Below are 288,358 nucleotides of genomic sequence, written 5' to 3' on the forward strand. Positions count from 1 at the left end.
TGGCCGAGATAAGGACTACCATAGCTACTGCACGGAACGCGTCAAGCTTGAGGTCTGCTGTCTATGGACTGGTGAAGAACAAGAAGGGAGCGCCATGAACCCATATGAACCCTAAGTGGATCTACAGAGGAAAGAGGGAAAGACTTACAGCAGCTGTTGAAGCAGCGGAGGTGCGCCGCGTCTCTCTGGTGCGATCAAGTTGATGCAGCGGCCGACGGTGAGGCAGAGGCAAAGCTCGACGACGGCGGCGCTCGGGTGCAGAGGCATCGCGAGGAGGAAGAAGAGAGGAAAAGGCAATGGAAAGAAAAGGAAAGGGATCCTCCGCCCTATTTATAAGGACAAAGAGATAAGCGACAGGCGCGGGAATCGAGGGGCCCAAAAAATGGATGTATAACGAGGTTGTCGCTTCGATTGTTGGATGCTCATTAATAAAAGGGGTATCTTCGGCTTTAAATGAACACGTGATGTCACGGTGGGTTACTACAAATCTGGAGGATGGCGTCACGACGGTTTACAAGATCCATGCGAAGGTGCAAGGGGAGGAATTTTTCTAAGTGTTGAAGATTGACATGAACAAGTTCAAATCAATCTGGGGCCTAATGTTGGGGATATTACTACTGGACATAAACCGACCAAGAGAGGTCGTGTTATCCCCATGATGATTACCTTATTTGAAGCCCATGAAGACATGAATGATGGTGCTTCATGAAGGCCCAAGGCCCAAAGGTGGGTTAAGGCCTGTAGACATAAACCGATATTGATGTATACTTGTATGATAAGATAGGAGTAGAGACCGAACTGGACACGTTTATGATCCGACCTCGGGACTCTGTAACCGGCGGGCGTCGACCTATGTATATAAAGGGGCGACCCGACGGCAGTTTAGGGACAATACACAACAACTCGAGAGCCAGGCAAAGTGGATTCACTCCCTGGTCATCGAAACCGTAGCAATTCCATCACAACTGGAGTAGTCTTTTACCTTCATCGTAAGGGGACGAACCAGTATAAACTCTCGCGTCCTTTGTCTGCTTTAAACCCCTTTAAGCTAACCCGTAGCGATGGCTCCACGACTAAGTCCTTTCACGAGGACATCTGCCGTGACAAAACCACGACAGCCTCTTTGCTCTATAAATACCCCAATATTCTAGAAACCTTATGGGAGTCGACGAAAAACAATTCTAGCCACCGCAAGTTCCAGAACCACTAGATCCAATCTAGACACCATCACAGAGGGGTTCATCATGTCCATTGGTCCCTCTCCGATGATGCGTGAGTAGTTCATTGTAGACCTACGGGTCCGTAGTTAGTAGTTAGATGGATTCCTCTCTCTCTCTCTCTTTTGATTCTCAATACAATGGTCTCTTGGAGATCCATATGATGTAACTCTTTTTGCGGTGTGTTTGTTGGGATCCGATGAACTTTGAGTTTATGATCAGATATATCTTTTTATCCATGAAAGTTATTTGAGTCTTATTTGATCTCTTATATGCATGATTACTTATAGCCTCATATTTCTTCTTTGATATTTGGGTTTTGTTTGGCCAACTTGATCTATTTATCTTGGAATGGGAAGAGGTGCTTTGTGATGGGTTCGATCTTACGGTGCTTGATCCCAATGAAAGAAGGGGAACCGACACATATGTATCATTGGTATTAAGGATAACAAGATGGGGTCTATTTATACATAAATAGATCTTGTCTACATCATGTCATCGTTCTTATTGCATTGCTCCATTTATCCATGAACTTAATACACTAGATGCATGCTGGATAGCGGTCGATGTGTGGAGTAATAGTAGTAGATGCAGGTAGGAGTCAGTCTACTAATCTTGGACATGATCCCTATATAATGATCATTGCCTGGATATCGTCATGATTAATTTGAAGTTTTATCAATTGCCCAATAGTAATTCGTTGACCCGCCGTTTGCTATTTTTCTCGAGAGAAGCCACTAGTGAAATCTACAGCCCCCGGGTCTCTTCTTTATTATATTTGCCTTCACGATCTATTTTTATTTCCTTTTATTTTCAGATCTATTAAACCAAAAATACAAAAATACCTTGCTACAATTTATTTTTATTTATTTTATCCCGCTTTCCCGCTTGATCTATTTATCCAATCTACTACAATTTTACCTTTCTTTTTACCCATGAGGGATTGACAACCCCTCTCTTATGTCGGGTTGCTATTTGTTCTTTGTGTGCATCAGTTGTTTATGTGGTGTTGCGTGGTTCTCCTACTGGTTCGATAACCTTGGTCTCATCACCGAGGAAAATACCTATCATTGTTGTGCTACAACATCCCTTCCTCTTTGGGGAAATACCAACGTAGTTCAAGCAAACATCAGCTTCCTCAAATTGCCCTAGGTCTTCATGAGCAAGCAAGCTAGATGCACACCCACTTAGTTTCCTTTTTATCTTTCATACACTTAATTATAGCTCTAGTGCATCTGTTGCATGGCAATCCCTACTCACTCACATTGATATCCCACCTCTTTGGGGAAATACAGACGTAGTTCAAGCAAACATCAAAAGGAATTTATGGCGCCGTTGTCGGGGAGATATCATCAACATATACCAGGTTCCTAATCACAAATCTCATCTCCTTGAAATTTACATTATTTGCCATTTGCCTCTTGTTTTCCTCTCCCCCACTTCACAAAAATTTGCCGTTTTATTTGCCCTCTTTTTCGTTCGCCGTTTTCTCGTCAGATCTACCCTTTGTTTGCAATCATGAGTGAGATTGGTATGGCAGAAACAGATGATGGCCTAACTCCTAAAATTGGATGATCTAGCAATCTGGATGCTAAAACTTTTGTTTTGGGGAAAGGGAATGTTATAGGAAAATAACCTATCCAAGAATTTTTCAATTGCGTTGGAAATTTAAGTCTTGATGATGTTCCTATACTTCAAAGGACTAAATCTTATGCGGAAGCTATTTCAGCACTAGTTCTGAAACTTGAAAATAAATTTATCTGCACTCACCCTACCTTGCAAAGATTGTTTTTTGAGTTGCCCGTTATAAAGAATTCCAAAGCTAATAAGTTGGCCACCCTTGTCCTTATGAATGAATTTGATTTCATAGTATGGGAAGCAAGGGAAACCTTTGATTTCTATGGTATGAATCATGAAAAACTGGTGATAGATGAAATTCTTTATAATAGTGTTTGTGCGTTAAGACATTTGCTTGGGGATAATCAAATATTTGATGAAAATCTTAAAAAAGAAGTCCCTATTTTAGATATAATCCAACAAGTTTTCAATGATGTTAATCAACATTATTCTTGGATTGTTGCCGAAAATCAAAGGGGCTATGATGATAAGCAACTTGATAGTGCTAAGGTTTCCATGGATAATATATTTTATGTTGTGTCTGCAAAACCTCTTGACAAAAACACCTCTAAGAAAATCGAAGAGAAAGATGACAATACTTAGATCCTTTGCATTATGCCTAGCTAGGGGCGTAAAACGATAACGCTTCTTGGGAGGCAACCCAATGAATAAAATTTATTTTTGTCTTTTGCTTTCTGTTCTAGAGTGTTTGAAAAATTATTCTACTGTTATGATTGTGTTTTTTTTTAGTTAGTGCTTGTGCCAATCAAATCCTTTAGGATCATGTTGTGTGATAGTTGATTTGATCTTGCTGAAAAACAAAAAAAATTGCGCTCACGAAAATAATTTTCATTTTTAACAGAAGCATGATAAAATACCAATTATTTTTGTAGAAGATTTATATACAAATTTCTCAGGTTGTACTAATTTTTCAGAATTTTTGGAGTTTCACAAGTATTTGAAATATCCAGATTACCACAGTCTGTTCTGTTTTTGACAGATTCTGTTTTCTCTGCGTTGTGTGCTTGTTTTGATGATTCTATGGTTTTCTTTGAGGAGTTTTTGCCATAGAAAAGTTGGAATACTGTAGATATAATGCAAAAATAAAATATGAATGGGATTGCAATAGTACTTATAGTATTGATTTTCTTTCTTATACTAACAGATCTCACGAAGGTTTTTTTTGAGTTTTGTGTGATTGAAGTTTTCAAGTTTTGGGTGATATTACGATGGATGAAGGAATAAGGAGTAAGAAGAGACTAAGCTTGGGGATTCCCATGGCATCCCAAGCTATTATCCAAAGAGAAGCAAGCAACTAATCTTGGGGATGCCCGAGTGGCATCCCCTCTTTCTTCTAACAACCATCGGTATTTTACTCGAAGTTATATTTTTAGTCGTCACATACTATGATTTTGCTTGGAGCATCTTGTATGATATGAGTCTTTGCTTGTTTTTCTTTTTATTTTAGGTCATAAATCATTTCTGGACAAACCTATTTGAGAGAGCCAAAATTATGCCATGACTTGTTAGAATTGCTCTCTATGCTTCACTTAAATATTTATGAGCTATGGAATTGCTCTAGTGCTTCACTTATATCTTTTTGAGAATGGTGTGCTTTAGTATTTTTGAAGAAATTCTCTATTGCTTCACTTAGATTTATTTGAGAGTTAGTAAAAGTTTTAAGAAATTCTCTCTTGCTTCACTTAAATTAATTTGAGAGAAAGAATTATGATGCTCATGATCTTCACTTATATTTGTTTGAGCTTATTAAAAGAAACATATGAAACTAGTCCCAAAGTGATAGATATCCAAAGATGATATAATAAAAACTTTCATGAAGATCATTGGACAAAATAAACTTGATTCCTTGTAATAGTTTTGACATATTTCGATATGATATGTGAGTCATGTTGATGAGTAATTATGCTTTAGTAAGAATATTGGTGTTAAGGTTTGTGATTCCCTATGCAAGCACGAAAGTCGATAGTTATGCAATGAAATTACATCCTACTTGTGGTGCATGCTTCGGTGTTAGTTATGCTTAATGCTCTCTTATGAGATTTTTCGTTTCTTGGTTGGTCGCTTCTCAGTCTTTTGCTAGCCTTCATTTTGCACTAAGTATGATCAGTACTTGTGCATACAAAATCCTTTAAACCAGTTTTGCCACATGAGTCCACTATACCTACCTATATGCGGTATTCTTTTGCCGTTCTAAGCAAATTTGTATGTGTCGTCTCTAATTTTCAAAATAAATTTCTCTTTTGTGTGCTTGTACCGCTCATGAAACGGTAGGGGGTGGCCAATATATTTCCATGCTAGATATGTTATTCTCAAGATGAGTGTTTATTCACTTGTCATTGCATGAGAGTAAGGCAAAGGTATTAGGGATGCCCACTCCCAAAATGAAAAATGATTTTACTTTATGTTGTCAAACAATAAATTCATTGGAAAGTGTTGGTATGTGTCGGTGTCAAAACCGGCGGATCTCGGGTAGGGGGCCCCGAACTATGTGTCTAGGCGGATGGTAATAGGAGGCAGGGAACACGATGTTTACCTAGTTTCGGGCCCTCTTGATGGAGGTAATACCCTACGTCCTACTTGATTGTTCTTGATAATATGAGTAGTACAAGAGTTGATCTACCACGAGATCAGAGAGGCTAAACCCTAGAAGCTAGCCTATGGTATGATTGTTGTTGTTCGTCCTACGGACTAAACCCTTCGGTTTATATAGACACCGGAGGGGCCTAGGATTACACAGAGTCGGTTACAAGGAAGGAGATCTACATATCCGTATTGCCAAGCTTGCCTTCGACGCCAAGGAGAGTCCAATCCGGACATGGGACGAAGTCTTCAATCCTGTATCTTGATAGTCCAACAGTCCGGCCAAAGGATATAATCCGGCTGTCCGGATACCCCCTAATCCAGGACTCCCTCAGTAGCCCCTGAACCAGGCTTCAATGACGATGAGTCCGGCGCGCAGATTGTCTTCGACATTGCAAGGCGGGTTCCTCCTCCGAATACTTCATAGAAGATTTTGAACACTAGGATCGTGTCCAGCTCTGCAAAACAAGTTCCACATACAACCGTAGAGGGAATAGTATTTTCACAAATCTAATCTGCCGACACATTCCGTAGCGTGATATCACACCACAGCCAGGTCACCATTCAAATCGTTTTTCACAACCAACCTCAGCGTGTTTCGCGAGGCGGTTTCCTTGGCACGTCTTGTCGAAGCAGAGATCGTGTCCCCTTATTATGGGATTCCCATCAATACGGACGTGGGTAACCCAACCGCGCCATCAATTACGACGCTTGGGGGATAAGCAAGTTTTACTAGGCTGGTGGGGGCGCATAGTTTCGTCCGCCCTTATAAAGGGATAAGGGTTCACCTTTTTCTACCCATGCCTTCTTCCTCCTTGATCATCCACTCTCGCGCACTCGAGCTCCAGCGCCCAAGTCCACATCCTTCTCCTCAACCCTCTCCAAACATGTCCGGAGCGGGAGGCAAGTGGGTGGTCTCCTCCATCACGGAGGGAGACATCAAAAAGCTACACGGGGTCGGATACTTAGCCGCGGATATCACGCACCGGCTGCTAGCCGCGCGGCAGATCGTCCCTACCCCGAAACATTACGAAAGGGTGGTTTTCCTCACCCACTTCGTCCGCGGACTGGGGTTTCCCCTCCATCCATTCGTCCGCGGCCTTATATTCTATTATGGGCTGGACTTCCATGATTTGGCCCTGAATTTCGTCCTCAAAATCTCGGCGTTCATCGTCGTGTGCGAGGCTTTCCTCCGCATCCGACCGCACTTCGGCCTGTGGCTGAAGACCTTCAATGTCAAACCGAAGGTAGTAGGCGGCCAACAAGCGGAATGCGGCGGAGCCATGGTGGGCAGAATGCCCAACGTTACATGGCTCGAGGGCTCCTACGTGGAGACCATAAAGGGGTGACAATCGGGGTGGTTCTACATCACCGAGCCGCGCGACACCAATTGGGTGGCGGCCCCCAAGTTTCGATCCGGAATCCCCACTCGGCTTACTTCCTGGAAGGAGAAGGGCCTGTCCTGGGGCTCATCGGTGGAGCTGTACGGACTCCAGAAGTGTATCCGGAATATGATAAGCAAGAAACTCAAGCTTGTCAACATAGTCCAGGTCATGCTCTTCCGCCGGATCCTCCCGTGCCAACAATGGGCTTTCAACTTATGGGAGTTCAACCCGGCCCTGCACCAGACTCTACGCGAGTTCTTCGACACGACACATAAGGATGTCTGGAAGGTGTTGTTCAAGGGCGCCGAGGTCCCCCCTCCCCTTACCGAGGACCGCGGGCTAAGCGCGACGTGCCCTGCGAATCCGGTAAGTTCTGTACACCTCGTAGGGTATTTATTTTCCATAGTTTAACCATGTGCGGGGTCTGAGCTTCCATGCCTTTGACAGGACTGGGTGGAGACATCAGAGCAGATTGACTGTCCGACCCATCTGCCCGAAGACCCTGCAGATGCTCTCCTGACGGAGATGTGGACTCCGGCTCCTTATGAGGTGCCGGAGAAGAAGATCAAGAAGAAGGCCACGGGAACCCGAAAGAGTTCCCGGCGCCAGGTGGTATCAGACTCATCGTCCGATAACTCCGAGACGCACTCCTCCCGTGAAAACGAGGAGGAGGAATATGACGGTTCTCCCCCTCCAGCCGGGGGAGACAAGAAAAGGAAGGCCGCCCCAACCGGGGAGGCCGAAGGGTCCAAGAGGGGAAGGACTCTCCTTCCGGACTGTTTCACCACCGCCACCGACAGCGAAGACGAGCGGTTACTCAGGGACAAGCCCCTGGCAAAGTCATAAGTATTCAGATACCAGAGTAACTCATGGCATACTTTTATTGCACTGCTTTCCCTAACGCCGATTATGATCATGCAGTCCGCCCTGAGCCCGTATCGACGTATCCTCGTCGGGCGGTTCCTTGGACTCATCAGATATGAATAGTGATGCACTTCCAACCGCCTCCTCTCCTCGCCCTATGGACAATGTCGAGGTATTGTCTCAAGGGGCACCGAGCCGGGGGGAGATAGTCCTGGAGGAGCCTCAAGGCGACCTTCCGGACTCCAGGCACAAAGGGAGCAAGACTCCCAAGGGCTCCAAGTTCGGCCCTCAGCCGAACACCGCGCCGGAACCTCCAGTGGTTCCGGACTTCGGCAGGTGGCCCCCTTCCAAGAGGGGCAAGCCACCCATGCCGGTGACCTCTATCCATCCAGAGGCACCGGACAACCTGCTGGGAGCGCTTCGCGGTGCTTCCATCGATGAAGAGCACCGCACTTATTATGAGTGCGGTGATCAAGAAGGTTCAGTCCACCAAGAGCGGACTGACTGAAGCCTGTGCCAGCCTTTTAACAGGCTTTGAGGTAAGTGTTTAAAATATAGGAAAATATTACCGCATAGACAGTAGCCCCTGACGCTCTGTTTGGTGTTCACAAAGAAAAGTCGAATAGAGGATCAAATAATATCTACAGGAGTCTAATACAAGTATGTCTATATGCGTATGTAGGCTTCGCTGCTGACCTCTGCCGCACTGACTGCGGAGGTGGCCGCACTGAAGCAGAACCTCGAGCGGTCTGAGAAAGAGCTCGGCCTTGCCAAGAGGCAGCTCGAGGAGAACAAAGGTAAAGTAATATCTTGTCTATATATATAAAATAAAAATATGCGGTTGCAAAATGATAGGATCATCATGGATGTGCCAGGGGCCACGACCGAAGTGGCGACCCTGAAGCAAGCACTGTCCGAGGCCGAAAACAAAGCGGCCGGGGAGCGCACCGAGTGGGAAAAACAAGAGGCATGGCTGGGCGAGGTGCAGCAAGAGGTCCAGGCTCTCGTGAAGAAGCACGAGACTTTGGAGCTTGACTCGAAGACACGAGAGTCCAAGCTTGCCGCGGCCCTCAAGAGCACAAAGCATGCCAAGGCCGAAGCCCAAAAGGCCCTCCAGGAAATTGAGGCGACGAGGAAGATAGCGGCGGGTAAGGCATTCATTATGCAAAGCAAGCATGTGAAAGTAAATTACTTGTTACTTACCCGATTCTGGAGCTCTCCAGGAGCATTCGCAGATTTGCCCCACTGTGTGTCGGATGCCGTAAAGTACTACCAGGCCGAGGAGGGAAGCTCGACGGAGAAGTTGTTCTGGTCTCAGTATACTGGGACCGAACACCCGATGCCTATGAGCGACCAGCTGAAGCAACTGGTCGAGCTGCACAAGGCGGCCGAACAGGCCATGAGGGGCCTTATAGTCCGGATGTGGCCTGGCGACTCCCTTCCCGACAGCTACTTCGGCCTGGTGAGGCGTCTTGTGGATGCCTGCCCACGGCTGGAAGTCATAAAGCGGTCTGCATTGAAGGTGCACACCGGGCTTTTGCCCGTGCGAAGGTGCACTGGGCCAAGATGGACGCCGAGAAGCTGGTGAAGGAGGGGCCGCTGCAGGGCAAGGAGCATCGCCACCCTAAAATGTATTATGAGGGTGTCCTGAAGGGTGCCCGTCTTGTGGCGGACGAGTGTGCGAAGGATGCAATTTTTGAATGAACTTGCTCGTGTGATCCTTGATTATGAAAACTTGTTCATGTTCGCTATGCAACGCTTGTTTGAATTTAAAATATTACCTTCTCTGCGGCTGTTTATCAAATCTGAGAGATAGCCAGTCGTCGGCTTCTGCCCCCATGCCACGAGTGCTGGGGTGTTCGGTATAAATCTGAGCACTTTTTTCCCATTGTTGGGTCCTTCGAGGGAGGTGCTCAGCGCAACGAACAAGGCAATCGGAATGCTTTATCACTCTCACTTAGCCATAGAAGTCTACAATTTTAAATTTTGGCGAAGCCCCTAGTATTCGGAAGGCCGAATTCGGGGTGCTATACACGCCTAAGCCGGACAAAGCCGACTCCTCGCCCTAAGCGGCATAAGTCTTTAGGGACTCAAAACCTCTTGAATAGCGACCAGCTCTCGCCTTATCATGACAGTCAGTTTTAGCTTTCTCTACTGAGGTGCTTGCCCAGATGAACTGGGGCACAATCGCAGTAGTTCTCCCAGTGCTACCTTAGCCGATATAGCGGAACGTAAGGTACCAAAACATGGGAGCCGGGCAAACCCAACTATTGACCCAAGACATGATTCGGAGCTGATGCATATAATGCTCTAAGTTCGGGGTGCCGCACTATCGAAAGTGTTCGGACTTCTCACGCCGTATTATGGGGTACGCTTAAGGCCCTGGCGTATTGGCCGTACCAGAGTGTACGGGTGCTGAATGTCATGAATGAACATATATATATATATATATATAAAAGAATAGAGAATGCGGTACTAGTCTAGTGCTATGCATTGTTTACTTAAAAAGGTGCATCGAAGCAGAATGATACACGTAGTGCGATAAGCAAAAAGTAGGACTATTTGACATGTCCCCTCCAAGGGCAAGCTGAGGAATGGTACTTGAAGCAGGTATTTCACTCGTTATCAGAGACCACCTGGGAATTCCATGATGCGACGTAGCTTTCTGCCTCCTTGGTTGTTATATCGTGTGTCCGGAAATCATACTGCCGGACGGGGTTTCCACAGAGTAAAGTCCTGAAAGAGAGAAAAAATAATAAGGCGGGAAGCCCCTAGTGCGGTTGAGCCGCGTTTTGGGGTGTGCCGTAGTTGTGCCCCCACCTATGCCCATGGTATTTTTAATGCGTAATTATGTACGCGTGGCACGGATTTCACCATTTGGCTGGGACTGGGGTGGGGGCTGCATTGCTATGCGAGCTCGGAACATGCCAGGCGGTCTTGTTGCAGATTACTCCGGGCGCGCTTGACGGTGTCCAGGTGTTTAATCACCGAACTGGTGGATTGCCTGAAGAGGATGCTTTGTGCTTCTGCTGCGAGGGCCGCAGTGTGCTCCTCCGTGCGGAGAGAGCGCTATGTGTTTCCATTGACTGTGATGACCCCCCGAGGTCCTGGCATCTTGAGCTTGAGGTATGCATAATGCGGTACCGCATTGAATCTCGCAAATGCGGTTCGCCCGAGCAATGCGTGATAGCCACTGTGGAACGAGACTATATCGAAGATTAACTCCTCGCTTCAGAAGTTATCCGGGATTTCGAAGACCACCTCTAGTGTGACTGAGCCTGTGCAATGGGCCTCTACACCTGGTATGACGCCTTTGAAGGTCGTTTTTGTGGGTTTGATCCTTGAGGGGTCTATACCCATTTTGCGCACTGTGTCCTGATAAAGCAGGTTCATGCTGCTGCTGCCGTCCATAAGGACTCGAGTGAGGTGAAATCCGTCGATGATTGGGTCTAGGACTAGTGCGGCGAATCCGCCATGACGGATACTGGTGGGGTTGTCCCTGCGATCGAAGGTGATCGGACAGGAGGACCATGGGTTGAACTTTGGGGCGACTAGCTCCAACGCATATACGTCCCTTAGCCACGCTTTCGCTCCCTCTTGGGGATGTGGGTTGCGTATATCATGTTCACCGTCCGCACTTGTGGGGGGAACCTCTTCTGTCCTCCGGTGTTCGGCGGCCGGGGCTCCTCCTCGTCATCGCTATGTAACCCATTATCTTTGTTTTCGGCATTTAACTTGCCGGCCTGCTTGAACACCCAACATTCCCTGTTGGTGTGGTTGGCTGGCTTGTTGGGGGTGCCGTGTATTTGACACGAGCGATCGAGTATACGGTCCAAACTGGATGGGCCCGGAGTGCTTCTTTTGAATGGCTTTTTCCGCTGACCGGGTTTAGAGCCTCTGAATCCGGCGTTGACTACCGTATCCTCGGTATTGTCGATGTTGATGCGCCGCTTGTGTTTGTTGCGATGTGACCTGCCTTTGCTATCCTTGGTATCCGAAGTACCATGGTTCTTTGATATGTTATTGCTGCGAGCCAGCCAGCTGTCCTCTCTAGCGCAAAAGTGAGTCATGAGTGTCTTGAGGGCCGCCATAGATTTCCGCTTTTCCTGGCCAAGGTGCCGGGCGAGCCACTCGTCGCGGATGTTGTGCTTAAAAGCTGCTAGGGCCTCTGCATCCGGACAATCGACGATTTGATTTTTCTTTGTTAGGAACCGTGTCCAGAATTGCCAGGTCGATTCCTCTGGCTGCTGAATTATGTGGCTTAAGTCATCGGCATCTGGTGGTTGCACATAAGTGCCCTGGAAGTTGTCGAGGAATGCGGCTTCCAGATCTTCCCAAAAGCCAATGGATTCTGCTGGCAGGCTATTGAGCCAATGTCGAGCTGGTCCTTTGAGTTTGAGTAGGAGGTATTTGCTGGCATGTAGATCGTCACCGCGGGCCATGTGGATATGCAGGAGGAAGTCCTCGATCCATACCGCAGGATCTATTATGCTGTCGTATGATTTGATATTTACAGGTTTGAAACCCTCTGGGATTTGGTGATCCATTACTTCGTCTGTGAAGCATAGGGGGTGTGCGGCGCCTCTGTACTGGGCTATGTCGCGACGCAGCTCAAATGAGTCTAGTCCGCTGTGTTCGGCCCGGCCGGATTTACTTTTACTGTATTCGGCATGACGGTTATCGTCTCGCGTACTGGCGCGCCCTCGTGATCCGTAGATCGATTTTGCGTGTTTTTCTTTGTCCTCCAATACGTCTCGCAGGTCTAGCATGTTTCCCCGTGCCTTGACATTTTTATTTGAGTGGCGTTAGGGTGCGGGCTGAGCTTTTGGCTGAAATGCCTGTCTATCGCAGCCACGAGGTGGCCGATCAGCCGCGTCATACGCTGGAGATGTAGGTTTTAATGCTTCCTTCTCTAGTCGAGGTAGCAACCTGCACTTTGGGTAACTCTTGGAGGGGCGTTCGAGTTCATATTCCTCGGCCGCAAGGACTTTGGTCCATCTGTCAGCTAGAAAATTTTGATCAGCTTGAAGCTGCTGTTGCTTTTTCTTAAGGCTATTTGCCGTGGCTATAAGCCGGCGCTTGAAGCACTCTTGCTCGACGGGATCCTCAGGCACGACAAATTCGTCATCGTCGAGGCTTGCCTCGTCTTCGGAGGGAGGCGTGTAATTATCATCCTCCGCCTCTCCATCTGCCGCTCTCTCGGGAGGGCTAGCTTCTCCATCCTCCTGCTCTAAATCTTGCTGGAGGGGATTATCGTCATCTTCGGCAATGTCCGGAGTGCTATTATCTCCTGTGCCGGTATCACCGCTTTTGCCTTGGCGAGACTTAGAGCGGCGCCGCTGACATCGGCGCTTGGGTTGCTTCTTGGGGGGGTCATCCTCGGCTGTCCCATCGCCATTGCCTTCTTTGGGTGTGTCCACCATGTATATATCATATGATGAGGTGGCTGTCCAGTGCCCTGTGGGCAGTGGTTCTTGTTCGTCTCCTGCATCGTCGTCCATACCGTCGATTTCTTCGGAGTCGAAGTCGAGCGTGTCGGTCAAATCGTCGACAGTGGCTACTAAGTGGGTGGTGGGTGGGCGATGAATTTCTTCATCATCCGCATCCCAATCCTGCCGGACATAGTTCGGCTAGGGCTCTCCTGACAAGGAGAGAGACCTTAACGAGTTCAGTATGTCGCCGAAGGGCGAGTGCTGAAAGATATCCGTGGAGGTGAACTCCATGATCGACGCCTAGTCCGATTCGCTAGGTACTGGCGCAGGCGGTTCGGAGTCCATGGCCGGGGAAGAATCCGGCAGTTTGGCGTCACGGCTCTCGTGAAGGGTAAGGTCGATACTCGGCTCGATCACCACTGAGAATGCGGCCTCCGTGGCGAGGTCTATCCACCCGTCCATGGATGGCGCAATTGGCTCCGAATTGAGTGTCGGAGCGGTTGCCAGTGCGGTCTCCTGAACACTGTCCGATGGTAGAGCTAAATCATGCTCATCGTGATCGTGCGGCGCACTCGGCAGGGGCTCGAATCTGTCGAAGATCAAGTCTCCGCGGATGTCGGACGTGTAGTTTAAGCTTCCGAACCCGACCTGGTGTCCAGGGGTGTAACTCTCGATCTGCTCCAGATGGCCAAGCGAGTTGGCCCGCAGTGCAAAGCCGCCGAATACAAAGATCTGTTCGGGGAGAAAAGTCTCACCCTGGACAGCATCGCTATCGATGATCGAAGGAGCCATCAAGCCTAACGATGATGACACGGAGGAACTCTCAATGAATGCACCAATGTCGGTGTCAAAACCGGTGGATCTCGGGTAGGGGGCCCCGAACTGTGCGTCTAGGCGGATGATAACAGGAGGCAGGGGACACGATGTTTACCTAGGTTCGGGCCCTCTTGATGGAGGTAATACCCTACGTCCTGCTTGATTGTTCTTGATAATATGAGTAGTACAAGAGTTGATCTACCACTCAGAGAGGCTAAACCCTAGAAGCTAGCCTATGGTATGATTGTTGTTGTTCGTCCTACGGACTAAACCCTCTGGTTAGAGGGGGCTAGGGTTACACAGAGTCGGTTACAGGGAAGGAGATCTACATATCCGTATTGCCAAGCTTGCCTTCCACGCCAAGGAGAGTCCCATCCGGACACGGGACGAAGTCTTCAATCCTATATCTTCATAGTCCAACAGTCCGGCCAAAGGATATAATCCGGCTGTCCGGATACCCCCTAATCCAGGACTCCCTCAATAGCCCCTGAACCAGGCTTCAATGACGATGAGTCCGGCGCGCAGATTGTCTTCGGCATTGCAAGGCGGGTTCCTCCTCCGAATACTTCATAGAAGATTTTGAACACGAGGATCGTGTCCGACTCTGCAAAACAAGTTCCACATACAACCGTAGAGAGAATAATATTTTCACAAATCTAATCTGCCGATGCATTCTGCAGTGTGATGTCACACCACAGCCAGGTCACCATTTGAATCGTTTTTCACAACCAACCTCAGCGTGTTTCGCGAGGCGGTTTCCTTGGCACGTCTTGTCGAAGCAGAGATCGTGTCCCCTTATTATGGGATACCCATCAATACGGACGCGGGTAACCCAACCGCGCCATCAATTACGGCGCTTGGGGGATAAGCGAGTTTTACCAGGCTAGTGGGGGCACATAGTTCCGTCCGCCCTTATAAAGGGATAAGGGTTTACCTTTTTCTACCAACGCCTTCTTCCTCCTTGCTCATCCATTCTCACGCACTCGAGCTCCAGCGCCCAAGTCCACATCCTTCTCCTCAACCCTCTCCAAACATGTCCGGAGCGGGAGGCAAGTGGATGGTCTCCTCCGTCACGGAGGGAGACATCAAAAAGCTACGCGGGGCCGGATACTTACCCGCGGATATCGCGCACCGGCTGCCAGCCGCGGGGCAGATCGTCCCTAACCCGGAACCTTACGAAAGGGTGGTTTTCCTCACCCACTTCGTCCGCGGACTTGGGTTTCCCCACCATCCATTCGTCCGTGGCCTTATGTTCTATTATGGGCTGGACTTCCATGATCTGGCCCAGAAAAGGAAGGCCGCCCCAACCGGGGAGGCCGAAGGGTTCAAGAGGGGAAGGACTCTCCTTCCGGACTGTTTCACCACTGCCGCCGGCAGCGAAGACGAGTGGTTACTTAGGGCCAAGCCCCTGGCGAAGTCGTAAGTATTCGGATACCAGAGTAACTCATAGCATACTTTTATTGCACTGCTTTCCCTAACGCCAAATATGATCATGCAGTCCACCCCGAGCCCGTATCGATGTATCCTCGTCGGGCAGTTCCTTGGACTCGTCGGATATGAATAGTGATACACTTACAACCGCCTCCTCTCCTCGCCCTACGGATAATGCCGAGGTATTGTCTCAAGGGGCACCGAGCCGGGGGGGAGATAGTCCTGGAGGCGCCTCAAGGCGACCTTTCGGACTCCAGGCGCAAAGGGAGCAAGACTCCCAAGGGCTCCAAGTTCGGCCCTCAGCCGAACACCGTGCCGGAACCTCCAGTGGTTCCAGACTCCGGCAGGCGGCCCCCTTCCAAGAGGGGCAGGCCGCCCGTGCCGGTGACCTCTGTCCATCCAGAGGCACCGGACAACCTGCTGGGAGCGCTTCGCGGCGCTTCCATCGACGAAGAGCACCACACTATTATGAGTGCGGTGATCAAGAAGGTTCAGTCCGCCAAGAGCGGACTGACTGAAGCCTATGCCAGCCTTCTAACAGGCTTTGAGCTAAGTGTTTAAAATATAGGAAAATATTACCGCATAGACAGAAGCCCCTGATGCTCTGTTTGGTGTTCACAAAGAAATGTCGAATAGAGGATCAAATAATATCTACAGGAGTCTAATACAAATATGTCTATATGCGTATGCAGGCTTCGCTGCTGACCTCTGCCGCACTGACTGCGGAGGTCGCCACACTGAAGCAGAACCTCGAGCGGTCCGAGAAAGAGCTCGGCCTTGCCAAGAGGCAGCTCGAGGAGAACAAAGGTAAGTAATACCTTGTATATATATATAGGACAGGGCTATTCTGTTATTAGTAACAAAATAATATTCTGTTACCCTTCGGCCCTATATAGGAGCGACGGCGACCGAACCCACCACCTCCCTCCCGATCCCCAACTCCTCCTCCAGCGCGCCGCCCCCTCCCACCCCACCGGTGCTCCGCCCCCTCCCTTCCCCACCGTGCACCACCCCTCCCTTCCCGCCGGTGCGCCGCCCCCTCCCTTCCCCGCCGTGCGCCTCCCCCGCCGGTGCGCCGCACCCTTCCTCCCCCGCTGTGCGCCGCCTCCTCCCTCCCCCGCCGTGCACTGCCCCCTCCCCGCCGGCGCGCCACCTCCTCCCTCCCCGCTGCGCGACGCCCCCGCCCGACGCACCCCGATGCCGCCGGACCAGACCCATGCCGCGGTGACCCTAACTTACCCCGCCTTTCTTCTTCCTCCAGCGCGCAGCCCCGTAGTCCCTCCCTCCAGCGTGCCGCCCCGCACCCCCTCCCTCGAGCGTGCCGCCCCGTCATGGTCCTCCCTCCAGCGTGCCGCTAGACCACGCTCTACGCAGCGCTTCCACGTGATCCTCTATACGCAGCCGGCGTCTCACCTCACGCCGCTGCACAACATCTTCCTTGCGTTGCGACAGCCACCCCAGTTCGGGCGTAGTAAGTACCTCAGTACGAGTTTAAAACGGTGGTCTGTTCGGAATAAAAGAAATGGCAGAAATTCAAATTGTAAAGTTCAAGCAAAAAAAGAAACCCCATGAAAATCCTGCTTAGTAAGTACCTCAGTACAAGTCGTAAAATGAGAGAAGTTCAGAACAATGTTGTCAAAAAAATGTTGAGTTAAAAAAAGGAAACAAAACAAACACATTTTCTTTTTGAATAAAATATCATTCAGTTCAATTATACAAAACATACAAGTACAGGGGCGACGATACAGTAAACCATTGAAAACTTACGAGAAAAATATTACCAAAAAAATAGAGCAAAGTCTAGTTAGTGAAAACACGCTTAATACAAACCCATGCAAGCATCAGTACAAGCACCCTTTTTCAGAAACATTCAAAATTACTCTACAAAAATAGCTCAGTACAAACATACATATATATATATCAGTACGACTACTCTGTGTTTCACACGAGAAAACAGCAAGATCCGTCATGCTGTATTCAAAATTACTCTTAAACGGTTGCGAAGTAGGGAAAACGTTCAACATGACTAAGTTTCGCATTTTTGATAGCTATCCAACGGTATATTATTTGCCATATTTCGACAAACTTTTTAAAAAATCGCGTTCAAAATCAAATTTGACCGTATTCGAATTCGTTTTTAAACCGTAAGGAATTAGAAAAATATTTCTATACGAAAAAGTTGTGCATTTTACATAGCTTTCCAACACCGTATCATTTGCGTCAATCCGACAAACTGTTTGCAAAAAATCGCGAAAATACGTTTCACCCAGAATTTCACCGTTTTTCAAATTACTTTTAAATCATATAGAATTAGAAAAAACAATACATATATGGAAGATGCGGATTTTGACCAGCTTTCCAACGCCTTCTTATTTGCTCCATTCCGACAAAACGTTTGAAAATTGAGTCCAAAATACGATTCACGTTTTCGGTTTTAAAAAAAATGGTTTTTTCAAAACTGCTCTTAAACCATAATGATTTTGCAAAAAAGTTCAATATACTTGAAATATGGTTGTCAAGAGCTTTCCAGCGATATATTACACGCCACGTTCCGACAAAAAAATTACAAAAAGTTTTTGAACTAAAGAAAACGATGTGTTAAACACAACTGAAAGCGTCAGTTCAACCCGCTTCGAAAACATCAGTTCAACCACCTGAAACCGTCAGTTCAAAAAGGGTAACAGAATAATATTCTGTCACTAGTAACAGAATAGCCTAGATGTATATATATATATAAAGATGCGGTTGCAAAATGATAGGATCATCATGGATGTGCCAGGGGCCATGACCGAAGTGGCGACCCTGAAGCAAGCGCTGTCCGAGGCCGAAAACAAAGCGGCCGGGGAGCGCACCGAGTGGGAAAAACAAGAGACACGGGTGGGCGAGGTGCAGCAAGAGCTCCAGGCTCTCGTGAAGAAGCACGAGACTTTGGATCTTGACTCAAAGATGCGAGAGTCCGAGCTTTCCGCGGCCCTCGAGAGCACAAAGCATGCCAAGGCCGAAGCCCAAAAGGCCCTCCAGGAAATTGAGGCGGTGAGGAAGATAGCGGCGGGTAAGGCATTCATTATGCAAAGCAAGCATGTGAAAGTAAATTACTTGTTACTTACCCGAGTCCGGAGCTCTCAAGGAGCGTTCGCAGATTTGCCCCGCAGTGTTTTGGATGCCGCAAAGTACTACCATGCCGTGGAGGGAAGCTCGACGGAGAAGTTGTTCTGGTCTCAGCATACTGGGACCGAACACCCAATGCATGTGAGCGACCAGCTGAAGCAACTGGTCGAGTTGCACAAGGCGACCGAACAGGCCATGAGGGGCCTTATAGTCTGGATGTGGCCTGGCGACTCCCTTCCGAACAGCTACTTCGGCCTGGTGAGGCGGCTGGTGGATGCCTGCCCACGGCTGGAAGTCATAAAGCGGTCCGTCTGCATCGAAGGTGCACGCCGGGCTTTTGCCCATGCGAAGGTGCACTGGGCCAACACTACAAAAAAGGACACATGCGTGACATTTTGGGCCGAACGAATTTTTTTTCTGTCATACATATGACACTTCTATGACGATAATTGTGACAAAACCCAGTATCATCATAGATGTGGTGGGCTCCTACTTATATGATAAAAAATCATGACAGAAAATGGGCTTTTCGTCCTGGGCGGGCCGGAGACGCAGCTGCATGACATTCTTTGGGCCATCCATGACGGAAAAAACCATGGTAGAAGCGAGGGGGAGGAAAATTTCGGGGAGTTCCCCATTACAGTGGGAGGTCGGGGGCCGAGCGATGCGTGCTTCTCTCATACACGTACGCGCGTGTGTGCGAGGCGTTAGCTCTAACTGAACCCGAGCGAGGCGTTGGGCTCTAACTGAACCCGAGCGATTGCACTGCAGGCCACGCATTACTGAACCCGAGCGATCGATCGATGGCTGTTAACTGAACCCGATCGAGCGATTCCTTCGCTACTGCTGCTAACTGAAGCCGATCGATTGGATGAACAGTGAGCGTTGCGGGGGGGGGGGGGGGGGGGGTTGGATGAACAGTGAGCGGTGGCGTTGCCTCTGGATGAACAGGTCCCCGTGGTGTGGTGGAGGGCTGGATGAACAGTAGACGGTGGAGGGGTGCCCGTGGAGGGGTGGATGAACAGGACCCCGTGGTGCGGAGGGCTGGATGAACAGTAGACGGTGGAGGGGTGCCCGTGGAGGGGTGGTTTAACAGGACCCCGTGGTGTGGAGGGCTGGATGAACAATAGACGATGGAGGGGTGGTTGAACTGTAGCCGGTGGAGTAGCGCGCGGTGGAGGCTGGATGAACAGGAGCCCATGGAGGCTGGAGGAGGTCGACGGTGGAGATGAACACTATCCCGTGTAGTCCCGTTTTGCGGTACGCCACACCCCTCCTGATGAACAGGACCCCCGTTTCGACCGTAGCGCTCCAACACAAGTCCATTTCGTCCGTTTTGCGATACGCCACACCCCTCCCGATCAACAGGACCCCCGTTTCGACCGTAGGAGGTCCGTTTCCTCTGTTTTGCGGTACGCCAGACCCCTCCCGATGAACAGGATCCCGTTTCGAACATGGCCGGTCGAACACAAGGCCGTTTCCTCCGTTTTGCGGTACGCCAGGCCTCGTTTCCATCGCCTGTTCCGTCCAAGCCCTCCCGATGAACACGACGCATTCCGTTGCCTCCCCATGAACAGGACACATTCCGTTGCCTCCCCATGAACACGACACATTCCGTTGCATCCCCATGAACATGACGACGACGATGTTTCTCCGTTCTGACCCAGCCATGTACGCGAGCCCTAGTTGTACGTATGCGCGAGTAGGCGTTCAAGACCCCGCCCGTATGTACACATACGTGGCCGTATTTTCTTTTTTGCACCCTGGCCACTGTACGTACGTGTACATGCTACGTGCACGCCTCTACTACGACACGTGCGCGCCTCTACATCGACCAGTATATATGTACGTACACGTTCGCGACCAGAATGACAACGCTACGTACGCTTCGACCAGGTGGGTCCCAACTGTCAGGAACTTCCTTGCGTGCGAAGATGTAGCTGGTGGGTCCCAGCAGTCAGGGGGGCAAAATACGGTGGCCCCTTCGGTGGGTCCCCGCTGTCAGATGGAGGAATAATTATTTTGCACGTAATAAGGAGGCACTTTCTTGCTGCGGCCGTGGACCCAGTTGTCAGCCTCTCCACGTACAGTCCACATCCGATGGAAGCCGTTCCTTGACCACGTTGACCACGCCGTGCCGAGAGCACCAGGGCGGTGGACGACGGCGAGGCCTATGAAGGGGACGATGCGGAGCCGGGGAAGACGCGGCAGTGGATGCCCACGCGTAGAGGAGTTCGAGGGTTCGCTGGTTCGCTGCGGTGTGAGGCTGCCGTCGCCGCAGAATAACAGGGGTGTGGGTGAGTAGAGGGATGGCCTGGCCAGCGGTGGGAGTAGTAGGGGGCGGTGAGGCCTCCACCGCACCGCAGCCGGCCACGGGAGGCAGGAGCACGAGGCACGACCAGCGCTAGTTTGGGCGGCAGGAGCAAGAAGACCAAAGGTTGAAGAAGCACTACGGCCGTTGGATGGACACCGTACGGTCACTTGAGCTAGAATCGTGCATATCGACTAAGTTGACAAAGCCCTCCGTCCCCGTCAACTTAGTAGGCCCACAAGTCAGCCTCCCACCAAGGTGGGTCCCAGCTAGCAGGGGGTATTCATTTTTTTGAGCGTAATAAGGAGGCACTTCCTTGTGTGCGAAGATATAGCTGGTGGGTCCAAGCTGTCAGCGGCGGTAACGTTTTTTCGCGAAATACAGAGGCCCTTTCGGTGGATCCCTGATATCAGGTGGAGGAATCATTATTTTGCGCGTAATAAGGAGGCATTTCCTTGCGTGCGGCCGTGGACTCAGCTGTCGGCCTCTCCACATACAGTCCACTTCAGATGCATGTGGTTGTTGACCACGTTGACCAGGCCGCGCCGAGAGCACCAGGGCGGTGGATGACGGCGAGGCCTAGGAAGGAAACGACACGAAGGTAGGGAAGACTCGGCAGTTGTTTCCCACGCGGAGGGGAGTACAACTGTACGAGGGTTTACTGGTTTGTCTGCCATCGTCAGAGAATAACAGCAGGTGTGGGTGAGTAGAGGGATGGCTAGGGCAGCGATGGGAGTGTGGTGGGGCGGTGAGGCCTACGCGGCAGCACAGCCGGCCGCGGGGAGGAGGGAGCAGGCAGTCCCGCCGGCGCTTGTTTGAGCGGCTGGAGCAGGAAGAGCAGAGATTGAAGAAGCACGACGGCCGTTCGATGGACATCCAACAGTCACTGCTTGTGCGTCAACCTTTTTTTTAGGAAAGCCTCAAATCTGTGGAAAACAGCATACAACCCATCTGCCATTATTTCTAATAATTTACAGCGCATTTGCTAATTCTTAAGGTTTTTTTGGAGCCCATATTCTTTTTGTTAGCATTATAGCCCATATTGTGGCCATGGTTAAAAAATTAACGAAATTTTGCATATTTCGGTGCGGTCCGAACTGTTTTTAATCCTGAAATTTTGACTCACATTCAAATTGATTTTAAAAATAAATGTATATCAATATAAAATCCAACAAATTCTCCATGCATAAAAAATAATGTAATTTAAAATCTCAAAATGAAAAAAAAAGATATTTTAAACTAATTGCCGGTTTGATGTGTTTTAAAAATGTACAACCCATTTCTCATTACTGGTGGACCATTTTCTCGGCCAGCCGAATGAAGCTCTCCTCGTCTTGAAAGATTTGCAGCCCAACAGGCCTGACAAAGCGACTTACTTGGCAAATCACAAAAAACTGGGCTGTGGTCGTGGACCCAGCTGTCAGCCTCTCCATGTACAGTACTCTTCCGATGGAAGTCAGTCGTTGACCACATTGACCACGCCGCGCCGAGAGCACCATGGCGGTGGACGACGGCGAGGCCTAGGAAGGGGACGACACGGAGCCGGGGAAGACGCGGCAGTGGATGCCCACGCGGAGAGGAGTACGAGGGTTCACTAGTTCGGCTGCGGCGTGAGGCTGCCGTCGCCGCAGAATAACAGGGGGTGTGGGTGAGTAGAGGGATAGCATGGGCCAGCGGTGGGAGTAGTAGGGGGCGGTGAGGCCTCCGCGGCATCACAGCCGGCCACGAGAGGCAGGAGCACGCGGCACGACCGGCCCAACTTTGGGCGGCTGGAGCAAGAAAACCAGACGTTGAAGAAGCACTACGACCATTGGATGGACACCGTACGGTCACTGGAGCTAGAATCGTTCATATTGACTAAGTTGACAAAGCCCTCCATCCTCGTCAACTTAGTAGGCCCACAAGTCAGCCTCCCACCATGGTGGGTCCCAGCTAGCAGTGGGAGTATTAATTTTTCTGTGCGTAATAAGGAGGCACTTCCGCTGGGTCCGAGCTGACAGCGGGGGGGACGTTTTATTCGCGAAATACGGTGGTCCGTCCGGTGGGTCCCAGCAGTCAGGGGAAAACATTTTTTTCGCGAAATACGGTGGCCCGTCCGGTGGGTCCCAGCAGTCAGGGGGAAATGTTTTTTTTGCAAAATACTGGTGGCCCGTCTAGTGGGTCCCTACTGCCAGGTGGATGAATAATTATTTTGCGCGTAATAAGGAGGCACTTCCTTGCGGCTGCCGTGGACCCAGATGTCAGCCTCTCCACGTAAAATACTCTTCCGATGGAAGTCGGTCGTTGACCACATTGACCACGCCGCGCCGAGAGCACCACGACGATGGACGACGGCGAGGCCTAGGAAGGGGACGACGTGGAGCCGGGGAAGACGAGGAGCCGGGGAAGATGTGGCAGTGGATGCCCACACGGAGAGGAGTACGAGGGTTCACTGGTTCGACTGTGGTGTGAGGCTGCCGTCACCGCAGAATAACAGGGGGAGTGGGTGAGTGGAGGGATGGCCTGGCCAGCGGTGGGAGTAGTATGGGGACGGTGAGGCCTCCGCGGCAGTACAGCCGGCCACGGGAGGCAGGAGCATGCGGCACGACTGGCGCTGCTTTGGGCGGCTAGGGCAAGAAGACCAGAGGTTGAAGAAGCACTACGGCCGTTGGATGGACATTGTTGACCATGCCGCGCCAAGAGCACCAGGGCGGTGGACGACGGCGATGCCTACGAAGGGAACGACACGGAGCCGGGGAAGACACGGCAGTGGCTGCCCACGCGGTGGAGAGTACGAGGGTTGTCTGGTTCGGCTGCCGTCGCCGGAAAATAACAGGAGATGTGGGTGAGTAGAGGGATAGACAGGCCAGGGATGCGAGTATGATGGCGCCGTGAGGCCTTCCCGGCAGCACTGCCGGCCACGAGAGGCGGGAGCAGGCCGTTCCGATGGCGCTGGTTTGGGCGGCTGGGGTAGGAATATCAGAGACTGAAGAAGCACGATTGCCGTTAGATTGACATCTAACGGTCTGACGCTAGTAGAGTCGATTGTTGACTAAGTTTCTTTTTTGAGAAACCTTGTGTACGCATGAACTTAGTAGGCCCACAAGTTAGCCTCCAAATCTGTGGCAGACACATAAAGCCCATTTGCTATTTTTTACAATTTACAGCCCATTTGCTAATTCTTAAGTAATTTATTACAGCCCATTTTCTGCCCAGGACCACGGTCAAAAAGTCCAACCTTATTTTGCATATTTCGGTGGAGTCTGAACTGTTGTAATCCCGAAAGGATAAACATTTTTTTAAGAACTTATTGATTTGCCAAAAAAATCGTTTTGTTTTTGTAAGCAAATAAGACGTGGGACAATTTAGTTGGTTTAAGGGAAAACCAGTGGTAAAAAAATCAGCGCTAGATGGGAAAAAACAACAAAAATAAGGATGTAAATATGAAAAGGGAATTTTATGTGTTTTCAATATAATGATATGTGTATATGAACTAGTAAAACTATAGGTAGAGATTAGAAAACGGATGTAGGACATGCGTTTCAAGAGGAAAATAGAACTGGGTTGTGTGTTTGATTCAGTAAAAAAACTGCCTGCAGATGTTGTAAGACAAAATATAACTAACCCTGGCGGGCCAGAGGCCAGTAGATACCTGCTGGATCTTTGTGCCCCGTTGTCGTCATGGGTTGGGCCTGTTAAAAACAAAACAACCCTGGGCACTCTACAACCTAGTTGAAACTTGCTCGGCCTGAAAAAACAATATACGTGCTCAATAAACAAGAGAATTCTGCAAGTACAGACTGATAGCTGGGATGCAGCACGGATATTGTTTTTTTTATCGTGATAATAAGTGCATGCACTTGTTTCGAAAAAATTGGAGAACTGGGAATTCGAACGGCGGGTGCTTATGCTACCCATCAAATAAAAATCAGCTGCCTGAAAATTCGTTTCGAAACAAATGATTCAGCTTTATATCCATGTCGACCCTCGGCATGATGGTTGGAATCAAATGCAAGTTCATACCAAAATATCGTTAACAACAATACCAACTTGCGGACGACAAGATAGTACAACTACCAATACCAAACTAACTTATAATCTTTTTACTCCTAGCCCTAGTGTTCGTCTGGTAGAAAATCTTGCAGAGGACCAGCTCCCGCTCCTTCTCTTGCTCCAGGTCCCCGAGGTGGTACTGGTGCATCACCCAGTTGGTCCTCTGCTGGTTGAAGTTCTTGTTGGTGTGCAGCACCAGAACCTTTTTTGCTGCCCGTCTGCCGGCCGTTGACCATCACCGGCAAGGTATTGCCGGTCTTGTGCCACATCGCATGCATGTCGCACTCCGACTGTATCTTGCGACGCGTCCACGCGCCCCTTTTGAACGCTCTGGAATTGCGCTGGAAGAAATGTTTCCTTAGGCCACTCAGTGTGATACCTGCAGTATTGTGGAATACAGGTTTTAGTGTACCTAGTTGGCATTTTCATAACATCTTTGGCATGTTGCAGTCACTTGTTTCACTTTTTATTAACTGTCAAATTGTAATTGCTTCACCAGGTCTGCGTCTAAAAAGAAAAATATAGCTATAAACAAAGGAATATGTTTGTGAAAGTAGACGGCCGATCGGTGTCTTACCTGGAAGTTTCTCAGGTTGGGTATGCCGTGCTCGCTGTCGATGGTTGGTATGAACAAATCAATGAGAGACTGAAATCTCGCGCTGTCAGCACTCACTTTGTCCTCAAGGTGCTCGATCAGCTCCTGATCCGTGGGATCGAACTTGACGCCAGCCGGCAGCACGGGCCAATCCTTCTTCGACTTGCATCGATAATTCCAGTTATATGGTACTCAATGTATGATCAATCGACTGTTTTAAGTGAATGATGAAAGATTTCGACAGATAAGTGGTACTCCAAATCTGAAGTCCAGAATACCCGAACACACCGCTGGGATTCTTGTGTCACCTCACGCGCAGCGTGTTGTCACGTCAATTCAATATGTGGACATGATGAATAATTTGACCGACGTATACTAGTACTGCTACTGTACTACTTACTAGTCGTATTTAGTGTCACAATTTATACATAGGTTTAACTAACAAGTACGCACTTGAAGCCTAACTTATATATATATATATATATAAACACTATTCTGATCACAACCTGAATTATCTGAGTAACGCGCCTGAATTTCCCTCTGCACGAACCTGACCTTCGGGCTATCTTTGCAACTGTGGCTTCCCCCGCGAATTATTCTGGTTAGTCGTGTTCCATATGATGTTAGTGTAATCTAGAAATGTTTTTTAGCAACTAAAATACCGGTTTTAAATAGGAATCTCGCTCATCGGCAGATTTTGCTCTCGGGTCGTGAGGAATTTGCATTTTTGCAATTTTACTGCTTGAGTTGTTCGACCTGAACTTCTCCGAGTGCTAGGTTGAACTTCCGCCAACATTGTCCAAATGAGGCTTGCGATGTACTGTTGGAAAGTTATGGACACCAGTATCTTGACCTAAGTTAAATTTTTGGCAAAATGTAAGCGGTTTAAAAGCAGTTTTGAAAACCATTTTTTTCTTCATACAAAAAACGTGAATCGTATTTTTGATCGTATTTCTAAACCGTTTATCGGAATGAGGCAAATAATATGGCGTTGGAAAGCTGCTGCAAAACCGCTCCTTCCACATGTTGAAAGTTTTTCCCTAATTCCTTATGGTTAAAGAGTAATTTGGAAAATCGTAAAATTTCACAAACCGAACAGCCGAGTTCGTATTTTCGATGTCATTTCTAAACGGCTAATCCAATTGAGGCAAATGATATGGAGTTGGAAAGCTTATGAAAATGCGCTACCTTTTCATGTAGAAAGTTTTTTCTAATTTTGAACGGTTTAAGAGTAATTTAGAAAACGGTACAAGTTCCACCGAGTTTGTATTTTTTATCTATTTTTTAACCGTACGTCCAAATGTAGCAAATGATATGGCGTTGGAAAGCTTGAGGAAATGCAAAACTTTTTGGTATATATTTTTTCTCCCAGTTCCTTACTGTTTTAAGTCAATTTTCAAAATGGCTAAAAACGTATTTTTGCCATAATTTCTACAAACTTTATCGGAATGGGGTAAATAATATACCGTTGAAAAGCTAAGGAAAATGCAAAAAAAATTCATGTTGATGGTTTTCTGTGATTCCTAGCCGTTTTCAAATAATTTCGAAAATGGCGAGATCATTCATTCTGCCTTTATCACGAAACAGATTCTTCGAAAATGCACCGCGTGAAGAACCTGAACTTCTCGGCATGTCTACTTGAACTTCACTCTGTTTTTCACGTGCTTTTTTTGCCCGTAGCTCTCCATACACTCACCGGAATTGAGGAAGTGATATACCGGTGGAAAGCTGATGTAAACATGCAACTTTCCCGTGTTGATCATTTTTTCATACTCATGACAGTTTTAAAAGTTTTTCACCTCAAATTCATTCACTATAGTAGTCGAACTTCCTGCTATTTTCACGTTGAACTTCTGTGACGTATTTTCGTTTGTATTCTCATCCATTTCTTTAGTGTTACACAAATGATATTCTTTTTGTACAAACCTTTCTCACAATATTTTTTTAGTTTTCTCCGACCAAGGACTTGAACTTACACAAATGATATTCCTGTCGTTTTGAAATAAATTAGAGAAATGACGAGATCATGATTTCTGTCTTCATTGTGAATGGAAACGCACTGCATGAAGTAGTTGAACCTCTCGGGCATGTCTATTTGAACTTCACTCTGTTTTTGACGTGCTGTTTTTTGCACTGCGTGAAGTAGTTGAACTTCTGGGACATGTCTGTTTGAACTTCACCCTGTTTCACTTTTTTTGTATTTTTTCTTATATGAAATACACATCATGTAGTACGTGAACTTCCGGTTATTATCATTTTGTACTTCTCTCTGGTTTAAGAGATTTATTTTAAAACACAAAAAACAACATATTTTATATGTATTTTGGACATCTAAATACACGGTGAACCTATCTCATAAGAAATTTTGAACTTTTCCTCACCGAGCACTTGAACTTCGAGCAACAATTTTTTCCGCTTATGAGTTGTTTTTCAAAGTGCAAAAAATGGCGTTGTGTTTTTTATTTTTTGAACAGGTAAATCCTATGTTTTAATAAACTCCAAACTTCTCGGTTATTTCAATTTGAACTTCACCTTTTTATAATTTGAGTAAATAATTGTATTCAATTTTTATACGGAAAAAATCGAACATGGAAATACAAGGTGAACCTCTCTCGCAAGAATTTTTGAACTTCCCGGAAAGAGCACTTGAACTTCTTTCAGCAGACCTTTTAAACTTTTGTTTTTTCTATACTTTTATTCTCATCTGAAATGCATTATTTGTAGTACTTGAACTTCTCGTTGTTTTCACTATGAACTTCTGTCGCATTTTTGTGTATACGTCGAATTACACGTAATTGAAGGTCGGACGTGATTTTTTGCCATTTTAAAACATGTAATTGGAGGTCGGACGTCCCACAATATAATTTTTGAACCATGCACGAAGGTGCACGTGAACTTGCCACAAATCCAAGTTTTTTATATACTTCGAACTTCTCTGTTATTTTAATTTCAACTTCTTAGTCATATTCTTAGAAAGGAAATATGTTTTTAAATAAACATCAAACATTTTTTTTGTAAATTGCACTTCATAGTTTTATTTTTCTTAGAAACGCTAATATTTGAGTTTCCCGTATACATCAAACTACTCCTCTTTTTTAATTTGAACTTCATTATTTTTCTTCTTTACTAACCAGGAAAATCTGAGTTTCTATATAAATATCGAACTTCGCTATTTTATAATTTGACTTCTTGGTTTATTTTTTTAGCATCAAAATATCCTAGTTTTCTCATAAATATTGGACCTCCTCCACATTTTTCTTTAATTTAGATTTATTTGTAAAAACATAGACAGAAACGAGGGAGAGAATTATGTTAGCATAAAGTGGGTAGCAATTTCGAAATTTCCCTCGTCAAGCACTTGAACTTCTAGCAGGAAATGGCATTGGTTTTTGTTTTTGTTTTTCGAACATGTAAATCCTAAATTTTAATAAACTCCCAACTTCCGTGTTATTTTAATTTGAACCTCTCGTTGGTTTTTATTTTCTATTAGTGATTAGAATCCGAGTGTTTAATAAAGATTGAACCACTCCATTACTTTAATTTGAACTTCTAGGTTTCTTTTAGAAACTAGGAAATCCATTTTCTAAACTATTTTTGTCATTTTTAATTTGAGCTTCCGTTGTGGATATTTTGATGGGGTGTTCCTTTTTTTATTGGAACTTGTTGCAACCAATATTTTTAGGTTTCATTTTATTACTTTTTCGTCATCCGAACTTGTGGTGTTGGCACACACCCACACACAAAACACATTTTTGACATGCGAATTTTTTATACAAACATTCCTCTATAAGATATTTTGAACTTCTGTTTTTTTAGGTATGAACTTCCGATTTATTCAAGAAATAAAGGAAAAACATACCCATAGCTAATTTTGCATAATTTTTTAAAATTGGGAAATCCGTTGTTTTAATTGTTTTGCTCTGGTCTATTTTTTTAATTTGACCTTCTTTGTTTTGTAATAAATATTGAACTTCTGGTTGTTTTGAAATTGAACTTCTAGATTTTTTAGAAAGCGGAAAACCTGTTTTTTATAAACTTTTTTAACTGCTTTGGTTTTTAACTTGACTTTCTTTCTTTTGTAATAGACATTTGAACTTTTATGTTATTTAAAAGAGAGAATCCTTTAACTTGAATTAGATCGAATGAAATAGAAAAGAAAATAGGAGCGATAGGTCGCTGTGGCTAAACAAAAAAAACTGTCCAACCCATTTTTCTTCAATCGCCAAGTTAGGCGGGAGTTGTGTCGATGGCGACAAGTAAATAGATCGAATCGACCTATGATCTAGCTTCACGCAAAGCTCACGTACGGCAGTTTTCCTGCAAAATATGTACGTACGGCTACTACGGCAAATCAATCAAGCTACGTGTGTTTGCTTGCTACTTTAGCTAGCTTTTACACCTTATTTGGTGGATTTGCTCTAGCACTATAAAACCAACAGCGGAAGTTCTTTTTTCACAGAAATAACTTGGTGTATAGCCATGGTAGAACTTCATGGCGTCTCAAAAAAAATAACATCATGGCGAACGTCTCAGAAATTAGGTCAATGGACGTACAAGGAAAATAACAAGATTTTTTTACAGCAAATCTGCAGACACAATGCATGCATTATTTTGTATTTTTGCGTTGCCCTAGTGCTCGCTCCACACGCCCCTGTAGTTAAATCAGTAAAGACTGTTAAGTTCAGTTAGCACATCATTTTACAGCAGCAACCCATCAATGTGCAGGAGCCTGGATGCGTCGGCTGCTTGCAGGAGCAAATTGCAAGCAACATGTCTGAGAGAACGTGGGGCACGAGCGACGAGCGGGAGGCGAAGTCAGTAGCAGTAGTGGCAAACGAAACACAAACACCTTTCAGACACAAAACTGCATGCACTACTTTGCATTCTACAATCACTGAACGTCACCCATAAAAATGTCTGAACTTAGAGATCCATCAAGTAATTATTCCCAATTCAGAAAGTTGTTTTTACCCAAACAGCTGCAGCGCACTCACTGCAGATCCCATGCACATCGACTTCGCGAGGAGAGGACCAAATTCTTGGCAAGGAAAGAAGAATGTCAGCCATGTCCGCTCGTGCTACAGCTACTGCTCGGCCTCCGTCCTGCCGCTCCATCAGCAGCAACGGCTGCCCACAGGAAGACAAGGCACGGACGTGGGAGGAAAAGCTTGCGGATCCCATGGGGTTATGAGTAGGCCAGCCACGCAGGAATCCCTACTGCGGTTGACGTCGCCTTGTCCGTGCGGAATCCATGGCGGCCGACTGGAGGCACCGAGGCCGATCCCTGGAAGCAACCTTCCTCCGGAAGGTCGAGGTGGCCTGTGCGAGAAGGTCAACTAGCAGTGAAGGTTCAAGGGTTGGGAAAGCAACAGGTTGGGGTGCCACGGCGGCGGGTGGATGCGATGCGGAGCAGCCGCAACGGGAAGAAGGCTGGGCGCGGCGGTGGAGTGCAGGGGCGGGGGCGGCGGCGCCCGTGGTGGACGGAGGTAACGACATCGGTAGCACGATGGAAGGGAGGTGACCGCCGCGACGTTCGTTGAGGGGGCGCCGGAGCTCGTCGGGAGGTTGGGATCCAGGGACGACGGGACTGGTGGATCAGAGGCGCGGCGACGGCGGCCAGATCAGAGGACCGCGGTGGAGTGCGGCCGGATCCTGGTGCGGGTGCGGCGCGGCGGCCGGATCCCGAGGCGGGGGCGGCGCGGCGGCCAGTCCCCGGGGCAAGGGCGGCACGACGGCCGGTGCTCCTGCTAGATGTGGAAGGTGAAGTGAGTCGGGGCAAATTAAGATGGACCGGCAAGGTTTTCTCCTTATTAGTTTCGTGGATCTCAGGAACATCCATCGGCTCCTATAGGGCGTGCCGTGATGAGAAGTGCAGCGCTGGACGCAGCGGCATTTGAACACACTGCATCGACGGTGCACGTCCCTTTACGGTTCACACCAGAGAACGTGCTAGTAAGAGTATAGCTGGACAATGGTTTTCGGTTCTCGGTGTATATGCGTATTAAAAGGACCAAGCTAACAGTACGTCCCCCAAGCTGACACACACGGGGCTCAGGTCTATGCAGCACGGCCCCCAATTCATTTTACTCCATCACGTAACATCGCAGCACGCAGCAGCCCTGCCATGCGCAGCCGTATGTCAGTGGTTGTCCAAGTCCACACAGATCATAATTTTCCCTGCCAACCTACTGATAAAAACACAAGTCCTCACAAGCCAGCATTTCCCTAGTTCAAATTATTGGACGACACACCACTGTCACAAACAAAGCTAACAAAGGACTATAAATAAAAAATTACTGGCTCAAAGCAGGCACAAATAGTTCAGAAATACAAATTTCAGGTCAAAAAAATCACAATACAACACACATAAATAAAACATGAGATACCAATCCCATTACACTTCATTTGAATTGCAAATGAGGTGTCACGTTGGTCAAAAGCAGCGGGCGGGCAGTAATAAATACTCCCTCCGTTTCAAAATGTAGTGCTTCCTCTATTTTCGTGCTTCAACTTTGACCATAAATTTAACCAACGAGACCGATTGCGGCAGAAGCAAAAATTATACCAGTAAATTTGTATTCAAAAGAAGTTTTTAATTATATAATTTTTTCTCCCGCCGCAGTCGATCTCATTGGTTAAATTTATGGTCAAAGTTGGACCTCGGAAAGCGCGGACGCACTATATTTTGAAATGGAGGGAGTAAGAGCTTGAAGCAGATGCAGAATAAACTGTGTTTTTAATCAGAACATATGTCATGCTTGTTTGTTTCGGTTGTCAGAAGGACGAATGTAACCACTTCGAGGAATTAACTTTCAGTGTAAATTTTAATTCACGTTTTGTTAAGCCAGAAGCAGTGACGCGGTGCGCATGCATGAATTATCGACCCATGCAGAGCTAGCCATGCACAGCAAGCCGTGCAAAATCTCGACCGACATCGTGTCAGGAAGGCAGCTTCCATACGTGGAAGTAGTAAAGCCAACCACCCACCCGTCTAGACACACACACATATTGAATGGAGCAGAGCACATCCCCATGTACAACACGGGGTGACCCCACCTAGCCAACGTGGCCACGTATTCATCTATATAAAATAATGTATGCTGCCTTTGTCATTCCAGCACTTTAATTGTGCGCATCACCTCGCCCAGACATGCCGCAGGATAACTGCGTCCAGATGCCGCTGCGTGCAGGGCGTCCGCTCTCGTGCCGTGATCCAAATAACTATTCTGATCCCAGGATTAGAATAGTGTTACTCTCTCTCTTTATATATATATATATATATATATATATATATATATATATATATATATTTTTTTCTGGAATCTAGTGCATCCTAATTCACCTGCGTAGGATGTACTGATAATGATGATGGAGATGCTGTGCATAAGCCATATATATCCTTCAAACGAGAGGAGTGCTTCAAACTAACAACAGTACATAATATCCAACAAAAGAGGGTCATGCTACAGCAGCAGAATACATGGCTCAGTCTAGATATCAGCACGAATCAAGTTGTGCATATTTGCTGTTGGCATGAACCACGCATCGCCGCATGTCGGGTTTGCAAAAGCCATCCATCGCATGGAAGCTTGATGCCTTTCACACACCGAAGATTATCTGGCAACAAGCTGTGTCGACGAATCTCTGGATATGGTGATTCATGAAACCCATGGTATGATGTGTAAACACAGCCCCCCTCGCGAATGAAAGTTGCATAGCACAGTAATCATCGCCGGTGATATGATCGATGATTGGTTGGATGATCAGATAATTGAGCCCGAGGAACAAGGAGTGGTTGCCGAGGCTGTAAACCCGCCTCCAGTTGAATACGCCTGGCCCAACGGAGCTGGGATCTTTCTCGAACACGAAGCAGCCATAGCCATTAATGTCACGAACGCCCCACGCATTGTACTGCATGTGGTTTGATGTAATGGTTTGGTCAATTTGGTACGTGCGAATGAGCATCAAATGACCGCCGTCAGCTGAACGAGCGATAAACCACCACCCATCGGTTGGTAAGATTCCAGGTCCTGAAATCATGAAGGCCAGCGCATTTGCGTTTGCTGCAACAATTCAAATTGGAGACCAAAAGAACAAAAATAAACAATCATGTTCAGAGTATGTGTGGAATTAAGATTATTATAACAGTGACGCATATCATAGACAGAGAATTGCAATGCCGTGGTCATAATCATACCCCAAGTTAAAAAAAATAATCCAATGGCTTTCATATTCTAGCAATATGTCATGGTTCAAACATCATGTAACAATGAGAGGAAAACAACTATGACAGCGCCTACTCATATTCTACCAAGCACTTACTACTACTGTTCTCATATCAACTCTAAGCAATAACATGCATTGTTATAAAAATCTTGTAAATGAGAGTAACATATAGCAATCATGATGTTATGGTCATAATATCTATTCTAACAATCATTAGATGCCAATTGTTCTCATATCAACTCTAACAATAACATGTGTGGTCATAAAAATCTAGGAAATGAGAGGAACATATAACAATGATGTGGTTGTAGAGATGCTATGCATTCTAAATTTGTAACAAATGAACAGGCAATCGTATTCATAAGGTAAAGATGAGATGAGATAGAACAATTACATGACGATAGATTCCACCGATATAGGTAGCCAATCTGTGCGTCGACCGTGTAAACGATGCCATCATGCACTATAGCATCAGACAGAAATGTTTCCTTAATAGGATTGATGATGAGCCATAACCATGTATGGCGACCGGATTCCAGATAGACTAATCCCTTGTTGAACAAGGTAATGAGCTTGTAATCCATGTAGTCTTCTACTAGTAAGTGAGCGGGGGTAAAATGAGTGAAGTGAGCGGGGGGATATGGTACACGCGAGCTACCAAGGAAGATGGCGCGGGCGGGCGAGCAGTGAGCGAGGGTAAATGGTGTGCGGCCGACGATGGGGAAGAGAGGAGGAAGAAGAAGAGAGGAGGAAGAAGAGTGGAAGACGGGGAAGAAAGTGCATTCAATCTCAATTCTACTAGTACTACTACCAGGATATACCGTCCTTCGGAGTGTAAATAGTTACACCGATGACATATGGGTCTACCACAACAGGGCCCATATGTCAGTTAATGGAGGATAGAGGTGCGTAGGCGTATTTGCGGAAGTGTGCTCTACTAGCAAACATGATGGCAGTACTGGGTAAGGCTGATTTAGTAACACCAACACGCTGGTTCAGCTTATTAATTGCGAAGACTAGTTGAATAGTTCTCTCTGACCGAGATGGGGAATAAATGGATCGCGAGGACTTCCTTTCTATAGTATCCCTATGCCTCTACGCTCACTCACTCATTTTGCTTCGTACCTAGTCACTTGTTGAAATCTGTAGAAAGACAAATACTCCGTATTTGGGAACAGAGGGAGGCTTTTACTCCGTACTATTTGGGAACAGAGGGAGTATCACCATATGGAGGGAACAGAGGAAGCTTGAAATATGAACATGTCAATGGGAGGGAGTAAGCCCCATGCATGCATGCATGCAACATGCAACACTCACACGTACACATGGACGCATGCAACAATCACGCACCCATGCGGCACACAGCACACGGCGCAACACACACGCTCACGCTCAAGTGCTCAACCTACTCCCTACGTCCGTGAAAGACTGTACATTTAGAGATTTACACATTGACCAGGACATAATTAACGCCAAAAAGTAGCAGACTTATGTGTGCATGCGACCATTGAGATAAGAAGATTAAATGAAGGCCATTGCATGCTGTAATTAAGGATAGACATGTAGCCTATACCTACAGCACAAGTTGGTGCATTAGTCAATCAATATCGATTTAGATTAAAGGCTAAATGCATTGGAAGTGTAGATGTACATCATGTAGTACACTCTTTGTTGGAAGACCGAGGGAGGACACGTGCATGCACTCACACACACAGCCAGGGCGGTTCGCGCGCAAGGGTTGGACTCGTGTCGCGCCTGCGTAAAGTTTTGTTTAACTAATTTCTTTGCTCTGCCAACTGACAGGTGGGACCTAGAAACCAGGTGACAATTTAACCAGTCAACAAAGTGCCACATCGACTATGTGGCCGGTCAGTAGGGTGCAATACGGTGCTCTACGATGAGCTAGTGATCACATAATCGCTGCAAAACTATATATAGTGACCGTAAAGAGCGTATTGTTACATACGTTGACCGCCAGTGTATTTTTCTCGTTTCAAATTAAGCCATATTAATCGGAAAGGACGCAGTATGGACTACTACTAGTACTAGTACTGCTTTGATGTGTCTCGTCAACTCGCCGAACAAGGAGAAGCTTGCTTACTACGCCTCTCCCTCGCCCACGCACGCGGTGGTTCGCAGGACGAGGAGAGGGTTTTGACTACAGCGCCCTCTCCCTCTCCCTTGCCCTCGCCCTCGCGGTGGACGTGCAGCAGTTCAATCGGTGTCAGATTGCTAGAAGCATATTGTACTGTAGTATCATCATTGTTGGACCTTCCGAAGAGGCGAAGAGCCAAGTGCAAGGTTCACACGAGTACGAACTGTTGAACCTCCCGAAGAGGCAAAGAGCCCGCAAGGTTTTATAGGAGTTGTCGTCCTAGTAGGAGTGTACTAGTACAACTATAGCGAACGATGCTATTGTATGATGCCGCCACGTCACGTATATCCAAAGCTGTGCCACCTTTTTTCTCAAAGAGCGTGTTGGAGCCCGTGCAACAACCACACAAGTTGCACGTACACATAACACATTTACTAGTAATAAATTATAAAGGACAAATGCCAGTATGCCACACAAGTTCATCTCCAACTCATGTGATAAATTTGTGCACGACTAGTCTACATATATTCACATCGCTACCATTCACAATTACCGTACTCCACTTACATGTTATAGATGGGCTACATGTCCTCCTCCAGGTTCCAGTCCCAGGTGTTCTTCATGGATGGCACGATCCATAGCGGTGGGCAACGGGAATCATCATCGCAGCTTTCTAGTCCGGTTCCACACGATGGAGACTCATCCAAGCTGAAACGGCATAAATCAGGGATAGCGTGTCCCAGCATGTCGTTCATCCGGCGGTGCGCACTGAACACACAACCATGCTTCATGAATGGCAGGCCTTTCGTGTCGTGCACGAAAGGTGGCATCCGCTTCACAATGGGGTAGCTGTCCCCGATGAAAAGCGAGTACTCTCCAAGAGTGTTCCTCGGCACCCACGTAGCATCACGGGGGTCGAACTCGGCGCTGTTCATCTGGTACACGCGGCATCCCAGATCTGGACACATGGTGACGTACATAGTCAAGGTCCATGCATAATAATGTTGTGCTCAAATGTGGAGGTCAGTAATACTGTGCAGCAAATAGTACTACTCCGGTATGGAGGAAGTAAAATAACTGGCTTATTATATATAGCCACTCTTGGCTACATGGATGAGATAGTAAGACATGGAAAAACAAAAATGGTGGAAGCTAGTGGGTTTAAGTCTTCAAGGGCCTAGCTAGCTATACGCGTCCTCCAAGGTAAAAATTACTCCTACTAGTACTACAAAGTATACTACTAGTACAACAATGAAAGAGAAGGCGAGAGGGTTAAAAAATGGAATACCTGGGTAGATGGTGAAGGTCCGATCATGGTAGATTATGTGACAATGTGGCACATCAGTGGTACCATGGGTAACGACTGCTAAGATAGTTGATCCCAATATGCCAAAGTCAGCTACAAGGTTCCAGGGTAAACCGAATCACGGATGCAAATGCACATCCAGGATCGGCGATCTTATTTTGATCGGGGGATGACTGGTCCCTGCAAAATAATGGAGTACCGTTAGGGATGCAAATGTTGGTTTGTGCATTCCGTTTGTAATCTCCCGTACCGTAGGATATCAACCAGATGAAACAAGTCCCCTGGCTTGTCACCGCGAAGATGCGGCCTAGATGGCGCACGGCGTCTTCGAACGTGTAGGGGTACAAATCTACCGCCGCCAACATGTGCCAGCCTCTGCTGTTACTGCCTCCTGCATTGATGGCAATCCTTATGTCGAACACCGTGATAAGATAGTAATCGTCGTAGCCGCGTCGCTTTGTCGGCGGGTCCGCAATGGCTATCTTCTTCAATCTCATGTAGGCATCATCATACGTATTCTTGCCCAGCCTGTCCGGAAGGCCGATCCCAATGGTGGAGAAGGGGTCTACCGGAACGGCCGCACTGCTATGGATGTTGTGCAAAATCATGGTGGTATCCGGCCGGAGGTATGCAAGCCAATCTTCGTTGGCACCGACCCAGACCTATATATAAGACGATGGGCAGCGGAGAAATTACGGGATGGAAATGGAATAACTAAGTACTACATGATCAAACTCCATTACTGACCTGCTCATTAGACAAAATCCGACTACCGCTCAACGTCGTCAACTCTAGCGGAGTCAACGCGCAACCATGCCCAGGGAGCGGTGGACTGTTCGAAGAATTATCCCATAGAAGAACCTTCTCCTCGAGGACGCATGGAAGACCAACAAGCATGGCCTTTTCCCAAGCTTGTTTAAGCAGCGTCTTGAAAAAGTTGGTGCAGGAAGCACCGAGTCTTGCGGCGGTGAGGACGTCGGAGCGGCGTGTGATTTCTCCCAGAGAATCATCGTCCAAGGTCTCCCAGCCCCGACGAGGAGGAGAACCGCCTGGCGAATCCATGGGAGCAGCGACGAACTGGCTTCTCTTCAGGGGGAGGGGAACTGGCGAGGAGGAGATAAGAGCGTAGTAACCACATGGCCTTGTCCCTTCCAACTGTAGATCGTTCCTCAGCGAAGGGGTGAGGCTATTATTTACTACTCTAAATAATAGCACTAGTAAGAAATTTTTGGCACTAGGTAGTAGTTTTTGGTACCATGGAGTACTAGTACTAGCATTATGGAACGTTATGGGATTGCATTATATTGTAAATAATAGCACTAGTAAGAAATTTTTGGCACTAGGTAGTAGTTTTTGGCGTGGATTAAGAAATTTTGGGTATGTTTTTGCCATTTTTTGTACATGCCAACTAGTGTCAAAAAACGTCATACATTATGTGACGGAGGAGTACGTACTCGTACTGTAGCAGTACTAGTACTACTTTTCTCAACTAGTAGTGCGATGTACTGTACTTCTAGTCTAGTCTTGTATAGTGCACTAGTTTTGAACTCTTGAATCTCAGGGCCAAGGAGCTACAGTTGGAAGTGGAGGGTACTACTGTTCTCTAGAACCATCGCTATACTATCAATGCAGGGGAAGTACACCTGCGTAGTGGCCTAGTGGGTACTCTCGGTGCTCTATTCAGCCGCTCCTCTCACGTAGCTGGCCTACTCAGCCACTCCTCTCACGCACACACTAGCAGCCTGTTTATCAGCGACGGTTACTGCGGGGCCAGAACATTTGAGTTATTTGATACAGCGAGACTAGGCTTTTCGCTTCCATTTGTGGAGGTGTAATGGATCTCTTCGAACTTTGTTAGTAGTTCCTTCTTTATGAATGAGATGAAGCAAAGCTTTTGCCTTCGTAGAGAAAGCAGAAAACTGACTGTCATGATATAGCGTGAGACTGGTCAACCACTCGATGACCTATCGGAATGTTAGAATTCCTCCGCCTTAACGAAGGGCCGTTTTCCGGCCAGGCATGTACGCACCCCGCGATTGGGAGAGTGCGGAGCCACCAGGGGCTATCTAGTAGCCCCACTGTCAAACTCGTATGGCTAAGTGAAAGTGTTAAAGCATTATAGTCCGGTTACCTCGCTCGCTACGCTATCACCTCCTTAATAGGACCAAGACGTTGGGTTAAGTGTGAACACGCATTTTCTGCGAGCACCTCCGCATTATATGCGTGGGGGTTGAAGCCGACGGCTGCAATCTTTCAGGTTATACACATGTATACATAAACGGTCGCACATGAGGCATCATACTACTTTCAGGCAAAAGTATAAACATAGCCTTATAAAAACTTCATAAAAGCATTGTGTTTACAATGAGAATACATATCACTCAAACATAATATTCTTCGAGCACTGGGCCTCTATCAAACGAGCACCCTCAAGAACCTCCTTGAAATAATGCTCGGCAGCCACTCGGCCTATGGCCGAACCCTGCGCTGCAACAGTGGTAGCGTCCATCTCCGCCCAGTATGCTTTAACACGGGCAAGGGCCATCCACGAGCCTTCTATGCACGCCGACCTCTTCATCGCATTAATGCGCGGCACCGCACCAAGGAACTGCTGTACTAAGCTGAAATAGCTGTTCGGCTTTGGCTTTTCCGGCCATAGCTGATCCACAACAGACCTCATGGCGAGTCCGGACAACCTATTCAGTTCGGCCCATTTGGCTAGCTGGTCAGTCAATGAAAGCAGACGCTCTGGAACGTGGAATTGCGACCAGAACAGCTTGTCCACTTCACGATCTATCTGACCTTGAAAGTACTTGGCCGCATCGGCAGCGCTTGCCGCCAAATCCATATACGCATCTGCCGAACTCCACAGCCGATCCAGAGGGGCATACCGTATATCTCCGAACTTCCTCCGTAACATGAAGGGTTTCCCAGCCGCAATATCCCCGGCTTCCCGCAGCTCCTCCTTCTTCGCTCTCAGAGCAGAACGGGTGTCTTTGTCCGCCGTCGTGGCCTTCTCAAGGTCCGTTGCCTTCGCTCGGTTTTCTTTTTCAAGGACCCAGCAATGGTCGGCAGTGTCTTTTAATTCTACGGCCATTTTGGCCATCTTCTCTTGGCTCTCGCAATGTGCGGCCTTCTCGGCTTTCAACTCTTCGGCTGCCTTCAAAGCAGCTGCATTACTAATCCTCGCTTGTTCCTTGGCTCGGGCAAGTTCTGCCTGCAAGGTTTCCACAGTGGCAGCTCCATCTGCAGTCACAACATATTAAAGATACTGGCATCATGCTGCTCTTACTATGTGGCATTCACCAGATAATAATACTTACCCCGTGCCTCGTCAAACCTCTTGTTAACAAGCTCGATGTCGGCGTCTGCCGCATCCAGTTGCCGTTTTAATTTGGCAAACTCACTAGTCCGGCTAGCCACCGGAGCTTCCACCACCTATGCATAGGGGCAGTCTGGTTATTGCCTGGAATATGATCCTCTGTTCGCCGCCGTTCTCGACGACAACCAGAGTCTCAGGGGCTACTATCTACACAGGGCACACCTAACATGTGCATTACTATCACATATTATCTCACGTACCTCAAAGCCTGTCAGTAGACTCACAAAGGCTTCATGTAATCCGCTTTGGGCAGACAAAATTCTCTCCATCACCGTACTCATCAGCGTACGGTGTTCTTCTGAGATGGCCGCTCGCCCCACCAACTCCCTCAGAACGTCCGACCGCACACCAGACGGTGCCAGACTCTTTTGTCTGCTCTCTTCGGGAGCCGGACACTGGGGACTTCGGGGGTCTATGGGATTATCTTCTGGCCTCACCAGATCCGGAGAGGCCTTCCGTGACGACACTTCGGGGTCGCCCGCTTCTTGAGCGGAGGAGTCCGGGGGAGGCATTTCGCTCTCCATCATCTCTGGAAGAAGATCCCCCGAAGACGAGCTCATCTGAGAGGGGCTAAGGCCCGAACTGCAAGATATATGCGGTGGTTATTTTCTCAGAAAAAAGATAGCATACCTTTACTATTAAAGTATTTTGGATCACTTACGACTCGTTGGAGGGCTGATCCCCCCGCGAACTTTGTGCGGCAAAAGCACCCCCCGAGGCAGGGCCCTCTGTGGGAGACTTCTTCTCCCGTTTGGAGGCTTCGGCTTCCGGATCCTCGGAAGTAGTCCTTTTCCTCCCCCGGTTGTCCTCCTTCATGGAGACACTCATTCCCTCAGTTGGAACGGGCAGCGATGGGGGCCGTGTCTGCCCGTATTATCCCCCCGGTATCTTCCTTCGAGGGCTCCGGGCAAGGTGCGACCTCGAGCATCTTTTCCAATACCGGATTTTCCAAACCCTCAGGGAGGGGGGCCAAACACCGAATCATCTTCGCCTTTGTTAGCCAGTCCTGGTCAAAAAGCGAACTCTCAGAAATAACTTCGTGACGAATAAAAGATAGTGTGTTCGGCCAGAGGATTTCTTACTTGTTCGGCGGCGCGGTTACTGCTCAGGCCCACGTCCTCGGTAATATCCGGACACTCTACTTGAGGTCCGAAGAATGACTTGTACATCTCCTCGTGTGTTAGGCCGAGGAAACTTTGAATGGCACGCGGTCCCTCTGGGTTGAACTCCCACAAGCGAAGGGGGCGGCATTTGCAAGGCTGGACTTGACGAACTAGCATAACTTGTATTACCGCAGCCAAATTAAAATCTCCCTTGAAGAGATCTCGGATGCGGTTTTGCAGTATAGGCACGTCCTTGGCTGGACCCCAGCTTAGACCTCTGCTAATCCATGACATCAGTTGTGGTGGGGGGCCCGAGCGGAAAGCGGGGGCAGCCGCCCACTTGGCACTTCTGGGAGCCGTGACGTAAAACCACTCCCGTTGCCACAATTCAGATACTTCTGGAAAGGAACCTTTCGGCCATGGAGCTCCTGCCATCTTGCCTATTGATGCACCTCCGCACGCTGCATGTTGCCCCTCGATCATCTTCGGCTTTACTTCAAAGGTCTTGAGCCACAGGCCGAAGTGGAGAAAGGAGTCCGAAGCTAGATCGTGGAAATCTATCCCGTCATAGAACATCAAACCCCTGACGAAGGGATCCAGAGTGAGGCCTAGACCTCGGAGGAAGTGGGAGACGAACACGACATTCTCGTTGGGTTCGGGAGTAGGGATGATCTGCCCTCGAGCAGGCAGCCGATGCGAAACCTTGGCGGTCAGGTATCTGGCCTCCCTCCACTTCTTAATGTCCTCTTCCATAACAGAGGAGGGCATCCATCAGCCTTGAAGGCTGGATCTGTACATGATTGAAGATCCGGAGAACCTAACCTGGGCTTTGGGTGTTAGAACTCGAGGCGGGGGAAGGGTTCGATTGAGCATGAGAGGGAAAAAGCGAAAACCTTGTCCCTTTATAAAGAGGGTGAATATCAAGCGTCCTCTCCGTAGCCGTTTAGGACTTGCCTATAATCTAGGAGTCCTAGACACGGCTGGGTTACCCACGACTGCATTAATGAAAATCCCGTAATTGGGGGAACACGATCTCCGCTTTGACAAGATGTGTCAAGAAACCGCCTCACGTTATGTGTGGAGCTGGTTAAAAGAAACGGTTCGAATAATCACCGGGCCATGACGTAATGTCATGCTGCCAAAACAAGCCAGCAAATTAGATCTGCGAAAAAATTATTCTCTGCGGTGGAATGTGGAACTTATTTTGCAGGGTCGGACACTATCCTCGTATTCAAATTCTTCTGTGATGTATTCGGAGAAGGAACCCGCCTTGCAATGCCGAAGACAATACTGCACGCCGGACTCATCGTCATTGAAGCATGGTTCAGGGGCTACTGAGGGAGTCCTGGATTAGGGTGTCTCCGAACAGCTGGACTCTCTCCATTGGCTGGACTGTTGGACTATGAAGATACAAGATTGAAGACTTCGTCTCGTGTCCGGATGGGACTCTACTTGGCGTGGAAGGCAAGCTAGGCAATACGGATATGGATATCTCCTGCTTTGTAACTGACCTTGTGTAACCCAAACCCTCTCCGGTGTCTATATAAACCGAAGGGTTTTAGTCCGTAGGACAACAATCACAATATACAATCATACCATAGGATAGCTTCTAGGGTTTAGCCTCTCTGATCTCGTGGTAGATCTACTCTTGTACTGCCCATATCATCAATATTAATCAAGCAGGACACAGGGTTTTACCTCCATCAAGAGGGCCTGAACTTGGGTAAAACGTCGTGTCCCCTGCCTCCTGTTACCATCCGGCCTAGACGCACAGTTCGGGACCCCCTACCCGAGATCCACCGGTTTTGACACTGACAGTCATCATATTTAGGATAAACACATTTGGAATTTCATTTGAATTGGACCGTATGATGGTATTTGCTTGTAGTAGCTCAATGATCCATATTTGAATTGAATGGACAATCTAAGTTTCGAGTTGGAGACATTGATTTTCAAAACTTGCACATTTTTTTGCGTGCCAAACAAACAAATTGTTGGCCATGATATCATAGTCGGCCGTACGAGAGAAGAATACTTATAATTTTAGGCGCCAGAAGCTTTCAAACTTCCTGCTCACATCGAAATATCACAGGCCCGAAAGTTTAGCCCTGCGATATTCCTGTTTTACCCCTGCCACATGAATGGAAAAGGGCTGCTTTGGTAACTCCATTGTTTTCCCCTCTTTGCCCCCAACATTCTTCCCCAGAGCCCCTCCCCTTCCCCTCCTCGACCCCCAACCACGGCAAGCCGCCGAATCTAGTCCTCCACCGCAGCGGTGGACCTCACACCCCGCCGGATCTACCTTCTGCACCTTGGAACCCCCAACTGCCAACTCACCACTTCACCGGAGCTGCTTCAGCGACTGGCTTGTCCACCGCTCCAGATCTCCTTGACCGCCATCATGGTCCACCGCACCGGATCTACTTAACCGGCACCCTCGTCCACCACAGCGTAGGCCCTTCACTGACTCCCTCATCTGCCCCTTCGCTGGCCCTTCATACAAGCCCTCGTCCGCCGCAACAGATCCGCCTCACCGAAAGCACTGTACAACGCGCCCGCTGAAGCCTTCGTCCACTGCACCGGACCCGCTCCACGGACGCCATATTCAACTCCACCGGCCCTGCTTTACCGATGCCGCAGCCTCATCAGGTTATTTCGATTTGTACTCCTTCGGTTTTTCTCTTTATCGTGCAACTATTCACTTACCACAGATGAGCTTTCTTGTATGTCGACAGGCGCCGCAACCGTAGCACCGGAGCCGCTTCAGCGACGGCGACAGCCGGCCCAAACTCAACCGCAACACGAGCACCATCGACGGTCCTTAGCTATCAAGTATGACAATGATACCCATACACCGCCGAGAATCAGGTACTATTATCCAACGGCCGGCGCCTACGTTCACTTTCCTAACATAAGCACGACACCTTTGAATTTCTTCAGGGCATCATTCAGTTTTTTATGAGATATGTTATTCTGCTTGCACCTGTTGGGCCATACTTCTGGCAGTGAACATGTTACATGTGCTAAATTACATACCAGTGCACATATAGTTAATATGCTTTAGTTTTTGTTCTGATGCCACCTGTTGGTTCCATCAGACTGCTTAATGTTCTCTATGCTTAATTACACATCAGCAAACTAGCATGTGGTTCCGCTGCTTTTTGTTTGTTTTACCCTACATTTTTTGATGCTAGCTATTACATCACTGCTCCGAGCCTCTGTTCATTACTTGTTTGTGTGCTCTTGATCTTCCCAAGTTGCATGACTAATTTGTTGCTTCTATTAATTATGGAGCTGCCAACCCCATCAAGCAAAATATTTGTTCTTTTGGGGCTGGCACCTCGAACAAGCATAAAAATAGAGGGAAGCAGATATACTCCCTCCGATTCTATTTACTCTACGCATAACTCTTGACCCGCATACCAAGGAGGGCACTGGTTTAATTTTTCTGGACTAATTTTCCAATTAATTAGGGCAGAGGCGAATGGGGCGGGGCACAAAAGGAAACCAGCACTAGGAATCGGCAACACGCAGACTAATACGAGAAAACTGAGAAAAAGTTATACGCAAAGTAAAAAGAATCGGAGGGAGTATTGTCGTGTATGCACACACCCTTCTTTCATTAGTTTAGATGAACCATTGATGATCAATTCGGACCAGTGCATGCGATTAAAATTAATTTTACCTAAATAGATGGTGCAGAATAAACTACAACGACTAGATTTGCAACCACGGGATGCTGACGATATCTTCAAAGAACATTGCAACAACAGCTAGGCTTCACAACAACATATGGTAAGCCAGTGTGTTTTAGTACATGTGAAATGTAATGCGAGTGGGCTGCTTTCTTGGCTTGTGCCCTCAACGTGTAATCCTACCGAATTACAAATAGTTTAGTTGTCTACTTTGCTGTATTGCTTGATTTGAATGCTTATTTGTTGTTACGCTATACCTGAGTTGGCCAACATGTCAGCAGTGCCTGCTGTACTATCGTAAAGAAATGCATGCCTATTTCATTTGAGTCCTTAACTTTTCCTCTCAACTTCATCACAAGACTGTCTTCGTAGTTTATATGAGGCCACACTATTAAGTGCTTTCTCAGATTATTTCAACTGCTTAGATGCCTTGGCAACTTAAATATAGCGGTTGTACACTCCCTTTCAACTAGGTATGTCAACTGGGTCCGGTTTAATCCCGATTAAAGTCCACTAGTGGTATGATAGTTCAAAAGAGTTTTTGTTTTTTTGAGGAAAATGAACTAGGGAGGTAGCAAAAACTAACTAGATGGGACTGGCGGATTTCATTTATTTGCCACTTACATCCCTAGTTTCATCTTACCATTTTAATTTCTTTTCGGCTGATGCTGCTTCGAACCATTTAAATATAGTTTGCCATGCTCGGCAATAATTCATCCGTCGTTTACCATGTAAGCTTACTGCCTGGATCATACGATAACTATCTCTTACTGATGTCCAGCGGAAACCTTTCAGGATGCCGTTCACACTAGGACACAATGTACAACCCCAGAATCTATTTGTGGAAGCAGTGCGCCATCCATGTTACCAGATGGTAGCAGTTCAGAGGCAACACCGCCGGAGAGCAGTCTGAGCACATATATTATAGTGCTTGAGGCTCTACTAGAGGCAGAAAGAGATGGTGTGGCTTCCATGAATGAGGTAATATTTATCTTGAGGCTGGAAATTACGGAATTAGAGGCACACATTATGCAAGCAACCCGAGAATTGGAGGAAGTAAGAATGTTGCATTTGAAGACGGAGGAGGTCCTGCTGTTTCTGCTATCTGAAGCCCAAGATAATCCCGGTTCTTCTTTAGATACCAGTTGAAATTTTCATTAGATTATTGTACTTGCATGTTGTGTCATGTCTCTGAATGGATTATGTTGCAAGACCCCCTATGTTGTCCATGTGTTGTAATGATCCGAATTTTTTAGGCAAGGTAATCCTCAGTACTTGTATGATTGACATAAGGTGAACTGTTTGTCGTGTGAGCATATTGTATTGGATGAAATAACTATTTGACTCAGAGTGTATCCAACCTACTGAATTGGAAGATCACGGCATTTCTAAATCATAATCATATATAAAGGTGGAATAAATCTTTGTTGTGGTTTTGAAGAAATAAATAACAAAACGTATAATTATCTGTGGATATTCGTAATCGAATACAAATTGGATTTGAATTTAGTTTGCCAGGTCCCAGGGCAAACGTGAATGCTAATTCTCCCAAGTTCTGAACGAAGCGGCTAAACACCCACTATAATTTGTGGGCTGCTCGAAGCAAGTGTTTGCGAGATGGAAATTACTGTCTACCCCTGACACTTGACATCCTTATCGACATGATTTACACTGCTGTCGATAGGGGTAGACTAGTAACTTCAATCAGACGTGACATGACGGCCTCTGAGCCCATTCAAACACGGTGGGCGCCAAATGTGGGCGACAAAACACATTTGATTCAAGCTCGTCCGAAAGACATGTGTCTCTTCCTCCATTTCCCCATTCATACATGGTGGGCGGCAAAACAAACTCTCCTTGTCCGAAATCGATGTAGGCTTATATTTTAAATAGGGGCAGATGTGTAACTTCCATCAGACGTGACACAACCGCCCTACCTGTCGGCCCCGTTCATACACCGTGGGCGCCAACCGTGGGCGACAAAACACCCTCTCCTCGCCCGAAATCGATGTAGGCTAATATTTTAAATAGGGGCAGATGTGTAACTTCCATCAGACATGACACAACCACCCTACCTGTCAGCCCCGTTCATACACCGTGGGAGCCAACCGTGGGCGGCAAAACACCCTCTCCTCGCCCGAAATAGTTACCGGCAAATATTTGGGAGATGTGAGATAACCGTCCTATCCCCAACCGATGCGATGTCCGAAATTTTAAACGGGGGATAAGTTCGTAACTTTCCCCCATTTCATAGAAGCGCGTCCCAAAGTTTGAGATCCCCCTCCCCTCCATTTCCACATTCATACACTGTCGGCGGCATGACAACCTCCGCACTGCGACCAGCCTCCTCCGTCCGCCACCCCATCCTCCACCTTGCCGGAGCCGCTACCCCTACCCCGTCATCCACTGCAAGAGATGGACGTCTCTCATCCACGGCGCTAGACCAGGATCCTTTTATCGCCTCCTCTCGCTTCATCGGCGCCATCGTCCACCTTGCCATTGCCGCTCCTACGACCGCCTCATCCACGACAATAGGATATATCCCCCGACCCGGCCATCTGCCATCTAAAGTCTTCTTCCCCGCCGCCGACAACCATTGCACCCACAACACCCTCAACGTATCAGCATAGGCCTACACGACATCGCAAGAGAGGTGGTACTCTTCCATATGTGCTTAAGTTATTGATCTCACTCATAAAATAGATCGTAATTTGTTTACTGTACTTTTCTTGTCCGTACCAAATCGTAGTGGCTAGTTGAAAGCAGACATTGGTTGCGAAGTAGCTTTGTCCGGTTTGCACCTTCAGATCCGCCATGGTATGGGCACTATACTCGTAAAGCTTATGGTTTCCCCCCTTTATATTCACTACCATCATCGTAGGTGCTTCGTGTCGTGCTAGCACTGCTCCTCAAGACCTCAACCCAAAGCTTACGTGTTGAAATACGAATCTGATATGATGCTCATATCACTAAAACAGAGAACATTTAATTGGTCACCTAATGTTCCTATTTTCGTTTCGAAAAGCATGTGCGCCACCCACTGGTCCAGCTAGTTCCACTTGCCTGTTTTTTCTCTTGATGCTTAGGGTTTTCCCCTTTTATCTACTCTACTATGATCTGTGTAGGTGCTTTCTATTGTACTAGCATTACTCCACCCTTCAAGCTAAACAACACAACACTCAGAATTCGAAAGCTTAGTTGTTCAAATATGATTGTGATATGATACTGATATTAGTTAACCGACACATTTAATTGGTTAGCTAAAGGTCCCACTTGAGTTTCCAAATGCATGTCGCGACATATAGAGAGACAGCATAATTGCATTTCTTTGTCACTTGTTGACCGTACTTTCTTCTCCATACCAAATCTTAGTTGTTATTTCAAAGCAAACATCGGTTGCTAACTACCCTTTGCGCAGTTTGCAGCTTCAGATCTGCCATCCCACTGCCACGGTCAACACTGTACTCATCATGCTTATGTTTTCCCCATTTTATGATGACCACAATCAGCCTACGTGGTTTGTGTCGTAATAGCACTGCTCCACCCATCGAGCTAAACAAGCTTAGTTGTATAAATTCATATATGATATTATTGCTGATATTAGTAAAACTGAGAGATGTTTAATTGGTTAGCTAAATGTTCCTACTTTAGTTTCGAAATGCATGTGAGCCACATATGGAGAGACCGGAAATAATAGTATTTCTCTGTGCGCTCTGGTTCATCATGGGTGGCCAACCGACATTGTATTAAAAGACTTGTAATATCTTCAATCTGCTTGCTCTTCTGCTCTTCTTTAAGATGATACTCTTCTCTTGCGGTCAACTGGTCAGGTCGAGTTGTTCTCCCTTAGTATATTTTGAATCTGTCAGGTCAGGTCAACTTGTTCTTCTTTACTATATGTTGAAGCTATCATCTGCGAAGTATCATCACTTTTGGAGCTCTCATATTTTGAGTAGTAGGCCACATTATATTAATGCACACAACAAATTACAGCATGCATGGCATCTTTTAAAAGAATTGCAGAGATAACACAAAGGGGTTTACAGGGAGGCAGTATTGGATTAGAATCACTTCTGCATTACAAAGAAAATCTCACTTGTTTTTATGTTTTCATGCATGTCAGATATTGAACATTATCAAAATGAATATGAGAATGGGTGCACGAGAGTAATATTGCAGAATGATCCACTGCCTAACAAACTTGGCATGGTGGAGGATGGCCTATCTTATTCACCCATCAAGGTGCTTGCTCTAACTTTGCAAAGTTGTATTGGTCGCACATATTTTGCTTCTGACCTCTTGCATTACTTCTACTTTGTTACACCATCTGCTTAGTTTAAGCATATTATATGAGTATATGCCATACCTATCCATTTTCTGTACCTATTCCATGTGTCGTCACACTATCTTTTTCCAGCCAAATGTTGTTCTTTCATAATAGGTGTCCAAAAGGAAGAGGGTGAGTGCAGGTCGTCAAGGAGTACAAACTAGGTATTTGGAAAAGGTAGTGATACCTATTAAATCAGATAGATCAGCAGCCACAGAAAACACAGGCCCAACTGTACCACACTTTACCCCTACTCCAGTGGCCAAACCCCTATTAGAACTGCTGGGAGCCCAGCGTCAGGTACTGTCTATGATATCAATTCAAAATTTGAACTCCTAAATTTCTGCTTGTGCCTTACCTTCTCTCTTGTATGAAAATTAATTTCAGATGAATCTCCTTGCTCAAAGGATCATACGATCTCAAAACAATAATGGGCTCTGCATTGCTCTTGTCAGTACCTCTCTCCCTTTTGCCTTGTAACGCTGTACTTAATTAATTGCTATTTGATCATGTATCATCAGTCTACACCTGAGCTTCATTACCCTCTATTTCTTCCAATATTATTTGATCTATATTTACTCTTTGCAAAATGTAGAATAATGGCAACGCTTATAAAGAATTTTCTTTGGGGAATTTATTGAATTATCCTTCCATCAACATGGAGAAGGGCTTTGTCCAGCCCGTGTTAACATGTAATGTAAGTTCATCCTTCTCAAGACTTCAAACTTTGTTCTAGTATAGATTTGGATAGGCATCATTTCCCCCACTGTTGTTTGCTTTGCTGCTTACATCTGATTGGATGTTTGCAACAACTACCAGTTTCAAATTGTAGTTGTAAAAACATGTTCCTTATGCAGAACAGATCCATTTATTTGCTTATATAATTGTGAAACCTGTTACGTGTCTCCTTTTTTCTCTTTCAGACTCGTATCTCTTACGCCAGGCAGAACTTTAGGGAAGATAGTGAGCCAAACCATCTTGAGGACATCGAGATGACCCCAAGGTCCTGTCTTGATGAAGACAGTGAGTTGAAGCTACTCACCAGCAGGTTTAAGACAACCTCTGTGCAGTCGCTGCCTCAATCAGTTTGACTTCTTCAGTCCCAACTTAAAGCGGAAAGGCTTGCTTCAGCTCAGCTCCGACTTGAAGTCAAAGATGCAATGAAGATGTCAGAGGACTGCCGTGCGCACCATCATGACTTAAATCTAGTGTTGATGCATCTATCGTTGACACAACTGAGGTCTACTCAGCTTCTTCAGCTGTTTGGGGGGGGGGGGGCTGACTTGGCCAGGCCTAGTGCCTTCTGAAGTGCTCTCAGTTTTGTATATTCTTTTGTCGGCACATTTATTTGCACTGGTGGCGAACTTTGATGCCCAGTGGATGTAATATGTGTGATAGCCATGATAGCCTAGCGTAAGCTGCTTGCTTATTTTATTTCCTTGTTGTCTTGTTTATTTGTTTGCTTCTAGTCAATGCAGTTCTTTTTCTGCGGTTTGCTAGTGGCTGCAATAACCTATTTTTTAAAACTAGGCCACAATAACCATGGGCTAATATTTACTGTAGTGACACTGGGCCTCCTACGGGCCGTAGAAACAGTGGGCCTTCTACGGGCCGTAGAAACGACGGGCCTTCTACGGGCCGTAGAAACAATGGGCCTTCTACGGGCCGTATCATCAATGGGCCTTATACGGGCAGTATGATCGATGGCCAAACATGGGCCAATAAAAGGCCGCATTATGGCCGTAAATGGGCTAGAGTTGGAACCGTCCGTTCATGGGCCGACCATAACGGGCCATCGTTAATAGGCCGTATTTGATGGCGCTATGAAAACGGCCCAACGTATTAACGGACCACAAATGGGCCGACTGTAACCACGGGCTGAATTTGGCCCACAAGCAGAAAATGACAGTAATGGGCCGTAAGTAAACGAATGCTGGAAATGAGCCCAAGAATAAATGGGCTCTGAGAAGGCCAAAGGATAACATGGGCTGGAAACGGCCCAACAGAATAACGGGCCGTTAATGGGTATAAAGTGATACACTATTCATTATGGGCCAGTTTCACCACGGGCCGTTAATGTGTGTAAAGTGATTCACTGTTCATTACGGGCCAGTTTCACCACGGGCCGTTAATAGGCCAAGAGTTACATAGGGCCTCATATGGGCCGAAAGATGTCATGGGCCATACATGGGCCAGAAGTGAAAACGGGCTGGAATCATATTGGGTGGCCCAGATGACGCTACTAGGCCTAATTCGGATAGGGCGTAACGGGCCTTGGGTTAGCGGGCTGTAAATGGGCTATATGTGGACATGCCATTAACAGGCTTTACATGGGCCGGCCCGCCACCTTTTGACCAAGTCAAACGGGCCGGCCTTTTCACAGGAATGGGCCTCTGTTGGTCCGTGCCACGTGCCGACGTATCATAGGCGCCTATCTGACCCACTGACGAGCTGACACGTGTTTCGTCCGGCCAATAAGAATTTTACACATGGAAATTTCCCATTGGTCGGGGCTGTTAACAGGTTATCGGATCCAAAACCCGACCCGATAGCTTAACGGCGTTCCGTTATGGTGGATGCCACATGTCGGTCACCCTTGACGAAAACACTTCTGTGACGCGCGATTTATCGTCATGGAAGTGGACACTTCCGTGATGATAATTTTGGTAATGTCATGGAACACTTCTACGACAGCACAAGTATGACTATCTTGATTCTGTCATAAATTTGTCATGGATGTACATGGATGACAAAAAACGCGACCTACTGTGAAAAACACGTATCATCACAGAAGTGTATTTTTTTTGTAGTGCAAGATGGACGCCGAGAAGCTGGTGAAGGAGGGCCGCCGCAGGGCAAGGAGCATCGCCACCCTGAAATGTATTATGAGGGTGTCCTGACGGGTGCCTGTCTTGTGGCGGACGAGTGTGCGAAGGATGTAATTTTTGGATGAACTTTCTCGTGTGATCCTTGATTATGAAAACTTGTTCATGTTCGCTATGCAACGCTTGTTTGAATTTAAAATATTACCTTCTGTGCGGCTGTTTATCAAATCTGAGAGATGGCCAGTCGTCGGCTTCTGCCCCCATGCCACGAGTGCTAGGGTGTTCGGGATAAATCTGAGCACTCTTTTTCCCATTGTTGGGTCCTTCGAGGGAGGTGCTCAGCGCAACGAACAAGGCAATCGGACTATAATGCTTTATCACTCTCACTTAGCCATAGAAGTCTACAATTTTAAATTTTCGCGAAGCCCCTAGTATTCGGAAGGCCGAATTCGGGGCGCTATACACGCCTAAGCCGGACAAAGCCAACTCCTCGCCCAAAGCGGCATAAGTCTTTAGGGACTCGAAACCTCTCGAACAGCGACCAGCTCTCGCCTTATCATGACAGTCAGTTTTAGCTTTCTCTACTGAGGTGCTTTCCTAGATGATCTGGGGCACAATCGCAGTAGTTCTCCCAGTGCTACCTTAGCCGATATAGCGGAACATAAGGTACCAAAACATGGGAGCCGGGCAAACCCAACTATTGACCCAAGACATGATTCGGAGCTGATGCATATAATGCTATAAGTTCGGGGTGCCGCACTGTCGAAAGTGTTCGGACTTCTCACGCCGTATTATGGGGTACACTTAAGCCCCTAGCATATTGGCCGTACCAGAGTGTACGGGTGCTGAATGTCATGAATGAACATATATATAAAAAGAATAGAGAATGCGGTAATAGTCTAGTGCTATGCATTGTTTACTTAAAAAGATGCGTCGAAGCAGAATGATACAAGTAGTGCGATAAGCAAAAAGTAGGACTATTTGACATGTCCCCTCCAAGGGCAAGCTGAGGAATGGTATTTAAAGCAGGTATTTCACTCGTTATCAGAGACCACCTGGGAATTCCATGATGCGAAGTAGCTTTCTGCCTCCTTGGTTGTTGTATCGTGTGTTCGGCAATCGTACTGCCGGACGGGGTTTCTAGAGAGTAAAGTCCTAAAAGAGAGAAAAAATAATAAGGCGGGAAGCCCCTAGTGCGGTTGAGCCGCGTTTTGAAGCGTGCAGTAGTCGTGCCCCCCCACCTATGCCCATGGTATTTTCAATGCGTAATTATGTACGCGTGGCACGGATTATATCCTTTGGCCGGACTGTTGGACTATGAAGATACAAGATTGAAAACTTCGTCCCGTGTCCGGATGGGACTCTCCTTGGCGTGGAAGGCAAGCTTGGCAATACGGATATGTAGATCTCCTTCCTTGTAACCGACTCTGTGTAACCCTAGCCCCCTCCGGTGTCTATATAAACCGGAGGGTTTAGTCCGTAGGAGGAACAACAACAATCATACCATAGGCTAGCTTCTAGGGTTTAACCTCTCTGATCTCGTGGTAGATCAACTCTTGTACTACTCATATTATCAAGAACAATCAAGCAGGACGTAGGGTATTACCTCCATCAAGAGGGCCCAAACCTGGGTAAACATCGTGTCCCATGCCTCCTGTTACGATCCGCCTAGACGCACAGTTCAGGACCCCCTGCCCGAGATCCGCCGGTTTTGACACCGACATTGGCGCTTTCATTGAGAGTTCCTCTGTGTCGTCATCGTTAGGCTTGATGGCTCCTTCGATCATCAATAGCGATGCAGTCCAGGGTGAGACTTTTCTCCCCGGACAGATCTTTGTATTCGGTGGCTTCGCACTGCGGGCCAACTCGCTTGGCCATCTGGAGCAGATTGAGAGTTACGCCCCTGGCCAGCAGGTCAGGTTCGGAAGCTTAAACTACACGGCCGACATCTGCGGAGACTTGATCTTTGACGGATTCGAGCCCCTGCCGAGTGCGCCGCACGGTCTAGATGAGCATGATTTAGCTCTACCATCGGACAGTGTTCAGGAGGCCGCACCGGCAACCGCTCCTACCCTCAATTCGGAGCCAATTGCACCATCCATGGACGGGTGGATAGACCCCGCCACGGAGGCCGCATTCTCAGCGGCGATCGAGCCGAGTATTGACATTACCCTTCACGAGAGCCGTGATGCCAAACTGCTGGATTCTTCCCCGGCCACGGACTCTGAACCGCCTGCGCCCGTACCTATCGAATCCGACTGGGCGCCGATCATGGAGTTCACCTCCGCAGATATCTTTCAGCACTCGCCCTTCGGTGACATACTGAACTCATTAAGGTCTCTCTCCTTGTCAGGAGAGCCCTGGCCAAACTATGTCCGGCAGGATTGGGATGCGGATGATGAAGAAATTCGCCGCCCACCCACCACCCACTTAGTAGCCACTGTCGACGATTTGACCGACATGCTCGACTTCGACTCTGAAGACATCGACGGTATGGACGACGATGAAGGAGACGAACAAGAACCACTGCCCACAGGGCACTGGACAGCCACCTCATCATATGATATATACATGGTGGACACACCCAAAGAAGGCAATGGCGATGGGACAATAGAGGATGACCCCTCCAAGAAGCAACCCAAGCACCGACGTCAGCGGCGCCGCTCTAAGTCTCGCCAAGGCAAAAGCGGTGATACCGGCACAGGAGGTAATAGCACTCTGGACAGTGCCGAAGATGACGATAATCCCCTCCAGCAAGATTTAGAGCAGGAGGATGGAGAAGCCAGCCCTCCTGAGAGAGCGGCAGATGGAGAGGCGGAGGATGATAATTACACGCCTCCCTCCGAAGATGAGGCAAACCTCGACGATGACGAATTTGTTGTGCCTGAGGATCCCGTCGAGCAAGAGCGCTTCAAGCGCCAGCTTATAGCCACGGCAAATAGCCTTAAGAAAAAGCAACAACAGCTTCAAGATGATCAAGATTTGCTAGCTGACAGATGGACTGAAGTCCTTGCGGCCGAGGAATATGAACTCGAACGCCCCTCCAAGAGTTACCCAAAGCGCAGGTTGCTACCCCGACTAGAGAAGGAAGCATTAAAACCTACATCTCCAGCGTATGACGCGGCTGATTAGCCACCTCGTGGCCACGACAGAGAGGCATTTCAGCCAAAAGCTCAGCCCGCACCCCGACGCCACTCAAATAAAAATGTCAAGGCATGGGGAAACATGCTAGGCCTGCAAGACGTATTGGAGGACAAAGCGAAACATGCAAGATCGATCTACGGATCACGAGGGCGCGCCACTATGCGAGACGATAACCGTCATGCCGGATACAGTAAAAGTAAATCCGGCCGGGCCGAACAGAGCGGACTAGACTCATTTGAGCTGCGTCGCGACATAGCCCAGTACAGAGGCGCCGCACACCCCCTATGCTTCACAGACGAAGTAATGGATCACCAAATCCCAGAGGGTTTCAAACCCGTAAATATCGAATCATACGACGGCACAACAGATCCTGCGGTATGGATCGAGGACTTCCTCCTGCATATGCACATGGCCCGAGGTGACAATCTACACGCCATCAAATACCTCCCACTCAAACTCAAAGGACCAGCTCGGCATTGCCTCAACAGCCTGCCAGCAGAATCCATTGGATGTTGGGAAGATCTGGAAGCCGCATTCCTCAACAACTTCCAGGGCACTTATGTGCGACCACCAGATGCTGATGACTTGAGCCACATAATTCAGCAGCCAGAGGAATCGGCCAGGCAATTCTGGACACGGTTCCTGACAAAGAAAAATCAAATCATTGACTGTCCAGATGCAGAGGCCCTAGCAGCTTTTAAGCACAACATTCGCGACAAGTGGCTCGCCCGGCACCTTGGCCAGGAAAAGCCGAAATCTACGGCAGCCCTCACGACACTCATGACCCGCTTTTGCGCGGGAGAGGACAGCTGGCTGGCTCGCAGCAATAACATATCAAAGAACCATGGTACTTCGGATACCAAGGATAGCAATGGCACGTGACGTCGCAACAAACAGAAGCGCCGCATGAACAGCGACAATACCGAGGATACAGCAGTCAACTCCGGATTCAGAGGCTCTAAACCCGGTTAGTGAAAAAAGCCATTCAAAAGAAGCACTCCGGGCCCGTCTAGTTTGGACTGTATACTCGATCGCTCGTGTCAAATATACGGCACCCCCGACAAGCCAGCCAACCACACCAACAAGGAATGTTGGGTGTTCAAGCAGGCCGTCAAGTTAAATGCCGAAAACAAAGACAAGGGGTTACATAGCGATGACGAGGGGGAGCCCCGGCCGCCAAACACCGGAGGACAGAAGAGGTTTCCCCCACAAGTGCGGATGGTGAACATGATATACGCAACCCACATCCCCAAGAGGGAGCGAAAGCGTGCGCTAAGGGACGTATATGCATTGGAGCCAGTCGCCCCAAAGTTCAACCCATCGTCCTCCTGTCCGATCACCTTCGATCGCAGGGACCACCCCACCAGTATCCGTCATGGTGGATTCGCCACACTGGTCCTAGACCCAATCATCGACGAGTTTCACCTCACTCGAGTCCTTATGGACGGCGGCAGCAGCCTAAACCTGCTTTATCATGACACAATGCGCAAAAATGGATATAGACCCCTCAAGGATCAAACCCACAAAAACGACCTTCAAAGGTGTCATACCAGGTGTAGAGGCCCATTGCACAGGCTCAGTCACACTGGAAGTGGTCTTCGGATCCCCGGATAACTTCCGAAGCGAGGAGTTAATCTTTGATATAGTCCGGTTCCGCAGTGGCTATCATGCACTGCTCGGGCAAACCACATTTGCGAGATTCAATGCGGTACCGCATTATGCATACCTCAAGCTCAAGATGCCAGGACCTCGGGGGGTCATCACATTCAATGGAAACACAGAGCGTTCTCTCCGCATGGAGGAGCACACTGTGGCCCTCGCGGCAGAAGCACAAAGCAGCCTCTTCAGGCAATCCACCAGTTCGGTGAGTAAACACCCAGACACCGTCAAGCGCGCCCGGAGTAATCTGCAACAAGACCGCATGGCATGTTCCGAGCTCGCATAGCAATGCTGCCCCCACCCCAGTCCCAACGAAACAGCAAAATCCGTGCCACGCGTACATAATTACGCATTGAAAATACCATGGGCATAGGTGGGGGGGGCACGACTACGGCACGCCCCAAAATGCGGCTCAACCGCACTAGGGGTTTCCCGCCTTATTATTTTTTCTCTCTTTCAGGACTTTACTCTCTGGAAACCCCGTCCGGCAGTACGATTGCCGGACACACGATACAACAACCAAGGAGGTAGAAAGCTACGTCGCATCATGGAATTCCCAGGTAGTCTCTGATAATGAGTGAAATACCGCTTTAAATACCATTCCTCAGCTTGCCCTTGGAGGGGACATGTCAAATAGTCCTAGTTTTTGCTTATCTCACTACTTGTATCATTCTTCTTTGACACACCTTTTTAAGTAAACAATGCATAGCACTAGACTATTACTGCATTCTCTATTCTTTTTATATATATGTTCATTCATGACATTCAGCACCCGTACACTCTGGTATGGCCAATATGCCAGGGGCTTAAGCGTAGCCCATTATACGACGTGAGAAGTCCGAACACTTTCGACAGTGCGACACCCCGAACTTATAGCATTATATGCATCAGCTCCGAATCATGTCTTGGATCAATAGTTGGGTTTGCCCGACTCCCATGTTTTGGTACCTTACATTCCATTATATCGGCTAAGGTAGCACTGGGAGAACTACTGCGATTGTGCCCCGGTTCATCTAGGCAAGCACCTCAGTAGAAAAAGCTAAAACTGACTGTCATGATAAGGTGAGAGCTGGTCGCTGTTCGAGAGGTTTCGAGTCCCTAAAGACTTATGCCGCTTAGGGCGAGGAGTTGGCTTTGTCCGGCTTAGGCGTGTATAGCGCCCCAAATTCAGCCTTCCGAATACTAGGGGCTTCGCCAAAATTTAAAATTGTAGACATCTATGGCTAAATGAGAGTGATCAAGCATTATAGTCTGATTGCCTTGTACGTTGCACTAAGCGCCTCCCTCGAAGGAGCCAATAATGGGAAAAAGAGTGCTCAGATTTATCCCGAACACCCCAGCACTCGTGGCATGGGGGCAAAAGCCGACGACTGGCCATCTCTCAGATTTGATAAACAGCCGCATAGAAGGTAATATTTTAAATTCAAACTAGCGTTGCATAGCGAACATGAACAAGTTTTCATAATCAAGGATCACACGAGCAAGTTCATTCAAAAATTACATCCTTCGCACACTCTTCCGCCACAAGACGGGCACCCTTCAGGACACCCTCATAATACATTTCAGGGTGGCGATGCTCCTTGCCCTGCGGCGGCCCCTCCTTCACCAGCTTCTCGACGTCCATCTTGGCTCAGTGCACCTTCGCACAGGCAAAAGCCCGGCGTGCACCTTCGATGCAGACGGACCGCTTTATGACTTCCAGCCGTGGGCAGGCATCCACAAGCTGCCTCACCAGGCTTAAGTAGTTGCTGGGAAGGGAGTCGTTAGGTCACATCCGGACTATAAGGCCCCTCATGGCCTGTTCGGCCGCCTTGTGCAGCTCGACCAGTTGCTATAGTTGGTCGCTCACAGGCATCGGGTGTTCGGTCCCAGTATACTGAGACCAGAACAACTTCTTCGTCGAGCTTCCCTCCTCGGCCTGGTAGTACTTTGCGGCATCCGACACACTGCGGGTCAAATCTGCGAACGCTCCTGCAGAGCTCTGGACTCTAGTAAGTAACAAGTAATTTACTTTCACATGCTTGCTTTGCATAATGAATGCCTTACCTGCCGCTATCTTCCTCATCGCCTCAATTTCTTGGAGGGCCTTTTGGGCTTCGGCCTTGGCATGCTTTGTGCTCTCGAGGGCCGCGGCAAGCTCAAACTCTCGCGTCTTCGAGTCAAGCTCCAAAGTCTTGTGCTTCTTCACGAGAGCCTGGACCTCTTGCTGCACCTCGCCCACCCATGCCTCTTGTTTTTCCCGCTCGGTGCGCTCCCCGACCGCTTTGTTTTTGGCCTCGGACAGCTCTTGCTTCAGGGTCGCCACTTCGGTCGTGCCCCTGGCACATCCATGATGATCCTATCATTTTGCAACCGCATCTTTATATATATATATATAGACAAGGTATTACTTACCTTTGTTCTCCTCGAGCTGCCTCTTGGCAAGGCCGAGCTCTTTCTCGGACCGTCCGAGGTTCTACTTTAGTGCGGCGACCTCCGCAGTCAGTGCGGCAGAGGTCAGCAGTGAAGCCTGCATACGCATATAGACATACTTGTATTAGACTCATGTAGATATTATTTGATCCTCTATTCGGCTTTTCTTTGTGAACACCAAACAGAGCATCATGGGCTACTATCTATGCGGTAATATTTTCCTATATTTTAAACACTTACCTCCGAGCCTGTTAGAAGGCTGGCACAGGCTTCAGTCAGTCCGATCTTGGCGGACTGAACCTTCTTGATCACCGCACTCATAATAGTGCGGTGCTCTTTGTTGATGGAAGCGCCGCGAAGCGCTCCCAGCAGGTTGTAAAGTGCCTTTGGATGGACAGAGGTCACCGGCACGGGCGGCTTGCCCCTCTTGGAAGGGGGCCGCCTGCCGAAGTCCGGAACCACTGGAGGTTCCGGTGCGGTGTTCGGCTGAGGGCCGAACTTCGAGACCTTGGGAGTCTTGCTCCCTTTGCGCCTGGAGTCCGGAAGGTCGCCTTGAGGCGCCTCCAGGACTATCTCCCCCCAGCTCGGTGCCCCTTGAGACAATACCTCAACATTGTCCGTAGGGTGAGGAGAGGAGGCGGTTGGAAGTGTATCACTATTCATATCCGACGAGTCCAAGGAACCGCCCGACGAGGATACGTCGATATGGGCTCGGGGCGGACTGCATGATCATATTCGGCGTTAGGGAAAGCAGTGCAATAAAAGTATGCTATGAGTTACTCTGGTATCTGAACACTTACGACTTCGCCAGGGGCTTGTCCCTGAGTAACCACTCCTCTTCGCTGTCGGTGGCAGTGGTGGAACAGTCCAGAAGGAGAGTCCTTCCCCTCTTGGACCCTTCGGCCTCCCCGGTTGGGGCGGCCTTCCTTTTCTTGTCTCCCTCGGCTGGAGGGGGAGAACCGTCATCTTCCTCCTCCTCGTTTTCACGGGAGGAGTGCGTCTCGGAGTTATCGGACGATGAGTCCGATACCAACTGGCGCCGGGAACTCTTTCGGGTTCCCGTGGCCTTCTTCTTGATCTTCTTCTCCGGCACCTCATAAGGAGCCGGAGTCCACATCTCTGTCAGGAGAGCGTCTGCAGGGTCTTCGGGCAGAGGGGCCGGACAGTCAATCTGCTCCGATGTCTCCACCCAGTCCTGTCAAAGGCATGGAAGCTCAGACCCCGCACATGGTTAAACAATGGAAAATAAATACCCTACGAGGTGTACAGAACTTACCGGATTCGCAGGGCGCGTCGCGCTTAGCCCGCGGTCCTCGGTAAGGGGAGGGGGGACCTCGGCGCCCTTGAACAGCACCTTCCAGACGTCCTTATGCATCATGTCGAAGAACTCGCGTAGAGTCTGGTGCTGGGCCGGGTCGAACTCCCATAAGTTGAAAGCCCGTTGTTGGCACGGGAGGATCCGGCGGAAGAGCATGACCTAGACTATGTTGACAAGCTTGAGTTTCTTGCTTATCATATTCCGGATACACTTCTGGAGTCCGTCCAGCTCCACCGATGAGCCACAGGATAGGCCCTTGTCCTTCCAGAAAGTAAGCCGAGTGGGGATTCCGGATCGAAACTCGGGGGCCGCCACCCAGTTGGTGTCGCGTGGCTCGGTGATGTAGAACCACCCCGATTGCCACCCCTTTATGGTCTCCACGTAGGAGCCCTCGAGCCATGTAACATTGGGCATTTTGCCCACCATGGCTTCGCCGCATTCCGCTTGTTGGCCGCCTACTACCTTCGGTTTGACATTGAAGGTCTTTAGCCACAGGCCGAAGTGGGGCCGGAAGCGGAGGAAAGCCTCGCACACGACGATGAACGCCGAGATGTTGAGGATGAAATTCGGGGCCAGACCATGGAAGTCCAGCCCATAATAGAACATAAGGCCGCGGACGAATGGATGGAGGGGAAACCCCATTCCGCGGACGAAGTGGGTGAGGAAAACCACCCTTTCGTAAGGTTCCGGGGTAGGGACGATCTGCCCCGCGGCTGGCAGCCGGTGCGCGATATCCGCGGCTAAGTATCCGGCCCCGCGTAGCTTTTTGATGTCTCCCTCCGTGACGGAGGAGACCATCCACTTGCCTCCCGCTACGGACATGTTTGGAGAGGGTTGAGGAGAAGGATGTGGACTTGGGTGCTGGAGCTCGAGTGCACGAGAATGGATGAGCAAGGAGGAAGAAGGCGTGGGTATAAAAAGGTGAACCCTTATCCCTATATAAGGGCAGACAAAATTATGCGCCCCACCAGCCTGGTAAAACTCGCTTATTCCCCAAGCGTCGTAATTGATGGCGCGGTTGGGTTACCCACGTCCGTATTGATGGGAATCCCGTAATAAGGGGACACGATCTCTGCTTCGACAAGACGTGCCAAGGAAACCGCCTCGCGAAACACGCTGAGGTTGGTTGTGAAAAACGATTCGAATGGTGACCTGGCTGTGGTGTGATGTTACGGTACGGAATACATCGGTAGATTAGATTTGTGAAAATATTATTCTCTCTACGGTTGTATGTGGAACTTGTTTTGCAGAGCCAGACATGATCCTAGTGTTCAAAATCTTCTATGAAGTATTCGAAGGAGGAACCCGCCTTGCAATGCCGAAGACAATCTGCGGGCCGGACTCATCGTCATTGAAGCCTGGTTCAGGGGCTACTGAGGGAGTCCTGGATTAGGGGGTATCCGGACAGCCGGATTATATCCTTTGGCTGGACTGTTGGACTATGAAGATACAAGATTGAAGACTTCGTCCCATGTCCGGACGGGACTCTCCTTGGCGTGGAAGGCAAGCTTGGCAATACGGATATGTAGATCTCCTTCCTTGTAACCGACTCTGTGTAACCCTAGCCCCCTCCGGTGTCTATATAAAACAGAGATTTAGTCTGTAGGACGAAAATCAACAATCATACCATAGGCTAGTTTCTAGGGTTTAGCCTCTCTGATCTCGTGGTAGATCAACTCTTGTACTACTCATATTATCAAGAACAATCAAGCAGGACGTAGGGTATTACCTCCATCAAGAGGGCCTGAACCTGGGTAAACATCGTGTCCGTAAGACTGAATGATTTTACTTTATGTTGTCAAACAATAAATTCATTGGAAAGTGTTGGTATGGAAGGCACCCGTGGATACGGCTAGCCATGGAAAGTGAAAGTATGGTTGAAAAAGGAATAAATTTTAATTTATGTTTGGGAACCTCCTATGATATATCTAGCATGGAAAGTATTGGGAACTACTTTATCATTTTCATTGACAGGAAAAGCATGCCTCCCAAAATGTTTTTATCTCTATCTTTTTCGCTTTGAGCTTTGGCACCTCTACAAATCCCTACTTCCTTCGTCGAAAGGCCTTTCTTTTACTTTATGCAATTTTTATTTTTTATTTGAGTCTCCATCTTCTCTTATAAAGCACCAACTAAGGGGCACTATGACCGTACTTGAGCATTGGGTATAGCTAATATGCGAGTGTGTTTCATGAATGGATCAATGATTGAGCATAATGGGCTAGGGATAACTTATTTTAGCGTTGATATTTTGAAAGATATAGTTGCTTGTTGATATGCTTGAGTATTGAAATTCTCATGTCAAAACTAGACTATTGCTTTGAACCATATAAAATTCCAAATGACCATGCTACAAAGAAAAGAATATGTGATGACATGTTAGGCAGCATTCCACATCAAAAATTCTGTTTTCATCATTTACCTACTCGAGGACGAGCATGAATTAAGCTTGGGGATGCTAATATGTCTCCAACGTATCTATAATTTCTGATTGTTCCATGCTGTCATAATATCATTCTTGCATGTTTTACAATCATTTTATAGTCATTCTATATCTTTTTTGGTACTAACCTATTGACATAGTGCCAAGTGCCAGTTGCGGTTTTCTACATGTTTTTTACATCACAGGAAATGAATACCAAATGGAGTCCAAATGCAGCGAAACTTTTTGTGGAATTTTTATGGACCAGAAGACACCCAACGGGCTGGAGAAGCACCTGGGGGGGGGGTGCCTCGAGGGGGCACAGTCCACCAGGCGCGCCCAGGTGGGTTGTGCCCACCTCGGTGGCCTCCCTCACCGCCTCTTTGCTCTATAAATACCCCAATATTCCAGAAACCCTAGGGGAGTCGACGAAAATCAATTCCAGCCGCCGCATGTTCTAGAACCACCAGATCCAATCTAGACACCATCATGGAGGGGTTCATCATGTCCATTGGTGCCTCTCCGATGATGCGTGAGTAGTTCATTGTAGACCTATGGTTTCGTAGTTAGTAGCTAAATGGATTCCTCTCTCTCTTTTGATTCTCAATACAATGGTCTCTTGGAGATCCATATGATGTAACTCTTTTTGCGGTGTGTTTGTTGGGATCCGATGAACTTTGAGTTAATGATCAGATCTATCTTTTTATCCATGAAACTTATTTGAGTCTTCTTTGATCTCTTATATGCATGATTGCTTATAGTCTCGTATTTCTTCTCCAATATTTGGGTTTTGTTTGCCCAACTTGATCTATTTATCTTGCAATGGGAAGATGTGCTTTGTGATGGGTTCTATCTTACATTGCTTGATCCCAGTGAGAGAAGGGGAACCGACACATGTGTATCATTGCTATTAAGGACAACAAGATGGGGTCTATTTCTACACAAATAGATCTTATCTACATCACGTCATCATTCTTATTGCATTACTCCGTTTCTCCATGAACTTAATACACTAGATGCATGCTGGATAGCGGTCGATGTGTGGAGTAATAGTAGTAGATGCAGGTAGGAGTTCGTCTACTAATCTTGGACGTGATGCCCATATAATGATCATTACCTAGATATCGTTATGATTATTTGAAGTTTTATCAATTGCCCAACAGTAACTCGTTTACCCACCGTTTGCTATTTTTCTCGAGAGAAGCCACTAGTCAAATCTATGGCCCCCGGGTCTCTTCTTTATTATATTTGCCTTCGCGATCTATTTTTATTTGCTTTTATTTTCAGATCTATTAAACCAAAAATACAAAAATACCTTGTTGTAATTTATTGTTATTTACTTTATCTCGTGTTCCCGCGAGATCTATTTATCCAATCTACTACAATTTTACCTATCTTTTTACCCGTGAGGGATTGACACCCCCTCTCTTACGTCGGGTTGCAAGTATTTGTTCTTTGTGTGCATGAGCTGTTTACGTGGTGTTGTGTGGTTCTCCTATTGGTTCGATAACCTTGGTATCATCACTGAGGGAAATACCTATTGTTGCTATGCTACATCATCCCTTCCTCTTTGGGGAAATACCGACGTAGTTCAAGCAAACATCAGCTTCCTCAAATTGCCCTAGTACTTCGTGAGCTATCACGCTGGATGCACACCCACTTAGTTTCTTTTTTAGCTTTCATACACTTAATTATAACTCTAGTGCATCTGTTGCATGGCAATCCCTACTCACTCACATTGATATCTATTGATGGGTATCTCCATAGCTTGTTAATATGCCTAGTTGATGTGAGAATTTCTCCTTCCTTTTGTCTTCTCCACAACCACCATATTCTATTCCACCTATAGTGCTATATCCGTGACTCACCCTCATGTATTGCGTGAAAATTGAATTTTTTTGAGAATACTAAAGTATGAAACAATTGCTTTACTAAAACCGGGGTTGTGCATGATGAAATACTTTGTGTGATGAAGATGGAGCATAGCAAGACTATATGAAATTGTAGGGATAACTTTCTTTCGCCATGTTATTTTGAGAAGACATGATTTCTTTATTAGTATCCTTGAAGTATTATTGTTTTTATGTCAATATTAAACTTTTTTTTGAATATTATGGATCTGAATATTCATGCCACAATAAAGAAGATTACATGGATAAATATGTTAGATAGCATTCGACATAATTTTTTTGTTTTTATCATTTACCTACTCGAGGACGAGCAGGAATTAAGCTTGGGGATGCTCGATACGTCTCCAATGTATCTATATTTTTTGATTGTTCCATGCTATTATATTATCAGTTTTGGATGGTTTATATGCATTAATATGCTATTTCATATTTTTTTGGGACTAACCTATTAACCTAGATCCTAGTGCCAGTTTCTGTTTTTCCTTGTTTTTGAGTTTTACAGAAAATGAATATCAAACGGAGTCCAAACGGAATAAAACTTTCGCGATGATTTTTCTTGGACCAGAAGACATCCACGGAACTTGGAGAGGGGGTCAGAAGATGACCGAGGAGGCCACCAGCCTCCTAGGCACCCCCTAGGGGGCGCCCTGAGGGCTTGTGGGCCCCTTGGGTGTCCTCCAACCCTAATTCTGGCTCCATAAATACCCAAATATTCCCAAACCACCAGAAGAATCCACCAAAATACTTTTTCATCGCCGCAAGCCTCTGTTCCCGTGAGATCCCATCTTGGGGCCTTTTCCGGCACCCTGCCGGAGGGGGATTCGATCATGGAGGGTATCTACATCAACCTTGCTGCCCTTCCAATAAAGCGCGAGTAGTTTACCACAAACCTACAGGTCCATAGCTAGTAGCTAGATGGCTTCTTCTCTCTCTATGATCTTCAATACCATGTTCTCCTTGTTGTTCTTGGAGTTTTATCCGATGTAATATTCTTTTGCGATGTGTTTGTCGAGATCCGGTGAATTTTGGATTGATCAGATTATCTATGATATTATTTGAGTCTTTTCTGAACTCTTTTATGCATGATCAAATATCTTTGTATTTCTCTTTGAATTATCGGTATGGTTTGGCCAACTAGATTGGTTTTTCTTGTAATGGGAGAGGTGCTTAGTTTTGGATTCAGTCTTGTGGTGTCCTCACCCAGTGACAAAGTAGGGTGTCGGTGTCAAAACCGGCGGATCTCGGGTAGGGGGTCCCGAACTATGCGCCTAAGGCGGATGGTAACAGGAGGCAGGGGACACGATGTTTACCCAGGTTCGGGCCCTCTTGATGGAGGAAATACCCTACGTCCTGCTTGATTGTTCTTGATGATATGAGTATTACAAGAGTTGATCTACCACGAGATCAAAGAGGCTCAACCCTAGAAGCTAGCCTATGGTATGATTGTATGTTGTCCTACAGACTAAAACCCTCCGGTTTATATAGACACCGGAGGGGTCTAGGGTTACACAAGGTCGGTTACAAAGGAGGAGATATACATATCTGTATTGCCTAGCTTGCCTTCCACGCCAAGTAGAGTCCCATCCGGACACGGGACGAAGTCTTCAATCTCGTATCTTCATAGTCCAACAGTCCGGCCAAAGGATATAGTCCGACTGTCCGGAGACCCCCTAATCCAGGACTCCCTCAGTAGCCCCTGAACCAGGCTTCAATGACGATGAGTTCGGCGCGCAGTATTGTGTTCGGTATTGCAAGGCGGGTTCCTCCTCCGAATACACCATGGAAGAGTTTGAATACAAGGATAGTGTCCGACCCTGCAAATAAGTTACACATACCACCATAGAGAGAATAATATTTCCACAAATCTAATCTGCTGACATGTTTTGACAGCATGACATCACGCCATGGCCCGGTTATCATTCGAACCGCTTTTCTCAACCAGCTCCGCACATAACGCGAGGCGGTTTTCTTAACCCGTCTTGTCAAAGCAGAGATCGTGTTCCCCTTATCACTGGATTCTCATCAATACGGACGTGGGTAACCCAACCGCGCGTGTTGGTATGACTCCTAGATCTTAGGCAAGTCCCAAACGGCCACGACGAGCACGCTTGATATTCACCCTCTTTATAAAGGGGACGAGGCTTTTTCTTTCTTCCCTTCCGTGCTCGATCAAATCCTTCCCCCACCTCGAGTTCTAACACCCAAAGCCCAGGTCAGGTGCTTCGGACCTTCAACTATGTCAGGATCCAACCCTCAAGGTCGGTGGATGCCTTCCTCCGTCACAGAGGAGGACATCAAGAAGTTGAGAGAGGCCAGATATCTGACCGCCGAAATTTCGCATAGGCTGCCTGTCCGAGGGCAGGTCGTCCCTACTCCCGAACCCAACGAGAGCGTCGTGTTCATCTCCCACTTCCTCCGAGGACTAGGCCTCGCTCTGGATCCCTTTGTTAGGGGTCTTATGTTCTATTATGGGCTAGATTTTCACGATCTGGCCCCGAATTCCCTTCTTCACATCTCGTCATTTATTGTCGTATGTGAGGCCTTCCTCCGCATTACCCCCCCCCCCCACTTCGGCCTGTGGCTCAAGACCTTCAATGTGAAGCCGAAGATGATCGAGGGGCGTCACGCAGCGTGCGGAGGTGCTTTAATAAGCAAAGTCGCTGACGCTCCATGGGCAGAGGGTTCCTTCCTAGAGGTGTCCGGATTGGGGCAGCGGGAGTGGTTTTATATCACAGCTCCCCGAAGTGCCAAGTGGGTAGCTGCCCCCACCTTTCGCTCGGCCCCCCCCACCACAACTGATGTCATGGATCAGCAGGGGGCTGAACTGGGGTCCAGCAAAGGACGTGCCAATACTGCAGAGTCGTATCCGAGATCTCTTTGAGAGAGATTTCAGTCTGGTTATGGTAATGCAAGTTATGCTAGTTCGTCGAGTCCAGCCTTGCAGAAGTCGGCCCCTCCACATGTGGGAATTTAACCCGGAAGGACCGCGAGCTATTCAGCATTTCCTCGGCATGACGCTCAAAGAGATGGTACAAATCGTTCTTCAGACACCTAATAGAGTGTCCGGACACCACCGAGGACATGGGTCTGAGCTGCAACCGCCCTGCTGCCCAAGTAAGTAATCCCGTGCCGAACCTGCTGTCCTTTTATTTATCATGGCATCATTCTAAAGAGCCACTCTTTGACCAGGACTGGATAACAAAGGCGATGATGATCAGGTGTTCGGCCCCCTTCCCGAGGGCTTGGACAATCCGGTACTGGACAAGATGCTCGAGCCGATGCCTTATCCAGTGCCCTCAAAGGAAGATGATGGGGGGAATAGAGAGGGCGAAAGTGGGCCTCAGTCGCTACTTATTCCAGCCGGGGGAATGAGAGCCTCCGCGAGGGAGGACAACCAAAGGGAAGAATCTGACATTCTCTCTCCCCGGGGAAAGATGAGGACTACCTCAGAAGATCCAGAAACTAAGGTTTCCAAACGGGAGAAGAAATCTTCGTCAGAGGGTCCTACCTCGGAGGGTATTCTTGCCGCAATGTCCGCGCGGGGATCAGCCCTCTACTGAGCTGTAAGTAATCGAAAAGTACTTAATAGTGGAAACATCCTACCTTACTTCCGAAGACAATAACCGATGTTTATAAATTGTAGTCCGGATCGTAGCCCTTCTCGACAGAGTTCGTCTTCGGGGGATCTTCTTCCAGAGATGATGGAGAGCGAAACGCCTCCCCCTGACACCCCGCCTCATGAAGCGGGCGACCTTGAAGTGTCGTCGCGAAGGGTATCTCCGGATCCACTAAGGCCAGAGGATAACCCTTTGGCTACTCGGAATCCCCAGTATCCGGCTCCTAAGGAGAGCGACAGCAAGGGTCCGAAACCGTACAATGTGCGGTCAGACGCGCTGAAGGATCTTCTGGGGCAAGCGGCCATCTCGGAAGTGCATCGTACACTAATGGGTACGGTAATTGAAAGGATTTCATCCGCTAAAAGCAGTTTGCATGAAGCCTTTTATGAGCCTGCTGAAAGGCTTCGAGGTACGTGAAATAGTGTATGTTTTTGATAGTACCGCATATGTTAGGTGTGCCCTATGCAGATAGTAGCCCCTGAGACTCTAGTTGTCGTCGATAATGGAGGCAACCCGAGGATCATATACCCAGGTAATAATTCGACTGCCTTTATGTGCAGGTGGCTGAGGCTACGCTGGCTAGCCGAACTGATGGATTTACCGAGCTAAAGTGGCAACTTGATGCGGCCGATGTCGATATCGTGCTTGTCAACCAGCGGCTTGACGAGGCACAGGATGAGTGATTTCTCTGGTGATCGTCACATAATAAGAGTAGCATGATGCCAGTATCTTTAATATGTTGTGACTGCAAATGGAGCTACCACCGTGGAGACCCTTCGGGCAGAGCATGCCCGATCCAAGGAGCAAGCAAGGAGTAGCAATGCGGCCGCTCTAAAGGCGGCCGAAGAGTTAAGGGCCGAACAGGCCGCGCATTGCGAGAGCAAGGAAAAATAGCCAAGATGGCTGTAGAGTTAAAAGATGCCGCTGACCGTTACCAGCTTCTTGAGGAAGAAAACCGAGCGAAGGCGACGGACCTGGAGAAGGCCCTGGTGACTGCCAAGGAAGCCCGCTCCAAAATTAGAGCGATGAAGGAGGAGCTGAATCAAGCTGCAGATGTCGTGTCTGGGAAGCCCTTCTTGTTGCGGACTAAGTTCGGAGATCCGAAGTATGCTCCTCTGGACCGGCTATGGAGTTCTGCGGACGCCTACGTGGATTTGGCTGCAAGTGCTGCTGATGCAGCCGAGTACTTCAAGGATGAGAAAAGGTCCCGAAGTGGAAAAGTTGTTCTCGTCACAGTTTCATGCTCCAGTCCGCCCGCTGCTGTTGAATGAGCGAATGGCCGAGTGGGCAGAGCTCCATAGGTTGTCCGGACTTGCCATGAGGTCCGTTGTGGATCACTTGTGGCCGGGAGGGCCAAGGCCGAATAGCTACTTTAGTTTAGTGGAACAATTCCTTGTTATGCCACACATCGATGCTATAAAGAGATCGGCGTGCATAGAGGGTGCGCGGATGGCCTTTGCCCATGTCAAGACATACTGGGCGGAGATGGAGGCCACCACTGTTGCGACACAGGGTTCGACTGTAGGCCGAGTGGCTGCCGAGCACTACTTTGAAGAAGTTCTTGAAGGCGCTTGTTCGATAGAGGCTCAGTGCTCGAAGAATATTATGTTCTAGTGACATGTATTCCCATTGTAAAAACAATGTTTTATTGAATTATCAAGGCTATATTTATACTTTTGCCCGAAAGTACTATGATGCCTCCTGTGCGTCCGTTTATGTATATATGTATATAACCTGAAAGTTTGCAGTCGTCGGCTTCCGCCCCCACGCATATAATGTGGGGGTGTTCGCAGAAAATGCATATCCACACTTGATCCAAAGTCTTGGTCTGTTAAGGAGGTGATAGCACAGCAAACGAGGCAATCAGACTATATTGCTTTAACACTTTCACTTAGCCATAGGAGTTTGACGGTGGGGCTACTATATAGCCCCTGGTACTTCTGCGCTCGTCGAATACGGGGCGCGTACGTACATGACTGGGAAACGGCCCTTCGTTAATGCGGAGGAATCCCAAAGATTTCGATGAGTCATCGAGTGGTTGACCAGTCTCTCGCTATATCATGATAGTCAGTTTTCGGCTTTCTCTACTGAGGTGCTCATCCGGATGAACTAGGGCACAATCACAGTAGTTCTCCCAGTGCTACCTTGGCCGATATAACGGAACGTAAGGTACCAAAACGTGGGAGCCGGGCAAACCCAACATGTGATGAAAGACATGATTCGGAGCTGATGCATATAGGGCCAAACTCGCGACACCAAACACTCCCTAAGGTGTTCGGTCTTTATAACATATACCGGGCTAAAAAATGCCCTTAATAAGAAACCCCATGTTTCCAGGTACGTGCAAAATCCTGACGTGGCCACATGCCAATAACGCCAGCATCCCTCTCGGTTGTGTGGAGTATCTGGAGGATGTGAGCAACAAGAGACAGTAAAAAAGGTTTACGCAGGGTATTAATCTAAAAAGAAACCTTTGGGCGGGTCCCTGCTACATGTCTGCGCCTGTGTCTCCGTTGTGCCGTGTCCTGGACGTGTGTAGCATGATTGTCATCTGTAAAAGGAAAGAACTTAGGTGAAAGTTGCCGTGCCAAAAAGAAGAATTGGTTATTATGAATGAACTATCAAAATTCAAGTGAAGCCCAGTTGAGCCGGGCTAGCCCTGATTACACGTGGGAAGCCCCTGGTATCGTTTATGAGGGTTTGATCATCAAACCAATCTCATGTATATATGATGGAACGCCGGGTTCGCTTAACCGTGTCCGTGGTCTTGATGACCTTCCGTTTTTTTTGGTTGGTGAGGCCGTCTAGTTTGCGGCTGTTAGAGCCGCCGCATCCTCTTCCGTACGTAAGAAATGTTCGGTATTTCCGCTAACTGAGATGATGACACGTGGACCGGGCATCTTGAGCTTGAGAAAAGCATAATGCGGTATTGTGTTAAAACGAGCGAAAGCCATTCTTCCGAGTAGTGCTTGATAACCACTTCGGAATGGGGCGATGTGAAAAGTTAACCTTTCGCTTCGGAAGTTATCAGGAGAACCGAATACCACCTCTAGTAGTAGAGAGCCCATACAGCGGGCCTCTTGGCCTGGTATTACTCCCTTGAAGGTAGTATTACTGTGGCTTATTTGTGTCGGGTCTATCCCCATTTTGCGGACTGTGTTCTGATATATCAGATTTAGATCACTGCCGCCTCCATGAGGACTCATGTGAAATGGTACCCATTTATTATTGGGTCTAACACCGAGGCCGTCAGTCCTTCGTGCCGGATATTTGTCTCGTGATCCCTACGATCAAAAGTGATCGGGCAGGCCAACCAGGGGTTGAACCTAGGCGTGACGGGCTCTATGGCACGTGTGCCTCGGAGTGCATGCTTGCTTCTCCTCTTTGTCACATGGATCACGTTTACTGTTTTAACCTCTGGTGGGAACTTTTTCTGGCCTCTAGCGCTTTGCTGGCGAGGTTCATCCTCGTCTTCGCTTGGTGTCTCTTCCCCTTTGTGTTCGGCGTTTAGCTTACCGGCCTGCTTGAAGACCCAACATTCTCTGTGGGTATGATTTGCAGGTTTGTCTGGGGTGCCGTGAATCTGACAGAGTTTGTCAAGAATTTTGCTTAGGCTAGATTTTCCTTCTCTGCTGCCTTTGAAAGGCTTTTTTCGCTGACCTGGTCGGGAGCCCCTGAATCCGGCGTTTACCGCCGTGTTATCTGGGCTACCTTCTTTATATCAACGCTTGTTTTTGTTGCGTCATGGTTTACCATTGCCATCCCTGACTTCGGATGTGCTTGGGTCGCGGGTGCTGCTATGGGCCAACCAGCTGTCCTCGCCCGCACAAAAGCGGGTCATGAGGCTTGTTAGGGCTGCCATTATTCTCGGTTTTTCTTGGCCGAGGTGTCTGGCGAGCCATTCGTCTCGGATGCTGTGTTTAAAAGCTGCTAAGGCTTCGGCGTCCGGACAGTCAACGATTTGGTTTTTCTTGGTGAGGAACCTGTTCCAAAGCTTTCGGGCGGACTCTCCGGACTTTTGGATTATATGACTTAAATCATCTGCATCTGGAGGTCGGATATAAGTCCCTTGAAAATTGGCCCGAAAAGCATCCTCGAGCTCCTCCCAACTTCCAATTGAGTTTTCGGGGAGGCTTTTTAGCTATTGCCGAGCTGGCCCTTTAAGCTTGAGAGGCAAGTATTTAATGGCATGGAGATCGTCTCCACGAGCCATATGAATATGGAGGATAAAGTCCTCTATCCAGACTCTAGGGTCTGTGGTCCCGTCGTACGCCTCTATATTCACCGGTTTGAATCCCTCTAGGAATTCGTGATCCAGCACCTCATCAGTGAAACATAAGGGGTGTGCGGCACCCCTGTATTGGGATGTGCCATGGTGTTCGGACGGTTGTAGTATTCGGTGTTGGTTTTGTACCGTAGCGCGCTTCCTAGATCCATAGATGGATCTGGTCGCGCCAGATTTTTGACGCAAGTTCTCACGTAGATCGTGTGTTGACTTATGCGCGACTTTGTTAGCCGCTCTATCGTGTTCACAAGGTGGTGGATCCGGCCGGTTGGCCGTATCATTCTTCGGCTGTATGGGCTCTAAGGCCTCATCGTCAAATTCCGGTAATAGCTTGCGCTTTGGATAGCTATTTTTATGGTAACTTCCACCATACTTTTTTACTTTGTTCCACATGCTGTTGAGCGTATCTTGTGCGACCTTGAGCCTTTGCTTCTGTTTCTTCAGGCTCCTCGCTGTGGCAATAAGCCTTCTGCGGAGGTTCCCTTGCTCCAAGTGCGTTTCCGGGATGATGTGTGCATCTTCGTACGGACTGTTTTCTTCCCCCAGATGGGGTTTGATGAGGCTTATCCTTGGAGTCGTCGTGTTCGGACGTTGGATCCGTAGTATGTTTGCAGTTTGCATCTTGATCGTGCTCTGCCACCAGGGTGGTGCAGTCGTCGTTTCTTCTAGAGTTGACTGGACTGATATTTCATCTTGCGCTGTTATCACTGTTTTTGCTATGGCGGGACTTAGAGCGGCGCCCCTGACGTCGGCGCTTGGGTTGCTTGGAGGGGGCATCCTCGGTTGTCTCTTTGCCATTGCCCTCTCTGTGTGTATCCACCATGTATACGTTATGTGATGAAGTGGCGGTCCAGCGCCCTGTGGGCGGTGGTTCCTATTCATCTCCTGCATCGTTGTCCATACCGTTGATGTCTTCGGAGTTGAAGTCAAGCATGTCGGTTAAGTCGTCGACAGTGGCTACTAAGTGGGTGGTGGGTGGGCAGCGAATTTCTTCGTCGTCCGCATCCCATTCTAGTCGGACATAGTTCGGCCAAGGTTCTCCTGACAGGGAGAGAGGCCTTAATGAACTTAGCACATCTCCGAAAGGTGAGTGCTGAAAGATATCTGCGTCCCGTCGGATTCGACGGGCACGGATGTAGGCGGCTCGGAGTCCGTGGCCGTAGGTAAATCCAGTGGTTCGGCGACGTGGCTCTCAAAAGGGGTAAAGTCAGTATCTGGCTCTATCGCCACTAAGAGTGCGGCCTCCATGGCGGGGTCTATCCCTCCGCTCTCGAATGGCATGATTTGCTCCGGATTAAGGGCCGGAGTAGTTGCGGATGCGATCTCCCGAACACTGACCGACGGCAGAGTTACGTCATGCTCGTCGCGATTGTGCGGCGCGTCCGACATGGGCTCGAATCCGTCAAAGATCAAGTCTCCGCGGATGTCGGCCGTGTAGTTCAAGTTTCCAAATCTAACCTGATGGCCAGGGGCGTAGCTCTCGATCTGCTCCAGATGGCCAAGTGAATTGGCCCGCAGTGCGCAGCCGCCGAATACGAAGATCTGTCCGGGGAGGAAAACCTCGCCCTGGACCACATCGCTAGCGATGATCGAAGGATCCATCAAGCCTTATGGTGACGACACAGTGGAACTCTCAATGAAAGCACCAATGTCGGAGTCAAAACCGGCGGATATCGGGTAGGGGGTCCCGAACTGTGCGGCTAAGGCGGATGGTAATAGGAGGCAGGGGACACGATGTTTACCCAGGTTCGGGCCCTCTTGATGGAGGTAATACCCTACGTCCTGCTTGATTGTTCTTGATGATATGAGTATTACAAGAGTTGATCTACCATGAGATCAAAGAGGATAAACCCTAGAAGCTAGCCTATGGTATGATTGTATGTTGTCCTACGGACTAAAACCCTCCGGTTTATATAGACATCGGAGGGGGCAAGGGTTACACAAGGTCGGTTACAAAGGAGGAGATATACATATCCGTATTGCCTAGCTTGCCTTCCACGCCAAGTAGAGTCCCATCCGAACACGGGATGAAGTCTTCAATCTCGTATCTTCATAGTCCAATAGTCTGGCCAAAGGATATAGTCCGGCTATCCGGAGACCCCCTAATCCAGGACTCCCTCATAGGGGTAGCGATGCACGTATTGTATTGTTGCCATCAAGGGTAAAAACATGGGGTTTTCATCATATTGCTTGAGTTTATCCCTCTACATCATGTCATCTTACTTAAGGTGTTACTCCATTCTTATGAACTTAATACTCTAGATGCATGCTGGATAGCAGTCGATGTGTGGAGTAATAGTAGTAGATGCAGGTAGGAGTTGGTCTACTTGACACGGACATGATGCCTATATTCATGATCATTTCCTTGGATATCGTCATAACTTTGCGCTTTTCTATCAATTGCTTGACAGTAATTTGTTTACCCACCCTATGTATTCTTTCAAGAGAGAAGCCTTTAGTGAAACCTATGCCCCCCGGGTCTATTTTCCATTATATATTTTCAGATCTATAAACCAAAAAAACAAAAATATCTTGCTGCAATTTATTTAGATTTATTTTAGTTTACCTTTTTATTTATCTTTTATACATATCTCTATTAGATCTCACTCTTGTTCGAGACCATGAAGGGATTGACAACCCCTTTTTCGCGTTCAGTGAGTGTTTGTTAGTTTGTGCAGGTGCATAGATTGGAGACTTGCTTTTGCCTCCTACTGGATTGATACCTTGGTACTTATATAAGGGAAATACTTAGCTCTACTTTGCTGCATCACCCTTTCCCGTTCAAGGGAAAAATTAACGCAAGCTTAAGAAGTAGCAAGCTCATCATCATTCATTTGCTGTGTTCATAGATGGAAGATTAAAAATCAACAAAAAAGATCATAACGGTAATACATGCGATCACACATTACCAACACTGTGTTTGCGGCCTCAACGAGGTCGGTCTATTGTATCTTGACCATGTTGGGTTTTCAATCAGGGGAGCCTGCTACTTGTGAGCTGCGTGGGGATTTCCCCGAAGAGGAGATGATGATGCAGTACACTAGAGATAAGTATCTCGCTCATTTAAGAACCAAGGTTATCAATCCAATAGGAGAACCAAGCAACACCTCATTAGCAATACCTACACACAAAATAACAAACACCTGCACCCAACGCAAACAAGGGGTTGTTAATCCCTCGACGGTTAATTGCAAGGATCAAATCTCATAGTGATAGATAGATAAATAAAACATAGATAAAGTAAAATAAAGAAAATTGCAGCAAAGTATTTTTGTGATTTTAATGTATGATAAAATTAAGACCCGACGGCCATAGTTTTAACTAGAGGCTTCTCTCTTGAAAATAGCATATGATGGTGTACGATGGAAAGTATGTCTAGAGGGGGGGGGGGGTTGATTATACTACTTGACCAAATAAAAATCTAGCCTTTTCCCAATTTTAAGTCTTGGCAAATTTTAGCAACTTAGCACTAGTCAAGTAAACAACCTACACATGCAAGTCTAAGAGTATAGCAGCGGAATGTAAAACATTGCACATGAAGGTAAAGGGAGGAGTTTGGAGGGAGCAAACGCAATGTAGACATGGAGATTTTTGGCGTGGTTCCGATAGGTGGTGCTATCGTACATCCACGTTGATGGAGACTTCAACCCATGAAGGGTAACATTTGCGCGAGTCCACGGAGGGCTCCACCCACGAAGAAGCAACCTTGTCTATCCCACCATGGCCATCGCCCACTAAGGACTTGCCTCACCAGGGTAGATCTTCATGAAGTAGGTGATCTCCTTGCCCGTACAAACTCCTTGGTTCAACTCCACAATCTTGATGGAGGCTGCCAAGTGACACGTAACCAATCTAGGAGACACCACTCTCCAAAAGGTAATAGATGGTGTGTTGATGCTGAACTCCTTGCTCTTGTGCTTCAAATGATAGTCTCCCCAACACTCAACTCTCTCTCACAGATTTGGATTTGGTGGAAAGATGATTTGAGTGGAAAGCAACTTGGGGATGGCTAGAGATCAAGATTTATGTGGTTGGAGTAGAATATCTGGACCTCAACACAAGTGTAGGTGGTTCTCTCTCAGAAAATGTATGTTGGAAGTGTAGGCATGTTCTGATGGCTCTCTCCATGAATGAAGAGTGGGTGGAGGGGTATATATAGCCTCCACACAAAATCTAACCGTTACACACAATTTACCAAACTCGATGAGACCGAATCGTGAAACTTGGTTGGACCGATTCAGTTCAAAATGTGAACGTTAGGATTTTTGGTGGGACCAACACGTCAACTTGGTGGGAACGATTTCATTAGGGTTGGGGCATAACGTAATATCGGTGAGGCCAATTACACAAACTCGATGGGACCGATTTTGGTAATAAGCTAACCAGAGAGTTGGTCAGGCAAACTCGGTGGGAGCAATTTGCTCATCTCGGTTAGACTGAAATGTTACGAAGGGGGAACAGAGAGTTTGCATTGTGAACTCGGTGGGACCGATCGCTCATCCCGGTTAGACCGAAATGTTACTAAGGGACACAGAGAGTTTGCAATCCCATCTCGGTGAGACCGAGATCCCTATCGGTGAGACCGAAGTGACTAGGGTTTTGTGGCAGTGGCTATGTCAACTGAACTCGGTGGCGCCGGATGGAAAGTTTTGGTGGGGCCGAGTTTGACTTTTGGTTTGGGACAAATGTGGATATGAGAAAGTGTTTGAGGGTTTTCGAGCATAGCACTAAGCATTTTGAGCAAGTAACCCATTAAGCAACACCTCATCCCCTTTTAATAGTATTGGATTTTCCTATGGACTCAATGTGATCTTGGATCACTAAAAGGTAAAATGTAGAGTCTTGAGCTTTAGAGCTTGAGCCAATATTTTGTCCTTAGCATTTTGAGGGGTCCACATTTCTAATCCATGCCATGCCAATCATTGAGCTTTCCTGAAATATTTATCTTGAAATAGTATTAGCTCAATGAGCTATATGTTGTTAGGAATTACCAAAACCACCCAGGGATAGCTGCACTTTCAATCTCCCCTTTTTGGTAATTGATGACAACATATAGATCAAAGCTTCGACAAATGATTATAAGATTTAAATACATCGTCGCTTTGAGAAGTATGTGATAAGCAAGATCCCCCCCTAAATTTGTGCATTATTTAAAATTTGCTTTTGAATGCAAATTCACGATCAATTAGGATCATGGGTTACTCTTCCATGTCACATACATCATGGTGGAGCGCTCAAAATGATATAACCTAAAGGCATGCACTCAACAGCAAGCAAAGTGAGTGATCATATAAGAATATAAGAGATAATATCATCCAAGCAAGCATTAAGGTAGCATATGATCAAACACATGATCAAACAAGTATCTCACACAGACAAAACACATAGTGTATCGACCAAGCGCATAAAAAGGTTCAACCAAAAATAAGAGAGATAAAAAGCAACACACTCTCTCTCGAAGCCTGTGATCTATACATATTTCTCCCCCTTTGGCAACAAGTTACCAAAAAGTTTGAAAATGCATAGTGCTATGAGTCTCTAAGGCTCGGTCTTTGGGAGGTGGTGTAGAGAGAACTCCAAGGACAAAGGCATATGTCGATGTAGTTGGAGCTGGTGGAGTGGCTGCTGGAGGTGGTAATGAGGCTGTAGCTGCTGGTGCTGACAAAGTAGTTCTAGAGACTGGTACTGGCACTGCGGCAGACTTCTAACCTCAGGGCACACGCTGAAAAGCATCAGTAGTTGCCTTCCCTCTCCTCTCTTCTGCTTCCTCCTGGAGCTGCTCAACGGCAGTCTGTATCTCAGTTACCTTGAGGTCAAGATCATAGAATTTTGTCTCAACAATCCTCTCCAGGCTCTCCTGATTCTGAGTCAGGGTGGCCAAGCCCTTCTCAATCCTCAGTGTAGCTTGAATCAGATAGCCTAATTGATCTTGTTTTGACTTGAGGAACACATGAGGTGCTTCTTCTGCACTTGGCATCCTTGTAGCTTTCTCTGCCTTAGCTTTGGCTCTCTTCTCTTGTGTTTGTACTGAAGATGGTTCCTCCCTATTCATCACAACTGTGTTGTCTTCAAATTCAGGATAAAGGGATAGATGCTCCTTGTCCAACAAGTATGTTCCTGTGCCCATCTTAGAATTGATGAGCTCCTGAATATGTGGAGCATACCCACAACTTCCCTTTTGGTTAGCATCAGTCCTCTTGATTGTCTCTAGAATCAGACTCATGACCTTGAACTTCTGAGGGACATCAAAGATTTGCAGCATGTTGGTGGAATGTCCTCTGATCATCTTGTGATCTCCCGACTTGGGTAGCAATGTGTGCCTTAGGATCCAGTTGATGGTAGGCCGACCAGACAATAAGTAATGTATAGATCCAAGCTTGTGAGTCTCCAAAGCTTTATCAGGGATCTCTTTTTACATGTTTGCCATGGAGTTGTGGTATTTCTTCTTCTTGGGATACACATCCAAGTCATCCTCATGTTCCTCTGGGGCATTGATCAGCTTGGCCATTCTTCAACAGTGGATTGGTACATAGTACCTTCAGACATCCATATGATCTTCCCACCTGGGTAAAAGTGAGCAGTGGAGTAAAACTGCATGATCAGCTCATCATTCCATTTTGTGAGCTTTTGTCCAACAAACTCATCTACTCCACATGCTTTGAAGCTATCATATACTCCTAGGAAGTGATCTTCATTATCATTGATGAATTCCCAATCAACCCATCTCATGTCATAAACAATGGGCTTCTTGTCGAGCAAAATTGTCTCATAGAAGTCTTGCTGTTCTTTTGTGTGGAACCTGTAGTCAAATGCTATCCTTTTCCTCACAACATAGGGATCAGACTGTCTCCACAATCTCAGTCCAGCATCTTTTCTGATGTGCATGTCTTTAGCCACCGGATGAGTATCATTGTGGTCTGGGATCTTGGGTTTCAATTTCCTCAAAACAAGAGACTCATCATCCTCTTCTTCAGCTTGAGGCACTGGGACCTTGTTCTTCTCTTCTGCAGGAATACTTCTAGTGTTTCTCTTGGGCTTTGACTTCTGAGCTTGAGCTTTGGGAGCAGACTTGGGCTTTGATGTTGTAGCCCCTGACTTAATTGCATCTCCCATAAGCTTCTGAGCTTTGGGTGCTGGAGCATCCTCTTCCTCTTCCTCTTCTTCCGCGGGATCCTTGAACATGGACGATCTCCCTAGAACTCTGGCAGTGGTCTTCTTGACCCTCTCCTTTCTCTTCTTGCCTTCTCCAACCTCTTTGGGTTCAAGAGTGAACTCCATAGTTTCTTCCAAGGCTGCTTTCCTAGGCTTGGATGTTGTCATTCTCTTGGCAGGTGCCTTCTTGTGCACCTCTGACTTTGTTGTAGCAGCTGAGCCATACTCCTTCTTCAACACTTTCTTCTTTGAGGTGGCCTCATCCTCAACAACCACATAGTCTTCATCCTCAGAGTCTGAGGTTTTCTTCTTCCTTGCTCTAGTGGCTGCCTTGGGCAAGTTACTAGGTGTGCCCCTGCTGCCATCATCTGAGGTGCTTGATGGATCCGAACCCTCACTCAATTGCACATGTTCCTCAGATTTGTTTTGACCGTCACTCTGGTCAGACATCTTGGTAATCACTGACAGCAAGCCCTGTGAATAGATGTAGATGAGGTAGAGTGGATGAGCATCACAAAGTGCAAGTTTTTGCAAAACAGATGACTTAAAAACTTAGTTTTAGTTCTCCACAAAAAGCATTTCAGAGCTACCGATTTGATAAACTCGGTGACACCGAAGCAGCTTTTGGAACCTAAACTAGTGAACTCGGTCAGACTGAGTCACAGTTCGGTGGGCCGAGACTGCTAGGGTTTCATAGAGAATCGAACTCGGTCACACTGATTTGCAATTTTCGGTCAGACCGAAAATGCGTGTGCTTTGGCCTAAGCCAAATCGGTGAGACCGATTTCTACAATTCGGTCGGTCCGAGATGAGTCCGGTGGAGACCTAACCCTAAATTTTCAAATCCAATCTAATCTAAACAAAGTTTTTAGTGGATGGATTGTTTGCATACGTGGTCATGATCATGGAAAAGTAATTTGCTACGAATCAGAGTTGGGAAATAGCACAAAGAGTCGAACTCATACCCTAGTTCGGCGGGAGTTCGCTACGGTGACAATGGCGGAGCAGAATTCTGTTGACGGCGACGAACACTAGTGGCGGGAGGCCGCTGGCGACGAGGAGACGATCCGGAGACCCGAGGAGGCAGAGCAGGACATGCGCGGGGTGAAGGGTTTTGGAGAAATTTCCAAAATTCAACTCGTCGGTATATATATCTCGACCCTGTCGGTGTGACCGAGTGGAACAAGTCGGTGGCACCGAGATGCAGAATCGCGAGCGGTTACTGCAACTCGGTGTGACCGAAAAGTTCAAATCGGTTGCACCGAGATGGAAAACCTGGATCAACTTTGTGAACTCGATGTGACCGAAGTGGATGACTCGGTCATACCGAAATGAACAAAGAGGTTTTGGAAGTTTAAGTCTATGACGAATCGAGGACTCCGAGTGCTCCTCACACAGAGTGGTTCGAATCTGACTTGATCAAACTTTGTGATGTAGCATGAATAGAGTTTGAGACGAGAAAAACATAGATAGCTAGAGGAGGTTCTTAGGCATTCTTGTTCATCCACTTGGCAAAAGAGAAAAACGACAAACAATCAAAACAACAAGTGGATGTCCTCGAATGAGTAAAATATGCAACCAACATGCTCACACAATAAAATGGCAAATGAAATATGTGGCAGATCATGCACAGACACTCTAGCATCTATCAAGCAATTGGTGATGACTATGTCATCTATATATGAGTATATTGACTGAGGAGTCAAATGAGAACATTTGATCATAGGTCATACTCATCATTTAAGCATGAGTGGGGTTGCCACTTTTACATAAAGCATTGTTGTGTTCACACCATTAGAGTTGCTTTAGCTCAATTGATTAGAGTAAAGCTCTGCCTAGATGTGATATCCCCCTTAAGAGGGATGAACTAACCTTGGGTTTTGTCGATGATGACTTCATGTAGGTGTTGAAGATGTAGATGCTCAATGTTGACGTAGATCATTTGGAGCAATCCATTAGAGTGAGTTGCACTTTCAATACCTACACGGGTTAATCCCACAAGGAACAAACAAGGATATCCATAGACATAGAGTGATGTTCACATAAGATGATGTCCATGAAAGCATTAGGTTACCTTGTCCCTTGTCTTATCAACAAGAGGGTTTGTGACTCCTTGAACTAGTGCGAGATATGGAAGTTGTTTGCACGTGTCCTTGCCAAAAGATATGAGTGAAGTGTGTTGGCGGAGTCACCCTCAAGAACTCTCTAGTTCCTTTTCTTCGGGATCCACACCATCTTGATGGGAATCCTTGGAGTTGTAGTCATACTTGATGAAGTTGAACTTGATGTGGTCTTGGGAACCCACTTGACCAAGGCTTTGGGAGCTTCTTCAAATGCATCAATCTCCTCTTGAAGCTTGTCCTTGCCTTTTTGCTTGTGGTCTTGTGGTGGAAGATCATCTTGAGCTTGTGTTCCTTGGAAAGAAGTAGGATCATACTTCTCTTGTTGAGGAACAAACTTTGTCTTGGGGTATTGATCTTCTTCACACTCAACTCCATTGGCACTGAACTTTCATTCAAAACCAACACCTTGATTCTTCCGGTGCCTTCCTTGCTTGCGTACAATTTCCTCAAATTGCCTACTTCCGGCAAGGCTCGTGTAAACATCTTTCTCTATAATTCCCTTCAATAAACTATTTTCTTGCTCAAGTGTAACTTGGCTAAGATAATCATTAGTGGAATCAAGAGAACTACTAGAAGCAACAACATTGGGTTTAGCATGATTATTGTTACTACTAGAATAAGAATCTTTCTTACTCTTTTTGCTAGATTTAACTTGTGGCATGTAAGTAGACAAGAGTAAACGCTTGGCTATGTAAGAAGAACTTTTCTTGCGAAGTTCATCATTGATCGCTTTTAAGAACCCATGCTCTTGCTCAAGGTTAAGCTTTTTGAAGCGTAACTTCTCATGAGTCTTTAAAAGCTCTCGATGATTTTCCAAGGTAGTTTCATGAGCTAACTTAAGAGTGTTTAGTTCTTTAGTTAGACGCTCAATCTCCTTCTTATCATTGCCATTCGTTTTATCTTGACTAGCACATATGCCCGTGCGTTGCAACGGAAAACAAAATACCATATGTTCTTATTATAAAAAGAGCATTGGTCAAGACGCTCTATCGATCTACATCCGATATTTCAATATGGCATCTCACCTGTGTCACAATTTATACTCTTTCTCACCCACGTCGTTAGTGGTTGCGGTGTTCATCTGATTGCAATATGTTCGAATGTAGTTAAGCCCAAGATGATGAGCTCGGACAGGACACAAGGCACTTGCCATTGAACATCAACATAACAATGCTCTCCCAGTCTAGCATCATCATCCAAATGTTGCCCTCGCCTCTAGCACATTCTTCCCATCTGACTCCCCTCACACACACCTTCATGATGAGCAACACAGGCATACTTTCGCCCGTATGTAACGTGTCCATTATTTTTATACTTTTTCTTTGATGCAAAGATATATAGTCTTGATGAGTCTATATATACACGCCGGTGCATGTCGACTTGTGCAACTTCTAACATATTTTAATCTGATTACCTTCCTAAGTAATTAACCGGCCATATTGATCGTTGGAACTCATAATTTAACCAAATCAAGCGCTTGTTGCTACTTCAAAAAAATGAGAAAATTAATTTCCCATGTATGATTAATTTTCTAATCTAATATCAACTGGTCATCTTGATTTATTAAAAAAGGTCATCTTGATTGTTAGAACTATCAACAATTACTCAAATTGCTCATTGATATGGCTACTGCATAGAGAAAGTGAAAAGAATTGCGCACATAGATAAGTGGCTTGAACTAACAGCTAAATATAGAAAACCTATGATTATTTACATGAGTTAGCTAGTGTACTTGGTTATCTACCTTCATTTGGTTTGTGACGTTGAAAATTAGATACCCATGCAATGCTTCAATTTGTAGACACTATTTTGCATACAAGCCCTCGAGTTTTTTCACCTTCAACCTGCAGTCCACCCTTATCCCGAGACACACCGCACTCCACCAGTGCTCCCCAAGGACGCATCTCTCCATCCCCTTTCTTTATCTCTCCCGACGCATCTCGCCGCAGCTCCGGCGCCTCCGCCTCACGCCAAGGAGAACCACATTGCCCCCACGAACAACGGCCCCATGCCGGCTTGTGCGTGCATCAGTTATACGATGCACGGCGCTCCCTCGAGCTCGCCTGCCATGTGTTGGCCGACGGAAGGGAGAGCCCACCAGAGTCCTCCGCCACTGGCTGCCCCAGTTTTCTTCCCCGATCCAGATCCCAGAGACCCGTGCGCGCGACCGCCACCATGAGGAGGCCGAAGCCGACAAGGCAGGGTCTCGCCCAGTGTGGTGACCTTCACATCCAAATTTCCATTTTTCTTTCTTCTTTACAATCCATTGTTGCGATGCTTATCTTGCTTTCCCGATGATGCATGTCTCCATTTATTTAGTTCTTTCTTCTGCTGATCATAGGAGTACAAATGCTGGAGTTCCTAATTGTAATACAGATGACGTGTCCTGGTGCCTTGATCATATCTTTGGCCTGAACAAGTTTTTGCATGTTTCCTGGTGCTAAATTCCATGTTTTCATGTTTCCTGGAGCATTGATTCTCAATACAGATGATGCTATGTTGATATTTCTATGTTTATTCGAGTATAAATATTGAGATGACGCTCTGATGCTATTACCATGTTTTCATGTTTGTTTGCATGTGTTGTGATCTTGCTGTCTAGTGGGAAAATTGGAATAGACATGACGTATTGTTGTGACTAATAGCAGAAGGACTAATGACATCCTTGTGTTTGCAACTATCTGGAGTATTGGAGCAGTGTCGGGGGTTTGGAGCGACATATGCCAATGGATGGCTTATCATGGTGGGGGCGAGTAGAACGTCGCCGGTGCTTGGAAATGGGATGAGGCGAAGACATGCACGCCGGCGAATCTTACCCAACTTCGGGGCTCTCCGGGGAGATAATACCCCTACTGCTGCTCTGCGGGGTCTCCGCATGATCACTATGGTCAAGTGTTTACATGGTTGCTCCTTGAGCTGTGTCTGGTGGTAGAAGAGGGAAAGGCTAGCTCTCTCCTTCTATCTGGTATGGTATAGAACTACTGGGATTCAACCCTTTGCATGGGTGCCCTGGGGGGTTTATATAGGCCTACCCCCAGGGGTACAATGGTAATCCATCTGGGCGCGGGCCCATCCGTCAGTGCCTTCGACCTCCGACTTCTTCGCCGACTGCTGGGGCCCGCCAACTGGTGGGCCCTGCCGACTGGTCTGGTACGGAGCCGACAGGCTGCGTCCGCCGCGGGCGGGTCTTGCCGGCTGTCGATTACTGTAGCCGTGCTTCTGATGACGCAGGCTTGGTCAAGGGGTCGTGGCAACAGCCCCACCGCCTGGCGGGCGATCACTATGGCCACTCCCCATCTCATCTTGATTAATGGCGCGTGGGCCCCGGGGGAGGGCTCTGCCGACTCCCCCGGGCCGACTCCCGACGGGTCTGACTGGCGGTTCTCCCGCCGTCTCCTGAGGTCTTGCTGACTGGTGGGCCCTGCTGCCTCCGGCCGTACAGACAAGCCGTCGTGGGCGCAGGACTTGGTACTGTGGTGCTGATGTCAGGGCTGGCCGGGCAACAGTGCCACGCCGCACGGAGATCTTCCCGGGTACGGCATGCTGTGGCCATGCCTGCCCTTGGTAAGGGGTGGAGTGGGTTTCACTGTAGCCACGCCTCTGCCCCGTCCCCCTCGATGGGGTCATGGTTCGTCGGAGTCGCCGGCCGACTCCCCAAAGCCGGCTTCTCTGGAAGTCGTCCCTGGGACTCGACCGTGAGCGGGCAGTCGGCCGCCCCGACGTCGACTCCTCAGGAGACGGCTCTTCGCCCTAGGGTCTTGAGGGGCGCAGCCTGCCCCGATGTCTTGAAAGGTTATGGGACTCGGGTTGGCCTACCCGTGGCCCATTACTCCGACAGTAGTCCCCGAAGCTGGTGAGGCGCCGCGGACGATCGGCCTAGAAGCCTCAGCAGTTTCTCTCTCCGGGTGCTCGACACATGGTCTTGATTGACTTCTGTCGGGCCGTCTAGAAGGAGTCGGACTTGCTCAACTCGGACTTCACTCAATTTTGACTTGCTCGGTACTTCGAACATCGCGGCGGGATCTCAAGTGGCGTGCTAGCTAAGCCTCCAGGCCGCCGCCCGTTCTTGGCCTGTCAAGCGAGGGCACGTGGCCAGGCCATCCTGCCAGCCTACGCGTGCGACGGGACAGGCCCATAGGCGGGGCCCGCCACTACCGCGGCTCGGTGGACGGTTGGGATTCCTAGGGAGTTACTGTGTGCAGTAACTTTTACGGGGATCATGGGGGCCATGGGGTTGTGGGCGCAGTAAATCCCCACTTCTGCCCCCTCGGCTTCGCAGCCCACGGGGCTATAAGTAGGGGAAAGACGGGGGTATGCGCGCCCCTCCTTCCCACTACCCCTCGTTCTCTTCTTCCTTGGTGCTCCCCGCTCTCCTCCTTCCTCTGCGCTCCTCACTCTCCTCCTTCCTCTTCTCTTCTTCGCTTCACCGCACGCCCAAGCTCCAGCGAACACCGCGGCGACAGCTCGCGATGAGTTCTTCCTCCGCTGCCGCGCCTCCCCCAGTGCGCTCCGGCACTTGGCACGGTTCCGAAGTCCATGAAGACCACATCGAGTTCCTCCACCAGACCCGTCGGCTTCCCGGCGAGGATCGCGTGCAGGTGCATCTTGCGCCGGAGGGGGAGATTTCCCCCGCCCCGCAGGAGGGCGAGCGGGTCATCTTCCGCTCGCACTGCCTGCGCGGGCTGGGGCTGCCGGTGAGCAGCTTTTTCCGGTCTTTCATGGAGTTCTACGGACTCCAGCCGCATCACCTCACCCCTAACACCGTGGTGCTGCTGTCCGCCTTCGTGGCCTTGTGCGAAGGCTTCCTCGGAGTCCTCCCCACCCTCGAGCTCTGGGGGGAGTTCTTCTTCTCCAAGCTCGGCACCCAAGCCGCGGGCGTGCCGGCTCAATGCGGCGCCTTCATCGCCGTGCGAAGGTCAGGGGCCGACAACCCCTTCCCCTCCATCTCGCTGATAAAGTCGGTGAAGATGTGGCAGAGGTCCTACTTCTACATCAGGAACGTCGCCACGAGGGGCGACTGGGTCAATCTGTCGGCTTTCGAAGCCGGCCCGCCGGCTGGCAGACTGCCCAACTAGTCGTACCGAGCCAGGTCGCTGACGCCTGCGGGAGCCGGCGCCATCACGCGACTCCGAGTGCTGACGCAGTCGGAGGGTCTGACTGGTCCGATCCTGCCGGCCGCCTTCGTGTCGCGCCGAGTTCTTCCACTCCAAGGCCGCCCTCACATGATATGCCAGATGAGCGGGCGCCACGACCCGAGTCGGATGTGCACCAAGGACATGCCTCATGAAGAGGTGGCCCTCATGGTGAACTATCTTTCGGACAGCAGGCTCCCGGAGGACTGGCGATTCGGCAAGGAGCCGTACTCCCACGCCAAGCCCCCGCCCGTGGTGAGTCTCCTTTCCTTTCTTTCTTTCAGATTGTCTTCTTGCCGAGTTTTGTTTTGACCAGTTTGCCTTGGTTAGAATCCCCTTCTTCACCCACCAGCCGGCACCTCAGGGCCGGCCTGTGAGTTCCTCGCCGACCGGGCGGAGAGCAATGTCGACGACCCCGATCTGGGGGCAGCGGCTCTGGAAGATGACGCCAAGGGAGGAGGAGGGACTACAGGCGACTTCAGGCCTTCGGCTACCTTCGCCGACTGGCCTGAAGACAGCGCCGAGGGAGAAGTTGCCCCTCGCCATCGGCCAGGAGCCAGCTAGCCTGGCGCGGGCTCTTCTACCGCGCCGGGCACTCCAGGCGGCAGGAAGAAGCGCAGGGCCATGCCGACCTTGTTCGGCAGTCGGCCGAAGAAGCCCAAGGGCTTGGCTGCGGCTACCTGGCGGGACGAGGCAGCCGCGAAGGCCATCCACTTCCGTAAGGAAGTGAAGAAGCCGCCGTTGGTCTCCGCGTAAGTATTCTGTCTTCAAAGTTTTATTCTTTCTTCGTGATTTGTCTGAGTCTCTGCTTGCCCCTCTTTCTCGAGGGCTCCCCTCTCTCTTGAGCGGGTCGCCGCCGCCTCTTTCATGGGGTCAGCGGAGACGTCCGCCACCACTCGGCGGATTGACCCCGCTGCTGACCTCCGGGAGGCGACAGAGCGGAATGCGCAGGAGAGGCGCAACGAAGAAGAGGCCCTCCGCCTGGAGAAGGTGGAGGCCGACAGGGCGGAGGCCTCCACTAAGAAAAAACTAGCGGAGGCCGAAGCCGCCGCCGTGGCGAAGCAGCAGGCTGAGGAAGCCACATGTCGCCAGTCGGCCTTGCTCGTCACCCCGCTGAACTCCGCGCCGCCGCCTCCGGCGCTCGCGGGGCCAACTGGAGAAGCCGGCGGGGAGAACCTTGTCGAGGAGAGGGAAGGCAGCGACCCCTCTACTCCGGTCGCGAACGTTCCGCCGCCGCCTCTGTCGCCGTCTGAAGGCGCGCAAGGCGAGCAGCCAGCGGACCCTCTGGTGCCGCCGACCGAAGACGAGGCCATGGCGAGGCTACTCCTCCAAGTCGGCTCGCCAACGCGCCATCGTCTGGAGAAGGCGACTTCGGCACCCCGCCCCTGGAAGCCGGCACCGCCAGCTCGGCGGCCCCAGGCGCCGAGGCGACGAGGGCCGCACCCGTTGGGTGGGTGCGAGGAGGCGGCACGGGGCCGCTGAACCGGGCGCTCCTGGACGTCCAGGCGAAGCTCCGTGCTGAGGGCGAGGCTCTCCAGAGTTGCACCAAGGCGTTCCTAGCGTCGCGAGCAGCCGTCCGGGTATGTCTTTTTCTTTGGTCTTTGTTTTCTTGCTCCTCTCTGTGGGGGCGCGCCAGCGCACCCACTGGGTGTAGTCCCTGAGTTTCGAGCCGGCTGCTGAGCAGGCGGCCCGGAACTCCAATTGATGAACTTCTAGGTACTAACTTTGTCTGAAATGCTTGTCGCAGGATTACCACAACCTCCGCGTTGCTGCCTTCAACCGTAACATTGAAGAGCTGGGCAAGCGGACTGCTGACTTGGCGAAGAGCCGGAGTAAGTCCTTTTTTCTTCTCTGCGGGGGTGCACTAGCGCACCCGCGGGCTGTAGTCCCCGAGATTCGGGCCGACTGCTGAGCAGTCGGGTCGGATCTCCCCGGCGACCTACTTTATTGATGACTGTTATCTTTCTTCCTTTCCTTCAGGAGCCAACGCTGCTCTTCAACAGCAGCTGAGCGAAGCCAACTCCGCCCCGCGCGCCAAAGGGGAGGAGTGCAGCAAGCTCGCCACAGAGCGCGATCTGCTGGCCACTCAGTTGGCAGAGCAGAAGGAGCTGCTTGTGAAGTCGCAGAGGGAGGCGGAGGAGACGGAAACCGCCCTCTTGGCCGAGTTCGCGAGCGAGCGCTCCTCCTGGTCTGACAAGGAGGCGCTACTGTCCTCTGGCTTCCACGAGATTGAAGACATTATTGATGGCGAGTCTCTTTATTTTCTTTCCTCGAGCTGCTGATTTAAATTGTGCCGACTCCTGGTTTTTGACTTGCTTCTTCGTTTCTTCGTGTATGTGCAGACTGCTTCCCTGGGTAGTCGCAGGCCACCATCCAAGCCATCGAGGCTAACCGTGTGAGTCGGAGGGCGGAGGGCGCCGAGTTCGCCGCCGATGCCCCCCGAACTCTTGACGAGCACATCCTAAGCATCGAGGCTCGCCTCCGGCCGGCTCACCGGATGCTGCGCCGGCTCCAGCGCGTCGGTGCCCAGGCGATCACCTCCCTTTGGCCGGATATATAGGCTCCACGCACCCCTAGCCTGACGGCCAACTGGCTGGAGGTCGTGGCTGGTTGTCTTGAGGCCTGGAAGGGCTCTTCGGCCCAGGCTGGAGCACGCCGGGCATTGGAGTTCGTCAAGGCGTGGTACCCGGGGCTGGATCTAGACCGGTTGGCCACGCTTCGGTCAGAGGCCCAGCCGGAGCTGGCGGCTACGAAAGATGCCCTCGTCAAACGTGCTGCGGCGATCGCCGAGTACACCGACACCAGCATCTTCGTCCCCGAGCGGTCTGAAGACGGCGGGGAGGTACCGTCGGAGTGGTTTGGGATGAACCCAGACTACGGGAAAGACTCGGCGGAGGTGATTGGCTCCAGCGTCGAGGAGGAGGACGAAGCGGAGGATGGAGGCGAGGCGGAGGCCCCAGAAGACGGAGCAGACGGCCAGCCTCAGCCCGACCGCGCCTCCAGCAACGAGCCGCGTGCGACCGCTCCGACTGCTGCCAGAGGTGATCAAGTCGAGACTAGCTAGCCGGCTGCCCCGACGCCTGACGCTGGCGCCTCCTCCGACCCTCCGAATCCGTCTGCCGCCTCCTAAGCTGCCGCTGTATCTTTTATTTTATCTGCTTCAGTAGTCTTTGAAGAACTTATTAATTCGCACAATTCCACCCGTGGGGTGTATTTTGAACCTCTACTCGATGATTCGGCCAAGGGCCTATGTTATGTAAATATATATATATATCTTTCTTTTCTTGCTCATTGCTCTTTTGGCTTTTTCCTTTGCCGCTTTCACTTAGTTGCCTGCCTTGCCAATCGGACAGCCGCTCAGCGGACTGTTTGCTGGACCAAGTGCTAGGCTACTTTGGGAAAGCAAGTACTTAGCCGATTTCAAGAGTTTTTGAGCAAGTTGGATTGAAGACGACAATCCGACTGTCCGAGAGTCAGTTTGTGAGAGAGGCTTGGGCGTTTACACACTACTTGTCCGACTGCAGGAAGCATTTCATAGTGCAAGGCAGCAAGTCCCCGGGCCGACTTGTCGAGCCCGGTGCCAAGCGGCATGACAAAGAGTAACATACTTGTAGGCATAATTTTTATCATACAGACAAAAGAGGGCAGTCCCCGAGCTCGTCTCGGGGGGCCCAAAGTCTTGATACTTAAATACAAAAGGTAGCGTGGTACATACTGCATCAACTATAAAATCTTCGAAGGAGATTTGCATTCCATGACCGCTCTGTCTCCTTGCAAGAGTCGTCCCTCTTGCGTGCTCGGGGCTTCTGAGCGTCGATCAGGTAGTAGGAATCGTTGCCCAGTACTTTGCTGATGATGAAAGGGCCTTCCCAAGGCGCCGACAGCTTGTGCTGGCCGGCTGTTTGCTGGATCAGCCAGAGCACAAGGTCGCCTTCTTGGAAAGATCTTGGCTTGACCTTCCTGTTGTGGTATCGGCATAGGCTCTGCTAGTAGATGTTGGACCGGTTGAGTGCCAACAGCCAGCCCTCTTCCAGCAGATCAACGTCGTCTTGTCGTGCTTCTTCTGCTTCCTCCTTGGTGTACATGGTGACTCATGGGGAGTCAAACTCTATGTCCGTTGGGATGACGGCTTCGGCACCATAGACGGGGAAGAAGGGCGTGAAGCCAGTTGACTTGTTTGGAGTCGTGCGCAGACTCCAGAGAATGGCTGGCAGCTCGTCGAGCCAGCAGCCAGCCGAGCGTTCCAGAGGCTCGATCAACCGAGGCTTGATGCTGGACTGGATGAGGCCGTGTGCTCACTCCACTTGGCCGTTTGACTGCGGATGGGAGACGGATGCTAGGTCCAGTCGGATGCCCTGTGTTGCGCAGAAACGGGCCAAGGCGCCTTTGGCAAAATTTGTGCCGTTGTCGGTGATGATGCTGTGTGGTATGCCGTACCGAATTGTGATATCGGTGATGAAGGTCACGGCAGTCGGACCGTTCAGTTTCTTAATTGGCTTCACTTCCACCCACTTGGTGAACTTGTCCACTGCGACAAGTAGGTGAGTTAAACCACCTCGTGCTGTCTTGAATGGTCCCACCATGTCTAGACCCCAAACTGCGAAAGGCCAGGCAATGGGGATGGTCTTGAGCGCAGAAGCCAGCTGGTGCGGCTTGGAGCTGAACTTCTGGCACCCTTTGCATTTTTGGACCAACTCCTTGGCCTCTTCCAAGGCAGTCGGCCAGAAGAAACCATGCCGAAAGGCTTTGGTGATGAGTGCTCTTAAAGCCGCATGGTGGCCGCATTCGCCTTGATGGATGTCTTTGAGAATCGCCTGGCCTTGCTCTGGCTCTACGCAGCGCTGGTAGACACCAGTGACGCTGCGCCTGACCAGCTCTCTGTTGATTATGGTATAGGCTGCCGCCCGGCGTTGTACTTGCCGAGCTGAGGTCTCATCAGTTGGTAGCTCTTTGTTTACCAGGAATTTGAGGATGGGCTGGGCCCATGAGGGTGCTGCTATTTCTTTGACTACCAGAACTGCGACTTGGACGAGGGCGGCTGGGCTGGGAGGCGGCGGGCTGGAGTCAACAGCCGCTTGCTGGGTTGATGAAGTCCTCAGGCCGACTGGCGCGGTCCTTGAGCCGAGTTCTGGAATCTTTGAGTCCGCCACCACAGTCCCCGGGCCGGGCTCGACTGTGGCAGCTTTGGAGTCGCCCACCAAAGTCCCCGTTCCGTCTGCCGGAGCTCCGGAGTTGGATCCTCCGTCTTCGGGAGGAGCCGGCACAAAAATGGAGTATGATTCTGGTGAAGGCTTGACGGACGGCTTGAGAAGGCGTTGAAGGGCGACGCCAGATGGTATTGCTTGGCGGGTAGAGCCGATTCGTGTCAAGGCGTCTGCTTGGTCATTGTCGTTTCTTGGCACATGGAGGAACTCGCACCCTTCGAAATACCCGCTGAGTTGCTGCACGAGGAAACGATAGCTCGCCATGTTTGCGTCTTTCACGTCCCAGTCGCCAGATGACTGCTGGACCACTAAGTCCGAGTCGCCATAACACAAGATCCAACGGATGCCAAGTTCTTTGGCAAGCCAGAGCCCGTGAATGAGCGCCTCGTACTCGGCAACGTTGTTGGAGGCGGCAAAATGGATTTGCAGTGCATATTTGAGCTTGTCGCCTTTGGGAGAGGTGAGGATGACGCCGGCTCCCAAGCCGGTGCGTATCTTGGAGCCGTCGAAGTGCATCCGCCAATGGGTGGAGTCAGGTGCTGGAGGCAGGCACTGGGTCTCAGCCCAGTCGACAAGGAAGTCGGCCAGTGCTTGTGATTTGATAGCGGTGCGGGGCTGGTAGTAGATGGTGTAAGGAGCCAACTCTATGGCCCACTTGGCCACTCGACCAGAGGCATCTCGGCTACCGATGATCTCGGCAAGTGGAGCCGTGCAGACCACTGTGACTGGATGCTCTTGAAAGTAAGGCTTCAATTTCTTGGCAGCAAAGTGCACGCCATAGCATATCTTCTGGTAGTGGGGGTAGTTCTGCTTGGAGGTCGACAGTACCTCGCTCAGGTAATATACTAGTCTCTGGACAGGTAGCGCCTTGCCTTCCTCCTTGCGCTCTACTACAATGACTGTGCTGACTACTCGGCTGGTGGCGGCGATGTACAGGAGCATAGGTTCCTTGGGAGTCGGAGCCGCCAGGATGGGTGGAGTAGTCAGCATCTTCTTCAACTGGTGGAAAGCTTTGTCCGCCTTATGGTTCCACTCGAAAAAAGTGGTCTTATTCATGAGTTGGTATAAGGGGAGGGCTTTTTCGCCCAGCCGACAGATGAATCGGCTGATGGATGCTAAGCAGCCGGTGAACTTCTGCACATCCAGTAGTCGGCTGGGTACCTCCATTCTCTCAATGGCCTTGATTTTTACTGGGTTGCATTCTATGCCGCGCTCAGAGACCAGGAAACCTAGCAGCTGGCCGGCTGGTACTCCGAAGACACACTTCTCGGGGTTGAGCTTGACCTGGAACCGGCGTAGGTTCTCAAAGGTCTCCTTGAGGTCTTCCAACAGTGTTCCCCGCTTTTCCGTCTTCACCACCACGTCATCTACGTAGACGTGGGCGTTCCTGCCGAGCTGCTTGAGGAGACACTTCTGCATGCAACGCTGAAAGGTGGCACCGGCATTTCTCAAGCCGAACATCATGGTGAGGTAGCAGAATGCTCCAAACGGCGTGATGAAGGCGGTCTTCAATCTATCAGCCGGGTTCAGCTTGATCTGGTGATATCCTGAGTATGGATCCAAGAAACTCAACAGCTCACATTCGGCTGTGGAGTCTATCACCTGATCGATTCTTGGTAGAGCAAATGGGTCCTTGGGGCAGGCCTTGTTGAGGCTCGTGTAGTCAATACACATTCGCCACTGCTTGTTCTTCTTTAGCACCAGGACTGGATTTGCCAGCCACTCCGGAAACAAAACTTCCATAATGAAGCCGGCTGCTAGGAGTTGGGCTATCTCTTCTCCGACGACTCTTCTCTTCTCTTCTGATAAGCGGCGCAGGGGCTGCCTGACCGGCTTTGCATCAGATCGGACATGTAACTTGTGCTCGGCGAAATCCGTCGGTACACCTGGCATGTCTTTGGGAGACCATGCGAAGATGTCCCGATTCTCACGGAGGAAATCGACGAGCTCGCCTTCCTATTTGCTGTCGAGGTTTGCACCTACGACGGCGTACCTCTCTGGGTGCTCCGGATCCAAGGGTATCTTCTTTGTCTCTTTGGCCGGCTTGAACGAACCTTCGGCTTCCGACTCCTTTGGGTCGGGCGATATCTCCGGCTGCTTGCCGGCCATCGCCACAACTCGTTCGAGGAGTCGCTTCTCGGCCGCGATTACCAGGGACTCGGCCAGCCGACTAGTCTCGGCCGCGGAAGCGGACGACTTCCGGTAGTCGCCGGCCACAGTCAGAATTCCCCTGGAACTGGGCATCTTCATCTTGAGGTAGGCGTAGTGGGGGACCGTCATGAACTTGGCCAAGGCGGGTCGGCCAAGCAACGCATGGTATGGGCTCTTAAGGTCCACCACCTCAAACCAAATAGGCTCTCTTCGGAAGTGATCTTTGTCCCCAAAGAGGACGTCGATCAGGATCTTGCCGATTGGTGAGCAGGAAAGCCCAGGAACAATGCCGTGGAACACAGTCCGGCTGTTCTGAAGCTGTCTTTGCTTGATTCCTAACTTCTCCATGGTGTCCTTGTACAGGATATTGATGCTGCTGCCCCCATCTATCAGAACTCGCGAGAAACGCGCGACCCGTTTGTCCGTGGCAAAGGTGGCGTCCAGGACCAAGGCGTAGGAGCCCGGACTCGGCATCATTTCTGGGTGGTCAGCCCTGCTCCAGCTGACGGGCCTCTCAGACCAGTGCATGAACGCTGGCGTCTTTGAGGCTACTGCGTTCACCTCTTGTCGCTGCAGCCTCCTGCTGCGTCGATCATCAGCCACACTGGTGAACACCACATAGGCTCCATGCTCTTCAAGGTATTCGTCTTGTACTACACCGACTGGCCTGACTGCCGGCTGCTGGGGCAGAGGCGGAGGCGGCTGCCCAGCTGGTGGGGGCGGCATGAGGCCGTCTCCCTTGGCGATCCTGGTGAGCCAGTGGCACTTCCGGGTGGTGTGATTTGACGGCTTCGCACCGCTGTGGAATTTGCAAGGTCCGTTCAAGGTCTGCTCATAGGAGAAGGCCGGCAACCAGTTCGGCTTGCCGCCTTTCTCTCGCTTGGGCGGAGGCTGCTCTTCTGGCTGCTGGGCTTCAACGGTCGCGACCTGCCGGCTGCTGGAAGCCGGCTGCGGGGCCTTGCACTTGTTGTCGCCCTGCTGTTGTCGCCGGCCGGCGTCTGCCGCCAGAGTTCTTGGAGCTTGAGGAGCTACTTTGCCAGTCATGCTGATTTGAATTTCCGCCTTCATGGAGGAGTCGGCCGTGGCGTACTTGTCCGCTATGACCAGCAGCTCGTCGAGGGTTTCTGTCTCATCACAGATGAGCTTGTGCTTGAGGAGGGTGCCTTCTCGGCACCCGGCTGTGAAGTACTCGATGGCCTGCACCTCGTGCACGCCCTCGCAGGAGTTCCGGAGCTCAGCCCAACACGTGAGGTAGTCGCGAGTCGACTCGTCAGGACCTTGCACGCACAAGGAGAGCTGACGAGGCTTGGGAGGACGCTTGTACGTGCTGGTGAAGTTGCGGACGAACGCTTCGGTGAAGTCGACCCAGCTGTTGATGCTGCGGGGCTTTAGGCTGTTCAGCCATGTCCGGGCCGTGCCCTGGAGCATGAGCAGAACGTACTTTACGGCGACACGCTTGTTGCCGTTTGCTATGCTGACAGCCGTGGAGTAATCGACTAGCCAGTCTTCCGGCTTCACGGAGCCGGTATACTTGGGCGTGTCTCTTGGGAGCATGAACCCTCTGGGAAAGGGCTCGTCCCGAATGTGGGGCCCGAAACAAGGCGGACCCAGCTCGTCTTCTTCTTCCAGCGCCAGGGACCGGTGAAGTCGGTCCATCCGGTGGCGGGCGTCGTTCTCTCCAACTCCCTCTCGGCGGCCAAGGCGGTCACCGAGAGTCGGATGGTCAACAGGCAGCGGGGAGACTCGCCTCTCCTTGCGGGGAGGGGGAGGTGGACAGTCGTCCCGTCATTCCACTGCTATTGGGCGGCCATCTCGGTCGCGCTCTATGGCTCTATGGTAATGCGAGTCCGACTGTGGCTGACAGCCGGCTCCTTGTCCTTTCTTCCTCGGGCGCCGCCAGTCGGCGTCCGAGACGTCGCGCCTTGATCTCGGTGCGGGTCGTTGTTTGGCCGCTGCGGCGCCTCCGTGCGGCAGCCGGCCTCGTTCTGCGCGGCGGCCGCGTCGAGGAGCCGCTGGACTCGCTCCATCATGAGGCAGCGTTCTTCGCCCTCGAAATTGTCCAGCTCATCCGCCGGTGCCTGGGTGGCTCGGATGTTCTCCGCCGGTGTAGCGTACACGGGGCGGCTAGCCCCAAACAGGCTGGCGATGGCTCTGTCGCGCTGCTGGACCGCGCCAAGGCGGCTGGGCCCTGCTGGGGCCGGCGAGCCGCCAATGGCGCGATCCATCTCCCGCTGGTAAGCTTCTAACAGGCGTCTCATGCTGGCCAGCTTCTTTGCGCCTTCGACGAGCTGAAGGCGGCGCGCTTCTAACGTCTTTGTGTCAGCATCTTCCGGAATGGGCGCGACTAGGTCTTGCAGCGCCGCGCCGAGTGAGTCGGGCGCCCCTCCGCCAGGGAACTCGTCATGACTGATGACTAGCACCTCAATGACGGTGCTTCCGTCGCTCTCTGCGTGGGGGAGTGGTTCATCATAGACCACCACGTTCGTGGGGAATGCGTCGATCGACGCAGTGTCAGAGTCAGACCAGCATTGGGTCGGTGGAGCCTACGGACTCCAAGTCTACGGCAGGCTCACCGGAAACGTGGAGTTGATCGAGGAGGCCCGCGAGGAGGTTCTCGGGGCCGCTGCGCCTGCGTTGGACGTAGGTTCGTCGGAGAGGCGAACCTCGCCGACAAGTTCGGCCAAGGAGCTGGCTGTGCAGGCGATCTCAACGCCGCGCAGCGCGTCGATGCAAACTTCGCCTGGCGTGCCTGGCTGGCTGCGCTCGCCAGGGAGGAAAAGGGTTCCCGTCCAGAACAGATCTCCGGACGGCGGTGCACCAGGCCCCACGGTGGGCGCCAAATGTCAGGGGTTTGGAGCGACATATGCCAACGGATGGCTTATCATGGTGGGGGCGAGTAGAACATCGCCGGTGCCTGGAAACGGGATGATGCGAAGACATGCACGCCGGCGAATCTTACCTAGCTTCGGGGCTCTCCGGGGAGATAATACCCCTACTGCTGCTCTGCGGGGTCTCTGCATGATCACTATGGTCAAGTGTTTACACGGTTGCTCCTTGAGCTGTGTTTGATGGTAGAAGAGGGCAAGGCTAGCTCTCTCCTTCTATCTGGTATGGTATAGAACTACTGGGATCCAACCCTTTGCATGGGTGCCCTGGGGGTTTATATAGGCCTACCCCCTAGGGGTACAATGGTAATCCGTCTGGGCGCGGGCCCATCCGTCAGTGCCTCCGACCTCCGACTTCTCCGCCGACTGCTTGGGCCCACCGACTGGTCTGGTACGGAGCCGCCAGGCCGCGTCCGCCACGGGCGGGTCTTGCCGGCTACCGATTACTGTAGCCGTGCTTCTGATGATGCAGGCTTGGTCAAGGGGTCGTGGCAACAGCCCCGCCTCCTGGCGGGCGATCACTGTGGTCACTCCCCATCTCATCTTGATTAATGGCGCGTGGGCCCCGGGGGAGGGCTCTGCCGACTCCCCCGGGCCAACTCCCGACGGGTTTGACTGGCGGTTCTCCCGCCGTCTCCCGAGGTCTTGCTGACTGGTGGGCCCTGCTGCCTCCGGCCGTACAGACAAGCCGTCGTGGGCGCAGGACTTGGTACTGTGGTGCTGATGTCAGGGCCGGCCGGGCAACAGTGCCACGCCACACGGAGATCTTCCCGGGTACGGTGTGCTGTGGCCATGCCTGCCCTTGGTAAGGGGCAGAGTGGGTTTCACTGTAGCCACGCCTCTGCCCCATCCCCCTCGATGGGGTCATGGTTCGTCGGAGTCGCCGGCCGACTCCCCAAAGCCGGCTTCTCTGGAAGTCGTCCCTGGGACTCGGCTGTGAGCGGGCAGTCGGCTGCCCCGCCATCGACTCCTCAGGAGACGGCTCTTCGCCCTAGGGTCTTGAGGGGCGCAGCCTGCCCGATGTCTTGAAAGGTTATGGGACTCGGGTTGGCCTACCCGTGGCCCATTACTTCGACAAGCAGAGAACAGTAGCCAGTTTATTTTTTATCAACATGCTTGCATTTATTCATATATCTGGTGTATTTATTCATATTTCATGTGTACCAATGTTTAGTGTTCTCCTGCGGAGGAGTAGGGGTCGGGCTGTGATGGATAGCGCCCGGGAGAAGCCCCTCCAGTGATATCGTGGGTTGCAATTCGGCCAACTAGCTGGCCAAGCAGGAGCAGGGGGTATGGGGACGCCCTCCGCACCGACATGGTCAGCATCCTCTCCTCCATCCCCTCTTTATATGTGCTTTCTTAGATGTGTTGCTTACTCACTGCAGTCAGTTTAGTCGAATAGTAAAGAACTTGTAGCTGGAGTATAATATGAAAAATTCATGTTGCTCCAGTTTTGCATCAAATGAATCTTGTGGGCGAGAAAATGTCATGCTGCTCTAGTAGATGATGCAACAATTTGAATATAAGCAATCTGCAGGAACATGAATTACTTTATCTCTTTACCCCTACTTTTCTACATACATGATTTATAAACTTGCTTACCATTGTTTCACTAATTATTGCTCATGCCCTGCTCCCCTGTTTGTTGTAGGCAGCAAGATGTCCGTGCAACTGAGATTGCAAACCTAAAACAGTGTAAATCTCTCTCTTGGTGATGCAAGGGCACACTACCTTTCAAATGCCAAGAATGAACTTGGGGTTGTTTCTGCCCAAAGTATAGCCGGTAGGCTTTATGTTGCTACTGAACTTGGAATTGTCGAGTTCGCATCAGTTGATTTCAGTATTTGGCCTAGGATTTTGAGTTGGGAGTGAATTTGTTGCTAATGCTAGAAAATGGAATGTAAGTAATTCATTGAGTATATGGTTATTAGAAAGAAATCACATGTGCAGGCTACTTGAGGCTAGTAGCAGTATCACGAAAATCTTGTGTGGCATAAGATTTGACCTAGTGCTCTTTATGTCTTTCGCTTCCGGATAATCTGGTATGCTTTAAGATGCTCATCTGCTATTCACTTTCTCTCTGTCTCTCCCCCTTGATTCCCTCAAATTTTTTAGTCTACTTTACAAACGAGAAGCAATTTGTTTTACCCAAATATTTCCAAAGAAACCGTTGCTGATATTTTCTAAGCAACCTCCCTTTCTTCGGTTAAGAGGTTATATTTTTTTACGAGAAGCTATTTATAGATTGCACCCTATATTGGTCATTGGTCCTATATGTTGCAGTTGTTTATATAGTTCATCTTTACATTTGACTCCACAATTGACAATATACGCAGTTCTTTCCGTACCAAGAACTGAAGCACCAAAGGCTCTAAATGAATCAACTAAAAAAATTCCTTTTGTGTACTACCATTTACTGAATTCTCAATAACATTTCTCTATGCATCTCTAGTATGCGACACAGAGAAATCTATATACTGTAATAAATTCTATTTCTATAAGTTTCAACTCTCAAGTTGATTGTGGAGCATGCTTTGCTAATGTGGTCCAACCTGGCATTTGGTGAACTCTCAAGTTGATTGTGGAGTATATGTTTGAGTAATGCAAGTTTGGGTACTCCTCTCTCATCCTGACATTCTCAATGCAAGTCTTCCATCTTGTCTATTCCCACATGGCACAAGCCTATTTTATCCGGTTTGAATTCTTACTCCACTTTACGCTACAGTTTGAATTGATCAAGCTCTCTTTACAAACTGGATGCATATCTTGTGCAAGAGTACCTGCTACTGATTCAGAGGCCGAGGAGGAAGATGGAGCTGCACTTGAAGATCCGGAGGCAAGAGGAGGAAGAAGATGGTGCAACACTTGATCCGGAGATGGAGGATGAAAAAAATGAGGCATCCATCACTGGCGCGGACAAGGAGACGGAAGCGGAGTCGTTGCTGCGAGTTCTGAAGGTGTGAGCTCGAAGGCAGAGGATGAATTGGAGCCACGGAGAAGGAGCTGGTGAGGGAGTCCTGGATTAGGGGGTGTCCGGATAGCCGGACTATACCTTCGGCCGGACTCCTGGACTATGAAGATACAAGATTGAAGACTTCGTCCCGTGTCCGGAAGGGACTTTCCTTGGCGTGGAAGGCAAGCTTGGCGATACGGATATGTAGATCTCCTACCATTGTAATCGACTCTATGTAACCCTAGCCCTCTCCGGTGTCTATATAAACCGGAGGGTTTTAGTCCGTAGAAAAAGACAATCATACCATAGGCTAGCTTCTAGGGTTTAGCCTCTCTGATCTCATGGTAGATCCACTCTTGTACTACCCATATCATCAATATCAATCAAGCAGGACGTAGGGTTTTACCTCCATCAAGAGGGCCCGAACCTGGGTAAAACATTGTGTCCCCTGCCTCCTGTTACCATCCGCCTAGATGCATAGTTCGGGACCCCCTACCCGAGATCCGCCGGTTTTGACACCGACATTGGTGCTTTCACTGAGAGTTCCTCTGTGTCGTCGCCATCAGGAAGGATGCCTCATCCCGTCTTTAAAGACGGCACCGTTGCTAAGGGAGCTTTGGTTGTCGGCCAAACTCTCCGGCTAGGTGGTTTCCTTATGACCGCCTGTTCGGCTGCTGCGCCGACGATGACCTCTCGGGTCATCGAAAGCAATCTTCACGTCAGCTCGGAATTCGCCGAGCAGCTAGACCAATGGAGCTCTCTTCCCTAAACGAGCTGTTGGATCGCATCGCCGCCCTGGGAGTCGCTACGGATTACGACCGGATTGGGCCTAAACCCGATCTAAGAGAGATTAACTCTCCCCAGGTCACCCATCACGTTGCCGTGGTAGAGGGACAGTGCGGCGACCCTTCATCTATCTTAAGGACTAGCTATGTCCGGATTCCTGATCCCTCCAAGCCGGATACCCGCGGAGGGCAGGACATCACTCAAGACCTGAACTTAAAGTCAGGCGACGGGCTAGATTCATTGGACAACATCCAAGAATCCAAACTTCCGAGTTCGGAAACTCCTTGGCCCCTGGGTCTCAGATTGGGTGAGGTTTCGGATTTGATTCCACCCACCCACCCGTACATAAGCGATCTATCCCAAATTAGGCAAGAGCCCGAAGAAACAGTACATCATTACTGGGCCATATTCCTCCTGGTTATGAACAGGATAAAGGACTGCCGCGAGGAAGACGCAATTTCATTCTTCTGCAATAATTGCACGGACAAGGGAATCCTCAACGCCATAAGTCGCCGTGATATTACACGCTTCGCTGACTTGGCGTCCATAGTACGAAAGTGTTGTGCGATGGAAAGTGCCTGGAAAACCGAAATAAAATTTTGGGACAATCCGGCCCTAAATACAAACCCAGTCCAAAATAAAAGGGTGCATCATCGCCAGACACCCGGGTTCAATACCAAAAAGCAAAAGCCCTCTACAGGGCACGGAACCGTACTAGAAGGATGGCTTAATGGACCCTGTAAAATTCACAGTGCAGAGGGCGCCACACCAACTCACCGCCTTAGAGCATGTTGGATACTCCGGCAGGTGGCAAAAATTGGCGAAGATCTTCTAATTCCAGAAGCCACAGAAAGCCACCCCAGAGAAACCAGTACGGTATTAACAGTCTTCGAGACTTTCGCATCAAATAATATGCGAAAAAGAACACTCCGCAGCCTTGCCGAAGTCTACCAAGTAGCAACAATAAACCCATGGAGTGACACAGCTATTACTTTTAACGCCAGTGATGAACCTAAATTCCGAACAGCCCAAGCACCAGCCACATTGGTCCTCAGTCCAATAGTGGACGGCTTTCGTCTTACCAAGGTACTCATGGATGGCGGTAGTGGATTGAACCTCATTTATGAGGTAACCCTTCAAAAAATGGAAATAGACTGGAACCGCATCGAGCGAAGCAGCACGACCTTTAGAGGAATAATCCCCAGTCGGGAAGCGCGCTGTACAGGAAAAATCACACTAGATGTGGTGTTCGGCACGCCGGATAATTACAGGTCCAAAGAGGTCACGTTCCAGGTGGCCCCGTTCAGTAGCAGATATCACGCTCTGCTAGGGCGGGAAGCATTTACAGTCTTCCAAGCAATACCCCATTACGGGTACATGAAGCTCAAGATGCCCGGGCCTAACGGAATCATCACTCCCGCTACTGATCCGGACATAGCAATCCGCGCCGAAAATAAGACAGCCGCACTGGCCCTCGAGGCGCTATCCGAAGCCCTAGCGGCTGAGGAACTGAGTGCGCTGCGCTCCATGGTGAATAAGGACGATGTGATACTCGATAAAAGATCCAAGTCCACCTCCTTTAAACCGGCGGACAAAATAGTCAAATTCCAGGTCCATCCAACGGACCCCAATAAAACAGCTTCCATCGGGGCACAGCTAAACCCTGATGTAGACGCCGCACTGCGAGAGTTCCTATGAGAGAACTGGGACATTTTTGCCTGGCACCCTTCAGACATGCCAGGACTCCCACGCAGGCTGGCCGAGCACAGCTTAAATATCCTAAAAGGATTCAAGCCAGTCAAACAGGCTCTTCGGTGTTTTTCCGAACCTAAGAGACATGCCATGGGAGAGGAACTAGCCAAGCTATTGGAGGCCGGATTCATCAAAGATATAAAACACCTGGACTGGCTAGCAAACCTGGTGATGGTACCAAAGAAGGACAAATCCTGGCGCCAGTGCGTTGATTTCAAAGACCTTAACAAGGCTTGCCCAAAGGATCCCTTCCCTCTCCCCCGCATCGATCAAATTATCGATGCTACCGCAGGACACGATTCGTTGTGTTTCCTCGACGCATACTCCGGCTACCATCAAATAAAGATGGCAGAGTCAGACCAAGCCGCAACGGCATTCATCACACCATACGGCCCATTTTGCTTCAACACAATGCCCTTCGGGCTCAAAAACACCGGCGCAACATATCAGCTCATGATTCAGACATGTCTGGCAAACCAGATCGGCAAAACAGTGGAGGCATACGTAGATGATGTGGTCGTTAAAACAAGACATGTCGTATCTCTAGTAGACGACTTGAGGCTAACATTCGATAACCTCCGAACATACGACATCAAGCTCAACCCGGAAAAATGCGTTTTCGGCGTTCCAGCCGGAAAGCTCTTTTGCTTCATTGTATCCGGTAGAGGAACTGAAGCAAATCCAGCCAAGATCTGAGCTCTGTCACAATTGGATATCCTGAAGGACCTCAAACAAATACAAAAAATAACCGGATGCGTGGCGGCTCTAAGCCGCTTTATCTCCTGCTTTGGAGAAAAGGCCCTACCCCTTTACCGCCTCCTTCGGCGCACCGAACACTTCGAGTGGACGGATGCAGCCACGGCCGGACTTGACGAAATAAAAGCCATCTTGGCAACAAACCCAGTCCTGGCCGCGCCAAACATTGGTGAACCAATGCTATTATACATTGCAGCAACCCATCAGGTCGTAAGTGCAGTGCTCGTCGTCGAACGAGAAACGGACGGACACAAATTCCCCCTTCAAAAGCCGGTCTACTATGTGTCCACTGTCCTTACTCCGTGCAAGTCATGGTACCCGCATTATCAAAATATTGCGTACGCGGTATTTATGGCATTCCGGAAGCTGCGACACTACTTTCAAGAGTGTTCAATAACAATAGCCTCAGAAGTGCCACTTAACGATATTATAAACAACCGCGACGCGACGGGCCGGATTGCAAAATGGGCCATTGAGCTCCTCCCATTCAACATATCTTACAAGCCACGGCGAGCTATCAAGTCGCAAGTTTTGGCCGACTTCGTCGCAGAATGGATGGAGGCCGAACTCCCTAAAGAGTATGGCACATATTCAAACTGGGTCATGCACTTCGATGGCACCAAAATGTTGGCCGGTCTAGGGGCTGGCGTCATTTTGACGTCCCCCACATGAGACACAGTTCAATACATACTCCAGATAATGTACACAGACTCCAACAATGCAGCCGAATATGAGGCCCTTCTACATGGTCTCTGGATGGCAGTATCCATGGGCATTCAACGCCTAGAGGTGCGCGGGGACTCGAACCTCGCAATATCCCAAATAAATGGAGACTTTGATGTCAAGGATCCAAAAATGGCAGATTATCGCAACGCCGTCCTAAAAATGTCAGCTCGATTCGAAGGGCTCGAATTTCACCATATAGCCCGGGAAAATAATCAGGCGGCAGATGTGCTGGCACACATCGGCGCAAAACGTGATGTAGTCCCCCCCAACATCTTCCTGGAAAGGATGTTCAAGCCATCTGTAGTATGGGAAGGGGAACCCGGCAATAATAGCCCGAACCCAATCGCACTGCCCGACACCGAACACTCTGACATAATTGGAGGCTCTACCAATGAAATAACACCTTCAGCCCACGTAATAATGGCCGTCATCGCCCCGTGGACAGAACCATTCCTCGCCTACCTTACTAGGCAGGAACTCACCGAGGACCAAAATGAGGCACGCTGCATAGTGCGGCGATCTAAAGCCTATAAAGTCCATGAGGGAGAGCTTTATAAGAAAAGCACTACCGGAGTCCTTCAAAGGTGCATCTCTGAAGAGGAAGGGCGGAACCTCCTGGCTGAAATTCATGCCGGACTCGGCGGTCATCACGCTGCAGCTCGGTCCCTTATAAGCAAGGCCTTCCGTACGGGCTTTTATTGGCCGACGGCCCGGGCAGACGCCCAGGACTTAGTCCAACGATGCATCGGTTGCCAGCTTTTTGCAAACCAAAGCCATATGCCACCCACTGCCCTCCAAACTATCCCCATCACTTGGCCCTTCGCGGTCTGGGGGCTTGACATGGTTGGACCCCTTAAAGGCGGAACCCACAAGAAAAAATACTTACTGGTCATGGTGGATAAGTTCACCAAATGTATAGAAGCCAAGCCTGTTAAGACGGCCGAATCCGGACCGGTGATAGACTTTATATCCGGGGTTGTACACCGTTACGGCGTCCCCCACAACATCATCACTGATAATGACACGAACTTTACGGCCGACGAGGTAAAACTCTGGTGCAAAAACATGGGCATCAAGCTCGATTATGCTTCCGTCTATCACCCACAAACTAACAGCCAGGTCGAGCATGCAAATGGTCTTATCATGAGCGGCATCAAACCCAGACTAGTGTGGCCCCTTAAGGAATCTAACACGCACTGGGTAGAGGAGCTCGACTCCGTACTCTGGGGGCTGCGGACCACGCCGAATCGCACCACCGGATACACACCATTCTTCAGGGTGTACGGCGCAGAGGCAGTTTTGCCCTGCGACATAATTCATGACTCACCTCGAGTGCGCATGTACGAAGAAAGAGAAGCCAAGCTCGATCGGCAGGATAGTTTGGACGCCTTGGAGGAAGAGCGTGACGTGGCAAAAGCCCGTTCCGCATTCTATCAACAGCAGGCTCGAAGATACCAAAGCAGAGAAGTACGGGCCAAAAATTACAACGTTGGCGAATTAGTTCTACGCCTGCCGGACAAGAAAAAGGACAAACTCAAGCCCAAGTGGGAAGGTCCCTTCATAATCAACCAAGTCCTGACTGGTGGAGCGTACCGCCTGCATGATGCATTGGATAACTGACTCGAGCCGAACCCATGGAACGCAGCCCGTCTACGAAGATTCTATGCCTAGCGCCGGACTCTGTGTTCGTCTCCTTCCTCTGTCCATTTTTTATATACTTTCTGTCTTACATTTCTCTCCTTCTCCCCTCCCTCTCTCTTATAGCCTTTAAAGGCTCATAAAGTGACGCGCTATCCGCGCCCATTAAACCTGGGGGCTTCTTTAAACAGAAGCTTATTTATACGGGCTTCATGCCCAACACATGTGTCACACTTCCGCATGTACCTTTTATTCGCCATTATATGCATCGATATGACTTAAGTTTTGGCCAAGCTAGGTTGCCTGGCTCCTGTGCTTACCCCTACGTTCCCGGTTGTTCGGCTAGGTGGTAAAGGGAGCACCTCTGTGATTGTTACTGCCAGGTCAGCCAGATGTGTACCTCAGACTGGGTGAAGCCGAAAGCTAGCGTTCTTAAGGGAATATTCCGTCGGTGAACTAAAGATGATCTTTTTTTATTTATCTATACGCCCCCATATGTTTTTCCTGCGTCTCTTTTCGCCGAATGGACATGCACTTTAGGGCATGCCTCCCAGGGAAAGGAATCCCTAACGGAACTATTCTCCCTGGAAGATGTTTCTTACTAACCATGTAATATAACATAACTAGTTGGGCACTTGTCTGTTCAAGCACTAATGACCCCTACGCCTGGTCTCCATGCATACCCAGGTTCTTATATAACCGCGAGGGTATTCGGACACACTCCAGACCGTCAGGTCCTGAGGTTGAAGCGAAAAGGTTGGCCATGACAAACGATCTACAATCCGGCTAGAAGGCATTACACATGTCAATTAAAATTACATAGTCAATCTGACTGATTGTATTCCTCTTCAATACCATCTAACAGGCTGTCTAGTTTACAGTCCTGTTGGGAATACTTTGCGGCCAACTCTACTTGGTCGTACACTAAGCTCACAGGGATCTCCTTCCCATCGGGCGCCACGGGTCCGACCTCGGCCATGTGGTTTGGGTCAGCCTTCGTGTACCGCGTCTTCACCATGGCCCAGGCCTCCCTGGCGCCTTGACGGCAGGCCGACATCTTCCACAATCGGAAGCGCCGCCGCGCTCCCTTCAGCTTCTCTACAAGCTCTCCAAGGCCTTCGGGCATGGAGATGGATGGCCACAAGGCCTGGGCGACGCCTTGCATCACCTGCCGAACTCGCTCATGTAGTTGTGAGAGCTCGGGAAGAAGGTCACCCGTAGAACCGGGCATTTCCTCTGCAGGACGACCTGTTAGCATACCTACAGACATTACTCTGTTAGTCGACTTCCTCGCCGAACTCTTTTTTCAAAGTTCGTTTAAGCACTTACTAAATATGCCGCGTCAAAGCCGCTGATTCTTCTTAACGGAGTCCAACAGCTGGGCACGAACATCCTTCAGTTCAACGCCCAGCTTGGTGTTGGCATCTTGGAGATCGTTCTTCTCCCGCCTCACCTTTGTCAGCACACTCTCACCAGCCTTTAGCTGGCGTAGGAGTTGTTGCTTTTCTGGATTTAATCCGGCGCCATCTGCAATTTAATTTGTCAGATTTGCACCCACGCCGCACTTCACAAAATACTTATCTTTCGAAGCGTATATTACCAGGGGGGTCTCCTTGGGCTCCCCTGCCGCGGCTAGTGCGGCCTCAAGTTGGGCTTTGCACTCTTCCATCTCCTGGGACAGTAGGATATTCTTTTCTGTAAGAACCTGCATAACAAATGATCCTTAAATCAGTTATTCTAACCGTTTCAAGTCTCGGGGGCTACTGGTATATATATAATTACCAAAATTTTCTTACCCGTATGTCTTTTACATACTGCTCCGTGGCTCTGGCTAGACCATTTTGAGCAGCACGGAGGTACGCATCTCCTGAATTGAAGGCATCCAATGCCTCTTGGGAGAAGCAAGCGTCGTGAAGAACTGTCTGGCGACGCCTGTGGTTCATGGCACTCTCCACCTTGGAATTGGTGGCAGACAGCCTGTCCGCATCCTCTGTCGGAGGAGCGTCCGGTGCGCGCCTTGTGTTCGCCTCCACTTCCGGACCAGGCTTTGGAGCCTGGCTGGTGGAGGCGCGATTGGCAACCTCTCCGGATATAGTCCGGTGAGGTCTCATCGTCCTGAAGAGAGCATGAGCATTAATATGCCTCGAAGGAATAACACCCGGGAATAAGATGGCGAGCTATACCTTTGCGCCGACGTCTCAGTCCGGACCGCACTTCTTTTCAGCCCGCGGGGCCTTGCCGCCCCTCGTTGGCTAGTCGCCGCAGGCTCGGCCTCCAGTCTCAAGGACCTCCCCGGCAAAACACGGTTGTCATACGGCAATCAAAAACACGCGAGGATAGATCCCTTTTCAAAGTGCTGGACTTCGATCTCAGTTACCTGTGAGGCTGGGAGTAGCCCTGGGTAATCGGCTGTAATGGCCACCAAGGCGTTGTCCTTGCTCAATTGATGAAACACCCCATCAATCAGCTCCACAGATAAGTCCGGATCCTCTTGAGAGGCCAGGTCGAGGGACCGTCCCGGATCCTCGGGTTGTGGAGGAGGGCTATTTATTTCTTTAATAGCCTGGCGCAGTTCCTGCGTTGAAGTCGTTAGACTGAATATTTAACGATGGGAATATAAAACGGATGGGCAAGTAAAAGTGTCCACTTACCCAACTTGGGGGATTGTACATAGAAAATCCACCCTGTGGGTTGACGCGGAGAAATTCCTCCTCTTCTCCATTGTACAAAGTGGACAAGGTCTTTATTAGAGCGGCAGCCGAATCCGGCCCCTTACGACCGTGGCGGGTGGCATCGTCCTCCCCGTTGAAGTCCCACATGGGGCGGCCTCTATACTGAAGCGGCTGCACCCCTCGCATGATGCATGCAGCCATGACCCCGATCATGGTCAGTCCGGAATGAGCTAACAATCTTATCCGGCCCATCAGGTAAAGAACGTCCCTGTCACTTTCCCTTTGAGGGCTCTGTGGACGCCAGCTTAGGCGCTTCTTTAGGGGAGCACTGTCGAACTCAGGGAGGCTGATCCGGACAGGATCCGGCAGCGGGACGTCCTCTATATAAAACCATTCCGAAGGCCAGCCCTCGGACGCCTTCTTTGGGGTTCCGGATAGATATCCGGTCCCGGCGATGCGCCACACTTCGGCTTCGCCCACTTGATATATTGACCCCTTCTTAGAACGGGGCACAAGGCAGAATAGCCTTTTCCACAGCGCGAAATGAGCCTCGCAGCCCAAAAACAGCTCGCAAAGGGCTACGAAGCCCGCGATATGCAATATGGAGGCAGGCGTGAGGCTGTGCAGCTGGAGGCCATAGAACTCCAGGAGCCCCCAGAGAAACAGATGAATTGGAAATCCGAGCCCTCTTATTAAGTAAGGGACAAGGCATACCCGCTCTCCTTTGGAGGGATTGGGGGTGCTCTCCACTTGCTCTCCGCCATTATAGGTGGCAAGTCCGGCTCGAACCGGGACCATATAGGCTGGGGGGAGAAATCCCTTGGTCTGGAGCGTCACTAGCTCGCTGTGCGGGATGGAGCACCTCTTCCAATCTCCAGGCTGAGGGCTAGAAGGGCTAGAGGAGGAGCTGCGGCGGCCGGCCATGATAGAATGGACCTCTGTCGGATATGCTCTAATTAATACTCGCGGAGGGGAGAAGGTGTGGTTTGGATCTAAATCCTCGTCCCCTTAAATAGGCGGCTCATTCACGCGGCTAGGGGTGTGAATATAAAAAAACACCCTGACTTTTCGTATTCGTTTGACATGTGGAAGACGGCCATTATTGGGCGTAGAAGCCAAGGAGCACTACATTTACAAGAAACCGGACACTATTCAACAAGTACACAGAATTTGGAGGAGAACCCGCCTTGCAATGCCGAAGACAATTTGCGCGCCGGACTCATCGTCATTGAAGCCTGGTTCGGGGGCTACTGAGGGAGTCCTAGATTAGGGGGTGTCCGGATAGCCGGACTATACCTTCGGCCGGACTCCTGGACTATGAAGATACAAGATTGAAGACTTCGTCCCATGTCCGGAAGGGACTTTCCTTGGCGTGGAAGGCAAGCTTGGCGATACGGATATGTAGATCTCCTACCATTGTAACCGAATCTATGTAACCCTAGCCCTCTCCGGTGTCTATATAAACCGGAGGGTTTTAGTCCATAGAAAAAGACAATCATACCATAGGCTAGCTTCTAGGGTTTAGCCTCTCTGATCTCGTGGTAGATCCACTCTTGTACTACCCATATCATCAATATCAATCAAGCAGGACGTAGGGTTTTACCTCCATCAAGAGGGCCCGAACCTGGGTAAAACATTGTGTCCCCTGCCTCCTGTTACCATCCGCCTAGAAGCACAGTTCGGGACCCCCTACCCGAGATCCGCCGGTTTTGACACCGACAGCTGGCCTTGCTCGGAGAACAGGCTCTTCATCCAGCAGGTGAGTTGCTGGCTTGCTGCTGAGGGCAATCTAGAGTGACCTAGAGGTACTGCCGAGGGCGATCTGGAGCTGCTGCTCAGGGTGACCTGGGGAGGCGATCTGGAGAGGCGAGCGATCTGGAGGGTGTCTGGCCCAAGGCCTACCAGCGTCTTTTCTTTTTTTGACAGTACCCCAATGTGGGAATCGAACCAAGACCAATCGGACGTATGGAAAAAGAGATGAAACGTACGAAAAGGACTGATGCACCAAAAAAGTGGAGAAACAATCCTCCCTTTAATATTAGGGATAGATTAGCATGATTAATAGCAAGTTCATCATAGTTTTCATCACTAGAATTGTCAACAAGTAAATCATCATCACCTAGCAAATCATCTTCATCACTATTGAAATCAACATACTCGGTGTGTGATACCTTTGGGCCTTTAGCCATGAAGCATATTCCAATTCCTTCATTTGGTGACTCAAATATGTCGTAGGAGTTGGTTGACACAAGTGCTAGACTGGCAACACCTTCATCTTGAGTATATTTGGAGTCGGAGTGATAACTTCTCTCGGAGTGATTGTCGGAGTCGGAGCCGGATACCCATTCACCAACATGAGCTCGATGTCTTTATTTTGTGTAGCTCCTTGATGATTTGTCCTTTCTTTCCGAATCCTTGCTTCTCCGTGATGTTCTTCGTTCATAACGATCATCTCTAGTCCTTCTCTCTCTTGGTGGTGATTCTTCTCTTCTACTTCTTCTTTTGGGAGAATCTTCTCTTCTTTTGTAGGGAGCCGTACACTCATTGGAGTAGTGTCTGGATCTTCCACAATAGTAGCAATTACGTTCACAACTTGAAGATCTTTTGTCATTGTAGGACCTTGACTTGGAACTTCTTTCCTTGCTTCTACTCTTGTAGAACTTGTTGAAATTCTTCACCATTAGGCTCAATTATTCATTGAAGGCTTGTTTCTCACTTGATGATGTGGGGGCATCACATGAAGCTTTGTAAGTGAGGGAGTCCTGGACTAAGGGGTCCTCGGGTGTCCGGCCTATTAGCCATGGGCCGGACTGATGGGCTGTGAAGAACACGAAGACCGAAGACTGCCCCGTGTCCGGATGGGACTCTCCTTGGCGTGGAGGGCAAGCTTGGTGACCAAACATGTAGATTCCTTTCTTTGTAACCGACCTTGTGTAACCCTAGATCCTCCTAGTGTCTATATAAACCGGAGGACTTAGTCCGGAGGGGAGATATTCATTGCCATAGCCATACAAGCTAGGCCTCTAGGGTTTAGCCATTACGATGTCGTGGTAGATAAACTCTTGTAATACTGATATTCATCAATATCAATCAGGCAGGACGTAGGGTATTACCTCCATAGAGAGGGCCCGAACCTGGGAAAACATCATGTCCCCTGTCTCCTGTTACCATTGACCTTAGTCGTACAGTTCAGGACCCCCTACCCGAGATTTGCCGGTTTTGACACCGACATTGGTGCTTTCATTGAGAGTTAAACTGTGCCATCCTCAAAAGGTTTGATGGCTCCTTCAATCGTCAACAACGATGCTGTCCAAGGCGAGACCTTCCTTCCTGAACAGATCTTCATGTTCGGCGGCTTCGCACTATGGGCCAACCCGCTTGGCCATCTGGAACAGATCGATAGCAACGCCCCTGGCCACCAGGTCAGATTTGGGAGCTTGATCTACGTTGCGGACATCCTTGGAGACTTGATCTTCGCTGGATTCGAGACCGCGACAACCACTCCTGGTCACCCCGATGGACATGACCTAAATCTGTCATCGGACCGCATCCAGGAGATAGCTCCTGTAACCGCTCTGGACATAGATCCGGAGCATAGTGCGCCATCCAAGGACTGGAGGCTCAACCCAACCACGTAGGCCACAGATTCCCCAGCGTTGGAGTCGCACATGGACTTAACCTCGCATGATATCTGTGTCATAGGAACTCCGGACTCGTCTCCGGCAATATGTTCAGAACTGTGTGAGTTCGCGGACGCCGAACTTGATCGTTTATCGATCTTCGAATTCAGCAACGCAGACATCTTCCAGCACTCGCCTTTGGGTGACGTGCTAAATTCATTAAAAAATCTATCCTTAGCGGGGGATTCACAACCGAACTATATCCGGTTCGAACTAGAAGCTGATGACAAGGAATTTCGCTCCCCACCCACCACCCACATTATAGCCACTGTCAAAGACTTAACTGACATGCCCGATTACGGCTCCAATGACATCGACGATATGGACGACGATGACGGAGAAGAAGAGGCCCAGGACCCGCCGTTCACCATACGTTGGATGACCACTTCCTCGTATGATGTATACATGGTGGATGCACCGAAGGAGAACAGCGGCGATGACAAAGAAGGTCCAGTTGAGGATAAACCGCCTGAGATACAATCGAAACGCTGGTGTCAGCGGCGCTGCTCTAAGTCACGCCGCAGCAAAGATAGAAACACCGGCATAGGAGAAGATAACACTCCAGAAGGTGCCGAAGACAATGAAGACCCCGTTGACGCAGCTACCGAACAGGATGAATGGGAAGATCGGCAGGTTAGCCCTGGTAAACAGGCCACGCACGAGGACTCGGAGGACAGTAACTATCTTCCGCTCTCCGAGGATGAGGCGAGCCTCGGCACTGAGGATTTCATCTTGCCCGAGGAACCTCTTGAGAAGGAGCGCTTCAAGCGCCAGCTAATAGCCACTGCAAGTAGCCTGAAAAAGAAGCAGCAGCAGCTTCAAGCTGACTAAGATCTGCTCAACGATAAATGGACTGACGTCCTAGCAGCCGAAGAGTACGGCCTCAAGCGCCCGGCCAAAAGCTACCCGAAGTGGAAATTACTACCTCAGTTCGATGATGAGGCGCTGGAGCCCGTACCATCATCATGCAATGTGGCTGACCGACCACCATGTGGCCGGGACAAATGGAAAACTCAAGCCGAACACCAGCCCGTCCTGCCTCATCGCAAAGGCAGAGGTAAATCATCTCACGGTCATACATACGACCTTCGACATGACCTGAACAATAAAGCAGGACATACCAGATCAATCTATGGATCTCGAGGACGCGCTCGACATGCGACGACGACCATCTATTCGGACGTAGTCATGTGCGGGCCGAAAGCCGAAGACGGACTCCATCAGAGCTACGCCGCGATACAGCCCGATATAGAGGTGCCGCACACCCTCATTGCTTCACTGACGAAGTCATCGAACATGAATTCCTAGAAGGGTTCAAACCCGTGAACATAGAATCATATGACGGAACCACAGACCCCGCGGTATGGATTGAAGACTTCATTCTCCATATACATATGGCCCGCGGAGATGACCTCCACGCTATCAAATACCTCCCTCTAAACTTTAAAGGACCAGCTCGGCACTGGTTAAATAGCCTGCCTGAAAACTCTATCGGCAACTGGGAAGACTTGGAAGACGCCTTCCTCGACAACTTCGAAGGTACATATGTCCGCTCACCAGATGCTGATGACATAAGCCACATAGTTCAACAACATGGAGAGTCAGCCAGGAAATTATGGACTAGGTTCTTAACAAAAAAGAACCAGATCGTTGACTGTCCGGATGCCGATGCCCTAGCGGCCTTTAAACATAGCATCTGCGACGAATGGCTCGCCCGCCACCTCAGCCAAGAAAAGCCAAAATCTATGGCAGCCCTTATGGCACTCATGGGTGAGGATAGTTGGCTGGCCCGTAGCAAAAACAATGCAACCTACGCCGGCACCCCTGAAGTTAAAAATAACAAAGAAAAGTCTTGATGCAATAGATACAAGCGACGAAACAACAATGACAACACCGAGGATACAACGGTCAACGCCGGATTCAGTGGCTCTAAGTCCAGTCAGCGGAAGAAGCCATTTCAAAAGAACAATTCGGGCCCATCTAGCTTGGACCGCATACTTGATCGTCCGTGCCAGATTCATGGCACCCCAGACAAACCACCCAATCACACCAATAGAGATTGTTGGGTTTTTAAACATGCCGGCAAGTTAAATGCCGAAAACAAGGATAAGGGATCGCAAAGCGAGGACGACGACGAGGAGCCCTGACCGCCGAACACAGGGGGACAGAAGAAGTTTCCCCCTCAGGTCAAAATGGTGAACATGATATATGCTACCCACATCCCCAAGAGGGAGCGCAAGCGCGCGCTCAGGGACGTCTACGCGATAGATCCAGTCGCCCCAAAATTTAATCCATGGTCATCATGCCCAATCACTTTCAATCGCCGGGATCATCCGACTAGTATCCGTCACAGGGGTTCAGCCGCACTCGTCCTGGACCCAATAATTGATGGGTTCCACCTGACGCGAGTCCTGATGGATGGTGGCAGCAGCCTCAACTTGCTCTATTAGGATACAATGCGCAAAATGGGCATTAATCCATCATGGATCAAACCCACAAATACTACCTTCAAAGGAGACATACCAGGTGTAGAGGCCCATTGTACATGCTCAATCGCAGTAGAGGTCGTCTTCGGATCTCCAGACAATTTTCGAAGCAAGGAGTTAATCTTTGACATAGTCCCCTTTCGCAGTGGCTATCACGCACTACTCGGACAGACCGTATTCGCCCGATTTAACACAGTGCCACAATATAATTATCTCAAGCTCAAGATGCCCGGTCCACGTGGCGTCATAACAGTCAATGGAAATATGGAACGCTCCCTCCATACAAAAGAGCACACAGCTACCTTAGCAGTAGAAGTACAGAGCGACCTTCTCAAGCAAAACCTTTATTCAGCCACCGAGCCCACTGACACTGTCAAGAGGGTCCGAACTACCTAGCGGCAGGATAGCTTGGCTCGTCAGGAGCTCGACTAGCAATCCGGCCTCCGTCTCAGTCCCGATCAAGTAGTGGCATTTGTGTCGCCCGTACATAATTACGCACTCAAAATTCCATGGGCATCGTCGGAGGCATAGCTAGCCTGTGATCCAGAGTACGGCTCAATCGACACCGGATACACACATACTGTCACTTTAATTCATTAAATTTTCAGGTTTCAATCTCGCTGGCCCCATCTGATGGCCTGATCATCGGTACTCTGGAAGGACAAAACACACCAAGGTGGCAAGAAGCATAGGCATATGGGGGACTTCTCTAGGTAGTTTTGTTAACGATCACTCTACCTGTTTTTCAGGACCCACGTGCAGCTCTCGCTTGGTTAAGGCATAGTAACTAGCCTCCTACTTATTGCATTACTTGTATAAACGCGCTTTAACGCACCAATGAAATTATAGTAAGAACAGTTTGCGGCTCAAATTTTACGGCTCTAACTTACCACTTGTTCTTCTTTTTGCTTCCTTTTTATCTTTCCTTTTTCTGGTAACTTTATCAGGTAGCACCCATACACTTTGGTACATTTGATGTTTGCCAGGGGCCTCATAGCACCCTACACTATGGCAACAAAAGTCCGAACACTTTTTATAGTATAGTTCGGCACCCCGAATTTAGCATTATATGCATTGGCTCTGAATCATGTCTTTGGTCAATAGTTGGGTTGCCCGGCTCCTATGCTTGCTACCTTCATTCCGCTATATCGGCTAAGGTAGTAAAGGGAGAACTACTGCGATCGTGCCTTGGTTTATCCAAAGGAGCACTGTCGGTGTCAAAACCGGCGAATCTCGAGTAGGGGGTCCCGAACTGTGCGTCTAGGCCGGATGGTAACAGGAGGTAGGGGACACGATGTTTTACCCAGGTTCGGGCCCTCTTGATGGAGGTAAAACCCTACGTCCTGCTTAATTGATATTGATGATATGGGTAGTACAAGAGTAGATCTACCACGAGATCAGAGAGGCTAAACCCTAGAAGCCTGCCTATGGTATGATTGTATGTTATGGTTGTTGTCCTACGGACTAAAAACCCTTCGGTTTATATAGACACCGGAGAGGGTTAGGGTTACACAAGGTCGGTTACAAAGGAGGAGATATCCATATCCGTATTGCCTAGCTTGCCTTCCACGCCAAGTAGAGTCCCGTCCGGACGCGAGACGAAGTCTTCAATCTTGTATCTTCATAGTCTAACAGTCCGGCCAATGGAGATAATCCGGCTGTCCGGAGACCCCCTAATCCAGGACTCCCTCAGTAGCCCCTGAACCAGGGCTTCAATGACGATGAGTCCGGCGCACAGTATTGTCTTCGGCATTGCAAGGCAAGTTCCTTCTCCGTATACATCATAGAAGAATTTGAATACGAGGATATTGTCCGACCCTGCAAAATAAGTTCCACATTCCACCGCAGAGAGAATAATATTTTCGCAGATCTAATTTTCTGGCTTGTTTTGGCAGCATGACGTTATGTCATGGCCCGGTGATTATTCGAACCGTTTCTTTTAACCAGCCCCGCACATAACGCGAGACAGTTTTTCGACACGTTTTGTCAAAGCAGAGATCGTGTCCCCTTATTACGGGATTCTCATCAATATGGGTGTGGGTAACCCAACCATGCCATCAATTATGGCACTTGGGGGATAAGCGAGTTTTACCAGGCAAGTGGGGACGCTTAGTTTCGTTCGCCCATATAAAGCGATAAGGATTCACCTTTCTATCCATGCCTTCTTCCTCCCCTACCCATCTGTTTTCGCACACTCGAGCTCTAGCGCCCAAGTCCGCACTTCCCACCTCGACCTTCTCCAATCATGTCCGGAGCGGGAGGCAAGTGGATGGTCTCCTCCGTCACGGACGGAGACATCAAGAAACTGAGGAGAGCCGGATACCTTCCCGATGGCATCGCGCACCGGCTCCCAGATGAGGGGCAGCTCATCCCCACCCCCAGGCCCCATGAGAGGGTAGTATTCCTCACCCATTTCCTCCGCGGACTGGGATTCCTTCTCCATCCCTTCGTCTGAGGACTCATGTTTTATTAAGGCATGGATTTCCACGATCTGGCCCCGAACTTCATCCTCAACATCTCGGCGTTTATCGTCGTGTGCGAGGCCTTCCTCCACATCAAGCCCCACTTCGGCTTATGGCTGAAGACCTTCAATGTCAAGCCGAAGGTGGTGGGCGGCCGCCAGGCGGAGTGCGGAGGCGCCATGGTGGGCAAGATGCCCAACATAACATGGCTCGAGGGCTCCTTTGTGGAAACCATAAAGGGGTGGCAATCGGGGGGGGGGGGGGGGGGTTCTATATCACCGAGCCACGCGACCCTGCATGGGCAGCGGCCCTCGAGTTCCGATTTGGCATCCCCACGCGGCTCACCTCCTGGAAAGAGAAGGGCCTGTCCTGGGGTAGTTCGAAAGAGCTGACCGGACTCCAAACATGTATTCAAAACATGGTGGACAAGAAGCTCAAGCTTGTCAACATAGTCCAGGTTATGCTCATCCGCCGGATACTCCGATGCCAACAACGGGAGTTCAACTTGTGGGAGTTCAATCCGGCGCAGCACCGAACTCTGAACAGGCTCTTCGACACGACTCATGAAGACGCCTGGAGGATAATGTTCAAAAGTGCCGAGGTCCCCCCCTATTACTGAGGATCGCGGATTTAGCGCGAAGCGCCAAGCCAGTGCGGTAAGCTGCTTTACCTTTCACAGGATAATTATTTTATATAGATTGACTCTATGCGGGATCTAAACTCCCGTACCTTTGACAGGACTGGCAGAAGATGACCGGACAGATCGACTGTCCGGCTCCTTTGCTCGAAGGCCCTGCAGACGCTCTTCTGGCGAAGATGTTGACTCCAGCCCCTTATACGGTGCCGGAGAAGACCAAGAAGGCCAAGGGAACCCGAAAGAGTTCCCGACGCCAGGCGTCGTCGGACTCACCGTCTGATGACTCTGCGGCGCACTCTTCCCCTGAAGACGAGGAAGAGGAAGAAGAAGATGCTCCCCCACCGACTGGGGGAGACAAGAAAAGGAAGGCCGCCCCAACTGGGGAGGCCGGAGGGTCCAAGAAGGGAATGACTCTCCTTCCGGAAAGTTCCACCGCCGTCGACGAAGGCGAAGACGAGTGGTTGCCCAGGGTCAAGCCCCCGGGGAGATCGTAAGTATTCGAATACCAGAGTAACCCATAGGTTTCCTTTGTCGCACTGCTTTCCCTAACGCCGAACACAATTATGCAGGCCGCCCCGAGCCAGTATCGATGTATCATCGGACGGCTCCCTGGGCTCGTCAGACATGGATAGCGATCCAGTCCCGACCGCCACCTCCCCTCATCCTGCTGACGACGCCGAGGTGCTGTCTCAAGAGGCACCGGGTCGAGGGGAGACAGTCCTGGAGGCGCCTCAAGGCGACCTTCCGGACTCCCGGAGCCACGGGGACGGGGCCCCTGAGAGCTCCGACTTCGGCCCTCAGCCGAACACCGCGCCGGACCCTCCAGCGGTTCCGGGCTCGGGTATGTAGCCTCCTTCTAAGAGGGGCAAGACGCCTGTGCCGGTGACCTCTGTCCATCCAGAGGCACCGGACAATTTGCTGGAAGCGCTTCGCAGCGCTTCCATCGACGAGGAGCACCGCACTATCATGAGTGTTGTGATCCAGAAGGTTCAGTCCACCAAGAGCGGATTGACTGAAGCCTGTGCCAGCCTTCTAACAGGCTTTCAGGTAAGTGTTTTAAAATGTAGTAGAAATATTACCGCATAGACAGTAGCCCCTAATGCTTTGTTCGGTGTTCACGAAGAAAAGCTGAACAGAGGATCAAATAATATCGCAGGAGTCTAATATAAGTATGTCAATATGCATATGCAGGCTTCGCTGTTGGCGTCCGCCGCACTAACTGCGGAGGTCGCCGTACTGAAGCAGGACCTCAAGGGGTCCAGGAGAGAGCTCGGCCTTGCCAAGAGGCAGCTCGAGGAGAACAAGGGTAAGTAATACCCCGTCTATAGATATGTATATATAAAAAGGATGCGATTGCAAAATGACAGGATCATTGTATGTTTGCCAGGGCCATGACCGAGGTGGCGACCCTGAAGCAAGCGCTAACCAAGGCTGAAGATAAAGCGGCCAAGGAGCGCACCGAGCGAGAGAAGCACGAGGCTCGGGTGGGCGAGGTGCAGCAAGAGCTCCAGGCTCTCGTGACGGAGCACAAGGTGTTGGAGCTTGACTCGAAGACGCGAGAGTCTGAGCTTGCCGCGGCCCTTGAGAGCGCAAAGAGTGCCAAGGCCGAGGCCCAGAAGGCCCTCCAGGAGATCGACGCGATGAAGAAGATAGCGGCGGGTAAGGCTTTCTATATGCAAGGCAAGCATGTAAAAGTAAATTACCGATTACTTACCCGGATCCGGAGCTCTTCAGGAGCATTCGCAGATTTGCCCTGCAGTGTGTCCGATGCCGCACAAGTTTACCAGGCCGAGGAGGGGAGCTCAACGGAGAAGCTATTCTGGTCTTAGTATACTGGGACCGAACACCCAATGCCTCTGGGCGACCAGCTAAATCAGCTGGTCGAGCTACACAAGGCAGTCGAACAGGCCATGAAGGGCATTATAGTCCGGCTGTGGCCTGACGACGTCCTTCCAAACAGCTACTTCGGCCTGGTGAGGCGGCTTGTGGATGCCTACCCACGGTTGGAGGTCATCAAGCGGTCCGTCTGCATCGAAGGTGCACGCCAGGCTTTCGCCCGTGTGAAGGTGCAGTGGGCCAAGCTAGACCATGTGAAGCTGATCAAGGAAGGGCCGCCGCAGGGCAAGGAGCATCGCACCCCTGAAATTTATTATGAGGGTGTCCTGAAGGGTGCCCGTCTTGTAGCGGACGAATGTTCAAAGGATGTAATATTTGAGTAAACTTGCTCGTGTGATCCTGTATGATGAGAACTTGTTTCATATGCGCTATGCAACGCTTGTGTGAATTTAAAATATTACCTTCTGTTTGGCCGTTTATCCAATCTGCGAGATGGCTAGTCCTCGGTTTCTGCCCCCATGCCGCGAGTGCTGGGGTGTTCGGGATAAACCTGAGCACTCTTGTTCCCATATTTGGGTCCTTCGAGGGAGGTGCTCAGCACAATGAACAAGGAAACCAGACTAATAATTCTTTATCACTCTCACTTAGCCATAGAATTCTATAATTTTAAATTTCGGCAAAGCCCCTGGTATTCGGAAGGCTGAATTCGGGGCGCGATACACGCCTGTAAGCCGGACAGGGCCGGCCCCTCGCCCTAAGCGGCATAAGTCTTTAGGGACTCGAAAAACCTCGCCGAATAGCGACCAGTCTCTCGCCTTATCATGATAGTCACTTTTAGCTTTCTCTACTGAGGTGCTAAGCCCGGAAGAACCGGGGCACAATCGCAGTAGTTCTCCTAGCGCTACCTTAGCTGATAGAGCGGAACGTAAGTTACCAAAACATAGGAGCCGGGCAAACCCAACATTTGACCAAAGACATGATTCCGAGCTGATGCATATAGTGCTATAAGTTCGGGGTGCCGCACTTGTGAAATTGTTCGGACTTTCCACACCGCATTGTGGGGTTCGTAAGCCCCTGGTGTATTGGCCGTACCATAGTGTACGGTTGCAAGGCTTCATTGATGAACACATAGCTATATATATAACAAGAATGCAATAATAATCGTAATGTCATGCATTGTTTATTAAAAAATTGCGTTAAAGCAGAGTGATACAGATAGTGCGATAAGCAAAGAGTAGGACTATGTCCCTTCCAAGGGCAAGCTGAGGAATGATGTTAAATTGAATATTTCACTCATTACTATAATCAACCTGGGAATTCCGTGGTATAACGTAGCTGTCCGCCTCCTTGGTTGCTGCATCATGTGTTCGGCAATAGTGCTGCCGGACAGTGTTTCCAGAGATTAAGGTCCTGAAAGAAAAAGAAAAATGACCGAACGGGAAGCCCCTAGTGCAGTTTAGGCCGCGTTTTGGGGCGTGCCACAGTTGTGCCCCCCTCCCCACCTGTGCCCATGGTATTTTTAATGCGTAATTATGTATGCGCGGCACGAGTTTCCCCGCTGGGCTAGGATTGGGGTGGCCGCTGTATTGCTACGCGAGCTCATATCGCGCCAGGCGGTCTATTTGCCGATTGCCCCAAGCACGCTTGAAGGTGTCCGGGCTGTGAAGCGCCGAACTGGTTGATTGCCTCGAGAGGCTGCTTTGCGTTTCTGCTGCGAGGGCTGCGGTGTGCTCCTCTGTTCGGAGAGAGCGCTCTGTGTTTCCGTTGACTGTAATAACTCCGCGAGGTCCTGGCATCTTGAGCTTGAGGTATGCATAATGCGGTACCGCATTGAATCTAGCAAATGAGGTTCGCCCGAGTAGCGCGCGATAACCACTGTGGAACGGGACTATATCAAAGATTAACTCTTCGCTTCGGAAGTTATCTGAGGATCCGAAGACCACTTCCAGTGCAATTGAACCTGTGCAATGGGCCTCTACACTTGGAATGACGCCCTTAAAGGTCGTTTTTGTGGGTTTGATCCTTGAGGGGTCTATGCCCATTTTGCGCACCGTGTCCTGATAAAGCAGGTTCAGGCTGCTGCCGCCGTCCATAAGGACTCGAGTGAGGTGAAATCCATCGATGATTGGGTCTAGGACCAGTGCGGCGAATCCGCCATGATGGATACTAGTGGGGTGGTCCCTGCGATCGAAGGTGATCAGACAGGAGGACCAAGGGTTGAACTTTGGGGCGACTGGCTCCAACGCATATACGTCCCTGAGCGCACGCTTCCGCTCCATCTTGGGGATGTGGGTTGCGTATATCAGGTTCATCGTCCGCACTTGCGGGGGACACCTCTTCTGTCCTCCAGTGTGCGGCTGCCGGGGCTCCTCCTCGTCATCGCTATGCGGCCCCTTGACCTTGTTTTCGGCAATTAACTTGCCGGCCTGCTTGAACACCCAACAATCCTTGTTGGTGTGATTGGCTGGCTTGTCTGGGGTGCCGTGTATTTGACACGAGCAATCGAGTATACGGTCCAAGCTGGACGGACCCGACGTACTTTGTTTGAATGGCTTTTTCCGCTGACCGGGTTTAGAGCCTTTGAATCCAGCATTGACTACCGTATCCTCAGTATTTTTACTGTTAATGCAGGGCTTATGCTTGTTGCGACGTGACCTGCTATTGCCGTCCTTGGTATCTAAGGTACCATGGTTCTTTGATATGTTATTACTGTGAGCCAACCAGCTGTCTTCTCCCGCACAAAAGCGGGTCATGAGCGTCGTGAGAGCTTCCATAGATTTCGGCTTTTCCTGACCAAGGTGATGGGCTAGCCACTTGTCTCGGATGTTGTGCTTGAAAGTCGCTCCGGACAATCGACGATTAGATTTTTCTTTGTAAGGAACCGACTCCAGAATTGCTTGGCCGACTCTTCTGGCTGCTGAATTATGTGGCTCAAATCATCGGCGTCTGGTGGTCGCACATAAGTGCCCTGAAAGTTGTCGAGGAATGCGGCTTCCAGATCTTCCCAATAGCTAATGGAGTCCGCTGGCAAGTTGTTAAGCCAATGCCGCGCTGGTGCTTTGAGCTTTAGTGGGAGGTATTCGATGGCGTGTAAGTCATCACCACGGGCCATGTGGATGTGGAAGAGGAAGTCCTCAATCCATACTGTGGGATCTGTTGTGCCGTCGTATGATTCAATATTTACAAGTTTGAAACCTTCTAGGAATTGATGTTCCATTACTTCGTCTGTGAAGCATAAGGGGTGTGTGGCACCTCTGTATTGGGCTATATCGTGACGCAGCTCGAATGGGTCTTGCCCGCTGTGTTCGGCCCGGCCGGATTTGCTTTTACTGTATCCGGCGTGACGTTTGATGTCTAGCAGAGTGGTGCGCCCTCGTGATCCGTAGATCGATCTTGAATGCTTTGCCGTGTCCTCCAATATGTCTCGCAGGTCTGGCGTATCTCCCCATGCCTTTTTATTTGAATGGCGTTGGGGTGGAGGCTGAGCCATATCATATGCTTCTTCCTCCAGTCGGGGTAGTAACCTGCGCCTTGGGTAACTCTTGGAGGGGCGCTCGAGTTTATATTCCTCGGCCGCGAGGACTTCAGTCCATTTGTCAGCTAGCAGATCTTGATCAGCTTGAAGCTACTGCTGCTTTTTCTTCAGGCTATTTGCCATGGCCATTAGACGGTGCTTGAAGCGCTCTTGTTCGATGGGATCCTCTGGTACGGCGAATTCATCGTCGCCGAGGCTTGCCTCGTCTTCGGAGGGGGGCATGTGATTGTCATCCTCCTCCTCTCCGTCTGCTGCTCTCTCAGGAGAGCTGGCTCCTCCATCCTCCTGCTCTAAATCTTGCTGGAGGGGTGATTGTTTTCTTCGGCACTATCCGGAGTGTTATTATCTCCTGTGACGGTATCACCACTTTTGCTTTGGCGGGACTTAGAGAGGCGCCGCTGACATCGGCATTTGGGTTGCTTCTTGGAGGGGTCATCCTCCGCTATCCTGTCGCCATTGCCTTCTTTGGGTGTATCCACCATGTATATGTCATATGACGAGGTGGCTTTCTAGTGCCCTATAGGTGCTGGTTCATGTTCGTCTCCTACATCGTCGTCCATACCGTCGATGTCTTCGGGGTCGAAGTCGAGCATGTCGGTTAAATCATCAACAGTGGCTACGAAGTGGGTGGTGGGTGGGCGTCGAATTTCTTCGTCGTCCGCATCCCAATCCTGTTGGCCATAATCCGGCCAGGGCTCTCCTGACAAAGAGAGAGACCTTAGTGAGTTCAGAATGTCGCCGAAGGGCGAGTGCTGAAAGATATCCGCGGCGGTGAATTCCATGATCGGCGCCCAATCGGATTCGATTGGCAGGGGCGTGGATGGTTCGGAGTACGGAAAAGAGTCCAGCACCTTGGAGTCATGGACTGCGCAGAGGATTATGCTAGTGTTTGGCTCGATCGCCGTTGAGACTGCAGCCCCTGAGGCGGTGTCTAACCACCCGTCCTCGATTGGCGCAGTTGGCTCCAAGCTAAGGGTCGGAACTGATGCGGGCGCGGCCTCTGGGGTACTGTTCGGCGGCAGAGCTTGGTCATACCCATCGCGGCAGTGTGGCGCGCCCGGCTGTGGCTCGAATCCGTCGAAGATCAAGTCTCCGTGGATGTCGGCCGTGTAGTTCAAACTTTCAAATCTGACCTGACGGCTAGGGGCGTAGCTTTCAATCTGCTCCAGATGGCCAAGCGAATTAGCCCGCAGTGCAAAGCCGCCGAATACGAAGATCTGTCCGGGGAGAAAAGTCTTACCCTGGACCGCGTCGCTATCGATGATAGTAGGAGCCATCAAGCCTAACGGCGACGACACAGAGAAACTCTCAATGAAAGCACCAATGTCGGTGTCAAAACCGACGGATCTCGGGTAGGGGGTCCCGAACTGTGCGTCTAGGCCGGATGGTAACAGGAGGCAGGGGACACGATGTTTTACCCAGGTTCGGGACCTCTTGATGGAGGTAAAACCTACGTCCTGCTTGATTGATATTGATGATATGGGTAGTACAAGAGTAGATCTACCACGAGATCAGAGAGGCTAAACCCTAGAAGCTAGCCTATGGTATGATTGTATGTTATGGTTGTTGTCCTACGAACTAAAAACCCTTCGGTTTATATAGACATCGGAGAGGGTTAGGGTTACACAAGGTCGGTTACAAAGGAGGAGATATCCATATCTGTATTGCCTAGCTTGCCTTCCATGCCAAGTAGAGTCCCGTTCGGACACGAGACGAAGTCTTCAATCTTGTATCTTCATAGTCTAACAGTCCGGCCAATGGAGATAGTCCGGCTGTCCGGAGACCCCCTAATCCAGGACTCCCTCAAGCACCTCAGTACAGAAAGCCAAAAACTGACTGTCATGATGCGGCGAGAGCCGGTAAGCTGTTTGGAGGTTGCAAATCATTGGAGATTTCTTCCTCATTACGCTAAGGATCGATACTTCCTGATTAGATGCTTATAGCACTCAAGTTAGGATACTAGGGGCTACGCCCATGTTTTTATTGTTGAACTCCTATGGCTAAGTGAGAGCGTTAAAGCCACATAGTCTAGTTGCCTGGTTCGTTGCGCTAAACAACTCCTTCAAGGACCACATAGTCTGGTTGACGAGGATCGCTGGGAGCTGTCGTGGGCCGGACTGCAATAGCATAACTAATCATGTTAATACAACCAAGAGGAGAGGCTAGATTTATGGGCATGTATCAGTCCTAGCACTTACGATGCAGCCCGAGGCTATTGTGGGGACGTCTCTCCGGACTGCTGTCGACGTCCCACGCGGAGTTATCCGCAAGGGAGCCCTTCCCTTTCTTGGGCGTCTCCGCCTCCAGGTTCATGGAGGCCGCCCTCTTCTACTTTCCCTCATCAGGGGGAGGGTTGTTCTCCTCCTCCTCCTCATCGTCCTCGTCTTCGGCGGTGAAGGAGCAGGTCTTTTCTTCGGACGTCATGTCCGAAGCACCCTTACGGCGGGGGCCACTCTAGACCCCCTTGGCCTTCCCTGTGGCCTTCTTCTACGGCACCTTATAGGGCGCCGACACCAGCATCTTCGCTAAACGCGGGATTACTGGTTCTTCAAGCAGCGGAGCTGGACATTAGATCCGCTTCGCCTTCTCCATCCAGTCCTGAAGAAGCCATAATAATAAAAGCTTAGATATCATCCTAGAAACAGGCAAGTAGAGGATGCGGTAAATATTTACCTTGTTGGCAGGGCGATTAATGTTGTACCCGCGGTCCGAGTCTATGGTCGGCGGTATCTCATTTCCCTTGAAGAGCAACTTCCAGCAACTTCATTGGTTGTTTCGAAGAGCCTCTCCAGGGTTTGGTGCTTCTTCGGATTAAACTCCCATAGAGAGAGACTTCGGCTTTGGCAGGGGAGAATCCGGCGAACTAGCATCACCTGGATTACATCGACAAGTTTGACATCTTTGTCCACCATGCTTTGAACGCGCGTCTGCAGCGCTGACAGCTCGTTTGGCGAACACCAGTTCGGACTCTTCTTGACCCAGGAGGTGAGTCGCATGGGAGCACCGGAGTTGAATTCGACAGCTGCGGCCCGGGTGGCACCGCGGGGTTCTGTGACGTAGAACCAATGTTTCTGCTATTCTTTTACAGTCTCCATGAAAGTGCCCTTTGGCCAGGAGACATTGGCCAGCTTGCTCACCATGGCACTTCCGCACTCCGCGTGCTGGCCATCCACCACCTTCGGCTTCATGTTGAAGACCTTGAGCCACAGCCCGAAGTGGGGTTGGATGCGGAGGAAGGCCTCACACACGACGATGAACGCCGAGATGTTGAGGAAGGAGTTTGGGGATAGATCATGGAAATCTATCCCATAATAGAACATAAGCCCGCAGACGAAGGGGTGGAGTGGAAACCCTAGCCCGTGGAAGAAATGAGGGATGAATACTACCCTCTCGCTGGGCTTTGGTGTGGGGATGATTTGCCCCTGGGCTGGAAGACGGTGGGTGATTTCCTTCGCCAGGTACCTGGCAGCCCGAAGCTCGGCAATGTCCTCCTCCTTGATGGAGTAGGCCATCCACTTTCCTTGACCTCCGGATCCAGACATGGTTGAGTGCTTGCTCAAAGTGGGAAAAATATGAGAACTTGGGCGCTGGAGCTCAAGAGTTGAAGGGCAGAGGATGAGAGAAGGCGTGGGAGAAGAAAGGGGATTCTTATCTCCTTATAATGGCAGTTTATATTGAACGCCTCCCCACTCGCCTTAGAATTCGCCTACTCCCAAGGGCTGTGTAAATGGAACGGTTGGGTTACCCACGCCCATATTGATGAGAATCCCGCAATAAGGGGACACGATCTCTGCTTCGACAAGACGTGCCAATGGAAACCGTCTCTCGAAACATGGTGCGGCAGATGAAAAACGGTTCGAAATTATGACCGGGCAGACGTAATGTCATGTTGTAAACAGTTTTCAGCAGATTGGACTCGTGGATTATTATATTCTCTCTGCGGTTGTGTGTGGTGTGTGTGTTACAGGTCCAGACACGATCAATACATCTGAAGACTATCTTGGTGTTCGGAAGGAGGAACCCGTTGCTACCTCTTGAGCACTGCGTTGGATTTCCCCGAAGAGGAGAGGATGATGCAGCAAAGTAGCGTAAGTATTTCCCTCAGTTTTTGAGAACCAAGGTATCAATCCAGTAGGACGCTATGCGCGAGTCCCTCGTACCTGCACAAAAAAAATAGCTCAACGCAACCAACACGCTTAGGGGTTGTCAATCCCTTCACGGTCACTTACGAAAGTGAGTTCTGATAGAGATGATAAATAATATTTTGGTATTTTTGGTATAGAGATGCAAAGTGAAAAGTAAAAGGCAAAGTAAAAAAGCAAAGCAATAATAAAGTGATGGAGATTGATATGATGAGAAACAGACCCGGGGCCATAGGTTTCACTAGTGGCTTCTCTTAAGAGCATAAGTATTCTACGGTGGGTGAACAAATTACTGTTGAGCAATTGACAGAATTGAACATAGTTATGAGAATATCTAGGTATGATCATGTATATAGGCATCACGTCCGAGACAAGTAGACCGACTCCTGCCTGCATCTACTACTATTACTCCACTCATCGACCACTATCCAGCATGCATCTAGAGTATTAAGTTAAAAACAGAGTAATGCCTTAAGCAAGATGACATGATGTAGAGGGATAGTTTCATGCAATATGATAAAAACCCCATCTTGTTATCCTCGATGGCAACGATACAATACGTGCCTTGCTGCCCCTTCTGTCACTGGGAAAGGACACCGCAAGATCGAACCCAAAGCTAAGCACTTCTCCCATGGCAAGAAAAACCAATCTAGTAGGCCAAACCAAACTGATAATTCGAAGAGACTTACAAAGATAACCAATCATACATAAAAGAATTCAGAGAAGATTCAAATATTATTCATAGATAGACTTGATCATAAATCCACAATTCATCGGTCTCAACAAACACACTGCAAAAAGAAGATTACATCGAATAGATCTCCACGAGAGAGGGGGAGAACATTGTATTGAGATCCAAAAAGAGAGAAGAAGCCATCTAGCTACTAACTATGGACCCGCAGGTCTGAAGTAAACTACTCACACTTCATCGGAGGGGCTTGGATGATGATGTAGAAGCCCTCCGTGATCGATGTCCCCTCCAGCGGAGCTCCGGAATAGGCCCCAAGATGGGATCTCGTGGATACAGAAAGTTGCGGCAGTGGAATTAGGTTTTTGGCTCCGTATCTGATCGTTTGGGGGTACGTGGATATATATATATATAGGAGGAAGAAGTACGTCAATGGAGCAACAGGGGGCCCATGATGGTGGAGGGCGCACCTGGGGGGGCAGGCGCCCCCCTACCTCGTGGCCTCCTGTTAATTGGCTTGACGTAGGGTCCAAGTCTCCTTAGTTGTATTTGGTGGGGGAATCACGTTCTCGAAAGTTTCATTCCGTTTGGACTCCGTTTGATATTCCTTTTCTTCAAAACCCTAAAACAGGCAAAAAAAACAGCAATTCTGGGCTGGGCCTCCGGTTAATAGGTTAGTCCCAAAAATAATAATAAAGCCGAATAATGTCCAAAATAGTAGATAATATAGCATGGAGCAATCAAAAATTATAGATACGTTGGAGATGTATCACCCGGCTTGCAATGTCGAAGACAGATCTACGCGCCAGATACCTTGTCATTGAAGCCTGGTTCAGGGGCTACTAAGGGGTCCTTGGCTAAGGGGTCCTCGGGTGTTCGGCCTGTTAGCCATGGGCCGGACTGATGGGCTGTGAAGAACACGAAGACTGAAGACTGCCCCATGTCTGGATGGGACTCTCCTTGGCGTGGAGGGCAAGCTTGGCGACCAAACATGTAGATTACTTTTTTTGTAACCGACCTTGTGTAACCCTAGATCCTCCCGGTGTCTATATAAACCGGAGGACTTAGTCTGGAGGGGAGATATTCATTACAATATCCATACAAGCTAGGCCTCTAGGGTTTAGCCATTACGATCTCGTGGTAGATCAAATCTTGTAATACTCATATTCATCAATATCAATCAAGCAGGACGTGGGGTATTACCTCCATAGAGAGGGCCCGAACCTAGGTAAACATCATGTCCCCTGTCTCCTGTTACCATCGACCTTAGTCGCACAGTTCGAGACCCCCTACCCGAGATCCACCGGTTTTGACACCGACAATAAGCACCACTTGACTTGTTGTGAAGCTCTTCCTTGTCCTTGAGTGACATCTCATGGGCAACAATTTTTCCAATGAATTCCACTGGCTTGAGATCTTTGTAATTGGGCATCATTTGAATCAATGTGCACATGGTACCATATTTTCCATCCATGGCTCTTAGGATCTTCTTGATGATGAATCTATCGGTCATCTCTTCACTTCCTAAGCCGGCAATCTCATTTGTGATGAGAGCAAGCCTAGAGTACATTTCAGCGACACCTTCACCATCTTTCATTTTGAACTTGTAAAGTTGATTTTGAAGCACATCCAATTTGGATTCCTTGATGGAGTCGGTACTTTCATGCATATAAATCAAAGTATCCCAAATTTCCTTTGCATTGTCAAGATGACTGATTTTGTTGAATTCTTCGGGGCACAATCTGTTGAAGAGAATATCACAAGCTTGAGCATTGTATTGCAGCATCTTCAACTCTTCCGCGCTAGCTTCACGGTTCGGTTCTCTCCCATCAAAGAATTCACCTTGCAAGCCAATACACACAATAGCCCAAACGGCGGGGTTATGTCCAAGAATATGCATTTTCATACTATGCTTCCAACTAGAAAAATTTGTACCATCAAAGTAAGGACCTCTATGGTGATAATTTCGCTCGCTAGACACCATACTCTCCTAGGTTGTGAAACCACGGCTATGATCACCAAAAGCTATGGAAATCAAGGCAAATGGAGACCAAAGCTCTGATACCACTTGTAGGATCGAAAGTATATCTAGAGGGGGGGTGATTAGACTACTTGACCAAATAAAAATCTAGCATTTTCCCAATTTTAAGTCTTGGCAGATTTTAGCAACTTAGCACTAGTCAAGTAAACAACCTACACATGCAAGTATAAGAGTCTAGCAGCGGAATGTAAAACATTGCACATGAAGGTAAAGAGAGGAGTTTGGCGGGAGAAAACGCAATGTTGACACAAATATTTTTGGCGTGGTTCCGATAGGTGGTGCTATCATACATCCATGTTGATGGATACTTCAACCCACGAAGGGTAACGGTTGCGCGAGTCCACGGAGGGCTCCACCCACGACGGGTCCACGAAGAAGCAACCTTGTCTATACCACCATGGCCATCACCCACGAAGGACTTGCCTCACTAAGGTATATCTTCACGAAGTAGGAGATCTCCTTGCCCGTACAATCTCCTTGGTTCAACTCCACAATATTGACGGAGGCTCCCAAGTGACACGTAACCAATCTAGGAGACACCACTCTCCAAAAGGTAATAGATGGTGTGTTGATGATGAACTCCTTGCTCTTGTGCTTCAAATGATAGTCTCCCCAACACTCAACTCCCTCTCACAGATTTGGATTTGGTGGAAAGATGATTTGAGTGGAAAGCAACTTGGGGATGGCTAGAGATCAAGATTTATGTGGTTGGAGTGGAATATCTTGACCTCAACACAAGTGTAGGTGGTTCTCTCTCAGAAAATGTATGTTGGAAGTGTAGGCATGTTCTGATGGCTCTCTCCATGAATTAAGAGTGGGTGGAGGGGTATATATAGCCTCCACACAAAATCTAACCGTTACACACAATTTACCAAACTCGGTGAGACCGAATCGTGAAACTCGGTCGGACCGATTCAGTTCAAAATGTGAACGTTAGGATTTTCGGTGGGACCGACATGTGAACTCAGTGGGACCTATTTCATTACGGTTGGGGCATAACGTAATCTCGGTGAGGCCGATTATACAAACTCGGTGGGACCAATTTTGGTAATAAGCTAACCAGAGAGTTGGTCAGGAAACTCGGTAGGACCGATTCGCTCATCTCGGTTAGACCGAAATGTTACGAAGGGGAAACAGAGAGTTTGCATTGCGAACTCGGTGGGACCGATTGCTCATCTCAGTTATACTGAAATGTTATGAAGGGAAACATAGAGTTTGCAATCCCATCTCGGTGAAACCGAGATCCCTATCGGTGAGACCGAAGTGACTAGGGTTTTGTGGCAGTGGCTATGTCAACTGAACTCGGTGGCGCCAGATGGAAAGTTTTGGTGGGGCCGAGTTTGACTTTTGGTTTGGGACAAATTTGGATATGAGAAAGTGGTTGAGGGTTTTGGAGCATATCACTAAGCATTTTGATCAAGTAACCCATTAAGCAACACCTCATCCCCTTTTAATAGTATTGGCTTTTCCTATGGACTCAATGTGATCTTGGATCACTAAAAGGTAAAATGTAGAGTCTTGAGCTTTAGAGCTTGAGACAATCTTTTGTCCTTAGCATTTTGAGGAGTCCACATTTCTAATCCATGCCATGCCAATCATTGAGCTTTCCTGAAATATTTATCTTGAAATAGTATTAGCTCAATGAGCTATATGTTGTTAGGAATTACCAAAACCACCCAGGGATAGTTGCACTTTCAGGTGGGTAAACAAATTACTGTTGGGCAATTGATAGAAAAGCGAATAATCATGATGATATCCAAGGCAATGATCATGTATATAGGCATCACGTCCGAGACAAGTAGACCGACTCTTGCCTGCATCTACTACTATTACTCCACACATCGACTGCTATCCAGCATGCATCTAGAGTATTAAGTTCATAAAGAATGGAGTAACGCCTTAAGCAAGATGACATGATATAGACAAAGTAAACTCCCGCATGAATAAACCCCATCTTTTTATCCTTAATGGAAACAATACAAATACGTGTCTTGTCCCTTTCTGTCACTGGGATTTATTTCACCGCAAGATTGAACCCATTACAAAGCACCTCTCCCATTGCAATAAAAATCAATCTAGTTGGCCAAACTAAATCAATAGATCAGAGGGAAATACAAAGCTATAATAATAATTGTCGGGATCGGGGCTCCATGGACGCAAACAAGGCTTGAACTATGGGGCGTGTGCGAAGGATCCCTCCTAGCTATAGCTCGCTGCTCTCCGCCTCACGGCCTGACTCCAACGAGTTCACGCGAGCGGGAAGTAGAAGAGGACACTGTGGTTTACCCAGGTTCGGGCCACCTTGTGCTGTAAAACCCTAATCCTGCTTTGTGGTGGATTGCCTCGCGAGGAGGATGAGGATGAACTAGTACAAGTGTGAGCTGCCTCGGGAGAGCTCAATGGCCACGACTCGATCCCTCTCTATGGTGGAGACTAACCTATATTTATAGTGGCCTTGGCCCTCTTCCCTCATAACTTAGGCGGTAAGATATACCACTGCGGCCAATTCGAAAGGGGGTAGGAGTACACCCTATACTAACTAAAGGTGGTCTTCTCTCAAAGCTTCTGGTCGTGACATAGTGGTGGGCTCGGCGGTTTATACGTCTCCAATGTATCTATAATTTTTGCTTGTTCCATGTTGTTATATTATCATTCTTGGATGTTTTACAATCATTTTATAGCAACTTTATATCATTTTTTGGGACTAACCTGTTGACATAGTGCCTGGTGCCAGTTGTTGTTTTTTGCTTGTTTTTTACTTTGCAGAAAATCAATACCAAACAGAGTCCAAATGCAGTGATATTTTTTGTAGAATTTTTCTGGATCAGATGGAACAACTTGGGCCAAAGAAGTACCAGAGGGGTGCCCCAAGGGGAACACAACCGCCTGGGCACGCCTGGGGGGCCAGGCGCTCCATGGTGGGTTTTTCCCATCTTGGTGGCCTCCCGCACCACCTCTTTCCTCTATGAATACCCTGAAAATCCAAAAAACCTAGGGGAGTCGACGAAACACAATTCCAACCGCCACTACTTCTAGAACCACCAGATCCAATCTAGACACCATCACGGAGGGGTCATCATCCTCATTGTTGCCTCTCCGATGATGCGAGAGTAGTTCATTGTCGACCTACGGGTCCGTAGGCAGTAGCTAGATGGCTTCCTCTCTCTCTTTTGATTCTCAATACAATGGTCTCTTGGAGATCTATTTGATGTAACTCTTTTTGCGGTGTGTTTGTTGGGATCCGATGAACTTTGAGTTTATGATCAGATCCATTTTATCCATGAAAGTTATTTGAGTTTTGATCTCTTATATGCATGATTGCTTATAGCCTCATATTTCTTCTTCAAATATTTGGTTTAGTTAGGCCAACTAGATCGAATTTTCTTGCCATGGGAAGAGGTGCTTTGTGATGGGTTTGATCTTACGGTGCTCAATCCCAGTGACAGAAGGGGACATGACACGTATGTATCATTGCTATTAAGGATAACAAGATGGGGTCTATTCCTACAGGCATATATCTTGTCTACATCATGTCATCGTTCTTATTGCATTACTCCATTTTTCCATAAACTTAATACACTAGATGCATGTTGGATAGCGGTCGATGTGTGGAGTAATAGTAGTAGATGTAGGCAGGAGTCGGTCTACTAATCTTGGACGTGACACCTATATAATGATTATTGCCTGGATATTGTCATAATTATTTAAAGTTCTATCAATTTCCCAACAATAATTTATTTACCCGCCGTATGCTATTTTTTCTCGAGAGAAGCCACTAGTGAAATCTACGGCCCCCGGGTCTATTCTTTATCATATTTGCTTTCCGATCTATTATTTGCCTCTTTTATTTTCAGATCTATTATTCCAAAAACCTAAAAATACCTTGCTGCAATTTTTTGTTATTTATTTTATTTCGCATTTCCGCGAGATCTATTTATCAAATCCACTACAAACCAATCTATCTTTTACCCGGGAGGGATTGACAACCCCTCTTACGTGTCGGGTTGCAAGTATTTGTTCTTTGTGTGCAGGTACCGTTTACATAGTGTTGCGTGGTTCTCCTACTGGTTTGATAACCTTGTTCTCATCATTGAGGGAAATACCTACCGTAGCTGTGCTGCATCACCCCTTCCTCTTCAGGGAAAATACTGACGCGGACACGCGCCATCAAGAAAGGATTTCTGGCCCCGTTGCTTGGAGAAATCATCAACATCTATCAGGTTCCTAATGACAAACCTCATCTCCTTGCAATTTACATTATTTTCCATTTGTCTCTCATTTTCATCTACCCCACTTCACAAAAATTTGCTATTTTAGTCCCCTTCTTTTTTGTTTTCCTTTTTCTTGTTCAATCTTTTGTTTGCTTGTGTTGCCATGTGTCTTCTATTTGCTCGCATCTTTGCTTGCTAAAATCCTATTGTTATGGATCCTCATGCACTTGCTAATCTTTTCAAAAGATCCAATCATGATGAACCAATTGCTAGTGAGTTGAGTGCACTAGATTATCTTTATGAAGTCTTGCTTCAGATTCATGAATCTGAAAATTACGGTGAAGCGTTAAACGAAGTGATTCATGATAGCTCCTTGAATGAAAAGCATGATTGCAATGATGTTATTATAAATTATATTAATGTCAACTGTGTTAATACTATGCAAAACCACAAGCTTGGGGATGCTAATTTTGATATGTCCACTACTTGTTGCAATGATCATGATTGGGGTGATGATTCTTATGATCTTGAAGATTTATTTAAGCCTCATGATTAATATGTTTGCAATAATATTGAAAGTGGGTTTGGAAGAGTGTCAACTTTAACTAAAAACAATCCCACATATTTGGAGAGTTTTCAATCTTATGTTTTTTTATAAAAGTGGGTTTGGAGAGGTCATGACTTTATTTGATGATAATCCCACTATATTGGAAGAGTGTCAACTTTGCATGCATGTGGATCATGAAGAGAAAATTCTCTATGATAGCTATATTGTTGAATTTGATTATGATCCACTGGTGCGCGTCAGTCCTAAACAAATGGTTTCTAACCCCTTTCCGCGACGGCATATGGAACCGTCTCCAAGTGAGTGTGGGTGATAGGGGGGTCCTTCCCACACGACCCAGAAAACCATCGGGGATAGGGAGCCTTGATGCATACAATTGTCCCTGTATAGCCGTTTCCGATATCTCGAATATCCCAAATGCTTCATCCTTGCCACTCATTTGTGCTCGCATTGCCATCGCAGTCGGAGTTTTGTGGTTCTGCCTAAAACGAGGCAGATTCCAGGCACGACAGTTTTCTAGGCAGATTCTAGGCATGGGAGATTTACGATGCCTGGCACATCACAAATAGTTCATGATTATAAACCGTGTATGATAGGTAGACAATCACACACATTTAGTTTTCCCGCACCGTATGTGATAGTGTCTGACATCACACACGCTTTGCAAATGGCAACTGTGTGCATGCTTGCACACGTTTCCTCTCTGTGAACCGTCTCGGATTATGGTGTATATCGCAAACGTTTGTGTTTTACCAACCGTGTGTGCCGTAATGACCTGCATAATGTAATTTCACCCTAATTTAATTGCTGCTATTTAAAATTGTACCTAATTTAAACTTGAAAGTAGGCTATTGCTTTATTCATATCAATCAGGTTCAAACAACCAATGCATTATTCGATTCGCAGGTATTTATGTTTAAGAATTACAGAAGCACCAAATAAAGAATGATGTACCAGGGTTCTATACTTGTACTATTGCAGATGGTAAAGAAAGAGGCGACAGACATTCCAGTTGCTGAACAAGGTGAAGCGGAATGGCCCTATTATGCTCTCCTGGATGCAGAAGGCATGCAGGACTCTAGTCCAACCCCTTGTGATGGCCGGCCGCCAATCATGTAGTTTGAGAGGTAATCTTGAGTAAATTGCTTCAGGATCCACTACAAAAGAAAAAAGATTCAGATATTGTCATCTAACACAACTCATTACGGGCGGTAAAAAGAAGGCTACAAGGTTCTTACTTACCATCCTGGAGTTCAATGTTGTCTTGCATAAAGTGTAAACAAATAGTTCGATTGACATCTTTTGAGCCATTTTAGTAACAATCTTTATCAGTTTCCTCACTTGATGTTGGTTCATGAATATCTCATTGCCCCATATGTAGAAAGGGTCGAAGTGTGGATATTTTGCAATGATATATGTACCTAAAAGCACCAAGTTAATATTAGAAGCTAAACAACTATTGAAAAATGATGTAGTACAACACTCCATCCATCCCATTATATAAGATTTTATTACATGTATATCTAGTAATCATCAGAACATTGAGGTAACACTCTTCCTTGTTGCTATGTAGCCTGGGATTGCATATTTAGTCATTCAGTACAATGCATGTTGCTAAACAACAATTGAAAAACAAAAAGGCATGTTAACTGCAATATCCTTAACAACAACCAAATATCATAATTCATAGTGGTATTGTTGAAACTGTTATTGATGAAATTGAACTACAGAACAAATAGTTGCACACATAGAGCATCACATTGTGAAGAACTGAAATAAACAAGTCATCAGAACATCTCTAGGCGACCCTTAAAAAGTTAAGGACTAAAACCCTTAATGGATATATATACTCCAGCAATTTTCGGCCTTTTCTAGTCGATCCCCTAAACTTAAGGTTGTAAACTTCAATTTGATCAAGTTCGAAGCAGGTTCAACCGAAAGTAGCATGCATTCAAACATAAACATAGATAGTTTTGCATAACCAAACATAAAACATAAATTTAAACTAAGCTATACTACTTTCGGTTGAAGTCACTACAAAAAAAGACACTTCTGTGATGATACGTGTTTGTCACAGTAGGCCACGTTTTCTGTCATGCATGTACATCCATGACGATTTTATGACAGAATCAAGATAGTCCTACCTGTGCTGTCGTAGAAGTGTTCCATGACATTACCAAAATTATCATCACGGAAGTGTCCACTTCCATGACGATAAATCACGCATCATAGAAGTGCTTTCGTCAAGGGTGACTGACACGTGGCATCGACCGTAACGGCTCACTGTTAAGCTATCGGGTCCGGTTTTGGATCCGGTAACCCATTAATAGCCCGGACCAATGGGGATTTTCCACGTGTAAAATTCTCATTGGCCGATGGAACCATGTGTCAGCTCCTCGTTGGGACAAATGTCATCCACTCATTGGACAGGAGGCGCCTATGATACGTTGACATGTGGCATGACCCAATAGAGGCTCATTCCGGTGAAAAGGCCGGCCCAGTTAAAGGCCCACCTTGTTTTTTCTGACACTAGTGGGCTGGCCCGTTAACAGCCTGCCATGTTTTGGGTCAAATTGAGGCCCATATCAGATCAGGCCCGTTCACAGCCTGCCGAGTTTTGGGCCAAATTACGACCCATATCGGATCAGGCCCATTAACAGGCCATTGTACCTTTGGGCCCATTTTAAGAAAGGTTTGTATTTCAACCTGTTAAATGCCCATTTACCAGTTCGGCCCGATAATAGTTTCGACCTGTTAGTGGCCCGTGGAGTATCTGGGACGTTGTCGGCCTGGTTTAACTTTAGGCCATTTAACAGCCCATGTAGAAACTGGGCTATTTCTTGTCCTAAGTAACTCTAGTCCTCTTAATGGCCCGTAGTCTTCGTGGATAAATTTCAGCCCAACTAGCCTATCGGCCTGTTAATGGCATGTGTAACCGTTTGGGCCTAATTACAGCCCGCGTTGAATCTGGCCTGCTTACAGCCCATCTGATAATGGCCCGTGACACTTTTGGACCTATGGCCCGCATGGATACCGGCCTGCTTAAAGCCCATAATTTTATTGGGCTAAACAGGGCCGAGATATATTTTGGCCTGTTAACTGCTTGTCCTATTTGGGCCCAACATGGGCCTTAGGTAGTTTCAGCCTGTATTGGCCTGTGAATTTTTCGGCTCAACGCTAGCCCAATCTAGGTTTTAGCCTGTTAAAAGCCCATGGTATTCTCTGGCCTAGCTGGCCAGAACTTTACTCGGCCTGTTAAAGGCGGGAAACTACTATAGGTTTAGACATGCTAATGGCCCAAGATGATTATAGGCCCACGTTTTGGCCCATATGAGTAACGGTCCGGCCTGAAGACCGACAACACTGAGATCCACTGAACCTTCTGGCCTAAATTACAGCATACCGACCAAAGAATAAACCTAGACTATACAATAAAGAAATTACGGCATATTACATCCACTGTGAATCAAAGTTCACTACCGGTGATAATAAAGCGCAACATGATGATGACCTAGAAGTATAGGTGATCTATCATAGCCTTTTCGATAAGTAAGAGTGTCGAACCCAACGAGGAGTGGAAGGAAATGATAAGTGGTTTTCAGTAAGGTATTCTTTGCAAGCACTGAAATTATCGGTAACAAATAGTTTTGTGATAAGGTAATTTGTAACGAGTAGCAAGTAGTAAAAGTAAATAAGGCGTAGCAAGATGGCCCAATCCTTTTTGTAGCAAAGGACAAGCCTGGAGAAACTCTTATATGAAGGAAAGCGCTCCCGAGGACACATGGGAGTTATCACCAAGCTAGTTTTCATCATGTTCATATGATTCGTGTTCGGTACTTTGATAATTTGATATATGGGTGGACCGGTGCTTGGGTACTGCCCTTACTTGGACAAGCATCCCACTTATTATTAAATCCTATTGCAAGCATCCGCAACTACAACAGAAGTATTAAGGTAAACCTAACCATAGCATGAAACATATGGATCCAAATCAGCCCCTTACGAAGCAACGCATAAACTAGGGTTTAAGCTTCTGTCACTCTAGCAACCCATCATCTACTTATTACTTTCCAATGCCTCCCTCTAGGCCCAAACAATGGTGAAGTGTCATGTAGCCGACGTTCACATGACAACACTAGAGGGATGACAACATACATCTCATCAAAATATCAATCGAATACCAAATTCACATGACTACTTATAGCAAGACTTCTCCCATGTCCTCAGGAACAAATGTAACTACTCACAAACCATATTCATGTTCATAATCAGAGGGGTATTAATATGCATAATGGATCTGAACATATGATCTTCCACCAAGTAAACCAACTAGCATCAACTACAAGGAGTAATCAACACTACTAGCAACCCACAGGTACCAATCTGAGGTTTGGATACAAAGATTGGGTACAAGAGATGAACTAGGGTTTGAAATGAGATGGTGCTGGTGAAGATGTTGATGGAGATTGACCCCCTCCCAATGGGAGGATCATTGGTGATGACGATGGTGATGATTTCCCCCTCCCGGAGGGAAGTTTCCTCGGCAGAACAGCTCCACCGGAGCCCTAGATTGGTTCCGCCAAGGTTCTACCTCATGGCGTCGGAGTTTCGTCCCGTGAGCTAGCTTGTGATTTTTTTCTCATATGAAAGACCTCATATAGCAGAAGATGGGCATCAGAGGGCCACCAGGGGGCCCACGAGGCATGGGGCACACCAAGGGGGGTTGGGCACGCCCCCCACCCTCGTGGCCAGGGTGTGGGCCCCCTCTGGAACTTTCTTCGCTCAGTATTTTTTATATATTCTGGAAATAACTTCCTTGAAGTTTCAGGACTTTTGGAGCTGTGCAGAATAGGTCTCTAATATTTGCTCCTTTTCAAGCCCAGAATTCCAGCTGCCGGCATTCCCCCTCTTCATGTAAACCTTGTAAAATAGGCGAGAATAGGCATAAGTATTGTGACACAATGTGTAATAACAGCCCATAATGCAATAAATATCGATATAAAAGCATGATGCAAAATGGACGTATCAACTCCGCCCAAGCTTAGACCTCGCTTGTCCTCAAGCGAATGCCGAAATTGAAAAATATGTCCACATGTTTGGAGATAGAGGTGTCGATAAAAATAAAATACGGACATGAGGGCATCATGATCATTCTTAGAGCAGCAATATATATATATATATATATATATATATATTGTCATATGATCTCTTATGCTAAAGTAACAATTCAATCACAATTTCAAGTATGAGTCATAAACTTCATTGAGAACCAACAAACTCTAATCTCAGTCATTGAGGCAATTGCAATTTATCATAACATAGGAAAGAGTCAATATAAGAGCCTTTCAGCAAGTCCACATACTCAACTATCATTTAGTCTTTCACAATTGCTAACACTCACGCAATATTTATGGGTATGAAGTTTTAATCGGACACAGAGAAAGATAGGGGCTTATAGTTTTGCCTCTCAACGTTTTACCTCAAGGGTAATGTCAAAAATAATAGTTCATGAAAACTCTCATCCAATTAGCTATATATATCAGGGTAATGTCAAAAATAATAGTTCATGAAAACACATTGTGCTTGCCAAAGGATAAAATGTAAAAAGGAAAGGTGAAGATCACCATGACTCTTATATAAGGTAGAAGATAAAAGTATAAGATAGGCCCTTCACGGAGGGAAGCAGAGGTAGTCATGCACTTTTATGGTTGGATGCAGAAAATCTTAATGCAAAAGAACATCACTTTATATTGCCACTTGTGATATGGACCTTTATTATGCAGTCCGTCGCTTTTATTTCTTCCATATCACAAGATCGTATAAAGCTTATTTTCTCCACATTAATAGATCATACATATTTAGAGAGCAATTTTTATTGCGTGCACTGATGACAACTTACTTGAAGGATGTTACTCAATCCGTAGGTAGGTATGGTGGACTCTCATGGCAAAACTGGGTTTAGGGATATTTGGAAGCACAAGTAGTATCTCTACTTGGTGCAAAGAAATTTGCTAGCAAGAGAGGGAAAGGAAAGCTCAACATGTTGGATGATCCATGACAATATAATTTATCTCAGATGTAAGAAAACATAACCCATTACGTTGTTTACTTGTCCAACATCAACTCTTTAGCATATCATACTTTAAAGAGTGCTCACAATTATAAAAGATGTACAAGATAGTATATTTATATGTGAAGACCTCTCTTTCTTTATTACTTCCTATTAATTGCAACGATGACCAAAACTATGTTTGTCAACTCTCAACAACTTTTATTCATCATACTCTTTATATGTGAGCTCATCACTCTCCATAAGATCCATATGATCTCTTTATTTCTATTATTTCTTCTCTTTTATTTTATTCCCTCAAGATCATAGGAAAATAATCAAGCCCTTGACTCAACAATAATCTTTATTATATATAGCTCACGGACTTGATTACATAGGAATATCATAAAACAAAACTCACAACTAGATCATACTATAACTTTATTCTACTAGATCAAGATATTATCAAAAGGATCGAACTAAGAAAAAATGGTAAATATAAAAGGTGTGATGGTGATACGATACCCGGGCACTCCCCCAAGCTTGGCAGTTGCCAAGGGGAGTGCCCATACCTGATGCTCAGTTCTTCTTTGTTGGTGAAGAAGGTGTTGGTCATGACGGCTAGTCGCACATCGAGTGTAAGAGATCCTCCAATTTGCAGATAATGCCCTTGAGTGCGATGATATGCTCCTTCAACAAAATATTTTCACTTGTGAGATACTTGTTTTGAATGCGAGCTAATTCAATCATCTTGAAAGCTTCAATCTCCGTTGGGGTAAGGAGATTGTGGTGAGGTTGAAGGACGTCTTCTTCTGCTACTGCCGGAACTTGATCCCCCATGGCCTTCTTGATCCCATCATCCTTGTTGATCTCTCCAGGTTCTTCTCTCTTCAGCTCTATCTTCATTAGCCAAGCATCGTTTCCCTCATTGTTGGAGGAGGAGGGAGACGATATGATGCTTGGCCTTGACAACCCTGGCAGAAAACAGCTCGAAAGAAAAACAAGAGATTTTTGCATGATACGGTGGTCAAAACCTTTGGGAGATTATATAATGAATTTTTATAGACCAAAAGAAGTGTCGTGCAAGAAAACGGAGTCCGGAGAGCACACGAGGTGCCCACGAGGCAGGGGCGCGCCCAGGGGGGTAGGGCACGCCCTCCACTCTCGTGGAAGCCTCGTGTCCTTTCCGGTCTGCTTGTTATTTTCCTATTTTCTTAAATATTCCAAAACGGAGAAAAATTGCCATTAGAACTATTTTGGAGTTGGTTTACTTACCGTACCACATACCTATTCCTTTTCGGAGTCTGAAACATTCCGGAAAGTGTCCCTTATTTATTCCTCCGGGGTTATGGTTTCAATAACATTAGTTTCAACATTTATAGGATTACCTGAGATATAATGTTTGATTCTTTGGCCGTTCACCACCCTCAGATTTGTGCCTTCGAAGTTGTTGATTTTTATGGCACCGGAGCGATAGACCTCCTCGATGACATAAGGAGCTTCCCATTTAGAGAGAAGTTTGCCTGCAAAAAATCTTAAACAAGAGTTGTATAGCAATACATAATCACCTACGTTAAACTCACGCTTTTGTATCCTTTTATCATGCCATCTTTTAACTTTTTCTTTGAACAGTTTGGCATTCTCATAAGCCTGGGTTCTCCATTCATCAAGTGAGCTAATGTCAAAAAGCCTCTTCTCACCGGCAAGTTTGAAATCATAATTGAGCTCTTTAATGGCCCAATATGCCTTATGTTCTAGTTCAAGAGGTAAGTGACACGCTTTACCATAAACCATTTTATACGGAGACATACCCATAGGATTTTTTATGCGGTTCTATAAGCCCATAATGCATCATCAAGTTTCTTGGACCAATTCTTTCTAGATCTATTAACAGTGATATGGAGATGCAATTCTATGATTAACATCATACTTGGCAAGCATTTTACGAAAGGCACCATGAATAAATTGTGAACCACCATCAGTCATTAAATATCTGGGGACTCCAAACCTCAGAAAAATAACTTCTTTAAGCATCTTAATAGAGGTGTTATGATCAGCACTACTAGTTGGAATAGCTTCTACCCACTTAGTAACGTAATCAACAACAACAAAATATGTGTATACCCATTAGAGGAAGGAAAAGGTCCCATATAATCAAAGCCCCAAACATCAAATGGTTCAATAACAAGTGAATAATTCATAGGCATTTCTTGACGTCTACTAATATTACCAATTCTTTGACATTCATCACAAGATAAGACAAACTTACGGGCATCCTTGAAGAGAGTAGGCCAATAAAAACCAGACTGCAATACCTTATGTGCAGTTCTATCTCCAGCATGGTGTCCTCCATACGTTCCTGTTCTTGCTCAGGTACACAATGTCTAATAACACCATCAACTCCTTCTTTATAAAGACGTGGGTCATCCTAGAAGTAATGTCTTAAATCATAGAAGAACTTTTTCTTTTGTTGGTATGTGAAACTAGGTGGTATAATTTTAACAACAATGTAATTAGCATAATCAACATACCATGGAACAGTATGAGAAGCATTTATGATAGCTAATTGGTCATCAGGAAAGTTATCATCAATAGGTAGTGGGTCATCAAGAACATTCTCTAACCTATACAAGTTGTCTGCAACGGGATTCTCAGCTCCCTTTCTATCAATAATATCCAAATAAAATTCTTGTAGCAGGAGAACCCATCTAATAAGTCTAGGTTTAGCATCTTTCTTTTCCATAAGATATTTAATAGCAGCATGATCAGTGTGAATAGTTACTTTAGAATCAACAATATAAGGTTTGAACTTATCGCAAGCAAATACAACTGCTAAGAATTCCTTTTCAGTAGTAGCATAATTTCTCTGGGCATTATCTAGAGTTTTACTAGCATATTGAATGACATTTAATTTTTTATCAACTCTTTGTCCTAGGACAGCCCCTATAGCATAATCACTAGCATCACAAATGATTTGAAAGGGTAAATTCCAATTAGGTGGCTGAACAATAGGTGCAGAAATCAAGGCTTTCTTAAGTATTTCAAATGATTCTACACAATCATGATCAAAGACAAAAGGAATATCTTTTTGTAATAGGTTAGTCAGAGGCCGGGAATTTTTTGAGAAGTCCTTAATGAACCTCCTATAAAAACCGGCATGACCAAGGAAACTTCTTATACCTTTGATGTCCTTGGGACACGACATCTTTTCAATAGCATCAACTTTAGCTTTGTCAACTTCAATACCTCTTTCAGAAATTTGATGCCCCAAGAAAATACCTTCATTAACCATAAAGTTGCACTTCTCCCAATTCATGACAAGGTTAGTTTCTTCACATCTCTGCAAAACTCAATCAAGGTTGCTCAAGCAATCATCAAAAGAGGATACGTAAACAGAGAAATCATCCATGAAAACTTCACAAATCTTTTCACAAAAGTCAGAGAATATAGCCATCATGCATCTTTGAAAGGTAGCATGTAACACCCCGGATATGATTTTCCCAATATGTACTCCAACTCTTGCCATTTCCAGCGTTAAGTTATTTTATTTTCTTGGGTTCGGGTTTTGTCTCCGTGTGTTGTTGTCGTGGTCATGCATCTCATATCATGTCATCATGTGCATTGCATTTGCATACGTGTTCATCTCATGCATTCGAGCATTTTCCCCGTTGTCCGTTTTGCATTCCGGCGCTCCGTTCTCCTCCGGTGGTCATTTCTACCTTTCTTTCGTGTGTGGGGATTAAACATTTTCGGATTGGACCGAGACTTGCCAAGCGGCCTTGGTTTACTACCGGTAGACCGCCTGTCAAGTTTCGTACCATTTGGACTCCGTTTGATACTCCAACGGTTAACCGAGGGACCGAAAAGGCCTCGTGTGTGTTGCAGCCCAACACCCCTCCAAGTTGGCCCAAAACCCACCAAAACCCTCTCCATCATCTAGAGCGTTCGATCACAATCGCGTGGCCGAAAACCGCACGTCATTTGGACTCTCCTAGCTCCCTCTATGCCTATATATACCTCCCCCATTCGAAATCCCGGGTCATTCCACCCAAAACCCTAGATCTGACCCTCCGCGCGCCGGACATTGTCCGCCGGCGCCGGACAGGCCGCCGCCAGCCATTCCCGTGCCGCCATGTGGCACCCAGCGCCGTCCCCGCCGCCGCGGCCCGGAGAGCCCGGATCGGGCCCTCCCGGCCCATCTCCCCGCGCGCAGCCCGGATTCCGCGCCGCCGCCGCCTGCTCCTTGCTCCGCCGCGCCGCCAACTTTGCCAGCCACGGCCACCGGCCGGCTCCACCCCACGATGCCGGCGAGCTCCCGAGGCCGCCGCACGCCGCGCCGCCTCGCCGGGGCTACCCACCGGCCGGCGCCGCCTCGCCTCCCCGCATCTTCTTCGACTCCGGCGACCGGAGCACCGGCCGGATCCGGCGAAGTCCCCATCTCCGGCGAGCTTCAAGTCCCTCTCCGGCAAACCTCGTAACTAGTGCGTCCAGATCTGGATCCGGATCCCGTCTCGGTTGACTTTTATCCCCGAAACCCTAATATTTTGGCTATGTTTATCGCGTCGTAACTCCTCATCTGTAGCTCCGTTTGGGGCATTTAACATATCAAAATGTTCGTCTCAGAGAGCACATCATTTCATCTCATTGCATCATTTCCGTTTGAGTTCATCTTGATTCCCGAAATGCTGTTAGACGAATGCTATTTGAGATAATTGTCAGATCTGCTGCTCTAATTAGATATTTGTCTTTTTTGCAATGATTATTGTGTGCATGATATGCCCCTGAGCTCTTCATGAGTTTTTTTATATGCTTTGCCATCTATCCAGAGGTGTAACCCATCTATTTTTGTGATGTGTGTGGTGACTAGCACAAGCTTGCAAAGTGGTGCATTCGTTAATGCTGATTTCAGGGACTTAGCATTTCCACTAAGTCCTTGATCTGTTTATCTCATTATGCCATATGTTCACGTTGTGTCCTAGTGATCCGTGCCTCTTTTGAGGATGATCAGTAAGGATGTTTTGTTAATCTTGTAGTGCTCTATCCATCCATGTCTTTGTTTGCAATTATGGAGAACCCTAGCTTGAGTCAATCGAGCTCTACTTTTGTCATTTCATGAATCTGGGCAGATTGTCTACTTGTTAGCAATTTTGCCGAGGATGTTGTAGTTGATCCGTGCATGCTATGTTATTTTTCTTGCCAAGTCTACCTTGTATTTTGTGTATTCTTGATGGGTGTATTATTAGATTGTCATGACTTGCTCTGTAGTGAGTGCATCGAGCTCGTAAACATGCCTACTTGATACCTGTTTCAGCATGCTCCAGTTTTTCACCAAGTCTGAGAACTGATTATGTTTTTGCCATGTTCACATGCTTGCAAATGTATTTTCTGATCCCTTTTGCCTCAAGGTCACTAAGGGACTTTTGTTAAGCTCTTTGTGTAGCTCCATTCCATGCTTTACTTTGCCATGTTCATGACCCGTAGCATATAGTTTTCATGCTCCAAAGTGGGCTACCTGATCTGAAATTCCAGACAAGTGTTAATTTCACTGTCTGAAATCTGTTTACCAAATGCATTTTTGCCATGCTTGTTTGAACCTATTAATGGATGAATTGGCCGTAGCTCAGTGCTAGTCTTTTGTTTAGCATCATGAATGGATCCCTGCATGTATTTTGATGCCGTGTTTGGGTGCTGTAGCATGTTCGTCTTATTGCATTTAGATGGCTACTTGCTGTAAATCGCAGAACGTGGTCATATTTGAATTGCTTGCCATTTCCAAACCGTAACTCCGATTCCGGAGTTCTTTATATCGTTTTCAAGTGATTTCATCTCATCCTTCCAGTGGCACACTTGGATTTCCAAGTTGAGGCCAGGTTCATGCGTTCCTTGTCAAATCTTGCATATGCATCACATTTTGCATCCCGCATAGCCTACCATCTTTGCATCATGTTGTTTGAGTTTGCACATGGTTGATTGTGTCCTTGTTGCTTGTTTGTCTTGTTTGGGTAGAGCCGGGAGACGAATTTGCTAACGAGGAGCCCGTTGAGTTTGCTTTCGAGGATCCAGTCAACTCTGACAACTCTGCAGGCAAGATGATCATACCCTCGAAATCACTACTATCTTTGCTTTGCTAGATGCTCGCTCTTTTCCTATGCCTGTGCTACGATGCCTACCACTTGCTTTTCATGCCTCCCAAATTGACATGTCAAACCTCTAACCCACCATGTCCTAAAAAACCGTTGATTGACTATGTTAGCGCTTTGCTCAGCCCCTCTTATAGCGTTGCTAGTTGCAGGTGAAGATTGGAGACCGTTCCTTGTTGGAACATTATTTACTTATTGGGATATCATTATATTGCCTTGTTATCTTAATGCATCTATATACTTGGTAAATGGTGGAAGGCTCGGCCTCTCGCCTAGTGTTTTGTTCCACTCTTGCCGCCCTAGTTTCCATCATATCGGTGTTATGTTCACGGATTTTTGCGTTCCTTACGCGGTTGGGTGATAATGGGAACCCCTTGATAGTTCGCCTTGATTAAAGCTTTTCCAGCAATGCCCAACCTTGGTTTTACCATTTTGCCACCTAGCCTCTTTTTCCCTTGGGTTTCCAGAGCCCGAGGGTCATCTTATTTAAACCCCCCCGGGCCAGTGCTCCTCTGAGTGTTGATCCAACCAAGCGATGTCCGGGGCTGCCAGGGGCAACTCTGGGCTGGCCTACCCGACGTCTGGCTCATCTGAGTGTGCCCTAAGAACGAGATATGTGTAGCTCCTATCGGGATTTGTCGGCACATTCGGGCGGTGTTGCTGGATTTGTTTTAACTTGTCGAAGTGTCTTGTAGAACCGGGATACCGAGTCTGATCGGAATGTCTCGGGAGAAGGTCTATTCCTTCGTTGACCGTGAGAGCTTGTCATGGGCTAAGTTGGGACTCCCCTGTAGGGATTTGAACTTTCGAAAGCCGTGCCCGCGGTTATGGGCAGATGGGAATTTGTTAATGTCCGGTTGTAGATAACTTGAACCTTAACTTAATTAAAATGAATCAACAGTGTGAGTTACCGTGATGGTCTCTTCTCGGCGGAGTCCGGGAAGTGAACATGGTGTTGGAGTAATGCTTGCCGCAGGATGTCCTCTAGTTACTCGTTCGCGCTTTGCCTCCTCTTCTCGCTCTCTTTTGCGAACAGGATAGCCACCATATATGCTAGTCGCTTGCTGCAGCTCCACTTACTTACCTTGCCTTACCTATGAGCTTAAATAGTCTTGATCGCGAGGGTGCGAGATTGCTGAGTCCCTGTGGCTCACAGATTACTTGCAAACCAGATGCAGGGCCTGATGACTCCGTTCCAGATGACGCGCTTGAGCTCAAGTGGGAGTTCGACGAGGACTCACGCCGTTACTACGTGTCTTTCCCTGATGATCAGTAGTGGTGCCCAGTTGGGGTGATCGGGACCGTGTCGCATGTTGCGTTATCTTTTATTTTGGCGCCGTAGTCGGGCCATGAGTGTTTGATTGATGTAATGCTATTTATGTACTTTGATTGATGTGGCGAGTGTAAGCCAACTATGTACCTTCCCCTTTTATTATCTATATTACATGGGATGTTGTGATGATTGCCTAACTTGCGACATTGCTTTCAATGCGGTTATGCCTCTAAGTCGTGCCTCAACACGTGGGAGCTATAGCCGCATCGAGGGCGTTACAAGTTGGTAATCAGAGCCTTCCCCGACCTTAGGAGCCCCATTGCTTGATCGTTTTTAGCGGCTAAGTTGTGTCTAGAAAAATGTTTTGAGTCATTTAGGAATTATATATCGGAGAGTTTAGGAATTCTTTTTACTTCCCAGTCTCCTCATCGCTCTGGTAAGGCATCCTAACGTAGAGTTTTGACTCTTCTCTTCTCAAATTTCACTAAAAAAATTTTTAGGATCACGCGGGTATCTTGGAATCGTTCCGATGGTTTTGTGACGAGAACATTGTTCTTGGTGCCTCCTGTCTTTAGGGGTTGTGGCAGTGTCCCGGGGAGTTGAGGTCCGAGGTGTTGTTGTCACAATTTTATCGTTGCAATTTTAGAATACCTGAGTTTAGTACGCCAACATCAAAAATCTCTTTTATGCAGTTCGTTGGTGAGATAACCTCGACGCCACCCAGTACTGGGGCGGGAATTCGGGAGTATCGCCATAACTTGTATAACGGATGCTTTTCGAAGGTTGAGGTAGATGGTTTCCGAAGTTTTTCTCAGTTATGTGTTGAAGGATGGATACAGCTGGATGTAGGATTTGCTAGATTTGGGTGAGATATTATGCTTCCCCTGTATCCCCAACACTTGATTGCATAACCGGAAAGGTTCGGGAGTTTCATAGGTGGGAATTCTTGTAGCTCTAGTTCTTCTTCCACGGACATTTGGTTTGAGATTGGGATTTCTTACCAAGTATTCGTTCTTGATCCGTACCTTGTTGATTTATTCCTCTACCTAAATTCTAAGTGGCTTCTCAATTTATGGATACGTGACCATTTCAAGTGGAATGCATTCGTTCATTTTGTTCGGATGTGAAGACTTTATGTTGCAATTTCAACCCGTTTGATTCAGCTTCATTTTATCTGTCAATGTGCTAACGGTTGTCACCCTCTTCAGGATGGCTCCCGCTAAGAGCACCAACCAGAATCAGAATCAAGATCCGCCACCACCTCCTCCTCCTCTGGAGGCATGGCAAGTTGTGATGGCCGCAACGAATGCAAACACACAGTTGATCATCCAAATTCTTCAAGAGCGCAATCAAGCGAACCAAGGCAACCAAGGCAACAATCAGAATCACTTTGCTACACTCAAGCAGTTCCTTGCTAATGGGCCAAAGACTCTCAGCAATTGTGTTGAGGCAACTGATGCTGATGATTGGCTCGTGGATCTGTGCAAGCATTTCAAGTGCAGTAATGTCAGGCCTGAGGACTTTGTCAAGTTCGCATCCTTCCAACTCAAAGATCAAGATGCAGAATGGTTCCAGCAGTACAAGGATTCCAGAGGAGGCTGTGTGATTACCTGGGATGAATTCCATCAAGATTTCAAAGCTCATCATATCCCTCAGAGCGTGGTTGAAAGCAAGCGTGAGGAATTCCGCAACCTGAAGGAAGGCTCTTTGTCTGTCTATGATTACAACAAGTTGTTTCAAAAGCTCGCCCGCTTTGCTAAGCAGGATGTCCCTGACGAGAAGAGCATGATATACCAGTTCAGGGGTGGTCTCAGGGAAGAAATTCAGCTAGCACTTGTTCTCTTTGAGCCCTTGAGATACGGTGAGTTCTACAACATGGCATTGAAGTAAGAGGCCGCTCAACTGAGGTGTGATGCTTCCAAGAAGCGAGTCAGAGATGCTACTCCTTCTTCCTCTACTCAAGTGGCCAAACAGCAGAAGTATTGGCTTCCTCCTCCTCCGTTCCGTCAGCCGTATTAGCAGAAGAGCAAAGGTGGCAGTGGATCTTCCCACCCACCCAACCCTGGCTTTCAGAACAAAACTTCGTCTCAAGCTCCAAGATTGAGTGCTCTGTATCACCGTCCGCTTTCAGAGGTCACCTGCAACAAGTGCCAACAGAAGGGTCACTATGCCAACAAATGCTTCAATCAGAGGCGTCTCCCTCCTCCTCCTCCTGTGAGATCGGCAAGTACAGCTGTGGTCCAGCATAACCCCAAGTCCGCCAAGGTCAACTTGATGAACGCAGCTCAGGCAGAGGACTCGTCAGATGCCATCATGGGTAACCTTCCTGTTAACGATATTCCTACAAAAGTTCTTTTTGACACTGGTGCATCGCATTGTTTCATCTCGAGACCATTTGTTTCTAAGCATGAGTTGCCTTTACAAGATTTGCCTAGTCAGTTATCTGTTGTTTCTCCGGGTAAATTCATGAATGCAAGCGCTATGGCCCCGGATATTATTATCACGTTGGGCGACTACAAGTTTCTTTATTCTCCGGTGGTTCTTGGCAACTCGGATATTGATCTTATTCTCGGGATGGATTGGCTTTCTAAGCACAAGGCGCATCTTGATTGTGCCGCCAGGCAGATTCAATTGACTCATTTGTCTGAGGATGTAATTGTCTTTGCCGCTCGTGATGATACCATCCGTCTATTTTCTCTCAATGAGAGGGGTGAACTGGATGCTATCTCGCAAATTCCAGTCGTTTGCGAATATCAAGACGTCTTTCCAGAAGAGCTTCCAGGAATGCCTCCGCACCGGCCAGTTGAATTCGTCATCGATCTTGAGCCTGGCACGGAACCTGTGTGAAAGCGTCCTTACAAGCTCAGACCTGAAGAGTTGAAGGAGCTGAAGAAACAACTCGATGTTCAAGAGAGAATGGGTCTCATCCGGCCTACTTCTTCTCCATGGGGTTGTGGTGTTCTTTTTGTGAAGAAGAAGGATGGAACGGACCGACTTTGTGTTGATTACCGTCCATTGAACAAGAAGACCATCAAGAACAAATACCCACTTCCCAACATCAATGAGCTGTTCGAACAACTCAAAGGTGCCCAAGTATTCTCCAAGCTTGATCTCCGTATGGGTTATCATCAGATTCGTATCCGTGAGCAAGATATTCCCAAGACGGCTTTCACGACAAGCTTTGGTTCATATGAATACACTGTCATGTCTTTTGGCCTCGTCAACGCTCCTCCGACTTTCTCTCGCATGATGAACTTCATCTTCAACACCTACACCAATGACTTCGTTTTGGTCTATCTCGACGACATTCGGGTCTTTTCGAAGAACAAGGAAGATCATGCCAAGCATTTGTGTTTGGTACTCGATAAGCTCAGGGAACACAAGTTCTCCAAGTGCGAATTTTGGCTCGATGAGGTTCTTTATCTTGGTCATATCATCTCTGCCAAGGGCATTGCGGTGAATCCTGAGAAGGTGTCTGCAATTGTGAATTGGGAACTACCTCAGAACGTGAAGCAACTCCGTAGCTTCCTCGGTCTCGCAAGCTACTGTCAAAGATTCGTTGAAAACTTTTCTAAGATCGCGAAGCCTCTCTCAAATCTTCTCTAGAAGCACGTCAAGTATGTTTGGTCTCCGGAGTGTGACATTGCTTTCAACACTTTGAAAGAGAAATTGGTCACTGCTCCAGTTCTGACTCCGCCTGATGAATCCAAGCCGTACGAGGTGTTTTGTGATGCCTCTCTCCAAGGTCTTGGCGCAGTATTGATGCAAGAGAAGAAAGTTGTGGCTTATACCTCTCGCCAGTTGAAGCCCAACGAGAAGAACTACCCCACTCATGATCTCGAGTTGGCGGTAGTTGTGCATGCTCTTTTGACTTGGAGACATCTCTTATTGGGAAGAAAAGTGGACAGTTTCACTGATCACAAGAGTCTCAAGTACATCTTCACTCAGCCTAATCTCAACCTCAGACAGACTCGATGGGTCGAAATGATTCAAGAGTATAATCCAAGTATCGAGTATACTCCAGGCAAGGACAATGTGATTGCTGACGCATTGAGCAGGAAGGCTTATTGCAACAGCCTGATTCTCAAGCCTTATCAACCCGAGCTTTGTGAAGCTTTCTGCAAACATAATCTGCAAGTTGTTCCTCAAGGTTTGCTCGCCAACCTTCAAGTCTCTCCTACCTTGGAAGACCAGATTCGCCAAGCCCAGCTTCTTGATGCTATGGTGAAAAAGGTGAAGATTGGGATTGCCAAGAGTCAACCCAAGTACAAGTGCTACCGCCTTGATGACAAGGACACTTTCTTCTTCGAGGATCGTATTGTTGTGCCCAAAGGTGACCTCCGTAAAGTGATCATGTACGAGGCTCACAATTCTCTCCTCTCCATCCACCCTGGGAGCACGAAGATGTATCAGGACTTCAAGCAGGCTTATTGGTGGACTCGAATGAAGCGCGAGATTGCTCAGTTCGTGAATGAATGTGATGTCTGCAGAAGAGTGAAGGCAGAACACCAAAGGCCAGCTGGTCTCCTCCAACCTCTTGCCATTCCAGAATGGAAGTTTGACCACATTGAAATGGACTTCGTGACTCGGTTTCCAAAGTCCAAACGTGGCAATGATGCTATATTCGTTGTCATCGACAAACTCACTAAAGTGGCTCATTTTCTGCCGATCAAAGAGTCAATCACTGCAGCTCAATTGGCGGAACTCTATACCTCTCGAATTGTCTCGCTGCACGGTATTCCACAAGTGATCTCTTCAGACCGTGGAAGCATCTTTACCTCCAAGTTTTGGGATTCTTTTCAGAAGGCCATGGGCACCAACATCCGCTTCACCACAGCTTTCCATCCGCAAACTAGCGGTCAAGTCGAGCGTGTCAACCAGATTCTTGAAGATATGCTCAGGGCTTGTGTGATCTCCTTCGGCATGAAGTGGGAGGATTGTCTTACTTATGCTGAATTCTCCTACAACAACAGTTTTCAAGCAAGTTCGGGCAAGGCCCCATTCGAAATTCTATATGGCAGGAAGTGCCGTACCCCTCTCATCTGGTCTAAAACTAGTGAATGTCAATTTCTGGGTAATGACTTAATCACAGAGGTAGAGGAAATGTGCAAAGTCATTCGAGATAACCTCAAAGCAGCCCAATCCCGTCAGAAGAGCTACTATGATAGTAAGCACCGTGATTTGGCTTTCGAGATCGGAGATCATGTTTACCTCCACGTCTCTCCAATGAAAGGTACTCGTCGCTTCGGTATCAAAGGGAAGCTTGCCCCTAGATACGTGGGACCTTTCAAGATCGTCAGCAAGAGAGGCGATCTCGCCTATCAACTCGAGCTTCCTTCAAACTTTGCAAATGTTCATGACGTGTTCCATGTCTCTCAGCTCCGAAAGTGCTTCAAGACTCCTGACCGCACTGTCAACTTCGAGGACATTGAGCTCCAAGAAGATCTCTCTTATCGTGAGCACCCCGTTGCTATTCTTGGAGAGACTGAACGCAAGACTCGCAACAAGTCAATCAAATTCCTCAAAGTCAAGTGGTCACACCATTCCGACCGTGAAGCTACTTGGGAACGCGAGAATCACCTCCGTTCTGAGTACCCGGCATTCTTTCAGTCCTAGATCTCGGGACGAGATCCTTTCGTAGTGGTGGAGTGTTGTAACACCCCGGATATGATTTTCCCAATATGTACTCCAACTCTTGCCGTTTCCGGCGTTAAGTTATTTTATTTTCTCGTGTTCGGGTTTTGTCTCCGTGTGTTGTTGTCGTGGTCATGCATCTCATATCATGTCATCATGTGCATTGCATTTGCATACGTGTTCATCTCATGCATTCGAGCATTTTCCCCGTTGTCCGTTTTGCATTCCGGCGCTCCGTTCTCCTCCGGTGGTCATTTCTACCTTTCTTCCATGTGTGGGGATTAAACATTTCCGGATTGGACCGAGACTTGCCAAGCGGCCTTGGTTTACTACCGGTAGACCGCCTGTTAAGTTTCGTACCATTTGGACTCCGTTTGATACTCCAACGGTTAACCGAGGGACCGAAAAGGCCTCGTGTGTGTTGCAGCCCAACACCCCTCCAAGTTGGCCCAAAACGCACCAAAACCCTCTCCATCATCTAGAGCGTTCGATCACGATCGCGTGGCCGAAAACCGCACCTTATTTGGACTCTCCTAGCTCCCTCTATGCCTATATATACCTCCCCATTCGAAATCCCGGGTCATTCCACCCAAAACCCTAGATCTGACCCTCCGCGCGCCGGACATTGTCCGCCGGCGCCGGACACGCCGCCGCCAGCCATTCCCGTGCCGCCACATGGCACCCCGCGCCGTCCCCGCCGCTGCGGCCCGGAGAGCTCGGATCGGGCCCTCCCGGCCCATCTCCCCGCGCGCAGCCCGGATTCCGCGCCGCCGCCGCCTGCTCCTTGCTCCGCCGCGCTGCCACCTTCGCCGGCCACGGCCACCGGCCGGCTCCGCCCCATGACCCGGCGAGCTCCCGAGGCCGTCGCATGCCGCGCCGCCTCGCCGGGGCTGCCCACCGGCCGGCGCCGCCTCGCCTCCCCGTATCTTCTTCGACTCCGGCGACCGGAGCACCGGCCGGATCCGGCGAAGTCCCCATCTCCGGCGAGCTTCAAGTCCCTCTCCGGCGAACCTCGTAACCCGTGCGTCCAGATCTGGATCCGGATCCCGTCTCGGTTGACTTTTATTCCCGAAACCCTAATATTTTGGCTATGTTCATCACATCATAACTCCTCATCCATAGCTCCGTTTGGGGCATTTAACATATCAAAATGTTCGTCTCAGAGAGCACATCATTTCATCTCATTGCATCATTTTAATTTGAGTTCATCTTGATGCCCGAAATGCTGTTAGAAGAATGCTATTTGAGATAATTGTCAGATCTGCTGCTCCAATTAGATATTTGTCATTTTTGCCATGATTATTGTGTGCATGATATGCCCCTGACCTCTTCATGAGTTTTGTTATATGCTTTTGCATCTATCCAGAGGTGCAACCCATCTATTTTTGTGATGTGTGTGGTGACTAGCACAAGCTTGCAAAGTGGTGCATTCATTAATGCTAATTTCAGGGACTTAGCATTTCCACTAAGTCCTTGATCTGTTTATCTCATTATGCCATATGTTCATGTTGTGTCCTAGTGATCCGTGCCTCTTTTGAGGATGATCAGTAAGGATGTTTTGTTAATCTTGTAGTGCTCTATCCATCCATGTCTTTGTTTGAAATTATGGAGCACCCTAGCTTGAGTCAATCGAGCTCTACTTTTGTCATTTCGTGAATCTGGGCAGATTGTCTACTTGTTAGCAATTTTGCCGAGGATGTTGTAGTTGATCCGTGAATGCTATGTTATTTTTCTTGCCAAGTCTACCTTGTATTTTGTGTATTCTTGATGGGTGTATTATTAGATTGTCATGACTTGCTCTGTAGTGAGTGCATCGAGCTCGTAAACATGCCTACTTGATACCTGTTTCAGCATGCTCCAGTTTTTCACTAAGAATGAGAACTGATTATGTTTTTGCCATGTTCAGATGCTTGCAAATGTATTTTATGATCCCTTTTGGCTCAAGGTCACTAAGGTAATTTTGTTAAGCTCTTTGTGTAGCTCCATGCCATGCTTTACTTTGCCATGTTCAGGTCCTGTGGCATATAGTTTTCATGCTCCAAAGTGGGCTACCTGATCTGAAATTCCAGACAAGTGTTAATTTCACTGTCTGAAATCTGTTTACCAAATGCATTTTTGCCATGCTTGTTTGAACCTGTTAATGGATGAATTGGCCGTAGCTCAGTGCTAGTCTTTTGTTTAGCATCATGAATGGATCCCTGCCATGTATTTTGATGCCGTGTTTGGGTGTTGTAGCATGTTCATCTTGTTACATTTAGATGGCTACTTGCTGTAAATCGCAGAACGCGGTCATATTTGAATTGCTTGCCATTTCCAAACCGTAACCCCGATTCCGGAGTTCTTTATATTGTTTTCAAGCGATTTCATCTCATCTTTCCAGTGGCACACTTGGATTTCCAAGTTAAGGCCAGGTTCATGTGTTCCTTGTCAAATCTTGCATATGCATCACATTTAGCATCCCGCATAGCCTACCATCTTTGCATCATGTTGTTTGAGTTTGCACGTGGTTGATTGTGTCCTTGTTGCTTGTTTGTCTTGTTTGGGTAGAGCCGGCAGATGAGTTCGCTAACAAGGAGCCCGGTGAGTTTGCTTTCGAGGATCCAGTCAACTCTGACAACTCTGCAGGCAAGATGATCATACCCTCGAAATCACTACTATCTTTGCTTTGCTAGATGCTCGCTCTTTTGCTATGCCTATGCTACGATGCCTGCCACTTGCTTTTCATGCCTCCCAAATTGCCATGTCAAACCTCTAACCCACCATGTCCTAGCAAACCGTTGATTGGCTATGTTACCGCTTTGCTCAGCCCCTCTTATAGCGTTGCTAGTTGCAGGTGAAGATTGGAGACCTTTCCTTGTTGGAACATTATTTACTTGTTGGGATATCATTATATTGCCTTGTTATCTTAATACATCTATATACTTGGTAAAGGGTGGAAGGCTCGGCCTCTCGCCTAGTGTTTTGTTCCACTCTTGCCGCCCTAGTTTCCGTCATATCGGTGTCATGTTCCCGGATTTTTGCGTTCCTTACACGGTTGGGTGATAATGGGAACCCCTTGATAGTTCGCCTTGATTAAAGCTTTTCCAGCAATGCCCAACCTTGGTTTTACCATTTTGCCACCTAGCCTCTTTTTCCCTTGGGTTTCCGGAGCCCGAGGGTCATCTTATTTAAACCCCCCCGGGCCAGTGCTCCTCTGAGTGTTGGTCCAACTGAGAGATGTCCGGGGCTACCAGGGGCAACTCTGGGCTGGCCTACCCGACATCTGGCTCATCTGAGTGTGCCCTAAGAACGAGATATGTGCAGCTCCTATCGGGATCTGTCGGCACATTCGTGCGGTGTTGCTGGATTTGTTTTAACTTGTCGAAGTGTCTTGTAGAACCGGGATACCGAGTCTGATCGGAATGTCTCGGGAGAAGGTCCATTTTCCTTCGTTGACCGTGAGAGCTTGTGATGGGGTAAGTTGGGACTCCCCTGCAGGGATTTGAACTTTCGAAAGCTGTGCCCGCGGTTATGGGCAGATGGGAATTTGTTAATGTCCGGTTGTAGATAACTTGAACCTTAACTTAATTAAAATGAATCAACAGTGTGAGTTACCGTGATGGTCTCTTCTCAGAAGAGTCCGGGAAGTGAGCATGGTGTTTGAGTAATGCTTGCCGCATGATGTCCTCTAGTTACTCGTGCACGCTTTGCCTCCTCTTCTCGCTCTCTTTTGTGAACAGGATAGACACCATATATGCTAGTCGCTTGCTGCAGCTCCACTTACTTACCTTGCCTTACCTATGAGCTTAAATAGTCTTGATCACGAGGGTGCGAGATTGCTGAGTCCCTGTGGCTCACAGATTACTTCCAAACTAGATGCAGGGCCTGATGACTCCGTTCCAGATGACGCGCTTGAGCTCAAGTGGGAGTTCGACGAGGACTCACGCCGTTACTATGTGTCTTTCCCTGATGATCAGTAGTGGTGCCCAGTTGGGGTGATCGGGACCATGTCGCATGTTGGGTTATCTTTTATTTTGGCTCCGTAGTCGGGCCATAAGTGTTTGATTGATGTAATGCTATTTATGTACTTTGATTGACGTGGCGAGTGTAAGCCAACTATGTACCTTCCCCTTTTATTATCTATATTACATGGGATGTTGTGATGATTGCCTAACTTGCGACATTGCTTTTAATGCGGTTATGCCTCTAAGTCGTGCCTCGACACGTGGGAGCTATAGCCGCATCGAGGGCATTACATAGCAGGTGCATTACATAAACCAAAAGGCATGCATCTATAAGCAAAGGTACCGAAAGGGCAAGTAAAAGTAGTCTTTTCTTGATCATCAGCTGACACAGGTATTTGAGAGAAACCAGAGTAACCATCCAGAAAGCAAAAATGAAAGGCAAAGGGTAATGATCTTTCTTAGTAGCTTTAGTTAATTTGCGAAAATCAATCACCATCCTATAATCTGTAATAATTCCTTGCGGAATTAATTCATCTTTATTATTAGTGTTGGGGATATAACTACTGAGTATAAACTGCCAGGAGTGGCCGGGTTATACCTGTAATGAGTTATCCATATTGAAGCCCATGAAGACAAGGAGTATGGCACTTTACTATAAGAGATCTAAAAGCCCGGGACCCAAAGGCGGATTAGGGCCCGTAGACATAAACTGCCATAAGGTGTGTAACTTGTGTTGTAAGATAGGAAAGGATAGAAACCGAGCCGGACACGCTTATGAGCCGGCCGGGATTCTGTAAACCGCCGGGCGTCAACCTGTGTATATAAAGGGACGACCCGACAATGGTTCAAGGACAGAGAAACAACAACTCGAGAGCCAGTCAAAGTGGATTCACTCCCTGGTCATCGAAACCCTAGCAATCCAATCACAATTGGATTAGGCTTTTACCTTCACCGCAAGGGGCCGAACCAGTATAAACTCCTTGCGTCCTTTGTCCCGCTTTAACCCCTTTAAGCTAACTACGTTCCGATGGCTCCGTGACTAAGTCCTCACACTAGTACATCTGCCATGACAATCCCATGATAGTTGGCGCCCACCGTGGGGCTATCGCACGATGGTTTCAAGTTCTTAGAGGGCAGCCTCAAAGGGCTCAAGGGATACGTTGTGGGCCGGATGACCAAGAGTCATCGCGGCAAGCTCTACATCGACGATGCAGGCTGGGGCCCCGAGGCCGGTTCAATTGAGTATGGATATCGGGTCCCCTTCGGCGTTATTCACGTCTTCATTAGCAAGATCGACGAACCGGGCCCTGAGCCGAACATCTGCACTGACACCGTCAAAACGGCTCAGCGTGCGAGATCCGCCCGGGTTCAGCCTGCCATGGAGCGTGCCTTCATGGGAGTCATCCATGGAGTGGAATCTGAGGATAGATCGGTATCTGGTGGTGAAACCATCGTTTACTCTGATGACGAGTCATCTATCGGAGAGAACGAGTCATTGTACCAACTGCAAGATGGCCGGTTTGGGGGCTGTTCCGATGGCGACAGTATTCCGGGCCCCTTTGATCCGCCGAGCTGAGTTGCGATCTTCATGGCCGGTACAAAGTCAGCGCATCATTCTTCAACCGCAGCAGCAATAATCTCCAGTTCAGCAGCAGCGATAGCAGCTGGGGCAAGAGGCCCTGCACAACCGCCGGCTCAGGTTTTATCCGATTTATTTGACACTTTGGCAACACTGCTGGCGGCTGAAGTTTACCTGGTGAATCAGGATCAACATAATGTGGAAGTCGCGAAGGTAAAGGATCAGATAGCTCAAGCCAAGGAAGACCTGGCAACCGAGAACACTAGAATGGCTGCGGAGCGGGCCGAGTTGGATGCACAGGCTTATCGGCTGATGTTGGATTAGAACACATCAAATGATGTAATGAGGAGAAGGTACCGGTGCCACCTGCCTCCGGTTTATGAGCCAAGGAATCTCTTTAACACGCCAGGAGCAGGAACCAGTAACCAGCTAGTGGTAAACCGTATAGAAGCACCTGGAACAGGGGCGCCGGTTCAACCGCGCACAATGGATCCGCCTCGTCCGAATATCCCGCCGCAGCACGTGTCAACGCCTCCGGGTCATTACTCCAACCCCCTGGATAACATAGTCGCTGCCGCTTCATGATTGGCAGCCCTCCCAGTCGAAGGTGAGTCCCCTGTAGCGGTTGAGAAGCGACGGGCTAGGGAGCTCCTTGAGACAGCTTTGACTCAGCAGCAGGCGTATTCATACAGCCACGAGAGGATTCATTCGACCACCCACCCAAGACGGAGTTACAACAGGCACCTTGATGAACCGGCCATGTCAAGCAGTGCGCGGGACCGTAACCCACCTCGAGGGCATAATCCGGCAGGTGGTGGTACTAATGCTCAGGATTAGTTGGATCAGGGCAGAGCGCATCGAGAAGCCGAGTTAGCGGTGCAGTACGTGGCCCGTCAGCTTACTCCAGTTCATCCAACAACTTCGGTGGAGCCAGGAGTTACCTCCAGCTCTTTGGGGGTGCCGTGTCTCGCCCCGGCTCTACATAATGTTTGGCTGCCTAAGGATTTCAAAGGTCCCCGCAAAGTGCCCAATTATACTGCCGATTTACCCCCCGAGTCATGGATCGAAATCTATGAGATGGCAATGGAGATGCTGGAGGTGGATGATGCGGCCTGTGCTAAATACTTCACCATGATGTTGGAAGGAACAACTCGCACTTGGCTGAAAAGTTTGCCAGCTAACTCCATTGGGTCATGGGCTGCGTTAAAGGCCCGGTTTATCCAGAATTTCAAGGACACGTGCAAGCAGCCCATGTCAATTGTGGACTTAGCCGCCTGTGTCCAAGAAGAAGGTGAATCGACAACCCATTGGGTGCACCGGGTTTCAGAAATCTTGCATTCATCGGACCGCATTAATGCCGATACAGCAGTCTTAACTTTGGAGGGCAATTGCGGGTTCACGCCTTTGAAGCTGAAATTGGGACGGCTCAAGCGTCACTGCAATGACATGGGAATGCTTATGGCAGCTCTGGTTAAGTATGCCGACTCTGATAGTACCAAGAACCCTGAGTATGATGATGAAAAGCCGGGGAAGGGAAAGAAGAGTGGCAGTAACAAGGGGCAGCAGCATAACCCAGCGGGTCATGGAAACAACAGTAAGCGCAAAGCAGATAATAGTTGGGATTTTGTGGCTAACACCAACACGCAGAATAATAATCAGCGTCGTAAGGGTAAACCGCCCCCGCAGAGTAGAGGATCAAGTGTCAATCTTGAGCGCCTGTTAAACTAGCCTTGCCCAAGGCACGGGACGTGAGAGAGACCATCCACGCACCTTTGGAAGGATTGCTTTATTATGCGGGAGTTCAAAAACTCGGATCTTTTCCAATACGATCATGGGCCGCCCGGCGGTTCAGGAGGCGGTTCTCATGGGCCAGGTTATGGTGGAGGCAGTCAGGGAACCAGGGTGGTTATAATCATCAGGGGAGTCAACAGCAGCAACAATCGGGTTACCAGAGCAATCCGAAGCAGTTGAATAGTGGGCAGTATCGTGTCTTCACCACTAGCTTATGCAAGCGTGATCAGAAGCTTCATAAAAGGGTATTAAACTCCGTTGAACCGGCAGTGCCCCGTTATCTGCGCTGGTCTGAACAACCCATTTTGTGGAGTCGAGAGGATCATCCACCCCGGGTTGATAATCAGGGTCATCTGGCATTGGTGGTGGCACCTCAGGTTGGGGGGTATAAGTTTACCACGGTCCTCATGGATGGAGGGAGCAGTATCAATATCCTTTATTATGAAACCTTCTGTCGCATGGGGTTGACAGATAAAAATCTTAAACCGTCGAACACTGTTTTCCATGGTGTGGTGCGTGGTAAATCAGCGTACCCAGTTGGTAAGATAGCTCTAGATGTTGCTTTTGGAGATGATCATGACTCAAGATCAGAGACATTGACTTTTGAAGTAGTGAAAATCAAGAGCCCTTATCATGCCCTCTTTGGACGGCCGACTTATGCTAAGTTCATGGCAAGGCCCTGTTATGTGTATCTACAGCTCAAGATGTCGGGTTATAAGGGGACCATCATGGTACATGGGAGCCGTAAGATCGCTTTGGAATGTGAAGAGGGTGATGCGGCCTATGCTGAGTCGATTTGTCCAACAGAGGAGTTGAAATTTTATAAGGACAATCTTGATCCGGTGGGTATGACTTCTTTGAAAAAACCAACTACAGAGCATGATCCGGCATTGAAGTTTAAATCGGCTGAGGAAACCAAGTTAGTTGATTTTGTTCCCGGTGATTCATCCAAGCAGTTTAGCATCAGTGCTAATCTAGATCTGAAATAGGAAAGCACACTCATCGAGTTCATCCGTGAGAACCGAGATATCTTTGCATGGAAACCTTCTGACATGCCAGGTGTACCGAGGGAACTCGCTGAGCACACTCTTAATATTGATCCTAAGTTTAAACCGGTCAGGCAGTTTCTCCGCCGCTTCAATGAAGAAAGGCGTAAGGCTATTGGTGAGGAGGTAGCCCGACTCTTGGCAGCAGGGTTTATTGTGGAGGTTTTTCACCCTGAGTGGTTAGCTAACCCGGTGCTAGTGCTTTAGAAGAACAACACTTGGCGGATGTGTGTGGACTACACAGATTTGAACAAGGCTTGTCCAGCTGATCCCTTTGCTCTCCCTCGTATTGATCAAATCATTGATGCTACAGCGGGTTGTGAGCGTTTGAGCTTTCTGGATGCTTATTCTGGTTATCATCAGATCAAAATGGCAGTTAAGGACCAGGATAAGACAACTTTTATAACTCCCTTTGGAGCCTTCTGCTATGTATCTATGCCTTTTGGTCTCAAGAGTGCCCAGGCGACTTATCAGCGATGCGTGCAGAATTGTCTTCATAATCAGATTGGGCGCAATGTTCATGATTATGTGGATGATACTGTGGTGAAGTCCAGAAAGGAGAAGACGTTGATAGCTGACTTGAAGGAAACTTTTGATAATCTCCGAGTCTATAAGATGATGCTTAATCCGGCCAAGTGTGTTTTTGGTGTTCCGGCAGGCAAGCTCTTGGGTTTTCTAGTGTCTAACAGGGGCATTGAAGCTAATCCGGAAAAGATCAAAGCTATTATGTCTCTGGCTAAACCGGCATGTATTAACAATGTTCAATGTCTGGCGGGTCGTATTGCAGCATTGAGCCGGCTTATCAGCCGATTAGGAGAGAAAGCAATCCCTCTATATCAGATGATGAAAAAGACAGATAATTTTGTCTGGAGTGATACTGCTAATGCGGTGTTTGAGGACTTGAAAAAGTAGTTAGCTGAGCCATCTATCCTTGTTGCTCCGGTCGATAAAGAGCCGTTGTTGTTATATGTGGCTGCTAATGCCCGGGATGTTAGTGTGGCCATTGTGGTGGAGCGCAAGGAAGCTAGGAAGGAGTATCCGGTTCAACGGCCGGCTTATTATATCAGTGAGGTGCTTATTGAGTCCAAACATAGGTACCCACATTGGCAGAAACTGGTGTATGGAGTTTTCATGGCAAGCCGGAAGCTTAAGCAGTATTTTCAGGGTCATCCCATCACTGTGGTCAGTTCTGCCCCTTTGGGACATATAATCCAAAACAGGGAAGCAACTAGCCAAGTTTCCAAGTGGGTGTCAGCGTTCTGGGAATGGGGGTCCCCAGACTTGCCTGCCTGCGGCCCATGGCGTGGCTAAGCCAGCAGACCGTACGGCCCATCTTCACCAACAAGGCACCCAGACCCTCGCGAGGAGCCCAGCCTCGTGAGGCGGACAATGCAAGACCTCCTCAGGAGTGGCCTGGTCAGGAAGGCTCGCGAGGAGTGGAGATATCAAGGCGAGGCGAACCTCACGAGGCCCTCATGACGTGAGCCATGACGATCGACACCAGGCAGGCGCCAGCGCGCGCAGCGTCCTTGTTTCATCTTTGGTGCAAAGGAGGCAAGCGCAGCCGTGGAGTACCGAGGCATCATGCAAAGGTTGCCATTTCGGTGCAACAAGACCAAGACCAGGAGGACGGCAAGGCGGAGGTCATCGTGGAGCCCAAGACGGCGTCACCCCAGAGCCTTTCACAGGCGCGGACTACCTTTTGTCAGGATAGCCTGTACTAGTTGCCCCCCTTCAAATTAGCCAGCCATTGTTGGCTCCCTTCCCGCTCGATATTTGGGAAGAGGACCAGGGCCTCTATAAGTAGAGCTAACCACCATAGGAGGGGAGGGATCAAATCCTCGCACACAAGTTCATACGCACAAGAACACCTCAACCTCAGGAGGCTGTTCTTCCCTTGTACTGTTCATCATCAGCCCAAGAGGCAATCCACCACCACCACACCGGAGTAGGGTATTACACCACAACGGTGGCCCGAACCAGTATAAACCTTGCGTCTTTCTGTGTTGCGAGTTCGTCGAGTTCAACCGCAAGATCTTAGCGAGCTTGAGCTTAGATTGGTAGAGGGGAAAGACTTCGCGCGCACCCCAGTGTTCGAACCTTAAGGGTTAGCCGGAAGCCCACATCCGACATTTGGCACGCTAGGTAGGGGTGCACCGGAGCTTCTTCTCCGCCAATCAGCTCTCCGATGTTCACTGGCTACGATGTCTGGCGACCCAAGGGCCGGACCCGACCGCTGGGCAGCCTGGCCGGCCCGGACGGTGCCGCCTGCCCATGAAGATCTCGACCCCGCACCCCAAGCGGCGCGGGCGCCACCAAGCTCCGCCGGGCGGGGACAGCGCGGCCAGGCATCATCCACCCTCACCCCGCGGCAAGTACGAGCCGCGGCAAGAGCAGCGAGTCATGCCGCAGCAACAGCGCCGCACTCACGGCGGGAGCAAGAAAACATGCGGGCGACACTCACAGTGGCAAGGGAGCTGCTGCGATGCAGACTGATGGAGAGCGGCCGGGACACGCTGCTTGAGCATGTTGCTGAGCTGCTGGACGCAGCGGCGTCGGGAGCACCACCCTTCTGCTATCAACTCCCCTCCCAGACCACTGCAAGGTCGCGCGGCGAGCCTCACCACACCTGCACGCCATCGACTATGCCCGGGGGCTTTGTCAACATCAGCACGGCCGGTGGCGTAGGGGGCTCCAACCCCCCATGTCGCCCTCGAAAAACGCGAGCGCAAGCGTCACCCCCCATGGTCCCGGCCAGATGTCGTATTATCAACCCCAGGACACCATCATGGGCGGAGCAACATGGAGTGTGGGGCACCATGGCGAGGTGTTCGGGGTGACGGCCCCGGAAGCCTACGTGCCCCGCATGATGGACCAAGGGTACGCACCAGAGGACGACCTCGGCTCATTCGTTGGAGAAGATTGGGGAGAAGGGGCGCTAGGAGTCGAAGCTTTCCAAGAGCCAGCGGAGAACCGACGGCAACTACAGGGTACCACTAACCTCTCAGGAACAGGCTTATGCTGACCATGGGCTGCAGATGAATCAGGTTGCAGCATCAATGGCCACCCCGGCACCGCGGCACCCGTTTCAACAAGGGAGACACGTTGGGGGCCGCCAGGAGGAAGCCAGGAGCAAGGCCCCTACCCAAGGCACGCAAAACCAGGGGACACCCGGAGGTAGGCCCTCTACCGGGGTGGCTTCAACAACCCTTCCCCCGACATAGGACCCGTGGTCGCCGAGGAAACCGCTGGCTTCCTCTTTCCCTCCTTTGTGTCGTCCTGGTCTCCGGTCAGCTCAAAGGAGGTCAAGGGTGGCGCAAGGCGGGGCCCTCGTCTGGCGATATGAAGCAAGGCCGATACCTGTGAAGAAGGCCCAGTGCCTATGAAGCTCGCCGCCCGTGACACTCTCATGTAATAATGAGTTGGGGCTGTACACACCCCGGAGTCTTAGGAGCGCCCGCCTCAGGCCCTGGGGCTCCCTCCGATGCCTAGTGGACAGCACTTAGCTCCGCGCTGGTGAGAAGACTTGAAGACCCGAAGACTAGACTAGGTGCCGGACGCGGCCTTTTGCTTTGAATCTTTCTTTCTGTGGCTTTGCTTTCTAAGTCAGGACTTAAGTTGAAGCTGAATTTTTATTGTTGCGCGCAGGGGGTGCCTTTTCTCATTCAATCTGTTTCTCGCCTTCTAGATCTTGTTTGGTTTGGGACTCACGTCCATCGCCTTTCCCTCACAAAGCTGCTCGCGAGCCGGACCGTGCAAAGCATGCGCTAGCACTACGCCTGGTGATCACCCCTTGCGGGGCCCCTTCAAAGGGCAATAAGCTCCGCAGGATTCTCAGGAACTCATCGCCTCACCACCCAGCCCTAAGCAGGCGCTGACTAAGGTAATCCTCGACGGGAAACTCACCCCCAGCTTCATGAGCTCACGAGGACACATACCCACATCGCATAGGAAAGTAAAAACTGTGATTTGCTTACACGAGGGGCTCCCCCTCTCAAAATGCTCTTACAAGTTTTCTAAGGGTCGCGCCCGAGTTTTGCATGCAGAATAAAACAACAGGAGAATATGGGATCAGCCAGAGATATCGCTCGCTGCTGCATCCATCGACGCATCGCTCGCATCGTCATCATCTTCGTCGAAATCGCCGCCGCCGTCGGCGACGCCCCCCGTCGCCGTCGTCAACCACGTCACCTTCGTCTGCGATGACCACCACCCCATCGTTCTCCGAGGTGAAGGCCCTGACCAACGCGTCGACATGGTCCTCTACCCAACGTGCCAGGTCGCCCCGGACGGCCATGGGTACAGGGGCAATGGCGGTATCGAAGTCGAAGTTTGGGTCGGCGTTCAGGAGGTGGCTGAAGACACGGGAGAAGGCGCGCTGAAGCAGGCCACGACCCCTCTCCTCCACAAGCTACCGAGCTCTGGCAGATTGAGCCTCCAGGCATGTCACCACCTCGGTGAAGAAGGTCAGGTGGCTGGCGTAGTCACTTGAGTGAGGGGTCGGGGCGTTCTCGTCGCAGATATAGCCTAGGGCGGTGTTGGCCCTGTTCCAAAGGTATGAAGCATAGGAGCGTGCTCGCGCTCCAGCGTTCGGCGTTGAAGCACTTCCTCCCTGTTTTGCTGAGCGAAGGCCTCGGCGTCGTCAACTCGCCTCTGGAGGGAAAGCAGCTCGCCACGGGCGCAGGCCAAGTCCGCCTGCGCCGTAACCAAGGTGGCAGTTGTGGCCTCCGCACGCCTCTCGGCCTCGTCCAACCTGGGCCGTAGGGTGGCGGCTCTACTCACACCCTCCTGACCGGCGAGCTTTAGCTTCAAGTCGTACCAGCCCTCCAGATCTGCGTGAACCTCGGCCACCCGGCGATTGATCTCCTCCTCGACTCTGTCCTCACGGTCCCCAATGGCATCTTCAGCTTGAGCGACTTGACGCTCCCTCGTCTTCAGTTGCTCGAGCTCGAGGCTGCGCTCCATGGCTTCCAGGGCCAGCGTCTCCTCGCGCCGTCGGACCTCCTCTTCCCCCGCAGGCATCCCCCTCATCGACGCATGGGCGGCCCCGCGCGCCTCGACCTGCTGCTCGAGGGACGCGCTCCAGGCCTAGAGCTCCCACACGCGCTCCACCGCAGCCTCACGGCAGCAATCGGCCTCGTGAGCTTCTTCCAAAGCTCACGAGCAGGCCTCATTGGCGATCATGAGGGACGCCTTAGCCTTTGCGTTCTCGAGGTCGCGATGATAACGGCCTAGGTTGATGGCCACTCGCAGCTTGCGCCGCTCCTCCACCAACCGAAGACTTTTAGCCTCAAGACGCGAGTCGACACCAGTAAGCTCTTCACCAAGGTGGTTCATCGCGCCCATCGCCTCCTGGAAGAGCTCGTGGCGGACCACACTGCGCCCGCGCTCGAGCTCGAACGCTCGGCCCACCTCGTCTTCCACCTCGGGGGCTGTGGGTGGAGCATAAAGTGGCGCACCACCTCCCGGTTGGGGGCTGGGGGCTGGCGCGGCCCCAGACGCCAGCTAACCCTCGCGAGGGGCCCGAACCGAACAAGGCCCACTACTTGAGGAAGACTCCAGGATCGAGGCTAGCCAGCTACCAACCATGACCAAGGGAGGAGCCATTGGCATGCCTGCTGCGCTCCGAGCAAGGCCGCGAAGAAAGGACGGCGAAGGCGCAAGCTCGGGGTGCCTCGATGACGGACCAACTCCCCTAGCTAACCTCACACCGTGAGCAGCGTCAGAGCCTGTAGTGATGGAGCTTGGCGGGCGCGATGGCACGAGAGGGAACTGCTTCTCTGAAGGTTTCGTGGCCTTAGCAGAAGGGGACCTGAGGGGACAATCGTTAGGAAAGGAAGGCGGCACATAGAAGATCACCAAGATAAGGTACTTACTCGTCGACAGTGATGTACTTCCGTCGCTTCAACGGTCCAAAGATGTTGCCGCCGCTGGGGGATCCCTTCCTCTTGCGGAGCTCCTCGAAGTACACACAAAGGCGACCGAAGCGCTGGACGTGACGGCCGGAGCGCGGCGAAGCCAAAGAAGAAACAAGAGGGATGGCTTCAGGGGAGCCCGGCTGCGGTAAACAGCCCGGCTCTCTCTTGCTGTGACCTCCCGAGGCTCCTGGAGCCTTGGCCTCGGGAGCCGCATGCCGCATCTCATCAGTGAGCGACGCCTCAGGAGGGGCGTCACAAGCTCCCGAGGACGACGCCCCTAGATCACCGCTCGGCATGTAGCGACCAGACCTCAAACAGTCCAATCTCTGTGCTCCGGTGTCATCCCTGGATCAGTAATGCTGACACCACACAGTACTTGAAGGATTTATAGCAGAGTAGCAATCACACAATATTACATCGAGTGTTTCAAAAGAGAACTTATTACAATAAATATGGCTTAAGGCCATCTAATAACGATAACAGGGGAAGGCTTGGAAGATAAGTGAGTCCATCAACTCCAACGGCATCACTGAGTATAGAACCACGACCTAAAAACTCCTTAATCGTCGTCTGAAAAGTCTGCAACATTAACGTTGCAGCCCGAAATGGGTCAGCACATGGAATATGCTGGCAATGTAACACATAGAGAGTAATGGAAAGAAACAACTATACTATATGCATATTTGGCTGGTGGAAAGCTCTATGGTTACAATTTTGCGTAAAGCCAAATTTTCCCTACTACAAAGGAATAAATTTATTTAACTATCATGGTGGTTGTTAAACATTGAGAATGGTTGACAGCATTCTCAATCCCAATTAAGCATCATCATTAAACAAACCCATCAAAATTAATTTTATAGTAACATGTTGAGATTCACATGATAATCCAGGTACTAGATACTCAAGATGTCCATAACCGGGGACACGGCTAATCATGATTAGTTTATACACTCTGCAGAGGTTTGCGCACTTTTCCCCACAAGACTCGACCGCCTCCGTTTGGTTTCTCGCACTACATGGTGTTTGAGAAGACGGATGACCGAGACATAGTATTTCAGAAGCGCTAGCACCTTACGATCGGGTAGACCGTTACACCTACTTTCCCCTACATCTGCTAGTCTACCACTGTAAGAGTTCGCACAACTTAATCAACTATGCTAGAGCCCATAATAGCTTGTGGCTGCACACGGAAGTTTCTAGCATGAATAATCTCATGATCCCTTTGAGCCTGGGTGGCGGTCCAAAAGAAAACAGGTAATCCTGGAATACCCAGGTACCTCAATCCACCCAGATGTGTGTTTAAGTTGCCACCTTAAATAAACCATTGATTAACAATCTCACTTCTGTCATGGATACACTCACCCAATCCACGTCTACTAGCATAGCATGGCATAATAAGCAAACATATAAGTAGCTCCCAAAGGTTTGATAATAAAAAGGTAATAGGTACTACCTCAACTACTCCTCAAACCCCCAATTTAATTAGATCCTAATCATGAAATGTGTGAGGATTGATATAATGCAATAAAACTGGGTAGTAGGTGGTATGATCAAAGTGTTACTTGCCTTGCTGATGATCCGGGAAACCTAGCGATTTGAAGTAACAAGCGGCACACTCCGGGTACTCTAACGCAAACAAACAGGCATACAATAAGTACTCAGTTAATGCACAGGTAAAACTCAAATAATAGGTCTAACCAGAAGGTTCAACTTAAGAACTCCGGTTGGCAAAAAGAATCAAATCGAATGAAGCAACGAAAGTCAAAGGGCAAAAGAAACAGGCTTCATTTACTATTCTGGATCTAGGGCAATTTTTACAGTGGCAAAAACTTGTTTGAGTTGGTTAATCGGAAAGAGGGTTTCGAGACGAAACTCCAGGCGCTTGAATCGCATGATTCCGATAAACGAGCGAAAAGTTAGACTAAAGAAAATCAGATCAGAAATCGCGATCAGAAAAAATCGCGGATTTAATCCGAGAAAAAGAAGAACGACGAACGTTCGTTAAAACGAACGAATGGACGAACACTCGCTATTTAAATAAACCAGAAAAACCAATCTAACAAAAAAACAGATCTAAGTTTTTTTTAAAAACGATTAGTTTTCTTCGCGAAAACCGAGGCAACGGCGTCTACCTCGACGGCTCCGGCAAATGGCAGCGGCGGCGGCGTGGCTCCGGCGATCGGCGGCGGCGACGGCGGGGCAGCGCGGCGCGGGGCGGCGCGGCGCAGCGCGGCGGCGGCGGTGGGGCGGGCTTGGGGCGGCTAGGGTTTGGGGTGGGGTTCCGGCTGGGCCTCCCCGGCTTATAAAGCCGGACGGCCTCGTGTCCGGGTCAGACACGGCCCGTAGGTCGGTTGCATTTTTTCAAATAGTTATGCTCAGAAAAAAACAAAAGGAATACTAAACGGACTCCAAAAATCCCGAAATAAATTTTCCCCGGCTTCTAAAATCAAGCCGCACAGGATGAACATTTATTTGGGGCCTAAATGCAATTTTGAAAAACGCGCATTTTTCCTAAATTCAAATAAAATAGCAAATAAACCAAATAAAATCTTATTTGATTTTTTTATTAAATCCTCAATATTTCTTTATTTTGGGAAGGTCATTTTATTCCCTCTCTCATATTTTTGTAAAAGAAATAATGGAATATAAAATAAATAAAATCAAAAGATCCTATTTTCAAAATTTGAGACAACTCAAATATGAAAATAACGAAATCCCCAACTCTCCCCGATGGTCCTTGAGTTGTGAAAAATTTCTAGGATCAACCAAAATGCAATAAATATGATATGTAATGATGATCTAGTGTATAACATTCCAAATTGAAAATTTGGGATGTTACAAACCTACCCCCCTTAAGATGAATCTCGCCCTCGAGATTCAGGTTGGGTAGAAAATAGGTGAGGGTGGTCTTTCAGCAATTCTTCCTCTCGTTCCCAGGTGGCTTCATCCTCCGTGTGGTGGCTCCATTGAACCTTGCAAAACTTGATAACCTTGTTGCGGGTGACTCGACTGGCATACTCTAAAATCTTAACTGGTTTCTCCTCATAGGTCAAATCACTGTCCAACTGGATTGCTTCCAGTGGTACCGTATCTCTTTGTGGTATGTCAGCCATCCCTACATGGCACTTCTTCAACTGGGATACATGGAACACATCGTGAACTCCTGACAATCCTTCGGGCAATTCCAATTTATAGGCAACTCCTCCCATATGCTCCAAAACTTTGTATGGGCCTACAAAACGTGGTGCTAATTTTCCCTTAACTCCAAAGCGCTTAACTCCTCGAAGTGGTGATACACGAAGATAAACTCGGTCTCCGATTTCCTAAACTGTCTCCTTGCATTTAGAATCTGCATAACTCTTCTGCCTAGATTGAGCTACCTTGAGCCTATTGCGAATCAATTTCACTTTCTGCTCAGACTCCTTTATCAAATCCGGTCCAAACAACCAGCGGTCTCCAACTTCATCCCAAGACAATGGGGTCTTGCACCTCCTTCCGTACAAGGCTTTGAAAGGGGCCATCTTTAAACTAGATTGATAGTTGTTGTTGTAAGAGAACTATGCATACGGCAAATTCTCGTCCCAACTAGATCCGTAATCTAGCGCACAAGCTCTTAGCATATCCTCCAAAATCTGATTGACTCTCTCAGTCTGTCCATCTGTCTGCGGGTGGAAAGCTGTGCTAAACTCTAGTCTGGTTCCCAAAGTCTCATGCAACTGATTCCAGAACTTTGAGGTAAGCTGGGTTCATCTATCTGATACAATGTTCCTTGGAACTCCATGCAGACATACGATCCTAGTCATGTATATCTTTGCCAACTTTGCACTGGTATAGGTACTCTTCACTGGAATGAAATGAGCTACCTTTGTCAAACGATCGACTACAACCCATATCGAGTCATAGCCTGAACGTGTTCTGGGCAATCCGGCAATAAAATCCATGCCTAGCTTATCCCACTTCCATTCGGGTATCATCAATGGTTGTAGCAATCCTGCTGGCTTCTGATGCTCTGCCTTCACTCTCTGACATACATCACAAATTGCTACATACTTCGCAATATCCTTCTTCATTCCGGTCCACCAGAAAATATCCTTCAAATCCAAATACATCTTGGTATTTCCTGGGTGAATCGAATATGGTGAATCATGGGCCTCTTGTAAAATTAACTTCCTGATCTCCGGATCACTGGGCACATAAACACGGTCTTAAAACCATAGGGTATCATGCTCATCCTCGCGAAATCCCTTAGCTTTTTCCTTTTCTCATTTTCTCCTTAATAGAAGCAATCTCCTTGTCAGTCCTTTGAGCTTCTCTGATCTTATCCATCAAAGTAGACTGAATCTCCAATGCTGCTATATAGCCTCTCGGGATTATTTCCAAATATGGCTCTCGAAGATTTTCGGCTAACTCCCTTGGTAAATCTACCGTAATTAAGGTGTTGACGTGGCTCTTACAGCTCAACGCGTCAGCTACAATGTAAGCCTTTCCAGGGTGATAATGAAATCTCATATCATAATCCTTGATGAGCTCCAACCATCTCCTTTGTCTGAGATTCAACTGCTTCTGTGTGAAAATATACTTCAAACTCTTATGATCTGTGTACACCTCGCAATGGTTTCCAATCAGAAAATGTCTCCAAGTCTTCAGTGCATGCACTACGACTGCTAACTCCAAATCATGCGTAGCATAATTCAACTCATGAGGCTTAAGCTGTCGTGAGGCATATGAAACAACTCTCCCTTCCTGCATAAGCACTGCGCCAAGTCCTCGACGTGAAGCGTCGCAATACACCTCATAATCCTTGGTCTGGTCTGGCAAAATCAACACTGGTGAGGTAACCAAATGTTTCTTCAACTCCTGAAAACTAGCCTCACATTCCTCCATCCATATGAACTTAGTATCCTTCTTCAACAACTCCGTCATGGGCTTTGCAATATTTGAGAAATTCTCAATAAACCTCCGGTAGTATCCTGCGAGTCCAAGAAAACTCCGGATCTCTCCAACTGTGGTTGGCGCTTCCCACTTGGTCACGGTATCAACTTTAGTGGGATCTACTGTTATACCTTCTCTGGATATAACGTGTCCGAGAAATCCAACTTCTTTCAACCAAAACTCACATTTGCTAAACTTGGCATATAACTGATGTTCTCTGAGCTTTCCAAGAACCAAACGCAAATGCTCCTTATGCTCCTCTTCATTCTTCGAGTAAACCAGGATATCATCAATGAACACTACGATGAACTTATCCAAGAACTCCATAAACACTTTGTTCATCATGTTCATAAAATATGCAGGTGCGTTAGTCAGACCAAATGACATAACGGTATACTCGTACAACCCATACCTGGTGGTAAAAGTCATCTTGGGTATATCCTGTTCCCGAATCTTAAACTGGTGGTATCCTGATCGCAGATCGATCTTGGAAAATACCTTAGCTCCTTGCAATCGATCAAATAGATCATTGATCATCGGTAGTGGGTACTTGTTCTTGATGGTTACTTCATTCAAACCTCGATAATCAACAACCATCCTTAACGATCCATCCTTCTTCTCCACTAGAAGTACTGGCGATCCCCAAGGCGATGAACTTGGGCGAATATATCCTTTATCCAGCAACTCCTTAATCTGCTTCTTAATTTCCACCAAATCCTTTGCGGGCATCCTATATGGTCTCTTTGATATTGACCCTGTGCCTGGCAAAAGCTCTATCAAAAACTCAATATCTCTATCCGGTGGCATGCCTGGCAACTCTTCTGGAAATACTTCGAGGAAATCCTTCACTAGTGGTACTTCCTCCTGCACAACTCCTGTTAAACAATTTACTTGAGTCCTCTTCGGCACATGCCGGGATACATACTTGATCCTTCTCCCTTCTGGGGTGGTAAGCAAGATAGACTTACTGGCGCAATCGATGTTTCCTCCATACATCGACAACCAATCCATACCCAGAATTACATCCAAACCTTGTGATTTCAATATTATCAAATCTGAGGGAAACACATGCCTACCTATACTTAATGGCATTTGAAAACATCCTTGGCTAGCCATATACTACGCTCCTGGTGAGCTTACTAACATAGGTTTTCTAAGTACTTTGGTGGGCAGGTTATACTTATCCACAAATCCCCTTGATATGTATGAATGTGATGCACCAGTATCGAAAAGAACGAGTGCAGTAAATGACTTAACCAAAAACTTACCAATTATTGCATCCGGCTGCTCTTCAACCTCCTCCATGTTAACGTGGTTCACCTGTCCCCTGTTGAAAGGGTTCAACTTCTTCCCAGAGCTTCCATTGCCATTTCCATTCTGGGATTCAGGACATTCATTGGCATAATGTCCGGTCTTCTGGCACTTAAAACAAGTGACTTGGCTCAGGTCTCTCTTGGCTGGGGTTGATGGGTTCATGCGGTTCTGGCCGTTGCTTCCTCCATTCCCATTACCATTCTTGGTGCCATTGTGATTGTGCGAGCTACCTCCTCCATGCGTATGTTGAAAATATCCTCCCGGTCTAGGGGTAAAACGTGGCCTCTGGTGAGCTCCTGAATTGTGCTTCCCTTGTCCATACTTCCTCTTGCGATTCTCAATCTGTTGATGCTTCCCTTTAATCATAAGAGCATGATCTACCAACTCCTGGTAGTTGTTGAAGGTTGCTACCATCAACTGCATGCTCAACTCATCATTCAGTCCTTCCAGAAACTTCTCCTGCTTAGCTGAATCCGTAGCAACGTCATCTGGGGCATAACATGCTAGCTTACTAAAATCCTCCACATACTGGCCAACTGTCCGTCCTCCTTAGCGCAAGTTGCGAAACTCTCGCTTATTCATGGACATAGCTCCTGCTGAAACATGGGCAATTCGAAACACCTGCTGAAACTGGTCCCACGTGACAGTGTCGACAGGGAAAGTGGCTGCGAAATTCTCCCACCATGATGTTGCGGTTCCTTCAAGCTGATGTGCGGCAAACTTCACCTTGTCCTCATCTGTGCATCCTGCTGTGGTCAGCTCTCTAGCTGTCTTGCGGAGCCAATCATCTGCTACTATCGGCTTGGTGCTACTGGAAAACACCGGCGGATTCAGCCTAAGAAACGAGCTAAGTGATCAACAGGTGGTGGTGGTGGTGGGTTGTTGTTCCCCTGATTCTGATTCTGGACTAGCAACTGCATCAATGTGTTTTGCCGCTGGATCAACTGGGTGAGCTCCGGTGGGAAGGTAAATCCGGGGTCACGTCTCGGAGGCATCTGAGGGTTTAGAAAAGATGAGATTTAAGAATAGAGGGGTCTAAAGAGAAAACACTACCCATATGCACATGAGGCAAAAGCAAACAATTCATTCCATTCAATCAATCAAACAAGGGCATACAATCGATCGAACTATCACAAAAGTGCTCGAACTATAATATTTACATGGTGGACTACTACTTATGAGGTGGTCTACTAGAAATACTCTTTGGTTGCAGACTCCATGATATCTGCTCCAGCTTCGTCAATGTAGTCATCATCGCTATCATCTGGATCCGAGTCGGTGTCGTCGATGATGATGTAGTCTTCCGGGCGAATCTCCTTGGGTTCTTCGTCTTCTTCTACTGGTGTAGAGCCTCCCATAAATATTCCAATCTTCATTGTTAGGTCGGCATTCTTATCCACTAATACTTCAATTTCCTCTTCATAATCTTCACATGTAGCCTTGAGTTCTTCCTCCAGTTCTTTGATTCTTGTCTTTGCCTTCTTCAGGTCTATCATGTAGGCACACATCTGGTTCTCCTGATGTCGAATGTGCTGGTTTAACTCCTGGATAAAAGCTGCAATTGATCTATCCTTTCTGGTGCTGATCATCTCCAAGTGCTCATCTCGGTGCCCACAAATCTGGTAGATAGTATCCTTGAGATCATTGCGGTAGACTTCTCCAATGCGTCCCATGGCGATGTGAGCTGCCATGCTCTTTCCTAGACTCCAAGTTGGTGCATCAAAATAAAACTCTATGGGCTCAGTGACTGTCATGAAAGTCCTTCCTGGAACTTGAACTAGAATCATCCAGCGCTCTTCTTCAGGTAAAGTGGCGTTGTAGGTGCCGGTAAAGCTTGGTACTCCTATGTTCAGATATCTAGTGACTTCCTTTAAGTGACGTCCAAAGGGTGTATCTTCATCCGGTTGAGTGAACTTGTTCCTTGCATCCGCCATCCTAAAAGAGTAGAAAAGATGAGAAGTCAGAGAAGAGAGTGAGTAGTGATCTAGGTCTTTGGCTTAGTGGTTGTGTCCTACAGTCAGTGTGTGCTCCGATACCACCTTGTAGCGACCAGACCTCAAACGGTCCAATCTCTGTGCTCCGGTGTCATCCCTGGATCAGTAATGCTGACACCACACAGTACTTGAAGGATTTATAGCAGAGTAGCAATCACACACTATTACATCGAGTGTCTCAAAAGAGAACTTATTACAATAAATATGGCTTAAGGCCATCTAATAACGATAACAACGGAAGGCTTGGAAGATAAGTGAGTCCATCAACTCCAACGGCATCACTGAGTGTAGAACCACGACCTAAAAACTCCTTAATCGTTGTCTGAAAAGTCTGCAACATTAACGTTGCAGCCCGAAATGGATCAGCGCATGGAATATGCTGGCAATGTAACACATAGAGAGTAATGGAAAGAAACAACTATACTATATGCATATTTGGCTGGTGGAAAGCTCTATGGTTATAATAACATGTTGAGATTCACATGATAATCCAGGTACTAGATACTCAAGATGTCCATAACTGGGGACACGGCTAATCATGATTAGTTTATACACTCTGCAGCGGTTTGCACACTTTTCCTAATAAGACTCGACCGCCTCCATTTGGTTTCTCGCACTACATGGTGTTTGAGAAGACGGATGACCGAGACATAGTCTTTCAGAAGCGCTAGCACCTGACGATCGGGTAGACCGTTACACCTACTTTCCCCTACATCTGCTAGTCTACCACTGTAAGAGTTCACACAACTTAATCAACTATGCTAGAGCCCATAATAGCTTGGGGCTGCACACGGAAGTTTCTAGCATGAATAATCTCATGATCCCTTTGAGCCTGGGTGGCGGTCCAAAAGAAAACAGGTAATCCTGGAATACCCAGGTACCTCAATCCACCCAGATGTGTGTTTAAGTTGCCACCTTAAATAAACCATTGATTAACAATCTCACTTCTGTCATGGATACACTCACCCAATCCACGTCTACTAGCATAGCATGGCATAATAAGCAAACGTAGAAGTAGCTCCCAAAGGTTTGATAATAAACAGGTAATAGGTACTACCTCAACTACTCCCCAAACCCAAAATTTAATTAGATCCTAATCATGCATTGTGTGAGGATTGATCTAATGCAATAAAACTGGGTAGTAGGAGGTATGATCAAAGTGTTACTTGCCTTGCTGATGATCCGGGAAACCTAGCGATTCAAAGTAACAAGCTGTGCACTCCGGGTACTCTAATGCAAACAAACAAGTATACAATAAGTACTCAGCTAATGCACAGGTAAAACTCAAATAAGAGGTCTAAACAGAAGGTTCAACTTATGAACTCCGGTTGGCAAAAAGAATCAAATCGAACGAAGCAACGAAAGTCAAAGGGCAAAAGAAACAGGCTTCGTTTACTATTATGGATCTAGGGCAATTTTTATAGTGGCAAAAACGTGTTTGAGTTGGTTAATCAAAAAGAGGGTTTCGAGACGAAACTCCACACGATTGAATCGCCTGATTCCGATAAACGAGCGAAAAGTTAGACTAAAACGAAAATCGGATCAGAAATCCCGATCAGAAAAAATCGTAGATTTAATCCGAGAAAAAGAAGAACGACGAACGTTCGTTAAAACGAACGAACGGACGAACGCTCGCTATTTAAATAAACTAGAAAAACCAATCTAACAAAAAAATAGATCTAAGTTTTTTTAAAAACCGATCGGTTTTCTTCGCAAAAACCGAGGCAACAGCGTCTACCTCGATGGCTCCAGCGAACGGCGGCGATCGGCGGCGGCGGCGGTGGGGCAGCGGGGCGGCGCGGCACAGCGCGGCGGCGGCGGCGGGGGGGTGGGGGGGGCTAGGGTTTGGGGTAGGGTTCCGGCTGGGCCTCCCCGGCTTATAAAGTCGGACGGGCCTCGTGTCCGGGTCGGACACGGCCCGTAGGTCGGTTGCGTTTTTTTAATAGTTACGCTCAGAAAAAAACAAAAGGAATACTAAACGGACTCCAAAAATCCCGAAATAAATTTTCCCCGGCTTCTAAAATCAAGCCGCACAGGATGAACATTTATTTGGGGCCTAAATGCAATTTTGAAAAACGCGCATTTTTCCTAAATTCAAATAAAATAGCAAATAAACCAAATAAAATCTTATTTGATTTTTTTATTAAATCCTCAATATTTATTTATTTTGGGAAGGTCATTTTATTCCCTCTCTCATATTTTTGTAATAGAAATAATTGAAGATAAAATAAGTAAAATCAAAAGATCCTATTTTCAAAATTTTAGACAACTCAAATATGAAAATAACGAAATCCCCAACTCTCTTCGAGGGTCCTTGAGTTGTGAAAAATTTATAGGATCAACTAAAATGCAATAAATATGATATGTAATGATGATCTAGTGTATAACATTCCAAATTGAAAATTTGGGATGTTACACGGCATGTGCTCCTCAACACCTGAGCAGCCGGCCCCCGTCGTAGCTCGCTCTCCTTCGCCGTCACCTGGGGCGAGATCGGCACCGGCGGCGAAGACGGGGACCACGATGATGGGATTCTCGCGGGGCCCCACCAAGCCAATTGGGCGCAGCCCCCACTCATCAAAGGAAGGCATGTTCGTGGCAAAGGTAACCTTGTTCTCGCAGCGGTACAACATGCAGTTTTCTTGGGTATCTCGTCCGGTAGAGGGTCACCAAATAGGACCGTGAGCACTGTTTGCCATGCGGCGAGAGGAAGCCCCTCCTCCTGAAACCTCATGTTGTCCTGTCCGATGAGCAAGGCCCACATCGGGTGAGAATGGCGCTGAAGCGGAGCAACTTGATGCTTAACGAACTCCCTCACCACCATGGGGCAGTCACACCAAGGTCCTTCAACCACCATAGCCTGGCCCAGACGGGGGCGAGGCAAGGGCTCACGAGCCTCTGGTGACCCCAGCCGGAGTTTGGAATGGCAGGCCCCACCGGAGCTTGGAGTAGAGGGTTGAGCACGCCGGCATCAACAAACACCCATCGCGTGCGGAACTCGCTCGCGGATGAAGGGAGCTCGAAGTCGATCCCCATGCCTACCGTCGCAGCCACGGCCTAGAAGCCCACACACCCGAGCTCTGTCGGGCACCGGTGAGATGCAGCGAGAAGAAGTGGCGGAGGAGCGCCACGGAGGGGGTGATGCCCACCATGGCCTCACACACAAAGGCAAAGACGGCAAGAAGGGTCACAGATTGAGGGTCGAGATGGAGCATGTGGATCTGATAGTGCTCGAGCACCCCATTGAAGAAGGCGGAGAAAGGAGGAAGCAGGCCAGCCCAGAGGGCGTCAATGAAGATCGGGACCTTGGTGACTGCCCGAGCCATGCTGGAGCGAGATGCAGGCTAGGCCAGCGTCTCTCCCCACTCGTTGAAGCTGGAGGCGAGCATGGGGCGCACCTTGCCCATGGCCTCGTCGTTGAGTACCCGCGGCCGGCTGAGCGCCAGCTCAAAGGACGGAGGCGCAGTTGGCGAGGACAGAGGTTTCTTCCCCTTGTCGGCTTGTTTCGGCGCCATGGCGGTGAAGCAGGCGGAACACTGGTCGGATTGGGAAGGCGGAGCAGGGCGTCGGGGAAGCAGGGAGATTGGAAGAGCCAAGCGTGGTGAAGGAAGAATAACTATGTAGGCCACAGGGGCCACATAGCCAGGAGGATTCAAAGGGAGCATGGGGAAGCGGAGACGCCCACGTCCAATCAACCACCACGCGTCAACGAAGGCTGCATGCTTCTGGGGGCCCACGGTGCTCCGAACTTGACCCTTGGCTTCGCCACGAAGCCAAGACCCCGCGCACCTTGGGCCCGGGGGCTACTGTCAGCGTTCTGGGAATGGGGGTCCCCAGACTTGCCGGCCTGCGGCCCATGGCGTGGCTAAGCCAGCAGGCCGTACGGCCCATCTTCACCAACAAGGCACCCAAGACCCTCGCAAGGAGCCCAGCCTCGCGAGGCAAATGACGCAAGACCTCCTCAGGAGTGGCCTGGTCAGGCAGGCTTGCGAGGAGCAGAGATTTCAAGGCCAGGCGAACCTCACGAGGCCCTCGTGAGGTGAGCCATGACGATCGACATCAGGGGGGCGCCAGTGCGCGCAGCGTCCTTGTTTCCTCTTTGGTGCAAAGGAGGCAAGTGCAGCCGCAGAGTACCAAGGCATCAAGCAAAGGTTGCCATTTCGGTGCAACAAGACCAAGACCAGGAGGATGGCAAGGCGGAGGTCATCATGGAGCCCAAGACGGCGTCACCCCAGAGCCTTTCACAGGTGTGGACTACCTTTTGTCAGGATAGCTGGTACTAGCTGTCCCCCTTCAAATTAGCCCACCATTGTTGGTTCCCTTCCTGCTCGATATTTGGGAAGAGGACCAGGGCCTCTATAAGTAGAGCTAACCACCATAGGAGGGGAGGGATCAAATCCTCGCACACAAGTTCATACGCACAAGAACACCTCAACCTCAGGAGGCTGTTCTTCCCTTGTACTGTTCATCATCAGCCCAAGAGGCAATCCACCACCACCACACTGGAGTAGGGTATTACACCACAACGGTGGCCCGAACCAGTATAAACCTGTGTCTTTCTGTGTTGCGAGTTCGTCGAGTTCGACCGCAAGATCTTAGCGAGCTAGAGCGTAGATTGGTAGAGGGGAAAGACTTCGCGCGCACCCCAGTGTTTGAACCTTAAGGGTTAGCCGGAACCCCACCTCCGACAGTGGCCTATTGAGCTTGGACCTCACAGGTTAAAATATGTGCCTTGTACGGCAATCAAGTCCCAAGCGCTTGTGAATTTCATCAATGACTGGATAGAGTTACAGGTGCCGGAAGAAAAGCCGGATCATACTTATTGGACTATTCATTTTGATGGATCCAGGCAATTAGAAGGCTTAGGGATGGAGTCGTGTTAACTTCCCCACGAGGTGATAAGTTTTGTTATGTTCTCCGTTTAATGTTTCCTTGCACTAACAATGCAGCTGAATATGAGGCCTTACTCCATGGTCATCGAATGGCTAAGGAGATGAATTTAAGACGGGTTAAGTGTTTCAGTGACTCGGACTTGGTGGCTCAGCAAGTGTCGAGTACTTGGGATTCCAAGGACCCACTCATGGCAGCGTATCGTCGAGAAGTAGATATTGTTGCTGGTCACTTCAAGGGTTATCAGGTTGACCATGTGGACTGGCGAAAGAACGAAGCGGTGGACGCTTTAATCCGTTTGGGTTCCCAACGTAAACCGGTTCCACCCAATGTTTTTCTGGATGTTTTGCATAACCCGTCGGTCAAGCTACCTACAGAGGAGGATTTGGCTGTTCCTGATCCGGAGGCTCAGTTAGTGGCAGCTCTTCATGTTATCCCGGATTGGACGGTCCCATATTTGGCGTATATGAACCGGGGCGACTTACCGGAGGATAAAACTTTGGCCAGGCAGATAATCTGCTGATCCAAGTCAATGACCATTGTCAATGGATGATTGCATCATTGAAGTGTAACAGGGGTGTTTTAGAGTTGTGTATCTCCTAAAGAAGGCTGTGAGATTTTGCGTGAGATCCACGAAGGAGATTGTGGTCACCACGCCGGTTCAAAATCCTTGGTAGCTAAGGCTTTTCGTCACGGATTCTATTGGCTGACGGCTCATGCTGATGCTGAGGACTTGGTAAAAAGGTGTGATGGTTGTCAGAAGTTTTCACGCCGCGCTCATGTTCCGACTAAAGAATTGATGATGATTCCAGTCACTTGGCCGTTTGCAACTTGGGGGATGGATATGGTTGGGCCCTTTAAGAGATCCAAGGATAAGAAGACCCACCTTCTAGTGGCGGTTGATAAGTTCACTAAGTGGGTGGAGGCAGAGCCAGTCAGTAAGTGTGATGCAGCCACGGCGGTCCAATTCATCAAGAAGGTGATTTTCTGGTTTGGTTTTCCACACAACATCATAACTGATAATGGCACTAATCTGTCCAAGGGTTCTATGAAAGAATTTTGTCAGCATGAGCACATCTGGCTTGACGTGTCATCCGTGGATCATCCTCAATCTAATGGTCAAGCGGAGAGAGCCAATCAAGAGATCCTAAGAGGCATCAAGCCCCGGCTTATGGTTCCTTTACACGGGACGCCGGGTTGTTGGGTGGAGGAGTTACCTTCTGTGTTATGGAGCATCAATACCACGCCCAACAGATCTACGGGTTATTCACCTTTTTTCATGGTTTATGAAGCAGAGGCAATTCTCCCTAGTGACATCCGTCATGACTCACCCCGTGTAGCGGCTTATGTTGAATCTGACAATGAGAAGGCACGTCGGGAAGCACTTGACCTGTTAGATGAGGAGCGTGATATTGCAGCGGCGCGTTCGACGATTTACCAGCAAGATATGCGTCGTTATCACAGTCGTCGGGTTAAAACCAGAACGTTTCAAGAAGGGGATCTGGTGCTCCGGCTCATCCAGGATCAGACTGATATGCACAAGTTATCCCCGCCTAGGGAAGGACCTTTTGTGGTCAGCAAGAATCTACACAATGGGTCATACAACCTTATCGATGTTCGTGAGCACAAAGACTCATGTAAATCGGAAGAGGAGACCCACCGGCCGTGGAATATAGCTCATCTTCGGCCTTACTACACCTGAGCCATAGGCTCCTCTTATGTACATATTATTGACAATGTATATATTATGATGATCAATATAATAAACCGACATCCCTGCCAAAGAGGGGGCCTCTGCTGTTATTCCTTAAAAGGTTTTTGGTTACATGGGGGCTTCTGTTTATAAAGCGGAGTTCTAATTACCCATTGATCCGGCTCATAAGCCACACATAAAAAAACTTGGGGGCTTGCCACCCAAGGTCAACAGGAGCCAAAGAGAGTCTGTTGCAAAGCCCAACTCAAACATAGGCACCCATTGAGCACAGCTCGAAATATTACTAGGGGGCTCTTTGCTTCTACAAGAACAAATAATCTATAACCTTGTAATAGGCTATAAAAGCTAGGCTTGGAAGGTGTATTCACCTAAAACCCCGGGTTATCCTTCCTTTTTAAGTAAGCCACTCCGCCCAGGTAATCCTGGTAAGAACCGTCGAACGTTTGACAAGTCAATCTTATAAAGACCCTGAACTTGTCAGAGTTAAAATGATGATTGGTTAATGTGAGGTCCATCTTATAAGGCTTTGTAAAATGGTTTAACTCAGTGGCCTGGCAGCCCATGAAAAGCCTCGCCTTTTTTATATGTTTTCTTCTGAAATCTTTCTTTTTGATATTTCTTTTTTGAGGCATTTTATACTAAACCGGTGTTTATTGACTCGGCCTGGCTGTTGGCTATAAGTCGGTCGAACAAATTGAGAATATTGCTGGTATCTATTAACCCGGCTTCGCTGTCGATTATAAGTCGTCAGTATACAATCAGATATAAATCTGGTGTTGATTGACCCGGTCTGCCTTCGACTACAAGTCGCCGGTATGATATACGAATAATCCGGTGTTTACTACAACCCGGTACGACTTTACTATAAACCGGCAAAACAGGGAGGAGTTATCAGTACTCAAGATTTGGGTTATCACCCTTACTACAGAAAGTTGGTGAGCCAACAATGTGAATCAATGTCACAGGTATGATATATTTCATATTTGATTGTCCTTCAATACAGCCTGATTATAAACCCGGATTATATGTTGGGCATCATGACCCGTCCGGCGATAAACTGCCAGGACACTTTCAACTTGTTATATGCAGAAACAGGTCAAATAAACCTTCTAAGGATCATAAGCAGACATAACATAAATCATGGCGGATTAACAATATCATGCAAAGTGAATATGCGCAATGGCATAGTAGACCAAGTGTTTAAACTATCCTATTACAAGGCGTTTTGATGCCCAAAAGGATAATTGTCTTTTCAGCAAGGATTGCAGTATGCAGAAGGATAAACCGGCCTCCGGATCATGATTCTTCGTCGGTCTGACTTGACGGCTGCGGATCATCCTGCACCGGTTCATCCTCCTCCTCTCCACCCCGCGGCTGGAAGTCAATGGTTGTCCAGTCGATTCCAGTTAGGGCCTTGAATACAGCTTCGTGGCTTATAAGGGTGGAGGGGTTAACATCGGGGGCATAGGTATGCTTACGGATTGGCGGGATAAGATTTTCCACATCATGAGTTGGCGCAGCAAGTCGTTTGTTGTCAGCATCATAAACTGCCTGATAGTGAGAAAGATCTGTTTCTTCGGCCAATTTGCTCGCTAATGGACGCATTTCCTTCGTCAAAGCTCGAAGATCATCATTATCAAAGTCTGAACCGTCTTCCTTTATGCTCGGATAGCCGCTTCCTATATCAGCCGAGTCAAGATCTGGTATCCAGGCTTTAGCCCGGATTAGCACAGTTAGAGCACCTGCCCTTGTAGCTGATCTTTTTAACTCGTCCAACCGGGCAGGCAACATTGAAGGTTGGGGGCGGTTTGTTATGAGCGGCAGTACAAATGATCCATTGTGCACCGGTATATAACTGCTCTATAAGAGTATAGGCAACCTTCAACTTGTTCTGCATATTAGAGCCCAGATGGGTAATGCGAGATCCTGTATCATTGAACATATTGATAAAACGATAGCTTATGGGATAATACATGTTGAAGCTTATCATAAGGGTACTTACCAAACACAGCAGTGGTCATGGCATTGATTTGCCGCTTCAAGCCAGTCAGTTCTTCTGCTACCGGTTTAAGAGTTGTTTCAACGTCCTCCGCCCGCTTCAGCAGAGTTGCTTTTTCAGCGTCCCATCCTGCCCGTTCGCTTTTAAAGTTTTCCTTCGGTTGTTCCATCGCGGTTAAGGTGCCTGTCAGCTCCTCTTTAGCCTTGGAAGTTTTTGCTTGGCGGGACTTGATATTTTCCTGAAGGTCGGCGATTTGAGATTCCTTTTTGCTCTGATCAGCCTGCAAGAGACATTTAATGACTTGGAAGTGCATATTTGAAGTCCCAAGCACATAAAAAGTTATACACTTGGCACTTGGGGGCTAATTCATATTGCTATTTATCAGCTGACATCTTAAGTCCCAAGCACATAACAAGTTATACACTTGGCACTTGGGGGCTAATGCATATTTGCTCAAGTCAAGGTTATGGATTTTTTCCTCCTCAATCGGATTACAAGGATGATTATCAAGAATTTTGGAAGATTACTGACAGAAATGTATCGATTCATCCTAAAGGTATAAAATGGTCCCTGAGGGCTACACAGGCAAAAATTACAAAATCCGTACTCTAAAAGTCCCGGTTCATCCTGGAAAGATAAATCGACCCTTGGGGGCTACGCAGGCAAAGTTGAAATAATACGAAGTCCCGGTTTACGTTGATATCATAAACCGACCCTTGGGGGCTATTGGAGTTGACACTAGAAATTGGACACAAGAGAAACAATTATGCAGAGTTAATAGTATTTACCTCATATCGTTCCTTCATCAGGCCCACTAAACCGGCTTCATAGTCGCTGCTTGTGTATAGGCGGTTTAAGAACCCAGAATGAATATCTTGGGCCTTGAGGTGGGCATAGCTTGATAAATGTGTTTTCCAATTGCCCTTGTCCACGGCAGAAAGTTCTTCTTTGGCAGTATGCTTTGATAAAGCGATAGGATTGCTAGGGGTGGTGTGGCCAACGCCGGTAATCATGATATCGTCTGTGTCATCATCAGCAGTTTTGGCTGGGCTCGGCAGTTTATTAGCCGTTTTTGCTGGGCTTGGCGGATCAGCAGCCTGACTCATCAGATATGTCTCCAACGGTTCAACAAAAGTATCCTGAACTTGAGGTACCGAATCATCTAAGATAGCATCAGCATTTGGGTCTAGTGGTTCAGGGGTCTTCTCCAGTTCAGAGGCCGGGTTATCATCAGTCAGTGTATTCAGTTTGGCCTTTTTGCTTGCTCTGGCCTTGGCCCTGAAAGGAACAGACATAAAGGTTAGTATAAGAAACAAGTATAAGGCACAAAGGGTTAAGTTTAAAGTGCTCACCCAGGAACAATCTTGGGAGGAGGGAGTTGTGTGGCCATTGATTCGATGGATGATGAATGAGGTGTTCCCTGCTAGTTTGAATCAGACGGATTAAGAGGTTGCCGCAAATAACCCGCCTTGGGATAAAGACCATCAGAAATATATGATACCTCTGTCGACATTTCCGAACTGGAGTGTTCGGTAAACCGATTTAAGTAACTACATGGCCGTTGTGCCGGGTTGTGCGGCGAGCTTCGTGTTGCTGCTTCTTCAAAAGAAAGTTTGGGTCCAAGTAAGCTAGGGGGTGAGAAAATCTTACTTTCCGGTTTGCTTGACGGGTTTTCTGTGTTGGCAGATGATCTGAACCGGAGGAAAGAATAATTACCTCTACATCATCAGCATGGCTGGCTTCGCCATCATCCTGATAATAGTCATTGTCAATGAGGTGTATGAAAAAAGAGCCAAGAGAATCAAGTTCTACCTATGATCCCGGATTATCCAGTTCTTCATCAATGTTTAAATCAGAGGGTTCAGCGATTTTCTTCTTGGCAGGTTTTTTAGTAACCTTGGTCTTGGGGCGAGGCGTCTTTGCCGGTTTATCCTGAGGTTTCTTCTTCCAGAACAGATCATCACCCTGCCAAAGATTGACAAAGGTTACAAGGAAGGGTTAAGAATGGCAGGTTCAAATAGGAGTTAAGCAATTCTTACAGCTGGCGGTTTATTTGAAACGCAGAAGGGACTTAGCCCTATTTTGTTGCAGGCAACCAACGATTCATCCAGTATCTTTTTGACAGCTTCAGTAATTTCAGTGTCAGTTAACTGAATGTCAGTGTGCCGTTGAGGGTCTTTCAAGTTCCCTGTGTACTCGCACATTAAACCGGGGCGACGGCTTAAAGGCAAAATACCCCAAGATATCCAGCAGCATACAAAGTCAATTCCTGTCAAACCATTAGACACAAAGGCTCTGAGCTTGGTGAGTTGTGGTGCATATTTGGCCCGTTCCTTTGCAGTCAACCTTTGCGGAAATGGATGTGTGTTGGTAAGCCGGTGAGCATGATAACCCGGCAGAGGATTCTCATCATCAGGGGAAGTATCCTAGTAGTAGAACCAAGTCTGGTTCCAATCCTTAGGGTAACTATGATGCTTGGCATGAGGGAAGCTGACGTCTTTCCTTTTTTGAATTGAAACGCCGCCAAGTTCAGTATTGGCCCCGTCTACAAATTCGATACGGAGGTTTAAATAGAAAAAGTCCCTGAATAGTTCAACGGTCGGTTCTTCTTGCAGATAAGCCTCGCAAAACACTTGAAAATTACAAATATTGGACACAGAGTTAGGTCCAATATCTTGAGGGTGGATCTAGAAGCTAGCAAGCACATCACGAAAAAACTTTGATCCGGGAGGTTTAAAACCACAGTTCAGATGATCAACAAAAAGAACTATCTCGCCATCCTTGGGCTCAGGAGGATTTTCTTGAACGGGGGCTTGCTAGTGGATTTCACTCTGTTTTGGTAAAGCACCAGTTATAACACATCCTTTCAGATCTTCTTCCGTAATCCGGGATGGAACAAAGTTACAAGCATAAAAAGTCTTGGCCATTTTTTGGACAACCTGAAGGAAGGTTCGTGCCGGTTTAAGAGTCATGGTTGACAAACATAAAGCGTTGCAGGTTAAGAGGCAAAAGGTATTCAGGCATGCAAAATTGTTAAACCGGAGGTTGATGCTATTATAAATGATAAAGCGATTGGCGGTTTACAAGAGGACTAATGGTATATGGCAGGTTAGTTTCTAAAAGTTAAACTGCCTACTTTGGTACGGAAGATACAGATCTGAAATAACTAATTGATGGAAAAACAAGTTTCACAGATTGATATGATAATTTCAGATCTGCAGCGTGTCAGCAAATCAAAATATATTCAGACCTAAAATACAGGTGCTTGAATAGTTCAGCAGGTCCAGATGAGATTTTTCTATACGAAAAGGATGCTCTAATGATGAAAAAGGGAACTATAACTACGACTGCACAGGAAAATATCAGATCTGGACTCGCCATTTACGCTACGGCGAGGAACAGGGAAGAACAACACAAAGCTTCGATGAACTCGCAGAAACCCTAAAACAGGATCTATGGGAAAGAGCAAAGAAAGACTCACCAGGGTTGTTGAATGCGGAGGCATGCAGACGAAAATCTGGTCGAATCAGGTTGATGCAGCGGCTATTGTTGGGGCAGAGGCGAAGGTCGACGGTGGCGGCAGCGCTTGAGTACTGAGGCGACGCGAGGTGGAAGAAAGACGAATAGGCAAAGGGGAGAAAAGGAAAGGGACCCTCGGCCCTATTTATAAGATGAAGGGATAAGCGACAGGCGCGGGAATCGAGGAGCCCAAAAAATGGATATGTGACAGAGCTGTCACCTCGATTTTCGGAGGCTCATTAATAAAAGTAAGGTATATACGGTTTTTTAGTGAACAGGTGACATCATGACGATTTATTATAATCCTGGAAGATGATGTCATGGAGGATTACAAGGTTTACTCGAAGGTGCTAAAGAAGAAATTTTCCTAAAGTGTCGAAGATTGACATGAACAGGTTCAAATCAATCTGGGGCCTAATGTTGGGGATATAACTACTGAGTATAAACCGCCAGGAGGGGCCAGGTTATACCTGTAATGAGTTATCCATATTGAAGCCCATGAAGACAAGGAGTATGGCGCTTTACTATAAGAGATCTAAAAGCCCAGGGCCCAAAGGCAGATTAGGGCATGTAGACATAAACCGCCATAAGGTGTGTAATTTGTGTTGTAAGATAGGAAAGGATAGAAACCAAGTCGGACACGCTTATGAGCCGGTCGGGATTCTGTAAACCGCCGGGCATCAACCTGTATATATCAAGGGACGACCCGGTGGCGGTTCAAGGACAGAAAACAACAAATCGAGAGCCAGGCAAAGCGGATTCGCTCCCTGGTCATCGAAACCTTAGCAATCCCATCACAACTGGATTAGTCTTTTACCTTCACCGCAAGGGGCCGAACCAGTATAAACTCCTTGCGTTGCGATGGCTCCACGACTAAGTCATCACACTAGGGCATCTGTCGTGACAATCCCACGACAATTAGGAATGACAGTAATACCTCCTTTCTTAGGGACACAATGGACATGACTTACCCAGTGACTATCAGCAACGGGATAAATTATACCTGCTTCAAGGAGCTTTAATATTTCCTTTCTTACCACTTCTTTCATCTGAGGATTTAGCCGTCGTTGGTGATCAATAACTGGTTTGGTGCCTTTCTCCAAATTTATTTTGTGTTGACATAGAGCGGGACTAATGCCCTTAAGATCATCAAGAGTATATCCAATAGCAGCACGGTGCTTCTTTAGAGTTTTCAATAATCTCTCTTCTTCTTGCTCTGAAAGGTTAGCACTAATAATAACATGATATATCTTATTTTCATCAAGATAAACGTATTTAAGAGTATCATGCAATGGTTTAAGCTCAAACACAGGATCACCCTTGGGTGGAGGAGGATCCCCTAGGACTTCAACATGCAAGTTGTGTTTCAGAATAGGTCCCTGTTTAAAGAATACATCATCTATTTCCCTTCTTTCATTCATAAACATATCATTTTCATGGTCTAGCAAATATTGTTCTAAAGGATCAGTAGGAAGCACGGCAATAGAAGCAAGACCAATAATTTCATATTTACTAGGCAATTCTTTATCATGGGGTTGTCTACTAAATTTAGCAAAATTAAACTCATGATACATATCACTCAAACCAACAGAAACAATATCCTTATCGCAATCTATCTTAGCATTAACAGTATTCAAGAAGGGTCTACCAAATATAATGGGACCAAAGTCATCTTGTGGGGAACCAAGAACAAGAAAATCAGCAGGATATTTAACTTTCCCACACAAGACTTCAACATCTCTAACAATCCCAACTGGTGAAATAGTATCTCTATTGGCAAGCTTAATTGTAACATCAATCTCTTCTATCTCAGCAGGTGCAATATCATGCATAATTTCTTTGTGTAAGGAATGAGGTATTGCGCTTGCACTAGCACCCATATCACATAAGCCATGATAACAATGATCTCCTATTTTAACGGAAATAACAGGCATGCCTACAACAGGTCTATATTTATTTTTAGCATCAGGTCTAGCAATTCTAGCAGCTTCATTGCAGAAGTAAATAACATGCCCATCAATATTATCGGCCAAGAGATCTTTAAACATTGCAATTTTAGGTTCAACTTTAATTTTCTCAGGGGGTTTAGGCGTCCTAATAATACTTTTGTTAACTACAGTTGAAGCTTTAGCATGATCCTTTATTTTAACAGGGAAAGGTGGCTTCTCAATATAAGCGCCAGGAACAACATGATCATTATAAGTGATAGTATTTTCTTCAACTTTAATAGGTGCAACTACTTTTACTTCAATGGGAAGATTATATTTAAACCACTTCTCCTTAGGGAGATCAACATGAGTAGCAAAGGATTCACAGAAAGAAGCTACTATCTCAGAGTCAAGTCCATATTTAGTGCTAAATTCACGGAAAGCGTCGGTATCCATAAAAGATTTAACACAATCAAACTTAGGTGTTATACCTAACTCCTTCCTTCGTCGAGGTCCCAATCTTTAGAGTTGCATTTAATTCTTTCCAGTAAATCCCATTTGAATTCAATAGTCTTCATCATAAAAGATCCAGTACAAGAAGTATCGAGCATGGAGCGATTACTGAGAGAAAGCCGAGCATAAATTTTTTGAATAATCATTTCTATTGAGAGCTCATGATTGGAGCATGAATATAAAATTGACTTAAGCCTCCCCCAAGCTTGAGCTATGCTTTATCCTTCGCAAGGCCAAAAATTATATATATAATTACAATCACGATGAACAAGATGCATAGGATAAAACTTCTGATGAAATTCAAATTTCAATCGCTTGTAGTCCCATGATCCCATATCATCACATAGCCTATACTATGTCAATGCATCTCCCTTCAAATATAAAGGGAAGAAATTCTTCTTGATAACATCCTCGGGCATACCTGCAAGCTTAAATAATCCACAAACTTCATCCACATAGATTAGGTGTAAATCGGGATGCAGTGTTCCATCTCCTGCAAAAGGATTAGCTAGCAGTTTCTCTATCATACCCGAAGGAATTTCAAAGTAAATATTTTCAGTAGGCTCAGTAGGTTGAGGAGCAACTCTTTGCTCTACCAGTCGGTGTGAAGATACCCCTAAGAAGCCCCTCAAAGGATTATGTTCCATAGTAACAAGTGACAGTAAATTTCAGCCCACTATATAAATTTTTCCTTGCCAAATTCCACCTACCAAAGGCGCTTCACTCCCCGGCAACAGCGCCAAAAATGAGTCTTGATGACCCACAGGTATAGGGGATCTATCGTAGCCTTATCAATAAGTAAGAGTGTCAAACCCAACGAGGAGCAGAAGGAAATGATAAGCGGTTTTCAGTAAGGTATTCTCTGCAAGCACTGAAATTATCGGTAACAGATAGTTTTCTGATAAGGTAATTGGTAACGAGTAGCAAGTAATAAAAGTAAATAAGGTGCAGCAAGATGGCCCAATCATTTTTGTAGCAAAGGACAAGCCTGGAAAAACTCTTATATGAAGGAAAGCGCTCCCGAGGAAACATGGGAATTATCGTCAAGCTAGTTTTCATCACGTTCATATGATTCACGTTCGGTACTTTGATAATCTGATATGTGGGTGGACCGGTGCTTGGGTGCTGTCCTTACTTGGACAAGCATCCTACTTATGATTAACCTCTATTGCAAGCATCCTCAACTACAACAAAAGTATTAATGTAAACCTAACCATAGCATGAAACATATGGATCCAAATCAGCCCCTTACGAAGCAACACATAAACTAGGGTTTAAGCTTCTGTCACTCTAGCAACCATCATCTACTTATTACTTCCCAATGCCTTCCTCTAGGCCCAAATAATGGTGAAGTGTCATGTAGTCGACGTTCACATAACACCACTAGAGGAGAGACAACATACATCTCATCAAAATATCAAACGAATACCAAATTCACATGACTACTAATAGCAAGACTTCTCCCATGTCCTCAGGAACAAACGTAACTACTCACAAAGCATATTCTTGTTCATAATCAGAGGGGTATTAATATGCATATAGAATCTGAACATATGATATTCCACCAAATAAACTAACTAGCATCAACTACAAGGAGTAATTAACACTACTATCAACCTACAGGTACCAATCCCAGACTTAGAGACAAGAATTGGATACAAGAGATGAACTAGAGTTTGAGAGGAGATGGTGCTGGTGAAGATGTTGATGGAGATTGACCCCCTTCTGATGAGAGGATCGTTGGTGATGATGATGGTGATGATTTCCCCCTCCCGGAGGGAAGTTTCCCCGGTAGAACAGCTCCGCCGGAGCCCTAGATTGGTTCCGCCAAGGTTCCGCTTCGTGGCGGCGGAGTTTCGTCCCGCGAGCTAGCTTATGATTTTTCTCAGACGAAAGACCTCATATAGTAGAAGATGGGCATCAGAGGGCCACCAGGGGGCCCACGAGACAGGGGGCGCCCAGGGGGTTGGGCGCGCCCCCACCCTCATGGCCAGGGTGTGGGCCCCCTTTGGAACTTTCTTCACTCAGTATTTTATATATATTCTGGAAATAACTTCCGTGAAGTTTCAGGACTTTTGGAGCTATGCAGAATAGGTCTCTAATATTTGCTCCTTTTCCAGCCTAGAATTCCAGCTGCCGGCATTCCCCCTCTTCATGTAAACCTTGTAAAATAAGAGAGAATATGCATAAGTATTGTGACATAATGTGTAATAACAGCTCATAATGCAATAAATATCGATATGAAAGCATGATGCAAAACGGATGTATCACATGACCGCGGATTACATACACTGGGCATCAAAGCTCGCCACCAGTGCATATAAATGCGCTGACAAAAGAATATACAGAACTGAGAGCACTTCAGAAGGCACTAGGCCTAGCAAGGTCGGGCCCCGCAAGCAGCCGAACAAGCTGATGAGACTTCAGTTGTGCCAACGAAAGATGCTTCATCCCTAGCTGTATAGCACCATAGTGCGCACGGCAATCCCCTGACATCTTCATTATATCTTTGACTTCAAGTTGGAGCTGAGCTGAAGCAAGCCTTTCCGCTTTAAGTTGAGACTGAAGAAGTCGAACTGATTGAGGCAGCGACTGCACAGAGGTTGTCTCACACCTGCTGGTGAGTAGCTTCAACTCACTGTCTTCATCAAGACAGGACCTTGGGGTCATCTCGCTGTCCTCAAGATGGTTTGGTTCACTATCTTCCCTAAAGATCTGCCTAGCATAAGAGATACGACTCTGAAAGAGAAATAAGGAGACACGTAACAGGTTTCACAATTATATAAGCAAATAAATGGATCTGTTCTGCATAAGGAACATATTTTTACAACTACAATTTAAAACTGGTAGTTGTTGCAAACATCCAATCAGATGTAAACATCAAAGTCAACAACAGTGGAGGAAATGATGCCTATCCAAATCTATACTAGAACAAAGTTTCATGGCTTGAGAAGGATGAACTTACATTACATGTTAACACGGGCTGGACAAAGCCCTTCTCCATGTTGATGGAAGGATAATTCAATAATTTTTCCAAAGAAAATTCTTTATAAGCGTTGCCATTATTCTACATTTTGCAAAGAGTAAATATAGATCAAATAATATTGGAATAAACAGAGGATAATGAAGCTCAGGTGAAGACTGGTGATACATAATCAAATAGCAATTAATTAAGTATAGCGTTACACGGCAAAAGGTACTGACAAGAGGAATGCAGACATCAATGTGTGCACTGGCATTAGCTTTATTCAATATTTTGGTAAGAGTAAATGTAGATATGATAATTTGGAGAAAGTGGAGGGCAGGGCAGATAAGATGCAGAGTAATGCTAGACAAGCAATTATCGTGTGATACAAGTACAGTAATACCACCACCGTCCGTTATTACTTGCCGCTCAAATGGATGTATCTAGCACTATTAAGTTCTAAATACATCCAATTGATCATAAATTAATTCGATACGGAGGGAGTACATGACAACAGGTACTTACATGAGCAATCCAAAACTTCATAACCATTGTGTTAATTCTACATTTATCTAAGAGTAAATATAGATCTTATAATTTCAAGCAAAGGGAGGATAAAGAAGTGAACATTTACAGTGATGCTACATAATCAAACAACAATGAGTGTAAGTATGCTGACAAAGGGCAAGAGGTACTGACAAGAGCAATGCAGAGGCCAGTATTGTCGTGAGATCCTATGATCCTTTGAGCAAGGAGATTCATCTGAAATTTGTTTTCATACAAGAGAGAAGGTAAGGCACATGCAGAAATTTAGGAGTTCAAATTTTGAATTGATATCACAGACAGTACCCGACGTTGGGCTCTCAGCAGTTCTGATAGGGGTTTGGCCACTGGAGTAGGGGTAAAGTGTGGTATAGTTGGGCCTGTGTTTTCTATGACTGCTGATCTATCTGATTTAACAGGTATCACTACCTTTTCCAAATACCTAGTTTGTACTCCTTGAGGATCTGCACGCACCCTCTTCCTTTTGAACATTTATTACGAAAGAACAACATTTGACTGGAAAAACAAAGTATGACGACACATGGAATAGGTACAGAAAATGGATAGGTATGGCATATACTCATATATGATGCTTAAACTAAGTAGATGGTGTAACAAAGTAGAACTAATGCAAGAGGTCAGATGCAAAATATGTGCGACCAATACAACCTTGCCAAGTTAGAGCAAGCACCTTGATGGGTGAATAAGATAGGCCATCCTCCACCATGCCAAGTTTGTTAGCCGGTGGATTGTTCTGCAATATTCCTCTCGTGCGCCCATTCTCATATTCATTTGGTAATGTTCAATACCTGACATGCATGAAAACATAAAAACAAGTGAGATTATCTTTGTAATGCAGAAGTGATTCTAATCCAATACTTCCTCCCTATAAACCACTTTGTGCTATCTGTACAATTCTTCTAAGAGGTGCCATGCATGCTCTAATTTGGTGTGTGCATTAATATAATGTGGCCTACTACTAAAAATATGAGAGCTCCGGAAGTGATGATACTTCGCAGTTGACAGCTTCAACATATAGTAAAGAAGAACAAGTAGACCTGACCTGACAGATTCAAAATATACTAAGGGAGAATAACTTGACCTGACCAGTCGGCCGCAAGAGAAGAGGATCATCTTAAAGAAGAGCAGAAGAGCAAGCAGATTGAAGATATTACAAGTCTTTCTATACAATGTCGGTTGGCCACCCATGATGAACCAGAGCGCACAGAGAAATACTACTCCTTCCGGTCTCTCTATATGTGGCTCACATGCATTTCGAAACTAAAGTAGGAACATTTAGCTGACCAATTAAACATCTCTCAGTTTTACTAATATCAGCATAATATCATATTTGAATTTGTACAACTAAGCTTGTTTAGCTCGATGGGTGGAGCAGTGCTATTATGACATGAACCACGTAGGCTGATCGTGGTCATCATAAAATGGGGAAACCGTAAGCATGATGAGTATAGTGTTGACCGTGGCAGTGGGGTGGCAGATCTGAAGCTGCAAACCACACAAAGGGTAGTTAGCAACCGATGTTTGCTATGAAATAACAACTAAGATTTGGTATGGACAAGAAAGTACAGCCAATAAGTGACAAGGAAATGCAATTCTACTGTCTCTCAATATGTTGCAACATGCATTTGGAAACTCAAGTGGGACCTTTAGCTAACCAATTAAATGTGTATGTTAACTAATATTAGTATCGTATCACAACCATATTTGAACAACTAAGCTTTGGAATTTTGAGTGTTGTGTTGTTTAGCTTGAAGGGTGGAGTAATGCTAGTATGACAGAAAGCACCTATGCAGATCATAGTAGAGTACATAAAAGGGGAAAACCCTAAGCATCAAGAGTAAAATCAGGAAAGTGGAACTAGTTGGACCAGTGGGTGGCGCACATGCTTTTCGAAACGAATATAGGAACATTAGGTGACCAATTAAGCGTTATCTGTTTAATAATATGACCATCATATCAGATTCATATTTCAACACATAAGCTTTGGCATTATGAGTGGCATGTTGTTTCGCTTGACGGGTTGAGGTCTCGAGGAGCAGTTCTAGCACGACACGAAGCAATGAAGCACCTACGATGATGGTAGTGAATATAAAGGGGGGAAACCATAAGCTTTACGAGTATAGTGACCGTGCCATGGCGGATCTGAAGGTGCAAACCGGACAAAGCTACTTTGCAACCAATGTTTGCTTTCAACTAGCCACTATGATTTGGTATGGACAAGAAAAGTATAGTAAATAATTTACGATCTATTTTTCGGGTGAGATCAATAACTTAAGCACATAAGAAAGAGTACCACCTCTCTTGCGACACCGTGTAGGCCCCTACTGATTCGTTGAGGGTGCTGCGGGTGCGATGGATGTCAGCGGCAGGGAAGAAGACTTTAAACGGCAGATGGCCGGGTCGGGGGATAAATCGTGTTGCCGTGGACGAGGCGGTCGTAAGAGCGGCAACGGTAAGGTGGACGACGGCACCGATGAAGCGAGACGACGCGATGAAAGAATCATGGTCCGGCGCCGTGGATGAGAGACGACCATATCTTGCAGTGGACGACGGGGTAGGGGTAGCGGCTCCGACAAGGTGGAGGATGGGGTGGCAGACCGAGGAGGCTGGCCGCAGTGGGGAGGTTGTCGTGCCGTCGACGGTGTATGAATGGGGAAATCGAGGGGGAGGGGGATCTCAAACTTTGGGACGTGCTTGTCTGAAATGTGGGAAAGCCACCAACTTATCCCCCGTTTAAAATTTGGGACATCACACCGAGGAGGCTGGCCGCAGTGGGGAGGTTGTCGTGGCACCGACGGTGTATGAATGGGGAAATGGAGGGGGATCTCAAACTTTGGGATGCGCTTGTCTGAAATGTGGGAAAGTTACGAACTTATCCCCCGTTTAAAATTTCGGACATCACGTCAATTGGGGATAGGACGGTAATCTCGCATCTCCCAAATATTTGCCTGATAACGATTTCAGGTGAGGAGAGGGTTTTTTTCCGCCCACGATTGGCGCCCACAGTGTATGAACGGGGCTGACAGGTAGGGCGGCTGTGTCACGTATGAGGGAAGTTACACATCCGCCCCTATTTAAAATATTAGCCTACATCAATTTCGGACGAGGAGAGTTTGTTTTGCCGCCCACCGTGGATGAATGGGGAAATGGAGGGAGAGACACATGTCTTTCGGACGAGCTTGAATCAAATGTGTTTTGCCACCCACGTTTGGCGCCCACCGTGTCTGAATGGGCTCAGAGGCCGCCGTGTCACGTCTGATTGAAGTTACTAGTCTACCCCTATCGACAGCAGTGTAAATCCGGTCGATAAGGATGTCAAGTGTCAGGGGTAGACAGTAATTTCCATCTCACAAACACTTGCTTCGGGAAGCCCACAAATGATAGTGGGTGTTTAGCCGCTTCGTTCAAAACTTAGGAGAATTAGCATGCACGTTGCCCTGGGCCCTGGCAACTAAATCAAAATCCAATTTTTATTCGATTACGAATATCCACAGATAATTCTAGTTTTGTTATTTATTTGTTCAAAACCACAACAAAGATTTATTCCACCTTTATATAAGATTATGATGTAGGAATGCCATGATCTTCGAATTTAGTAGGTTCGATACACTTTGAGTCAAACAGTTATTTAATCCAATACAATATGCTCACATGAAAAACAGTTCACCTTATGTCAATCATACAAGTACTGAGGATAACCTCGCCTAAAAGTTCAGATCATTAGAACTCATGGACAACATAGGTGGTCTTACAACATAATCCATTCAGAGACATGACACAACATGCAAGTACAATAATCTAATGACAATTTCAACTGGTATCTAGAGAAGAACCAGGATTACCCTGGGCTTCAGATAGCAGAAGCAGTAGGACCTCCTCCGTCTTCAAATGCAACATTCTTACTTCCTCCAATTCTTGCGTTGCTTGCATAATGCGTGCAGCTAATTGCATGATTTCCACCTTCAAGATCGAGATTATGTCATTCATGGTAGCCACACCATCTCTTTCTGCCTCTAGTAGAGCCTCAAGAACTATAATATATGTGCTCAGACTGCTCTCCGGTGGTGTTGCCTCTGAACTTGTAACAGCCTGGTTTTTGGCCCTTTTCTTTTTCTTTTTAATTTATTTGATTTTTGCGCTGTTTTTCTTTTTGGAGTGGTTCTGTGGCCTTGCCACCTGGGAAATCATCCTCATTCCCCTCCCAAGTGGCTCATCATTCTCTAAACCTTGCCCAAGACCATACCATTTCCATTCTATCCCAAACCCTAAAATCTTTTTCTAGGGAATATTCCTTTTTTCTATTTAAAGGAATAACCCTGTCTACCCTAGTTTGTGAAGCAACCTATATTTCTGTCCATCCAAAAATTCCCAAATAATTCTCATAATTTCTTTGGGTCATATATTCTTCAAATATGCCCAAACTTTCCTGTCCTAGCCCAAGAATAATTCCCCAATAATTATTCTTCATTTTTTCTAGAGGGGAACTTTGTGAAGGAAGTGCCACCTATCCTTTCCTGATTGCTCCCAAACTTTTTGGGCATTCTCTTATGTCCAAATCATTGCCTCATGCCAAAATTCAACTTTATTTCCCTAGCCAATCTTCCTCAGAAAATTTTCAAACCTTCTGTCAGACAGAAGGCATTGTGAAGGAAGTAGTCACTAGGGTTATCGAAATGAGTTGAAATTTTTCACACTCCTTCATGTTCTCATATTAGCACCCTCCACCAAAATGCATCTCCATACCTTAATCTATGTGAGCACAGGATCAAATATTTGATTCTGTCAATATTTTCAAGTTGTGAAGCAAGTATATTTTATATTGCTTCATTTTGGCTGAAAATTTACCAGAGCATTCTCCTACCCAAATAACTTCCCTACACCAAATTTGGGATCAATTCATCAAGCAAATATTCCTCTAGAAATTTTGCAAGTTTCTGGACAGAGGGAATAGCTGTGAAGGAAGTGCCATTTTGGTGAATCCATTTGGTGCAAACTTTTTACAGCATCTTCTTATGACCAAATCCCTAAGCCTTGCCAAATTTCAGCTCAAGTGGCATCACCATGTGAGTGCACCTTCCTAATCAATGTTCCGGAACCATAATGTGAGTTACAAAGCAACTATATTAGTTTGTGCTCCATTATGCCCCAAAAAACCTCCAGCATCATAGTCCTTCCTAAGATAATCATCTCAGACAAATCCATTTTGCCTAAGCACTTTCCTGTTGATCAGTAGTGCACGGTCAAATTTACTACGGTAAACTTCAGACAGTGATTACCATTTAACTAGACCATTTTTCATCGATCTACCATCGCAGTTGAAACCTCCCCTGGAAGAACTTACCACTAGACAACAGGTTCCAGCCTATCGCCCCCGCTACATGCTAGTGCACGCGGTGACCGCGTTAATGGCATCACAGTGCGCGCGCTCTGTGCATAGTGGCCGCGTCCAGGGCGACGTTTCTGCTTCGTCCGCTCTCCTCTCGTCGTCTTCGCGCGCGTGAGTGTGTCCCTTGGCTTCACCTCATCGTCGCCGTTCCCCTGAACCCCTCTCCCCCTCCGTCCGCTTCCTCACCGATGCTCGTCGCCGATCACCCACGAGAGCAAAGTGCGCCGACCGTCCTCTTCCTCCTCGTCCCTTCCTCCCTACGCTCCTTTGGCCTTCTCTTCCCCGTGAGCTCTCCCTCCTGTTCCCTCTCGTCGCCTAACCCCGAGCTCATGCGCGTGCACACGCGTCCGCGGCGATGAGAGCGCGTCACACCCCTCCCCTCGCCTATATAAGCCCACCCGAGGCCTCTTGACCTCACCATCGCCTCTGCCTCACTCCACTACCCCTCCCAAACCTCTTCCCGAGCACTAGAGCCACTCCTCGACCTCCATCGCCACCATGGCCGCCGCCTCGGCTCGCCTAAATTGGCTCAATGCCGAGCCCTCCTCTCCCTCATTCCACCACCAGCAGTTCACCCGAAGCCCGGCGCACCTTCCCCCGCCCTCAAATCGTCGCGGGAGGTGCCCGTGCCCTCGCTCCCAAGAACGGCCACCGCCCCTGTCTTCTGTCACCGTGGGGCGCCACCGCTCTATAGCCCTCCCCAACACCCACGGACGGGCTGGACGGCTGCACCGCCACTCGCCGAGTTCGCCGGTTCCCTCACTCCGGCGGGAGGTGGCCGGAGTTGGCCGGGCCGGCGCCGGCCTCACTGCTGCCTCGCCCTTCCTCTGTACTGCAGGCGCACATTGGAGGAGAAGTAGGAGAAGGTCAGGAGGAGAGAGAAGAGGCGGCGGGCCCTGCTCGTCAGCGAGACCAAGGCCCGGTCCCGCCACCGCTGACGTGGATAAGTGGAGACGCACTCCTGGCGAGTACGCTTTCCCCTATCGAAAGCGTATTCCGCTCCTTCTTCGGTCCAGAATGCGCTTTCCTCTCTGGAAAGCGCATTTCTGAGAAAGGCGCGTTCTGTTTTTCCAGCCGAGGGCCTGTTTGTGATGATTTCTTTACACATAGGTCCTTGGCAGAAAAACATTCATATCTTTTTACCCATAGCTCCAAATCAGGTGATTCCAAAGCCCACTTCTTCATTTCGTCGAGCCCGTTCCAATGGAATCATTGTCACCATGTTTTGACATTCTGAAAATGATCATTTTGCCTTTGTGCTTACTCAGCCCCTTCCGAGAGAGAGATATTTCCGGCAATTCGTTATGCGAGCTTCTCGCACTTTCTCCGAGTGCTTTCTTCCACCCCAGGCAAGCCACACCCTCCATGTGCAAGATTGCAATGCAGTGACATGGTTTATATATTTGAACTTGTTTAAAATATTGCATTAGCTATGTATGATTTGTTCATGGCATTTCTCGGAGTATTGTTTTGATCTTGATGTTGCCATGATATTGCTTGGAGTTCTAGGACTTATGTTTTGATGATTATGTGGATGAGATGTGCCTTTGGATTTGTAGTGGCTTATATTATGATTAATTTCATGATGGTATTATGCTTTGGAGTATTACTTTGGATATCGTGTTGCCTTTGGATTATTAGTGGCTAGTGTTATTTTCATCATGATGCTAGATGATATTATGTTTCGGAGTATGATGTTGGAGATGATGCTTGCATATGGATCATAGTTGGATAGTTAGTTCTTGATATTTGAGTAGTGGTCTTATCGTTCATGGATTCATCATGATAGTACTGTTATACTATCCTCGGAGTATTTTGGTTAGACGATGTTAAGCTTTGGATTATTTGTTGCATATAGCTATGACTTGGATTATAGGTTGATAGATGATATTGTAGTATCAGTTAATAGTGTAATATTTTCGGGATAAATTCCGTCATTAAGTTGGTCAGGTGCCATCGAACCGGGCTTTTCCAGTGCAACCACATTTGCCTTTTGGGGAAGGCCCTAATGCGGTCTATTGTCGTGCCTCTCGCCGATGCCTCCAACAAGGGAAGGTTATGCGCGGGCGCTACCCTGATCAGGTAGGATGACATAAGCCTTCTGTGCCCGTAGTTGGTATTGAGATCTCTTGTCCCCGTTTGGGACGGTTTTTGTTTTGCCATGACGGTGGCCATTGGTGCCTTTGGTAGGCACGGGGCCACCCAGGACTGAACCCAAAAGGGGTGTTGGTCGGAGTGGCCGAGAGAGTGTCATGGCAGTAGGTCGGTTTTGTCGGAACGCCGTTGGTCCACCCGAATGGGAGTGCGAGGCCATGGGTTTCGTGGTGTGGGTAAAGTGCGCTACCTCTGCAGAGTGTGTTTGTTTAAACTATCGATAGTCGTGTCCTCGGTCACGGGCATAAGTTCGTACTAGGTCACACCGTTCGATCAACACTCACATGACGGAATGACTTATAGGTGATGTATATGTTGATATTGTGAGTTGTAATAGTTTGGCAGGATGATGATGATAATGTTGGGATGATCTTGAGGATGATCATTCAGTTTGTGATGTGGTCATGAGGTGATCATGTGGATGTTTTGATCAGGAGGTGATCATGTGGATGTTTTGATCATGAGGTGATCATGTGGATGTTTTGATCATGAGGTAATCATGTGGATGTTCCGTTTGTGATCCGTGAATGATAATCGTTTGGTTTTGATCATGAGGTGATCGAGATGGTATATTGCTTGGCCGGTTAGCCAAGAGTGATATGGTTATGGAGATCTGAGATGGTGATTTATCAGTATTGTATTAGTTTCATACCATGCTTAGTAGTTGCATCATCATGGTAGTTGTTAATTAATTGACCTGTTAATGCTATGTTATTGTCTTGCCTTGATGTTTATGGTGGTTTTGAGCTTGCAAGTACATTCAACGTACTGACCTGGCGTGTCATGCCAGATTGCAGGTGATGCCATGATTGCTTGATTGCTTGTCGAGGTTGCCATGCATGTGAGCTAGATCATGTCCCAGCCAGAGTCCCTGTGGAGTGGAGTTCATCACCTTCGTCATTGTTCCGCTGCTAGATGTATTCCGCTGCTACGAGTTGTCCCACTGCTAGCATAGAGCAAGTGTAGTATCACATGCATAGTGTTGCCGTGCTGATGTGCTTCTCTGTAACATCAGACCCTTGTATTATTATTCTTGTAATAAGAGCTGATTTGTTCTATGTCAAGCAGTGCCGTATTCCAGAGACTTCTCCTCGATCTCAGGCCTGGAATACGGGGCGTTCCGGTTTCTCTGAGCCAGGGTGCCAAAGCGCTGCTACCATGTGGTAACATGGATGACACACTGCTTCCACAAATAGATTTTGGGGTTGTACCTTGTGTCCTAGTTTGAACAGCATCCTGAAAGGTTTCCGCTGGACATAAGTAAGAGATGGTTATCGCATGATCCCGGCAGTAAGCTTACATGGTAAATGACATACGAATTATTGCTGAGCATGGCAAGCTATATTTAAATGGTTCGAAGCAGCATCGGCCGAAAATAAATTAAAATGGTAAGATGAAACTACGGATGTAAGTGGCAAATAAACGACATCCGCCAGTCCCATCTAGTTAGTTTTTGCTAGCTCCCTGGTTCATTTTCCTCAAAAATCAAAAACTCTTTTGAACTATCATACCACTAGTGGACTTTAATCGGGATTAAACGGGACCCAGTTGACATCCCTAGTTGAAAGCGAGTGTACCACCGCTATATTTAAGTTGCCAGGGCATCTAAGCAGTTGAAATAATCTGAGAAAGCACTTAACAGGGTGGCCTCATATAAACTACGAAGACAGTCTTGTGATGATGTTCAGAGGAAAAGTTAAGGACTCAAATGAACTAGACATGCATTTCTTTACGATAGTACAGCAGGCACTGCTGACATATTAGCCAACTCAGGTATAACATAACAAGTAACAAACAAGCATTCGAATCAAGCAATACAGCAAAGCAGACAACTGAACTATTTGTAATTCTGTAGGATTATAGGTTGAGGGCACAATCCAATAAAGCAGCCCACATGCATAACATTTCACATGTACTAAAACACAGTAGCTTACCATATGTTGTTGTGAAGCCTCGCTGCTGTTGCAATGTTCTTTGAAGATATCGCCAGCATCCCGTGGTTGCAAATCTAGTTGTTGTAGTTTATTCTGCACCCTCTATTTAGGTAAAATTAATTTTAATCGCATGCACTGGTTCGAATTGATCATCAATGGTTCATCTAAACTAATGAAAGAAGGGTGTGTGCATACACGACAATATATATGCTTCCCTCTATTTTTATGCTTGTTCGAGGTGCCGTCCCCAAAAGAACAAATATTTTGCTTGATGGGGTTGGCAGCTCCATAATTAATAGAAGCATCAAATTAGTCATGCAACTTGGGAAGATCAAGAACACACAAAAAAGTAACGAACAGAGGCTCAGAGCAGTGATGTAATAGCTAGCATCAGAAAATGTAGGGTAAAACGAACAAAAAATAGCGGAACCACATGATAGTTTGCTGATGTGTAATTAAGCATAGAGAACATGAAGCAGTCTGATGGAACCAACATGTGACATCAGAACAACACCATTATCATAAATATAGCATGCAAGAAGTAAAATAGTAGGCAGTGATATCTAGGAAGTACAGTAATACTTAGAACAAAACTAAAGCATATTAACTATATGTGCACTGGTATGTAATTTAGCACATGTAACATGTTCACTGCCAGAAGTATGGCCCTACAAGGGCAAGAAGAATAACGCATCTCATGAAAAATTGAATGATGTCCTGAAGAAATTAAAAGGTGCGGTGCTTATGCTAAGAAAGTGAATGTGGGCACCGGCCGTTAGATAATTGTGACGCCCCAAGACTGGAGCTTCAGATGCCTTCCATGTTTCCGAGTGTTATCGGGTGATTCGTTTTGGTTCGTTGCATCATGTGCATTGCATCATGTCATCATGTCATAAGCCTTTTGCGTCTCACTAAATAAATTGCATGGAACTTCAGTCCATTTAAACCGAGGGAATTCACATGGTGATTCTCTTTATAACATATCCTCCCGATATTAGGGAGCTATATTAAATATTCCATTTTTGGAATCACCTATAACACACTTGCAATTTATCACATACCCTTTTCCGCTTCAAGTTTGGTCCCCAAACTTGTCCTGTAATTTCTTTCGTCACTTCCCCGAGCTCCACTTAAATTCTCAACATTTCTAGGCACTTCAAAACCCTAGCCCTAGTTCAAACCATTTGATTAAATTCAAATGAGTTTGAATTCATATCTTCTGATCTTGCCACTTCTAATTTCCTCGGACCATGCATATTTTTAAGAGTCCGGGAAAATTGTCCTCGTGCCCAGATTCTGCCCCTACCTTCTCTTTCTTTTCTTTATCTTTTCTGTCTTGTTTTTATTGGAAAAGCATGTTGAGTAGGGAGGGAGAGAAAGCCCAGCCGGCGCCCTCACACCTGGGCCGGCCCAAGGCCAAAGCCACCTACCCCATCCTAACCCTAGTGCGCCCGAACCCACCATCTCCCCGATCCCCACTCCCTTCCCTTGTCCTCCCACCAGCGCCGCCAGGAGAGGCCCGATCTCCATCTCTCCCCTGCCGCTGCCAGGAAGCCCGATCCCATCTTCCCCACTCCCTTCGTTCATTCCCTTCGTCCCTCCTAACACTCGCGCATCCTAGTGCCCCTCTCGATCCCCCCCTCCTTCGACGCGCCATCAGGGAGGGAGAGCAACGCCCGAGCCAACTTCCTCTCCTTTGTTCCCCTGCTCTCAACCGTTCCTCTGCTCCGCCTCCTTGCCATGGCGCCCCGTCGGCCGGCGAGTCCACCTTGCCGCCGCGCCCGCCGCTGCAGTTCACAGCGCCTCCGTCTCTGGCGTTCACCAGCGTCCGGCCATGCCCACGCCTCGTACCCCGCCATCGCCGGAGCGAGCTCGTCGCCCCACCTCCTGCGGTTGACCTCGGGTCGCTACTGTTCTGTTGCGGGTGACCTCGCCTGGGACCGTCAAGCCCCAACACCCAGCGACAACCCCCTGTCCCGGACTTCCCCGCCACCGGTTTCTTCTCTGCTCGAGGAGCTCCGTTGTCTTGGACAGCTACCTCGCCTGCATCCTCTCGCCGTTCTGCCTTCTCCAGCCTCTGCTTGACCGACCGCGACGTCCCCGAGCGGCAGCTTTGCTGCTGTGTATCTTGGCCGTTTCGTGAACACAAGCATAAATGTCGCCAAGTTCTTCTACATTGACTTTACAGACCGCCAAGTTCGACTACGATCCAACAAGACCATCATGTTGCACCTCCAGATGGATTTCACCAGGTTCCCACGACGACAAGTGTGACCCTTCGGATGCCAAGTTTGTCTACTCAAAAATGCCTCATGTCGGTAAGACCCGCAAGTCGGACCCCGAACGACTGACGTCTCGTGGACCGTGTACAACTACCGTCGCTCCGAAGACGTTGGAGTCATCAAGTACCTCTACGAAATGAACGTGAACGACTACCGTCGCAAGAACGAGATCGGAAAGTCCGAACACCCCTGGTACCACGACATCGATGACATGAACGTCTACGGAAACTCGTGCAACGACAAACATGTACCACTACCGTCACCGAGATCGCGAGAACCTCTACCGTCGATCCTAGAGCGTGCGAGAACAACTACTTCCACTACCGCCGTCGCGAGAACGTCTACTCCCTCTACTTTGCACCGAACGAGAACTGTCCTGCTTGCACGCTTCGAAGGTATAACCTCGAGACGACATCCGTGAATGAATGCTTGCGATGTTTGAGATGCTCGTGTTTTCACCGTGTCCAAATTGTCACTCGTTTCCTTGTCGCCAACTCGTGGGACACCCGGAATCCGGGAGCGCCCCACCATCTTTTGCACGCATCCGCACACTTCTCCTTTGCATCGTATCTCAATCGAGTTACCGGAACCAGAACGTTGCCGTGGCACCGTTTCGTTATCGTCGCCGTGGCACCCCTTTTGTTTCCGCGATGATGACAAAAATGCTTCATAATGCTCTTATCAAGTCTTAATAAAAAATTGCGTAAAACTTGTTCATGTCATCCGCATCATGATAAAAACAATTAAAATGTTTAAATTGTTGTTGCAATAAATTACTAATGCATATGGGGATTTACCGGATTCATTGTTTGTTATATCCGGCCCCATTTAAATTGCTTAGAGTGTGTAGTTTACTTTTGCTTCACCTCTTGCCCTGCTAACAACATTTAATAGTGTTGGGTACGTAAATGAGAGAGAACTAAATAAGTCATGTGGTGTTTTCTTCAATATGCAACTCCGTGGCATATTGAGCTCCACTTAATTTGTAAGATTGCTTGTGCACTTTGCCATGCCATGCATATTTAAACCAGACATGCATCATACTTGATTGTGCGTCATGCCATGTTATGTGATGGTTGTTTTCTTTGTTGTTTTCTTCTTTCCGGTGATGCTTCTTCGAGTTAGTTCTGATAGTGTCGTGTTGTGAGGATCTATTGGCTACGTCCGTTTGTCTTCTTCATGGACCCGTCCTTCTTTTTTGCGTGATCTCAGGCAAGATGACCATACTCTTGAAATCACTTCTATCTTTGCTTGCTAGTTGCTCGCTCTTTTGCTATGCCTATGTTGCGATACCTACCACTTTCTATATCATGCCTCCCATATTGCCATGTCAAGCCTCTAACCAACCTTGTCCCAGCAAACCATTGTTTGGCTATGTTACCGCTTTGCTCAGCCCCTCTTATAGCGTTGCTAGTTGCAGGTGATGATTGGAGTTTGGTTCCATGTTGGAACATGGATATTTGTTGGGATATCACAATATCTCTTATTTACTTTAATGCACCTATATACTTGGTAAAGGGTGGAAGGCTCGGCCTTATGCCTGGTGTTTTGTTCCACTCTTGCCGCCCTAGTTTCCGTCATACCGGTGTTATGTTCCTTGATTTTGCGTTCCTTACACGGTTGGGTTATAATGGGAACCCCTTGACAGTTCGCCTTTAATAAAACTCCTCCAGCAAGGCCCAACCTTGGTTTTACCATTCGCCACCTAGCCCCTTTTTCTCTTGGGTTTTGCATACTCAAGGGTCATCTTTATTTTAACCCCCCCAGGGCCATTGCTTGTCTAAGTGTTGGTCCAACCTGAGCGATGTTCGGTGCCCCCTGGGCGACCTGGCTCTGATACCAACTGTTGAGGCACGACTCAGAGGCATAACCGCTTTGTAAGCAATGTCGAAAGTGAGGTAATCTTCACACAAACCATGTAATACATAAGGGAAAGAGATATATAGTTGGCTTACAATCGCCACTTCACACAATACATGAATAAAGCATTATATCATCTAGATACAATCAAGGTCCGACTACAGAACCAAAATAAAAGAAGACTACCCCAAATGCTACACAGATCCCCGATCGTCCCAACTGGGCTCCACTACTGATCGACTGGAAACGGAACAACATAACGAACACGATCTTCTTCGAGCTCCCCCTGATGAAGGTTTGAAGGTTTGAAGCAAATAGGATTGAAGCAAATAGGATTAATGCAAGGTTTCTGACTCCTCCTGATGAATCCAAACCATTTGAGGTCTTCTGTGATGCTTCCCTTCAAGGTCTTGGTGCAATGTTGATGCAAGAGAAGAAAGTTGTGGCCTATACCTCTCGCCAGTTGAAGCCCAATGAAAAGAATTACCCCACTCATGACCTCGAGTTGGCGGCAGTTGTGCATGCTCTTTTAACTTGGAGACATCTGTCGGAGTAAATAGCCATGGGTAGCCTAGCCGGCTTCCCCTAGCACTTCTGCAAAAACTACGAGCCAGCCCGGCTCTCAAGAATCCAAGACATAGGGCCGCCTTCCCCTAGCCGGCTGCGATCTAGGCCGGCTTTCGGAAGGCGGTCCAACGTTAACCCTCATGAGAGGGCCGACTCCAAGACGCCGACTGCGGGAAGGCCGACTCATTCGAGCCAGCTCCCCGCGAAGCAGTCAAGACCGTACCCACAAAGTTTGCACCCACCTAACGGCGGTACGACGGGGCATGGCTACAGAAGAGCCTGCCACCCTCGAATCCCGGGGCACGCCTGGCACAGTGCGCCGATATGGGGTAGGCATGACCCGTCCGGTGCAGCACTGTTGCCATATTGACCCTGGCCTCACCCACGACGGGCCGCCAGCGCGGCCCAGAGGCGGTGGGCCCCTTTGCGCAGAGAGACGGCCGAAGGCGGCCACGCTCCCAACCAGCCGGCCCAAGACGGAGTAGGCTCCCCGCAGCCGGCTCGCCGCCTCCCTTGAAGGAGACGCCCCATTAAGGAGACAAGACGCGGTAAGGCTACAGCGATCGTCCGACAGGCGGCGGCACTGTAACCGCGCTTACCACGATGAAGCTCACGTCAACAAGATGAAGCCACAGTGACCAGCCGTTGACCAGGCCCGGGGCATTGGGGCCCGCTTGCTGACCAAGGAGCTGGCGGCCGGCGGGACCCACCAGTCGGCGGGCCCCAGCAGCCGGCGCAGGAGCCGGCGAGCACAGTCACAGACGGCTGGGCCCCGCACCCAGCCGGATTACCATTGTACCCCCGGGGGGTAGGACTATATAAACCCCCCGGAGCACCCATGCAAAGGGTTCGACCCCCTGCTAGTTTTAGACACCATACAAGGAGAAGAAGCAGGCTAGCCGTGCCCTTTCTTCCTCCTCCCCCCCCCAAAAACAGCTCAAGGAGCGTTGTGTAGCTACTTGATTCATCGAGTGAGCATGCGGAGACCCCGCAGAGCAGCAGTAGTGGTGTTATCTCCCCGGAGAGCCCCGAAGCTGGGTAAGATCCGCCGGCGTGCATGTCTTCGCCTCATCCCGCTTCCAGGCACCGGCGACATCTTACTGGTTCCCACAAAGATAAGCCACCCGTTGGCATATGTCACACCTACCACCCGACATTTGGCGCCCACCGTGGGGCCAGGCGCACCGTCGTCCGGAGACCTGTTCTGGACGGGAACCCTCTTCCTCCCCAGTGAGCGTAGCCAGCCCGGCACGCCCGATGGCGCTTGCCACGACGCGCTGCAAGGCGTCGCCAGCATCTGCGCGGCAAGCGGCCTCGCCGATCTCCCCGACGAGCTCGCCTCCGATGCGGGCACTGACCGCCTCGCCAACCTTCTCGGCCAGCTCCATGTCTCCAGCGAGCCCGCTGCGGACCTGGAGTCAGTTGGTTCCACCGACCCGATGCCTGTTGACTCCGACACGGCCTCCTACGACGCCTTCCCCACCAACGTCGCGATCTACAACGACCCGCTTCCTCGAGCCGACGGCCACGATGCTGTCGCCGCCGAAGTGATGGTTGTCAGCCACGGCGGCCCGGCCGACGAGAGCGCCCGCGACGCCTCGCGCGCGGCGGCCCACGACTTGTCCGCTCCTCTCCCGGCCGACGCCGATGACGAAGCCCTGGAAGCACGCCGCCTCGCCCTCCTCGCAGAGGGCCGGAGGCTGGCCTCCGTAAGACGCCTCACTGAGGCCTACCGGCGCGAGGCTGACCGCGCCGCCTTCGGCACGCCGGCCCCGGGCGGGCCAAGCCGGGCCGGCCTTGTCAAGCAACGCGGCGCCGTCATCGCCGACATACTGGGAGTCGACCGCCCGGTCTATGCCACTCCGCTCGAGAACTTGCGTGCCGCCCAGGCGGCCGTAGACGAGCTGGACGGCCTGGAGGCCGAAGACCTTCCCCACATGACCCGGCGCATCCAGCAGTTGATTGACGCCGCCACACAGCGGCACGAAGCCGACGCTCGCGCGGAAAGCCTTCCCCCGCGCCGAGAGCACGGCGCGACGTCCCGGATGCCGACAACGAGCGATACCCGCGCGCGACGCGAGAAGGAGCCGGCTACCAGCCGCAGCCAGACCCGGATCTCCATCGAGCGGGACGCGGACGGTCATCCCCGAGCCATGGAGTGGCGGGGCGACCCGCCTCCGCCTCCGCCCCGTGGAGAGAGATATCCCACCTCACCGCCAGTGGCGCACCCGACTCTCAGCGGCCGGCTGGGCCGCCGCGAAGGAATCAGCGAGAACGACGCCCGTCGTCGGATAGACCGCCTGGCGCGATCCCTGGCATTGGAAGAAGAAGACGATGTCGGCCCGCCTTGCTTTGGCCCCCGCATCCGCGATGAGCCCTTTCCCAAAGGGTTCTCGCTCCCAAGAGACACGCCCAAGTACAACGGCTCCGTGAAACCGGAAGATTGGTTGATCGACTACTCCACCGCAGTTAGCATCGCCAATGGCAATCGGCGCGTCGCCGTGAAGTACGTGCCCCTCATCCTGCAGGGCACGGCGCGGACCTGGCTCAACAGCCTCAAGCCGCGTAGCATCAACAACTGGCTAGACTTCACAGAAGCCTTCATCTGCAACTTCACCAGCACCTACAAGCGGGCTCCCAAGCCCAGACAGCTTTCCTTGTGCGTGCAAGGCCCCGCCGAGTCCACTCGCGATTACCTCACACGTTGGGCCGAGATCCGCAACTCCTGCGAAGGGGTGCACAAGGTACAAGCCATAGAGTACTTCACAGCCGGATGCCGAGAAGGCAGCCTCCTCAAGCACAAGCTCCTCTGCGACGAGCCGGCTACTCTCGACGAGCTTCTGGACATAGCGGACAAGTACGCTACCGCCGACTCCTCGATGAAGACCGAGCTTCGGGTAGACGCGTCCGGAAAGGTGCTCAACCCGGCGCCCAAGACGCCGGCTGGAGAACCCGGCCGACACCCCAACTCGAACGACAACAAGCGCAAGGGCCCCGCGCCACCTCCCGCTAGCCGGCGGGTGGCCACGGTCGAAGATGCGCCACCTGAAGAACGACCGGCGCCCAAGAAGCCCAAGGGCGGCAGGCCGGCTTGGCAGCCCGCCTTCTCCTACGAGCAAACCCTCGACGCCCCTTGCAAGTTCCACAGCGGCGCGAAGCCGTCCAACCACACGACCCGGAAGTGCAACTGGCTCACCCGAATCTCTAAAGGCAAGGGGCTCTTGCCACCTCCGCCTGCCGGCCCGCCGCCTCCGCCTCCGCCGCCTCCGGCCGCTCGGCCCGCAGTCGGAGCCGTGCATGACGAGTTTCCTGATGAGCAAGCAACCTACGTCGTCTTCACCAGCCAGCCCGAAGACCGGCGTAGCAAACGCCGAGAGCACCAGGAAGTCACCGTGGTCGCTGCCAACCCCGCTGGACACATGCATTGGTCAGAAAAGCCCATCAGCTGGAGCCGGGCCGACCACCCGGAGGTGATGCCGTCTCCCGGCTCTTATGCTTTGGTCCTGGAAGCCACCCTTGCAACGGACAGACGCGCTGCCCGCTTCTCTCGTGTGTTGATAGACGGCGGGAGCAGCATCAACATCTTGTATCGTGACACCCTGGAGAAGTTGAACGTCAAGACAAAACAGCTCACGCCCACTCGGACAGTGTTCCACGGCATCGTACCCGGCCTGTCCTGCGCCCCCATTGGCAAAACCAAGATTGATGTACTTTTTGGGGACAAGGAGCATTTCCGCCGGGAAGCGATCTGGTTTGAAGTGGTGGACCTGGAGAGCCCTTACCATGCATTGCTGGGCCGACCTGCCTTGGCCAAATTCATGGCGGTTCCCCACTATGCATACCTCAAGATGAAGATACCAAGAACCAAAGGCATCATCACCGTAGCCGGCAACTACAAGAAGTCCTCCGAGTGCGCCACGGCCAGCAGCCGGCTGGCCGAGTCCCTTGTGATCGCCGAAGAGAAGAAGATGCTGGACCGAGTCGTGGCCATAGCCGGCAAGCAGTCGGCCGTGTCCCCCGACCCCAAGGAGCATGATACTCAAGGGTCTTTTCAGCCGGCCAAGGAGACGAAGAAGATACCTCTTGACCCCGAGCGTCCAGAGAGGTTTGCCGTCATCGGGGCAAACCTGAACAGCAAATAGGAAGGCGAGCTCGCCGATTTCCTCCGTGAGAATCGGGACATCATTGCGTGGTCCCCCAAGGACATGCCGGGTGTCCCGAGGAAATTCGCCGAGCACAAACTACATGTTCGAGAAGACGCAAAGCCAGTCAGACAACCCCTTCGCCGGCTGTCGGAGGAGAAACGCAGGATTGTAGGGGAGGAGATAGCCCGGCTCTTGGCGGCCGGCTTTATCATGAAAGTTTTCTTTCCAGAGTGGCTCGCCAACCCGGTCCTTGTGCTGAAGAAGAATAACAAGTGGCGCATGTGTATAGACTACACAAGTCTCAACAAGGCCTGCCCCAAAGATCCTTTTGCCCTGCCAAGGATAGACCAAGTGATAGACTCCACAGCCGGATGCGAGCTGTTGAGTTTTTTGGATGCTTACTCCGGATATCACCAGATAAAGCTAGACCCGGATGACCGCCTGAAGACCGCCTTCATCACGCCATTCGGAGCCTTCTGCTACCTGACTATGACATTCGGCTTGAGAAATGCCGGTGCCACCTATCAGCGTTGCATGCAGAAGTGCCTCCTCAAGCAACTCGGCAGAAACGCTCACGTATACGTGGACGACATCGTGGTGAAGACGGAGAAGCGTGTCACCTTGCTGGAAGACCTCAAGGAAACATTTGAGAACCTGCGCCGGTTCCAAATCAAGCTCAACCCTGAGAAATGCGTGTTCGGGGTGCCAGCCGGCCAGCTCCTAGGCTTCCTGGTCTCCGAACGCGGCATCGAATGCAACCCGGCGAAGATCAAGGCCATCGAGAGAATGGCGATCCCTACCAAGCTTCGAGACATTCAGAAATTCACCGGGTGCTTGGCCTCCTTGAACCGCTTCATGAGCCGGCTCGGAGAGAAAGCTCTTCCCCTCTACCGCCTCATGAAGAAGAGCACTCACTTCGAGTGGAACGACCAGGCCGACCAAGCTTTCGACGAGTTAAAGAAGATGCCGACCGAGAAAGAGCCCATGCTCCTTTACATCGCTGCAACCAGCCAGGTGGTCAGCATCGTCATCGTAGTCCAGCGCCCGGAAGAAGGCCGAGCCCAGCCGGTCCAGAGGCCGGTGTATTATTTGAGCGAGGTGCTGTCCGCCTCAAAGCAGAACTACGCACTACCAAAAGATGTGTTACGGCGTGTACTTCACCGCCAAGAAGCTGAAGCCCTACTTTCAAGAGCATCCCGTCACGGTCGTATGCACTGCCCCGCTAGCCGAGATCATAGGCAGCCGGGATGCCTCCGGCCGGGTGGCGAAATGGGCCATCGAGCTGGCCCCATACACGATCTTCTACCAGCCCCGCACTGCCATCAAGTCCCAAGTACTGGCCGACTTCCTCGTCGACTGGGCCGAGACCCAGTACCTGCCGCCGGCTCCCGACTCCACCCATTGGCGCATGCACTTCGACGGGTCCAAGATGCGCACCGGCTTGGGAGCCGGCATCGTCCTTACCGCTCCCAAAGGCGACAAGCTCAGATACACACTACAAATCCACTTTGCCGCCTCCAACAATGTGGCCGAGTATGAGGCGCTCATACACGGGCTCCGGCTTGCCAAAGAACTTGGCATTCGCCGGATCCTATGTTATGGCGACTCGGACCTGGTAGTCCAGCAGTCATCCGGTGACTGGGACACCAAGGACGCGAACATGGCGAGCTACCGTTTCCTGGTCCAACAACTCAGCGGATACTTTGAAGGATGCGAGTTCCTCCACGTACCTCGAGCCGACAACGAGCCAGCCGATGCCCTGGCTCGAATAGGCTCCACCCGGCAAACAATTCCAATCGGCGTCGCTCTACAACGCCTCCTCAAGCCGTCCATCAAGCCGTCTCCGGAATCCGATTCCATCTTCGTGCCGCCTGACCCCGATGCGGCCAGGTCCGGCTCGAAGAATCAAGTAGCCGACCCCAAGACCCCCGTAGCCAGCCCGGCGACTGCGGTAGCCGGCCCGGGGACTGCGGTAGCCGGCCCGGGGACTGCGGTAGCCGGCCCGGGGACTGCACCAGCACTGCAGCCGGCGGATGACCCCAGCACCTCACCGCCCAGCCCGCCCACCCTGGTGGCAGTAGCCACTTTGGCAGTAGAAGAAGTCGCGGCCCCGTCATGGACTCAGTCCATCCTCAACTTCCTAGTAAACCAAGACCTGCCGGCTGACGAAACAGAAGCAAGACAAGTCCAGCGCCGAGCCGGAGCATACACAATCGTCAACAGAGAACTACTCAAGCGCAGCGTCACCGGAGTCCTCCAGCGATGCGTCGAGCAAGAGAAGGGCATTGCAATCCTCGCAGACATTCACCAAGGAGAGTGCGGCCACCATGCGGCCTCAAGATCACTTGTCGCCAAAGCCTTCCGCCATGGTTTCTTCTGGCCGACTGCTTTGGACGACGCCAAAGAATTAGTCAAGCATTTCAAGGGATGCCAGCTCTTCGGCTCCAAGCAACACATGCCGGCTTCGGCACTCAAGACCATTCCCCTCACTTGGCCCTTTGCCGTTTGGGGACTGGACATGGTGGGCCCATTCAAGATGGCGCGCGGCGGCATGACTCATTTGCTCGTCGCCGTGGACAAATTCACCAAGTGGGTTGAGGCGAAGCCGATCAAGAAGCTGAATGGGCCGACTGCCGTGACGTTCATCGCGGACATAACAACTCGGTACGGCGTGCCGCACAGCATCATCACCGACAATGGCACGAATTTCGCCAAAGGAGCCTTGGCACATTTCTGCGCAGCCCAAGGTATCCGGCTGGACTTAGCATCCGTCACCCACCCGCAGTCAAACGGCCAGGTCGAGCGAGCCAACGGCCTCATCCTCTCCGGCATCAAGCCCCGACTGGTTGTACCTCTGGAGCGCTCAGCTGGCTGTTGGTTCGATGAGCTGCCGACTGTCCTCTGGAGTCTGCGCACTACACCAAACAAGTTAACAGGCTTCACCCCTTTTTTCCTTGTGTATGGTGCCGAGGCGGTCATCCCAACTGACATCGAGTTCGACTCGCCTCGAGTAACCATGTACACGGAAGCGGAGGCCAAGGAAGCACGAGAAGACGGCGTCGACCTGCTGGAAGAAAGCCGGCTGTTAGCTCTCAACCGGTCTGCAATTTACCAGCAGGGTTTGCGCCGCTACCACAGCCGGAAGGTCAGGCCAAGATCTTTCCAAGAGGGCGACCTTGTGCTCCGGCTGATTCAGCGAACAGCCGGCCAGCACAAGCTCTCAGCCCCTTGGGAAGGCCCTTTCGTCATCAGCAGAGCTCTAGGCAACGACTCCTACTACCTGATCGACGCACAGAAGCCGAAGGCACGCAAGAGAGACGACTCCGGCAAGGAGTCGAAACGGCCATGGAATGCCAACCTCCTTCGAAGATTTTACAGTTGAAAGGCAGTATGTATCACGCTAACTTTTGTATTAAGTACAAGACAATAGGCTCCCCGAGGAGGGCTCGGGGACTGCCATCCCTTATTTATGAATGAAAAATATCATGCTTGTCGTATCATTTACTTATTCCGTCTGGCACCGAGTTCGACTAGTCGGCTCGGGGACTGGCCGACTGAAGTTATATTAGAAGTCCTACCCGCAGTCAGACAAGTAGTGTGCCGGCTCTCAAGCCTTCCCTTGCCAAAAGTCGCAGTTCGAAGAACCGGCTGTCCGGCTGGCAAGGGTTAAAGGTAGGAATGACCGCCCACACGAAAAACGGCTAGGGACTAACGGACTAATATAACAAAGCCGGTTTTTCCCACACCGCCGACCGGCTACCAGAGTAGCCGGCCGGCCGGTTTCCATTCACTTCACTTTAAATCCAAGAAAGCTCAAGTACTTGCCTCCCCAATGAGGGATGGCGGCAAAGGAAAAAGCCTAAGGATAAACAAGCATACGCGAATGGAAACCAAACATGCACATGATAATATTTACACAAAAAGACCTCCTGGAGGCCAGCATTCAACATAGTTTGGATACACCCCCAGTGGGTGGAACTACGAAACTTAATAAAAGATTGTTCAAAGACAACAAAGCAGGAAAGATAAAGACGGCGGGTCAAGCTGGCAGAGCGGCCGACTGGTTGGCAGAGACGGTCGCGCCGGCTGAAGGAGCGGCCGGCTGACGAACTTCGGCTTGGTCGCCGCCTCCCGCAGAGGGCGCGCTTCCACGCGCCTCATTGCTGGAGGCACGGTCGGCCTGAGGTCGGCTGGTTGTTCCACCAGCCGGCTCGACGTCTCCGCCATCGTCGTCTTCGTCTTCCTCGCCCACGTCGCTGGAGGCGATCTCCTCCGCCGAGTCCTCGCCCACCGCCGGGTTCAGCCCGAACCATTCCTCCGGCTGCGCGACACCGTCATCATCGATTTCGGGTGCGAAAACGCTGATGTCAGTGCACTCGGCGATCGTTGAAGCCCGCTGGGCGATAGCCGGCCTCAGCGCCTCCAGCTCCGCGTCGGCCTCCATCCGCCAAGTGCGCAGCTGGTCCAGGCTCAGCCCTGGGTACCAAGCCCGGACGAATTCCAACGCCCACCCGGCTCCGAGGCGGGCCGCTGACGCTTTCCAAGCCTCGAAGCGGCCGACTGCGACTTCCAGCCAGTCGGCAGTTCGGCTTGGAGTACGGGGGATCGCCTCGCCGGGCCAGAGGGCGGCCAACACTTGCGCCCCGGCACGTTGGAGCCGGCGGAGCATCCGATGAGCCGGCTGCAACCGTGCCTGGACAGCCAGGAGCTGCTCCTCAAGAGTCCGGTTTGCATCCGGCGCGATGTCGGCCCCCGCTTGCCGGTGCGCCTCGCGATGGGCCTCAATGCTTTGGGCGGCGAAGGTGGAGTAGCCTGGGAAGTAATCTGCAAGAAACAACAAGCAACAGCCCAAGATAAGTCAAAAGACCCAGGCGGCAAGGGGCAGGAGAAGGGCCGAGGAAGGCAACTTACCGTCGATCAAGTCCTCGATCCGGCCGAAGCCTTCATCCAGAGCTCGCCGGGTCTCAGACCAGCTCGCCGCCTCCATCTCATATTCCGCTAGCAAGGTGGCTTCACTTTCCCGCGCCGCCTGCAGGGCCGCCTTGTGGCTTTCCTCTTGGTCGGCCAGCTTCTTGGCCAGGCGATCTCGTTCCTGGACCAAGGCAGTGCACTCGGCCTCTTTGGCGTAAAGGGCGGCCTTCGCTTCGCCAAGCTCCTTCCTCAAGTCGGCGTTGGCCCCTGAAGACAAAGAAAGAAGAAAGATCAATAAGAAAAGAGTCATCAAGAAAGACTCGACCCGACTGCGCAGCAGTCGGCCCGAATCTCGGGGACTACACCCAGTGGGTGCGCTGACGCGCCCCCACAGGAGATAAACAAAACCAAGTACTTACTTCGGCTGTCGGCCAGGTCGTCGGTCCGCCGGCTCAACTCTCGAGCCTGGGAGTCGAAGGCGGCAGCACGAAGGTTGTGGTATTCCTGAAAGTGTAGAAAGAAAGCAAAGTAAGGTGGCCGTCGAGAAAGATCCGACCCGACTGCGCAGCAGTCGGCCCGGATCTCTGGGACTACACCCAGTGGGTGCGTTGACACGCCCCCACGGAAGAAATCAAGAAAGCAAAGCAGCTAAGAGCGAAGGGCTCACCCGGATAGTTGTTCGCGTTGACAAGAACTCTTGGTTGAGCTGTTGCAACAGGGCGGCTTGAGCTTGTAGCCGGCTCCGGACCCCTTGAGCCGCCGCATCCAGCTCGCTGGTCCCCTCGCTGGGAGTCCACTCAGACACGGCGGTGCCGGCCGCCTCCAGATCTCCAGCCGGCTGGCCTGCGCCCGCGGCTCGGCACAACTCCGGCGGAGCAGCGCCTCCTCCAGCACGCCGGCCCGTCGCTAGCTGCACCTTGAGGCCGGCCCTGCTCGCTGGCTCACCTCCGGCCGGCTCCTCCGGCGCCGCTGACGATTGACCGCCTTGGCCCGCTCCGGTTGGCGCCGTAGGCGGCGCTCTCCCGGCCAAGGCCACGGGCTCCTCCTCCCTCTCCAACAGCGGTGGGTCTTGGATGATCTCCTCCGCCAAGGGCAATGGGGTGTCGGGGGCCACGGCTCGGAGAGGAACGGCGAGCAGCGGAGGCTGGCTGCGCGAGCTTTCCGCCTCCGTCTCTGCGGGAGCCGCCTCTCTCTGGGCCTTGGCTACCGCTTCAGCCTGCCCCTTTGCCGCCTGGGCGGCCGCCTTCTCCGCCGCCTCACGCTCTTCCCGCGCTTCGCGGGTGTTCCGCTCTGTGGCCTCCCTAAGATCGGCGCGGGGGTCCACGCGGCGGGAGCTCGAAGACATTCCAGCCGGCCCCACGACGGAGCCGCCCGGGCCCCGCTCAAGAGAAAGCGGCGCCCTGTCCAGCAAGCGATGGAAAGTTAAGAAGACATTCGAAGAAAAGAGAACAACGACGAGACTGCGGCAAAGCAATTAAAGACTTATGCCGAGACCGCCTGGGGCTGTTTCACAGCCTTGCGGAAGCGGGCCGCCTTCGCGGCCGCCTCTTCTCGCTTCGTCGCCATGGCGGAAGGTTTGGACTTCTTCGGCCGACTGCCGAAGAGGCCTAGAGCGGCCCGACGTTTTTGCGCGCCGCCGGCAGCCAGCGCGGCGGACGAGCCCGCGCCCTGTTGGTCGGCCGCCGGCTGGCGACGCGGAGCGACTTCGGCTTCAAAGTCGTCCGGCCAGTCCTCGAAGCTCGCGGTGAACCTTGAGCCTCAGGGCTCGGCACTGTCCCCCACGACGGCGTCTTCCATGGCAGCCGCCCCCAAGTCCGGGTCGTCAACATCATCCACCGCGCGGTCGGGGGCGTACTGACGTTCGATCCCTGCCGCCCTGGCCGGCGGCGCAAGAAGAGGGTTCTGCACAGAGAACCGGCTGGTTAGAAGCCGGCCGTCACGAAGCCGGATGACGACGAAAAAGAAGATAAAGAGAGAAACTTACCACGGGTGGAGGATTTGCGCGAGAATACGGCGCCTTGCCGTACTGCCAGTCCCCGCTGAGCTTGCAATTGGCAATGTAGTTGACCATAAGCGCCACCTCCGCGTGGGGCATCTCCCATGTGCTCAGCCGGCTTGGGTCGAAGTGGCCGCTCATCTGACACATCATATGGGGCCGGCTCTGGAGAGGAAGGATCTGGCGCTCCACGAAGGCGGCCACCAAGTCGGCCCCGCGCAAGCCTTCCGACTGAATCAGCACCCGAAGCCGGGAGATGGCGGCGTTCCCGGCCGGAGACAACGACCGGGATCGGAAGCTCCACGAGGGCTGCCTCCCAGCCGGCGGGCCGGCTACGTAGGCCGGCAGGTTGATGTAGTCTTCTCGCTGGGCGACGTTCTTCACATAGAAATAAGATCTCTGCCAGACCTTTACCGACTGGATCAGGGGGATGGGCGGGAACGGATTGTTCTCGCTCGCCCTCCTCATGGCGATGAAGGCTCCGCAGGGGGCAGGCACGCCAGCGACGACTGTGCCGAGCTTGCTTTGGAAGAACTCTCCCCAGAGCTCCAGCGTGGGGAGCAGCCCTAAGAAGCCTTCGCAGAGGGAGACGAAGGCCGACAGCAGCATCACCGCATTGGGCGTGAGGTGATGCGGCTGGAGGTTGTAGAAGTCGAGGAAGGAACGCAGAAACCCGCTCGCCGGGAGGCCGAAGCCGCGCAGGCAGTGCGAGTGGAAGACGACCCGCTCGCCCTCCTCCGGCGCCGGCGAGATCTCCCTCTCGGGCGCCAGGCGGACCTGAACGCGGTCGGCGCCGGGTAGGCGCCGGGTCTGGCGAAGGAACTCCACGTGATCCTCATGGACGTTAGAGCCGTCCCAGGAGCTTGACAATGCCATGGGAGCAAGGTGGCGTGGAGACGAGACGGCGCTGAGACGGGAGGCTGCGGCGGCAGTGAGAGGAAGAAGACGAGAGTTAGGAGGGACGGAGTGGGAGGGAGCGCGCGAACCTCTGTCGCTCCCCCTCCTCCCCCTACTTATAGGCTCACGTGGCGGAGCCGAGGAGGCGTGGTGTGGGGAAGCGTGGGGGTCGATCGTGCCCACTTCCCACGCCCCGTGATTACCGACCCTTAATGGTGAGACGAAAACTGCCTTGAGAAGGCGAGCGGCCCTGTGGGCCACGGGAGATCCGCGCCCGGACCGAGGCTCGCGAGTGGCGGGCCCGGGCCTGTGGCGGCGTCCCATCGCGCGCGTGCGCTCGCAGGATCCTGCCGCCACATGGCCGCGAGAGGGCCCGTGGTCAGCATGCAGGCCCCCTCTCCTCCCGCCTACGCGGGGTTGTCTGAAGTCGGCGAGCGCTCGCGAAGCCGGCTCTTCAGGATAGGAAGCTGACCAAGCTTCTCGTCCCCTTGTTCACCTCGGAGCTCGATCACCTTCGGGGACTACTGTCGGAGTAAATAGCCATGGGAAGCCTAGCCGGCTTCCCCTGGCACTTCTGCAAAAACTACGAGCCAGCCCGGCTCTCAAGAATCCAAGACATAGGGCCGCCTTCCCCTAGCCGGCTGCGATCTAGGCCGGCTTTCGGAAGGCGGTCCAACGTTAACCCTCATGAGAGGGCCGACTCCAAGACGCCGGCTACGGGAAGGCCGACTCCTTCGATCCGGCTCCCCGCGAAGCAGTCAAGACCGTACCCACAAATTTTGCACCCACCTAACGGCGGTACGACGGGGCATGGCTACAGAAGAGCCTGCCACCCTCGAATCCCGGGGCACACCTGGCACAGTGCGCTGTACGGGGTAGGCATGACCCGTCCGGCGCAGCACTGTTGCCATATTGACTCTGGCCTCACCCACGACGGGCCGCCAGCGCGGCCCACAGGCGGTGGGCCCCTTTGCGTAGAGAGACGGCCGAAGGCGGCCACACTCCCAACCAGCCGGCCCAAGACGGAGTAGGCTCCCCGCAGCCGGCTCGCCGCCTCCCTCGAAGGAGACGCCCCATTAAGGAGACAAGACGCGGTAAGGCTACAGCGATCGTCCAACAGGCGGCGGCACTGTAACCGCGCTTACCACGATGAAGCTCACGTCAACAAGATGAAGCCACAGTGACCAGCCGTTGACCAGGCCCGGGGCATTGGGGCCCGCTTGCTGACCAAGGAGCTGGCAGCTGGCGGGACCCACCAGTCGGCGGGCCCCAGCAGCCGGCGCAGGAGCCGGCGAGCACAGTCACAGACGGCTGGGCCCCGCGCCCAGCCGGATTACCATTGTACCCCCAGGGGGTAGGACTATATAAACCCCCCGGAGCACCCATGCAAAGGGTTCGACCCCCTGCTAGTTCTAGACACCATACAAGGAGAAGAAGCAGGCTAGCCGTGCCCTTTCTTCCTCCTCCTCCCCCCCAAAAACAGCTCAAGGAGTGTTGTGTAGCTACTTGATTCATCGAGTGAGCATGCGGAGACCCCGCAGAGCAGCAGTAGGGGTGTTATCTCCTCGGAGAGCCCCGAAGCTGGGTAAGATCCGCCGGCGTGCATGTCTTCGCCTCATCCCGCTTCCAGGCACCGGCGACGTCTTACTGGTTCCCACAAAGATAAGCCACCCGTTGGCATATGTCGCACCTACCACCCGACAACATCTCTTATTGGGAAGAAAAGTGGACATCTTCACTGATCATAAGAGTCTCAAGTACATCTTCACTCAGCCAAACCTCAACCTCAGGCAGAATCACTGGGTCAAAATGATTCAAGAGTATAATCTGAGTATCGAATATACTCCAGGCAAGGCCAATGTAATTGCTGACATATTGAGTAGGAAGGCTTACTGCAACAGTCTGATTCTCAAGCCTTACTAACCGGAGCTTTGTGAAGCTTTCCACAAACTCAATCTTCAAGTTGTTCCTCAAGGTTTCCTCGCCAACCTCCAAGTCTCTCCTACTTTGGAAGATCAGATTCGCGAGGCTTAACTTCTTGATGCCATGGTGAAGAAGGTGAAGATTGGGATTGCTAAGAGTCAACCCAAGTATAAGTGCTATCGTCTTGATGACAAGGATACTCTATTCTTTGAGGATCGCATTGTCGTGCCTAAAGGTGACCTTGGTAAAGTCATTTTGAACGAGGCTCACAATTCACTCCTCCCTATTCACCCTGGAAGTACAAAGATGTACCATGACCTCAAGCAGTCGTATTGGTGGACTCGAATGAAGCGCGAGATTGCTCAGTTCGTGAATGAATGTGATGTCTGCTGAAGAGTGAAAGCAGAACACCAATGACCAGCTGGTCTCCTCCAACCTCTTGCCATTCCAGAATAGAAGTTTGACCATATTGAGATGGACTTCGTGACTGGATTTCCAAAGTCCAAGCGTGGCAATGATGCTATCTTCGTTGTCATCGACAAACTCACTAAAGTGGCTCATTTCCTTCCTATCAAAGAATCTATCAAGAAGCTCAGTTGGTAGAGCTATATACCTCCCGGATTGTCTCTCTGCACGGCATTCCGCAGTCGATATCTTCAGATCATGGCAGCATCTTTACCTCCAAGTTTTGGGATTCTTTTCAGAAGGCCATGGGCACCAACATTCGCTTCAGCACAACTTTTCATCCTCAAACTAGTGGCCAAGTCGAGCGAGTAAATCAGATTCTCGAAGATATGCTCAGGGCTTGCGTCATCTCCTTCGGTATGAAGTGGGAAGATTGTCTTCCATATGCCGAGTTCTCCTACAACAACAGCTTCCAAGCGAGTTCGGGCAAGGCCCCATTCGAGATTCTCTATGGTAGGAAGTGTCGTACCCCTCTTAACTGGTCAGAGTCTGGTGAGTGTCAACTTCTTGGCAATGACTTGATCGCATAGGCAGAAGAAATGTGCAAAGTCATTCGTGATAATCTCAAAGCCGCGCAATCGCGCAAGAAGAGTTACTATGATAGCAAGCATCATGACTTGGTTTTCGAGATCGGAGACCATGTCTACCTCCGCATCTCTCCAATGAAAGGTACTCGTCACTTTGGTATCAAAGGGAAGCTTGCCCCTAGATACGTGGGTCCTTTCAAGATCATCAGCAAAAGAGGCGATCTAGCCTATCAACTTGAGCTTCCCTCCAACTTTGCAAACATGCACGACGTCTTTCACGTGTCTCAACTCCGCAAGTGTTTCAAGACTCCAGACCGCACCATCAACTTTGAAGAGATTGATCTCCAAGAAGACCTGTCTTATCGTGAGCACCCAGTTGCTATTCTTGAAGAAGCTGAGCGCAAGACTCGCAACAAGTCTATCAAATGCCTGAAAGTCAAGTGGTCACATCATTCCGACCGTGAAGCCACCTGGGAACGCGAGGATCACCTCCGTTCTGAGTACCCGGAGTTTTTCCAGTCCTAGATCTCGGGACGAGATCCTTTCGTAGTGGTGGAGTGTTGTAACACCCCGGATGTAATTTACCTCATTTGTATTCCAACTCTTGCCGTTTCCAGCGCTAAGTTATTCTATTTCTTCGTTGTCGGGTTTTTGCCTTCGTGTGCTTTTGTCTTTGTCATGCATATCATATTATGTCATCATGTGCATTGCATTTGCATACGTGTTCGTCTCATGCGTCCGAGCATTTTCCACGTTGTCCGTTTTGCATTCCGGCGCTCCTATGTCCTCCAGTGGTCCTTTTTACCTCTTTTCGTGTGTGGGCGTTAAACATTTCCGGATTGGACCGTGACTTGCCATGCGGCCTTGGTTTACTACCGGTAGACCGCCTGTCAAGTTTCGCGCCATTTGGACTTCGTTTGATACTCCAACGGTTAACCGAGGGACCGAAAACGCCTCGTGTGTGTTGCAGCCCAACACCCCTCCAAAGTGGCCCAAAGCCCACCTAAACCTCCTCCATCACCTAGGCCGTTCGACCACGATCGCGTGGCCACAAACCGCACCTCATTTGGAGCTTCCTAGCTCCTCCTACCTCTATTAATAGATTCCTCCACGAAAATCCCGGGTCTCCTCTCCCCCTAACCCTAGAAAATCCCCCTCCGCCGCCAGACAATGTCCGTTCCTAGCCGGACACCTCACGCTGCCGCCGCCGTCCAATAGGGCACCGCCACCTGTCCCGGGCGGGTGCCCACTTCGCCGCCGATCCCGCCGGCCCGCGGGGCCCGAGGCCGGCCCTCCCCACCGCCAACCTGGCCTGAGACCCCGCGCGCCTCGCTTCTCCTTCCCGCCGCCCTCTGCCGTATCTTCGCCGGCCACCGCGGCTCTACGACGCCGGCGACCGCCGCTGTCGCTCCTGGCTCGCCGCGCGCCACCCCGCAGGCGCCACCCGACGCCGTCGCCTTCTTCTTCGTCGCCGGCCGCACCTCGGCGAGCCTCTCCGTCCAGCTCCTCATCTCCGGCGAGCTCCCGCCGAGTCCGGCAAGTCCCGGGCCTGCCAGCTACAGTACTCTGGCGGCCTCGGTTTCCACGCCGATCTGGATCTAGATCCCCTCTCGGTTGACCTTCCACCAAACCCTAATTATTTTTGCACATGTTCACAGCATCATAACTTCCTCATCATGGCTCCACTTCGTGCATGTAGCATATCAAAATGTTCGTCTCGACGAGTACATCATTTCATCTCACTGCATCATTCTCATTTGAGCTCATCTTGATGCCCGAAATGCTGTTGGAAGAGGGCTATGTGATGATAGTTTCAGATCTGTTTCAGCAAATGCACTTTTGTCATTTTTGCCATGATTAATGTGTGCTGCTATGATCCTGAGCTCTACATGTGTTTTGTAGTATGCCATGTTATCTTCACAGGGGTGTATGCCATGTATTTTTGTGATATATGTGGTGACTAGCACAAGCATGCAAAGTAGCTTACTCAATGATGCTGATTTCAGGGACTTAGAATTTCACCAAGTCCTTGCCCTGTCATTATTTTTATGCCATATGTTCATGTTGTTTCCTAGTGATCCATGCCTCTTTTGAGCATGATCAGTAAGGATGTTTTGTAGATATTATGGTGCTCTATGCATCCGTGTCTTTGTTTGCATTTATGGAGCACCCTAGCTTGAGTCAATCGAGCTCTACTTTTGCTATAAAATGTTCCTGGCAGATTGTTAACATGTTTAGCAATTTTGCCGAGCTTGTTGTTATTGATCCGTGCATGCTATGTTGTTGTTCTTGCCATGTCTAGCTTCTATGCCATGCCTACTTGATGGGTGTATGCTTAGTTTGTCATGCAATGCCTCGTAGTGAGTGCATCGAGCTCGTAAACATGCCTACTTGTTATCTGTTTTGCCATGTTCCAGTTTTTCACTAAGTCTGAATCTGTTAACGTTAATTGCTATGTTCACGTGGTTGCAATTGTGTTTTCTAATCCCTTTTGGCTAATGGTCAGTAAGGGACTTTTGTTGTATGCTTTGAGTAGCTTCATGCCATGCCTTGCTTTGCCATGATATGTTCCTGTAGCATGTAGTTTACGTGCTCTAAACATTGCTTCCTGATGTTAAATTCCTAACTTGATGTTTATTTCACTAAGTCTGAACCTGATATGTTTTGCACTTTTGCCATGCTTGTTTGCACCTTCTATTGAGTGAATTAGCCGTAGCTCAGTGTTCATCTTTTGTCAAGCATCATGAGTGGATCCCTGCCATGTATTTTGTTGCTATGTTAGAGTGCTGTGGCATGTTGTTCTTGATGCATTTAGGTGGTCTTGTGCTGATTATCGCAAATCGGTCCCATATTTGTTTAGAAGCCATTTCCAAACTGTGCATCCGATTCCGGTGATCTTTATATCGATTTCAACCAAAATCAACTCCTCTTTCCAGTGGCACTATTGGTTTTCCAAGTTGAGGCCAGATTCAATCATTCCTTTCCAAATCTTGCATATGCATCACATCTCGCATCCCACATATCACACCATGTTTTGCATCATGTTGCTTGAGCATTGCACGTGGTTGATTGTGTTCCTTTTTGCTTGTTGTTCTTGCTTGGGTAGAGCCGGTAGACGAGTACGTGATCGAGGAGCCCGTTGAGTATGTTTACAAGGATCAAGTCAACTCTGAGAACTTTGCAGGCAAGATGACCATACCCTCGAAATCACTTCTATCTTTGCTTGCTAGATGCTCGCTATTTTTCTATGCCTATGCTACGATACCTACCACTTGCTTATCATGCCTCCCATTTGACATGTCAAACCTCTAACCCACCTTGTCCTAGCAAACTGTTGTTTGGCTATGTTACCGCTTTGCTCAGCCCCTCTTATAGCGTTGCTAGTTGCAGGTGAAGATTGGAGTTTGTTCCTTGTTGGAACTTGTTTGTTGTTGGGATATCATTATATTGTCTTGTTTATCTTAATGCACCTATATACTTGGTAAAGGGTGGATGGCTCGACCTTATGACTGGTGTTTTGTTCCACTCTTGCCGCCTTAGTTTCTGTCTTACCGGTGTTATGTTCCTTGATTTTGCGTTCCTTACACGGTTGGGTTATAATGGGAACCCCTTGACAGTTTGCCTTGAATAAAACTCTTCCAGCAATGCCCAACATTGGTTTTACCATTCGCCACCTAGCCTTTTTCCCTTGGGTTTCGCGGACTCAAGGGTCATCTTTATTTTAACCCCCTCGGGCCAGTGCACTTGTAACGCCCTCGATGCGGCTATATCTCCCACGTGTCGTCTGATCTAACCATTGCAAGGCTTCAATCCTATTTGCTTCAAACCTTCAATTCTTTTATGTTATCATTTCCTATCCGAAGTTCTTCATGGAGGCTCAACATGGTGGTTCATCAAGGATTTAATTCGTTCTGAAAGTGTTCGCCAAGAGGAGCTCAAGGATTCTTCATCTTGCATTCCAAAGTGCAATTCTTTCATATCTCATCATTTGAGGTGGTGTTATGTCATTCTTGATCATTTTCTTTCATATTTCATGATTCACAAGTTATCAAGAATGAGATATTTTAAATCCATCAATTTCTTCATTGGATTTATCTTGGGTTATATTTCACCTAAAGCCTTCCCTAAGGGTTGTTGCTATTTGTGGTATTTATAAATGAACCAAGTTCTTCTTCTATCCTCCCGGTGAGATAAGTTCCTTGTCTCCTTGTTCTTATCAATCCATTCTTTTTCCGGGAGTGGCAGGTTGTCACCTCATAATTTTGAGATGTTCTCCATAAGACCACTACAAGCGTGTTCTTTTTTGTTGTTGGTTTTACAACAACTCCGTTATAACCTTCTTGGAAGGGTGCTTTCCAAACTTATTTCTGGCAGAAGTTGTCATTTCTTCTCAATTCTTTCCTTTCCAACGATCCAACTTCTATTCTTTTGTTCTAGAGGCAGTGTGATGTTGCTCTCTTCAACCCATCTTCTTGTTTTGTCAAGATCATGTTCTTTCCTTGGCTTATCATATTATCTGAAGTGTTGTGCCTTTTGCTCAAGGTCTTTTCATCATATCAAGTCTTTCATCTCTTTTCAACCGGAGTGCTGCCCGAATTTGTTCTTCCTTGTTGCTCTTTTCTAACGGAGTGTTTTCAACTTTGTTCTTCTCCGTTGTATTCTTCTTTCCATTTGTTCAACCTCGCAAGATTCTTTGGTTTCACTCTTTTGTCAAAGAAGCAACTTAGTTTTACCTCTCGTCTTCCTCTTCCTTTTCTCTCCGGTGCCATTCTAGATCTCGGGACGAGATCCTCTCGTAGTGGAGTGTTGTGACGCCCCAAGACCGGAGCTTCAGATGCCTTCCATGTTTCCGAGTGTTGTCGGGTGATTCGTTTTGGTTCGTTGCATCATGTGCATTGCATCATGTCATCATGTCATAAGTCTTTCACATCTCACTAAATAAATTGCATGGATCTTCGGTCCATTTAAACCGAGGGAATTCACATGGTGATTCTCTTTATAACATATCCTCCCGATATTAGGGAGCTATATTAAATATTTGTTGGGACCCCGATTCTAAGTCACACCGATCTAGCTTGTAACACCTCATATCACTTTGCGGCCTCACGCACGGTATTCCCACGGGTGTCGCCTTATCATGGCCCGGGACCGTTTGCGCCTTTTGGCTCACGTATATGACAGTGTCGCTAGAATCCATATGACAGAGAACCCAGGCCGACATGGCTAGTTGTGAACCCAAAGCGGTGCTAACCTATGGGGACAGGCATACATGAATCACATCGAGCATGTCGGTCAACAGCATATGAATCCGGGCTGTAGCACTGGGCTAACAGGACTCCGGCGAACCCGGGCTGTAGCAGGCTAGCCAGGACTCCGGAAGTCACCGCGTGACATCTCCCCGAAGGGACAGACACGGGAACGAAGTGGAACACATGCCGACCAGTCAAGTGTTCTGAGCAGTAGTGCTGGGCTAGCAGGACTCCGGTGAACCGGGCTGTAGCGGACTACGATGGCTCAAGGAAGCACTAGACTACATTTCCCCATAAGAGAGGCTGCCAAGGACAAACAACTAGATTGTCGGATCCCACACATAGCAATACACGTCACACGTACGCATAACATGCAAGTATGTGAGGTACAGCATGGCATCACAACATAACGCAAACTCATATAGATAAAGGCTCGGAAGAACCACATAGCATTAAATACAAACAGGGGTCACATGACCCATCATTTAGAGCATACAAGCAACAAGCGGAAGCATTACATGTCTGAGTACATACAACTACAAATGAAAAAGGCTGAAGAGCGTGACTATCTACAACATCCGATCAAGATCGTAGCTGAGGTACAAGCTACTTGTCGAAGTCCACGTAAACTAGTAAGACCGTAGTCTCCGCTGCAAAAACATAAATAAAGCAACATGAGTACAAAGGTACTCAGCAAGACTTACATCAGAACCTATCATACATGTATTTGTATCAAGAAGGTAATGTGGAGTTTAGTTGCAGCAAGCCAGCTTTGACTCAGTGGCTATCCTGTACTATGACTGCTGGTAACTCTTTTGAGGTGGCGCACACGAGTCCACTAATCACCACGTCAATACACTACTATGGATTCATTCCCATCTTCCTACGAGAAGGCCATCCATAGCACTCACACTTGTCTTGAGCATTTTAGAGTATCCACTTTAAGTTGTCTATGTACCACGTAAGCATCCAAGAAGTCCATAACCGAGGACACGGCTATTCGAATAGATCATGATAACCCTGCAGGGGTGTACTTCTTCACACATGCTCTCACCACTTATCACCATGTACACGTCATGTACCTCGGCAACCTTCAAGCGGAAGCCTGGCGAGGGTGTCGGCCACGACCTGACTAACCACACAAGACTCTAGTCCAGGTTTATCGCCTATTCGGGTTCCATCCGCAAGGAGATCCGGCTGGGGTGTCGCTCACGGCCCCAAACGATGTGTGCAGGGTTCCCAAGCCCACCTCGCCGGATGGATCTATGCTTGGTACACCGTGCCACTTGTGCCTAGTCTGTCCCAAGCCCACCTGGCCGGGTGCCACTTGGTAGACTACTAACACTACCTACAAACACCAGAAACTATTTGCAACTCCTGGACAGAGACCAAGTCGGTTAATAAGTCGAGAGGGGTCGAGTTACCGGAACCCAATGTGTGGTAGTATCTAGTCATTGGACAACATACACAGAACTCAGTGCTTAAGAACGGTTCCAGTGAGACAACCCACCATGTACTCCTACATGGCCTCTCACCGCTACCCTTACCAAATCGTGTTCACACGCTTAACTCTCAGCACCAGAACATATCGTACCACTCCAATTCATTCCCGATGAATCAGACCTGACACAACACTAAGCAATAGCAGGCATGGCATGGCAAGAACACAACATGGCTCAATCAGATCCTACACATGCTAGTGGCTTTCAACTATTTACTGTGGCAATGACAGGTCATGCAGAGGAATGGGTTCAACTACCGCAGCATAAAGTAGCAGTTGATTCGTTGTTGTCCTAATGCAGTAAAAGAGAGCAGGAGCGAGAGAGTGGGGTCATGTCGGAATGAACAAGGGGGTTTGCTTGCCTGGTAGATCAACAGGGGGCACTGCTCCACAGACAGGTACTCTCGAACACTCTCCGGAGCAGGACCTATCGAGAAGGAACGGTGTCGGTAATCAAAACACAACCATATGCAACAATATGATGCATGATCATGGCATGAATATGTGATGCTGATTGAGATAATGCAACTAGCTTTTATTTGGATGAAATCCATTTGAACCAAGATTCAAATGCATCTCCAAAATAAGCTCTTTATATAAGCCATTTTAGTGTTTCCCTTATACAGCATGTATAGATTGGTTTTTCATGCATCAAAATGGTACAGATGGATAGATTGAATTTTTCTGATAATTTTTCATATATAAATTATTTCAATGTGAGCTACGGTTGAATTTCTATGAATTTTTGAAGTTTATATCATTTTCTGGAATTTCCTGAATTATTCTAAACCCAGAAAAGGATTAATTGCGTCAGCACTGCGTCATGCTTGCGTCAGCAAGTCAACAGCGCTGACCAAGTCAAACCTGACGTGTGGGGTCCACACGTCAGTGTCTGTGGCTAATCCTAATTAAATTAAACCTAAACTGGCTTAGTTAATGGGGTTGGGCCCACATGTCAGTATCAGGTTTAGTTAAATGGTGATTAGCCTTAAGCTAATCACCTGACCCATGGGGCCCACCTGACGGGCCCGCGAGGTCAAAGGGGTCAAACCCCACCGACGGCTTGACGCCGGCGAGCCAGACGCGGCGGAGGGCCTCGGATTTCGCCCTCCGGCGACCATTTGGACGGCGGAGACCACTGGCGAGGAGCCAGCGCTCGTCCGCGTCATCTGGAGCAAGTGGGAGAGGCGGGAACGGCCAGAGCTCGCCGGAGCGAAGCTCGGGGCGGTGGCCGGAGTTCGGTGGTGTGCGGCAGAGGGGCTAGAGGGCGCAGAAGGGCAGGGGAGTAGGAGGAACGACGGCGGGGCTCACAGGGGACCGGCGGGCGTCGTCGGGGAGCTCGGGGAAGGCTGGAGTCGGCGGGGCGGTGAGCACGATCTCTGGCGGCCAGAGATGAAGACGACGGCGCCGAGGATGAAGCGAACCTCGCCCGGGTTGCTTTGCTCGGTGAGGAGGGAGAGGGGGTCGCGGCGGAGCTGGGAAGCGTGTCGGGGAGGTGCGGCAGTGGCCGAGGCCACGGTGGCTATGGATGGCGGCGATGGCGATTTCGGCCGCGAGAGAGGGAGCGAGGGGGAGGAGAGAATGGCACGGGAGAGAGCGAGAGAGGCTTGGGGGGGTGCATGGCGACGCGTGGGCGATCCAGGCGACGAGAGGGAGAAGCAAGAGGTGGCGGGGAACGTGGCCACGGCCGGTTGTGTGGCCGCGCGCGCCGGCGCGTGCCCCTGTCCTTCTGTCGTCGCCAGGAGGACGACGATTGGCGGTTGGGCCAGTGGGCCGCACCACTGGGCCGGCTGAGGCGCCAGGTAAGCTTTCTATTTTTTTATTTTTGTTTCTATTTTCTATTTTTCTGACATTTGTTTGGATTTAATAAAATACTAAATCATTTTATTTACTTATGCCAATTTTTGCAGGAGCTAGTGGTATTATTCCAGAGCTCCTCAACAACTAACATAATTTTTGGACATATATTATATATATAACAAATATATATCCAAAGCAAATAACTATTCATTAAATCCAAATGCCCAAAATAAATATCTATGAGCTCCTAATAATATTGGTTTGATTTTTTTATCTCTGTCCAATATTTTCAGAGAGCAACATGAACATTTTCTTGGAAACTTTTGGAGCACTTTTTATTTGGGTCATTTCCAGAGATGATTCTGAGGGTTTCACAAATCCTCATTTCAAATTTAAATGGAATTTAAACATGATGCACACATGAAGGGCTAGCCTAGGTCATACCAGAACTAGGGATGTGACAATATTCCATTTTCAGAATCACCTATAACACACGTGCAATTTATCACATGCCCTTTTCCGCTTCAAGTTTGGTCCCCAAACTTGTCCTGTAATTTCTTTCGTCACTTCGCCGAGCTCCACTTAAATTCTCAACATTTCTGGACACTTCAAAACCCTAGCCCTAGTTCAAACCATTTGATTAAATTCAAATGAGTTTGAATTCATATCTTCCGATCTTGTCACTTCTAATTTTCTCGGACCATGCATATTTTTAAGAGTCCGGGAAAATTGTCCTCGTGCCCTGATTCTGCCCCTGCCTTCTCTTTCTTTTCTTTATCTTTTTTGTCTTGTTTTTAATGGAAAAGCATGTTGAGTAGGGAGGGAGAGAAAGCCCAGCTCGCGCCCTCACACCTGGGCCGGCCCAAGGCCAAAGCCACCTACCCCATCCTAACCCTAGTGCGCCCGAACCCACCATCTACCCGATCCCCACTCCCTTCCCTCGTCCTCCCACCAGTGCCGCCAGGAGAGGCCCGATCTCCAGCTCACCCTTGCCGCTGCCAGGAAGCCCGATCCCATCTTCCCACTCCCTTCGTTTGTTCCCTTCGTCCCTCCTAACGCTCGCGCAGCCTAGTGCCCCTCTCGATCCCCTCCTCCTTCGACGGTTCATTCTTCTTCGTTCCCCTGCTCTCATCCGTTCCTCTGCTCTGCCTCCTTGCCATGGCGCCCCGTCGGCCGGCGAGTCCACCTTGCCGCCACACCCGCCGCTGCAGTTCACAGCGCCTCCGTCTCCGGCGTTCACTAGCGTCCGGCCATGCCCACGCCTTGTACCCCGCAATCGCCGGAGCGAGCTCGTCGCCCCACCTTCTGCGGTTGACCTCGGGTCGCTGCTGCTCTGTTGCCGGCGACCTCGTCTGGGACCGTCAAGCCCCGACACCAAGCGACAACCCCCTGTCCCAGACTTCCCCGCCACCGGTTTCTTCTCTACTCGAGGAGCTCCGCTGTCTTGGACAGCCACCTCGCCTGCGTCCTCTCGCTGTTCTGCCTTCTCCAGCATCTGCGTGACCGACCGCGACGTCCCCGAGCAGCAGCTTTGCTGCTGTGTATCTTGGCCGTCTCGTGAACACAAGCATAAATGTCGCCAAGTTCTTCTATGTTGACTTTACGGACCGCCAAGTTCGACTACGATCCATCAAGACCATCGTGTTGCACCTCCAGATGGATTTCACCAAGTTCCCACGACGACAAGTGTGACCCTTCGGATGCGCCAAGTTCGTCTACACAAAAACGCCTCATGTCGGCAAGACCCGCAAGTCAGACCCCGAACGATCGACGTCTCGTGGACCGTGTACAACTACCGTCGCCCCGAAGACGTTGGAGTCATCAAGTACCTCTCCGAAACGAACGTGAATGACTACCGTCACAAGAATGAGACCGGAAAGTCCAAAGACCCCAAGTACCACGACACCGATGACATGAATGTCTATGGAAACTCGTGCAACGATAAACATGTACCACTGCCGTTGCCGAGATCGCGAGAACCTCTACCATCGACCCTAGAGCGTGCGAGAGCGAGTACTTCCACTACCGCCATTGCCAGAACGTCTACTTCCTCTACTTTGCACCGAATGAGAACTGTCCTGCTTGCACGCTTCGAAGGTATAACCTCGAGACGACGTCCGTGAACGAATGCTTGCGATGTTTGAGATGCTCGTGTTTGCACAGTGTCCAAATTGTCACTCGTTTCCTTGTCGCCAACTCGTGGGACACCTGGAATCCGGGAGCGCCCCACCATCTTTTGCACGAATCCGCACACTTATCCTTTGCATCGTATCTCAATCGAGTTACCGGAACCAGAATGTTGCCGTGGCACCGTTTCGTTATCGTCGCCGTGGCACCCCTTTTGTTTCCGCGATGATGACAAAAATGCTTCATAATGCTCTTATCAAGTCTTAATAAAAAATTGCATAAAACTTGTTCATGTCATCCGCATCACGATAACAACAATTAAAATGTTTAAATTGTAGTTGCAATAAATTACTAATGCATATGGGGATTTACCGGATTCGTTGTTTGTTATATCCGGCCCCATTTAAATTGCTTAGAGTGTGTAGTTTACTTTTGCTTCACCTCTTGCCCTGCTAACAACATTTAATAGTGTTGGGTATGTAAACGAGAGAGAACTAAATAAGTCATGTGGTGTTTTCTTCAATATGCAACTTCGTGGCATATTGAGCTCCACTTAATTTGTAGGATTGCTTGTGCACTTTGCCATGCCATGCATATTTAAACCGGACATGCTTCATACTTGATTGTGCATCATGCCATGTTATGTGATGGTTGTTTACTTTGTTGTTTGCTTCTTTCCGTGATGCTTCTTCGAGTTAGTTCCGATAGTGTCGTGTTGTGAGGATCCGTTGGCTACGTCCGTTTGTCTTCTTCATGGACCCGTCCTTCTTCCTTGCGGGATCTCAGGTAAGATGACCATACCCTCGAAATCACTTCTATCTTTGCTTGCTAGTTGCTCGCTCTTTTGCTATGCCTATGTTGCAATACCTACCAATTGCTATATCATGCCTCCCATATTGCCATGTCAAGCCTCTAACCAACCTTGTCCTAGCAAACCATTGTTTGGCTATGTTACCACTTTGCTCAGCCCCTCTTATAGCGTTGCTAGTAGCAGGTGAAGATTGGAGTTTGCTTCCATGTTGGAACATGGATATTTGTTGGGATATCACAATATCTCTCATTTACTTTAATGCACCTATATACTTGGTAAAGGGTGGAAGGCTCGGCCTTATGCCTGGTGTTTTGTTCCACTCTTGCCGCCCTAGTTTCCGTCATACCGGTGTTATGTTCCTTGATTTTGCGTACCGTACACGGTTGGGTTATAATGGGAACCCCTTGACAGTTCGCCTTGAATAAAACTCCTCCAGCAAGGCCCAACCTTGGTTTTACCATTTGCCACCTAGCCCCTTTTTCCCTTGGGTTCTGCAAACTCAAGGGTCATCTTTATTTTAACCCCCCGGGGCCCGTGCTTGTCTAAGTGTTGGTCCAACCTGAGCGATGTCCGGCGCCCCCTGGGCAACCAGGGTCTATGCCAACCCGACGTCTGGCTCATCTGGTGTGCCCTGAGAACAAGATATATGCAACTCCTATCGGGATTTGTCGGCACATCTGGGTGGCTTTGCTGGTTTAGTTTTACCATTGTCGAGATGTCTTGTAACCGGGATTCCGAACCTGATCGGGTCTTTCTGGGAGAAGGAATATCCTTCATTGACCGTGAGATCTTGTGATGGGCTAAGTTGGGACACCCCTGCAGGGATTTGATCTTTCGAAAGTCGTGCCCGCCGTTATGGGTAGATGGGAATTTGTTGATGTCTGGTTGTAGAAAACCTGAAGCTTAACCTAAATTAAAATGCATCAACCACGTGTGTAGCCGTGATGGTCTCTTCTCGGTGGAGTCCGGGAAGTGAACACGGTGTTGGAGTTATGCTTGAACGTAGGTTGTTCTAGGATCACTTCTTGATCATAGTTTCTCGACCGTGCCTTTGCCTTCTCTTCTCGCTCTCATTTGCATATGTTAGCCACCAAATATGCTAGTTGCTTGCTGCAGCTCCACCTCATACCTTTTACCTACCCATAAGCTTAAATAGTCTTGATCGTGAGGGGGTGAGATTGCTGAGTCCCCGTGACTCACAGATTCCTTCCAAAACCAGCTTGCAGGTGCCGATGATATCATGCAGGTGATGCAACCGAGCTCAAGGAGGAGCTCGATGAAGTTCGTGTTCGTTATGTTGTTTCGTTTCTAGTTGATCAGTAGTGGAGCCCAGTTGGGGCGATCGGGGAACTGTAGCATTAGGGGTAGTCTTCTTTATTTTGGTTCCGTAGTCGGACCATGATTGTATCTAGATGATGTAATGCTTTATTCATGTATTGTGTGAAGTGGCGATTGTAAGCCAACTATGTACCTCTCATTCCCTTATTCATTACATGGGTTGTTGTGAAGATTACCTCACTTGCGACATTGCTTTCAATGCGGTTATGCCTCTAAGTCGTGCTTCAACATGTGGGAGATATAGCCGCATCGAGGGCGTTACAATAATAGTACCTGATTCTCGACGGCGCATGGGTATCTTTGTCATACTTTATAGCTAAGGATCGTCGATGGTGCTCATGTTGCAGTTGAGTTTGGGCGGGCTGTCGCCGTTGCTCAAGTGGCTCCGGTGCTTCGGTTGCGGCACCTATCGACATGCAAGAAAGCTCATCTGTGGTAAGTGAACAGTTGCACGATCAAGAAGAGAAAAACCTAAGGAGTACAAATCGAAATAACCTGATGAGGCTGCGGCGTCAGTAAAGCAAGGCCGGTGGAGTTGAATATGGCGTCCGTGGAGCGGGTCCGGTGCAGTGGACGAAGCCTTCGGCGGGCGCGGTGTATAGTGCTTTCGGTGAGGCGGATCTGTTGCGGCGGACGAGGGCTTGTATGAAGGGATAGCGATGGGGCGGACGAGGGAGTCAGTGAAGGGCCTACACTATGGTGGATGAGGGCGCTAGTTAAGCAGATCCGGTGCGGTGGACCATGATGGCGGTCAAGGAGATCTGGAGCGGTGGACAAGCCAGTCGCTGAAGCAGCTCCGGTGAAGTGGTGAGTTGGCAGTTGGGGGTTCTAAGGTGCGGAAGGTAGATCCGGCGGGGTGTGAGGTCCACCGCTGCGGCGGAGGACTAGATTCACCGGCTTGCCGTGGTTGGGGGGGCTCGGGGAGGGGCTCTGGGGAAGAATGTTGGGGATAAAGAGGGGAAAACAATGGAGTTACCAAAGTAGCCCTTTTCTGTTCATGTGGCAGGGGTAAACCAGGAATATCGCAGGGCTAAAATTTTGGGTGCGAGATGTTTCGATGTGAGCGGGAAGTTTCAAAGCTTTTGGCGCCTGAAATTATAAGTGTTCTGCTCTTGTACGGCCGACTATGATATCATGGCCGAGAATTTATTTGTTTTGCACGCAAAAAAAGTGCAAGTTTTGAAAATCAATGTCTCCAACTCGACACTTAGATTGTCCATTCAATTCAAATATGGATCATTGAGCTAGTACAAGCAAATACCATCATACGGTCCAATTCAAATGAAATTCCAAATGTGTTTATCCTAAATATGATGACAAAAGCAAAGATGTGTATGTGTATGAATAAAGTGGATGATTATAAAGTTTGAACATGCCTGTATGTGTATATCTCTAGGTTTGATATATGAATTTGAAATCACGAAATCCCAGCTTAAAAAATGTACCTCTGTTTAAATTAATTACAAAAGCTAATGATGGAGTCGAATTCCAAAATTCCAATATTAGGTTTGTTAGTCTGGTACATCAAGGTATATCACGCATGTTCAAAAGTATCGTTATCTCATAGTCCAAACTGTGAAACAAATTGATCAACCATGAGTGCACACACTATTGACCATATATATCTCAATTATGCTAAAGTTCATCTCCCTAGTTATGTGGTTCTCGCACACTCACCTCACACACCACCCCCACTACAAACAAGCACACTTTGTCTCCTTGTGCACCACTCTCCTCTTTCTATCTCTCCCACATGCGGACCCGCCCCAGCTCCTTCCCTGTATACATATATGCCATTACTCTTTCCATAGCTCCCTAATGTATCATCGTTCTCAATATCGCATGTTGTTCTCTACACCATCTATTCTAGATCTCGCATGAAGTCCCTATCACACACACGATGACTCGCTTCCCTTGCGTCTCCATACATAGGCCAATTTCGAACAACATCAACATTGTCTCCCTATCTATACACCATTTATGGACACAAACGACCCCTCTCCCCCCTCTCTTCCTCTCTCTCCGTCCGTCGCTCTCTCTCTCTCTCTCTCTCTCTCTCTTTCTCTCTCTCTCTCTCTCTCTCGCTCTCACACCCCTCTCCCACACACACTCGATGTCTCTTCCAAATAGTCTGCTCCCTGGGCGCACCCATGCTATCCCTCTACTACACATGCCTTTGTCTCTCTGTGACACACATGTCACACCATTCCCCCTTCCCTTATACTAGGTTTACATCAGTAGTGGTATCTCTACTCCACATACACACACTCCCTCTCACACACAAACGTGCACACAAACACACACATACACGCACAAACACCCATTTATCTAGATCCTCGTCTCTCCCCATGTCCGCATGTGTATCTCACACACTCACTCTCTGATTATGTCTATGTGTCTCCACGTTACACAACACAAAGCCCCATGTACATGTCTCTCTCTATCCTCCACACACATAGAAACAAAGAATCTCTTATCACCGCCCCAGTCTCTAGACATATCACACACGCAAACTGTCTCTCTCTCTCTCGCAAACAGGCCCAACAAGGGTTTCCTCGTGAATAACTTTATCGTCTATTCATCAACAGTCGTGGCAGTATGGCCAAAACGAGACGTGAAAAAGAATAAATCTACACGTGTGTAGACCACCTAGTATGACTACTAGGACTAGAGCAAGCCGAAAACGCGCCGCCGTCACCTCCTCCTCATCGACGACGGGAAAACCTTTGTTTTACACAGTCGAGAAGTCATTGTGCTAAGGACCCACAGGCTGAGGCGTTGAATAGAATGTAGATCCTAGTTTACGGAAACAAGTATCGATAATACGTTTGTATCTGCATACTTATATTTCTTCTCTTATAAAAACCGAGTTGGTGATGATGGTACGTGTGCCATCTTACAATATAGACCGTCCGATCTATATCTGACGAATGGAAATTAAACTAAAAGATACCCGCACCTCTCTCCACACTTGCAGACAAGGCCTTCCCTCGTTCATCCTTATCTCCAACAACCTCATTGTTGAGCAATTAAAAAAGGAAGCCTTTGGAACAAACTGTCCTGGTGGCCGCTGCCGGCGTCGTCCATCCCCATGCCTCCGCTGAGTCCGACCACCTATCACCACCACGCCCCACTCCTCTTCACCTTATCTCCTATTTCTCGAGATATCATTAGTTTTTACACATGGGATTACTCCCGCATGGGTCAACCACAACAAGTGTTTTTATTAAAAAATGCATCTTGATGTTCCGTGCAATGCACAAACATCTTGCCGGTACTCCTACAGAAGACTAAGTTGGTGATGATGGTGTGTCTGCCATCCGTCATTTCTGACCATTAGATCTACATCTAACGAATGTGAGGTAAGTTGTTGCCTTTTCTCACCAACATCCCACTTCTCTACCAATTTGCAGAAAAACCCGTAATTAGTATCTTAAAACCAACCACATCCCTCCCTCACCTCACCAAAACAACCCAAGGAATATATTCTGATTGAAACATAATATGCCTCTAGTGATATATGTATATAAAATTAGAGTGTTTTGTATCAAGTTTGTGAATAAGTATTATTCTAATTATGATCCATTGCAATGCACGTGAACATTGCTAGTATTTCCAACCATGCAAAAAATGCTAGTATTTCCATAGTTTCGAGTTTTCCATCAAGATATTAGTTACTCATGGTTGATATTTACTTTTAATCACATGCACATATGCACTATGTAACTAGCCTTGCTTATTGGCTTCCAAAGCTTAACTTTCACTCCTACTTACAATATGTAGATTATTTAACAAAAAACTACCACTTTCAACCAGCCCTAGGAAGAAACTATTGTACAAAAAATAGCAAAAACATACCCAAAATTTCTTAATCCGCGCCAAAAACTACTACCTAGTGCCGATTAGGCTCGTTTAAACCCTTTTATGATAGGTCTGGCCCACACGTCCGTGCTGACGAGGCAGCTTAAACCAACACATTTTGTTTGACCGTTGACACGAGGGACCCACATCTGACCTTCTATCCTATTATTCCCCCTCAAATCATTATGTGTCACCATGCCAATCAAGCTAGCAAACCTTGCAGACAAGCAGCTGGATGGAGCTATCTTGGATAGCTAGCGGCCGCGAGCGACGGCCGGAGCTGGCATCCGGGCTACCGCAAGATGGGCTCTGCACTGCCGATGGTTTTGACCTCGCCTTCTGCCGGCAGCGGTAGCTGCGTCCCATGGCCGAGGATGACTAGGTGGACGGGCCGGATGTTGGAGGTCACTCAGGGATATTTTTGCAAACTGACATGTAGGTCCCACAAGTCATAACGACAAACTTGCCGGTCGAATAGAAGGCATTGACTTAAGGGGCGACATGGGTTGAAACATGCCTATAACGGCACTTTTAGAGTAGTCGATTCTTGGTAGGGCTGGTTGGTAAGGGCATGTACAATGGTTGGTAAGGGCATGTATGCAAGTGGTAGTAGTTTCTTGGCATTATTAGTGGTTTCTTGTAAGGAACAATGTACTACTGGTGGTAAAAGGCGATTCTAGGTTGCGTTGTACTCCAACGAGTACTACTAGTGGTCGCGGGAGTGTATACCTCATTTTGTGGGTTTGATCCCGGCCGAACGCACGGCGGTCTATTTTTAAAATAGTAACTTCGCTGCGAGCCAATATTGTACACGGGTAGTTTGAGTTTTGAAGTCGAGCGTACATGTCGCACCACAATCTGGGTGCACTGGATAGCCCAGCCACGTGAACAAGTTTTCCTTCCCATCATATTGTGGCTCGCGTGCTCGCCCTAGCCACACCTCGCTTGCAGCTTCCTCGTCAGCTAGTAGCATATTTAAACTAGCACCTCCTAATTATGCCTGAGGAGCCAAAAAATCCCGGCGTGGCATTGTGAACTATGCAATATGGCTCTGTACGTAAAGTGTCAGTACTCTACTAGTACTCTGTAGCTTGTGGTGTTGCACGCATGGACTTCACTCCATTATTGGCTCTATAAAAGAAATTCCTCTTGATGTGTTTTTTTTGAAACGGAGGCAAAAGCTTTGCCTCATCTCGTTCATAAAGAAGGAACTACTAACAAAGTTCGACGAGATCCATTACACCTCCACAAATGGAAGCGAAAAGCCCGGTCTCGCTGTATCAATTAAGTCAAATGTTCTGCCCCCGCAGTAACCGTCGGTGATAAATAGGCTACTAGTGTGTGCGTGAGAGGAGCGGCTGAGTAGGCCAGCTACGCGCTTGAATAGAGCACCAAGAGTACCCACTACACAGGTGTACTTTCCCTGCATTGATAGTACAATGATGGTTCTAGAGAACAGTACTACCCTCCACTTCCAAATGTAGCTCCTTGGCCCTGAGATTCAAGAGTTCAAAACTAGTGCACTATACTAGAAGCACAGTACATCACACTACTAGTTGAGAAAGTAGTACTAGTACTGCTACAGTATGAGTACGTAGTAAATAATAGCCTCACCCCTTCGCTAAGGAATGATCGAGGACCTACAGTTGGAAGGGACGAGGCCCTGCGGTTACTACGCTTTTATCTCCTCCTCGCCAGTTCCCCTCCCGCCGAAGAGAAGGCAGTTCGTCGCTGCTCCCATGGATTCGCCAGGTGGTTCTCCTCCTCGTCGGGGCTGGGAGACCTTGGATGACGATCCTCTAGGAGAAATCGCACGCCGCTCCGACGTCCTCACCACCACAAGACTCAGTGCTTCCTGCACCAACTTTTTCAAGACGGTGCTTAAACAGGCTTGGGAAAAGGCCATGCTTGTTGGTCTTCCATGCGTCCTCGAGGAGAAGGTTCTTCTATGGGACAATCCTTCAAACAGTCCACCGCTCCTTGGCCATGGTTGCACGTTGACTCCGCTAGAGTTGCCGATGTTGAGAGGTAGTCGGATTTTGTCCGATGAGCAGGTCAGTCATGGAGTTTGATTATGTAGTACTTAGTTATTCCATTTCCATCCTATAATTTCTCCGCTGCCCACCATCTTATATATAGGTCTGGGTCAGTGCCAGCAAAGATTGGCTTGCATATCTCCGGCCGGATACCACCATCATTTTGCACAACATCCACAGCAGTGCGGCCGTTCCCATAGACCCCTTCTCAACCATTAGGATCGGCCTTCCGGACTGGCTTGGCTTGAATACGTATGATGATGCCTACATGAGGTTGAAGAAGATAGCAATTGAGAACCCGGTGACAAATCGACGCGGCTACGACGATTACTATCTCATTGCGGTGTTCTACATAAGGATTGCCATCAATGCAAGAGGCAGTAACGGCAGAGGCTGGCGTATGTTGGCCGCGGCAGATTTGTACCCCTACACGTTCGAAGATGTCGTGCACCATCTAGGCCGCATCTTTGCGGTGACAAGCCAGGGGACTTGTTTCATCTGGTTGCCATCCTATGGTACGGGAGATTACAAATGGAATGCACAGACCATCATTTGCATCCCTAACGGTACTCCACAATTTTGCCGGGACCAGTCATCCCCTAATCAAAATAAGATCGCCGATCCTGGATGTGCATTTGCATCCGTGATTCGGTCTAACCTAGAAGGTTGTAGCTGACTTTGGCATATTGGGATCAAATATCTTAGCAGTCATTACCCATGGTACCATTGATGTGCAACATGGTCACACAATCTACCACGATCGGACCATCACCATCTACCCAGGTATTCCATTTAGTATTATATTTTTTAACCCTCTCGCCTTCTCTTTCGTTGTTGTACTACTTACTACTACTAGTAGGAGTACTTTTTACCTTGGAGGACCCATATAGCTAGCTAGGCCCTTGAAGACTTGAACCCACTAGCTACCACCATTTTTTTCCATGTCTTTCTATCTCATCCATGTAGCCAAGAGTGGCTATATTTAATAAGCCGGTTATTTTACTTCCTCTATACCGGAGAAGTACTATTTGCTTCATAGTATTACTGACCACCATATTTGAGCACAATATTATTATGCATGGACCTTGAATGTGTACATCACCATGTGTCCAGATCTGAGATGCTGCGTGTACCAGATGAACGGCGCCGAGTTCGACCCCCGTGATGCTACGTGGGTGCCGAGGAACACTCTTTGAGAGTACTCGCTTTACATTGGGGACAAATACCCCATTGTGAAGCGGATGCCACCTTCCGTAAACAACACCGAAGGCTTGCCGTTCATGAAGCATGGTTGTGTCTTTAGTGCGCATGGCCGGATGAACGACATGCTGGGACACGCTATCCCTGATCTATGCCGCTTCAGCTTGGATTAGTCTCCATCGTGTGGAACCGGAATAGAAAGCTGTGACAATGATTCCCTTTGCCCACCTCTATGGATTGTGCCATCCATGAAGAACACCTGGGATTGGAACCTGGAGGAGGACATGCAGCCCATCTATAACGTGTAAGTGGGGTATGGTAAATTGTGAATGGTAGCACTATGAATATATGTATACTAGTCGTGCACAAATTTATCATATGAATTGGAGATGAACTTGTGTGGCATACTGGCATTTGTCCTTTGGAATTTATTACTAGTAAATGCGTTATGTGTATGTGCAACTTGTGTGGTTGTTGCACGGGATCCAACACGCTCATTGAGAAAAAAAGGTGGCACAACTTTGGATATAGGTGATGTGGCGGCATCATACGGTAGCATCGTTCGCTACAGTTGTAATACTCCTACTAGGATGGCAACTCCTATAAAACCTTGCGCTTGGCTCTTTGCCTCTTCGGGAGGTTCAACGATTCATACTCATGTGAAACTTGCACTTGGCTCTTCGCCTCTTCGGAAGGTCCAACAATGATGACACTATAGTACAATATGCTTCTGGCAATCTGACACAGGTTGAACTGCTGCACATCCACCGCGAGGGCGAGGGCGAGCGAGAGGAAGAGGGAGAGGGCGTTGTAGTCAAAACCCTCTCCTCGTCCTGCGAGCCACCGCGCGCGTGGGTGAGGGAGAGGCGTAGTAAGAAAGCTTCTCCTCGTTCGGCGAGTTGACGGGACACATCAAAGCAGTACAAGTACTAGTCCTTTCCGGTTAAATATGTCTTAATTTCAAACGAGAAAAATACACTGGCAGTCAACGTATGTAACAATACACTCTTTACGGTCACTATATATAGTTTTGCGGTGAGCATATGATCACTAGCTCATCGTAGAGCATTGTATTGCACCCTACTAATCGGCCACATAGTCGACGTGGCACTTTGTTGACTGGTTAAATTTTCACCTGGTTTCTGGGTCCCACCTGTCAGTTGGCAGAGCAAAGAAATCAATTGAACAAAACTTTACGTAGGCGCGACAGGAGTCCAACCCTTGCGCGCGAACCACCCTGGTTGTGTATGTGAGTGCATGCACGTGTACTCCCCCGGTCTTCCAACAAAGAGTGTACATCGGCTAAAAACAAAGAGTGTACATCTACACTTCTAGTGCATTTAGCCTTTAATCTAAAATCGATATTGATTGACTAATGCACCAACTTGTGCTCTAGCTATAGGCTACATGTCTGTCCTTAATTATAGCATGCAACAACCTTCATTTAGTCTTCTTCTCTCAATGGTCACATGCACACATAAATCTGCTACTTTTGGGCGTTAATTATGCCCTGGTCAATGTGTAAATCTCTAAATGTACAGTCTTTCATGGACATAGGGAGTAGGTTGAGCACTTGAGCGTGGGCGTGTGTGTTGTGTCACGTGCTGTGTGTGGCATGGGTGCGTGCGTTTTGCATGCATCCATGTGTACGTGTGAGTGTTGCATGCATGCATGCATGAGGCTTTTACTCCCTCCCATTGGCATGTTCATATTTCAAGCTTCCTCTGTTCCCTCCATATTGTGATACTCCCTCTATTCCCAAATATGGAGTAAAAGCCTCCCTCTGTTCGCACGGAGTATTTGTCTCTCTAGAGATTTCAACAAGTGAGTACGTACGGAGCAAAATGAGTGAATCTACATTCTAAAATATGTCTACACACATCCATATGTTGTATTCCATTTGAATGTCTAAAAGGACAATATTTAGGAACAGAGGAAGTAGAAAATAAACATTACTCTCGTTTCTCCCTCCTTGATCACAATGCAGAACCAAAGATGACTCACCTGCATGGAGGGAGTAGATGGTCAAAGTTTGACACAAAATTAATGCATTGATTGTCGGCATTCTGGGAACGGGGGTCCCTAGACTTTCCTGCCTGCGGCCCGTAGCGTGGCTCCACCCGTGGCCCTATTCGACCCATCTTCCCTAGCAAAAACTCAAGACCCTTGCGAGGGGCCAAGCCTCGCAAGGCGGACGACGCAAGACCTCCACAGGGGCGGCCTCACCAGGCTGGCTCGCGAGGGGCGGAGAGATCAAGGCAAGGGACACCTCGCAAGGTTTCTGTGACGCAAGCCATGACGACTAGAGCCAGGCAGGCGCCAGCGCGCAGTGTCCTCGTTTCCTCTTTGGTGCTAAAGGGGCAAGCGCAGACGAGGAGTTCCGAGGCATCAGGCAAAGGTTTCCATATCGGTGCAACAAGACCAAGACCAGCAGGACGGCAGGACGGAGGTCACCGTGGAGCCCAATACGGCGTCACCACCAGAGCCTTTGGCAGGCAAAGACTACTTTTGTCAGGATAGATTGTACTAGTTGTCCCCTTTGAATTTGGCCGTTGTGGGATCCCTTCCCGCTCAATATTTGGGAAGAGGACCAGGGCCTCTATAAATAGGACTAGCCACCACTGTAGGGAGAGACCTTGATTGGGTCCAGATCATCCCCCAACCACTCAAGTCCACCAAGCACAAGAACACCTCTCCTCGCGAGGCTGTTCTTCCCTTGTAACTGTTTATCCTCAGCCCAAGAGGCAATCCACCACAACACACTAGAGTAGGGTATTACACCACAACGGTGACCCGAACCAGTATAAATCTTGTGTCTCATGTTCTTTGGGTTCGACGAGCTAGGCCATGAGATCATAGAGTGTGCGAGCTAGAGAGGGGGAGAGATCTTTGTGCACACCCCAGTGTTCGAACCTCAAGGGTTTTGCCGGAACCCGAAATATGAGATTTGCCGTGCCAGGTAGGGGTGCGCCAGAGCTTCTCTCCCCTCAGTTGATCTGCCGACGCCCCGTGGTTCTGATGTCCGGTGACCCAAGGACCAACGCCGACCACTGGGCAGCTTGGCCGGCCCGGGCAGCGCCGTCCGCCCAGGAAGACCTCAACCCAGCGCCCCAGGCGGCGTGCGCACCGCCAAGCTCCATGGGGCGCGGGCTGCGCAGTTAAACGGCGTCCACCCTCACTCCACGAGAAGTGCAGGCGGCCGCAAGGGCCTCAAGGCATGCTGCAGCCACGGCGGTGCACACCCGGTGGGAAAGCAAACATGAGGGCCGCACTCACGGTGGCTCACGAGTTGCTGCGATGCCGGCTGATGGAGAGCGGCCGAGATGCATTGCTGGAGTGTGTCGCCGAGCTACTGGATGCCGTGGCCTCGGGAGCACCGCCCTTCTGCTCCTTGCTTACGACTCAGGCCACGGCCGGATCGCATGGCAGGCCACGCCGCGCCCACGCACCCCCAGGTGCACCAGGAGGCTTCATCGTTACCAGCGCGATCAGAAGCACCGGACGCCCACTCGCGCCCGCGCCACCTCCGATGGGCGCAGGCACAAGCGTTGCCGCCCGTGGCCTCGGTGGAGTGCCCCCTGCCATCCTCAGGGCGGCGCAAACATGGAGCATGGGGCACTTTGGCGAGGTCTTCGGGGCGTCGGCCTCGGAGGCCTACACTACTAGGAAAACCCTTACCAGTAGCGTTGTTTTTTTGCTATTAGTAGCGCGGGCAGGCGCGCTACTGCTATGGCGCTACAGCTATTTTTTAGCAGTAGCGCTTGTTTGGCCCAGCGCTACTGGTATATAAAGCTAGCTGTAGCGTGCTTCCAACCAGCGCTACTAGTAATTATCTATAGCACGTGGCACTTGCAAGCGCTACTGTTACTTGAGTTCTACTGGTAATCTTTACCCCTACGCCAGTGCAAACTTTTGTATTTTTTTGCGTTTTGGCTCTGTACACAATTAAACAGATCCACCATTTATACAATAACATGCATATTCATTGAAAAGCAAGTGAGCCATCGATGAGCCAAAGTTATTAGAAGTCTCGACATGTCTCAAGTATCTCATCATCATCAATCATGGTCGAACACATGTATCGAAATAGCATTACAAGTCATTACAAGTTCTCAATACATGCAACTACATGGTCACATACTCATGTTTCATCATCTATGTAGACTGATATGACCGCATAAAAGATAAGAGCGATCACGATGATCAAAAGCGGTATTATGTAGTAGTTTTGCAGCGGCGCTGGTTCTGAATCCCCTGTTGTGCTATGAATCTCAAGTAACTAGGTTTGGCTTCCGCTCTGCTATCAAACCCTTTCTGGCTTCCGCCGAAGAAGCCAAAGACTTGGGCCTGACACTCTGGCCACTCATCGTACACACCCGGAACATGCCCTACATACACGACATACCACTTCCTCGCCATATCGTTGATCTATATACCTGTCAGAAATGCACAAACACACACATATATATATATATCATGAAGTGAATTCAACGAAACAGTTATGAAATAGAAGCAACATATATAGTAAACATAGTTAAAAAATTTCATTGTACCGAAAGTAATTAACTAGAGCGCGACACCATACATCTAATAGTTTCATCATTCACTGAGACATTTGAAGTTTGGTCATACAGAAAGTAACAAGTAACTAAACAGACACATTGTTTTTAAGCAGTGCACTCTTCCCATCTGTCCATATCCGTAAGGGTGTCACCAAGCTTAGTGAAAGGCGTCATGTCCTGACGTTGTAGGGCAATGCGGGTTCGGATGTCAGCTCGCGATATTGGGCCGCCGTAGAACATCCCATTCTCTTCGAGGACATCTTTCATGATGATGGACCCAATTTCCTGCTGGATCCGGTAGAAATCATTTCGAAGTTGATTATCCGGCATGGCTCCAAAGGCTTCGGCCCATCTTTGGATATGGGTATCGGATGAAGATTTCATGCAAAGTGATTGCACATCCCTTCTGTACTCCATCATTAGATGGATGATGTAGAATCCATCATTCTCACTTCTTGCCGGTTGCTAGATGCAACAGAAGTCAATCTTGTGGCCGAAACAAAGACCGGCATTATTTGTTTTTTCATTGGATGTAGCCACCCCGCATGCTGAAGCCCAGCATAGCTCTGTCCAGAACATGCTTTATGTGTGTGTAATCTTTCTTCTCTATGTTCTTCGATGGGTCCAAATATAGAGCGTGGGAGTAACGCGGGTAAAGAACGAGGAGAACGGCACAACACACCCCGCTGCACAAAATACACGATCAAGTTAGCCTCCATGCGTGCAAAGTAACTACTGAAATGCACGTATGTGTTATAGTGCTATCCGCAGATGACTTACCCGAGATGATAAGGTAGGAGAATCGTTTCTTTGTCCTTATTGTTGACCAAGAATTCTTCGATGTACTGACTCGCATATTGACGGTTGGCATCATTGATTGACAAGAAGCCCTCATGCATGTAGTATGGGTCCGCGACCGCAAGACCGGTGACTTGCTCTCTCCTGATGATGTAGTTCATGTGCGGTGCATACAGGCGGACGAACGTAAAATCGAGTGTCCTCATTTGAAACAACTAGAAGATGTAATCAAACCTTAGGAAGAAGAGGTCCGCGGGGCATGTGTGGACGTACATCTTGCAACTACTCGGCACATGAACCGTATAAAGTGGGTATCCTGGATCATCCGAGGCAAGGAGGCTTTTCTCTGTCAAAAGCACATGGTCATGGATTCACCAGAGATCCCCTGTTATGGCAGCTATTGCATTCGCCGGTACCATTGGATCTCCCGCGACATGGATTAATGGTGCATGTTTCATCGGTACACTGTCAACCTTGGTCGAAGGCAGCTAGCGGCTACAACGAACATTGCCAGCTTTATTGGATTTTCTCGCCGTCGGTCTCTTCCTCTGCTTCTTCTTGGTGGGCTGAGGTGCTGGTGGGTCTGTTAGACCCTCCCTGAGCACCACCCCTAGTGTTGTCGGGCTCAACATTGGACGACTCTGGCTAAATAGTTGATCTTGGGTGGAACCGACATCTGGAGGCGTGGCCTGCGAGGATTGCACGAACAAAGACTTCTTGCACTCCCAAGGACGTTTCGGCTCTGGTACATGCATCTCATATTCATATGGTTGACTCATTGTTACTTCGTTGTCAAAGGCAGTATTGAAATACTGGTCAGGGTCATCGACCTCCTCCATGTCATGATCCCTATCCTCTTCCATGGGGCAGATGGCATCATTTGCCGGATTGGTTGGCCCTCCTTCCTCGTGTCTCCCGATCTCAGCAAGCAGCATAGACGATGGTTGTACTTGTGTAGGAGGGGTTGTGGTCATACCTTCCTGAGGTCTTGTTGGTGTGCTCCTGGCCACCTCGACACGAAGAAGATTTTTCAGCCACAGGATCAGCCAATTTTTGCATTGGCCAAGCTGCGTGGGGGTCTCGTCATCCTCTCCATCGTTTTGTATCGGACGAGGGAGACCCTCGCAGCCCGCTTTCACACTCGCCACAGAGACCCTTAAGGCGTTATCAGGCATCTGCCGGTGGTGAAACAATCGATCCTTAGGCTTCACAATAGTACCCTTCCCCACATCCACCAACCCGCCCTTGATGTTGTAAAGAAGGGTGCACGGAGTGGAGTCGGCCTACAAAGACATATACATGCGGTGTCAGAGATCCAAAAAGAATGGCAACTGAAGATTAATTAATTAGTTGAGTTGATGAAGGTGCGACACATATTTACCGTGAGGGTGTCGAGCTCAACCAATGTCGACGGCCCGACATTCAAGCCAGCGACGGAGCTAGGGCTGCTGTGAGAGCTGGGTGTAGCAACAGGTGCTGGAGGAGGTGCGGGTGCGGTTGCCATACTAGGTACGGGTATGGGTGCGGTGTTCATTGAGTTGCTCCCGGTGAAGCTGGGCATGGGAAAATCACTTGGTGGTGCGTTTGGATTTTGTTGCACCCATGTGACCACTGTCGGAATCAAGCTTGTAAAGGCAGCCACCATATCATCTCTACATGCAGCAATTATCTCAGCTTTGGTCTCAGCTTTTGCTTTCTCCATCGCCCGCACCACCTTCTCGTCGATAGTCACTTGACTGAACTTCTTTCTCTGTCTTTTGGCCTCGGGGTCCTCATTATAATAGTACTTCCACGTAGCCCCATCCCCGGCGCCGTGCACACGTCCATATTGCGGCCGCTGGCCAGGCGGGTGTCCCATCATTATGTTCATGGCCCGGTTGAAAGGAGTGTCCCACTTGTACTTCGCCGATGACTGATTCGACTGAGTCGACAAGTCGCACTCGGCCGCAAGCTTGTGTTGCTCTCTCTACAAAATGGACCGTGAATCATTTACGAATGCGACGAGAATGTAGTAGACTGCATTGATCATAACCTAATATGTAAGGTGGTAAAAGGATTATTACTAGTATTCTCATGAATTTCCTAGTCGGCCCGTTGGTGAAAAAAATCTTTTTCTTAGGGTCCCACGAGAATCGGGCCCTGATGAAGTCATGCTCCTGCTGGTCTGTGAACTCAACCAATGGGTCTGGGATCCCCTGACGTTCACATTCTGCGTCCCCCTTAGCCCACACGGGCCTCTTTCCCGTGTAACCACGACTTCCAAGGTGGTGGTTCCCCATGTTCTTTGCCTACAGCTGCTTGCCTCTCTCCGACCCGGCCTTGGCAGCTTCTTCATTGCAAGTCTCCTTGAACATTTTAAAGTCCTCTATCGTAATTTTCGGATTGTCTGCAACAATCTCGGCGTAGGTTTCATGGTCTACTTCAACCACCTTTTCTGCCCTAGTTTTCCAAGCGCTCGATCCATTGCTGAACTTCCCTAGGGCTTTGTTGTTGATTTTTTTCATGGCATCATCATCCCATGGGTCGACATCGTCATTCCGACCAGGGAACAGGAATCTTGCGTGCAACCTAGTTAGGAGTAGCTTCTTCAAATTTTCATTCTTCCGTATTTTTATGGTGTTGATGTTAGCGGTATCCCGTAGGATGCATGCTAGTTGGTTGCTGTAACATGTTGCCACTTCTTGCAGCTCTATTGGCTCGAACTTGCCAGGGTGCACTGCCATGACCACCAGTCTTCCTGTGCTGAGCCTATTTGGGCGTCATGTCCTCTTTTCCTTCTTTCCCTCACTGGCTTGGGAGGTCCCACCTTCCGTGTTGTAGTTAGGAACATCATCAGCGCCAGTCTCAGTGCCGGTGTCGTTGGTGGTGTCGGGGGTTGGGTGCGACATATGCCAATGGATGGCTTATCATGGTGGGAGCGAGTAGAACGTTGCCGGTGCCCGGAAGCGGGATGAGGCGTAGACACGAACGCCGGCATACTTTACCCGGGTTTGGGGCTCTCCTAGGAGATAACACCCCTAGTCCTGCTCTGCGGGGTCTCTGCATGATCACTAAAGCACAAGTGAGTACAATGGTGCTCCTTGAGTTGTATGCTGGAGGTAGGAGAAGGCAGGGCTAGCTCTCCCCTTCCTCTATGGGATGGTCTAGTTCTAACAGGTTGGGCACCCTTTGGATGGGTGCCCTGGGGGTTTATATAGGCCTACCCCCTAGGGGTACAATGGTAATCTGGCCGGGCATAGGGCCCGGCCGTCAGTCTCTTTCGCCGCCGGCTTCTCCGCCGACTGCTGGGGCCCGCCGCCTGGTGGGCCCCACTGACTGGTTGGGTACTGATACGTCTCCAACGTATCTACTTTTCCAAACACTTTTGCCCTTGTTTTGGACTCTAACTTGCATGATTTGAATGGAACTAACCCGGACTGCCGCTGTTTTCAGCAGAATTACCATGGTGTTATTTATGTGCAGGAGGAAACGTTCTCGGAATGACCTGAAACTTCACGGAGACACTTTTCAGAAAATACGAAAAATACCTGCCAAAGATGAAGGCCAGGGGGGCCACCACCTTGCCACGAGGGTGGGGGGCGCGCCTGCCCCCCCCCCCCCCCCCCAGGGCGCGCTCCCTACCTCGTGGGCCCCCTATTGCCTATCCGACTCCAACTCCACCTCCATATATTGAGTTTCGGGGAGAAAAAAATCGGGGAGATGAAATCATCGCATTTTACGATACGAAGCCGCCGCCAAGCCCTAAAACCTCTCGGGAAGGCTGATCTGGAGTCTGTTCGAGGCTCCGGAGAGGGGAATCCATCGCCATTGTCATCATCAACCATCCTCCATCACCAATTTCATGATGCTCACCGCCTTGCGTGAGTGATTCCATCATAGGCTTGCTGGACGGTGATGGGTTGGATGGGATCTATCATGTAATCGAGTTAGTATTGTTAGGGTTTGATCCCTAGTGTCCACTATGTTCTGAGATTGATGTTGCTATGACTTTGCTATGCTTAATGCTTGTCACTAGGGCCCGAGTGCCATGATTTCAGATCTGAACCTATTATGTTTTCATCAATATATGAGTGTTCTTGATCCTAACTTGCAAGTCTATAGTCACCAATTATGTTTTATGATACGTTAACCCCGAAGTGACAATAATCGGGATACTTACCGGTGATGACCGTAGTTTGAGGAGTCCATGTATTCACTATGTGTAAATGCTTTGTTCCGGTTCTCTATTAAAAGGAGGCCTTAATATCCCTTAGTTTCCGTAAGGACCCCGCTGCCACGGGAGCGTAGGACAAAAGATGTCATGCAAGTTCTTCTCCATAAGCATATATGACTATGTTTGGAATACATGCGTACATTATATCAATGAACTGGAGCTAGTTCCGTGTCACCCTAGGTTATGACTGTTACATGATGAACCGCATTCGGCATAATTCTCTATCACCGATCCATTGCCTACGAGCTTCCCATATATTGTTCTTGGCTTATTTAGTTTTCCGTTGCTATTGCTATCATCGCTACAAAATACCAAAAACATTACTTTTACTACTGTTACGTTTTGCTACCGTTATCAACACTATCATATTACTTTGCTACTAAACACTTTGCTGCAAATATTAAGTTTCCAGGTGTGGTTGAATTGACAACTCAGCTGCTAATACTTGAGAATATTCTTTGGCTCCCCTTGTGTCGAATCCATAAATTTGGGTTGAATACTCTACCCTCGAAAACTATTGCGATCCCCTGTACTTGTGGGTTATCAAGACTATTTTCTGGCGCCGTTGTCGCGGAGCATAGCTCTATTCTTTGAGTCACGTGGGATATATATCTGCTTATCACTATGAGGAACTTGAGAGATCCAAAAACTAAGATCTATCCCTCAACTACGAGGGGAGGTAAGGAACTGCCATCTAGCTCTGCACTTGATTCACCTTCTGTTTTGAGTAAGCTTGCGACACCTACACCTGCTTCTGCTATTCGTTCTGATATGTCGCATGTTATTGATGATGCCACTTCTATTATGCATGATACTTATGATGAAACTACCTCTATGCCTGATACTACTATGCCACTTAGTGCTTTTCTTGATGAACAACTTGCTAGGGCTAGAGAAATTGAAAATATTGAATCTGATGATACTGATGAAAGTGATGATGAAGAACCACTTTCCATTCCTAAGGGTTATGTTTTTATCAAGATGCTTCTTTAGCTATTTTAGCTTGCAGAAATAGAACTGAACTTAAAAAATTATTAGCTAAATGGAGTAAGCAATCTCTAAATGCTAGAATGAAACCTGATCCTGCTTTTGCTACTTCACCTATCTTTGTTACTGATAAGGATTATGAATTCTCTGTTGATCCTGATATAATTACTTTGGTTGAATCTGATCCTTTTCATGGTTATGAATCTGAAACTGTTGTGGCACATCTTACTAAACTGAATGATATAGCTACCCTGTTCACTAAAGATGAGAGAACTCGCTACTTTTATATCCTTAAAATATTTCCGTTCTCATTAAAGGGTGATGCTAAGATATGCTTTAATTCTCTTGATTCTACTTGTGTGCGTAGTCCCCAGGATATGATTTATCACTTCTCTGCTAAATATTTCCCTGCTCATAAGAAACAAGTTGCTTTAAGGAATATATATATAATTTTGTGCAAATTGAAGAAGAGAGTCTCCCACAACCTTGGGGGAGGCTTCTCCAATTACTTAATACTTTGCCTGATCATCCTCTTAAGAAAAATGAAATACTTGATATCTTTTATAATGGACTAACCGATGCCTCCAGAGATTACCTGGATAGTTGTGCTGGTTCTGTTTTCAGGGAAAGAACACCGGATGAAGCTGAAATTCTATTGAATAATATGTTGACAAATGAAAATAATTGGACACCTCTGGAGCCAATTCCTGAGCCTACTCCTAAACCAACTCCGAAGAAGAGGGGTATTCTATTTCTCAGTCCTGAAGATATGCAAGAGGCAAAGAAATCTATGAAAGAAAAGGTTATTAAAGCTGAAGATGTTAATAATTTACCTCCTATTGAAGAAATACATGGTCTTAATTTACCGCCTATTGAAGAAACATATAATCCAAATCCTTTACCTATTGAAGAAACTCATGGTCTTGATAACCCGTCACAGGTAGTAAAGGAAAATTCTCTCTATAGATATGATAAAGCTGTAATCCCATTTACTAAAATTGCTAGCCCATGCTTAGATCAGTTTGATAAATTTATGGCTAAGCAAGAAGATTTTAATGCTTATTTTGGTAGACAATTAAAATACAATTCAAATATGCTTGGACACTTGTGTGATTATATGGCTAATGTCAAAGGTGGACTTAAACTTATTAGTAAACATGCTTCTATGGTTACAACACAAGTAGAACAAGTACTTAAAGGTCAAAATGATTTGCTCAATGAATTGAATAATAAGAATAATGATAGTGCTGTTAGAGTTATGACTAGAGGTGGTAGAATGACTCAGGAACCTTTGTATCCTGAAGGCCACCCTAAGAGAATTGAGCAAGATTCTTAGAGAAATAATATAGATGCACCTAGTTCTTCTAAAAAGAAGAAAAAGAAAACTGATAGGACTTTGCATGCTTCTAGTGATCCTATTGTTGAAACACCTGAGAATCCAAATGATATTTCTATTTCTGATGCTGAAACACAACCTGGTAATGAACCTGAAACTAGTGATAACGCTAATAATAATGTTCATGATTATGCTCAACCTAGTAATGATAATGATATAGAAATTGAACCTGCTGTTGATCTTGATAACCCACAATCAAAGAATCAACATTATGATAAGAAAGACTTCGTTGCTAGGAAACATGGTAAAGAAAGAGAGCCTTGGGTTCAGAAATCCATGCCCTTTCCTCCCAAACCATCCAAGAAAAAGGATGATGAGGATTTTGAGCGCGTTGCTGAAATGATTAGACCTATCTTTTTGCGTATGCGATTAACTGATATGCTTAAAACCAATCCTTATGCTAAGTATATGAAAGATATTATTACAAATAAAAGAAAGATATCGTAAGCTGAAATTTCCACCATGCTTGCTAATTACACTTTTAAGGGTGGAATACCAAAGAAACTTGGAGATCCAAGAGTACCCACTATACCATGCTCTATTAAAAGAAACTATGTTAAAACTGCTTTATGTGATTGTCGGTGTCAAAACCGGCGGATCTCGGGTAGGGGGTCCCGAACTGTGCGTCTAGGCTGGATGGTAACAGGAGGCAGGGGACACGATGTTTTACCCTGGTTCGGGCCCTCTTGATGGAGATAAAACCCTACGTCCTGCTTGATTAATATTGATGATATGGGTAGTACAAGAGTAGATCTACCACGAGATCAGAGAGGCTAAACCCTAGAAGCTAGCCTATGGTATGATTGTTTTTCGTCCTACGGACTAAAACCCTCCGGTTTATATAGACACCAGAGAGGGCTAGGGTTACATAGAGTCGGTTACAATGGTAGGAGATCTACATATCCGTATCGCCAAGCTTGCCTTCCACGCCAAGGAAAGTCCCTTCTGGACATGGGACGAAGTCTTCAATATTGTATCTTCATAGTCCAGGAGTCTGGCCGAAGGTATAGTTCGGCTATCCGGACACCCCCTAATCCAGGACTCCCTTAGTAGCCCCTGAACCAGGCTTCAATGATGACGAGTCCAGGGCGCAGATTGTCTTCGGCATTGCAAGGCGGGTTCCTCCTCCAAGTACTTCATATAAGATTTTGAACACAAAGGCAGTGTCCGGCTCTGCAAAATAAGTTTCCACATATTGCCATAGAGAGAATAATATTTACACAAATCTAATATGCTGACGTATTCTGTAGCGTGACATCACACTATGGCCAAGTCTTTATTCGAATTGTTTTACTGTCCCACCTCAGCGCGTTTAGCGAGTCGGTTTCCTTGGCACGTCTTGTTAAAGCAGAGATCGTGTCCCCTTATTCCGGGATTCTCATCAATATGGGCGTGGGTAACCCAACCGTACCTGTTGGTATGTTTTCTCGATCAAAGGCGAGTCCCAAACGGTCACGGGGAGGGCCCTTGGTATTCAACCTCTTATAAAGAGACCAAGGCCTTACTCCTTTCTTTCAATCTCAAACGAGTTCGCCCTTCGCCTCGAGTTCCAACACCCAAGGCTCCAGATTTCAGGCGCTTCGGACCTTCGACAATGTCTGGTTCCGACCTTCGAGGCCGATGGATGCCCTCCTCCATCACGGAGGAGGACGTGCTGAAGTTGAGAGAGGCCAGGTTCTTGACCGGCGAAATCTAGCATAGGCTGCCTGCTCAAGGGCAGGTCATTCCCACTCCCAAGCCTGGTGAGAGTGTGGTGTTCATGTCTCACTTCCTTCGGGGGCTAGGCTTCCCGATGGATCCCTTCGTGAGGGGGCTCATGTATTATTATGGGCTGGAATTTCACGACTTATCCCTACAGTCCATCCTCCATATTTCCTCATTCATCGTCGTGTGTGAAGCCTTCCTCCGTGTCACTCCTCACTTCGGACTATGGCTCAAGACCTTCAAAGTAGAGCCGAAGATGATCGAGGGATGGCACGCGGAGTGCGGAGGTGCTTTTATAAGCAAGAATGCTGGTGCTCCATGGCCCGAGGGCTCTTTTCAAGAGGAGTCCAGCCTATGGTAATGAGAGTGGTTTTATATCACCGCTCCCAGGAGCACCAAGTGGGTGGCGCCACCTGCCTTTTCGCTCGGGTCCCACACCACAGCTAGTGTCATGGGTCAATAAAGGATTGGACTGAGGTCCGTCCAAGGACGTGCCCTTGTTGTAGGGCCGCATTCGAGATCTCCTAGAAAGAGATATCAGTCTGGTCGCGGCGACACAGGTTATGCGGATTCGCCGAGCTCTGCCCTGCAAACGTCGCCCCCTCCGCCTGTGGGAGTTCAATCCGGAGGGACCACAAGCTCTCCAACATTTTATGGGTGCGACGCCCGTGGAGATGTACAAATTGTTCTTCGGATCACAAGCAATGTGTTCGGACTTGACCGAGGATGCAGGTCTGAGCTGCAACTGCCCGGATACTCAAGTAAGTAGCCCTGTGCCTGGACTCCCAATCCGCATATTTATAAAATTGCCCTTAAAAGAGATGTCCTTTAAACAGGAGTGGATAGCGAAAGCAAAGCTAATCAGGTGTTCGGCCCCCCTCCTCGAGACCACGCCAGGCCCCGTGCTAGTCAGGATGTTGGAGGTTGTGCCTTCGGAGGAAAGCGAGGGAGGGGACAAGGAAGCTACGGCCTCCTCGAAGGAGGCTGTTTGGAAGGGAGGAATCGAAAATTTCTCTCCTCAGGGGAAGAAGAGGACCGCCTCTGAAGACCCGGAGACCATGGCCTCAAAGCGGGGGAAGAAATCTTCGCCAGAGGGTCCTGTGCTGGGGGATACTTCGGCCGAATTATGCCCTCAAGGGGATCAGCCCTCCACCGAGCCGTAAGTAGAGAGGAGTTTTCTTTTTAGGAAATGAGAGAAATCCCTGCTTTATATCTAAGAAAAGTAATTGAAAATTTACCTTGTAGCTCAGACCTTAGCCCTTCTCAGCAGAGCTCGTCTTCGGGGGATCTTCTTCCAGAGATGATGGAGAGCGGAACGCCTCCCCCTGCCGTACCGCCTTGCGAGGCGGGCGACCCTGAGTTATCGTCGCGGAGGGTTTCTCTGAATCCGGCAGGGCCGGAAGGTAGTCATATGCCCCCCCAAAGCCCTCCGCGTCCGGCCTTCGAAAAGGGCCATCGGACGAGTGCGGCACCGTCTGGTGCACGGTCGGAGGAGCTGAAGGATCTGCTAGGGCGAGCATCTATCTCAGAGGAGCACTGTGCATTGATGGGTACGGTGATTGAGAGGATTTCATCCGCGGAGAGCGGATTGCACGAGGCCGTCAGGAGTTTACTGACGGGTTTTGAGGTACGTGGGATAATGTACCCTTTTTGGACAGTTGCGCATAAATAAGATGCGCCCTGTGTAGATAGTAGCCCCTGAGACTCTGTGCGTTGTCAAAAGTGATGGCGTGCAGAGGATCATAATCCCAGGTCTAATATGCCGCCTTCATACGTAGGTGGTGAAGTGTTGGGTGGCCAGCCGGACTGATGAATTTGTCGAGCTAAAGCGGCAACTTGACGTGGCAGATGCCGACATCGCGCTTGTCAACAAGCGGCTTGACGAGGCACAAGGTATGTAATTACTCTGGTGGCACCTGGTAAGAGGAGCTTTATGCCAGTATCTTACAATGTGTGCGCTTGATGCAGATGGTGCTGCTGCCATGGAGAATCTTCGGGCGGAACTTGCCCGAGCCAAGGAGCAAGCCAGAAAAAGTGATGCGGCTGCCGGAAAGGCAATTGAAGAGCTGAAAGCCGAACAGGCTGCTCACTGCCGAAGCAAGAAGGAAATGGCCAACATGGCTGTGAAGCTGAAGAGCACTACTGACCGTTGCAAGCTTCTTGAAAAAGAAGATCAGGCGGAACGGACGGACCTGGAGAAGGCCGTTGCCGATGCCAAGGATGCTCGCTCTGGATGAGAGCTATGAAGGAGGAGTTGCGTCAGGCCGGAGAGATCGCGGCTGGAAAGCCCTTTATGCTGCAGAGGAAGTTCTCTGATCCTAAACATGCTCTGTTAAACCGGATGTGGAGTACGGCGGACACCTATCTGGATTTGGCAGCGAGTGCCGCAGATGCGGCCAAACACTTCCGAGATCAAGAAGATCGCGAAGTGGAAAAGCTCTTTTGGTCGCAGTTCCACATTCCAGAGCGTCCACTGTCATTAGCCGATCGTTTGGCCGATTGGGCCGAGCTGAATAGGTTGTCCGGACTCGCCATGAAGTATGTCATGAGTCATCTGTGGCCAGAGAGGCCAGAGCCGAAAAGTTATTTCAACTTGCTGCAGTAGTTCATTGGTGCGGTGCCGCATATCAATGCGATGAAGAGGTCAGCGTGCATAGAGGGTGCGCAGATGGCTCTTGCCCGTGTCAAGAGATACTGGGTGGAAATGGAGGCCACCGCTGTTGCATCCCCAGACTCGGATGGAAGCCGAGTACCTGCCGAGCACTATTTTCAGGAAGTTCTGCAAGGCGCTCATTTAATAGAGACGCAGTGCTCGAAGGATACTATATTCGAATAGCATATATTATTGTAAAACAATATTTTGATAAATTGTAGAAGATTTTTATACTTGTGCCTGCAAGTATTATAATACCTCCTGTGCAGCCATTTAACATATATGTATATATAATCTGAAAGATGGCAGTCGTCGGCTTCAGCCCCCACGCACATAATGCAGGGGTGTTCGCAGAAGGCGCATTTTCACACTTGATCCAACGTCTTGGTCCTACAAGGGAGGTGATAGCGCAACGAACTAGGCAATCGGACTATGATGCTTTATCACTTTCACTTAGCCATAGGAGTTTGACAGTGAGGCTACTTATATAGCCCCTGGTGGCGCCTGCGCTCGCCCGAACTTGGGGTGCGTATGTGCCTGGCCGGGAAACGGCCCTTCGTTAATGCGGAGGAATCCTAAAGATTCCGGTAAGTCATCAGTGGTTGACCAGTCTCACGCTATATCATGACAGTCAGTTTTCGGCTTTCTCTACTGAGGTGCTCTCCTGGCCGAACCGGGGCACAATCACAGTAGTTCTGCTGGTGCCGCCTTAGCCGATAGAGCGGAACGTAAGGCAGCAAAACACAGGAGCCGGGCAAACCCAACATTTGACCAAAGACATGATTCGGAGCTGATGCATATAAGGCCAAACTCGCGACGCCGAACTCCCTAAGGTATTCGTTCTTTATGAGGACGGGCGGGATAAGGCCCTTAGTAATAAGCCCCTAGTGTCCAGGTACGCGCAAAACTCTGACGTGGCCACATGCCAAAACGCCAGCCTCCTCCTTGGTTATACCAAGAAACCAAGGGATGTGTATCAACAAGAGAGACAGTAAAAAACGTTTACGCAGGGTCTTAATCTGAAAAGAATCCTTGGAACGGGTCACTGCTGCACGTCTGCACCTGTGTCTCCGTTGTGTCGTATCCTGGACGGGCGTAGCACGGTGTTCATCTATAAAAGAGAGGAACTTAGTTGAAGAAAGATCATGCCGAACATAAGTTATACTAAATAAACAAAGTATAAATCGAAATGGGTAAAATTGAGCTTTATTGTCTCTTGTTTTATATGTGCGGAGCCCCTAGTACAAGGGTATACGGCTATTAAGCCTTTATCAATTGTATGTTTATGCCGGACTCGTCTAGCTGTGTCCGTGGTCTTGACGACCTGTTTAGGTGCTTTGGCTGGTGAAGCCGCTTTATTGTGGGGCTGTCAAGGCAGCCGCACTGTCTTCCACGCGAGAGGAACACTCAATGTTTTCCCTTTAATGAGATGATGCCTCGTGGACCGGGCATCTTAAGCGTAAGAGATGCATAATGCGGTATTGCGTTAAAGCGGGCGAAAGCTTCGCGTCCCAGCAGTGCTTGATAGCTACTTGAGAATGGGGCGATGTGGAAAGTTAGCTGTTCGCGACGGAAGTTATCGGGGGAACCGAACATAACTTCTAGCCGGAGAGAACCCATACAGCGGGCATCCGGGCCTGGCGTTACCCCCTGAAAGGAGGTTTTGCTATAGCAAATTTTTGTTGGGTCTATCCCCATGTTGCGGATTGTGTCCTGGTATAACAGGTTTAGACCGCTGCCGCCGTCCATCAGGACATTTGTAAAGTGGAGTCCTCCGATTATTGGATCTAATACCAAGGCAGTCCAGCCTGCGTTCCGGATACTTCTAGAGTAATCCTGATGGTCAAAGGTGGTCGGTTTTAACAACCATTGGTGAGACTCCTTTGGGATAGGCCGTATGGCGCGTATCTCTGGTGGCGCCGTTCTGTTCGTCACGTGAAGTAAGTTTACTATTTTGACTTCTTGTGGAAAATCCTTTTGTTTCCTGGTGCTCTGCTTGTGGGCTTCATCGTCGTCCTCACTTGGTGTGTCGAGCCCCTTGTGTTCGGCGTTGAGTTCGCCGGCTTGCTTGAAAACCCAACAATCTCTGTGGGTATGGTTCGCAGGCTTCCCGGGAGTACTGTGTATTTGACAAATCTTGTCCAAGATTTTGTTTAAGTTGGATAGCTCGTCCCTGTTATCCTTCAGGGGCGGCTTTCTCTGATTCTGCCGCGAGATTTTGAATCTGGCGTTGACTGTCGTGCTCTTTTGGTTGTTTCCCTTATTTCGGCGCTGGTCCTTGCTGCGTCGGGGTTTTCCGTTTCCATCCCTAACTTCGGATGTACTTGGGTTGCTGGTGCTACATCCTGCCAACCAGCTGTCCTCTCCTGCGCAAAAGCGGGTCATGAGGCTTGATAATGCGGCCATTGTTCTTGGCTTTTCTTGGCCGAGGTGTCTGGTGAGCCATCCGTCTCGAACGTTATGCTTAAAAGCTGCTAGGGCTTCGGCGTCGGGACAGTCGACTATCTGATTCTTTTTAGTAAGAAATCTATTCCAGAATTTCCAGGCTGACTCTCCGGGCCATTGAGTTATGTGACTGAGATCGTCTGCATCCGGAGGGCGGACATAGGTCCCTTGAAAATTTGCCCGGAAAGCATCCTCAAGCTCTCCCCAACTTCCAATGGTGTTTCCGGGAAGGATTTTGAGCCAATGCCGGGCTGGCCCTTTAAGCTTGAGGGGTAAGTATTTTATGGCGTGGAGGTCATCTCCTCTGGCCATGTGTATGTGGAGGATATAATCCTCGATCCAGACCCCAGGGTATGTTGTTCCGTCGTACGCCTCTATGTTTACGGGCTTGAATCCCGCTGGAAATTCATGGTCCAGCACCTCATCGGTGAAACATAGGGGGTGTGCGGCACTCCTGTATTTGGGTGTGGCGTGATGTTCGGATATTTGTTGTGTTGCATTGCTTACTACAGCTTGCTTTCTTGGCCCGTATATAGATCTAGCTGGGCCGTCTTTTTGATGCGGATCCTTTGGTGGATCGCATTCCGGCTTGTGTGCGGCGCCGCTTGCCGCTCCATGCTGGCCATGCGGTCGTCCATCTGACCAGATGGCTTTCCTATTTTTTGACTGCGGGGGCTCTAAGGCCTCCTCGTCAAATTCATTCAGTAGCTTTCGCTTTGGATAGCTTTTTGTGCGGCGACTGCCGCCATATTTGTCTACGGTGTTGCGTACTTTGCTCCATCTGATTCTGAGTGCATCTTCCGCAGTTTTGAGCTTCCACTTCTGCTTTTTCAGGCTATGCGCAGTAGCGACGAGCCTTTTGTGGAGGTTCTTCTTCTCCATGAGTTTATCTGGCGTGAGGTCGTCCAGACTGTTGTTTTCGCCGAGGATAGGGTGTTCGGTTTGTTTATCCAAGTTGCCCTGTTCGGACGCTTGCTCGAAGGCATGTTCGTCTTCCGCCTGCTCTATGGCTGGGTCTGTATGGCTGCTGTCTCTGTCGAGGCGGGGGCTTGGAGCGGTGCTTACGTCGCCGCTTTGATTTCTTTTCAAGTGAACGATCCCTCGTTGCATCCCAGTGTTCCTCGTTGTCGCTTCCTTTGGGTGTGTCCACCATGTATACATCATGAGATGAGGTGGCCGTCCAGTGCCTTATAGGCGTTGGTTCATGTTCATCTCCTACATCATCGTCCATACCGTCGATGTCTTCGGAGTCGAAGTCGAGCACGTCGTTTAAATTATCGACAGTGCCTACGAAGTGGGTGGTGGGTGGGCATCGAATTTCTTCGTCGTCCACATCCCAATCCTGCCGGTCATAGTCCGGCCAGGGCTCTCCTGACCAAGAGAGAGAATTGAGTGAATTCAGAATGTCGCCGAAGGGTGAGTGTTGAAAGATGTCTGCGGCGGTGAACTCCATGATCGGTGCCCAATCGGATTCGATCGGTAGGGGCACGGAGGGCTCGGAGTCCGGAGAGGAGTCCGGCACCTTGGAGTCACAGGCTTCGCAGAGGACAAGGCTAGTGTTCGACTTGATCGCCGTAGAGATTGCAGCCCTCGAGGCAGTGTCTAACCACCCATCCTCGATTGGTGTGATCGGCTCCGAGCTAGGGGTCGGAGTGGACACAGATGCGGCCTCCAGGGCATTGTTCGGCGGCAGAGCTAGATCATGCCCATCGTGACAGTGCGACACGCTCGGCTGTGGATCGAATCCGTCGAAGATCAAGTCTCCGCGGATGTCGGCCGTGTAGTTCAAACTTCCAAATCTAACCTGATGGCCAGGGGCGTAGCTTTCGATCTGCTCCAGATGACCAAGCGAATTGGCCCGCAGTGCAAAGCCACCGAATACGAAGATTTGTCCGGGGAGAGAAGTCTCACCCTGGATCGCATCGCTGTTGATGATCGGAGAAGCCATCGGGCCTAAAAGTGATGACATAGAGGAACTCCCAATGAAAGCACCAATGTCGGTGTCAAAACCGATGGATCTCGGGTAGGGGGTCCCGAACTGTGCGTCTAGGCCGGATGGTATCAGGAGGCAGGGGATGTCGTGGTTCTAAGTCTGATAGTGATGTAGGGAGGTGAGTATGGAGAGGCTAGATCCTAGCTATTGGGAAGTTGTTACACACGAGGTTTACGAGTTCAGGCCCTTCTCGGAGGAAGTAATAGCCCTACGTCTCGGAGCCCGGAGGCGGTCGACTGGATTATGCGTGTATAGATTACAGGGGTGCGAACCCTTCCTACTGAGGAGGGGGGTGGCTTATATAGAGTTCGCCGGCCCCCTCCTGCCCTTAGTAATGCAGGGTTTTAAAGTACATTTAAGATGGGGCGTTACTGGTAATGCCTCTAATAAAGTGCTGTAATGACCATGAAGACTACTTAACAGCTGACCGTTTGCCTACGGAGTGACTGTAGATCTCCTGGCAGTCGAGTGAATAGCTTCATGGTCGAGTGGTAGCTTCTTGGTCGAGCGTGTTGAACCCGTCGAGTGGAGTACCTTCAAGTCGATTGATGGGTGATTTCTTCCAGGGATGTCCTTGGGTAGGACTCTTTGGGACGGGTTCGTGCTCCTACCCCAGGTACATAGCTTCATCATTAGCCCCCGAATGGATCGAGGTTAGAGTGGGGGAAGAGTTGGGGATCCTTTTCGACCGGTTCTTCGGGGTTGTAAGAGTGCCTCGCTTAGGGTCAGTTGTCGCGGACGACGTCACCAACCTCTTTCAGTCGCCTTGATCCATTCCAGGCCCTTCGTCGAGTGAATATCCTTGCTTGCGACATGCCGAGTGTCGGTACGAGCGGGATACTCTGTTTTTGGCAAGCGGTTCTGCGGCCCGCGGATCGCACGGGATTTGGATTTTGGGAAGCGCGCGGGACGGGAGCAGCCGCAGCAATCGGAAGTGAAAAAGCGGAAACTCCTCGATCCTCGCGTCGCCTTTTTCGCCACGTACTGCGCGCGCGTCTGTTGCGGGATTTGATTGGGCTGCCTGGGCCTACCGGTCAGCCACTCGGGAGCAGCCCCTTATAAGTTGCCGGCTCGGGGTTTCCAAGCCGCGCGCTTCTCTTCTGCTTCCTTCTTTCTTTCTTCCTCTCTCCCTTCGCCAGCTCTCCTGCGACCCTCGGCCGTACCCTAGCGCCGTTAGCCCGTGCGAGACCTCGCCGGCGACGATGGTGAAGGGCAAGACCACTGCTTTGGAGCGCGCGAAGAAGGCGGCGGCGGGGGGGGGGGGGAAGGAAAGAAGTCTTCGCGAGGTGGATCTTCCTCCCGGACCACCCTGCCCAAGGGTTGGATTCAGGGCGATTGGATGCCATCGGTGCTCCGGCAGGAAGATCTCGACGACATGGTCGAGGGAGGAGCCATTCCCCACGAGGCCGCGCGTCTCCCGGGGAGGGAGATTGAGCCGCAACCCCGCGACGGTGAGTGCGTGCTCCTCGCCACCCACATCGACCGAGGGTTTTCTCTGCCTCCCCATCCATTCTTCCGGAGCTTCCTGAATTTCTCCGGAGCGCAGCTCCATCACTTTACCCCCAATTCCATAGTCTACCTTGCCGCGTTCATTTCCATGTGTGAGGCCTTCCTGGGTTGCCGTCCGCATTGGGGGCTTTTCAAGCATATCTTTACTTGCCGCTCTCAGTCGGTGAAGAAGGCCAAGTCGAGTGACGAGAAGACGCAAGTCATCTAGTTGTGCGGGGGTCTGGCGATCCAGACGAGGGGGAAGAGCTGCTTCCCCTCTATCACCTTCCCGGAGTCGGTCCGCGGCTGGCAGTCGACCTGGTTCTACTGCCAGGACCAGGCGACCCCCGGGCAGTCGACCGGTCTTCCTCCTTTTTCACTCGACCGAGCCGAGAAGCCTATCTCTCTGAAGGTCACGCCGGAGGAAAGTGCCCAAGTCAAGGTATTGGCGGGTCGAGTGGTTGAACTTGTCCGTGAGGGGGTGACTGGGATGGACCTGTTAGAGGTCTTTCTCCAGAGGCGCATCCAACCGCTCTAGGCGTGAGACCATCCGATGTGGCTGTATTCTGGCCTTGACGACACCACTCGGATCCACCCGGAGGAGGCCACCGATGAGATGCTGGAGGGGTGGCTGTCAAGCATCACGGGGAACAAAGACAACCCCCGAGGAGCCAGAAGGGTGATTCCACTCGACAACTCATATGAAGTGGATCAGGTATGTCTTTGTGTCGGATATCTGGCCTTCTGTATTAGTCTTCTTTGTGTGAGTCGACTGACTTTCATCCTGTCCGTTGTCCTCCAGGCTACCACTGAGATGTACTCGATGCCCAACGGGGCACAAGGGCCGACCGAGGAAGGTGAGGGGAGCGGAGGTGAGAGCGGGGACGACCAGGTCGAGTGGGAGTCCGGTGGTGAGGGAGAGGAGGGCGACGACATCTTCTCCAGTGAGGAGGAGGAGGAGGCCGAACCCTCCCGCCTGGAGGGACGGTCCAAGCTCGCCCACGATCCAGCGCAGGAACGTGGCAAGGCGGCCGCTCCTGTTGGGCAGTCGTCGAAACGCCCTCGGACTTCTTCTCCTCCGCCGACCGGGAAGGCTCCCAAGCACCCACGAACGGCGCCATCTAAGCCGCCCAAGGCCTTGCCCAAGATGAAGATAGCTGTTCCCACCATTTCGGGGTAACAACAACACTTGCTTTCCTTTGTCGACTGTGGACGGATCCTTGGTCGATTCACTGGGCCAACTGACTAAGTTTCGAGATTTGCAGTGGTGCAACTTCTGAGGTCTCCGCCAGGAACGACGATCAAGAGATGGAGGACGCTGTCACCTCCAACCCTGGTACGATCACTGCCGTCCTGCTTACGAGTCGACTGAAGCGTTGGTCGATCGAATGTTTTCCTTGCAGCTCCTCCTCATGTTATCGACCTCCCGTACGACGACGACAACACACCACTGAGGGTGAAGAGGAAGAAGAAGGTGTTGGCTGGCAAGACTCCGCAATCCACTCCCGCGCCTGAGGCTGCAGTTCGGGATGATGGCGAACCCACTCGGGCTTCCGTGACTTTCGCTGTTCCTTTGACGAGTGTGCAGCCTTCAGCGTCTACTGCAGATCCGTCTTCGCTTTTTGCTGCGTACCCCGTCCCTGAGGACCAAGCGGCTGCTGCGAAGGAGGCTGTACGCCAGGCTGGAGTCATGATGGAGCAGGTAAAAGTGGCTCGGGAGGCTTGCCAGGCGGCTTACGACGCACGCTCGGCTCTTCAGAGCAATGTCCAGGTCAGTCGACTTCAACACTTGGTCTGTTTTGGTATGTTCCTTGAAGAATCTCTTTTCCGAAGATCTTTAAGTTTGTACACCCACTGGGTGTTTTTTTGGACGAGTGGGGGCACGCTAAGTGCACCCACTGGGTGTAGTCCCCGAGACTACGGTCGACTGCTGGCGGTCGGCTGTAGTCTTTAAATTGAGTCGTAGTTGAGTTTCTTCGCTCTGTCTGATCGGGCCATGTCGAATGGAAGTCGACTGCGGGCAGTCGACGTCTTTCTCTCTTTTTTTACTGGGTGTAGGCTTATTGTCTCTCAGCTGCTCGGAAGCAACTTGTCTTTGACTCAACTTCAGGGGTCGGTCGGGTGGTCTTTGACTCGACTTCAGGGGTCGGTCGGGTGGGATAGGAACCGGTGGGGGCACGCTAAGTGCACCCATTGGGTGTAGTCCCCGAGACTATGGTGGACTGTTGGCAGTCGACCGTAGTCTTAGTATTTATTGTCTTTGTTGCTCTTCTTCTTTTTTTTACTGAGATTGCAACTCCTCCCCTTCGACTTCAGAAGTCTTGTGATCTTGGAACCCGCTTGGCTGACCTGGAGAAGCAGCAAATTCAAATGAACCTCGATCTGGAGCTGGCCAGGACGGAGCTGCAGAAGGTCAGAGACGGCGCCGCAGGTAAGACGCCTTTGTCGACTGGTTAGTTTTCAGGCTTGAGTATCTCTTCGCTTTCTCCGACTCAATCATCATTTTTGCAGAAAAACTGAAAGAAGCGCTGGCGAAGAAGGATCAGGACTTGGCTGCTGCCCGTAAGGAGGCTGATGACAAAACCGCTCTGGCCGCGCAGAAGCTGGCTTCGGTCGACCAATTAGAAGGGGAGAACACCTAGTTGAAGACCACTCTGAAGGAAGCCAACAGGGAGTGTTCGCGTTGGAAGAAGGAGCACCTCACCCTGAGCGAGAAGATGGAAAGCATCGCTTGCAGGAGAGACGACCTGGAGAGCTACTTGAGGAGCTTTGCCAAGAAGCTGTACATCAAGCTCGAAGGTGTACAATCAGTTCCGACTGGTTCTTTTTGTGTCGACTCAGTTTTATGAAATTTGACTTATCCTTGGGTCGTGCATGCAGAACTTTGCTAGAACTTCGAAGAAGAGACCGGGCAGATCGAAACAGGTTTGGATCCAATCAACTCTCCGGTGCAAGACGAGGCTGCCATGAACCTGCTCCGACTGGAATCCCGCGTTGACGGCGTCGTGGATTACTTGGCTCGACTGAAGGTCACCATGATGCAGATCGACCCGACGCTTTGGCCAGAGTCCACGCTCTAGAACAATCTCGAGTCTCTGATGACTCGACTCAACGGAATCCCTGACCGAGTGCAAGAGTGGAAGAAGTCTTCAGCTCGGTGTGGTGCCGACGTGGCTCTGTCTCTGGTCCGCGTCCATTGCAAGGAGGTGCGGGAGGAGAAGCTGGCCGCCATCCAAGTTGCCAACACGAGGAAGCACAACTTCCAGGACTTCATGGAGACATTTATTGCTGCTGCTACCCGCATCGCAGATGGGATCGACTTGGATGAGTTTGTCGCCCCTGCCAGTCCTCCTCCTCCTGAGGAATGAAAAAACTTGCCTCAGGATGCCGAGTGTATTTCGTAATCCGTTAAACTCTGCCTTAAATTTGTCTCGGGATGCCGAGTGGAAGTGTAACAGTTAAACTCTACCGAGCTGTGGGCTCGAGTACTTTGATCTGAGGTCTCTCGGATATTTAAGCTTTATTTGAACTTGATTTGTCGTTGAATCTCTTTGTGGATGACCCGTCGAGTGGGATTTGATCTTCACTCGAAATAACTTTGTGTCTGTGGTGCAGCTCCAAAGGAGAAGGTGGCGGTCGGCCTGCTCCTCATCGTCCTTGGGAAATGAGAAGTGTTTCATATTTAGGTGAGTGCGGGACTGCAGCTAAGCCCCCGAGTGGGAGGTTTGCTCTCCACTCGGTAGGATTTTTCAAACTTAGGCGAGTGCTGACCGCAGCTAAGTCTCTTCGTAAGAGAACTTAGGCGAGTGCTGGACTGCAGCTAAGCCCCTGAGTGGGAGGTTTGCTCTCCACTCGGTGGGATTTTCAAACTTAGGCGAGTGCTGACCGCAGCTAAGTCTCTTCGTAGGAGAACTTAGGTGAGTGCGGGACTGCAGCTAAGCCCCCGAGTGGGAGGTTTGCTCTCCACTCGGTAGGATTTTTCAAACTTAGGCGAGTGCTGACCGCAGCTAAGTCTCTTCGTAAGAGAACTTAGGCGAGTGCTGGACTGCAGCTAAGCCCCTGAGTGGGAGGTTTGCTCTCCACTCGGTGGGATTTTCAAACTTAGGCGAGTGCTGACCGCAGCTAAGTCTCTTCGTAGGAGAACTTAGGCGAGTGCTGGACTACAGCTAAGCCCCCGAGCGGGAGGTTTGCTCTCCACTCAGTAGGATTTTCAAACTTAGGCGAGTGCTGACCGCAGCTAAGTCTCTTCGTAGGAGAACTTAGGCGAGTGCTGGACTGCAGCCAAGCCCCCGAGTGGGAGGTTTGCTCTCCACTCGGTAGGATTTTTCAAACTTAGGCGAGTGCTGACAACAGCTAAGTCTCTTCGTAGGAGAACTTAGGCGAGTGCTGGACTGCAGCTAAGCCCCCGAGCGGGAGGTTTGCTGTCCACTCGGTAGGATTTTTCAAACTTAGGCGAGTGCTGACCGCAGCTAAGTCTCTTCGTAGGAGAACTTAGGCGAGTACTGGACTGCAGCTAAGCCCCCGAGTGGGAGGTTTGCTCTCCACTTGGTAGGATTTTTCAAACTTAGGCGAGTGCTGACCGCAGCTAAGTCTCTTCGTAGGAGAACTTAGGCGAGTGCTGGACTGCAGCTAAGCCCCCGAGCGGGAGGTTTGCTCTCCACTCGGTAGGATTTTTCAAACTTAGGCGAGTGCTGACCGCAGCTAAGTCTCTTCGTAGGAGAACTTAGGCGAGTGCTGGACTGCAGCTAAGCCCCCGAGTGGGAGGTTTGCTCTCCACTCGGTAGGATTTTTTTTGAACTTAGGCGAAACGGGTTCGCGGCTAAGTCACCCACTGGGGGTTCTCGTATGTAAACAGAAGTGACAGCAATCATTGGAACACTCTTGACTTTGATAAAAATGAACCGCGGAAGTTTCTCTTATTACATCTTTTAGGGAAGGAGCTTAAGTATAAAAGGGGCGGAGTAGTTCCGCATTCCAAGCTCGCGGCTCGTCAATCTGGCGATCAACATTGTAGAGGTGATATGCTCCGTTGTGGAGGACTCTGGTGATGATGAAGGGGCCTTCCCAAGTAGGAGCAAGCTTGTGTGGTTTCTGTTGATCCACTCGGAGGACCAAATCTCCTTCTTGGAAGGCTCGACTCTTCACATGCCGGGCATGGAATCAACGGAAGTCTTGCTGATAAATGGTTGATCTGATCATGGCCATCTCTCTTTCTTCTTCCAGGAGGTCTACTGCATCTTGCCAAGCCTGTTCTGCTTCATCTTTGGTGTAAAGCTCGACTCGGGGAGCGTTGTGAAGGAGATCACTTGGCAGAACGGCTTCGGTTCCATAAACAAGAAAGAATGGGGTTCTTCCAGTCGACCGGTTAGGGGTGGTCCTTAATCCCCACAGAACTGACGGAAGCTCATTGACCCAGGCACCTGCTACGTGCTTGAGATCACGCATTAGCCGAGGCTTTAGTCCTTTGAGGATCAGACCATTTGCTCTTTCAGCTTGTCCATTCGACTGGGGATGGGCAACTGACGCATAGTCGACACGAGTGCCTTGAGAGGCGCAAAAGGCTCTGAACTGGTCTGAATTGAAGTTTGACCCATTGTCAGTGATGATGCTGTGAGGGACTCCATATCTGAATGTTAGTCCTCTGACGAAACTAATAGCAGTGCCAGCATCGAGGTTCTTGATGGGTTTAGCTTCAATCCACTTGGTAAACTTGTCGACTGCCACAAGCACATGGGTGAAACCGCTCCTGCCTGTTCTCAGAGGACCGACCATGTCCAGTCCCCAGACAGCGAAGGGCCAGACGAGTGGAATGGTCTTCGGGGCTGATGCGGGCTTGTGGGACATGTTGGAGTAGAACTGACACCCCTCACACTTGTCAACTATCTCCTTTGCCATCTCATTTGCTCTTGGCCAGTAAAATCCCGCCCGGTATGCTTTGGCCACAATGGTCCGGGAGGACGCATGGTGACCGCAGGTCCCCGAATGGATCTCATCAAGGATCATCTGACCTTCTTCCGGAGTTATGCACTTCTGACCGATTCCAGTCGTGCTTTCTCTGTACAACTGCCCCTTTATGACTGTGAAGGCCTTGGATCGGCAGACGATCTGTCGAGCCTCTTCCTCGTCCTCTGGGAGCTCTTTCCTTAGGATATACGCGATGTATGGTATCGTCCAGTCGGGAGTGATGGCCAAGACTTCTATGATCAGGTCGACCACAGCAGGAACTTCGACTTCAGTCGGATCTGTGGCACTTTTCGGTTGTGGGGCTTCTTCTGTGAAAGGATCCTCCTGGACTGACGGCGAGCGGATGTGCTCCAAAAACACATTGCTGGGAATGGCTTCTCTCTTGGAGCCTATCTTTGCCAGATCATCGGCTGGTTGATTTTTTGAGTCGGGGGATGTGATGAAGCTCTTACCCCTCGAATTTCTTTTCTAGCTTTCTCACTGCATTGCAATAACCAGTCATAGCCGGGCTTCTGACGTCCCACTCCTTCATTACCTGATTAACCACCAAATCTGAGTCGCCGTAGACCATGAGGCGACGGACGCCGAGTGAAATGGCCATGCGCAACCCATACAGAAGTGCTTCATACTCTGCTTCATTGTTGGAGGAATCGAAGTGAATCAGGAGGACGTATCTGAGCTTTTCTCCTCGGGGGGAGACTAGAACTACCCCAGCACCGGAACCATTCAGCATCTTAGATCCGTCGAAGAACATGGTCCAGTGCTCCGAGTGAACTTGAGTCGGAAGCTGCTGTTCAATCCACTCGGTGACGAAATCTGTGATTGCTTGGGACTTAATAGCCTTCTTTGCTTCAAACCTGATATCTAAGGGAAGGAGTTCAATCGCCCACTTGGCCACTCGACCAGTTGCATCTCTGTTATGCAGTATCTCTGACAGTGGGGCGTCGCTGACGACTGTAATGGAGTGGTCAGAGAAGTAATGTGCAACCTTCTTCGTGGTCATGTAAATCCCATATACAAGCTTCTGGTAGTGAGGGTATCTTTGTTTTGAAGGGGTCAAAACTTCAGACAGATAATAGACTGGGCGCTGAACTCTGAAGGCCTTTCCTTCTTCTTCCCGCTCGACCGTGAGTACTGTACTGACAACTTGTCCCATGGCCGCAATGTACAGCAGCAGAGGCTCTTTGCTGATTGGGGCAGCAAGCACCGGCTGGGTGGGGAGCAGAGCTTTGAGTTCTGCAAACGCTGCGTCAGCTTCTGGAGTCCACTCGAACTTGTCAGACTTCTTCATCAGTCGGTAGAGAGGCAACGCCTTTTCACCGAGGCGAGAAATTAATCGACTTAAAGCGGCCAAGTAGCCTGTAAGCTTTTGGACATCATGCACGCGTACAGGACGCTTCATCCGGAGTATGGTGCCAATTTTCTCAGGATTGGCGTCGATCCCTCGTTCGGAAACGAGAAAACCGAGTAACTTTCCGCCTGGAACTCCGAATGTGCGTTTTGATGGATTGAGCTTGATATCATACCTCCTGAGGTTGGCAAAGGTTTCGGCAAGGTCAGCTCGCAGGTCGGAACCTTTGCGTGACTTGACCACAATATCATCCATGTATGCCTCCACATTCCGACTGATTTGAGTGAGTAAACACTTCTGAATCATTCTCATGAACGTGGCTCCGGCGTTCTTGAGGCCGAACGGCATAGTGACATAACAGAAGCATCCGAATGGGGTGATGAAAGCTGTTTTGATTTCGTTGGGTCCATACAGACGGATCTGATGGTACCCGGAATAAGCATCTAGAAAAGACAATCTCTCGCACCCCCAGTCGAGTCGACTATTTGGTCGATGCGAGGGAGAGGAAAATGATCTTTCGGGCAGGCCCAATTGATATGTTTGAAATCAATGCACATGCGAAGTGACTTGTCCTTCTTGGGGACCATGACGATATTGGCGAGCCACTCAGAGTGGTTAATTTCTCGGATGAACTCTGCTGCTAAGAGCCGAGCCACCTCCTCGCCAATGGCTTGCTTCTTCTGGACGGCGGACCGTCGAAGATGTTCCTTCACAGGCTTGAATTTTGGGTCGACCCGTAGACGGTGCTCAGCCAGCCCCCTGGGAACTCCAGGCATGTCGGAGGGTTTCCATGCGAAGATGTCCCAGTTCTCACGGAGGAGTTGGATGAGCACTTCTTCCTATTTGGAGTCAAGCGTCATTGAGATGTGAGTCGGGGCAGCATCGGGGTCGGTCGGGTGAATGTCGACTGTTTTTGTTTCACCGGACGACTGAAAAGCTGATTCTGAAGCAGGCTTCTTGGCTCGTAGCAACTCGCTTGGGTCGGCAGTCTTTTGGTACTCTTGCAGCTCGACCACTGCCATCTGAGCATCTGCAATCTTTGAGCCCTTCTGAAAGCACTCTTCCACCTTCTTCCGATTGCCTGTGACAGTGATCACACCTTTGGGGCCAGGCATCTTCAGTTTGAGGTACACGTAACATGGCCGGGCCATGAAGCGTGCGTAAGCTGGCCTGCCCAAAATGGCGTGATAAGCACTTTGGAAGTCCACGACCTCGAATGTCAACTTTTCCTTGCGGTAATTCTTTGAATCACCGAAAACCACATCAAGAGCGATCTGGCCGAGTGATTGGGCTTTCTTCCCAGGAATGACTCCATGGAAACTCATGTTACTGGTGCTGAGTCTGGACATCGGAATGCCCATTCCTTTCAATGTTTCAGCATACAGTATGTTCAGGCCACTGCCTCCATCCATCAGGACTTTAGTCAGTCGAGTGCCTTCAACAATTGGGTCGACCACCAAAGCTTGCCTCCTAGGGGTGGCAATGTGCGTCGGGTGATCAGACTGGTCGAATGTGATGGCAGTCTGAGACCACTTCAGGTAACTGGGTGTTGCCGGGGCAACCATGTTCACCTCTCGGTTAATGACTTTTTTCAGTCGACTTTTGCTTTCGACATCGGCAAAAATCATCAGGGTGGAATTGACTTGGGGGTATCCATCGTCACTGTCTTCCTTGTCCTCGACTCTGTTCGACTCTTTTTCCTTATCCTTGGACTGTTTTCCTTGGAACTGCTGGATCAGGAGCCGGCACTGTCGAGTGGTATGCTTTGGGTAAATAAAATTACCCTCTTCATCCTTCTTGGTGTGGATGTGACATGGCAGATCCAAAACATCATTTCCGTCTTGATCCTTGACTTTTTTGGGCTTCCAGGTGCCCTTGGGTTTTCCTTTGAAGTTTCCCTGAGCTACGGCCAGGGCCTCTCCAGGAGCGGCTGGCTCGGCCTTCCGCTTCTGCTTCCGACTGGAATTGCCTCCAGTTTCCTGGGCGATTGCTTTCTGCTTGCCACTCCGGAGTCGATCTTCGTCTTCTCTGTTAGCATACTTGGTGGCAATCTCCATCATCCGATTCAGAGACATCTCTCCAGTTTGACCGAACTTCAGATTCAACTCTCTGTATTTAACACCTTCCTTGAAGGCACAAACTGCTTGATGGTCTGGCACGTTCTCAACCGAGTGATGCAGTGTGATCCACCTCTGGATGTATTCCCTCAGAGTTTCATTCGGCTTCTGCACGCAAGACCGCAGCTCGGTTAGGCCTGCAAGTCGCTTGCATGTTCCTTCAAAGGTTGTGATAAACACTCGGGAGAGGTCCTCCCAAGTGTAAATGCTGCTGGGTGCCAACTGATTTAGCCATGCTCTGGCCGAGCCCTCTAACATGAGAGGCAAATGCTTCATGGCCACCTCGTCATTGCCACCGCCAATCTGTACAGCCACTTGGTAATCTTCGAGCCAGGTGTCAGGCTTAGATTCACCGGTGAACTTGTCGATTCCAGTCGCCAACCTGAAATTGGGAGGTATCACTGCGGCTCTGATGGCTCGACTGAAACACTCTGGCCCTGAAGCGCGTACTCTGCTGCTGGCAGGCGCATCTCTGTTGTGGCCTTCTCGATGAGCTTTGTTCCTGTCAACCAAACCTTGAACGAGGATGGATCTCGCATCAAAGCCTGGGTCTCTGGGGTCGACTGGAATCCTCTGCCCAACACTATGAGGGCGTCTGTCATCTTGCCGTCGAGGCGCATATGACCCACTCCTCGGGGGAGGGGTTGGCACTTGACGTCGATCATCACGGTCGAATCGGTGATCATACTGTTCATTCCTCCTGTACTGATCATGCTGGCCACCACGTCCCTCACGCCTCGGGGGCGATCTTGGGCTGTGAGCTGACTCGACTATATCTGTTGCGACAGAGCGACTGTGGATCCTAATCCGCGACTGAGAGACTGCGGAATTATGGTCTCCCGCCGCCCGGAGCAATGCTCTGATCTGTAACAAGCCCCTGCTAGCCTCCGACTGGGAGGGCTGAATCGATTCTGCTATACGGGCCGCGGCGGCCAGATTCTGAACTGGGGTTCGATATACTTGCGTCGGCGGGAAGAGCTGGCGTCGACTAGACTCGGGAGCCCGCTGACGCGCTTGCTCGTCGAGTGCTCGCTAGAGATTCTCCAGTCGAGTGCGCTCGGCCAAGTTGGCCAAACGCGCGTCCTCCAAGGCCCGGGCCTCGGGGGTCTCTCCGACGATAGGAGTGCGGAGCGCGTCCATGTTCCAGCGGCGAAGCTCCTCTCGCTGCAATGATGTGAGAGGTTCGGGGAGATACTCATCGTGGGGATGCGACGGATCGCCCCCACCCGCGCCTCCATCCGTGCGAGGGAAACCGGGGGGACTGCGAGTTCCATCGACCGCCAGAACCTCAGCCGCTGGATCGCTGCTGTCGCACTCGGATGCGGTCTCCACGGAGCCATTCGACAGGTCGAACAGGCCGTAGAGGGATTCGACGGGCTCGATCGCCGCGACTTGCGGGGCCGCCGATTGGCGGGCCACGGCGTGCCTCACCCACCGCTGAAGTCTTGACCGACCGGAGCGCTTGCGCTGGTGGGAGACAGGGCGGGGAGACGATACGGGGGCCGACCCATATTGGGTCGACGGTTGCAGCAGGAGGACGCCGCGAACGCATGCGCGGAAATGTGTTGCACCGCGGGCGGGGAGCGCGTCGATGTCGAGCGGTGCCTCCTGAAGCCAGGCGGAGTCGTCGACGATGAAGGTGAGCGCGCCGAGACGGATCTCGTGGTCCTCCACCAAAACTCCGCAAGAAAACATGATCAAAGGGATCGAGAAAAATCATAACTTCTCCATCTAAGCGCTAAGATTCCCGCCCCACGGTGGGCGCCAACTGTCGTGGTTCTAACTCTGACAGTGATGTAGGGGTGTGAGTATGGAGAGGCTAGATCCTAGCTATTGGGAAGTTGTTACACGCGAGGTTTACGAGTTCAGGCCCTTCTCGGAGGAAGTAATAGCCCTACGTCTCGGAGCCCGGAGGCGGTCGACTGGATTATGCATGTATAGATTACAGGGGTGCGAACCCTTCCTACTGAGGAGGGGGGTGGCTTATATAGAGTTCGCCGGCCCCCTCCTCCCCTCAGTAATGCAGGGTTTTAAAGTACATTTAAGATGGGGCATTACTGGTAACGCCTCTAATAAAGTGCTGTAATGACCATGAAGACTACTTAACAGCTGACCGTTTGCCTACGGAGTGACTGTAGATCTCCTGGCAGTCGAGTGAATAGCTTCATGGTCGAGTGGTAGCTTCTTGGTCGAGTGTCTTGAACCCGTTGAGTGGAGTACCTTCAAGTCGATTGATGGGTGATTTCTTCCAGGGATGTCCTTGGGTAGGACTCTTTGGGACGGGTTCGTGCTCCTACCCCAGGTACATAGCTTCATCAGGGGACACGATGTTTTACCCAGGTTTGGGGCCTCTTGATGGAGATAAAACCCAACGTCCTGCTTGATTAATATTGATGATATGGGTAGTACAAGAGTAGATCTACCACGAGATCAGATAGGCTAAACCCTAGAAGCTATCCTATGGTATGATTGTTTTTCTTCCTACGGACTAAAACCCTCCAGTTTATATAGACACCGGAGAGGGCTAGAGTTACACAGAGTCAGTTACAATGGTAGGAGATCTACATATCCGTATCACCAAGCTTGCCTTCCACGCCAAGGAAAGTCCCTTCCGGACATGGGACGAAGTCTTCAATCTTGTATCTTCATAGTCCAGGAGTCCGGCCGAAGGTATAGTCCGGCTATCCGGACACCCCCTAATCCAGGACTCCCTCAGTGATCTTGGAGCCGGTGTTAGTGTTATGCCTCTCTCTTTATATCGTAGACTTGATTTGAATAAGTTGACACCTACTGAAATATCTTTGGAAATGGATGATAAATCAACTGCTATACATGTCGGCATTTGTGAGGATGTGCCTGTTGTAGTTGCAAATGTTACTATTTTAACGGACTTCGTTATTCTTCATATTCCCGAGGACTATAGTATGTCTATTATTCTTGGAAGACCCTTTTTGAATACTGCAGGGGCTGTTATTGATTGCACTAAATGCAATGTCACTTTTCATATTAATGGTAATGAGCACACTGTACACTTTCCGAGGAAACAACCTCAAGTTCATAGTATCAGCTCTATTGGAAAAATTCCATCGATTATATTTGGAGGTTTTGAATTTCCTCTTCCTACTGTCAAGAAGAAATATGATATTCTTATTATTGGGGATGTGCATATCCCCGTTGAGGTAACATAGTGTTATTTGAAATTTCTCCGGTTCCATGTTATTCGGAATGAGTTCGTTAACCAGACTTGATCAACCTTGTTAGTGGATTCCTTTTGATGATCACGAGATGGATGAAACTAGAAGGCACAAACTTCTGTATCCCACTTTTACTTTCTGTTATTTATATTAAATAAAATAAAAATAAATATTTGTTTGTCTGTTATCTGATTATCCATGCAATATAAAAATACCTCGAAAATAAAAGTTCTCCAAATGCCCTGAAAATTAAATATGATTTTTTCTAGAATATTTGAGGATTTATGGAACTGAGAACACACCAGGGGGGCCAACCACCTGCCCACGAGGGTGGAGGGCGCACCTACCCCTCTAGGGTGCGCCCCTGCCTCGTGGGCCCACGGTGGCCCTCCTCCACTTATCCTTTGACCCACACACTTTATCTTCGTCCCCCAAACACGAATATCCAGCTCAAGCACGAGTTCTAGCTCATTTTGCTGCCATTTTCGATCTCCTTGCTCAAAGCACCTCTCACAAAACTGCTTGGGGAGATTGTTCCTTGGTATGTGACTCCCCCATTGGTCCAATTAGTTTTTGTTATAGTGCTTTATTCGTTGCAAATTTTTTCTGCTTAGGTGACCCTGTTCTTGAGCTTGCATGTCAAATTTATATGGTCAAAAGTAGTTTTGATGCATGATATAGGCCCTAGGCACTTGTAGGAGTAGTTACTATCAATATTATTGAGTTTGGTTTACTTTTATTTTGAAGTTACTAAAAATTTTCAGAATTTTTCAGAGGAAGAAAAATGCTTAGGAAAATGTTCCAAGGTGGTTCTTCAAGGAAGCAAGGACCCAGGCTTGCAATGCGTGATGCTGATGAGGAGCCACCAAGAGACGCTCCAGTGTGTCCTTGTGAGTGGCCTTCTGAAAATTTTATGGACCGAGCGTGAATAAAAGAAGAATTCAACACATATTTGCGTAACCATGATCTCGTGAGCTTCGAGGAAGAGAAGTGCAGTCAGTATCATAATCTCACTAGTTCCTTTGTGAGGAGGTTTGAATTTTCAGCTTCACGTAATTCTCCAACTGTCCTGTTTGATCTTTATGATAAATCTTATACCATGGACTTAGAGGATTTTACCATTGCATGCAAACTTCCACAATGGGGTAGTATAAGGGATCCTCGCAAATCTGAATTTAGAGATTTTCTTGCTAGCATAATTATTCTGCTCTCTTCATAGGTAGATGCATAAATGGTAAAGATGAGGCACGTCACATGTGTGTCCCTGACCTCAGTATTCTTAGGAGTGCTGTGACAGGAGACAAATCTTATAATTTGGGAGCCATTGTTGCACGTAGGTTGCATCTTAATAGATTTAATGGAGATTTCTTTGGTGGAATTTATGCAACCCGCGTAGCTAATTTTCTTGGTATAGATGTACGCGAAGATGATATTCAATTACCTCCTGCCTATCTAGATTTTAATGCTATGGTTCACCACCAGTTTGTCGAGAGGAACGAATCACCTCTCCAGTAGCGACTAATCTTTGACAGACGCCATGCTGTCCGTATTACTCTCCCTGCTCCTGCTTTCTTTGATTATCAGGCAAGAGGAGGATATACTATTACCAGAGAGGAGGCAGATGAGTACGAGAGGAGAGAGGAGGCCGCTCATCGCCATGCTGCAGCTCAGTAGGCGATAGCTGCTGCATCACAGTACAACCCCAGCTACTATTATGGATATCAGCCAGGCCAGCCGTGGCCATAGACCAACTTAGGCCAAAATCCTAAGCTTGGGGAGTACGTATTTCCCACCGACATTACATTTATGTTCACACACTCATTGCTAGATGTCGGTGCTCATACTTTTTCATTGTATCATCCATGCTAGTTTATTTTTCCTTTTTATGCTTTCTTCTTGTGTGTTTAATAAACCTTAAGAAAAACAAAAAAGTTAGTTGTAGCTTTTAATTAGTTTACTTTCCATGCTTGCAGTAGTAATTAAAAAGAAAACCCAAAAAGATTTCCTGTTCTTCTTTTGCTTGTTGGGAGCTTTCCCGTGTAAATAGTTTTATTTCTTTTCTTTGGGGGTTGATAGGAGAATACCATAATTAAATTGTTGAAGAGGCTCTTATATGAATTATTGTTGATCTGACAAAAGAGCCCATATTGCCTTGTCTTCTACTGTTTATTGAATGCGTGCAGATTCCAGCTTAGTCCAATGCACGTGCACTATTATTATTATTATTCACATCGTTCGGTCGTGCAAGTGAAAGGCAATTATGATGTTATATGATGGACTGGCTGAGATGAGAAAAGCTGGTATGAACTGGACCTCTTTTGTTTTTGTAAATATGATTAGTTCATCGTTCCTGATTCAGCCTATTATGAATAAACATGTTTGCAATGACAACTAGAGATCATAGTTTATTGTGACATGCTTGATTAGCTATGAGTTATAATGGTTTACCTTGCGTGCTAACATGCTATTAAAATGGTTATGGTGTGGTATGATAGGGTGGTATCCTCCACTAAATGATTTAAGTGACTTGACTTGGCACATGCTCACGCATGTAGTTGAAACAAAATCAACAAAGCCTTCACAATATTTATGTTCATGGTGGATTATGTCCTACTCATGCTTGCTTTCAGTGTTGATTAATTTTAATGCATGTTCATGACTGTTGTCGCTCTCTAGCTGGTCGCTTCCCAGTCTTTTGCTAGCCTTCACCTGTACTAAGCGGGAATACTACTTGTGCATCCAAACTCCTTAAACCCCAAAGTTATTCCACATGAGTCCACTATACCTACCTATATACGGTATCTACCTGCCGTTCCAAGTATATTTGTATGTGCCAAACTCTAAACATTCAAATAAATATCCTGTTTTGTATGCTCGAATAGCTCATGTATCAACTAGGGTTGTCCGTATCTTCCATGTTAGGCGGGTTATTCTCAAGAGGAGTGGACTCCGCTCCTCACTCACGAGATAAATGGCTGGTCACCAGGATGCCCAGTCCCATGCTTTATGCAAACTAAATCAAAATAATTGCAAACAAAACTCCCCCTGGGACTCTTGTTAGTTGGAGGCACTCGTTGTTTCGAGCAAGCCATGGATTGATGCTTGTTGGTGGAAGGGGGAGCATAAACTTTACCATTCTGTTTGGGAACCGCTTATAATGTGTGTAGCATGGAAGATATCGCCATCTCTTGTTTGTTATGTTGACAATGAAAGTATACCGCTCAAAATATTATTCACCTCTGTTTCAAAACCAAGCTCTGGCACCTCTACAAATCCCTGCTTCCCTCTGCGAAGGGCCTATCTATTTACTTTTATGCTGAGTCATCATCCTCTTATTAAAAAGCACCAATTGGAGAGCACCGCTGTCATTTGCATTCATTACTGTTACTTTACATTGAGTGTGACTTGACTGGATCTCTTTTAGCATGAATTACAATGTCTAGTCAGTCCTTGGTCTTTAAAGGTGCTCTGCATTTATGTTTTACGTCTCAAAAAGGGCTAGCGAGATACCATCCTGTTATATCATATTATGATTGTTTTGAGAAAGTGTTGTCATCCGAGTTTTATTATTATGGCTTGCTAGTTGATTATGCTATTGATATGAGTAAACTTGAGACCTATGCGTTATTGTGAATGTGGTTAGTTATAATCTTTGCTGAAAACTTGAATGCTGGATTTACATATTTACAACAACAAGAGCAAACAGAGTTTGTAGAAGTTTTTCTTTATCACTTTCAGTTTGTCAACTGAACTGCTTGAGGACAAGCAAAGGTTTAAGCTGGGGGAGTTGATATGTCTCCAACATATCTACTTTTCCAAACACGTTTGCCCTTGTTTTGGACTCTAACTTGCATGAGTTGAATGGAACTAACCCGGACTGACGCTGTTTTCAGCAGAATTACCATGGTGTTATTTATGTGCAGGAGCAAACGTTCTGGGAATGACCTGAAACTTCACGGAGACACTTTTCAGAAAATAAGAAAAATACCTGCCAAAGATGAAGGCCAGGGGGGCCACCACCTTACCACCAGGGTGGGGGGCGCGCCCCTACCTCATGGGCCCCCTGTTGCCTCTCCGATTCCAACTCCACCTCCATATATTGAGTTTCGGGGAGAAAAAAACCAGAGAGAAGAAATCATCGCGTTTTACGATACGGAGCCACCGCCAAGCCCTAAAACCTCTCGGGAGGGCTAATCTGGAGTCCATTCGGGGCTCCGTAGAGGGGAATCCGTCGCCATCATCATCATCAACCATCTTCCATCACCAATTTCATGATGCTCACCGTTGTGCGTGAGTAATTCCATCGTAGGCTTGCTGGATGGTGATGGGTTGGATGGGATCTATCATGTAATCGAGTTAGTTTTGTTAGGGTTTGATCCCTAGTGTCCACTATGTTCTGATATTGATGTTGCTATGACTTTGCTATGCTTAATGCTTGTCACTAGGGCCCGAGTGCCATGATTTTCAGATCTGAACCTATTATGTTTTCATCAATATATGAGTGTTCTTGATCCTAACTTGCAAGTCTATAGTCACCTATTATGTGTTATGATCTGTTAACCCCGAAGTGACAATAATCGGGATACTTACCGGTGGTGACCGTAGTTTGAGGAGTTCATGTATTCACTATGTGTTAATGCTTTGTTCTGGTTCTCTATTAAAAGGAGGCCTTAATACCCCTTAGTTTTCGTAAGGACCCCGCTGCCACGGGAGGGTAGGACAAAAGATGCCATGCAAGTTCTTTTCCATAAGCACGTATGACTATGTTTGGAATACATGCCTACATTATATCAATGAACTAGAGCTAGTTCTATGTCACCCTAGGTTATGACTGTTACATGATGAACCACATCCGGCAGAATTCTCCATCACCGATCCATTGCCTACGAGCTTTCCATATATTGTTCTTCGCTTATTTACTTTTCCGTTGCTATCGCTATCATCACTACAAAATACCAAAAACATTACTTTTACTACTGTTACCTTTTGCTACCGTTATCACCACTATCATATTACTTTGCTACTAAACACTTTGCTGCAGATATTAAGTTTCCAGGTTGGTTGAATTGACAACTCAGCTGCTAATACTTGAGAATATTCTTTGGCTCCCCTTGTGTCGAATCAATAAATTTGGGTTGAATACTCTACCCTCGAAAACTATTGCGATCCCCTATACTTGTGGGTTATCAGGTACGGGGCCGACAGGCCGCCCCCGCCGCTTTCGGGTCTTGTCGGCTGCTGATCGTTGTAGCCGTGACTCTAATGACCCAGGCTTGGTCAGGGGATTGTGGCTACAGCTCCGCCGCCTGGTGGGCGATTACTGTAGCCACTCCGTGTCTCGTCTGGTTAATGGCGCGTGGGTCCCGAGGAAAGGGCGGGCCGACTGACAAGCTCCATCGGGTGCGACTGGTGGGGCTCTTGCCGTGTTCCAGGCTCTCGCTGATTGGTGGGGCCCGCCGTCCTTCGACCGTACTGACAGGCCGTCGTGGTAGCAGGACTGCACCTGCTTGTGGTGATGTCAGGGATGGCATGGCAACAGTGCCGTGCCCGGCGGAGATCTCCGCTGGTACGGTGCACTGTGGCCACGACTGTCCCTGGATCTTGGGGGGGGGGATGGGCTACACTGTAGACATTCTCTGTCTTGTCCTTCTTGACGAGGGCGCAGGCTTTGTTGGCGCCACAGGCCGACTGCTACGGGCCGGCTTCTCTAGAAGCCGCCAGCTAGGAGTCGGCTTGTCTTGACGTCTCCTCTGGGACTCGGCCGTCTACGGGCAGCCGGCTATTCCTCCAGCCGGCCTCCAGAAGGCGGCACTTCATCTTGGCGCCTTGAGGGGCGCAGCTAGCCCCGATGTCTTGAAAGGTTCTGGGCTTCGGGTTGGCCTACCCGTGGCCCATTACTCCGATAGTAGTCCCCGAAGCTGGTGAGGTGCCGCGGTTGATTAGCCGAGGAGCCTCAACAGTTTCTTTCTCCGAGTGCTTGAGGTGGAGCCTCGTCCGACTTCTGCCGGGCCGACTGGTAGGAGTCGGACTCGCCCAATCTGACTCATCCAAAAATTCGAACGCTTCGGCAGGATCCAAGTGGCGTGCTAGCTAAGCCTCCAGGCCGCCACCCGTTATGGGCCTGTCACGTGGAGACGAGCGGCCGGGCCAGTCTGCCAACCCACGCTCGCGATGGGACGTGCCTGCTGGCGGGGCCCGCCACTACCATGCCTCGGCACGCGAGCGGATCCTATGCGGCCGAGGTGGGGGTTTGAGTTTCCTACGGAGTTACTGCGCGCAGTAACTCGCGCGATAAACGCGGGGCGTGGGTTCGTGGGCGCGGTAAATCTGTAACGCCCCGGACACACCCGCCGGTGGTCATTACTCCTGGCGGGATCTAGACTGGCCCCACAGATCAATACTAGTCTTTTCTGCGCACTTTGTCCTCACTCGTGCGCACCCGGGAGCAACTTCCCGGTCGGTCACCCGTCCTGACACTACTCCAAGCTGAGCACGCTTAACTTTAGAGTTCTGCCCGAATGGGCTCCCGAAAAAGAAGGAATTCCTTATTGATATGAGTAGTCTATCATCCCTAATAAGCCAGGCGATCACATACACCCCCACTCAGAGGAACCAACGTCCTCGTCGGGCCACAGGAACGTTCCCTCTTGGCACATACATCTGTGCTTCCAATCCAGTACATGTGCCATGTCGTGTGCCACGACGGGTCACAAACGTCATGAACAACATGACCACGCACCTGTCCGCAACCATCCGTGTAACCGCGAGGGTCGGCTCTGATACCAACTTGTAACGCCCCGGACACACTCGCCGGTGGTCGTTACTCCTGGCGGGATCTAGACTGGCCCCACAGATCAATGCTAGTCTTTTCTGCGCACTTTCTCCTCACTCGTGTGCACCCAGGAGCAACTTCCCGGTCGGTCACCCATCCTGACACTACTCCAAGCTGAGCACGCTTAACTTTGGAGTTCTGCTCGAATGAGCTCCCGAAAAATAAGGAATTCCTTATTGATATGAGTAGTCTATCATCCCTAATAAGCCAGGCCATCACAAAATCCCGCGATCGCCCCCTCGGCTTCGCAGCCCATAGGCCTATAAGTAGGGGGAGCGGCGGAGCACGCGCATCCCTCCTCCCCACTCTTTCCTCGTTCTTCTTCCTCTCGTAGTTGCGCCTCCAAGCTACGCTGAGCGCTGCGGTGGTTCGTTCCTGATGAGCTCATCTTCCACCCCCACGCCCCCACGGCGCGCTCCGGAGCATGGGACGGCTCCGAAGTTCACGACGACCACGTTGAATTCCCCAGCCTGACGCGGCGGCTGCTCGGCAAGGACCACGTGAGGTTCTGCCTCACGCTGAGGGGGGAGATCTCGCCGGCGCCGGAGGAGGGCGAGCGGGTCGTCTTCCGCTCGCACTGCTTGCGCGGCCTTGGCTTCCCTGCGAGCATCTTCTTCCGGTACTTCCTTGAATTTTCTACGGTCTCCAGCCGCTGTTGGGTTACGTAGTAATTTCAAAAAATTTCCTACGCACACGCAAGATCATGGTGATGCATAGCAACGACAGGGGAGAGTGTGATCTACGTACCCTTGTAGGTCAACAACGGAAGCGTTTGGTTGATGTAGTCGTACGTCTCCACGGCCCGACCGATCAAGCACCGAAACTACGGCACCTACGAGTTCTAGCACACGTTCAGCTCGATGACGATCCCCAGACTCTGATCCAGCAAAGTGTCGGGGAAGAGTTCCATCAGCACGACGGCGTGGTGACGATCTTGATGCACTACCGTCGCAGGGCTTCGCCTAAGCACCGCTACAATATTATCGAGGACTATGGTGGAAGGGGGCACCGCACACGGCTAAGAATATAATCACGTGGATCAACTTGTGTATAGGGGTGCCCCCTGCCCCCGTATATAAAGGAGCAAGGGGAGGAGGCCGGCCGGCCCCTATAGGCGCGCCAGGAGGAGTCCTCCTCCTAGTAGGAGTAGGACTCCTACTAGGAGGGGGAAAGAAGTGGGGAGGGAGAAGGAAAGGGGGGCGCCGCCCCCATCTCCTAGTCCAATTCGGACCAAGGGGGGAGGAGGCGCGCGGCCCACCCTGGCGCCCTTCTCTCTCTCCACTAAGGCCCATATGGCCCATTACTACTCCCGGTAGGGTTCCGGTGACCCTCCGGCTCTCCGGTTTTCTCCGAAATCACCCGGAACACTTCCGGTGTCCGAATATAGCCGTGCAATATATCAATCTTTATGTCTCGACCATTTCGAGACTCCTCGTCATGTCCGTGATCACATCCGGGACTCTGAACTAGCTTCGGTACATCAAAACTCATAAAATCATAATACAATTGTCATTGAAACCTTAAGCGTGCGGACCCTACGGGTTCGAGAACAATGTAGACATGACCGAGACACGTCTCCGGTCAATAGCCAATAGCGGAACCTGGATGCTCATTTTGGCTCCTACATATTCTACGAAGATCTTTATCGGTCAGACCGCATAACAACATACGTTGTTCCCTTTGTCATCAGTATGTTACTTGCTCGAGATTCGATCGTCGGTATCTCAATACCTAGTTCAATCTCGTTACCGGCAAGTCTCTTTACTCATTCCGTAATACATCATCTCACAACTAACTCATTAGTTGCAATGCTTGCAAGGCTTATGTGATGTGCATTACCAAGAGGGCCCAGAGATACCTCTCCGACAATCGGAGTGACAAATCCTAATCTCGAAATACGCCAACCCAACATGTACCTTTGGAGACACCTGTAGAGCTCCTTTATAATCACCCAGTTACGTTGTGACGTTTGGTAGCACACAAAGTGTTCCTCCGGCAAACGGGAGTTGCATAATCTCATAGTCATAGGAACATGTATAAGTCATGAAGAAAGCAATAGCAACATACTAAACGATCGGGTGCTAAGCTGATGGAATGGGTCATGTCAATCAGATCATTCATCTAATGATGTGATCCTGTTAATCAAATGACAACTCTTTGTCCATGGTTAGGAAACATAACCATCTTTGATTAACAAGCTAGTCTAGTAGAGGCATACTAGTGACACTCTGTTTGTCTATGTATTCACACATGTATTATGTTTTCGGTTAATACAATTCTAGCATGAATAATAAACTTTTATCATGATATATAAGGAAATAAATAATAACTTTATTATTGCCTCTAGGGCATATTTCCTTCAGTCTCCCACTTGCACTAGAGTCAATAATCTAGATTACATAGTAATGATTCTAACACCCATGGAGCCTTGGTGCTGATCATGTTTTGCTCGTGGAAGAGGCTTAGTCAACAGGTCTGCTACATTCAGATCCGTATGTATCTTGCAAATCTCTATGTCTCCCACCTGGACTAGATCCCGGATGGAATTGAAGCGTCTCTTGATGTGTTTGGTTCTTTTGTGAAATTTGGATTCCTTTGCCAAGGCAATTGCACCAGTATTGTCACAAAGATTTTCAT

Source organism: Triticum urartu, chromosome 7A, assembly GCF_056163025.1.
Source record: "Triticum urartu cultivar PI428250 chromosome 7A, HENAU_Tu73, whole genome shotgun sequence".
NCBI classification, from domain to species: Eukaryota; Viridiplantae; Streptophyta; class Magnoliopsida; order Poales; family Poaceae; genus Triticum; species Triticum urartu.